Source organism: Tachyglossus aculeatus, chromosome 2 (assembly GCF_015852505.1).
Source record: "Tachyglossus aculeatus isolate mTacAcu1 chromosome 2, mTacAcu1.pri, whole genome shotgun sequence".
Taxonomy (NCBI): Eukaryota; Metazoa; Chordata; class Mammalia; order Monotremata; family Tachyglossidae; genus Tachyglossus; species Tachyglossus aculeatus.
The window spans coordinates 41,178,885-41,448,858 of NC_052067.1; the positions used below are offsets into that span (position 1 = coordinate 41,178,885).

At 46.0% G+C, this 269,974-nt stretch overlaps 5 protein-coding genes and 1 non-coding gene across 7 annotated transcripts; 3 read left to right on the forward strand and 3 right to left on the reverse strand.

Moving 5' to 3' along the window:
* The first annotated feature begins 43,590 nt into the window (after positions 1–43,590).
* CCR4 (C-C motif chemokine receptor 4) lies at positions 43,591–44,679 on the forward strand. The gene has a single exon (XM_038741658.1). The coding sequence runs from the start codon at positions 43,591–43,593 to the stop codon at positions 44,677–44,679; it is 1,089 nt and encodes a 362-aa protein (XP_038597586.1).
* Positions 44,680–63,886: 19,207 nt separating this feature from the next.
* On the reverse strand, positions 63,887–158,860 carry GLB1 (galactosidase beta 1). Its single transcript, XM_038759822.1, has 16 exons — positions 158,693–158,860; positions 140,464–140,633; positions 134,214–134,364; positions 131,708–131,768; positions 129,880–129,974; positions 122,260–122,440; positions 116,787–116,845; positions 112,145–112,266; positions 112,008–112,048; positions 110,779–110,891; positions 99,373–99,447; positions 97,525–97,614; positions 92,784–92,894; positions 88,007–88,138; positions 81,582–81,821; positions 63,887–65,401 (listed from the first exon to the last, which is right to left on the reverse strand). Exons 1-16 carry the CDS (start codon positions 158,756–158,758, stop codon positions 65,138–65,140), a joined length of 1,971 nt encoding a protein of 656 aa, XP_038615750.1. The 5' UTR covers positions 158,759–158,860; the 3' UTR covers positions 63,887–65,137.
* TRNAA-CGC lies at positions 104,502–104,573 on the forward strand. Its single transcript has one exon. It is a non-coding gene; the product is annotated as a tRNA-Ala (tRNA).
* Positions 152,104–158,774, reverse strand: TMPPE (transmembrane protein with metallophosphoesterase domain). 2 transcript variants are annotated; one of them, XM_038759835.1, is made up of 2 exons: positions 158,693–158,774; positions 152,104–154,508 (listed from the first exon to the last, which is right to left on the reverse strand). In XM_038759835.1, the coding sequence occupies exon 2, from the start codon at positions 154,396–154,398 to the stop codon at positions 153,058–153,060; it is 1,341 nt and encodes a 446-aa protein (XP_038615763.1). In that variant the 5' UTR covers positions 154,399–154,508; positions 158,693–158,774; the 3' UTR covers positions 152,104–153,057. The 2 variants fall into 2 exon arrangements, with proteins under 2 accessions (XP_038615763.1, XP_038615772.1); XM_038759844.1 differs by having other exon boundaries at positions 152,104–154,504; positions 158,693–158,749.
* A 10,142-nt stretch (positions 158,861–169,002) lies between the features above and the next one.
* On the forward strand, positions 169,003–192,263 carry LOC119946420 (cartilage associated protein). The gene is made up of 7 exons (XM_038767712.1): positions 169,003–169,489; positions 174,495–174,644; positions 175,215–175,386; positions 179,371–179,499; positions 181,112–181,257; positions 183,784–183,867; positions 191,604–192,263. Exons 1-7 carry the CDS (start codon positions 169,016–169,018, stop codon positions 191,655–191,657), a joined length of 1,209 nt encoding a protein of 402 aa, XP_038623640.1. The 5' UTR covers positions 169,003–169,015; the 3' UTR covers positions 191,658–192,263.
* Positions 192,264–202,375: 10,112 nt separating this feature from the next.
* On the reverse strand, positions 202,376–243,091 carry SUSD5 (sushi domain containing 5). Its single transcript, XM_038769732.1, has 5 exons — positions 242,953–243,091; positions 230,992–231,169; positions 220,961–221,079; positions 212,310–212,498; positions 202,376–204,924 (listed from the first exon to the last, which is right to left on the reverse strand). The coding sequence occupies exons 1-5, from the start codon at positions 243,059–243,061 to the stop codon at positions 203,690–203,692; spliced, it is 1,830 nt and encodes a 609-aa protein (XP_038625660.1). The 5' UTR covers positions 243,062–243,091; the 3' UTR covers positions 202,376–203,689.
* Positions 243,092–269,974: the final 26,883 nt, after the last annotated feature.

Here is a 269,974-nt window from a genome sequence, read left to right on the forward strand (position 1 = left end):
GAAGTTTAGTGATGCCCATAGTCACACAGAAGACAAGTGGCAGAGCCTGGATTAGAACCCAGGGCCTCTGACTCCCAAACCACTAGGCTACACCACTATCTAGCATCTGCTTCCCAGTCACCTGATGTTTGGCCTTTTGATGTGCTATGGATAAATAGCCTACATTTAGCATTAATTTAATAATGATGGCATTTATTAAGCGCTTACTATGTGCAAAGCACTGTTCTAAGCGCTGGGGAGGTTACAAGGTGATCGGGTTGTCCCACGGGGGGCTCACAGTCTTAACCCCCATTTTACAGATGAGGTCACTGAGGCCCAGAGAAGTTAAGTGACTTGCCCAAAGTCACACAGCTGACAATTGGTGGAGCCGGGATTTGAACCCATGACATCTGACTCCAAAGCCCGTGCTCTTTCCACTGAGCCACACTGCTTCTCATTAATTTCCACTTTATGCAACATTTTAGCAATGTAAGGCGTTGATGGGGGATAGAGGAAATGAGAAAAATTTCTGGAGGGGTTGGGGGAGGTTGCTAACAGAGTTAATACTTTGTGTTAACTATTATTTTACTGAAGGCCTTTTTGCAGTAAATTGGTCTCTGGGATGTTATCAGAGCTGCGGCTTCTATTCTCAAGCAGTTCCCATTTGTCAATCTGCTAATTGTACTAGCTCATTTTTAAATAAAGTCTTTAAATACCAGTCGTTCATTTTCTGTCTCAGGCTTATGCCTAGGACTGCAGAGCAACACCCCAGAACACAATTTTCAGTTTCCTTTTCGTTATCTCTGTCATTATTAATTAATACACAGCAACTGATGCAATTAGGGTGTCTCTGTACTTTCCTTGTCTGTGTCTGTGTGTTTGCAGTGTGTGTCCGTGTGTGTGTGTGTGTGTGTGTGTGTGTGTCTTTTTCTAATGGTATTTTTTAAGCCCTTACTATTTGCTAGGTACAGTACTACGTTTAGAGAAAAAGCGTGGCTCAGTGGAAAAAGTACGGGCTTTGGAGTCAGAGGTCATGGGTTCTAATCCTGGCTCTGCCACTTGTCAGCTGTGTGACTTCAGGCAAGTCACTTTACTTCCCTGTGCCTCAGTTACCTCATCTGTAAAATGGGGATTAAGACTGTGAGCCCCATGTGGGACAACCTGATCATCTTGTATCTACCCCAGCACTTAGAACGGTGCTCGGCACATAGTAAGTGTTTAACAAATACCATAATAATATTAATAATAGATTCAAGATAGGATTGACGAGCAGCATGGCTCAGTGGAAAGAGCACGGGCTTTGGAGTCAGTGGGCATGGGTTCAAATCCCAGCTCCGCCAACTGTCAGCTGTGTGACTTTGGGCAAGTCACTTAACTTCTCTGTGCCTCAGTTACCTCATCTGTAAAATAGGGATTCAGACTGTGAGCCCCCCGTGGGACAACCTGATCACCCTGTAGCCTCCCCAGCACTTAGAACAGTGCTTTGCACATTGAAAACATTTGATAAATGCCATCATCATCATTGACACAATCCCTTTCCCACACAGGGTACACAGTCTTAATTCCCATTTTACAGATAAAGCAACTGAGGCCCAGAGAAGTTATGTGATTTGTCCAAGTTCACACAACAGACAAATGATGGAGCCAGGATTAAAGCACAGGTCCTCTGACTCCCAAATTCCTGCACTTTCCATTCACTCATTCATATTTATTGAGCACTTAGGAAAGTACAATACAGCAATAAACAGAGACATTTTCTGCCCACAATAAGCTGAGAGTATAGAGGAGGGGAGACAGACATCCATACAAATAAATAAAACTACAGGGGCTCGGAATGGGGATGAGCAAAGATAGCAGGTCTCAGAGATGCAGAAGGGAGAGGGAGGTGAGGAAAAGTGGGGCTTAGTCTGGGAAGGTCTCTTGGAGGAGATGTGTCTTCAATAAGGTTTTAAAGGTGGGGGAGAGTAATATCTCTCGGATTTAGGAAGGGAGGGTGTTCCAGGCCAGAGACAGGTCGTGGGTGAGGGATCGGTAGTGAGACAGGTGAGAAAGTTAGTATTAGAGGAGCAAAATGTGTGGCCTGGGTTGTAGGAGAGAAGTGAGGTGAGGTAGGAGAGGGCAAGGTGATGGAGTGCTTTAAAGCCAATGGTGAGGTTTTGTTTGGTAAGGAGGTGGATGGGCAACCACTGGAGTTTTTTGAGGAGCAGGGTGACATGTCCTGAACCTTTTTCTAGAAAAATGATCTGGGCAGCAGAGTGAAGTATGGACTGGAGTGGGGAGTGACAGGAGGTTGGGAGGTCAGCAAGGAGACTGATGCAGTAAATCAGGCGGGATAGGGTGAGTGCTTGTATTAATGTGGTGGCAGTTTGGATGGAAAGGAAAGGGAGGATTTTAGCGATGTTATGAAGGTGGGACTTACAGGATTTAGTGATAGATTAAAAAAAATGATGGCATTTATTAAGTGCTTACTATGTGCTGTTCTAAGCGCTGGGGAGGTTACAAGGTGATCAGGTTGTCCCCCGGGGGGCTCACAGTCTTAATCCCCATTTTACAGATGAGATACCTGAGGCCCAGAGAAGTGAAGTGACTTGCCCAAAGTCACACAGCTGACAATTGGGGGAGCCGGGATTTGAATCCATGACCAGATGGAATATGGGTGTTGACTGAGAGAGAGAAGTCAAGGATAATGCCAAGATTATGGGCTTGTGAGACGGGAAGGGTGGTGGTGGCATCTACAACGATGGGAAAGTCAGGGGGTGGACAGGGTTTGGGTGGGAAGATAAGAAACTCTGTTCTGGGCATGTTAAGTTTGAGCTCATAGGGGGATATCCAAGTGGAGATGACTGGAAATCAGGAGGAGGTGCGAGATCGGAAAGAGGGAGAGAGGGAGAGAGGGCTGGAGATGTAAATTTGGGTATCATCCACAAAGAGGTGGTAGTTGAAGCCACGGGAGCAAATGAGTTCTCCAAAGGAGTGGGTGTAGATGGAAAATGAAGGGGACCAAGAACTGAACCTTGAGGAACTCCCAATGTTAAGGGATGGGAAGTAGAGGAGGAGACCACGAAGGAGACAGAGAATGAATGACCAGAGAGATGAGGAGGATTTATTTTACTTGTACATATCTATCCTGTTTATTTTATTTTGTTAGTATTTTTGGTTTTGTTCTCTGTCTCCCCCTTTTAGACTGAGAGCCCACTGTTGGGTAGGGACTGTCTCTATATGTTGCCAATTTGTACTTCCCAAGCGCTTAGTACAGTGCTCTGCACATAGTAACCGCTCAATAAATGCGATTGATGATGATGATGATGATGATGATGATGATGATGATCAGGAGAGGACAGAGTCAGTGAAGCCGAGGTTGGATAATGTTTCTAGGAGAAGGGGGTGGTCTACCGTGTCAAAGACAGCTGAGAGGTCAAGAAGGATTAGGATGGAGTAGAGGCCGCTGGATTTGGCAAGGAGATCATTGATGACATTTGAGAGGGCTGTTTCTGTGCAGTGAAGGGATGGAAGCTAGACTGAAGGGGGTCAAGGAGAGAATTGGAGGAGAGGAATTTGAGACAGCGGGTGTAGACAACTCGGCCACCCTGCTGTTTTGAATCAGTAGGTCCCTTTTTCATCTTTCCAAAGTACTTTTCAAGAGTTATTTGGCTTTCACAGCTCCCTGAGAGGTAGGGAGAGGCAGACATCATCTCCTCTGTTTTTAGATGGGGATGCTGAGGCATGGAACATTTCAAGTGATTAGCCTAAGCTCTCTCAGCCAGTCAGGAGCACAGCTGGGACTAGTCTCCCCAACTCACGTTTTCCTTCCTAGTTCACCCTCCCTGAGCCTCAGCCTGTTACCTATTTCTCTCTACCAGTCAATCAATAGTATTTATTTAGTCAAGCAGTCAGTCAATGGTATTTATTGAGTGCTTACTATGTGCACAGCACTGTACTAAGCACTTGGGTGAGTATAATACAAAAGAGTTGGCAAACATGTTCCCTGCCCGCAAGGAGCTTACAGTTTAGATCAATCAATCAATCAATCAATCGTGTGTGCAGAGCATTCTACTAAGCACTTGGGAGAGTAATAATAATAATAATAATAATAATAATAATGGCATTTATTGAGCACTTACTAGGCGCAAAGCACTGTTCTAAGTGCTGGGGATCAGGTTGTCCCACTTGGGGCTCACAGTCTTAATCCCTATTTTACAGATGAGGTAACTGAGGCCCAGAGAAGTGACTTGCCCAAAGTCACACAGCTGACAATTGGCAGAGCCGGGATTTGAACCCATGACCTCTGACTCCAAAGCCCGTGCTCTTTTCCACTGAGCCATGCTGCTTCTCTTTACAATATAATATAGCAAACACATTCCCTGCTCACAGGGAGCTTTACTACTACTACTGCTACTATTGCTCTCTTCCTCCCTTCAAAGCCCTACTGAGAGCTCACCTCCTCCAGGAGGCCTTCCCAGACTGAGCCCCCTCCTTCCTCTCCCCCTCCTCCCCCTCTCCATCCCCCCTGCCTTACCTCCTTCCCCTCCCCACAGCACCTGTATATATGTATATATGTATATATGTTTGTACGGATTTATTACTCTATTTTACTTGTGCATATTTATTCTATTTATTTTATTTGGTTTATATGTTTAGTTTTGTTGTCTGTCTCCCCCTTCTAGACTGTGAGCCCGCTGTTGGGTAGGGACCGTCTCTATGTGTTGCCAACTTGTACTTCCCAAGCGCTTAGTACAGTGCTCTGCACACAGTAAGCGCTCAATAAATACGATTGAATGAATGAATGAATGCAGCAGTGTGGCTCAGTGGAAGGAGCCCGGGCTTTGGAGTCAGAGGTCGTGGGTTCAAATCCCGGCTCCGCCAATTGTCAGCTGGGTGACTTTGGGCAACTCACTTCACTTCTCTGTGCCTCAGTTCCCTCATCTGTAAAATGGGGATTAAAACTGTGAGCCCCCGTGGGACAACCTGATCACCTTATAATCCCCTAGCACTTAGAACAGTGCTTTGCACATAGTAAGCGCTTAATAAATGCCATCATTATTATTATTATTATTATTATTCTATTATTATTATTACTACTACTACAGTGTGAGGGAGAGTGCCTCTTGAATGCCTCTTACCTTCTCTACCCCACTCCCCTGCCTGTCTGAATTGACTCACTCTCCCACCATTCCCCACCAACCCCCAGACTCCCTGCCTCTGCCCTTAGGGAAAGAAGGGCACCCTAATAGTAATTATAATTATGGTACTTATAATAATAATAATAATAATGGCATTTATTAAGCACTTACTATGTGCAAATCACTGTCTAAGCACTGGGGAGGTTACAAGGTGATCAGGTTGTCCCCGGGGGGGCTCACAGTCTTATTCCCCATTTTACAGATGAGGTAACTGAGGCACAGAGAAATTACATGACTTGCCCAAAGTCACACAGCTGACAATTGGCGGAGGCGGGATTTGAACCCATGACCCCTGACTCCAAAGCCTGTGCTCTTTTCCATTGAGCCACACTGCCTCTCAAGGTTAAGCGCTTGCTTTGTGTCAAGCTGGAGTAGATGCAAGTTATTCAGGTTGCACACAGTCCCTGTCCCACATGGGACTCAACCTCCTCATCCCCATTTAACAGATGAGCTAACTGAGGCCCAGAGAAGTGAAGTGACTTGCCCAAGGTCACACAGCAGAAATGTGGCGGAGCCGGGATTGGAACCCAGGTCCTTCTGACTCCCGAGCCTCTGCAAATCTCTGCCACCTCACGTAGGACTCTTCCTCCTCCACGCACCCATTCCCGAGGAGTGGGAAAAGTGGTCTGACCCAGGATCTGCTCATCCAGGTGGGCAAATTACACGGTCTCTCTCTTCGACTGAAGCATTTGTCTACAAGGTAATTTGTCAGTAGTCCTGCCGGGGGTTCTGTCGTGACTGTACTGATCACCGGCTCCGCATTCGGGGAGTAATAGGGAAGGAAAGCCGGGCCGGACATTTGCTTCTGGAAGTCCCGAACGACAAAGGCTATTTTCATTCTCACGGCCTGCTTCTCACTACTGTGGTGAAGTCAAGGAGGAAGCTTCGAAAAAGGCATCTACTTCCCGTTTCTGCTAAAGTTGTGTAACCGTTTCCCCTTCCCAAGCCTTCAAATCCTGTTTTTGAGTCTTACTCTTCGGCCTTTACCATTCCATTCGCTCTCTCCTGAGTCCCTGAGAGACTCTACAGCCTTAGTAGGTATGTGATAGACCCTTATTACGGGCCAAGCAGTGGGATAGACACAATACAATCAAATCAGACCCAATCCTTGTCCCAGATGGGGCTCACGGTCTAAAGAGGAGGAAGAATAGGTATTTGGTCCCATTTAACAGATGAGGAAATTTGAGGCACAAAGAAGTGACGTGACTTAGTTGACTAAGAGAAGCAGTGTGGCCTTCAGCGTGGCTCAGTGGAAAGAGCCCGGGCTTCGGAGTCAATCAATCAATCAATCAATCGTATTTATTGAGCGCTTACTGTGTGCAGAGCACTGGACTAAGCGCTTGGGAAGTACAAGTTGGCAACATATAGAGACGGTCCCTACCCAACAGTGGGCTCACAGTCTAAAAGAGGTCAGAGGTCATGGGCTCAAATTCTGGCTCTGCCACTTGTCTGCCGTGTGACCTTGGGCAAGTCATTTCACTTCCTCTGTGTTACAGTTACCCCATCTGTAAAATGGAGACAAAGACTGCAAGCCCCAAGTGGGACAGGAACTGTGTCCAACCCGATTAGCTTGTGTCTACCCCATTGCTTAGTACAAAGCTCAGCATCTAGTAGACACTTAACAAAAACCATCATTATTGTTACAAGCTAACAGAGTTTGGTAGGGAAGCAGCGCGGTGTAATAGATAGAGCTTGGGCCTGGGGGGTCAGAAGGTCACGGGTTCTAATTCTGGCTCCTCTATGAGTTTGCTGTGTGTGACCTTGGACAAGTCACCTAACTTCTCTGGACCTCATCTGTAAAATGGGGATTGAGACCATGAAGCCCCAGGTGGGGCAGGGACTGTGTCCAACCCAATTTGCCTGTGTCCACTCCAGTGCTTAGTGCAGTGCCTGGCACATACTAAGCGCTCACCTTAATTATTATCATTATGATTGTTTTTAGACACATTCCCTGTTCACAAGTTTGCAGTCTAGAGTGGAGAATAATAAAATATCTGTGTATAGCAGAATTCCCGCTAGACAGAAGGGTAGTCACTTCTTCACTTCACTTCTTCTTTCTATTTGTAGTGAGGAATCCTGCCCCATGGGCACAGCAAAGAATGAAACAGCACAGGAAAGTGCAGCCTACGGCTCCTAGGTCTGATTCTGACTGCGTGAGGGAGGACGTCACCTCTCTTTACCTCAGTCTCTTCATCTGTAAAATGGAGCTAGTACAACTAAAACTATCGTCCCAGACTGGAAGGTGACCCACCTTTCTTTTGAGGATCTCAAAAGAAAGCACCTTCGCAGGTACCCAATCTCTTTCCCCTCTATTGCAGTGGACCCTCCCGAGCATTTAATACAGTGCTCTGAACACAGTAAGCACTCCATAAATAACAATATCATTGTATTTGTTAAGCACTTACGACAGATTTATTACTCTATTTTACTTGTACATATTTATTCTATTTATTTTATTTTGTTACTATGTTTTGTTTTGTTGTCTGTCCCCACCTTCTAGACTGTGAGCCCGCTGTTGGGTAGGGACCGTCTCTAGATGTTGCCAAGTTGTACTTCCCAAGCGCTTAGTACAGTGCTCTGCACACAGTAAGCGCTCAATAAATACAATTGAATTGAATGAATGAATGATGCGCCAGGCACTGTACTAAGTGGTGGGTGGATATAAGCAAATCGGGTTGGACACAGTCCCTGTCCTACGTGTGGCTCACAGTCTCGATCCCCATTTTACAGATGAGGTTACTGAGGCACAGAGAAGTGAAGTGACATGCTCAGGGTCACACAGCAGACAAGTGGAGGATAGGGAAGAGAACGCATGACCTTCTGACTCCCAGCCCCAATTTCAAGATTAACGGATAGACCACATAAATAAGGTCCCAAACCTCTTCCTCTAGTGAACTATCATGGACTGTGAATTTATGCAGTTCATCTTAATGAATCCGAGCTTATATTCTTGAGGGGCTCCATCATATACACTCCCCCCGGCAGATTGCGCTTTCTCCAACTCCAGGATTAATCAGTTTTTCCAATCTTTGTCATGTGGCATAGTGGAAAGAGCCTGGGCTTGGGAGTCTGAGGTCGTGGGTTCTAATCCCGGCTCTGCCACTTGTCGGCTGTGTGACCTTTGTGCAAGTCACTTAACTTCTCTGTGCCTCAGTTACCTCATCTGTAAAATGGGGATTAAGACTGTGAGCCCCACGTGGGACAACCTGATTAGTGCTTGGCACATAGTAGGCGCCTAATGAACACCATAATTGTTATTATGAAGCTTGTCAGAGGCTTCTGAAAAATCTAAATACTGTATTTACTCAGATAATTTCCACTATCTCACAGAGAAGCAGTATCGCCTAGTGGAAAAAGCACCCTGGGAGGCAGAGGATCTGGATTCTAATTCCAGGTCTGCCACCTGCTTGCTGTGTGACCTTGGGCAAGTCACTTGCCTTCTCGGTACCTCAGTTCCCTCGTCTGCAAATGGAATCCAATACCTGCTCTCCCTCCTACTTAGTCTGTGACTAAGTCTTAGTTCCGTGTGGGACCCGATTATCTTGTATCAGTACTTGGCACATATTCAGCACTTAAAAATACTACAGTCGTTATTACCATTGTTACCACACAATTACCCCACCCAGATTTTGGAGGAATAAATAAAAGATTATTTTTTGTAACATATAAGTGTAAACAGCGAAAGCAGCACTCTGAGGAGGAGGAGAGGGAGGAGGAGGGTGAGAAGGTGACAATACAGCAAGGAGGGGAAGTGCCTTCAGGCTTGTATCCACCCTAGCACTTAGTATAGTGCCTGGCATATAGTAAGCACTTAACAAATACCACAATTATTATTATTATTGTTATTATTATTGAGAGGGGAAGAAGAGAAAAGGGTTCAGAGTGGGACAATCCAGCAGGGAAGTGGAATGAATTCATTGAATGCCTAGAGAAAAGTGGTTTATGTCTAATTCCCACCTATATACTCTTTCTCAGTGCTCAGTACAGTATTCTGCACCCAATAAGTGCTTAAATAAATACTATGGCTATTACTGCATGCAGCCCTTGGAAGAATTCATTCATTCAATTGTATTTATGGAGCGCTTGTTGTGTGCAGAGAGCTTCAAGACCCTCTTACCTTCCTTTGTTCTTCTCTCCTTTCGTCCTTTTCTCGTCTCCTTCTCCTCCTCTTCCCCTTAATATGACCGGCATAACTGTCCCACCCGTGTTTTGATGTAACAGAAAGTGTATAACCAAGTGAGGCCTTTATGTGAGTTAATACAGTATGTTTTGTCCACGGGTTCCCCTTCATTATCATCATCATCATCATCATCATCAATCGTATTTATTGAGCGCTTACTGTGCGCAGAACACTGTACTAAGCGCTTGGGAAGTACAAGTTGGCAACATATAGAGACAGTCCCTACCCAATAGTGGGCTCACAGTCTAAAAGGGGGAGACAGAGAACAAAACCAAACATACTAACAAAATAAAATAAATAGAATAGATATGTACAAGTATCTCCATCTATTCACACACTTAATGACTTTTCCAGAGAACTCCAAAAGGCAAGTGGAGTGAAATTTCCCCTGACAAATGCTGTTGCCTTACCCTAACAGGCGTATTTGTCAAAGGGTTCACTGATCCCTGCTGATTCAAGAACCTGCTGAGAGCTCACCTCCTCCAGGAGGCCTTCCCAGACTGAGCCCCTTCCTTCCTCTCCCCCTCGTCCCCCTCTCCATCCCCCCATCTTACCTCCTTCCCTTCCCCACAGCACCTGTATATATGTATATATGGTTGCACATATTTATTACTCTATTTATTTATTTATTTGTTTATTTATTTATTTTACTTGTACATTTCTATCCTATTTATTTTATTTTGTTGGTATGTTTGGTTTTGTTCTCTGTCTCCCCCTTTTAGACTGTGAGCCCACTGTTGGGTAGGGACTGTCTCTATGTGTTGCCAATTTGTACTTCCCAAGCGCTTAGTACAGTGCTCTGCACATAGTAAGCGCTCAATAAATACGATTGATTGATTGATTGATTGATTGATTGATCCAAAACATAATTGTCCTCACACTAACTGGCCCCAGAGCTGACCAGGAGCACACTCCACAGTCAGGAAAAGCCACACAGTCTTGTTTAACATTTCAAAGGAAAACAATTCTGAACTTTTTATATTTCAAGGGAATTGGGTCTAGGGGCCTCTAAATTTCTTGTCCGGACTGATTATCCTGTATTTACTGCAGTGCTTAGTTTTTTGTTTTGTTCTTTTATGGTATTTGTTTAACACTTACTATGTGCCGGGCACTGTACTAAGTGCTGGTAGATACAAGCTAATCAAGTTGGACACAATCCATGTCCCACATGGGGCTCACAGTCTTAATCCCCATTTTACCGGTGAGGTAACTGAGACCCAGAGAAGTTAAATGACTTACCCAAGGTCACCCAGCAGACAAGTGGCAAAGCTAGGATTAGAACCCAGATCCTGCTGATTCCCAGGCCTGTGCTCTATCCAATAGGCCATACAGTGCTTGACACACAGTAAGTGTTTAATCAATCAATCAATCGTATTTATTGAGCGCTTACTGTGTGCAGAGCACTATACTAAGCACTTGGGAAGTACAAGTTGGCAACATATAGAGACAGTCCCTGCCCAACAGTGGGCTCATAGTCTAGAAGGGGGAGACAGAGAACAAAACCAAACATATTAACAAAATAAAATAAATAGAATAGATATGTACAAGTAAAATAAATAGAGTAATAAATATGTACAAACACATATACAGGTAACATATGTACATCAATTAATCAATCAATCGTATTTATTGAGCGCTTACTGTGTGCAGAGCACTGTACTAAGTGCTTGGGAAGTACAAGTTGGCAACATTTAGAGACAACTATTATTATCATCCCGGCATTGCCCCTTGTCTGCTGTGTGACCTTGAGCAAGTCACTTCACTTCTCTGTGCCTCAGTTTCCTCATCTGTAAAAGGGGGATTAACTCTTTGAGCCCCATGTGGGACAGAGACTGTGTCCAACCTAATAACCTGGTTTCTACTGCAGCACTTAGTATAGCGCCTGGCACATAGTATATGCTTAACAAATACCACAGTTATTATTATCATTATTAAAATTCTTGTTATTATCATTTGTTCTTTAGCCCCCTGGAGAACAGTCATCTGCCCCTGACAAATGTAACAAGCGTTTCTGAACTTCAGGCATTTTGCAATGTGAGAAGTGTGCTGGTCAACCACAAGCACTGTACTAAACAAACGCCCAAAGATCAAGAGCCAGAAGTGATGAGATTGCTTGATTCAACCATATTCTAGTTAGATTTGCCTTACGCAGCAATTTACACAGGTTCTTCTTTTTCACTTCCCTGGCTCTTCCCAGAATGGAAAATCTATTTCCCTTCCTTCTTATTTGTGCCAATATTTTTAGTGCCTTTTGGGTGGGGTGGGAGGGCGGTAATCTGCTTTCAGCTATGGATTTCCTTCTAAGGTATCCCAATATCCTGGGTATTTTAACCTTCCTTATGGTTAGAGATTGGATCTATCAACACTATTATACTTTTCCAAGTAGTTCAGTATTCTGTACACAATAAGTGTTCAATAAATACCAGTGATTGCTTGATTCTTACAAAGGGGAATTTGCATGTTAGGCTGCAAGCCTAATAGGATTGCTTGACAATTGATTGATTAGTCTGAATGCAACCTACAGGCTATTTAGCTAATGCCCAAGTGCATGGAAATACTCTTCCCCTGATCCCAATCCCCATTAAACAGGTGGGTGATTTAGTGGAAAGAGCATAGCCCTGGGCATCAGGAGAACTGGGTTCTAGTCCTGGCTCTGGCTCTAGCTTGCTGGGTGACCTGGGACAAGTAACTGAACCTCTCTGGGCCTCAGTTACTTCATCTTTCTAAACTGGGGATAATGAGGTCTGCCTCTCCTTTCTTTCCAAAGAGGTTGTGAGGACAAATTGTGATCATCACTATGGAAAGTCCTTTAGGGAAAAAAAGGTCTAGATAAAATCTAGGGATTTTTAATATTAATATTATTATTATTCTCATCATCATCATTATTATTATGTCATTATGTAAGGGTTAGGGTTAGCCACTGGGAGGAGTTTCCAAATGTGCCAATCCCTCTAATGTCCAGATTTGGAATATCATATTTATTAAACACTTATTGTGTTCAGAGCACTGTACTGAGAGCTTGGCAGAGTACCATATAATAGAGTTGGCATAGACAAATTCCCTGCCCACAACAAGCTTACAGTCTAGATGGGGAGACAGACAATAACCAGCGTTATTGGTTATTGGAAAGAGCACCAGCCTTGGAGTCAGAGGATCTGGATTCTAATCCTGGCTCTGCCAATTGCTTGCTGTGTGACTTTGGACAAGTCACATTACTTCTCTGGGTGTCAGTTCTCCTGCTCTCCTTCCTACTTAGACTGTGAGCCCCATGTGGGTCAGAGACTGTGATCAACCTAATTAACTTGTGACTACCCCAGCGATTAGGACCGTGTTTGACACAGAGTGAGCGCTTAACAGATACTATACAAAAAAACTACAGATATAGACATGAGTACTACGGTGCCGAGGGAAGGGTGAATAAAGGGTACAAATCCTAGTATGAAAGGGTGCAACAGAAGGAAGTGAGAGACTAGGAAATGAGGCCCTAGTTACGGAAGGCCTCTTGGAGGAGATGTGCCTTCAATGAGGCTTTGAAGTGGGCAGAGTGAATGTCTGTCAGATATGAAGTGGGAGGGCATCCCAGGCCAGAGGCAGGACGTGGGCTAGAGGTTGGCAGAGAGATAGACGAGATTGAGGTGTGGTAAAGGGGTCCATCCCTATCTCTGGTCTTTCATCTTTTCAAGTGAGAAGAAGCGTGGCACAGTAGGAAGTTGGAGGATCTGGGCCATCTGCCTGAGGCGTGACACAGGCCAAGTCACCAAATTTCTCTGTGACTCACTGTCGTTCTCTGTAAAATGGGGAGGGGAGAGCGGGGGGATAAATTTCTCTCTCCCCTTAGACTGGATCCCCATGTGGGCAAGGGATTATGTCCAATGGCACATCTCCTCCAAGAAGCCTTCCCTTACTAAGCGCTCTTTTCCTTTTCTTCAATTCCCTTCTATGTCACTCCTCTAATGCTAATTTTCTCACTGTAACTCAATCTCTTCTATCTCGCTGCCAGCCTATTGCCCACATCCTGCCTCTGGCCTGAAATGCCCTCCCTCCTCCAATCCGACCGACAATGACTCTCCCCCACTTCAAAGCCTTACTGAAGGCCCATCTCCTCCAAGAGGCCTTCCATTCATTCATTCGTTCAATTATTTGTATTTATTGAGCACTTCCTGTGTGCAGAGTACTGTACTAAGTGCTTAGGAGAGTCGAGTACAACAATAAGCAGACACATTCCCTGCCCACAGCAAGCTTAAGCCCTCCTTTCCTCTTCTCTCACTCCCTTCTGCATCGCTCTGACTTGTTTTCATTGTTCATCCCCTCTCCTGGCCCCACAGAACTTATGAACATATTTGTAATTTATGTATTTATATTTATATTTAATATTTATATTAATATCTGCCTCCCCTTCTATACCATAAACTCGTTGTGGGCAGCAATCGTATCTGTTATAATGTTGTGTTGTAATAGCCCAGGGGAAGCAACGTGGCTCAGTGGAAAGAGCGAGGGCTTGGGAGTCAGAGGTCATGGGTTCGAATCCCGGCTCCGCCACTTGTCAGCTGTGTGACCTTGGGCAAGCCACTTAACTTCTCTGTGCCTCAGCTACCTCATCTGTAAAATGGGGATTAAGACTGTGAGCCCCAAGTGGGACAACCTGATCACCTTGTAGCCTCCTCCGCAGCGCTTAGAACAGTGCTTTGCACATAGTAAGCGCTTAACAAATACCACCATTATTATTATTATTAATACAGTGCCCTGCACACGGTAAGCCCTCAATAAATACCACTGATGACATTGACGATGATGATGATGATGATCTGGAGATTAAAAGAGAGGGAAGAGCCCAGGATAATGTGGGGTTACAAGCTTGAGCCATGGGGAGGTTGATGATGTCGTCAACTTTGTTGGGAAAGTTAGGTGGAAGAAAGGATGGGGGAGAGAAGATGAGGAGTTCAGTTCTAGGTGGATTGAGTTTGAAGTGTCAGTGTGACCTCCACATAGAGATACCCTGGGGGCAGGAGGAGAGGTGAGATTTTGGAGAAAGAGAGAAGTCGGGATTAATGAGGTAGATTTTGGAATTGGTAGAGCTTGGAGCTGTTGGAAGTGAGAAGATAAAGGAAGTGAGAACCTGGAGGGACAACCTAAATTAGGGGATGGGAGGTAGTGAAAGAGACTGCGAAGGATCACCTGTCCAGAAGAAGCATGGCTTAATGGATAAAGCACAGGCCCAGGAGTCAGAAGGACCTAGGTTCAAATTCTGGCTCAGCCGCATGTCTGCTGTGTGACCTTGGGTGAGTCACTTCACTTTTCTGGGCCTCAGTTATCTCATCTATAAAATGGGGAGAAGAGTGCGGGCCCCATGTGGAACAGGGACTGCGTCCAGTCTGATCCAATTAACTTGTATCTGATTAATCGGATTAATAGAAAACAGCGTGGCTCAGTGGAAAGAACGTGGGCTTTGGAGTCAGAGGTCATGGGTTCTAATCCCAGCTCTGCCAATTGTCAGCTGTGTGACTTTGGGCAAGTCACTTAACTTCTCTGTGCCTCAGTTACCTCATCTGTAAAATGGGGATTAAAACTGTGAGCCCCTCGTGGAACAACCTGATCACCTTGTAACCTCCCCAGTGCTTAGAACAGTACTTTGCACATAGTAAGTGCTCAACAAATACCATTATTATTAACTTGTATCCACCCCAGCGCTTGTCCCACATGAGGCTCACGTTCTTAGTCCCCGTTTTACAGATGAGGGAACTGAGGCCAAGAGCTGTTAAGTGACTTGCCCAAGGTCACACAGCGGACCAGTGTTAAAGCCGGAACTAGAACCCACGCCACTTCTCATTTACTGAGCAGTGTTTATATATCTGTGTATTTATTGAGCACTTACTGTGTGCAGAGCACTGTTCTAAGTGTCTGGGAGAGCACAATAAAGTAGGCACCATTGAAGGGCTGGGGAAAGGCAAAGGGGGAAAGGAAATATCTTCTGTTGGGTTTGGGGAGGGTCAGAACCATGACGCTTCATCGCTTCATCGGGTGTGAGGCTCAGAGGTGAGATTAGTGACCACGCCTTTAGGGCATGGGTTGAGCTGAATGTTTTTTTATTTCAGTTCTCACCCATACTGTCCTCCGCCCAGAGTGGTAACCAACAAAGTCCTGAGTGTGAACACGCCTCTCCCACACCTTCCCCACACGGGGGATAGAAATACGAAGAGGAACCTATCACTTGTTTGGGGCCTACTGGCGATGTGGCAAGCAGCATCCCCGTCTAGTCAGTCGCCGTTGTGCAAGAGACTCGAGCCCCAGGAAAGAGACTCGAGCCCCAGGAAATCCAGATAGACAATTGCAAAACAGCCCCAACCCACAAGGGTCAGAATTGTGTGTTCCCCTTAGGCCACTCGATCCGGCCTGGGCTCTGCATCTTCCCAGGAGAGAGGAAGAGAAGGTGGCAATGACTTTCACCCCTATTTTTGTCCCCCTCAAATTTTTAGCCCTTCGGGACTCAAAACCTCAGAATCTGGGAGAGGATGGCTCAGAATCTGTGAAAAGATACCTCAAAATGAAGGCTTAGCATTTCTGTCTCCCGCGTGGAAGTTCCTAGGTTTCCTTTAGACAGTGATCTCACTGGGGGCAGAGAATGTGTCTGTTTATTGTTATACTGTATTCGTCCAAGCGCTTAGTATGGTGCTTTGCACACAGTAACCGCTTGATAAATAGGATTGAATGAATGAATGGATTGAAGAGACCCTGTCCCCCTGTGACTCTACTCTCTTACTCAGGGGCCATGGGTTAGGACATCATTTCTACTGCTTCTGCCTTTCCACTTCCCCCACCACTCCACAACTACTTCTGCTGCTGCTGGCCCCACTCCTGAGTTCTACCTGTTTTCCACTTAGTTTGATAAGTAGTTAGGTAGATTGGTGGGTGGGTAGATGGATGGATGGATGGATGGATGGATGGATGGATGGATGGATGGAAGGAAGGATGGATGGATGGATGCATACATGCATGGACGGATGGATGGATGGATGGATGGATGGATGGATGGATGGATGGATGGATGGAAGGAAGGATGGATGGATGGATGCATACATGCATGGACAGATGGATGGATGGATGGATGGATGGATGGATGGATGGATGGACAGGTGACTGGGTGGGTGGATGAATGTATTGGCAAATGGAAAGGTGGATGGATGGATGGATGGATGGATGGATGGATGGATGGAAGGATGGATGGATGGATGCATACATGCATGGACGGATGGATGGATGGATGGATGGATGGATGGATGGATGGATGGATGGACGGACGGACAGGTGACTGGGTGGGTGGATGAATGTATTGGCAAATGGAAAGGTGGATGGATGGATAGATGGATGGATGGATGGATGGATGGATGGATGGACAGACAGGTGGCCAGGTGGATGGATGGATAGAGGTGTGGAGAGATAGACAGACAGACAGATGGTCTTGAATACTGAAAGAAGAAGAAGAAGAAGCTGAAAGAAGAAGAAGGAGCTGAAAGAAGAAGTCATTGCTGGACAATGTCACCCAGGGTGCATGTGTGGCTGAAAAGGTCAGTGCTGTACCCCAGTCTGAACTGGACTGTGCACACACAAAAACTGTCCCTTGTTGCGCTGTCATGTCTAGCACCTGGCACTGTTTTCAATTTTGCCTCCTTGCCTCTCAGTGCTTATGAAGCTTCAGAACAGCTCCTGTCTCAGTTTCAGCATGATGTTGGTAACTGTTGCCACCCATCCTCCAGTGGAAAGAGCGTGGGCTTGGGAGTCAGAGGTCATGGGTCCTAATCCCGGCTCCGCCACTTATCAGCTGTGTGACTTTGGGTGAGTCACTTAACTTCTCTGTGCCTCAGTTGCCTCATCTGTAAAATGGGAATTAAGACTGTGAGCACCACGTGGGACAACCTGATCACCTTGCATCCCCCCCAGCACTTAGAACGGTGCTTTGCACATAGTAAGTGCTTAACAAATACCATCATTATTATTATTATGATTATTACTGATGCAGCACTGAGACTTGGTTTTTCCTTGTCTTTAAGATGGCTTCTTCTGCCCTCACTGTTTTCAGCCTCACAATTTTAGCTCATCATATAGCTGTTTTTTTAGTATCCTGTCATTGACAATTCTCCTCATTTAGGTCACCCAGACACTTGTCCTTCTGTCCATCCAACCACACGTCCAACCATCTGTCTATCCACCCACCCATCCATCCATCCACCCATCCACCCATCCATCCATCAGTGGATTAGCTCCTCTGGATTCAACTACCACCTCTGTGTGGATGATACCCAAATCTACATCTCCAGCCCCGATCTCTCTTCCTCTTTCCAGTCTCGTATCTTCTCCTGCCTTCAAGACAACTCTATTTGGCTGTCCTCCCATCACCTCAAACTTAACATGCCCCAAACAGACCTCCTAATCTTCCCACCCAAACCCAGTTCCCTCCCTGACATTCCCATCACTGTAGATGGCACCACCATCCTTCCTGTCTCACAAGCCCATAACCTTGGCATTAACCTTGACTCCTCTCTCTCATTCAACCCACATAATCAATCCGTCACTAAATCCTGTTGGTCCCAGCTTCACAACATCACTTAAATCCTCCCTTTCCTCTCCATCCAAACTGCCACCATGTTAATACAATCACTCATCCTATCTCACCAGGATTACTGCATCAGCTTCCTTGCTGACCTCCCGGCCTCCTGTCTTTCCCCACTCTAGTCCACACTTCAATCTGTTGCCCGGATCATTTTTCTACAGAAACATTCAGGACATGTCACCCTCCTCCTCAAAAAAAATCCAGTGGTTGCCCATCCACCTCTGCATCAAACAAGTCCTCACCATTGGCTTTAAAGCAGTCCATCATCTTGCCCCCTCCTCCCCAACCTTGCTTCTCTCCTTCTACAACCCAGTTTATACACATCACTCCTCTAGTGCTAATCTCCTCACTGTCTCACCACCAACACCTCACCCAAGTCTTACCTCTGGCCTGGAAGGCCCTCCCTCCTCAAATCCGACAGACAATTATTCTCCCTGCTTCAAAGTCTTATTGAATGCATATCTCCTCCAGGAGGCCTCCCCATATTAAGCCCCACTTTTCCTCATTTCTCACTCCCTTCTGCATCACCCTGACTTGCTATATTTGCTCTGCCCCCTTCCCAGCCCCACAGGACTTTTGTTTATATCTGTAATTTTATTTATTTGTTGGGATTCATTCATTCAATCGTATTTATTGAGCACTTACTGTGTGCAGAGCACTGTACTAAGCGCTTGGGAAGTACAAGTTGGCAACATATAGAGACGGTCTGTCTCTCCTCCTCTAGATTCTAAACTCATTGTGGGCAGGGAATGTGACTGTTTAATGCTGTATTGTACTCTCCCAAGAGCTTAGTACAGTGCTCTGCAGACAGGAAGCACTCAACAAATACAATTAAATGAATGAATAAATGAATTTATTGAGTGCTTACTATGGGCAGAGGACTGGACTAAGCACTTGGGAGAGTATACTACAACAAAGTCAACAGCCACATTCCCCGCTCACAACAAACGTACAGACTAGAGGACCGTAATGTTCAGGGTATTCACCTATGTATATCTATCCTCAATACTCGTCTTGCTATGTAGATTAAATTGAACATCCAATGGTATTTATTCAGATTCTATTGCTTGAAAGTATTTTTATATGTGTCTCCCAAGGGTTTAGTTCAATGCTTAGGAGCATACAGTAAAGATGAAAGACACAGTCTTGTCCTCAAGGAATTTACAATGCCATGAAAGGAGATTCACTTTTATTTCTAAAGCCGGCCCAAAAGAGAGAAGGTGAGCCTCTCTTTGTTTTTTTTTTGTTGTTGTTGTTGTTTAATGGTGTTTGTAAAATACCTCCTTAGACTGTGAGCTCCTTGTGGAACAGGGACTGTGTCCAATCTGATCGTCTTTTATCTACTCCAACACTTAGACTAGTGCTTAACAGTGGAAAGAGCCCGGGCTTTGGAATCAGAGGTCATGGGTCAGAGGTCCCCCGGGCCTGGAATGCCCTCCCTCTGCCCATCCGCCAAGCTAGCTCTCTTTCTCCCTTCAAGGCCCTACTGAGAGCTCACCTCCTCCAGGAGGCCTTCCCAGACTGAGCCCCTTCCTTCCTCCCCCCCTCATCCCCCTCTCATCCCCCCATCTTACCTCCTTCCCTTCCCCACAGCACCTGTATATATGTATATATGTTTGTACCTAATTATTACTCTATTTATTTATTTATTTTACTTCCACATATCTATTCTATTTATTTTATTTTGTTAGTATGTTTGGTCCCCCTTTTAGACTGTGAGCCCACTGTTGGGTAGGGACTGTCTCTATATGTTGCCAATTTGTACTTCCCAAGCGCTTAGTACAGTGCTCTGCACACAGTAAGCGCTCAATAAATACGATTGATTGATTGATTGATTGATGGGTTCGAATCCCAGCTCCACCACCTGTCTGCTGTGTGACCTTGGGTGAGTCACTTCACTTCTCTGAGCCTCAGTTACCTCATCTGTAAAATGGGGATTAAGACTGTGAGCCCTATGTAGGACAACTTGATCACCTTTTATCCGCCCCCCCCACACACACACCAGAGCTTAGAACAGTGCTCTGCACATAGTAAGCGCTTAACAAATGCCATTAAAAAAAAAAACAAAAAACAAAACTGCGCTTAACAAATGCCATCAAAAAAAACCCAAAACTTACTACGTGCCAGACACTGTACAAATCCCGGGGGTAGATACTAGGTAATCAGATTGGACCTAACCCAAGTCCCACATGGGACACAGAGTCTTATTCCCCAATTTACAGATGAGGTAAAGGAGGCACAGAGGACTGAAGTGACTCGCCCAGGGTCACAAAGCAGACTGGCAGCAGAGGCAGGATTAGAACCCACGACCTCTGACTCCCAAGCCACGCTGCTTCTTTTTTAAAGTAGGTGCGACCCCTAGTGGACATAGAGCACCTACCCAAGGATGCTCATGGCCAGGGAATTTCAACTAATCCAAACTTACAGTGATCAATCAATCAATCAATCAATAGTCTTTATGGAGTCAAGCTGAATCCTTTCTGCTCCTGCAGAGCTGGGCCAGAGGGGAGGCTGTGACTGCCACCTGCCAGGAGGGCATAAAGGCTGTGTGACCTCGGGCAAATTAACTGACTTCTCTGTGCCTTAGTTATCGCATCTATAAAATGGGGGTTAAATCCTCCTGCCTCCAACTTAAACTGTGAGCTCCATGTGGGACAGGGGCTTTGTCCAATCTGGTAAACTTGAATCTACTCCAGGGCTTTGAATAATGTTTGACACATAGTATGTGCTTAACAAATACCATTAAAAAGTGTGTGTCTGTGTTTCTGCAGGGGGGTGGGGGGGAAGGTCATCCTAATAATAATAATAATAATGGTATTTGTTAAGCGCTTACTATGTGCCGAGCACTGTTCTAAGCGCTGGGGTAGATACAAGATAAGTAGGTTGTCCCACGTGGGGCTCACAGTCTTAATCCTAGCTCTCCCAGACAATGAGAGATCCAGGAGATGGTGACCAAGATGACAGTACTCTTCAGGCCATGTTTCCCCTCTCCTCAAGGACCTCCAGTGGTTGCCCCTCCACCTCTGCATCAAACAGAAGCTTCCTTACTATCACTTTTAAATCTCCTTGCCCCCTCCAGCCTCATCTCCCACCCTTCACACTTTGCTCCTCCGATGTTAACCTTCTTGCTGTACCTTGATCTCCTCTGTCTTGCTACTGACCTCTTCCCCACATCCTGCTTCTGACCTGGAATTCCCTCCCTCCTCATATACAACAATTATCCCCCCCAATCCCCGTTCAAAACCTTATTGAAGGCACATCTCCTCCAAGAAGCCTTCTCTAAGCCCGCTCCCACTCCCTCCGCATTACCCTGACTTGTTCCTTTCATTCATCCCCCTCCCAGCCCCACAGCACATTTGCATATCATAATGATAATGATGGCATTTGTTAAGTGCTTACTGTGTGCAAAGCACTGTTCTAAGCGCTGGGGAGGTTACAGGGTGATGAGGTTGTCCCACGGGGGGCTCACGGTCTTAATCCTCATTTTACAGATGAGGGAACTGAGGCCCAGAGAAGTGAAGTGACTTTGGTGGAGCCAGGGTTTGAACCCATGACCTCTGGCTCCAAAGCCCGGGCTCTTTCTATTAAGCCACGCTGCTTCTCTAATATCTGTAATTTATTTATTTATATTAATGTCTGTCTCCCTCTCTAGACTATAGAGAAGCAGCGTAGCTCAGTGGAAAGAGCACGGGCTTTGGAGTCAGAGGTCATGGGTTCGAATCCCGCTCCTCCACGTCTGCTGTGTGACCTTGGGCAAGTCACTTAACTTCTCTGAGCCTCAGTGACCTCATCTGTAAAATGGGGCTGAAGATTGTGAGCCCCACGTGGGACAACTTGATCACCTTGTATCCCCCCCCAACGCTTAGAACAGTGCTCTGCACATAGTAAGGACTTAACAAATGCCATCATCATTATTATTATTATTATAAATTCGTTGTGAGCAGGAAATGTGTTAGTTTATTGTTATACTGTAGTCTCCCAAGTGCTCTGTACACATTAAGCATTCAATGAATATGATTATTAATAATATAATGGTATTTGTAAGTACTTACTATGTGTCAAGCACAGTTTTCAGCGCTGGAGTAGATACAAGCTAATCAGTTTGGGCTCAGTCCCTGTCCCACAGTCTTAAAACCCATTTTACAGATGAGATAACAGTCACAGAAAGCTAAATGACTTGCCCAAGATCATGCTGAAGACAAGGGGCGGAGCTGGCATTAGAACCCGGATCCTTCTGACTCCGAGAACTGTGCTCTATCCACTGGGCCGCACTGCTTCCCTTCGGTCACGCTGCTTCCCTGACTGACTGGCTGATTGGGATGAGGACCCCAAATCAAAATGACTCACAGGAGGGAGAAGAAAATGGAGATAGGAGACGATCCATTGCTATTTCAAATCTTTTAGTTGAACTGAGCCATCAGGGTGGGCCAGCATGGAAGAGGGAGTGGGCCAGAGAGTGGTTAGGGCCTGGAGACTGGGAATGCATACTTGGGGCTTATGGATAACGTTCCCTGACCACACAAGGCACAAGGAAAACTCCTGCTTCCCAAGGAGCCAAACAGCTTCAGTTGGTGTTTGTTGACTTTAGCTCTGTTCCAACCAGCCAATCTGGAAATGTCACCATTATCTTCATCCTTGTCATCATCATCTTAATAATAATAATAATAATAATAATAATAATAATAATAATAATAATAATGGCATTTGTTAAGCGCTTACTATAATAAAAAAATAATAATAATAATGGCATTTGTGAAGCGCTTACTATGTGCAAAGCACTGTTCTAAGCACTGAGGAGGTTACAACGTGATCAGGTTGTCCCACGGGGGGCTCACAGTTTTAATCCCCATTTTACAGATGAGGGGACTGAGGCCCAGAGAAGTGAGGTGACTTGCCCAAAGTCACATAGCTGATAATTGGCGGAGCCGGGATTTGAACCCATGACCTCTGACCCCAAAGCCCACGCTCTTTCCACTGAGCCATGCTGCTTCTCTTTTACTTTACAGATGAGATTACTTTACTTTACAGTGCTTTACTATGTGCAAAGCACTGTTCTAAGCGCTGGGGGAGGATACAAAGTGATCAGGTTGTCCCACGGGGGGCTCACAGTCATCATCCCCATTTTACAGATGAGGTAACTGAGGCTCCGAGAAGTTAAGTGACTTGCCCAAGGTCACACAGCAGACATGTGGTGGAGCCAGAATTCGAACCCATGACCTCTGACTCCAAAGCCCGTGCTCTTTCCACTGAGCCACGCTGCTTCATCATTGTCATCATCAATCATCATCCCCCTTGCTGTTGTCATCATCTTCATCTTTATTGCCATCATCAGCGTGGCTCAGTGGAAAGAGCCCGGGCTTTGGAGTCAGAGGTCACGGGTTCAAATGCCGGCTCTGCCAATTGTCAGCTGTGTGACTTTGGGCAAGTCACTTCTCTGAGCCTCAGTTACCTCATCTGTAAAATGGGGATTAGGACTGTGAGCCCCACCTGGGACAACCTGATCACCTTGTAACCTCCCCAGCGCTTAGAACAGTGCTTTGCACATAGTAAGTGCTTAATAAATGCCATTATTATTATTATCATCATCATTATCAACGTGGTCTAGTGGACAGAGTGTGCACCTGGGGGTCAGAAGGACCTGGGTTCTAATCCACCTCCTCCGCTTGTCTGCTCTGTGACCCTTTGGCAAGTCACTTCACTTTGGACCTCAGTTACTTCATCTGTAAAATGGGGATTAAGACTGTGAGCCCCATGTGGGACAGAGACTGTGTCCAACCCGATTAACTTGTATCTACCCCAGCACTTAGAACGGTGCCTGACACATAGTCGGTGCTTACTTAATACCAGGAAAAATAGATAGGTAATTAGATAGATGAATGAATAAATAAACCGTGAGCCCACTGTTGGGTAGGAACCGTCTCTATATGTTGCCAACTTGTACTTCCCAAGCGCTTAGTACAGTGCTCTGCACACAGTAAGCGCTCAATAAATACGAATGAATGAAATAAACTATTCCCCGCAATATATGAAAATCCCAAAGCAAATTCAATGTGCTCTGATGTTGCATCTCCCTGGAATCCCTTAGAGGTATCAGTGAACTTTACCTTCAGAACAGCTCCAGAAGTGAGGCTTGAAGGACTGGATATTTCTCTGGCTTTGTGACAATGGAATAGGTATTTTACAAGTCCATCCTGTCTAATAATAATAATGATTATGATATTTATGACATGGCTCACCCCAGGCCCGGCAGTATATTAAACGCTGGTGTAGTTAATCATTCATTCATTCAATTGTAATTATTGAGAGCTTTCTGTGTGCAGAGCACTGTACTAAGCATTTGGGAAGCTACAATATAACAATAAACACATGCATTCCCTGCCCATATTGAGCTTACAGTCTAATCAGGTTGGACACAGTCCCGGTCCCACTTAGTAGCAGCGTAGCTTATGGATAGAGCATGGGTGTGGGCGTCAGGGGGACCCGGGTTCTAATCTCAGCTCCGCCACTTGTTTGCTGTGTGACCTTGGGAAGTCACTTCACTTCTCTGTGCCTCAGTTACTTCATCTGCAAAATGGGAATTAAGGCTGGAAGCACCACGAGGGGCAGGGAATGTGTCCAATCTGATTAGCTTGTATCTACCCCAGTGCTTAGTGCAGTGCTTGGCATACCGTAAGCTCTCTCATTCACCCCACATGTCCAATCCAATCTTGCCGAATCCTGCCGGTCTCACCTTCACAACATAGCCAAGATCCGCCCTTTCCTCTCCATTTAAACCGCTACCACGTTAGTACAATCTCTCATCCTGTCCTGATTGGATTACTGCATCAGCCTCCTTTCTGACCTCCCAACCTCCTGCCTCTCCCCACTTCAGTCCAAACTTCACTCCGCTGCCCGGATTATCTTTCTACAGAAACGTTCAGGGCAAGTCACCCCCCTCCTCAAAAATCTCCAGGGGTTGCCTATCCACCTCGATATCACACAAAAACTCCTCTCCTTCAAAGCCCTCCATCACCTTGCCCCTTCTTACCTCACCTCCCTTCACTCCTTCTACATCCTAGCCCGCACACTCCACTCCTCTGGTGTTAACTTTCTCACTGTGTCTCGATCTTTCCTGTCTTGCCACCGACCCCTGGCCTCGTCCCCCCTCCATCCCCCCCATCTTACCTCCTTCCCTTCCCCACAGCACCTGTATATATGTATATATGTTTGTACATATTTAGCACTCTATTTATTTATTTATTTATTTTACTTGCACATATCTATTCTGTTTATTTTATTTTGTTAGTATGTTTGGTTTTGTCTCCCCCTTCTAGACTGTGAGCCCACTGTTGGGTAGGGACTGTCTCTATATGTTGCCAATTTGTACTTCCCAAGCGCTTAGTACAGTGCTCTGCACACAGTAAGCGCTCAATAAATACGATTGATGATTGATAATGATGATGATGGCCTGGAACGCCCTCCCTCCTCAAATCCACCAAACAATCACTCTTCCCCCCCTTCAAAGCCCTAATGAAGGCTCACCTCCTCCAAGAGGCCTTCCCAGACTAAGGCCCCTTTTCCTCAGTTCCCCCTCCCTTCCACATCACCTTGACTCACTCCCTTTTTCTCCCCCCTTCTTGTTCTCCCTGGCCCACAGCACTTATGTATATATCTATATATAATTCTATTTATTTTTATTGATACCTGTTTACTTGTTTTGATGTCTGTCTTCCCCCCTCTAGACTGTAAATCCATCTTGGGCAGGGATTGTCTCTCTTCATTGCTGTATTGTACTTTCCAAGCACTTAGTAAAGTGCTCTGCACACAGTAAATGCTCAATAAGTATGATTAAATGAATGAAAGAATGAACAAATACCATTAAAAAAAGAATGCTAGGGCTCTTAAGCAAGGTGGAAGCCTTGGGTTTTCCTAAGGAGACTTTCTACGTTTGGAAGGATTTTAATAAAACATACGATGTCATAACTTACACTGTGTCACCATGGCTCAGTGGAACGAGCACGGGCTTTGGAGTCAGAGGTCATGGGTTCAAATCCCACCTCCGTCACTTGTCAATTGTGTGACTTTGGGCAAGTCAGTTCACTTCTCTGGACCACAGTTACCTCATCTGTAAAATGGGGATTAAGACCATGAGCCCCCTGTGGGACATCCTGATCACCTTGTAACTTCCCCAGCGCTTAGAACAGTGCTTTGCACATAGTAAGCGCTAAATAAATGCCATTATTCTTATTATTATCACTTGCATCTGGTGTCCAGGAGGGCCAACAGGGGCTACCTTATGTGGAGGCGTGGGGCCCTGTTCCTCGGAAAAGCCACGGTTTCCCAAGCTGCACTGGGAAGAAGAGGTCTGGCAGGGTTGGCCCCAGGACGCTGCTTCCCTCCCCACACTGAGCGACCCAAATCTCCCCCCAGTCCTGGAGTCCTTCTCAACTCAACAGTCTCTTTTACATGCAGGTGAGCGCTGGGTGACAAATGAAGGGGGCAATCATTCTAAGGAAAGGTCAACCAACGAATCAAGCAAAAACTCCTCACTCTCGGCTTCAAGGCTGTCCATCCCCTCGCCCCCTCCTACCTCACCTCCCTTCTTTCCTTCTCCAGCCCAGCCCGCACCCTCCGCTCCTCTGCCACCGCTAACCTCCTCACTGTACCTCGTTCTCGCCTGTCCTGCCATCAACCCCGGGCCCACGTCCTTCCCCTGGCCTGGAATGCCCTCCCTCCACACATCTGCCAAGCTAGCTCTCTTCCTCCCTTCAAAACCCTACTGAGAGCTCACCTCCTACCAGACTGAGCCCCCTTTTTCCTCTCCTCCTCCCCATCCCCCCGCCCTACCTCCTTCCCCTCCCCACAGCACGTATATATTTGTACAAATGCATTACTCCATTTCTTTTACTTGTACATATTCACTATTCCATTTATTTTGTTAATGGTGTGCCTATAGCTTTAATTCGATTTGTTCTGATGATTTTGACACCTGTCTACCTGTTTCATTCACTCAGTCATATTTATTGAGTGCTTACTGTGTGCAGAGCACTGGACTAAGCGCTTGGGAAGTCCAAGCTGGCAACATATAGAGACGGTCCCTACCCAACAGTGGGCTCACAGTCTAGAAGGGGGAGACAGAACAAAACATATTAACAAAATAAAATGAATAGAATAAATATGTACAAATAAAATAAATAAATAAATGGAGTAATAAATACGTACAAACATATATACATATATACAGGTGCTGTGGGGAGGGGAAGGAGGTAAGGGGGGGAATGGGAAGGGGGAGGAGGGGGAGAGCACTTAGTACAGTACAGTGCTCTGCACATAGTAAGCGCTCAATAAATACGATTGAAGATGAGAGAGGAGGGGGACAGAAGGAGGGTTTCCTTTTGTTGTCTGTCTCCCCCTTCTAGACTGTGAGCCCGTTATTGGGTAGGGACCGTCTCTATATGTTGCCGACTTGTACCTCCCAAGCGCTCAGTACAGTGCAGAGCACACAGGAAGCACTCAATAAATACGATTGATTGATTGATTGAAGTCCCTTCAGCCTATGACTTCGACCAAGTCAGATACAGGGGAATGAAGCCCTGAGGGAAGTTAGATAGTGACAGTGCCACTAGGGGATACTATCTGTGTTCAAGCGCTTAGTACAGTGCTCTGCACACAGTAAGTGCTCAATAAATCATCATCAATTGCATAAATACGATTGAATGAATGAAGTCCCTTCAGCCTATGACTTCGGCCAAGTCAGATACAGGGGAGTGAAGCCCTGAGGGAAGTTAGATAGTGACAGTGCCACTAGGGGATACTATCTGTGTTCAAGCGCTTAGTACAGTGCTCTGCACACAGTAAGTGCTCAATAAATACGATTGAATGAATGAAGTCCCTTCAGCCTATGACTTCGGCCAAGTCAGATACAGGGGAATGAAGCCCTGAGGGAAGTTAGATAGTGACAGCGCCACTAGGGGACACTATCTGTGTTCAAGCGCTTAGTACAGTGCTCTGCACACAGTAAGTGCTCAATAAATACGATTGAATGAACGAAGTCCCTTCAGCCTATGACTTCGGCCAATCAGATAAGGGGAATGAAGGCCTGAGGGAAGTTAGATAGTGACAGCATCACTAGGGGACACTATCTGTGTTCAAGCGCTTAGTACAGTGCTCTGCACACAGTAAGTGCTCAATAAATATGATTGAATGAATGAAGTCCCTTCATCCTATGACTTCAGCCAAGTCAGATACAGGGGAATGAAGCCCTGAGGGAAGTTAGATAGTGACAGCGCCACTAGGGGATGCTATCTGTGTTCAAGCGCTTAGTACAGTGCTCTGCACACAGTAAGTGCTCAATAAATATGATTGAATGAATGAAGTCCCTTCAGCCTATGACTTCGGCCAAGTCAGAGACAGGGGAATGAAGCCCTGAGGGAAGTTAGATAGTGACAGCGCCACTAGGGAACACTATCTGTGTTCCTTGAGCTTGGAGGACATGTTGAGAACCAGGAGGAGGACCGATTTTTATCAGTTAACCTTTAAGAGCAAACCAGTCAATCAATCAATCAATCAATCGTATTTATTGAGCACTTACTGTGTGCAGAGCACTGTACTAAGCGCTTGGGAAGTACAAGTTGGCAACATATAGAGACAGTCCCTATCCAACAGTGGGCTCACGGTCTAAAAGGGGGAGACAGAGAACAAAACCAAACATACTAACAAACTAAAATAAATAGAATAGATATGTACAAGTAAAATAAATAGAGTAATGAATATGTACAAACATATATACATATATACAGGTGCTGTGGGGAAGGGAAGGAGGTAAGATGAGGGGGATGGAGAGGGGGACGAGGGGGAGAGGAAGGAAGGGGTTCAGTCTGGGAAGGCCTCCTGGAGGAATCAGCCCTAACAAGCTGCCAAACTGAAATTTAAGGAAGCCTATCCCTATTGGGTTGGGAGACAGAGAACCACATACATGCACACCCACGTGCGTGATTTCAAATAAATTCGTACCCTAGCCTGCATGTATCGTTCTCTCTCTCTTTCCCTCTCCCTCTCTCTCTGAGGAAGGACCATCCAGTGGAGGGAAAAGTTGCTGTCAAACGGCCTCCCCCCAATTCCCCACATTCCCAGACAGATTGGGATGTGAGTTGAGAGCCAGGATTGAAGGAAGGGAGAGAGGCGGTGAAAGAGCCAAGAGGAAGGCTGCAAATAATAATAATTGTGGCATATGTTAAGCCCTTACTACGTGCCAGGTGCTGTACTAAGCAGCGGGGTAGATACGAGCAAATCGGGCAGGACATGGTCCCTGTCCCACATGGGGCTCTCAGTCTTAATCCCCATTTTACAGATGAGGTAACTGAGGCCTGGAGAAGTGAAATAATTTGCCCAAAATCACACAGATAACATGTGAGCCCAGTTTCTAGACTGTGAGCCCACTTTCTAGACTGTGAGCCCACTTTCTAGACTGTGAGCCCACTGTTGGGTAGGGACTGTCTCTATATGTTGCCAGCTTGTACTTCCCAAGCGCTTAGTACAGTGCTCTGCACACAGTAAGCGCTCAATAAATATGATTGATTGATTGGCGGAGTCAGAATTAGAACCTGGGACCATCTGACGTCCAGGCCGGCGGTCTATCCCCTAGGCGATGCTGCTTCTCCACTTTGCTTCTGTAAAGTGAACTTTTTAAAGTGAACTCTTCTCAACCACCATGCCAAGAGACAAATCCACCTGCAATCCAAACACGGCTCAGTGTTTCACTCCTTCAGGAACCCGAGAAGGTTGCACTCTTCATCCTATCTCTGAGAATACATTTTCATCCTAACGCTGAGATTCTCCTTCAGGAAGGGGCCTTTCTGAAACAGTTTTTCACCCCACTGGCCGATTTTCCAGGCCACCTAGGGCCCAAGTAGAGACTGGGCTCAATCAATCAAAGATATTTATTGAGCACTTACTATGTGCAGTAGCACGGTACTAAGCAACCGGGAGAGTACAATACAACAGAATTAGCAGACACACAACTACGGATTATTTTTGAAGTTCAACTAAGGAAAATGAAACCCCCACCCCACCCCTTTCCTCTCTCCACCTAAAATAATTTGACTAAATTTGACTGAAATCATCTAAAGAACATTAGAGAACAATAGAGAAGCAGCATGGCTTAGTGGAAACAGCCCCGGCTTGGGAGTCAGAGGTTTTGGGTTCAAATCCCGGCTCCACCACTTGTCTACTGTGTGACCTTGGGCAAGCCACTTAACTTCTCTGGGCTTCAGTTACCTCATCTGTAAAATGGGGATTAAGACTGTGAATCCCACGTGGGACAACCTGTTTACCTTGTATCTTCCCCAGCGTTTAGAACGGTGCTTGGTACATAGTAAGCACTTAACAAATATCATTATTATTATTATAGACGTTAGATCGTTGTGGGGAGGGAATGTGCTTACCAATTCTGTTGTATTGTACTCTCTCCAGAGCTTAGTACAGTGCTCTGCACACAGTAAGTGCTCAATAAATACGATTGAGTGATTGATTGATTGATTGATTGATTGATGCTACAAAGGAAGCCTGTTTGGACCCCTGAATCTAAAGCAGTATGGTCTAGAGGAAAGAGCATATGCCTGGGAAGTCAGAGGACCTGTGTTCTAATCCCTGCTCTGCCACTCGTCTGCTGTGTGACCTTGGGCAACTCACAACTTTTCTGTGCCTCAGTTCCCTCCTCTGCAAAATGGGGATTCAATACCTGTGCTCCCTCCTACTTAGAATGTGAGCCCCGTGTGGGGCCTGTTGATCTTGTATCTATCCTAGTGCTTAGCACATAATAAACACTTAACAAATACCACAATTATGATGATGATGATTATTATTATTATTACAGTGCTTCTCCAGTGAGGACTTATGACCTAATAATGATATTATTATTAGCAGAGTGGCCTAATGATAAGACCCCAGGCTCGGGAGATGAGAAGACCTGGGTTCTAGTCGCAGCTCCGCCACTTGCCTGATGAGTGACCTTGAGGCAGTCACTTCACTGATCCTGGCCTGAATTTCCTCTTCTGCAAAATCAGGGGGTTAAATGCCTGTTTTCCCTCCCACTTAGACTGTGAAGCTCCTTGTAGGACAGGGGCTGTGTCTGACCTGACTGTCTTGTATCTTCCCCAGGGCTTAGAGCTGTACTTGGCACCATCAGTCAATCCTATTTATTGAGCGCTTACCGTGGGCAGAGCACTGTACTAAGCACTTGGGGAAGTGCAATACAAGAATAAACAGGCACATTCTCCACCCAAAATGAGCTCACACTCTAGAGACTGGCACAGACTAAGTGCTTGACAACTATTACTAAAAAAAAAAATAATTCCTCTGTTTCCCCAGGCAGGCCCTGGGTCCACTAAGCCTCACATGGACAGGGCTCGTCCTTTCTTCTCCATCTCACCATCTCCAGCTCCTCTTCCCTCCAATCCTGCCACAAACCTGACTTCCAGCTGCTTCTGGGCAAAAGGGCTGGGAGGAGAAACGGGGTCAGCAGTGAGGAGAAACAGCGTGGCCTAGTGGAAAGAGCACATGCCTTGGAAGTCAGAGGACCTGCGTTCTATTCCTGCTCTGTCACACGCCTGCTGTGTGACCTTGGATAAGTCACTTAACTCCTCTGAGCCTCAGTTTCCTCATCTGTAAAATGGGGAAACTGGCCATCTCCCCCTCTAGACTTTAAACTCGTTGTGGGCAGGAAATGTGGCTGTTCACCTCGCCTCCTCCTACCTCACCTCCCTTCTCTCCTTCTCCAGCCCAGCCCGCACCCTCCACTCCTCTGCCGCCGCTAACCTCCTCACTGTACCTCATTCTCTCCTGTCCCGCCGTCGACCCCCGGCCCACGTCCTTCCCCTGGCCTGGAATGCCCTCCCTCCGCAAATCCGCCAAGCTAGCTCTCTTCCTCCCTCCAAAGCCCTACTGAGAGCTCACCTCCTCCAAGAGGCCTTCCCAGACTGAGCCCCCTTTTTCCTCTCCTCCTCCCCACCCCCCCCACCCTACCTTCTTCCCCTCCCCACAGCCCTTGTATATTTATTTGAACAGATTAATTTCTCTATTTATTTTACTTGTACATATTTACTATTCTATTTATTTGGTTAATGATGTGCCTATAGCTTTAATTCGATTTGTTCTGACAATTTTGACACCTGTCTCCATGTTTTGTTTTGTTGTCCATCTCCCCCTTCTAGACTGTTAGCCCATTGTTGGGTAGGGACCATCTCTACGTGTTGCTGACTTGTACTTCCCAAGTGCTTAGTACAGCACAGTAAGCGCTCAATAAATATGATTGATTGAATGAATGAATGAATATATCACACTGTCCCAAGCACTTAATACAGTGGTCTGCACACGGTAAGCGCTCAATAAATACGATCTACTGACTGACTGTTCTCCTTACTTAGACCGTGAGGCTCTGGGAGGGAAAGGGACCGTGCCCGACCTGATCATCTCGTATCTACCCCAACGATTAGTAGAAAGTAAGCGCTTAACAAATACCACTGCTATTATTATTACTATTAGAAGTGGCCACCTGTAGCCAGCAGCCTAGGGACCATCTAAGCCCTCCCTGTTGTTGTTTTGAAAGGGCTGAAAGCCAATACTCCCCACATGGTTTGCAAAGTGCTGTGATCGCAGCAGATGGTTACCGCACCTCCTCTCAAGGAGCCCGTGCAGAGCGAGAGCTTTCTTTGGGTTTGGCAGGTCCGAAATTAAACCAGGCTAAGTGCCTTCCTTCCTTCAAGGTGCACAGCCCTGTTCTAAGTCTTTGGCTCGTCCCTCCGTTTCACAAGTTCATTGCCAACTTGTACTTCCCAAGCGCTTAATACAGTGCTCTGCACACAGTAAGCGCTCAATAAATACGATTGATTGATTGTGGGCAGAGAATGTGTCTTTTAATAGTGTTATACTATACTCTCCCACGCGCTCTGCATGTAGTAAGCACTCAATAAATATGATTGACTGACAGAAGGAAGTGTTATGGCAACAGTCAACCCGAGAGCTGGGCCCATCCGAGTAATGTCTGTCTCCCCTTCTAGGCTGTAAGCTCGGTGTGGGCAGGGACTCTGTTTATTGGTGCATTGTACTCTCCCAAGCGCTTAGTACAGTGCTTTGCACACAGGAGGTGCTCAATAAATAGAATTGAACGAATGAATGAATCCAAGGAGGAACTGAGGGCAGGAGTGGTGCAGGGATTGGATTATCTGGTAGGGGAATGGGGAGACAGGAAGCTCGTTGTGGGCAGGGAACCGTGTCTGCTAATTCTGTTGGAATGGACTCTCGCCAGCACTAAGTATAGTGCTCTGCACATAGTAAATGCTCACTTAATACCATGGATTGATTGAATGATGAGGAAAGGCTCCTTTTGTTGTGGAGCAGGTACAGTGTCTACTCCTTTTCTAGTGGGCTTGATTCTATGTGATGAGTAATTTGTGCAGGACAATGTTTGAGAAAGCCTTGTACTCAACCTGAAACCCTTTCTCTGTTGCGCTATTTGACTTAAGTTTCAGTTGATTTTTGATTCTGAAAGGCTATGGAAAGATAATTAGTGGTCATACTAATTCCCCAAATCTGAATGGCAAGGACATGTTTTATGGCACTTGTTAAGTGCTTATTATGTGCCAAGCACTGGAGTAGATGCCAGATCAATCAATCAATCAATCATATTTATTGAGTGCTTACTGTGTGCAGAGCACCGTACTAAGCGCTTGGGAAGTACAAGTTGGCAACATATAGAGACAGTCCCTACCCAACAGTGAGATAATCAGGTTGGACACAATCAATGTCCCAAATGAGTCTCACGGTCTTAATCTCCATTTTACAGATGAGGTAAATGAGGCACAGAGAAGTGAAGTGACTTGCCCAAGGTCACACAGCAGACAGGTCATCTGAATCCCAGGCCTGTAGTCTATCTACTAGGCCACGCTACTTTGCGGTAAACGTTTAGCATTTCCACAGAAATACCAGCCTGCCACACAATTTACATCTATTCATGAGGAAATCAACGATTTTCCGGGTCAGGAGAGGGAGGGGGGGAGTAGGACGATGGAGGAGAAAAATGATAAGAAATATCGGATCTGTTGGAATGCTTGAAATAATAATAATAATAATTCAATCATATTTACTGACAGCTTACTGTATGCAGAGCACTAGCTCTGTATTAAGCACTTGGGAGAGTACAATTAAACAGAATTGGTAGACATGTTCCCTGCCCACAAATAGTTTACGGTCTCGTATATCTTGAGCACTCTGTATATGCCAAGTACTGTACTAAGCGCTGGGATAGATAGAAGATCACTTTAGACACAGTCTCTGTCTCACATGGGGTTTGCGGTCCAAGTGGGAGGGAGAACAGGGTTGAATCTTGAGGAAACTGAGGCACAGAGAAGTGAAGGGACTTTCCTAAGGTCCCGCTTCAGGATTCCCACTGAGTCTTCGCTACCCCTGGAACGTCCTGGATGGTTCTCCAGTCCAAGCCTTCACCACTGGCATTGCCCAGCTGGCCCTCCCCTACTTAATGTGTCTGCTAACTCAATTGTATTGTACTCTCCCAAGCGCTTAGTACAGTGCCCATAGTAAGTGCTCAATAAATACCACTGTTTGATTGATCCCTCTGCACCAAAAAGAGGGTGGTGAGGGCCTTTGGGTGGAGGGGGGAGACGGGGCTTCTAACAATAATGGGACAGAATAGAGATGGAAGAGTTGTTCAATCGTCATTGTATGGGTCAGCTCTAAAAAATGTTAATCTCCAAGAGCACGGCTATTTTTGCAGGAGATCTTCCCTTAGGAGAGAGAAAATCACAGATGTCAGCCTTCAGGCAAATTCTCCTGCTGTTTTGTTGAGGTCAAGGATCAGCCTGGTCATATCTGGAATTTATTCCTCAGGCTGTAAGCTCATTATGGTCAGGGAATGTGTCTGCTAATTTTGTTGCATTATACTATCCCAAGTGCTAAGAACAGGGCTCTGCACATAATAAGTAGTTAATAAATTCCACTGATTGATTGATTTATAGTAACGTCTGTCTCTTCCTCTAGACAGAAAGCTCCTTGTGGGCAGGGAAAATGTCTACGCACTCTCTTATATTGTACTCTCCCAAGTCATTGAGCGTTCATTTTTTTTATGGTACTTTTAAGCGTTTACTATGTGTGAGGCACTCTACTAAGTGCTGGGGTAGATACAAGCTAATCTCCATGTCCTACATGGGGCGTGCAGTTTAGTGGAAAAAGCGCGGGCTTTGGAGTCAGAGGTCATGGGTTCGAACCCCGGATCCGCCACCTGTCTGCTTTGTGACCTTGGGCAAATCACTTGACTTCTCTGAGCCTCAGTTACCTCATCTGTAAAATGGGGATTAAGACTGTGAGCCCCACATGGGACAACCCGATCACCTTGTATCCCCCCAGCATTTAGAACAGTGCTTTGCACATAGTAAGCTCTTAACAAATGCTATCATTATTATAATCCCCATTTTACAGATGAGGTCCCTAAGGCACAGAGAAATGAAGTGACTTGCCCAAGGTCACATAGCAGACAAACGGTAGAGCCGGGTTTATTATCCAGGCCCTTCTAACTCCTAGGCCCGGAGCCTTTCCATTATGCCACACCGTTTCTCAATAAATACCACTGACTGATTGACAAAGCCTTCCAGCTGAAGCAAGGAAACTGATAGAATCATTATTATTATTACTATTATCATTATTTTTATTGTATTTATTAAGCACTTACAGTGTGTCAAGCACTACTCTAAGTACTGAGTATTTAGCCTGGCAGACTAAATAAGTTCATTAAAATGGGGTGGATGTCAGACGTGGAATTTGCTAAGCACTTACTGTGTGCCAGGCACTGTTCTAAGCACTGGGGTGGATACAAGGTAATCTGGTTGGACACAGTCCCAGTCCCACATAGAGCTCACAGTCATTTTACAGATGAGGCAACTGAGGCCTAGAGAAGTGAAGTGATTTGCCCACGGTCACACAGCAGACTAATGGTGCAGTCGGGATTATAATAGTAATAATAATAATGGCATTTATTAAGTGCTTACTATGTGCAAACCACTGTTCTAAGCATTGGGGAGGTTACAAGGTGATCAGATTGTCCCACGGGGGGCTCACAGTATTAATCCCCATTTTACAGATGAGGGAACTGAGGCCCAGAGAAGTTGTGACTTGCCCAAAGTCACACAGCTGACAATTGGTGGAGCCGGGATTTGAACCCATGACAGCCCGTGCTCTTTCCACTGAGCCACGCTGCTTCTCTATTAGAACCAGGTTCTTGCTTTATCCACTAGCCCACGCTGCTTCTTAATGGAAATGGATTGAAGTTCCCATAAGAGAGGATTTGGCTAAGCTAAGGATAAATTTTTAACCCTAGCGATCTGCAAAGCGCTGAAACCGCTTGCCAAGGGTACAATCAATCAATCAATGGGATCTATTGAGCGCTTACTTGCAGACACTGTACCAAGCGCTTGAGAGTACAATGCAACAGAGTTGGCAGATGGGTTCAGAATCGTGTCTCTTTACTCGAATGTATTCTTCCAGAGGTTGAGTACAGTGCACTGCAGGCAGTAAGTGTTCAGTAAGTATCACTGATTGACTGAAGAGCCTTAAAGAGTGGGTAAGCAACCATGGAGGGTTTAGGCTTGGACCTGAATTTCTGGTTCGGGAGGCACAGGGGAAGCAGTTTGGCCTAACAGACAAAGCACAGGCCTGGGAATCAGAGAGCCTGGTTTCTTATGCCCGCTCTGCCCCTTGTTTGTCCCGTGACTTTAGGCAAATCACTTCGCTTCTCTGTGCCTCGGTTACCTCATCTGTAAACAGGGACTGTGATCCCTATGTGGGACAGGGACTATGTCCAACCAGATTATCTTGTACCCACCCCAGCGCTTAGTACAGTGCCTGGCATCCAGTAAGCATTTAGCTACCATTTAAAGAAAGGTTCGCACAGAGGAAGAAGAAAATAACATCCAAAATGCCAAGCCTAACTAAGCTTGGAGAAATTGAGTTCCCCTCCCTCTTGCATAACCCCTGTTTCCATCAGAACTATCTTATGTGACTTCCAACTCCGTTGCATTGTACTCTCCCAAGTGCTTAGTACAGTGCTCTGCACATGGTAAGTGCTCAATAAATATCATTGCTTGATTGATCTCAAAGTAAAGGACGCAGCAACTCCATCCTCCAGCACAGACCTGGGAGTTAGTAGGATATGGGTTCTAATCCCGGCTCTGCCACTTGTCTGGTGTCTTGGGCGAGACACTTCACTTTCTGGGCCTCATCTATAAAATGGGGAGTCACGGAAGGGATGTACTGGCAATGCATGAATATGTGTGTGTGTTTGTGTGTTTCTGTGTGTGTGTTTGTGTGCAAAGGTGCTTACAGCCCTTTATTCTAAAGACTCCCGCTGTGGGGAGGGAACGTGTCTCTCAACTCTGTCATACTGTACTTTCCCAAGTGCTTAGCACAGTGCTCTGCATGTAGTAAGCACGCTCAATAAATACCACTGATTGATTTGCCCCCCAGGAATCACACGGCTAACTGCATAACTTTTCCAACCCTCCAACTTTGACAACTGGGCCAGGGGTGGTCAGGAGCGGGAGGTAATCAGGAAAAGCAGTGACATCGAAAGCCTGGTTCACCTGAAAAATCTCTGAGAGCTTTCCAAGGAATCCCACCTTCCATCATACTTCCAACCAGGGCTCTGGGGGGAGCCTCAATGAGGGCAGAGGACAGGGATGTGGGAAAAAGTTCAGGATCTCCCTTCCCCAGGTATAAAAAAATCTAAAAACAATGTCAGTGGAAAACACCTGAGCGCCTGTATCCAGTTAGACAGCTCTCTGCATTATGCTCTTTCCCCTAAATGACAAAAAATTCAAATCAGCCAGAGTTAAAAAAACGCCCCCAAGCCTTACCCGTTGCTCCTTATCCCAAAAGGAATGAATTGAGTTGCTACTTAGAAATCAGGGCTCAGCAGATATTTTTTAAGATCACTCATCTGATGATACACTAACAGACCTCACAGGAAGCAGTCTACCAGTGTTCTTCGGCACAGCACCCTTGAGGACACGGAACACCCGGCTTTAGAAACCTGAAATAAACTTTTCTTCCTGAGCGGCCTTAAAGGAGAAAAGGTAAGTTGAAAAATGATGATTTTTTTAATCACACATACGGAACCTTTACACAATATATGCATTCAACTGCACACAACCATGTTCTCTGCCTTCTCCCATCAGAACAGATAACTCTAGGGCACCCTCACATTCCTTATATGCATGCACATGCAGGAGATACAGTACTCACAGAACACGCAATGAACTCAAACATGGACTTTACATGCACGGATGGCAGAGAGTACATACACAGACACCTAAAGGTTCACAGTGTGAGCCTTTTTTTCTATAGCTCCTTCCTCTGAAAATCGTAAAACCTCTAAACCTCACCGGGCCCGCTTACCTATGAAGACATAAACCCCAAAGATGAAGATATACTTACGAATTTCCCCCCGTCACAGGTCTCTGGCTGTCGTACCTCTGCTAGGAATGGTTAACCTCGCTTTTGCCTAATTTTAAAAGCATAAAATGAATAATTTCCTTTGAAGAGCTTGATTTTCTGACAGATTTAAGTGAACTGGATGGAGGTACTCTGCTGCTAACTTGCAAATGTACTCTTAGGAATTCAAAGGTACTTTCTCAGGGGCCCTGGGTTGTTTCCGTGACAGTTGAACGCAACAGATTTTGACAGTGTCCCCTGATTCCTGTTAATAGGTGCTATAACAATTCATAGTTACAGGCTGTCAGACACGGGCTGTCACTTAACAAAAATCATGGAAAACTTACTTTCCACTATAAACCAAAGGGTATTCTCATATGTGACCACCCATTTGTCCGTAGCTATTTATGGGAGATTCTGGTGAGAGGAGATTGTCAGCTAAATGAGGGTAGGGACTGGGCTTATTTTGTCTATTATACCAGGTGCATAATAGGTGTTTGACCGATGCTCATGATCCTGGTGATAATGATAACTAGATAAACGCCCCAGATATCTTCCGGTAAATTAAAACTCCCAGGAATTGCTGGAGGAGCTAGTGTGCTTATTAGAGGGGCCTGGTAGATCAGGAAAAAAATCCCACAAAATGCAGAGAAGCAGCGTGGTCTAATGAAAACAGCATGGGCATGGGAGTTAGAAGGACCTGGGTTCTAATCACAGCTCTGCCACTTGTCTGCTGTGTGACCCTGGGCAAGTCACTTAGCTTTTTTATGCCTCAGTTACTTCATCTGTAAAATGGAGATTAAGACTGTGAGCCCGATATGGATTATCTTGTATCTACCCCAGAGTTTAGAACATTGCTTGGCACATAGTAGGTGCTTAACAAATACCATAGTTATATCTGTGGGCCTGACAGGCCAGGAAAATATCCTGCAAAATGCAGAGAACCAAGGTTGTCACCCTGATTCAGTGGTCAAGGCAAAATAACTTAAGTTTAGGTCTTCATGAGCTACAGGTTTGGTTTTTGCTGAATGCTCTTTTGCTGGGCTTCCCTGGGGCAATAGGATTATCTGGCTTTCACTGAAATCAATGAAACTGGGGGAAATGGGCAAGGCAGAGGGGGTCTTGACCAAATACCAATGTAGGAATTGTATTCAATTTGCAAAGTTAGGGTCAGTTTCTCCAAGGAAGGCTCTGTGGAGCTGTGTGAGCCGGTCTAACAAGGAAGCGGTAATAATAATAATAATCATGGTATTTGTTAAGCTCTTGCTATGTGAAAGGCACTGTACTAAGCGCTGGGGTGGATACAAGCAAATCAGATTGCACACAGTCTCTGTTCTACACGAGGCTCACAGTTTCAATCCCCGTTTTACAGATGAGGTAACCAAGGCCCAGAGAGGTCAAGTGACTTGACAGCAGACAAGCGGTTGAGCTGGGATTAGAACCCATGCCCTTCTAACCCCCATTATGCCACAGCACTGGCCTGACTCCAGCCAAGCACACGGATAGCCCAGCCCTCTGGCCAGTTCCATTTCCATCTGGACCAGAAGGAGTTAGTTGGATGTGCCAGAGCCCCAGAAAACTATTGGCAGCAGTTGATTCCCAGCTTTCAACTGGAATGTGACACTGAGGTTTGCTTTTAGTTTCCCATTTACAGTTCACTATCCAGCAGCTACTTGCTAGTGTCTCCTCTCAATCAATCAATGGTATTTTTTGAACATTTATTCGGTGCTAAGCACTCATGAGGGTACAATAGATCCATATCCCTGCCCTTGAGGAGCTTGCCACCTAGCAGAGTCTCATCATGTTTCCCACCCTGCATAATGGTGTTGCAGTGAGCATAATTTCAGTGCTGGGATAAAATGCCTTGGTTTTCGGATTTTGTCACTGGGGATCCTGCCCCGCCATCTGATTTATTCTATTTATTCTAATGGTTTTGACACCTGTCTACATGTTTTGTTTTGTTGTCTGTCTCCCCCTTCTAGACTGTGAGCCCTTTGTTGGGTAGGGACCGTCTCTATATGTTGTCGACTTGTACTTCCCAAGCGCTTAGTACAGTGCTCTGCACATAGTAAGTGCTCAATAAGTATGATTGAATGAATGAATGAATGAAAACTAAGCTAGAAGGGGCAGGCCTAGGGATGAGCCACAGATGCATAGATTCCTACCCTCTGGAATGTCTGCTCTCACAGATTCCGGAAGACAGAGTTAACAAGGTGAATCCTAAGTCGGTCAGTCAATCGTATTTATTGAGCGCTTACTGCAGGGAGAGCACTGTACTAAGCTCTTTAGAGAGTACTTGTGAAGCATAGTGGCTTAGTGGATAGAGCATGGGCCCAGGATTCCGGCCTGGGTTCTAATCCCGACTCCGCCACTTGTCTGCTGTGTGACCTTGGGCAAGTCACTTCACAACTCCAAGCATCAGTTACCTCATCTGGAAACTGGGGATTAAGACTGGGAGACCTATGTGGGACAGGGACTGCGTCCAGCCCAATTCCCACGTAATTACCCCAGTGCTTAGTAAGTGCTTAACAAATACCACAGTTACTATTATTATTTTCAATAGTTGGAAGAGATCATCTGGTCTGATTCCCTGCCCACCCCCTCTTTTTCCCCACTTTTTTCCATTTGTTAGAGCAGCGTGGCCCCTGACACTGCTCACTGAGGGTAAGACCAAAAAAGTCTGGGTTCCCAGGGGCTGACTGGACTCTGTCAGATCCCCCAAATGTCAGAAACAACATGGCCTAGTGGAAAAAGCACAGGACTGGAAGCCAGGAGACCTGCGTTTTAATCCCAGCTCAGCTGTGAGACCTAGAACGAGTCACCAAACCTTTAGCCAATTACTTTCTTCCACCATTCTCGGGGTGTTTCTCTCATATGTGTCAGATCTCCATGTCAAAAGGCATCAGTGTTTAAAATGACTTTTAAAAAGACCTTATGATGATGATGCACTGTTTATTAAGAGCTGACAATGGGCTAATCGCTGGGGTAGATGTAAAATAATCAGGTTGGACACGGTTCTTGTCCCATGGAGTTCACGGTCTATAAGAGAAGAGAAGTTTCTCTATAAAGAAGCAGCGTGGCTCAGTGGAAAGAGTCAGAGGTCATGGGTTCAAATCACAGCTCTGCCAATTGCCAGCTGTGTGACTTTGGGCAAGTCACTTCACTTCTCTGGAAAATGGGGATGAAGGCTGTGAGCCCCATGTGGGACAACCTGATCACCTTGTAACCTCCCCAGCACTTAGAACAGTGCTTTGCACACAGTAAGTGCTTAATCAATGCCATTATTATTATTATTATTAGTGGATAGTGCACGGGCCTGGAAGTTAGAAGGACCCAGGTTTTAATCCCAGCTCTGCCGCCTGTCTGCTCTGTGACCTTGAGCCTGGCACTTTATTCTCTGGGCCTCAGTTCCCTCATCTGTAAAATGAGATTTAAGGTTGTGAGCCCCATGTGGGTCAGGGATTGTGTTCAACCTGATTAATTTGTGTCTACCCCAGCACTTAGCACAGTGTCCAGCACAGTGTAAGTACTTAACAAATACCATTAACGACAATATAAGAGGAAGGGAGAACAGTTGTCCAATAGATCCCCCTTGTCAGTTGCATTTGATGATGATTTATGGTGATGGCTCTCTGTTTAGCAGCTAGTCAGTTGGTCATTCATTCATTCATTCATTCAATCGCATTTGTTGAGCACTTACTGTGTGCAAAGCACTGTACTAAGCGCTTGGGAAGTACAAGTTGGCAACATATAGAGACGGTCCCTACCCAACAATGGGCTCACAGTCTAGAAGGGGGAGACAGCCGTATTTACTGAGCACTTACTGTGTGCAGAGTACTGTACTAAGCACTTGGGAGAGTATGATACAACAATAGAACAGACACATTCCCTGCCCACAACGAGTTTACAGTCTAGAGGTAGTGTCCTCCAAAAACTGACGTGTGACTCACGGTTTTGCTCCCTCTTCAAACATAAGAAGCCTGTCCCTTGGGAAACCAATTTAGCATGGAGGCATTGAGAAGTGTGAGGATATGACAGTCTGATGACTCTTTGGTGATGAATAACCTGTACTGACCCCAGCACTTAGAACAGTGTTGATACATAGTAAGCACTTAACGAATACCATAAAAAAGTAAGTGCTTGGAGAGCAGTGTGGCCCAGCGGAGAGAGTGCGGGCCTGGGAATCAGGAGACCTGGGTTCTTATCCTAGCTTCGCCACTTCCGTGCTATGTGACCTTAACTTCTCTGAGCTTCAGTCTCCACATCTGAAAAACTGGGATTTAATTCCTCTTATTTCCCTCCAGACTGTTTCCAATCAATCAATCAATCGGTGGCATTTATCGAGCATTTACTGTTTGCAGATCACTGACCTGTAAGCACTTGCAAGCGCTGAACAAATACCATAATAATAATAATAATTTTTATTATAAGCAGACACATTCCCTGCCCACAACAAAGTTCCAGTCTGGAGGGAGGGAGAGATATTAATATGAATAAATAAATTGCAGCTATGCCCCTTCCCTGGAGATCCCCTTCTAGACTGTGAGCCGGTTGTTGGGTAGGTACTGTCTCTATATGTTGCCAAATTGTACTTTCCAAGCGCTTAGTACAGTATTCTGCACACAGTTAGCGCTCAATAAATGCGAATGAATAAATGAATGAACTAAGAGCTTGAGAGCGTACAATACAGCAGAGTTGGCAGATGCGGTCCCTGCCCACAACAAGCTTACAGTCGAGAGGGGGACTTACAGTCGTCTGTAAGCAGACCGCTTATCTTGAAGCAGCACGGTGTAGTGGTCATGGGTTCTAATCTCAGATCCACCACATGTCTGCTGTGTGATCTTGGGCAAGTCACGTAACTTCTCTGGGCCTCAGTTCCCTCGTCCGCAAAAATGGGGATTAAGACCGTGAGCCCCACGTGGGACGGGGATCGTGTCCGACCTGATTAACTTGTATCTACCCCAGTGCTTAGAACAGTGCTTGGCACATAGTAAATGCTTAACCAGTACCATAATTATTATTATTACCCCAGCACTTAGTTCAGTACCTGACAAATAACCCGATTATCTAGTTGGATTTTTACACCCAAATGTTTTCCCCCTTCTACCCCCGGTCTCCCTTCCCCCCACTGCAGGTGGGACCACCGAGGCCAGCCTGGGAGCACCCTCGAGATGAGCACTGCTGACCCTATCCTCACCACGATGGAAGAGGACCCCTACAGCAGCAGCAGTGACTATTCCTACGACAATGCCCCCAGGCCCTGCAGCAAAGGGGGGGTCAAATCTTTTGGGGGGCTGTTCCTGCCCCCCATCTACTCCCTGGTGTTCCTGCTGGGCCTGCTGGGCAACACCACTGTCGTCCTGGTCCTGTTCAAGTACAAACGGCTGCGCTCCATGACTGACGTGTACCTCCTGAACCTCGCCATCTCCGACCTGCTCTTCGTCTTCTCCCTTCCATTCTGGGCTTACTACGCCGCCGACCAATGGATCTTCGGGCTGGGTTTGTGCAAGATCATCTCCTGGATTTATCTGGTTGGGTTTTACAGCGGGATCCTGTTTATCATGCTGATGAGCGTTGACCGGTACCTGGCCATCGTCCACGCTGTGTTTTCCCTGAAGGCCAGGACCTTCTCCTATGGGGTCATCGCTAGCTCGGTCATCTGGTTGGTGGCTATCTTAGCCTCCTTCCCCACGCTTCTCTTCAGCGAGTCCTTCTGGGAGGAAGGCCACATCTCCTGCAAGTCCAGGTTTCCCAACAACTCCACCACCTGGAAGGTTCTCAGCTCCCTGGAGATCAATGTCTTGGGCCTCTTGATTCCCCTGGGGGTTATGCTTTTTTGCTATTCCCTGATCATCAAGACCCTCCAGCACTGTAAAAATGAAAAAAAGAACAAGGCGGTGAAGATGATCTTTGTGGTCATGATCGTCTTCCTCGTTTTCTGGATCCCTTACAATGTAGTGCTTTTTCTCGAGGCCCTAGTGGAACTGGAGCTCCTTAAAGACTGCACGTTTGAGAAACACCTCGACTATGCCCTGCAGGCCACAGAGACGCTGGCGTTCGTTCACTGCTGCCTCAACCCGGTCATCTATTTCTTCCTGGGTGAAAAGTTTAGGAAATACATAAAGCAGCTCTTCAAAACCTGCAAGGTCCCCTTGGCTCTCTGTAAGTACTGTGGCATCCTCCAAGCATACTACCCGGAAACGCCCAGTTCATCCCACACCCAGTCTACTATGGATCACGAAATCAACAATGCCTTGTAGTCCCTTGGCTTCCACGAAACCCAACAGGAAAACAACACATAAAGGAATCCGTCTCCTTCCGATTGGCTCCTTCACCCAAAACCCGCTTCTCACCTCGCCGCAGCACTATGCGGGGTTGAAAACATCCCTCCTAACCCCCGGCCATCTCAGCTATGAAAACATAACTCACGGCCCAAACATGCCATCACCCCGAGGGGCAAATTGACAGCCACTCTGCCAACTGGTTTATACGCCAGAGATGTTCTTGAGCATGAGGAAAGCTTAGTTGGGGTCTTTCGTTAGAATGAGGGCCTAACTGTCCAGTTGACTTCTCTTTCCTGCAGGATATCTTTGGAAATCTCAGCACATTCACCGGGCGACAGAGGAGGTAGCTTTCCCTGTGATTTTCCCCTTTCTTTTCCCCAACCATGGTCAATTCTCGGAGCTGCTGGTTTCGGGGCAAAGAGGGGGGTCACTGACCCACTATGTCCCTTCCCAGAAGGGTGGTCTACTGAGGCTTCTCGGTAAATTGCGTGACAAATACCAGAAGACCAATGTGGACTCTGAAAGATTTGTTTAATGAGGACCGGCCAGATTTCCTCTAGACTGTAAGCTTGTTGTGGGCAGGGAACTTGTCTGCTAATTCTGTTGTACTTTCCCAGGTGCTGAGTTCAGTGCTCAGCACATAGTAAGCGCTCAATAAATACCATTGATTCATTTCCCTGAAGAGGATAAATCACTCACTGTCAAATGCCATTAAACCTTCTGTACGAAGGACGTTGCTCACACCAGATGCCTTGAACATGATATTAACAATAATAATGATGGAATTTGTTAAGCGCTTACTATGTGCCAAGCACTGTTCTAAGTGCTGAAATAATATATGTACATATATACACAAGTGCTGTGGGGTGGGGAGGGGGGTAGAGCAGAGGGAGGGAGTCGGGGCGTTGGGGAGGCTAAGTGCTTATTATGTGCCAAGCACTGTTCTAAGCAATGGGGTAGATACAAGGTAATCAGATTGTCCCACATGGGGTTCACAGTCTTAATCCCCATTTTACAGATGAGGTAACTGAGGTACAGAGAAGTGAAGTGACTTGCCCAAAGTCACACAGCTGACAAGTGGTAGAGCCGGGATTAGCACCCACGACCTCTGACGCCCAAGCCCAGGCTCTTTCCACTGAACCACGCTGCTTCTCAAATTAATCTTTGGGGAGTATGTCGCCCTGCGGTTTTTTCGTTCGTCACTATTTTTACCCAATCTACTGAGCAAGAAATCCAATTAATCAAACCCCAGAGGATCAGGAATCTGTTCTAGGTAGGGGAAACAGACATTAAAATGAATTACTGTCGGGAAAATTGACTCAGAAGAGAAGCAGTGTGGGCTAGTAGAAAGAACAGAGGATTAGGAGTCAGGGCATCTGGACTCCAATGCCGGCTCTGTTCCTTGCCTGCTGAATAACCTTGACTGCTTTGGGCCTCAGTTTCCTCATCTGTCAAAATGGGGTTAAGATACCCCCTTAAACTGTGAGCTGGGCCAGGAACTGTGTCCGATTTGACTGCATTGTATCTATCCCGGCGTTTAGCACCACGTTTGGCCTAGAGTAAGTGCTTAAATTATTACCATTATTTCTGGCCGATCAACGCCTGACGGAGGGGCTGTGGAGAGAGCAGATTTCGGGGAGCTTTGGAGGGTGACAGGAGAGAAACCAGGTCTCTCCCTGACTCAGGTGGGATTGCAAGAAGAGGTTGACCCCCTCCAGCCTGGGAACTTCCCCCTCCATGACCCCCTCCAAACCTACCTCCCCCCACCCCATCATTCCCTATCCTTTGATAAAGGTCCCAGGAAAACCCATCAACCAAACCCGAACATAAGACTCGATCTAAGTCTTGGACTGCTTTCGAACTGAGATGCAGAAATGCAGTTGTGTTCAACTCTAGAGACTCCACGTCAAGCACAGGCACTGCCTCTGTAGCGAATCTAGGCTTTGTAAGAAAACTCATTCTTTCCAAAAAGGACTCTCATTTTGTCATGAGAACTTTACATCGTCTGTTCCTGCAAAAGCTAAATAAACTCGTCTTTAACTCTACAGAGACTTTTTTTCTACGCTGGCTCAGGGTTGGAGCAAGAGGTGCAATATCAACGCTATTTCTTGGGTGGCAGCTCTTCTGTGAAGGAGCACAGCTTGTTTCCATTTTGAAAGGGGGTAGAGCCATGGTGGGCAGGCAATTGGGAGGCTTAAAGCCTCTGGGAAAGGCTTCCCAATGAACAGAAACCTGGATGGGATTAACCTTGAGAGAGGAAGCCAAAGGAGATTTCTAGGAAGAGCAAAGACTTGTGGAAAGAAAGGTCAACTTGGAGACAGGCTACACCTAGCCTAAAACACAATAGAAACCAGAAAGTGTTCTTCAAATGTACCAGGCACAGTAGAGGGGGAAAAAGGAAAGGGTTGAACCCTAAATAGGGGTAAGTAGGGTAGGAAGATACCCAAAACTTATCTTTACAGAAAATGGGTATAATTAATTACTTCTTAGTGACCATTTCTTAGGTTGCTGGGTATGAATGGGTAGGAAAGTGTGCTTTTCAGCCTTATAATAATAATAATAATAATAATAATGGCATTTATTAAGCGCTTACTATGTGCAAGGCACTGTTCTAAGCGCTGGGGGTATACAAGGTGATCAGGTTGTCCCACAGGGGGCTCAGAGTCTTCATCCCCATTTTACAGATGAGGTAACTGAGGCCCAGAGAAGTTAAGTGACTTGCCCAAAGTCACACAGCTGACAAGTGGCAGAGCCAGGATTCAAACCCATGACCTCTGACTCCAAAGTCCGTGCTCTTTCCACTGAGCCACACTGCTTCTCTAAGTTAAGTTATTTTCAACTTATCTTTCAACTTGAGAAGCTCCCGTCATGCTCAATGCTGGAACTAAAGCATTTATCACAGCCTTGGGGAGGAGAAATTAGAGGGAGTTCAGGGAAGAAGCATGAGGGCAATCCAAATTCTGGAGAGTAAGACCTATTAATAATAATTATATTTATTATTTGTTCTGACGACTTGACACCTGTCCACATGTTTTGTTTTGTTCTCTGTCTCCCCCTTCTAGACTGTGAGCCCGTTGCTGGGTAGGGATCATCTCTATATGTTGCCAACTTGTACTTCCCAAGCATTTAGTACAGTGCTCAGCACGCAGTAAGCGCTCAATAAATACGATTGAATGAATGAATGAATTATGGCATTTATTAAGCACTTACTATGTGTCAAGCACTGTTCTAAGCACTGGAGCAGCTACACAAAATCAGGTCGGACAGAGTCCCTGTCCCACATGGGGCTCATCGTATAACGAGGAAGAACAAATATTGAATCCCCATTTTACAGATGAGGAAACTGAAGCACACAGAAGTTAAGTGACTTGCCTGAAGTCAAACAGCTAGCAAGTGGCAGAGCAAGAATTAGAACCCAGGTCCTCTGACTCACAAGCTTGTGTTCTTTGCACTAGGTCACGCTGCTTCTCCCCAAAGGAAGGAAAGAATGACTGTTATCATTCAGCAGGAGTAGAGAAGGCCGAAAAATGATTTTAAAATAGTCTCTGATAAAGTTTGCCACGGAGGAGCAAATAATAATAATAATAATGACATTTGTTAAGCGCTTACTATATGCAAAGCACTGTTCAAGCGCTGGGGAGGATACAAGGTGATCAGTTTGTCCCACGGGGGGCTCACAGTCTTCATCCCCATTTTACTGATGAGGTAACTGAGGCACAGAGATGTGAAATGACTTGCCCAAAGTCACACAGCTGACGATTGGTAGAGCTGGGATTTGAACCCATAACCTTTGACACCCAAGTCCGGGCTCTTTCCATTGAGCCACGCTGCTTTCTTAAATCAAATGGTTGCCGGTATACTGTATAATATATGGTTCCTATCCTGCGGTTTTAGGTGTAGGTAGAAAGTCACTCCGCCGCCAAAATTATCCTTGGAATTCCAATTATCATTTCTACTATATCCCACCTCATTCCCTTCTGATGGGGAAGAGAATCTGGGGCCCCCACGATCCTGGAACACGTTTGATGTCATGACTGTAGACCGTAAACTCCAGGTGGGCAGAGAAGGTGCCTACCAACTCTGCTGCATTGTATTCTCCCAAGTGCTTAGTACAGCACTCAGCCCACAGTAAGTGCTCAATAAATACCACTGAGAAGAGAAGCAGCGTGGCTCAGTGGAAAGAGCACAGCCTTTGGAGTCAGAGGTCATGGGTTCAAATCCAGCCTTTGCCAATTGTCAGCTTTGTGACTTTGGGCAAATCATTTAACTTCTCTGTGCCTCAGTTACCTCATCTGTAAAATGGGGATTAAGACAGTGAGCCCCCCCATGGGACACCCTGATCACCCTGTAACCTCCCCAGCAAGCTCAATAAATATGATTGATTGAATGAATAGAACATTGCTTTGCACGCAGTAAGCACTTAATAAATACCATCATTATTATTACTATTATTATCATTGACTGGAGACTCTTCAAGCACTGACATGCCATCAAACGTGAGGAATGGAGGGGCTTAGAACCCCTAAGCACAACTGGGATATGTGGCCATCTTGGTTTAGAACTTCGTTTCCCAAAAATACTTGGCGGGGCGTCAATCTGACCACTGGAGACCATTTTGAACAACATCTCCCAGAAACCAGAATCAATCAATGCTATTGATTGAGTGTTTAAAAAAAAAAAAAAATGGCATTTATTAAGCGCTTACTACGTGCAAAGCACTGTTCTAAGCGCTGGGGAGGTTACAGGGTGATCAGGTTGCCCCATGTGGGGCTCACAGTCTTCATCCCCATTTTACAGATGAGGTAACTGAGGCACAGAGAAGTGAAGTGACTTGCCCAAGTCACACAGCTGACAATTGGCAGAGCCGGGATTTGAACCCATGACCTCTACTCCAAAGCCCGGACTCTTTCCACTGAGCCACGCTGCTTCTCTAATAGTAATGTTGGCATTTGTTAAGCGCTTACTATGTGCAAAGCACTGTTCTAAGCGCTGGGGTAGGTACAAGGTAATCAGGTTGTCCCACGAGGGGCTCACAGTCTTCATCCCCATTTTACAGATGAGGGAACTGAGGCCCAGAGAAGTGGAGTGACTTGCCCAACGTTACACAGCTGACAAGCGGCAGAGCCTGGATTTGAACCCACGACCTCTGACTCCAAAGCCCGGGCTCTTTCCACTGAGCCACGGTGCCATTATTACTCAGTTTACTCAGTGCAGAGCAGTGGATTAAGCGCTTGAGAGACTACAATATAATTGACCGCTGTGTGACCTTGGGGAAGTCACTTTTCTTCTCTGGGCCTCGGTTTCCTCATCTGTAAAATGGGGATTAAGCCTGTGAGCCCCATGTGGGACAGCCTGTGTCCAACCTGATTAGCTTGTGTCTACCCCAGCACTTAGTATAGCGCCTGGAACATAGTAAGCGCTTAACAAATACCATTAAATATAGGTAAATATATAGGACAGAGTTTGTAGACACGTTCCTTGAGACATGGGCTTGGGGATGTCCTAGTGCTGGGCTTGTTTCATCCTTTACATTTCTTATCCCATGTCACCCACAAGTGAGATAGCAGAGAGGGGCTTCTCTTCCCTCTGACCTTGGTGAGATATCTACTCTAAAAATGGTTGAGGAGCTGCCAGTATTTCCCCTCGTGAAGATGGATGATGAGGGGGCTAGCAGTGGGACTCTGAAACTGCCAAACACGTGATCGTACACATTGGGCAAAGCTAATTTTTTAATGACATTTTTATTAAGCACTTTCTATGTGCCAGACACTGTGCTAAGTGCCGGCGTAGATGCAAGATAATCAGGTTGGACACAGACCAGGTCCCATAGGAGGCTCACAGTATTAATCCCCATTTTACAGATCATATAAATGGGCACAGAGAATTTAATCAATCATTCAACCGTATTTATTGAGCTCTGCCGGCTGTGTGCAGAGCACTGTACTTAATAGCTGGAAAACCACAATATAACAGAGTTGGTAGACCCTGCCCACAACGAGCTTACTGTCGTGACTTGCCCAAGGTCCTACATTAGACAAGTGGCGGAGCCAGTCAATCGTATTTATCGAGCGCTTACTGTGTGCAGAGCACTGTACCAAGCACTTGGGAGAGTATAATACAAGAATAAACAGATACATTCCCTGCCCACAACGAGCTTACCATCTAGAGGAGGAACTCACGGTCAACAGTCTATAATGATAATAATATTGACAGTATTTGTTAAGCACTTACTATGTGTCAAGCACTGTTCTAAGCCCTGGGGCAGACACGAGATGTCTCCTTTTCCGAGGAGCAGTCCCCAAGGGCAGGGACTCAGGCCTGACTCTATACCTGTGTCAGCCCCTTAACCATCAACGAATGCAGTTCTGCAAGACGAGTTCTAAGAATTAACACCGCGGAGAGCTGAGTATAGTAAAGGCTCCATGGAAACAGACAGCGAGGAACCACAGACAAAGCACTTTCAAGAGCTGTGCAGGGAACGTGTTCGTTTATTGTTATCTTGTATTCTCCCAAGCGCTTAGTTCAGTGCTCTGCACACAGTAAGCGCTCCATAAATACGATTGACTGACTAACTGAGACGTTTCAGGGCTGGGAAATTGTTTTCAGAGGAGCGCGGCCTAGTAGTCACAGCATGGGCCCAGGAGTCAGAAGGACCTGGGTTCTAATCTCGGCTCTGCCACTTGTCTGCCGTGTGACCCTGGGAAAGTCACTTCACTTCTCTGGGCCTCAGGTACCTCATCTGCAAAATGGGGATTAAGACAGTGAGCTCTATGTGGGACATAGCCTGTATCCAACCTGATTAATTTGTATCTACCCAGTGCCTGGCGCATTGTAAGTGCTTAACAAATACCAGAAAATAAACCACCTCCCTCCCAACTTCTCTGGAGGCATCTGCACACAATTTTAATGATGGAGGTTATCAAGTGCTCACTTCGGGCCACACTCTGTGCAAAGTGCAGGGGTGGATTCAGAAACAACCAGATTGGATAAAATCCACGTCCCATCAGGGGCTCCCAGTTTAAGAGGGACGGAGGACAGGTATTTTACCCCCATCTTACAAATGAGGAAACAGAGGCCCTGAAAGATTAAACTTCCTCCTCATCTCATTTTCACCATTTTACCCTGGAAGAAGTCTACGTGTGAGACACCCTGAGATTCGCTTTATGACTGATTTATTTATTCACTTTATGACACGCAAATCCCACCCACTCACAGCTTTCAGGCAAGTCAGCTGCTCTCTGAACTTTCCAGGCAAGTTCCTTGGAAGCTGGTTGTGGGTGTCAGAACTCTCACTGTTGCCCAGAATGGGGGAAATGTGAGTCTGGGCTTGAGAAAGTCCCTAATTCCACCCTACAAACTCAACTCTCATTCCCCCACTTCAGACAAGAAGCCCCCATTCCGACCCTGACCCAACCCTAGCTTCTAATTGTACCGATCAATTGATCCTATTTAACCAAGAGCTTACTGGGTGCCACCACTGTACTAAGCACTTGGGAGAGTACAATATGACAGAGTTGGCAGACACGGTCCCGGCTCATAATAAGTACAAATTACCAGATGAAGATTTTAGCAACCCCTTTCAAATCCACCCGTCTCCCCCTCCAGAACAATGTTATAGACCAAGTGGCTCAGGGTGCCATGTAATAATAATAAAAATGATGGCATTTGTTAAGCGCTTACTAAGTGCAAAACACTGTTCTAATGTGAGAGGTAGTGTATTAATTTGAGTGAGGTGGGGGGTGAATCTCAGTTAATCAATCAATCATATTTATTGAGCACTTACTGTGTGCAGAACACTGAACTGAGTGCTTAAGAGAGAAAAATACAACAATAAACAGACACATTTCCTGCCCACAGTGAGCTTACAATCTAGACACTTACACAGCTTTCACAGGTGAATTTAATCTTTAACAGAATATTTTTTTAAATGGTACTTGTTAAGTACTTACTATGTGCCAGCCACTGAACTAAGCCCTGGAGTAGACTTAAGATTTTTTTTTAATGGTATTTGTTAAGCGCTTAATACATGCCAGGCACTGTACTAATCCCTGGGGTAGATTCAAGATTTTTTTTTAATGGTATTTGTTAAGTGCTTACTATGTGCAGTCAGTCTATTAAGTGCTGAGATAGATACAAGAGAATTGGGTTGTATCTCTGTCCCTTTCCCACATGGGGCTTAGAGTCTTAATCCCCATTTTACAGCTGAGGTAACTGAGGCACAGAGAAGTGAAGTGACCTGCCCAAGGTCACACAGCAAACAAGTGGCAGAGTGGGATTAGAACCCAGGTCCTCTTGAGTCCTAGGCCCTTGCTCTTCCCATTAGGCCACACTGCTTCCTTGGCCTTGCAGAGGGAAACCTGAGGAAATTACCTGACACACTGGAAACCATCATTTTTTTGAAATGCTCCTATAGGACAAGTGTTTTGAAATTACATTTTAATGCACCGTAACAGCATTTCTCCCAGGTGCGGGCTGTGGGGCAGTGAGGGTCCAAAACAGAATGTTCCATCAACTTCTTGAAGCCTTGGACTAGAATCTCCAAAAGAGATTAAAGTTTTAAAAAAAATTAAAAACAGGAGGAGAAAGCTTTTGCCTACTAAAAATAATGCTAATGATGGACTCAGACGGCAGGAGAAAGGGGATAATTCAGAGACCCAGAGAAATGGTCTCTGGGCCGATGAAAATTCAAAGGACAGAGAGGGAGGCACAGTTCAATCTGAGAGAAGGAAGGATCCCTGAAAGGTTCAGCCCTCTGCCTCCAGACAGGATTGTGACAAATAGATGTCCCTCTTGTTCCCAAAGAGCTCCAGGGATGGAGACACGACCATCTAGTCCGGAGTTGAAAGACCCTGTGTCACATAAGGAGTTCTTCCTTGTAGCCAGCTGAAATCTTTCCTGTTTTAGAAGAATCCCATTTCCTTATTGGACACTCGGTGGGCATGGGGAACAGCGGTTCAACGTCTTCCTCAGAATAACTTCTTCGAAGGCTCGAGTAGGATAATTAAATGTTCCCTCAGCCTTCTCTTCCTCAGCTAAACAAACCCAGTTCCTTTAGCCTTTTCTCGCAGGATGCATTTTCCGCCCCTTGGTTTGTCTGCCTCCCCTGGGAGAGAATGTGGCTGTTTATTTTTATATCGTACTCTCCCAAGCACTTAGTACAGTGCTCTGCACACAGTAAACGCTCAATAACTATAATCAAATGAATGAATACCTCCTTTCACTCTCTTTAAACTGCTGTGCTCTGAATGAGAATGAGCATTCAAGCTAGGGTTAGACGGTTGCAAGATATAGCACAGGCATTGCTTTCCCAGCTCTTCTCCAGACCGTAAACTCGTCGAGGGTAGGGAATGTGTTGACCAACTCTTCTGTATTGCACTCTCTCCCAAGTGCTTTGTACAGTGCTCTGCACATAGAAAATGCTCAGTAAATACCACTGATTGGTTGTCTGGCACCCGCGGCTTCTCAGTACGATTTTGGCCTTCCCAAAAATCACACCAGACTGATGACTCATATTCAATTTAAGGTCTATCCTGAGCTCCAGGCCTGTTTTTAAGTGACTGGTCTTTCTTAGAATTTGCATCTGATCGGGCCTGGAATCAAGATAAAATACATTTTAATTCTCAGAGGCCGGAAGGAAGAAAATGGGCGAGTCTTCATGGAACAGTGGAACAGCCTTGGAGAAAACAGGTTTATTTTCTAAGAAAAATTCAAGTGGATTGGAACTACGAGAAGAAGCGTGGCTTAGCCAAAAGAGCACGGGTCTGGGAATCAGAGGTCCCAGGTTCGAATTCCAGTTCCACCACTCATCTTCTAGATCGTGAGCCCGCTGTTGGGTAGGGACCGTCTCTATATGTTGCCAACTTGTACTTCCCAAGCACTACTCTGCACACAGTAAGCGCTCAATAAATATGATTGAATGAATGAATGAATCTGCTGGGTGTAAGTGCTCAATAAATACAATTGAATGAATGAATGAATCTGCTGTGTGACCCCTGGCAAGTCCATTAACTTCCCTGGACCTCATCTGTAAAATTATGACTATGAGCCCTATGGGGGACAGGGAATATGTCCTGATTAGCTTGTATCTACCTCAGCGCTTAGTACAGTGCCTGATACATAGAAAGCGCTAAACAAATGTCATTAAAACAAACAAAAAAACACTAACTTTGGTTTCAAATTGCCCCAATAGGACTTACTTGTGAGAACTTCCCAGGGCATGAACTTGTTGGCAGTGAGTCAGTGATCCAATCAACAGCTTTCACTGACTATCGCTTAAGAAAGGAAACAAGATTAGATTTCAGCATTGGGTACTCATTCACACCAGATTCTCCGGGGAAGGAAGGCCACCAATCATTACCTTTGTTAGGATCCAGGATGTGAGGAAGATAGATTAAGCTGGCAGTTAAAATTCCTCAGGCAACCTTGCTGTTACCAGATGGGCTCGATATCAGGATGCCCCCTAGACTATAAGGTCCTTGTGGACAGGGAATGTGCCTATCAGCTCTGTTGCACTGTACTCTCCCAAGTACTTGCTACAACGCTCTATGATCAATTAATTGCGTGTATGCATTATGCATTGGGAAAGCACAATATAGCAGAGTTGGTAGACACAGTCCCTGCCCACAGTGAGCTCACAGTGCAGAGCGGGAGACAGATATTAATTCAAATAAATTACAGATATGTACCCAAGTGCTGGGGGGTTTGGGGTGGGGATGAATAAAGGGAGGAAATCAGGGCAACACAGAAGAGAGTGGGAGAAGAGGAAAGGAGGGCTTAGCCAAGGAACGCCCCTTGGAGGAGATGTGCCTTCAATAAGGCTTTGAAGATGGGGAGAGGAATTGTCTGTCAGATATGAAGAGGGAGGGCATTCCAGGCGAGAGGTTGGCAGTGAGATAGACAAGATGGACGTAAAATGAGTTTGTTGGCATTACAGGAGTGAAGTTGCAGTAGGAGAGCAGTGAGGTGAATAGGAGGGGGCAAGGTGATTGAGTGATTTAATGCCCATGGTGAGGAGTTTCTGTTTGATGATGATGTGGATAGGCAACCACTGGAGGTTCTTGAGGAGTGGGGAAACATGGCCTGAACAATGCTGTAGGAAAATGATTTGGGCAGCAGACTGAAGTATGAACTGGAGGGGAAAGAGACAGGACACAGGGAGGTCAGCAAAAGAGGTTGATACAGTAATCAAGGTGGGATAGGAGAAGTGCTTGGATTAAGGTGATAGCGATTTGGTTGGAGAGGAAAGGGCAGATTATTGCCATGTTGCGAAGGTTGAACTGAAAGGATAATAATAATAATTGTAGTATTTGTTAAGCGCTTACTATGTGCCAGGAACTGTACTAAGCACAGGTGTGGTTATCATGTTGGACACAGTCCCTGTCCCATATAGGGCTCACAGTCTTAATCTCCATTTTACAGATGAGGTAACTGAGGCACAGAGAAGTGAAGTGACTTGCTCAAGGTTACACAGTAGGCAGGTGGGATTAGAACCCAGGTGCTTCTGATTTCCAGGGCCCACGCTTTATCCACTGGACCTACTGCTTCTCTTTTTCTTTCCCATCAGCAGTTTAACCAGTGCAGTCCGGGGGTGTTCCCCTGCCTCTCCCATATGTTCATTCATTCAATCGTATTTATTGAACACTTACTGTGTGCAGAGCACTGTACTAAGTGCTTGGGAAGTACAAGTTGGCAGCATATAGAGGTGGTCCCTACTCAACAGCGGGCTCACAGTCTAGAAGGGGGAGGTCAGTAGTACTTATTCCAACCATGCTGAATTTCTACCAGAGGAATCTTCTGGGATTTCAACACAGTAGGTTTGGTTTCAAATGTTTAGCCCTGTTAGATAGCAAAAGTTTCCTCTTCTGCCTGATTTAGTCTCCAAAGCCTGAGACTCGAATGCCCTCCCTGTAATATTTTCTGGATTTGGCGTTTCCCTCTCAGGGAAGTCATGGGCTTCTGCTTGGCTGGGAAGAGGAGCAGCACAGCATAGTGTATACAGCATGGGCTGGGGAATCAGAAGGTTGTGGGTTCTAATCCCGACTCAGCCGCTTGTCTTCTCTGTGGCCTTGGGCAAGTCACTTCACTTCTCCGTGCCTCAGTTACTCCATCTGTAAAATAGGGATTGAGACTGTGACTGTGACAGGGACTGTGTCCAAGCCAATTTACTTGTATCCCTCCCCTGCATTTAGTACAGTGCCTGGCACATGGTGAGCACTTAAATACCACATTTATTACCATTATTATTATGACTATGAGGTTTCTGTTTTTGCAATTTCTGTTGTTCCTTCACTGTGTAGTGCTTCACACTGTCCTGCAACTTACTTATTTCCCCCCTCCTCGCCAAGTATCCCAATTTACCATTTTGTTTTTCCATCTTCTAGCATCAGCGACAAGACTCCGTAGAGTTTTAAGCCCGTCTGTTGATGCAGTCAAAAGAGCTCTGGCCTGGGAATGAGGAGTTCCGGAGACAAGTTCTGTTTGGGGCTACATCATTACTGATTAAGCTCCAGACCGGAACACTGCCCACAGTGGGAAGCAGCATGGCCTGGTGGATAAAGAACAGACTTGGGAGTCAGTGATCCTGGGTTCTAATCCCTGACTCCACCACTTGCCTTCTGTGTGACCTTGGGCAAGTCGCTTCTTTGTGCCTCAATTTCCTCAACAGCAAAATGTTCATGGAAGCAGCATGGCTCAGGCTTGGGAGTCCCAGGTCTAATCCCGGCTCTGCCACTTGTCAGCTGTGTGACTTTAGGCAAGTCACTTCACTTCTCTGTGCCTCCGTTTCCTCATCTGTAAAATGGGGATTAAGACTGTGAGCCCCGTGTGGGACAATCTGATTACCCTGTACCTACGCCATTGCTTAGAACAGTGCTAGGCACATAGTAAGCGCTTAATAAATACCATCATTACTATTATTATTATTCTCCCTCGTACTTAGACTGTGAGCCCCATTTGGGACAGGGACTGTATCCAGCCTGATCAGTTATTCATTCATTCATTCAATCGTATTTATTGAGCGCTTACTGTGTGCAGAGCACTGTACTGAGCACTTGGGAAGTACAAGTCGGCAACATATAGAGACGGTCCCTACCCAACAGCGGGCTCACAGTCAGTCAATCAATCAATCGCTCAGCCGTATTTATTGAGCACTTACTGTGTAAAGCACACCGTACTAAGCACTTGGGAGAGTACAACATAACAGAACTAGTAATCACCTTCCCTGCCCTCAACAAGTTTACAGACTATCCAACTTGTATCAACCACGGCACTTAACACAGTTCTTGACACACAATAACTGCTTAACAAATGCCATTAAAAAAAAAAGAACCCTGAGGTGGGTGGGACCAGAAGAAATCAATCACATCAACTGATGATATTTACTGAGCACCTACTCTGTTCAGAGCACTCTACTAAGCACTTAGGAGAGTACAACAGTTTGTAGACATAGTCCCTGCCTACGGGGAGCTTACAGTCTAGAATGGGAGAAAAATGGCAAATATGTCCACTGGAACACTGTATTGGATGCTCCGAAGCACTTAGCACAGTACTTGGCAGACAGTAAGCACTCAATAAACACCCTGGATAATTGCTGTGGGGCTGGGGGTGGGGTGAACATCAAGCATTTAAGGGGTACAGACCCAAATGCACAGGTGATTGAGAAGAGAGAGGAAGCAGGGGAAATGAGGTGTCAGTCAGGGAAGACCTCTTGGAGGAGAGGTAATTTGAATAAGGTTTTGAAAGTGAGGAAATTGGAGGGCGGTTATATAGAAAGGCCAGAGGGAGGATGTGGGTAAGAGGATGGTGATGAGATAGACAAGATGGAGATACAGTAAGCAGATCGGTGTTAGAGTAGTGAGGTGGGAGGGCAGGATGGTAGTAGTTAATCAGCAAAGTAGGAAGGGGTAAGTTGATTGAGTGCCTTAAAGCTGATGGTAAAGAGTTTCTGTTTGATGCAGAGGTAGATGGGAAACCACTGGAGGCTCTTCAGGAGAAGGAAGTCATGGACTGAATTGTTTTTCAGAAAAATCATCCAGACAGCAGAATGAAAGATGGATAATAATACTAGAGAACATTTATTTCTACCTACCAGAGAACAGAAGGACAGATAAGGCTCTCACACAATTCTAGATTAGTAGAAAAACCCAAGCCATAACCACCATTCCGAGGGTGATGTGAGAAGAGAAAGACAAGATACGGGAAGGCAGTCAACTAGAGTGAGAAGACCGTATTTGAAAGGGACCATTTAAAGCACACTGGTAGAATAGTAAATGTGCTATGTTTACCTTTAAAGGGGAAGGTGTTGGAATAATGATATTTAAGAGAAAAACTTATCTAGAGGTGTCCACTGGTTGAGCAGAAGCTGAATATGTTAGCAATATAAGTTGATGGAAAAAGGGTGTTTGGAATTTGTTCCCCTAGGAAGCTGTACAGGGTGAAAGAAGGGTATGGAGAAAAAGCTGGGGGAAGAGTCTAAAATGGGTCACTAGAGAGAAGTCAGGGGTTGGGATTGAAGAAGGAAAAGGGTTGTTGGATGGGATATCACTAACCATGAGGATGGGCATCCAGAAGCCCAATTCTGCCTTATGATTCCTCCTTCACGTCGCCACAGTTGGAGGGCAAACAGCTGGCTGGACGAACCACTGGCCTGAAATAGAAATGGCATTTCTTATGTTACCAAGTCAACATGGTCCTGGAGTATGACAGGAAAATGCCCTGCTCAACTTACTTCCCTCCCTTCCCCAGCAGCCCCGCGACTGGTTTCCACCGTTCAAAACCCACAATAGCCCTAAACTATCCTGGCTCCTCCTCTTCCATCTTCATGACTCTCCCGTCTCCCTCTGTAAAGAGAATATGGGATTGGACCATTAACTGGACTCATTTTGGCCTCAGTTTCTATCAGGAAATGCCCAAGATTTAAGCCCACAGCTGGGCCTCCCCTTAAGTGGTTAGTACAGTGCTCTGCACACAGTAAGCACCCAATAAGTACGATTGAATGAATGATTGAATGACTTGGTCAACCAAACCTGGACCAGGAAACATAGCCCACTGGGTGGCTTTCTGTCATCTCCTGCCAAGGAAGAGAAATATCCAAGCGCTTTTAGAAACACAACTGATCCAAGTTTGGATCATGTTGGTTGGAAGCGCCCACTGCTCCAGGGAAATCTGGGAGATTTACGAAGGTGGATACCCTTCATAGGGGCAGCCATGCCTCACAGACGGTCCTGGAATGACAGACACTCAAATGGAGCCAGACCTTTTCCAATCTTGGGTTCGATTCCCCCTCCCCGGCTCCTATTGGGTGGGAGGGGGAAATTCGGTCAAAGGGAGGAGGGGGCGGAGGCTACGAGACCCTTGACAAAGGTCACAAAGGTCACAGAAGTCCCCGAGAAAGCTGGTAGTCTGGTGTGGGAACAGATCAAGACTCCTGATTAAAAGCCTCTTGTGTAAATCATGAAATTACCAGGTGGCTCAGGTTAAAAATCCCCGGGGAGTGTGTAGCATGAGGAAGTGTGGTGTGAAGCATTCAGAGATGCTGGTTCAATTTTAGGCCAGAGACAAGGGTGTGGGGGAGGGACGATGGAGAGTTAGGAGGGGAGGGCCGAGCTGGTAAGATCCACCAGGTCATGCTGAGCTGTATTAAACATTACACAATGGACAAAACGTTATGTGGGGCTCCAAGCATGAATCTACACTAAGCAAAATAAAGGTCAGGGCCAGACAGACAAAACCAGCATGCCAAGTACTCAACAACCACCTGATTAATGAGCAGTACCTTGGGCTCTCTCACCCAACTGAGAGCTCAGAGTCTTTTATTTATGGTATTTGTTAAGTACTTACTATAAGGGCTTTGGAGAGTACAATGGAGTTGGTTGGCATATTTCCTGCCCACAACAAGCTTACAGTTTAGAGGAGACAGACGTTAACATAAATAAATTACAGATATGTACATAAGTGCTGAGAGGCTGAGGCAGGGGGTGAAATGAAGGGAGCAAATCCAAATGCAGGAGTGACAAGAAAGAGAGTGGGAGAAGGGAAAATGAGGGCTTAGTTGGGGAAGGCCTCTTGGAGGAGATGTGCTTTTAGTCAGGCTAAAAGCCTTATGAAGGCAGGGGACAGGGATGGGGAGATCATGGGACAGTACAGAAAGCCAGAACTTGGCTTCCAAATTAGAATTTTTGAAATGAAAGCTTCTGGTAGCTTCCCCATCTTTTCCCTGCAATCTGCATACCAATTACCTGGGGAAAAAATGATCTGAACCCCTGATGGGAGCAGACTGAAAAGGCGACTTTCTGAATAATTCCGAGGGAGAATCATCACAAGGAAGATGCTGGTAACAACAGGAGTCGCAACCTTAGAAGCTGAGGGAAGACAATGTACTGGCTTTGGTGTCTAAGCAATTGACCCATCTCTTCTATCCAGGATTCCTTGCTCCAAGTTCCCCTTCCCTCCACCCCCCTCGACTAATAATCAAGCAGCCACTAAGGAGGGAGGCAGAAAGCATCGATGCAGACAGGTTTGGATCCAACTTGGATAAGAGGTGCACGATGAAAAATTAGAGTTGTTGCTTCCTCTGGCTTCAGAGAAAACCTGACAGGGGAAGTCTACATTGCCTGAGATCTCTGAGAGTAGGGGATAGAGAGACACTGAGTCCTTCAGGCACTCATGGAGGAATCCCACCCTACTAAGGATGAATACCTCATCACCGATAGTACTTATTGGGTGCTTCCTGAGTACAGTACTAAGCACTTGGGATAGTACAACAATAAATCAATTGTATATCGGAGCTTACAGTGTGCAGAGCACTGTACTAAGTGCTTACTATGTGCCAGGGACTTTACTAAGCGCTGGGGAAGATTCAGGCAAATCAGGCTGGCCACAGCCCTTGTCCCACATGAGGCTCACAGCCTTAATCCCCATTTTACAGATGAGGGAACCGAGGCCCAGAGAAGTGAAGTGACTTTCCCAAGGTCACACAGCAGGCAAGTGGCAGAGCTGGGACTAGAATCCAGGTCCTTCTGGGTCCCAGGCCATGCTCCATCCACTAGGCCACGCTTATTCTCCACTGCTGAGCGCTTAGGAGAATATAACAATATAATAGTACAATATAACAGTTGGTAGACATGTTCCCTGCCCACAACCAACTTACAGTGTAGAGAAAGCTTACGAGTAGACACAATCCCTGCCCATAGCAAGCCTACAGTCTAGAGGGGAATAGAGCAATGTAAATTACCTTTTCCCACCCTTAAAGAATCAACAGAAAATGCAGAATAGATGCTCAGGAGATCTGCCACAGTCTGGTGGGGATGGGGACAGGAGAGGGAAATATATCTGTATGTGTATTTATATCTGTTATTTATGTATATCAATGTCTGTCTCCATCTCTAGACTGTGAGCTCACTGTGGGCAGGGAACGTGCCAATTGTTATACTGTATTCTCCCAAGCACTTAGAACAATTCTTTGCACACAGTAAGTGCTCAATAAATACAATTGAATGAATGAAAGGAAGTAGAGAGTGGACAGAGGATTTAAGGACCACCCTTGTTCAATCTCCCTTGTTCAATGAGTCCAACTGGCTTTGAACTCCTTGGAGATGCTAGGGGATAAGCTAAATAGAGATGGAGACTGTGTCCACCTTGATCGTCTTGTATTTACCCTAGCACTTAGAACAGTGCTCTGCACACAGTAAGTGCTCAATAAATATGATTGATTGATTGATTGATTGATAGAGACTGCTCTATCTTAATAATAGTAATCAGGGTATTTGTGAATCCCTTACTATGTGTCGAGCACCGTTCTAAGTGCTAGGGTAAATACAAGACAATCAAGGTGGACACAGTCCCCATCCCACACGAGCTTGCATTTTGCAGATGAGGGAACTGAGGCACAGAGAAGTGAAGAGACTTGCCCAAGGTCACACAGCAGAAAAGTGGTAGAGCCGGGATTAGATCCCAGCCCCACGCTCTTTCCACTGGGCCACACTGCTTCTACGGGTCTTTTAGAGTCAACTTGAAAATTCAGTGAATAGGGCAATTATGAAAACTGATAATGAAACAGGGTTCTTCAGAATCCAACTTGTCAGAAAGACACCCACCACACACAAACACACATACACAACTTTCCCCCAAGGTAATGTTCCATTTCTTCGGTTCCCTGACTCCTAGTCATGCTTCACTATTTATATTATTCATTTGGTAAGTTCTACAGAATCACCATTTCTCTCTCTCTCTCTCCTTCTCACACATACACACACACACAAACACAACACACGCACACACACAAAAAAACCCAAGCTAAAAACCACAACATGCAACCCTTTATCATTGGGAAATTTGAGTGTGAAGACAAAAGAAACCAAAAACAAACTTACTGAGCTCAATTCTTCCAGTGTCAAAGTTATTCCCTGGTGTTTTTCACTGCTGCATTAACTCTTTCAGATCATGGAAATCTGATGAGGGGACGGGGGACCTGGCCGCCTCCGCCCCCGGAGTCTTTTAGACTGTGAGCCCACTGTTGGGTAGGGACTGTCTCTATATGTTGCCAATTTGTACTTCCCAAGCGCTTAGTACAGTGCTCTGCACATAGTAAGCGCTCAATAAATACGATTGATGATGATGATGATGATGACCTAATTCCAAACGATTTGGGCAGAACCAACTTGGTAGCAGCAAGGCTTTGTCAGCACCCAAAAGGCAATTAGTGGGAGTTCAGGGTGAGTTAAGATTTCAGTGTAATGATGTAAATCTAAGGAAGCTTTGCAGTTAAGCCCACATTTCCTGGCTTGCCAGGTTTTTGCTTTTTAAATCGCACTTGTAGAGTGCTTACTACGTGCCAAGTATTACTTACAAGTACTAGGCGCTGCGGTGGATACAAAATTATCAGCGGGGGGGACAGTCCCTGTCCCACATGGGGCTCACAGTGTAACTAGGAGGGAGTGGGATTTAATCCCCACTTACAGATGAGAAAGCTGGCACAGAGAAGTTAAGTGACTTTGCCCAGGGTCACACATCAGACAAGTGGCAGAGAACCCAAGTCCATTGACTCCCAGGCTGATGCTCTTTCCACTAAACCACACTGCTTCAGACTGTTGTTTTTTTAAACCAACCGTTCCCGTACTCACCAGGCTGTAGAAATGATACATTCAAGGCAAGTTTGCATTGAGAGTAGAAAGAAATGCCACATAACTAAGGCCTGTATTTTCAACTTTTATTAAAAATAATTGATTTTTCCCCACCACATGATTTCTCTTCAAACCCGGGACTCAGCAGGAAAAGTCGATCTAAGGGTACTGAAGACTTGCATAATCCTGCCACTATTTTTTCCCCTTTTCCTCTCTATAGTAGAGGATGCCACTCTTCCCACTTCCTGAAGATCAAAAAAAATGGTGGCACTTTTGAGTTTTCTAGCCTGCTCTTTGGGGCCTTCAGACAGTCAGCCCTAAAATTGTGGAGATTATTGGGGCAGCACTGTTAATGTTTGCCCAGCGGTGACTATACTATTAAGCCCTAAAGCCCTTGAACTCTAGTAGACATAGATTTCAGGGGTGTTTTCGGAAAATTCACAGAATTCACTATTTAATTTTTTCCATGGACTCAGAGACATTAAGTACAGTTTTCCTTCCACCATTATCCAAAAGGGGTCCTTTGAAACCAGAGGATAACAAAGGAGCTGACTCCAAGCTCTTCCCCTCAAGAGTAGATGTGCCATCAAAAGTTGAAATTCCACTTCCGGCTTAAACGTTGACTGGGATTTTTAAAATGTGTTCAGAACTGCATGCCACGTGGCAGAATTTTAGAAAATTTTCACTGGATAATTAGCTCCTAAACTTGGGGATGCCGAAGGGAGAAAGCAACCTTGCTATCAACTTAGTAGGTAAGTTAACCTACATTTTCACAGGGTCACTTGGGGTGTCCTCGATGATACTTCGCATTTTGAGCTGGGCAAGGAGAAACACAGGCTTGGCTACCAAACATTAAGGTTTCAAAGAGAGATATCAGTTTCAAGAAAAAAGGGTCTGGGTTTCATATCTAGGAAAAAACATTCGATCCCTGATCATGAACGCACGGTCCAATTTCACCCAAAGGGAACAGAAGACAAAATGGCTTTTTATTTTCATTAATTTCTCCCTAGAGTTAAAAATCAAAACACACCTCAGCTCAAAACCTCTGGGTGTGTGCCTCACTGATTTTTATCATTGCCACCAACCACTTACTGAGCGCCCACAGAGGGAGAGGCAACCGTTTAGAAGTTTATGGAGTTCAGGGGTAGTTCCTGTGCTCAAGGAACATATATAACCCAATGTAGATTTATAAAGAGACAGAACTAGGAGAATTTGAGGATCCGATTTTCCCTAGTCTCCAGATCATAAATTGGGAGGGAAACAAGGGACCCCTGAGGTTCCAAAATAAAAACAGATGCTCTAATTGGATGCAGTCATCACAAATGGTCCTGCCACGATCCTCTACTAAACACCCTCTCCTGATGACTCTTATAGGCGAGGGTTGCGTTGAGAAGCGGCGTATCCACAAATTCCACGGCGCACTTCTCCAAGGCAGCACACGGAGCCCGCTCCAATTCCAGCACCGTGATGTTGTTTGGGGCCGACGTCACCAGGATGTTTCTCGGGACGAACAACGTCACCTGGGGACCTCGGGCCGGCCAGTAGCGGCCGAGGTTGAAGCCGTTGATCCAAACTTGGCCCTGCAAAACACGAAGCGCACAGCTCGAGAATGGTAAACACCTCTGAGGGGGAGATAGTTTTGTGGCGATAAAAACTCAAGCTTGATCATTGTCTCGATCTTCCTCCTGAAGACACAACTGCACATCCTTTTGGTGCCCAGAGCCCAGCCTGCCTGAAGAGGAAAATACCACATGAAGGAGAGAGTCCCAATCGAGTGTTCAGGTTAAGACCTCAGCCGCACATTGTAATCTTGATCGGAGGCATCCTGCTACAAAAACAGCCCACCCATTCAGTTTCTCTCTTGGATGCGATAAGATGAACTTGGAAAGATGCCCCAAGACTCTGAGAAACACAACTTTCACAGCCCTTTCTCCCCCACCTCGTTCACCTCAGCTTCAGAGAGAGAGAGAGAGGGTTGGGGGGAAAGATAATCCAGTCACTAGGACCTTCTGGAAAGAGCTTAAGACTGGGAGGCAGGAGATTTAATAATAATAATAATTATGGTACTCATTAAGCGCTTACTTTGTGCCAAGCACTATTCTAAGTGCTGGGGTAGATACAAGTTAATCAGGTTGGACACAGTACCTGTCCCACAAGGAGCTCACACTCTTAACCCCCATTTTACAGATGAGGTAACGGAGGCCCAGAGAAGTGAAGTGACTTGCCCAAAGTCACAGAGCAGACAAGTGGAAGAGCTTGGATTAGAACCCAGGCCCTTCTGATGCCCAGGCCCATGCTGCATCTACTAGGCCACGTTTAATCCTGTTTCTGCCACTTGCCCACCGTGTGATCTTGGGCAAGTCACTTCCCCTCTCTGTCTCAGTTGCCCATCTGCAAATAAATAAATAAAAATTTATTTTATTTTGTTAGTATGTGTGGTTTTGTTCTCTGTCTCCCCCTTTTAGACTGTGAGCCCACTGTTGGGTAGGGACTATATATGTTGTCAACTTGTACTTCCCAAGTGCTTAGTACAGTGCTCTGCACACAGTAAGTGCTCAATAAATATGATTGATTGATTGATCTGCAAAATGGGGATTAAATACCTGTTCTCTCCTCTCCCTCAAACTTCAAGCCCCATGTGGAACAGGGACGGTTTCTGATCCTACTACTGTAGCAACTCCAGCGCTGAGCACAATGCTCGGCACATAGCGAGCACTTAAATTCCACATTTTTTTTTATAATAATAATAATAATGATGGCATTTGTTAAGTGCTTACTACGTGCAAAGTACTGTTCTAAGCGCTGGGGGGGATACAAGGTGATCACGTTGTCTCACGAGGGGCTCACAGTCTTCATCCCCATTTTACAGATGAGGCTCACAGAAGTTAGGTGACTTGCCCATGGTCACACAGCAGACATGAGGGGGAGCCGGGATTAGAACCCATGACTTCTGACTCTCAAGCCCATGGCCTTTCCACTGAGCCACGCTGCTTCTCACTCTGCTTATGGTATTTGTTAAGCGCTTACTATGTTTCAAACACTGCTCTAAGCACTGAGATAGACAAAGGTGAGTTAGGTTGGACACAGTCCCTGTCCCGCATGGGGCTCACAGTCTAAGTAGGAGGGAGAACAGGAGAACTGAGGCACAGAGAAGTTAAATGATTTGCTCAAGGTCACCCAGCACACAAGTGGCGGAGTCAGGATTAGAATCCAGGTCCTTCTGACTCGCAGGTCTGTGCTCTTTCCACTCGGCCACACTGCTATTCATCTTAGGGACACTGAGTTAGATTTTCTAACTTGGTGAATTTTGCTTCTCACTCCTTCTCCTTAGCACATACTGGGCCCTAACATGTTACTCCCCTCCTCAATTCAGTGCCACATCTGTTCCATCTGAAACCTTCTGTTCCCCTGGCAACCCACCCCCCAGATTCATTCATTCAATCGTATTTATTGAGCGCTTACTGTGTGCAGAGCACTGTACTAAGTGCTTGGAAAGTACAAATCATCAACATATAGAGACGGTCCCTACCCAACACCGGACTCGCAGTCTAGAAGTAATCAGTGGCATTTCTACAGCGCTTACTGTGTGCAGAGCACTGTAGTAAAATTTTAGGCTGAAATTTTAGAGAAGCAGCGTGGCTCAGTGGAAAGAGCCCGGGCTTGGGAGTCAGAGGTCATGGGTTCTAATCCCGGCTCCACCGCTTGTCAGCTGTGTGACTTTGGGCAAGTCACAACTTCTCTGGGCCTCAGTTCCCTCATGTGTAAAATGGGGAATAAGACTGGGAGCCCCACGTGGGACAACCTGATCATCTTGTATCCTCCCCAGTGCTCAGAATAGTGCTTTGCACATAGTAAGTGCTTAACAAATGCCATTATTATTATTATTAATACTAAGCTCTCGGGAGAGGACAGTAGAAGAGAATTGGCAAACAGATATCCTGCCCACAATGAGCTGAGGAAAACAGCAAACAGCAGGAAAACAGCACCTGTATATATGTTTGTACAGATTTATTACTCTATTTATTTTACTTGTACATATTTACTATTCTATTCTATTTTATTTTGCTAATGATGTGCATCTAGCTTTAATTCTATTTATTCTGATGACTTGACACCTGTCCACATGTTTTGTTTTGTTGTCTGTCTTCTAGACTGTGAGCCCGTTGTTGGGTAGGGACCGTCTCTATATGTTGCCAACTTGTACTTCCCTAGTGCTTGGCACAGTGCTCTGCACACAGTAAGCGCTCAGTAAATACAATGGATTGAAATGGCAGGGCCAGGTTTAGAACCCAGGCCTCCTGACTACAGCTCCATGCCCTTTTCACTAGACCACGCTGCTTCTCAACACTTTGGGAAGAGCAATAAGTCTTGCAAACTATCGGAGGCCTTTCTACTGCATTTTTTTTTACTATGGTATTTTTAAAACATTCACTATGTGCCAAGCACTGTTCTAAGCACCAGGATAGGTACCTCATAATCAGGGAAAGCCGAGAAGCAGTGTGTTCTAATCCTGGCTCTTGTCTGCCGTGTGACCTTGGGCAAGTTGCCTCACTTCTCTGGGTCTCAGTTCCCTCATCTGTAAAATGGGGATTGAGACTGTGAGCCTCACGTACGACATGGACTGTGTCCAATCTGACTACTCTGTAATTACTCCAGCGCTTACAACAGTGCTTGGCACAAAGCACTTAAAGACCATAAAACCTGTATATATGTACATATGTTTGTACATATTTATTACTCTATTTATTTTACTTGTACATATTTATTCTATTTATTTTATTTTGTTAATATGTTTTGTTTTCGTCTTTATATGTTGCCAACTTGTACTTCCCAAGCGCTTAGTACAGCGCTCTGCATACAGTAAGCGCTCAATGAATATGACTGATTGATTGATTGACAGAGAAAACCAGAAAAACGAAGGGAAATGATCTTATCAGGCTGATTTGGAGGCTGAAATTTTTGCCAGCAATGCTTCTGGCTTTCCCCAACAAAGAGTTGAATGGTTTATGGACAGTGGGAATGGAACTTTAAAGAGGAAACAAACTAAATTAATGCAAATCCCTTCCAAATAGTATAGGAATGAGTAACCCGCATTTACATGACAATCATTCGTGAGAAGGCGTTGGGTGTAGTCATTTAGAAAATGGAGGGCAATTCCACAGTTTGACACTGAGAAGCAGTTCAGTTTTTTACAGCAGGACATGTTAGCTTCATCCAAGTTGAAAAGGCTCTCACGAAGTCACTCCCTCTCTAAAAAGCTATCCCTGGTGTGTGCACATTTGGGGGACTGCAGTGCTATAAAAGCAGATGAACACTGGAATTTCTTCATCAAATAAAATGTTCAGTATTGGGCTTAAGCCACTGCTACACAGTGAACACTTGTTTATGAAATGATTGCAAAAAAAAGTCTTCATCTGATTCTAGTTTGACACAATAGCCACAATTTCTCTTTTCTCAACCCCAAGGAGCAGATAAGATTATTTTCCTATAGCATATTTCCTCAGCATCCCCTGAGGATAGTACATTCAAGCAAACTGTTCGCTGTGGAGATAGTATTTTGATGTTTTTTGTTGCTTGTAATAATAATAACAATAATTGTGGCATTTATTAATCACTTACTATGTGTCAGGCACTGTACTAAGGCAGATACTTGATAACCAGGTTGGATACAGTCCCTGTCCTACCTAAGGCTCACAGTCTCAATCCCCATTTTAAAGATGAGTTAACTGAGGCACACAGAAGTCAAGTGTCTTGCCCAAGGTCATGAAGCAGAAAGTGGCGGAGTCAGGATTAGAACCCAGGTCCTTCTGATTCCCAGGCCTGTGCTCTAGCCACCAGGCCATGCTGCTTCTCAGCTTTCCCTGCTGTAATACTCTAGACAGGCCTCAGAGTTTGCAAGATGTATTGCTCTTCCAAAGAATTGAGAGGCAACACTTGTGAAAAAGTGTCTGAGTGGCTTTGCCAACTTGTACTTCCCAAGCGCTTAGTATAGTGCTCTGCAAACAGTAAGCGCTCAATAAATACAATTGATTGATTGATTGATTTGATGAGTGAAACCCCCACCCCCATTAAGGCTGAGTTTCTGACTACACCCTTCCCCTCATTTTCTGTGAGAGGATAATAGGATGAGGGAGTCACCAGAATCTTGATAGAACAACCTCAAGGCATCAGGGAATCAGAAATGATTTATATATGTATATATATGTTTTTTTATATATATATATATATCAGATATATATATATATATATATATATATATATATATATATATATATCTGTTTAGTGCTTACAATGTGTCAAGCAGCGTGGCTCAGTGGGAAAGAGCCCGGGCTTTAGAGTCAGAGGTCATGGGTTCAAATCCCGGCTCCACCACTTGTCAGCTGTGTGACTTTGGGCAAGTCACTTCACTTCTCTGGGCCTCAGTTCCCTCATCTGGAAAATGGGGATGAAGACTGTGAGCCCCACGTGGGACAACCTCATCACCTTGTATCCCCCCCAGCGCTTAGAACAGTGCTTTGCACATAGTAAGCGCTTAATAAATGCCATCATCATCATCATCATCAAGCACTGTTCTTCGTTGGACACAGTCCCGATCCCATATGGGGCTCAAAGTCAATCCCCATTTTACAACTGAGGGAACTAGGGCACAGGGAAGTGAAGTGACTTGTCCAAGGTCACACAGCAGACGAGGAGTGGAGCCGAGAACAGATCCTCTGACTCCCAGAGGAGCCTGTGCTCTTTGTACCAGACCGCTCTGCTGAAAAAGATGATTCAACCCAATTCCTCTGGGCCGCTCCGTGTTTAAACACAGAGTGAAATTAACACTCGCCCACTCACCCGACACAAGGGACGATTAGCCACGATGAGTGAAAAATTCGGTAGTCGGTTTCAGCTGCTGCATTTTTCAGCTCCACAGGCATTATCACCCTGCTACAGTGAGAGGGTGCATGTATCAAGAAAATGCACAGGAAAAAGTCTGTGTTTTCATGTCTCTGGGGAGGTGTGGGATGCTGGATTTCGGCTAGAAGTACGAGTTTGCGAAGACTGCAGTTAGCTGGGATACTGAGGCGGGGGGAGGTGATATCTTTGAGGGGTGCAAGTCTGTAAACGAGCAGGCTTGAAGATTCTGCAGCCTCACCACAAAGATCATCCTCAAGAAGCAGTGTGGCCTAATGGAAAGACCGGGCCTGGGAGCCGGAGGACTTGGGTTCTAAACCTGGCCCTGCCTGCTGTGAGACCTTGGGAAAATCACTTCACCTCTCAGTTTCCTCAGCTGCACAAAGCGGATTTAGTACCTGTTCCCCTTCATATTTAGACTGTGAGCCCCATGTGGGACAGGGACTGCCTCCTGCCTGATAAACCTGAATCTCCCCCAGAGCTTATTACAGTGTCTGACACATAGTAAGAGCTTAACGAATGCCATTAAAAAAAGAAACAAATACTCTGAATTGCACACAATTTTAGCACTCTCCTGCCCCTTGTGAACCTGTTGTTGGGTAGGGATTGTCTCTGTCGGCGAATCGTACTTTCCAAGCGCTTAATACAGTGCACTGCACACAGTAAGTGCTCAATAAATACAATTGAATGAATGAATGAGTCAGAAGGACCTGGGTTCTAAACCTTTGCACATAGTAAATGCTTAATAAATGCCATCATCATTATTATTATTATTAAACCTAACCCGCCACTTGTCTGTTGTGAGACCCTGGGTAAGTCACTTTACTTCCCAGTGCCTCAGTTACCTCACCAGTAAAATGGGAATTAAGACTGTGAGTCTCACATGGGACATGACTGTGTCCAACCTGATTAGCTTCTATCTACCTCGGAGCTTAGTACGGTGTCTTGGACATAGTAAGCGTTTAAGAAATATCATATTTTTTAAAAAAGTCAAAGCCCATGAACACCAAGCTATGTGGAGGATGTAACTGTGAATATATAATAATAATAATGATGGCTTTTGTTAAGCACTTACTGTGTGCCAAGCACTGTTCTAAGCTCTGGGGGGGGACACAAGGTAATAAGGTTATCCCACAAGGGGCTCACAGTCTTAATTTCTATTTTACAGAATATATTTGGGTTACTCTCCATAGGAGTCACAAACAAGGAAAATGGAGGATTTGGGCATGGGGGGGAAGGATGGAGAAGAGAGGGGGAGAGGAGGAAGCATACAAAGGCCCAGTCTCACACCCCTCAGAAGGCCAAATTTGGGGTGCTATTCCACTCACTGCAGAGGTGCATGATTGGGCGTGAGGAATACAGGTTAGCCCTCTCTCTGCCAGGTTTGTGAGTGTGGTCGTCACTATTAGGCAAGGCATTGGGGAAAGCTTTTACATGAGTCAACATCACAAAGGAAGAAACTCACAGGTAGACACAAAAGTAGGTGACAGAGTGACAGCCCCTAATCTTTTGAGGGTGTCAACTGGTGACACAGCAGTAACATCCCTAGAGAAGCAGTGTGGCTCAGTGGAAAAAGCACGGGCTTTGGAGTCAGAGGTCATGGGTTCAAATCCCATCAGCTGAGTGACTTTGGGCAAATCACTTAACTTCTCTGGGCCTCAGATACCTCATCTGTAAAATGGGGATTAAGACTGCGAGCCCCCCATGGGACAACCTGATCACCTTTTAACCTCCCCAGTGCTTAGAGCAGCACTTTGCACATACTAAGTGCTCAATAAATGCCACCATTATTATTATTATTATCCCTCTGACCTTTGCACTAATAATTGTTTGTATGCTACTTGTAAAGCACTTACTATATGCCAGGCACTGTACTAAGCACTGGGATAGATTCAAGTTAATCGGGTTGGACAGCCCCTGCACAGTCTTAATCCCCATGAGGTAACGGAGGCTGGAATAAGAAGCAGCGGCAGTGCCAGAAAAGGCAGGAATTGGTAATAGGAAGATGTCTCGCTCAGGGTCCTAAGGCAGGTTTCCTATTTGGTGGCTGCTACAGGTCTCTGCTCAGGCTAAGGAGCGTCAGTGGTTACCTGGGGCTTGTGGAAAGTGACAGGCTTAGCATGACTCATGAGGTACGGGGTTTATCACGGTTAGTGAGAGAACTCAAGTTTAACCAGGAGATCACAGGCTTAATCTTCATTTTTACAGAAAGTTTGATTTGTATTAATGTTCAAATTTGTGTTGGTACTGAGAACTGGTCCATGGGTCTGAAAACCAACTTGACCTACTTTTGACTCGTTAAAAGGCAGAAGTAGGTTGGGCTTTTAGAATCAGCATAGCCTAGGGGAAAGAGCAAGGGCCTGGTTTCTAATTCTGGCTCCGCCACTTGTCTGCTGTGGGGCCTTGGGCAAGGAACTTCACTTCTCTGCGTCTCAGATCTCTCATCTGCAAAATGGGGATTCAATACCTGTTCTCCCCCCTATTCAGATTGTGATCCCAATGTGAATCTACCCCAGCACTTAGTATAGTGCTTGGCATATAATAAGTGCTTTAAAAAAATACCACAATTATTATCATGGCAAATTCAGAGATAAATGAGATCTTGCTACTCAATATTTTGAAGCTTCAAAATGCAAAACCTTTTACCACTCTTTATGACTCTTTCAAACTGAGAATAATAATTCCCATTCAAAGTCCCCAAATCCCTAGTACACTGGGTAAATTTTGTATACCACCCTTTATGACTCTTTCAAACTGAGAATAATAATTCCCATTCAATCAACCAAAGTCCCCAAATCCCTAGTACACTGGATAAATTTTGTATACCACTCTTTATGACTCTTTCAAACTGGGAATAATAATTCCCATTCAATCAACTAAAGTCCCAAAATCCCTAGTATACTGGGTATATTTTGTAGGGTGGAAAAATTATTTTTCAAAAGAAGTGCATCAATTCTTATTTACTGCAAAGCTGACCATATTATACTGTGTTAAGACAGTGCATTGGGAAATAACCCTAAGCTTTAGTTTTCCTCTCTGACCAATAGAGGAGGGGGTGAAGGAGGGATTTGATGACCAAGTGGTCATCTACATCCCCAAAACAGAACAGAAGCAGCAGCATGGACTAACGGATTGGACCTGGGCATCAGGAGGACCTGAGTTCTAATCCCAGCTCCACTACTTGTCTGCTGCATGACCCTAGGCAAGACACTTAACTTCCCTGGGCCTCATTTACCTTATCTGTAAAATGGGGATTAAGATTGTGAGCCCGAGGTGGGACAGGGTCTGTGTCCCACCAGATGAACCTGTATCTACCCCAGAGCTAAATACAGCCTGTGAGCCCGTTGTTGGGTAGGGATTGTCTCTATTTGTTACCGAATTGTACTTTCCAAGAGCTTAGTACAGTGCTCTGCACACAGTAAGAGCTCAATAAATACGATAATGAATACCATAAAAAAAAGGCAGGAGCTACACTGAGTGACTTAGAAGTTCAAGAATTTAAAGTAAGCAAGAGCAGCTGGAAGTGGATGTAAACTAGGCTGACTGACACCATAGTTACATGTTTCTAAAACTGCCTAAGATGGCCTTCAGAAATCCAAGATTGCCAACTTGTACTTCCCAAGCGCTTAGTACAGTGCCCTGCACACAGTAAGCGCTCAATACATATGATTGAATGAATGAATGAATGAGTGTGAAGCCTACACAGGTCAGCTGAGTCCTGAGTTCCCCCTTAATGCGGAAACATTGTTTCCTCAGTTCTACGATTTCTTCAACGTCAAAGCGGAAAAAAAAAATGAACAAGTTAAAAAGAAACTATTTGTCTTTTTTTGCAAGCCACAAAGAGAAATCATATAGCATTTATGAGCTATTGAAAAATGATCATAATTCACCCACTCTACCCTTCTCTTTTTTCCAACCTAAAAAGCGGAAGATAGTTACCTATTTTCAGTTTGGGGAACAAAGAAGCAGTATGGCCTAGTGGAAAGAGCACAGCCCTGGGAGTCAGAGGACCTTGGTTCTAATCCTGGCTCCGCCTCATTCCTCACAGCTTGGGCAAATCACTTAATTTCTTCATGCCTCAGTTCCCTCATCTGCAAAATGGGGACTCAATACCTGTTCTCCCTCCTACTTAGACTGTGAACTTCACGGGGACCTGATGATCTTGTATCTACTCCAGCACTTAGTACAGTGCTAGGCATATAGTAAGTGCTTAACAAATCCTACAAGTTCTGTTAATAGAAATACTTTACTGCATTTGACTTTCCTTAGTTGCTGTTTTTATTTTGTGGATTTTGAAGTTGACCTTAATGTCTTTTTTCATGTTTCATTGCTCCCTATGTGTCTGTCTACATTCTTCCCCAACCTACTATGTTCATAGATTCCAAGTCCTTCCAGGGACAGGATCCATGTCTAATTCCCACCTGGATAATAGTAAGCACATAGTGGCTATAGTAAGTGCACCGTGGCTCAGTGGAAAGAGCACAGGCTTGGGGGCCAGAGGCTGTGGGTTCTAATCCTGGCTCTGCCACTTAGCTGTGTGACTTTGGGCAAGTCACTTTACTTCTCTGGGCCTCAGTTCTCTCATCTGTAAAATGGGGATGAAGACTATGAGCCCCACATGGGACAACCTGATTATTTTGTATTCCCCCCAGCGCTTAGAACAGTGCTCGGCACATAGTAAGCACTAACAAATACCGTCATCATAATCATCCTTCCCACACAAAGTGCTATTATTATTACTGTATGGGCAGTAAGAGAAGACAATGGGAAATAGAATGAACCTGGGAGTAAGAGGACCTGGTTTCTAAACCCAGCTCTGCCACTTGTCAGCTGTGTGACCTGGGACAAGTCACTTCTCTGTGCCTCAATTTCCTTCTCTGCGCCTCAATTTCCTTCTCTGCAAATTGGGTAATTAAAACCAACTCCCTCCTACTTAGAGTGTGAGCTCCTTGAGTACAACCTGCCAGTTAGTCACTTGTATTTACTGAGCGCTTATTGTGCACAGAGCACCATACTAGGTGCTTGGGAGAGTACAATATAACAATAAACAGACATATTCCCTGCTCATAACGAGCTTACAGTCTAGAGGGAGAGGCAGACATTAATATAAATAAATAAGTTACGGATATGCACATGAGTGCTGTGGGGCTGGGAAGGGGGGACGGATAAAGGGAGGAAATCAGGGTGACACAGAAGGGAGTGGGAGAAGAGGAAAGGAAGGCTTAGTCAGAGAAGGCCTCTTGGAGGAGATGTGCCTTCAAGAAGGCTTTGAAGGGGAGGAGAGTGATTGTCTGTCAGATATGAGGAGGGAGGGTCTTCCAGGCCAGAGGCAGGATGTGGGCGAGAGGTATGCGGTGAGATAGATGAGATCGAGGTACAGTGATAAGGTTGAGGAGCAACTAGAGGAGCTAAGTGTGCAGCCTGGGTTGAGTTAGGAGAGTAGCGAGGTGAGGTAAGAGGGGCAAGGTGATTGAGTGCTTTAAAGCCAGTGGTGAGGAGTTTCTGTTTGATGCAGAAGAGGATGGGCAACCACTGGAGGTTCTTGAAGAGCGGGGAAACATGCCCTGAACGTTTTTGTAGAAAAGTGATCCGGGCAGCAGAGTGAAGTATGGACTGGAGTGGGGAGAGACATACAGCTGGGAGGTCAGCAAGGAAGCTGAAATAGTAATCAGGGAGGGACAGAATAACGTGGTAGCAGTTTGGATGGAGAGGAAAGGGCAGATTTTAACAATGTTGTGGAGGTCAAACAGACCTGTTTTAGTGATGGATTGAATATGTGGGTTAAATGAGAGATATTATCCTGATTATCTCATAGCCACCACAGCACTTAGAATCAATGGTATTCATTGAGTGCAATTTGCAGAGCACTACACTAAGCACTTGGGAGAGTACAACAGAATTAGCAGACACATTCTCTGCCCTTAGGCTTAGAGTCTAGACAGAATTGGCAGCCTAGAACTGTGCTTGATACATAATAGGCTCTTTCCAAGTACCATTATTATTATCACTAGTTCCTTTAAGCAGTGACATTCTGGTTCAGCCAGCCCAGTATTCTATCTCTGTGAGAAAAAGCAGAATGCTTGGGGGAAACAATGTTGATAGCCGCCTCCTTTACTTCCACACTCAGGTTATGAATGCACCATCGTGGCCTAGGGAATAGAGCACAGGCTTGAGAGTCAGAAGGACCTGGGTTCTAATCTTTGGCTCCGCCACTCGTCTGCTGTGTGAACTTGGACAAGTCGCTTCACTTCTCTGGGCCTCAGTTCCCTCCTCTGTAAAATGGGGATGAAGACTGTGAGCCCCATGTGCGACAGGGACTATGTCCAACCCAATGTGCTCGTATTCTCCCCAAGGCTTAGTATAGTGCCTGGCACATAGTAAGCACTTAACAAAAAGCATAATTATTATTATTAACTTTGCTCAAGTAACCACCATGAATATCTTAGCCATGAGTTCATGCAAACCCGATATACATCCTGGGATATCTTCAGCCTGAACTATTTCCCAGGCTAATGAACACCAGATGTTTTACCATCTCCTGTGTGAAGAAGTGAAAAGCAACATAGTCTAGTGGATAGAGCACAAACCCAGCTCCATCACTCATTTGCTGCGTGACCTGGGGCAGGGCACTTCACTTCTCTGGGCCTCAGTTACCTTGTCTGTAAAATAGGGATTAAGACCGTCAGCCCCATGTGGGACATGGACTGTGTCCAACGCCAGCACTAGTACAGTGTAAGCACATAGTGAGGGCTTACCAAATACCATAAAATAAAGCACTTCCTTTAGTTGGTTTAGAATTGGCCAGCTTTGAGTTTCCCCTCATACTCTTGTGGGATTTGGTGAGCAATTCTGTGATTGCCTTGTCTCCATGCTTTCTAATCCTGTCTGCTCTCTGATTTCATCTTTCCAGATGCAAGCATCCTAATATTTTTAGCTTTTGTCCCCCAGTCGCATTGGCTGCCCTTCCCTGCATTTTCTCCTGCTTGCGATTTTCCACACAGCACCCGTCTTCTACCTACTTCACACCAGGATATCTATTCCAGGATGTCTCTCCTCCTTAACCTCCCTGTTCTCCCCTCTGCCCAGCTTCCATTCACAGATATGGGGAGGGAGTCTCTGTATCCACCCATTCAATCATATTTACTGAGCACTTACTGTGCACAAGCACTGTACTAAGTACACTACAACAACAGACACATTCCCTTAATAAATACCATCATCATTATTATTATTATTATTATTCCCTGCCCACAGCAAGCTCACAGACTAGAAGGGGAGACAGACATTAATATTTGTAAATACGACAAAGACTGATTAATGTCTGTCTCCCCTTCTAGTCTGTGAGCTCCTTGTGTAATATGTGTAAATATGACAAAGACTGAAAGAAGAGGAAAAATGACAGGTGACACTTTGCAAACCCGATATGAGGAGAACAGGAATAATCTTTTGGAAGGGTAGAAGAGACTTCCTGATTTCTAACCAGGATGACCGAACATTCTTCCAGACACTAGAACTCCAGTTAGGGTTTCAACATAGCCTAATTCAGGGTGTCTGATCACCACAGGATTAACATCACTTCCCAAAGCGGGCCACATGCGGGACACCACAGCTATTCCTTGTTGACCTAATCCTTGGATGGGGAAATCATCACTGTGCCCATCCATCCCCAGCCCAACTCTGAGTTTAAAAATGGGATTCAGTCTCCTGAGGCCTTCCCCAACTAAGCCCTCGTTTCCTCTACTCCCTCTCTCTTCTGCTCTGCATTTATGTACATATCCAGAATTTATTTATTTATATCAATGTCTGCCTCCCCCTCTAGACTGTAAACTTCTTGTGGGCAGGGAACATGTCTACCAACTCTACCACAAGGTACTGTAGAAGCAGCATGGCATAGAGAAGCAGTGTGGCTCAGTGGAAAGAGCTTTGGAGTCAGAGGTCATAGGTTCGAATCCCAGCTCCACCACATGTTGGCTGTGTGACCTTGGGTAAGTCACTTAACTTCTCTGAGCCTCAGTTACCTCATCTGTAAAATAAGGATTAGGACTGTGAGCCCCACGTGGGACAACCTGACCACCTTGTATCCCCCCCGGCACTTAGAACAGTGCTTTGCACAAAGTAAGTGCTTAACAAATGTTATTATTATTATCATTATTATTGTTATTATTATTAGTGGATAGAGCATGAACCTGGGAGTCAGAAGTTCATGGGCTCTAATCCCAGCTCCACCAGTTGCCTGCTGTGTGACCTTGGGCAAGTCATGTCACTTCTCTATGCCTCAGTTACCACACCTGTAAAAACAAGAGACTGTGAACCCATACGGAGCAGGAACCGTGAGCAACCCAATTTGCTGTATCCACCCCGACACTTAAACAATCAATGGCATTTATCAAATGCTTACTGTGAGCAGAGCACTGAATTAAGCATTTGGGGGAATAAAAATAATAGTAATTGTGGCATTTAAGCACTTACTACATGTCAGACACTATATTAAGTGTTGGAGTGGATACAAGCAAATTAGGTTGCAGTCTTAATCAATCAATGTAATTATATAATGCTTACTGTGGGCAGAGCACTGTACTAAGCGCTTGGGGGAATAAAAATAATAATAATAATTGCGGTACTTAAGCACTTACTACATGCCAGGCACTATATTAAGTGTTGGGGTGGAGACAAGCAAACTGGGTTGCAGTCTTAATCAATCAACGGTATTTATCAAATGCTTACTGTGAGCAGAGCACTAAACTAAGCATTTGGAGGAATAAAAACAATAATAATATGTAATAATAATAATATATTATAATATGTTATAATGTAATAATAATATGATAATAATAATTGTGGTATTTAAGCACTTACTACAGGCCAGGCACAATATTAAGTGTTGGGGTGGATACAAGCAAATTGGGTTGCAGCCTGAATCAATCAATGGTATTTATCAAACACTTACTGTGGGCCGAGCACTGTACTAAGTGCTTGGGGTGAGTAAAAATAATAATAATTTTAAATTAAATAATTAAATATTTATTAATAATTTAAAATAATAATAATAATTGTGGTATTTAATCACTCACTAAATGCCAGGTACTATATTTAGACTGCAGTCTCTAATGGATATGGGGGAAATAGGGGAATCTTGAATCCCTTTTCTTTTTTTTAATGGCAGTTGTCACGCATTTATTATGTGCCAAGTGCTGTACTAAGCGCTGGGGTAGATAAAAGTTAACCAGGTTGCACACAGTCCCTGAACCTCATCGGGCTCACAGTCTTCAGCCCCACTGTACAGATGAGGGAACTGAGGCCTGGAGATTTGCCCAAGGTGACACAGCAGACAAGTGGCGGAGTTGCGATTAGAACCCAGGTCCTCCCGACTCCCGGGCCTGTGCTTTATCTACTAGGCCATGTCACTTCTCTGCTACTCCACTCTTCTCTGCTGTTCCTTGGGGTGACCTGTTGCCGGAATTTCCAGCTGCTGGAGGGTCAGTGAACTCCTTCAGCTCTCTTTTCTGATTCTTGGACCGTCAGTGATATTTTCAGGTTTTGGCTGATACGGCAGAATGTTCAGACGATCTATGCACTGTCTGCCTAATGAGATCACTCTCCCCATCCCCCCGCCTCACCTCCTTCCCCTCCCCACCGCACCTGTATATATGCTTGTACATATTTATTACTCTATTTTACTTGTACATATTGATTCTATTTATTTTATTTTGTTAATACGTTTTGTTTTGTTGTCTGTCTCCCCCTTCTAGACTGTGAGCCCGCTGTTGGGTAGGGACCGTCTTTATATGTTGCCAACTTGTACTTCCCAAGCGCTTAGTACAGTGCTCTGCACAGAGTAAGCGCTCAATAAATACGATTGAATGAATGAATCACTCAACATGATACTCTGTAAATGATCTGATGAGCTGACTTCCTGTGGACGAGCAGGCGAACGGTAAGTCTTAGAGGGGGGAGCCTTCAAAGTAAATTTAACGTGTGAAAATTCTGCTTTTCAGGTAGATCCTGCCCAATCCAAAAAAAACAATGCAAACACATAAAAGTTTAGGAAACTAAAAAGAGGGAAGTCAACCATGACTGGTATACAGGGGAAAAAGAGGTAGCCTCTTTCTTTAGTAGCGTAAACATGAAAGACACTATAAAGCTGAGGGTGAAATAGCATCTTGGCAGAGAACTGGGCTAAATTTTTTTGAAGGAATCACCATTTCCCTCCCTTGGTTTTTTCCTTAGTAATCCCTCTCCCATTCCATTCCCCCACAATCAGGAATGGTGGCAGATGTGGGTAGGTCCAGACAGAGCAGAAATCCACAGAAACAGGGAATTTCCCATTATCTACAAGTAGAGTTGGCTGATATTTGGATGTCTGCGTCCCCACAGACTCTGTTGCAAAATCCCCACCCCAAAAGAGTCTTCAGCCCAGCACACTTCACATCTCGAGAAGCAGCACGGCCTAGTGGGAAGAGCACGGCCCTGGGAGTTAGAGGATCTGGGTTCCAATTCCAGCTCTACCACTTGCCTGCTGTGTCACCTTGGGTAAGACAGTTCCCTTCTCTGGGCCTCAGTTTCCTCATATGTAAAATGGGGATTCAATACCCATTCTCCCTCCTACTCAGACTGGGAGCTTGACACGTGCAGACCAGGCCTGGACGATGCAGGGCATAGAAAAGCCCTGACTGGTCAGGTCATGGGGCTGTTGAGGTCGAGAATAAGCCCTAACAAAACAGCCACCACAAAACCTCTCATCATAACTCACAATCCCCTCGCTTCAGGGAGCTTCCCGTTCCTTATCCATTCAGAGCATCCCACATGCTGAGGTGGAAAAAGAGTCTTTGGTCCGTCTATTCCCTTTCCAAGAGCCGTACGTACCTTGGTCCAACCCGGAAACTTGAGGTAGGTGTCCTGAGGTAAGTCTGGGATTCCACTGGGAATGGATAACTGACCAAAGTAGAAAGTGGGGACCCCCACGTCAGCCGACTGGCTCCCGGCCGTCTTCACCTCCGCACCACGGCAGACGAGGTCCCCCTGCACGGCCTCGTCGATTCCAAGAGGGAAGACCATCCAGTCTGTGAGGACGTCCTGGCCGAGGGTTAGGTTGGACACCAGGCCCTACGGAGGAGATGGAGCAGAACAGTCTGGTGAACGAGGGAGAAAGGCCAGCCCTGGGGCCCCATTCTCGGGGTGTCACCTCACTTGCAGGGAACGAACACTTGGGTGAGGAAGAGGTTCTCCCCACACCGGGAGCAAAAGTCAGGGATTACCATCCTTGCAGCTTAACAGCTCTCGGCCCAGGGAACCTTCAGGGTTCACTCCGAGCGCTGCCAAGAGAGAAAGTGGAGTGAGAAGCAGTGTGGCCTAGTAGAAAGAGCACGGGCCTGGGAATCTAGGATTTAATTCCGGCTCAGACACGTATCTCCTGTGTGATCTGCTCTGTGCTTCAGTTACCCCGTCGGTAAGGCAGTAAGCTCACCTCTAGGCCATAAACTCGCCACGGTCACAGAACGTGTCTACCAACTCTATTATACCGTAGTCTCCCAAGTGCTTAGTACAGTGTTCTGCAAGCAGTAAGCGCTCAATAAATTTGATTCATTAAAATGGGGATTAAATTCTACTTCCTCCGACTTAGACTGTGACCAACACAATTAGCCTGTATCCACTCCAGCACTAAGTAGAGTGCTTGGCACACAGCAAATGCTTAACAAGTACCATAGTGATCTCATCATGGGGAAAGGAACTCCCCAGGACAAAAGACGGGGAGCCCTGCTCCAATACAATCATCGCCACTATCACAGAAACTATAAGATCCATCCTCTAGACTGTAAAGCTCATTGTGGTCCCGGAATGTATCTGTTATACTGTTATATTGTACTCTTCCATGAGCTTAGTACAGTGCTCTGCACACAGTAAGCACTCAAATACAATTGAATGAGAGGAAATAATAACAACAACAATTGAGGTATATGTTAAACGCTTACTAGGTGCCAGGCACTGTGCTAAGTGCTGGGGTAGATATAAGCTAATCAAGTTGGATACAGTCCCTGTCCCACATGGGGCTCACAGTCTTAATCCCGATTTTACAGATGAGGTAACTGAGGCACAGAGAAGTGACTTGCCCAAGGATACACAGCAGACAAGTGGCAGAGCCGGGACTAGAACCCAGGACCTTCTGACACCCAGGCCCGGGCCCTATCTGCTAGGCCACGCTGCTTCTCGTTGGCACGACCGACCCGCTGCCATTACAGCCAAGTAAAGGCTCAGGCCAACGTTATGTTTCAGGTGCAGAGTAAGAAATGGCTTCTGCAACCACAATGGACCAGCTTCCTCCCACAATTAGAGTCAACCTGAAAACCAAGTAGGCATCTTGCACTCACTTCTCGACTTCCCCACCACCACCTGAACAAATAAGGAGACAGCTGCCTCAGTCTCCAACCCAAAGCAGACCAAGGTGTAACGGTGAGTCTGCAAACGGCGGGAGGAGAGGGTAGACCACAAGCCGGGCACCCTTTCTGCCTTCCGTTCCAATGCCAGAGCTGGGACTGGAAACTAGAAATGGGCCTGAAAGATCGTTTGGTTTGCTGAGCAAAGCAGCGGGGATGGGGAAGGAAATGAAAGTGCCCCACACGGCACATAGTGGGGCTGGAGAACTTAAGCGTGACTGAACTAAGGGCCCGCAGTTGAGCTAATTATGGTACTTGTTAAGCGCTTCCCAGGTGCCAAGCACCATTCTAAACGCTGGGGCAGACAAGTTGATCAGGTCAGACAGAGTCAGACAAACTAGGATGGCCAATCTAAATCCTGACTCCTAGGCGCCCAACTCAAATTATGCTAGCTTGTAAAATTCCCAGAGACACCGCAGTGTCTAGGGGATAGAGGTGTAATTTTAAGAAGGGATTAAGTGCCAGGGACAATGGGTAGATGGGGATGCGGGGCATTTTAACGTTGGAGTAGAATAGGGAGAGTGGTAAGTTTATTTGTAAAAAGAAGTTTGAAGAAAAAGGATTACGTAATCAAGCAATGCTATTTATTGAGCACGTCTTCTGTGCACAGCACTGGACTAGGCACTAGAGAGAGTTCAGAGTTCACAGGCACAATTCCTGCCCTCAAGGGGTTTATTCGACAAATACACCGATTGATTGATGGTGGGGTGCTCTGCCCAAGGACCCTGAAATATTGGTTGGGGCTGCCCGGATATTAGATCACTCATCATCATCAATCGTATTTATTGAGCGCTTACTATGTGCAGAGCACTGTACTAAGTGCTTGGGAAGTACAAATTGGCAACATATAGAGACAGTCCCTACCCAACAGTGGGCTCACAGTCTAAAAGGGGGAGACAGAGAACAAAACCAAACATACTAACAAAATAAAATAAATAGAATAGATATGTACAAGTAGAATAAATAAATAAATAGAGTAATAAATATGTACAAACATATATACATAAACACAGGTGCTGTGGGGAAGGGAAGGAGGTAAGATGGGGGGGATGGAGAGGGGGACGAGGGGGAGAGGAAGGAAGGGGCTCAGTCTGGGAAGGCCTCCTAGACTGCAAGTTCATTTCTAGGCAGGGAATGTCCCTACCAACTATCTGGCTGGCCCTGTTGCTGATCTTAGAGGAGCAGTGTGGCCTTGGGGAAAGAGTAGGGGCCTGGGGTGGGGGGGGGGGGGTCAGAGGACTGGCATTCAAATCCAGACTCCAGCATCTGTCTGCTGGGTGACCTTAGGCAAGTCACTTCACTTCTCTGGGCCTCAGTTCCCTCATCTGCTAAATGGGGATTCAGTACCCATTCCTCCTCCCACTTAGACTGTGAGCCCCCTGTGGGACAACCTGACCACCTTGTATACCCCCAGCGCTTAGAACAGTGCCTTGCACATAGTAAGCGCTTAAATGCCATTATAGGAACCTGATTATCCTGCACTGACTCCAGTGCTTAGTACGGTGCTTGGCATATAGTCAGCGCTTAAATGCCTCAATCATTAGCAGCCAATGTCACTAACCAGCAAGGCAAACCATCCTGGTTTCTGGGAATCGGTTACGACCATGGGAGCCAGTGGGCTTGGTTAAGGTTCGACTTCTTTCCTTTCATTTTTTTGTAGTATTTTATAGTATTTTTTTATAGTATTTGTTAAGCGCTCTATGCCCTGGATTGGACAAGCCAGACTGGACACAGTCCATGTCCCACATGGGGCTCACAGTCAATCCCCATTTTACAGATGAGGGAATTGAGGCCCAGAGAAGTTAATTCATTTAATTTTATTTATTGAGCACTTACTGTGTGCATAGCACTGTACTAAGCGCCTGGAAAATACAATTAGGCAACAGATAGAGACAATCCCTTCCCAACAATGGGCCCACAGTCTAGAAGGGGGAGACAGACAACAAAACAAAACAAGTAGACAGGCATCATTAGCATAAAAATAGATAAATGGAATTATATATATACATCATTAATAAAATAAATAGAATAATAAATATGTACATATACACACAAGTGCTGTGGGGCAGGGAGGGGGATAGAGCATAGACTTGCCCAAGGTCACACAGCAGAAAAGTGGCAGAGTCGGGATTAGGACTCAGGTCCTTCTGATTCCCAGGCCCGGGCTCTAGCCACTAGGCCACGCTGCTTCTCAGTGCTTTCAGGCATCATTCCTCCACGGTAAGACTCATTATCACCACCATCGCTGCTGAGTATGCGTCCCTGTACTAATAATGATGGCATTTATTAAGTGCTTACTATGTGCAAAGCACTGTTCTAAGCGCTGGGGAGGTTACAAGGTGATCAGGTTGTCCCACGGGGGGCTCACAGTCTTAATCCCATTTTACAGATGAGGGAACTGAGGCACAGAGAAGCTAAGTGACTTGCCCAAAGTCACCCAGCTGACAATTGGCAGAGCTGGGATTTGAACCCATGACCTCTGACTCCAAAGCCCAGGCTCTTTCCACTGAGCCACGCTGCTTCTGCTGTACTAGTTGCTTTAAGCCCACATCTGCATTTCAGAGAGCCCAACATATCCCCAGACTACTAAATTTTTCCCCAAGAGAGCCAAGCCAAACCAGTGTTTACATGCCATTGGTAGGGTTGGAAGGAATCTACTTGAAAAACCTGTTGGGTTTTTTGTTTTGTTTTTAATTCATTCAAAATTGCATCCTATCAACCTACTGACCCACGACTTCATGGCAGACAACCTGATCAATGGTATTTACTGAGCACGGAGCACTGTACAAGGCGCTTGGGAGAGTAATAATAATAACAATAATAATAATAATGGCATTTGTTAAGCGCTTACTATGTGCGAAACACTGTTCTAAGCACTGGGGAGGTTACAAGGTGATCAGGTTTCCCACAGGGGGCTCACAGTTTTAATCCCCATTTTACAGCTGAGGTAACTGAGGCCCAGAGAAGTGAAGTGACTTGCCCAAAGTCACACAGCTGACAGCTGGCGGAGCCAGGATTTGAACCCATGACCTCTGACTCCAAAGCCCATGCTCTTTCCACTGAGTCACGCTGCTTCTCCAAAACAACAGATTTGGTAGGTATGACCTTTGAGCCCAAGGAGCCTACCATTTAGAGGACAAAGCTGTGGAATGGCCTTGTAAATTACTAAAACTAAGATCTGAATTTTAAATGGCCTCAAATCCAGGCATGGTGCGTTGTCTACCAGTTGTACCCTAGCAAGAAACCAGAGTCCATGAAAAAAAAAAAATCACTGAATCTCACCTCTACCATTTCCTGTTTCCATCCAAGCCGGAATCCAGGTCCAAAGTACTACTTGCTTTACTAGCCAGAAGTCGGGAAGTGTGCACAGTAAAGAATTTCTCCAATCGAAAGCATGTTGTTTTCACGTTAACTAGAAACTGTCGAATTTATCCTCTGGGTTACCTCCGTTTCCCCTCTCCCATCTTAAGTAACGCACACTGATAGTCTTACTAGCTGTAATTAAGTTGTAGCTCACACAACATTTAAAGTATCAGAATTGTACCGATACTCGGTTTCCCCTAACCTGGAACTCCCTCCCCGTCCACAGACACAAGGCCACCACTCTCCCCACCTTCAAAGCATTATTATTAAGGTCACACCTCCTCCAAAGGGCCTTCCCCAATTAAGCCCTCTGTTCAGTGGCTTCCTCTCCCTTCTGCATCTTTGATGCAATTTGATCTCTGCCCTCCGGTCATTTGATATGTGCTCACCCTCAACCCCACAGCACTCATCATCATCATCATCATCATCAATCGTATTTATTGAGCGCTTACTGTGTGCAGAGAACTGTACTAAGCGCTTGGGAAGTACAAGTTGGCAACATATAGAGACAGTCCCTACCCAACAGTGGGCTCACAGTCTAAAAGAATTATGTGCATATCTATAAATTATACATCATAATTTACAGATAATTCCCCTCTAGACGGTACGCTCGTTGTTGGCAGAGAACCTCCACCAACTCTTGTACTCTCCCAAGCGCTTAGGACAGTGCTCTGCACACCAAAAGTGCTCAAAAAATACCACTGATGGCAGTGTGGCTCATTGGAAAGAGCACAGGCTTTGGAGTCAGAGGTCATGGGTTCGAGTCCCGACTCCGCCACATGTCCGCTGTGTGACCTTGGGCAAGTCACTTAACTTCTCTGAGCCTCAGTTCCCTCATCTGTAAAATGGGGATTAAGACCGTGAGCCCCAGGTGGGACAACTTGATCACCTTGTATCCCCCCAGCGCTTAGAACAGTGCTCAGCACATCAATCAATCAATCAATCGTATTTATTGAGTGCTTACTATGTGCAGAGCACTGTACTAAGTGCTTGGGAAGTACAAATTGGCAACACATAGAGACAGTCCCTACCCAACAGTGGGCTCACAGTCTAAAAGTGGGAGACAGAGAACAGAACCAAATATACCAACAAAATAAAATAAATAGGATAGAAATGTACAAGTAAAATAAATAAACAAATAGAGTAATAAATATGTACAACCATATATACATATATACAGGTGCTGTGGGTGTTTACATAGTAAGCGCTTAACAAATGCCATCATTATTATTATTATTATTATTATTATTATGACGAAGAAGGTGGCTGACAGGAGCTTTTGACCTCAACACAAGCTGCAATTGAGAGGCAAAATGCAAGGTTATTTGCTGCATTTGGGGATTCAGAGAGACCCAGTCCCTAATGGGAAACATTGGACTTTAGCACAGCGCTTCGCACTCAGTAAGCACTCAATAAACACAATCAAATGAATGAATCTAAGAACTCAAATGATTTGAAAGTTTCCAGGATGTAGAGGTCAGTACTTCGGTTTACCTTAAAGTCATTGTTATATCTCCCAAAGTTCACTCGTCCCATGTTTTCTACCAGAAGGTCCAAATTAGCGCCAGCTTTCCCAGTTACATTGATAGTAATTGACTTGTCCCTCTCAAGGATTCCTTGCAAGACCTGTAAGTGAAGGGACGAACACAAAAATGACTCATTACAAAAAAAAAAAATTAAAAATAAAATAAAAATAAACTCCAAAGGGAAAATCATCTGATTAAAGATTGCCGACACTAACGAGCCCTGGGTTTTCCCTTTCTTCGTGTTTGACCCTGCTTCTGGGGAAAGATGGTATGACCTGGAATTCGTTCATTCAGTCGTATTTATTGAGTATTTAGTGTGTGCAGAGCACTGTACTAAGCGCCTGGTAAGTACAAATCGGCAACATACAGAGACGGTCCCTACCCAACAACGGGCTCACAGTCTAGAAGAGGGAGATAGACGACAAAACAAAACATGTAGACATGTGTCAAAATTGTCAGAACAAATAGAATTATAGCTACATTCATTCATTCAATCATTCAATCGTATTTATTGAGCGCTTACTGTGTGCAGAGCACTGTACTAAGCGCTTGGGAAGTACAATTGCACATAGTAAGCACTTAACAAATGCCATTATTATTATTATTATTATTATTATACAAGTCGGCAACATATAGAGACAGTCCCTATGTGTGGAGGGAGTCCTATGTACGACAGGGACGGTGTTCATTCATTCGGTCATTCAATCATATTTATTGGGCGCTTACATTATGTTGCCAACTTGTACTTCCCAAGTGCTTAGTACAGTGCTCTGCACACAGTAAGTGCTCAATAAATACGATTGAATGAATGAATGAATACGGAGCACCGTACTAAGCGCCGCTTGGGAAATTACAATACAACAATAAAGAGTGACATTCCAGCCCACAGAGAGCTTACAGTGTAGCCTCCAGTGCTTAATACAGTGCCTAGGACATAGTAAATGCTTAACAAATACCAGAAAAACAAAAACAGATTATTAGAAAAGCTTGCTGCGAGTATGCATACACATGATTGAACACAATGCACAGGAGTAAAATGAGGCCACCAAGGATGGATGGATGGATCAGAAATGTCCCATTTTGCAGAAAGTGAGGCTTAGTGGAAATAGCACGGGCCTTGGAGCCAGAGGTCATGGGTTCAAATCCCGGCTCCTCCCCTTGTCAGCTGTGTGACTTTGGGCAGGTCACTTAACTTCTCTGGGCCTCAGTTACCTCATCTGTAAAATGGGGATGAAGACTGTGAGCCCCACGTGGGACAACCTGATCACCCTGTAACCTCCCCAGAGCTTAGAACAGTGCTTTGCACATAGTAAGTGCTTAATAAATGTCATCATTATTATTATTATTATTAAGTCTTAGTCAATGCCAGCCCAAGAGCCTGGGGCTATAGCATCCAAGTTCAGCCGAGGGTCAGGCCAGGCACATCATTAACAAAATAAATAGAATAGTAAATATGTACTAATCATTTAAGTAGATGGGTAAATTCAGCTGGGCCCCTACATAAATAATATGGAATCCTCAGGTCACACCCTTTAACTTCAGAGAAAAACAAATAACAGTAGGGTTGGGGATGGTGGGAAACGCCCCAAGTATCAGGAAGGCCAGCACCTGGAAAGAAAATGAACAGAGGCAAAAAACAGAGAGGGGCATGAACGATCCAATTCAGAGTTGTCAAGCAATTAGGCCTCTGGACTCCTCACAAATTCACTGCAGGTTTCGGCGAGGTGCTTCAGTAATTCAAAGAAGTGAAAAATAGATGTTTCCTCAAAAAGTGTGGCCCAATTGAAACTCAAGCCCCATGACTCATTTTGTTCCCCAAAACAATAATATTTCCCCACAGTGTGGAACAAATTTTCAATGCAAAATTTTCAAGAGTTTCCTTTACGCTGAAAATGTGCTTTGCTGCATTCTAATCCAATCAGTCAATCAATCAATCCATCGTATTTATTGAGTGCTTACTGTGTGCACAGCAATGTACTAAGCGCTTGGGAAGTACAAGTTGGCAACATATAGAGACAGTCCCTACCCAACAGTGGGCTCACAGTCTAGAAGGGGGAGACAGAGAACAAAACCAAACATATTAACAAAATAAAATAAATAGAATAGATACGTATAAGTAAAATAAATAAATAAATAGAGTAATAAATATGTACAAACATATATACATATATACAGGTGCTGTGGGGAAGGGAAGGAGGTAAGACAGGGGGGATGGAGGGGGGTAGGGGGAGAGGAAGGAGAGGGCTTAGTCTGGGAAGTCCTCCTGGAGGAGGTGAGCTCTCAGTAGGGCCTTGAAGGGAGGAAGAGAGCTAGCTTGGCGGATGGGCAGAGGGAGGGCATTCCGGGCCAGGGGGATGACGTGGGCTGGGGGGTCGACGGTGGGACAGGCGAGAATGAGGCACCGTGAGGAGATTAGTGGCAGAGGAGCGGAGGGTGCGGGCTGAGCTGGAGAAGGAGAGAAGAGAGGTGAGGTAGGAGGGGGCGAGGGGATGGACAGCCTTGAAGCCGAGGGTGAGGAGTTTCTGCCTGATGCGCAGATTGATTGGTAACCACTGGAGATTTTTGAGGAGGGGAGTAACATGCCCAGAGCGTTTCTGGACAAAGACAATCCGGGCAGCGGCGTGAAGTATGGATTGAAGTGGGGAGAGACACGAGGACGGGAGATCGGACAGGTGGCTGATACAGTAGTCCAGACGGGATAGGATGAGAGCTTGAATGAGCAGGGTAGCGGTTTGGATGGAGAGGAAAGGGCGGATCTTGGCAATGTTGTGGAGCTGAGACCGGCAGGTTTTGGTGACGGCTTGGATGTGAGGGGTGAACAAGAGAGCGGAGTCGAGGATGACACCAAGGTTGCGGGCCTGTGAGACGGGAAGGACGGTAGTGCCGTCAACAGTGATGGGAAAGTCAGGGAGAGGGCAGGGTTTGGGAGGGAAGACAAGGAGTTCAGTCTTGGACAACGATCCAACGATCGGGCTTTCAAATTGCAATATTTTTGAATGCCGATTTCCAAAGAAATGGTTTCAGTGAGACAGACGCCAGGAGAATTCTCATCCTCCTCTCAGTGTCACTCCATTCCGTCACCAAGACCAACATCCAGACCTACACCGCTAAAGGTCTCAGGGGTCCAGAACTGCTAGGTGTCTTCTTACTAAACAGTACTAAATCATAACGCTTGTGGTTTGTGCCATTACAAAACTTCTATTCAAATGAAACAGTGTGGTCTAGTGGATACAGCACAGGCTTGGGGGTCAGAAGCACCTGGGTTGTGTGACCTTGAGCAAGTCACTTCACTTCTCTGAGCCTCAGTTCCCTCATCTATAAAGTGGGGAATAAAACCGGGAGTCCAATATGGGACACGGACTGTGTCCAGCTGATTATCTTTTATCTATTCCAGCGCTTAGTACAGTGCCTGACACATGCTTAACAAATAACTTGTACTTCCCAAGCGCTTAGTACAGTGTTCTGCACACAGTAAGCACTCAATAAATATGATTGAATGAATGAATGAAATAGCATTTGAGGGAAAAACAAAAAAGGTGAAAAGTCATAAAGAGATTTGGGGCCAAAAATCTGGCTGGGATTTTATTCTTTACGTTAGCACCTGGACTTCTTATTTCAGAGAAATCTGCACCCAGAAGTTTAGACCATGCAGTAACATGCACTCTTTGGTTTTTCACAGAGGTTCCAGTCAAAGCAATTGGAAGTATTTCAGTATTTCACTGGGTGGGGTGGGGAGAAGCGGGGGTACGGAGAGAGAAAAGTCATAGTTAATAAGGCTGTCAAAATGCTTAAAAAGTGCTTTGGAACTCTTGCCCTGTTTAAAACTCCCCACAGGTCAACTTTCTCATGAAACAGATCCTTTGATCAGCAGTGGGGTAAAACTGAAGAACTTACTTGTCACTGGTGAAGGTGCAGACTTCGATGGAAACATATTAAACAGAGTCACTGCTGGAATGTCATAAATAAAATCCCACCAGGCCTTCTCTCTATACAGTAACCCGTTATGGGCAGGGAGCGTGTTTGTTAATTATCTTGCATTGTACTCTCCCAAGCCCTTAGTTCAGTGTTCTGCACATAGTTAGCGCTCAATAAATACCACTGATCGACTGCTTCTGGCTCCTTGAATAAGGGCTTCCAAGTATGGTCCTAAAGGGACCGGAAAATACCATGGATAGATTGACTGATAAAAAAGAACATTTTAACATTAGCTGGAGACCACGTACCAAGAAAAGAATATCGCTAAATTTGCAATCCTTCTCATTTACGTAGGAAAGAAGTGAATCACTAAGAAAGTTCAAAGCAACCCTTCTCTGAACTAAAGAAAATCTTGCTGCTCATTACTTGGAAAGAAAATGGAAACGCCAAGAGTCTCAAATTGATGTATCAGATTAGTAAATTCTTTTAAAAGAAAGAAAACAATTCTTTCGAGTTTCCTGCATTTTTTAAGTCAGCTTTCTAGCTACTCCATTTCAACCCCCAACTTGAGCCATTACTGTAAATGAAAATTATTCACATGTTCCAGCTAAGATTTCTTAACAGAAATCTACGGGCATGATGTTTTTTCATGTTTACAACCACCAGGAAGGTCAGGCCAGAGGTCTTACAAGCCACTGATGTTTAACTTTCCGCAACTCAATACCACTGATTTGCTTAGCCCAGGACAGACAGAAAAAACACTCTTCTCCTGATGTCAATGTAACAGGCGCAAAAAATCTTTGCCCATCAAAGAGATAGCTCTTTCTTACCCCTTCCACAGTCACGTAAGCTCGGTCATGGACTCCATTGAAGGGGGAAGAAAGCGGCACCTGTTCACAGTTTCTAGGCAGTGTGGTTCGGTATAATACAAATCCAAAATACTAGAGAAAGAGAAGGAGGAAAATCTCGGTTAGAACGTAAATTGTGAAAGTATCAGACCTGCAGGGGTGGAAAATGATGATTGCTCGAAAACTCAGTAAGAGGCACCATACGTGTTGATAGTCAACTTTTATTTATTTGAAGGTGAATTATGAAATGAGGGTAATTATGAAATGTACTAACTAGCACTTAGTACAGTAACTGGCACATAGTAAGCACATAACAAATGCCAGAAATAAAATGAGGAGAAAGGCCAATTAGGGTTAATTTATATTGGAAACAAGGATACCTCATAACTCTGCTGACAGTATTTGTGCTGCTCTTCCTAATAATATATGCACAAAACTAGGAGCCAGAGTGGAAATAGACACTAGTCAAATTTAACAGAATCCTTGAGCTGGGGCTTAGTTACATAAACTTCTTGATCCACTAGAGTGTACACTCCTTAAGGACACAGATTGTGTTTTTTTGCTCTATTGTACTCTCCCAAGTGCTAACTACATGGTACTCCGCAGTCAATTGCTGGCATTTGAGCCCTTACTCTGTGCAGAACACTGTTCTAAGCACTTTGGGAGAGTACAACAGAGTTGATAGGCAAGATCCCTGCCCTCAAGAAACTAGCAATCTAGTGCAGCATGGAGTAAATGTTCAACAATGATAATAATAATATTTGTTAAGCACTGATATGCCAAGCACTGCGGTAGATACGCGACAATCAGGCCAGAAACAGTTCCTGTCCCACATGGGGCTCACGGCCCAAGTGGGAGGGGGGACAGGTATTGTCAATCACTAAATATGATCGATACCCACTAGGTAGGAGCCCTGGGCCCCTGTGGACTGTTCTGAGCCCAATCCAGGGGTCCAAAGGAGCAGGAGCAGGCCAACCCCCCCAAAAAAAACCTTAAAAAGTTCATACATACAATGCAGTTCCAGCTAACATTAGCTCAGTGCCCAATATAGTATTGGTCCATACTCTACACAAAGACACACATACACACACACACACACACACACACACCCCACCCCCACCTGTGCTCCCAGACTCTCTCTCTCTCTCTCTTTTTTTGGTGGAAAATTCTTCCCAACAGGTACACCTGCATTGGGTAGAGTGAGCTTTAATGTATGGAAAATATAGTAGCTCTGAGCCATCTCCCCCTCTAGCCTGCTCTCAACCCTCCTGAGAAGTTTAAGGATTGCCAGTGGAACCAAAGAGAGCCGGAAGATGCTTTAAAATAAAACAAAACAAAAAAAGAAACCTCCAAAGACCGAACACTACACCCCCTCCCATGCGGCCCCAAACGTCGGCTCCTAATCCACCTTTCCTGTTGCTAATTTCTTTGTTTTACTTAGTGCTAGCAGTATCCATATAAAAACACCAACGAAAGCACCTAACCAATTTTTTTTTCAAGAATGGGATTAGTGATAAATGAGTCCTTGGCTCGGCGTGGGCAAGGAACACGTCTGTTATATTGTTATGTTATACCCTCCCAAGCCCTCAGTTCAGAGCTCTGCACACGGAAAGCGCTCAAGAAATACAACTGACTGCCTGACTGCCTAGAAGGGGAAGCCCCTTAACTGCTTGTGGTGAAGGGAAAAGGAACTGACTGCTCAAAGTACTAGTGTTTGAACCCTCGCCTGTCAAGAACCACCTACACTAGCTGGGGAACTGCACTGTAGTAAAACTCCATGACTCAGATTTCGGGATTCGGGGCCCATCTCTACCTGGAAATAGGAAGGTGTTATTTCCACCATGCTTTCTGCTTCTCTGGAAATGGAATTCTGCTTTTCCGCAATGGGATTACATGGCATCTATCAGGTCACCTCTATTAAGAGGACTTTCAATACTGAAGGATTAGGATGCCTTAAGTCGATGCCTCCTCCTCCCGTACGCCCTCCAAATTTGGGCAGACTCGGGTGCCCCTCGTTTATGAATGGTTTGAGTTGGGGGAGGGTCTCCTGCCTGATGGCTGAAGCCCTCCCGCTGCTCATGGACTGTGAGCAAGCTCATGTCCAGTGACCTTCTTGGCCTGTTTAGTCCCTGTCGGTGACTTCCCTCTAGACTGTGAGCTCGTTGTGGGCAGGAACTTGTCTGTTGTTATACTGTACTCTCTCAAGTACCCAGTACAGTGCTTTGAACACAGTAAGCGCTCAATCAATATGATTGAATTGCAGGGGGCTCCTTCATGATCCCTCCCGCCAGGAGGGTAGGTGGTCCTAATTGCCCTCCAATATTGCATTTGAGGGGCTCTGCTCAAGAGGGCCAGAAGAGGCTCACAACAGGGGGACCAGACCAATGTTTTAGACCCCTATGAGACCCTTCTCCATCCCCAGTGTGTCCTTCCCCCATGTGGGCCAGGGACTGGAATCCTATCTGATTATCTTGCATCCACCCTAGTGCTCAGTACAGTGCCTGGTACAAATTAAGGGCTTAAAACCACAATTACTAATACTATGATTGACCACTTACCGCTGTGAAGTAATACGGCCTAGTGAAAAAAGCCCAGGATAGGGAGTCAGAGGACCTGGATTCTTCCAATCCCAGCTCTGCCACTTGTTTGTTGTGTAACCTTGGGCAAGTCATTTCACTTTTAAGCTCATGGTGGGCAGGAAATGTGTGTTATATTGTACTCTCCCAAGTACTTAGTAGAGTGTTCCACACAGTACAAATTCAATAAATACAACTGATTGACTCCCTGTGCCTCATCTACAAAATGGGGATTCAACACCCAATCCCCGCTTCTGCTTAGACTGTGAGCCCCATGTGGGACCTGATTATGTTGTGTCTACCCCTGGCGCTTAGGACAGTGCTTAGCACTTAGCGAATACCACAGTTATTATTACGATACCTAGCATTTCCAGGCTTCCTATGGAAGAATCTACCACGGGATGGAATTTTGGCAAGGAAGAGATCCAGATCAACCAGACCTGCAACAATGACTCGGAAAGATCTGGACACTGAAAAACTCTGGAGGAGCGGAATCCAGGTTCAAGGGCTTTCCCTGGAACCTGGCTAAACATCTGCTGGGGCTCAGAATTAGCTAAAGCCAAGGAATTCTTTCTAAATCCCATGAGGCAGCCACTCTCCACTGGGTAGTCCTTTGGAAGGAATCAAGAAAGACGGCAACAGGGCTCATGGATTTCTACAAGATGGATCCCCCCAGGCTCCCAATGCTGGAGACTCTAGACTGTTAACTCATTATGGTGTGGAAGAACAATTTCCATTGGGTGATTTCCTCTCCAGACCCAGACCTGCTTTGTTCTCCAAGTGATCAAATACCACTGATAAGCAAGGCCAGGGGTTCTAACTTGCTAAAAGGGGTAGCTTCCTCCTGTCTTTGGGTGATATACTACTCTACCTGAAGATAGGAGGAAGGAACAAAGAGAAGAGGATAAGTGATATGCTTGCCTTGACAGTACTTGGGTCCCTTGTTATGAGGCAATCAAGCAGGCCCTGCGAAGCAGGCCTAGAGCTGAAACTCACGGGGAGAAGGAGAGAGAGGGAGAGAGAGAGAGAGACACAGAGAGAGAAAGAGACAGAGAGAGACTGAGTGCAAATGCAAGGCCTTAATCACTGTGCTCCCATAATGGGCAAGGAACCTGTCTGCTAATCAATTGTTTTGTTTCGTTTTCTCTCCCCCTGCACTTCTAGACTGTGAGCCCGTTGTTGGGTAGGAATTGTCTCTCTCTGTTACCGAATTGTGCTTTCCAAGCGCTTAGTACAGTGTTCTGCACATAGTAAGTGCTCAATAAATATGATTGAATGAACGAATGAGTAATTCTACTGTACTGCACTCTCCCAAGTGCTTAGTATTGTGCTCTGCAAATAGAAAGCACTCAATAAACCCCATTGACTGATTGGAGACCGTTCCCCTCATCTCGTGCCCTTAATAATAACAATAATAATAATAATTGTGGCGCTTTTTAAGCACTGACTCTGTGCCAGGCACTGTTCTAAGCACTGGAGTCTATACAAGATAATTAGGTTGGACACAGTCCCTGTCCCCCACAGGGCTCACAGTCTTAATCCCCATTTCACAGATGAGGGAATTGAGGCCCAGAGAAGCCAAGTGACCTGCCCAAGGTCACACAGCAGACAAGTGGCAGAGCAGGGATTGGAACCCAGGTCCTTCTGACTCCCAAGCCCCTGCACTGTCTAGTAGGCCACCGGCATGCGGGACCAAATTTGCTCCTGAATTTAGGCAAATGGAAACGTGCGTGACAGAGACAAGATTATATTTCCTGCTGAATTCCAGCTAGGGTTCAGCCTTTTACACTTTAGTATTTAATCACTTGCTTTCAATTTGAATAAGTAAATCCTTCTGGAAGGGAAAATTTGCACAAGTTCAAAGACCCTCTTCCAGATCTACGTCCCACACACTCTTCAGCCAACAGGGTGAGTTTGGAGTAGAAACGAGCACTTTCCATAGAGTCTCCCATGTGAGATTTAAAAATTAACAAGATGAAAACGGACAAATGAATCGGGAAGTATTTTTTCTGAAACAACAACAACAACAACAAAATCTAAAGGCTGTGATTAAATAGTCCGTGGTTAACCCAACTGATACCCATTTTAAATTTCCAAGTTTAGTAAGGATTCAACAAGCCAAAAATTAAAATGTTCCAATAGCCTACCTGTTTCACTTGGACAAATGTCAAGGGATACTTGCTTTTCACTGGCCCAGGAGGACAAAGAACTTCAAGAAGCTCCACCACTGTGTTTAACTGAAGAAAAAAAAAAAACAGACTTCTGTTTAGTGCCTACAACAGAAACTCTAAATATCTAACCTGATGGAAAAGAAACATTCATTCATTGAATCATATTTATTGAGCGCTTACTGTGTGCAGAGCACTGTACTAAGCGCTTGGGAAGTACAAGTTGGCAACATATAGAGACGGTCCCTACCCAACAGTGGGCTCAGAGAGGTTTCTCTTTTGCAAGGGTCTGGTAATATTAGTAGTAAGCCTACAAAAAAAACAAAAAACCTCAGCCACAAAACTGTAAGACTCATGAAAATGTTTATGCTGCTACCTGGTTTAACTCTCATCTCTGCTCTCATAAAATAAACAACAATAATCTTGTAAGAGTCTGCCAATTTAGCGGGGAAGGCTTAAATAGTGCCAGGACCGTGAAAGAATGAATTTTTAATGGGACTTTAATTTCAGAAGAACGGCAGAAAGAGCACATGCCTGGAAGTCAGAGGATGAGGGTTCTAATCCTGACTCCATCTCTTGCCTGCTGTGTGACTTTGGGCAAGTCACTTCTCTGTAACTCAGTCTCCTCATCTGTAAAATGGGGACTCTACCCCTATTTTCCCACTTGGACTGTGAGCCCCATGTGTGACAGGGACTGTGTCTGACTTGATTACTACATTCATTCATTCAATCATATTTATTGAGCGCTTACTGTGTGCACAGCACTGTACTAAGCGCTTAGGAAGTACAAGTTGGCAACATATAGAGACGGTCCCTACCCAATTTTCTCCTTTATGCAACAACGGGCTCACAGTCTAGAAGGGGGACTTAGACGAGAGCTTGAAGCATAGCAAGCATAAATACCACAATTATTATTAGTAGTATTTCCTTCAGCAAAATTATTATTCAACCAGGGTGAGAGGGCAAGTCCCGTCTCCTCTGATTCAGGCTCCCATGTACTTTTGACAGTTATTTTGCTAACTTTGGAGCTTTAAGAAAGTTAGTTCGGTTCAGAATTACAGTTCCCCAAAATACAATGAACAGGCTATTTTCTCCTTTATGCAATATAAAACTACTGATTCCGCAGGAAAGGTGTGTCAGCACAGTCTTTCGCATTCAACAACACAGAGGCAGCCCCGGACACATGCCGCAGAAAAAGCCATCTGATCAAAAATGTTTTGGTTTTTTTGCCCCGGGGGAGGGGGGTGAAGAGGGTTAAATCAATGATTCAGAATAGTTTCAGAAGCCACAGACCTTCTAGAATATAACATACATGTCCTATCTGATTTGTGCTGCGACATGGAAAATATTGCACATGTTCAAGGCATTCAGAACTCAGCGGCAGCCAGGGCTGGAAAGGTTATGCAATTATAGTATAATTGATCTTTTGGTGAAGAAAAGAAAAAAAGAAAAAGTTTGCCAAGGTGCTATTTTAAGATTTTGTGATTCTTGTCTAGGTTTCCAATTAGAAGCATTTTTTTTTCTATTTTCACCTGATTTCTTGTGGGTGATATGGGTGGAAGTTTGACAGCTGCTTCAGGTTTTTTTTCCCCTACAATGTGTCATATACCAAACCCAGAAGTGCCAATGGAAAAAAAAAAAGAGTTCCCTTTGGTTGGTTTTAATAGTTTAGCTTCTTAAAATTTCCTAAATGCCATCCCCCCGAGAAGAAAGTGTCAATTTATCAGAAGAAGCCTCATCAGTAAACTCTTGCACCCTTCAATTTTACCTTCTTGTGTGCTAAATGCATGCCCACACAAACACACACACACACTCACTGACACTCACCTTCCTCAGGACAACTTTTCCATATGCAAATTTAGGTGTGGTTGGTGGGATAGGATCATCTGGTATGTGTTCATACTGCAAGAGAGAGGAAAAACAATAGTCAACAGCAAAACCAAATTGTTTGCACGGAGTAAAAAAAAAAATACCATTTAACACCAGAGAAGTTTTAGTGGATAAAACAAGGGCCTGGCTCCATCACTTGTCTGCTGTGTGACCTTGGACAAGTCACTTCACCTCTCCAGGCCTCCGTTACCTTATCTGTAAACTGTGAGCTCCATGTGGAGCATGGACTGTGTCCAACCTGATTAGCTTGTATTTACTCCAGCGCTTAGTATAGTGCCTGGAACATAGTAAGGGCTTAACTACCATTTAAAAAAAAATGATGGTGGGCAAGGGAATTCCCGTCCCGAGGGCAAGATGTAGGTAAGTGGCAGGATGGCTGAGATCGAGGTACATTGGTGCTAGAGGATTGGAGTGTGGAGGTTGTCGCAGTAAATCAATGAAGTTAAGCAGGAGGGAGAGAGCGGACTGAGCGTCTTAAGCAATGGTAAAGTGCTTCTGTCTGATGTGGAGGTGAAAGGGCAACCACTGGAGGTTCTTGAGGAGTGGGGAAACATGGACTGAATGATTTTTCAGATAAATGATCTGGCAGGCAGAGTGAAGTATGGATTGGAGAGGCGACAGACAGGATGCAAGGACGTTAATGAGGAAGCTCATGCAGAAATCAAGGTGGGAAATGAGTTCTGGGATCAATGCGGAGGCAGTCTGGATGGAGAGGAAAGACGGATTGTGACAATAGAACACACAGGATCTCATGACAGAATGAATGTGTAGGTTGAAGGAAAGAAGTGATTTGAGGATAATGCCAAGGTTTTTTGTTGTTGTTTTGTTTAATGGTACTTATTAAGTGCTTATTATAAGCCAAACACCGCGTTGGGCACTAGGATAGATACATGATAATCGGGGTGGACACGGTCCCTTTCCCATATGGGGCTCACAGTCTAAGAGTAAGGGCTTGTGAAATTGGGAGGGTGGTAGTGCCATGAGAAAGACAGGGTTTGGGTGGAAAGATTAGGTGCTCTGTTTTAGAAATTGCAGGTGTTGATGGGACATTCAAGTAGAGAGGTCCCGGTGGCCGGAGAAAATATGAGAATGCAGAAGTCAGGGCTGGAGCAGTCCATTTGGGAATCATCCTCGTAGAGACAGTAGTGGAAGCTGTGGGAGAGAATGAGTTCTCTGAGGGAGGGGGTGTAGAAAAACAACATAAGGGGACCCAGAGCTGGGCCTGGAGGGACCCCCATTTTTAGAGGGTGAGAGGCAGAAGGGGGATCCCGCAAAAGGGACTGAGGAGTGGTCGGTCAGAGAGCTAGAAGGAGAAACAGGAGGACAGAGCGGTGAAACCAAGGCCACATGAGGTTTTCAGAAGAAGGGGGTGGTCCACATGTCGAAGACAGCAGAAAGGTAGAGGATTAGGATGGAGGAGTAGCCACTGGGCCACTGTAAAGGTGCAAGAGGGGTCCAAAATGTTGAGTCTGGAGTTTTAAGAAGTAAGCACTTATGCCCCCTCCATCTAGATTGTAAGCCCGTTGTGGGCAGGGACTGTCTCTCTCTATTGCTATACTGTACTTTCCAAGCACTTGGTACAGCACTCTGCACATAGTAAGTGCTCAATAAATATGATTAAATGAACGAATGATTGTTTTTTAAAAAAACTGTAAAATGGTCATTAATCATCATCATGATGATGATGGCATTTGTTAAGCGCTTACTATGTGCAAAGCACTGTTCTAAGCACCAGAGGGGATACAAGGTGATCATGTTGTAGCACGTGGGGCTCAAAGTCTTAATCCCCATTTTACAGATAAAGTAACCGAGGCTCAGAAGTTACTTGCCCTAGGTCACACAGCAGACATGTGGGGGAGCCGAGATTAGAACCCATAACCTCTGACCCCCAAGCCTGTGCCCTTTCCACTGAGCCACCCTGCTTCTCATCAATACCTTTAATCAATTTATATTGATATATAATTTTATAATAATCAAATAATATAAATTTGATATATTGATTGATATATATTATATATCTATTATATTGATCTATAATGATATAAATATCCATTTATATTGCTATGTAATCAATATCAATTAAATACCTTTTCTCCCTCCTACTTAAACTGTGAGCCCCATGCAGGACAGAGACTGCGTACACCCTAATTAACCTGTAACTATCCCAGTGCTTAGAACAGTGGATGACATACAGTAAGCGCAGAAATAACATTAAAAAAAAAAAACTGGATGAACACTGCAGCCCCCCACAGCACAGATTAGTAGGGATTAGTGGGAAAGGGATAAGCAAAGAAAGAAGGGTTGGAAGGGAAAGAAGGAAAGAGGTACAAAGAGGAGGCAGCAACAATCAACTCCCCTAACAATCAGCAAACTCAAGAGGGCAAGCATTTGGGGGCCACAGTAGTTCACCCTCTTCCTCTGACTGGTCTTCCATAGGAAAAGCAGACAAATGATCACCAAATAATAATATAATAGTAACTGTGGCATTCGTTAAGTGCTTACTATGGGTCAGGCACTGTACTAGGCGCTAGGGTGAATACAAGCAAATCAGGTTGGACATATTCTCTGTCCCACATAGGGCTCACCTCTCAATCCCCATTTCACAGATGAGGTAAGCACAGAGAAGTTGAAGTGGCTTGCCCAAGGCCACACGGCAGACAAGCGGCTGAGCCGGGATTAGCCCCGTGACCTTCTGATTCCCGGGCCCGTGCTCTATTCGCTATGCCATGATGCTTCTCGTCGAAACCACATAAAGCCCGTTTCAGTTTAAGGCGGTCAGATCCAAGCCCCTCAAATTTAATGGCGGCTTCAAAACTCGGGTATACGAACAACCGCCGAGGGTCTCGAAGCTATGTTTTAGAACATGGATTCCCAGAAATATGCATTGGAAGCTACCTCTGCTCCCAGTTACCCCTTGAGGAGCCAGCACTTTGAAGGTTAAAAGCAACATGGCCCAGCTGCACATGCGTGGAAGTCAGAAGGCCCTGCATTCGCTGCTGTGTGACCTTGGTCAAGTCACTTCACTGGGCCTCAGTTTCCTCCTCTGTAAAATGAGGATTAAGACTGAGTCGCACATCAGACAGGGACTGTGTCCAACCTGATCATCTGTTATCTACCCCAGCGACTAGTCCAGTGCCTGGCATAGAGTAAGTGCTTAAAAACATAATGTATATTAAAAAAAGCCGACAATCAGCTGGATGAAGAGTGGGGGAGGAATTATTTCCTTGGTTCCCCTCCCTTGTCTCCTTGGCACCTATCAAAAAGGACAGTTGTCCCACTATGGGAAGGAAAGAAAATAACCTCGCTGCTTTTGCCGTTTGATCAGACAGCCTAAGCCTGGGACTCTTGAGAATTCAGCCTCCAACAAGATTGGCATTTTAAAATTTCTACCTTCTATCACAGAACCAGGATGAAAATCCTCAAAAATTGGGCTGCTGCAACTTGGATTTAAAAACACCAAACCAAAAAAAAAAAAAAACACAAACAAAAAACCCAAGACCCACAGTTGTGAATTTACTAATGTTTCACCCATTCTAAACCATTCTGTTCGGTGACAACCGTCAACTTGAAAGGAAACTATCAGTTGCCTAATGAAATCAGTTTCAGCCAGCCACCTCAAGGTATATACATTCCTAGACAAAGAAAAAGAAATGAAAAAAAAAAGTGTTAACCAAGTCTGGATGGCTTTTTGCCCACACCAAAGAGTGATCTTTAGGAAGCGCAGATGAAAAAGCTCCGCACCATCTCAGACGTTCATTAGGCAAATGACTGTCTGGAGCCACTCGCTGTTAAACACGGCTTCCTGGCCTGTCCTACGGGGTGGGACTTGCCACCTAGACAAACACAGAGAATTGCTTCGTCTGCTCTCCCCAGAGAGTCTGCTCTGCTCTGGACCAGTAATCCGGTCCTCTCTGAATGACCTCGTCCTTACCGGACGAGGTGGAATGAGCCAAAGAAGGGCCTGGCGGAAACCACTTCTCGATTCTTGGCGATCCATCTCCCGGGCACCTGGAATTTGGGGATGGCAGGGTTCTTCGATCCCCGTTCTCGTCCACTGGGATGACGCATGGAAGGAGTGATGGTGACCTTGGGCGATCTCTACACTGCAAGCTTGTTGTGAGCAGGGGATGTGTCTGTTTGTTGTTATATTGTACTCTTCCAAGTGCTTAGTACAGTGTCCTGTGCACAGTAAGCACTCACTAAATACAAACGAATAACTGGCTAACAATCAACCCCGGCAAAGGTGGAGAGAGGGGAAGAGCATTCCTTTCCACCATTGTTCCTTGGGGATCTTCCCAAGATCAGTTATCCAGGAGGGAGGATACTTTAATTTCTCCCTACTCTACTGCATCGCCTACCTGTTGGAGTCCTCATTCCTTAAGTACTACATGCTCACTCCAACCCCTCTCCCCACAGCACTTTCCTTTTTTAAAAATGGCATATATTAAGCACTTACCAAATGCCAGTCACTGTACTAATAGCTGAGGTAGTTACATGATAATCACACTGGACGCAGCGCATGCCTCACAGCTTTAATCCCCATTTTACAAATGAGGCAACTGAGGCACAGAGAACTGAAGTGACTTGCCCAAGGTCACCCAGCAGACAAGTAGGGGAGTGGGGATTAGAACCAAGGTCTGTGCTTTCAGCTAGGCCGCTCTGCTTCTTACGTATGAATGTTTATCCTTGGTTGCTTCCTCTAAATGTAATTTATCTTTTATTATCTTTCTTGCTTGCTATATTATAAGCTCCTTGGGGGCAGGGATCATGCCCTGTAATTTATTTTTTAGTGTGGGTCTCCCCTGCTAGATTGAAAGTTCCTTGAGGTAAAGAACCGTTTCCATTTTCTCTATTGTACTCTCCCAGGCACTGAGCACAGTGGTCTGCACAGAGTAAGCACTCAATAAGATTACTGCGTCCCAAGAAGCAGCTTTTCAAAAAACAAAAGAAAAAAACGCACACCAGCGAGAGCCATAACATCCCTCTGACTTTTTGAAGGGAAACTGTGTGGCTTAATGGAATGAGCATAAGCCTTGGAGTTACAGGGCCTGGGTTCTAATCTAAGAGGGGATGGAGCTCAGTGGTAGAGCGCATGCTTCGCGTGTATGAGGCCCCGGGTTCGACCCCCGGCATCTCCATGATTTTCCCCCTCCCCATCCCCCCCGCCTTACCTCCTTCCCCTCCCCACGGCACCTGTATATATGTATATATGTTTGTACATATTTATTACTCTATTTCTTTATTTTATTTGTACATATTTATTCTATTTATTTTATTTTGTTAATACATCTTGTTTTGTTGTCTGTCTCCCCCCTTTAGACTGTGAGCCCGCTGTTGGGTAGGGACCGTCTCTATATGTTGCCAACTTGAACATCCCATGTGCTTAGTACAGTGCTCTGCACACAGTAAGTGCTCAATAAATACGATTGAGTGAATGAATGAATAATAATAATAATATTATTATTAATATTATTAAGACTGAGCCTCCTCCTTCCTCTTCCCCTCCTCCCCCTCCCCATCCCCCCGCCTTACCTCCTTCCCCTCCCCACAGCACCTGTATATATGTATATATGTTTGTATGGATTTATTACTCTATTTATTTTATTTGTACATATTTCCAAGTGGAGATTCTCTACCAAGGCAAACGCACATAAAACAGAAGAGAAGCAGCCAAAAGTCCTACTTATTCCTGATGGGAAGCAGCATAGCCTATCAATCAATCAATCAATAGTGGTTAAAGCACGAGCCTGGGAGTTAGAGGACCTGGGTTCTGATACCGACTCCACCACTTCTCTACTGTGTGACCTTAGGCAAGTCACGGCTTCTCTGTGCCTCAGTTACTTCATCTGTAAAATGGGGATTAAGACTGTGAGACTGGGGGACAGGGACTGTGTGCAATCTGATTATCTACCCTAGCACTTAGAACAGTGTCTGGCACATGGTAAGCGCATAACAAGTGCCATTAAAAAAAAAATGACAACAACCCGAGGTCCTCTAGCTCCCAGGCCCGTGCTTTACCCACTAACAATTACACAAAAAAGAAGTGCCCTCTATCAACATTTTTTATGTGCCACTGCTGATAATAATAATAATAATAATAATAATAATATTAATATTATTAAGACTGAGCCCCCTCCTTCCTCTCCCCCTCCTCCCCCTCCTCATCCCCCCACCTTACCTCCTTCTCCTCCCCACAGCACCTGTATATATGTATATATGTTTGTACATATTTATTACTCTATTTTATTTGTACATATTTATCCTATTTATTTTATTTTGTTAATATGTTTTGTTTTGTTGTCTGTCTCTCTCTTCTAGATTGTGAGCCCACTGTTGGGTAGGGACCGTCTCTATATGTTGCCAACTTGTACTTCCCAAGCGCTTAGTACAGTGCTCTGCACATAGTAAGCACTCAATAAATATGACTGACTGACTGAACAATAATAATAATAATAATAATACTATTAATATTATTAAGACTGAGCCCCCTCCTTCCTCTCCCCCCTTCCCCCTCCCCATCCCCCTGCCTTACCTCCTTCCCCTCCCCACAGCACCTGTATATATGTATATATGTTTGTACATATTTATTACTCTATTTACTTATTTATTTTATTTGTACCTATTTATTCTATTTATTTTATTCTGTTAATATGTTCTGTTTCATTGTCTGTCTCCCCCTTCTAGACTGTGAGCCCGCAGTTGGGTAGGGACTGTCTCTATATGTTGCCAACTTGTACTTCCCAAGCACTTAGTACAGTGCTCTGCACACAGTAAGCGCTCAATAAATATGATTGAATGAATGAGTGAATGAATAATATGCTTATTACTATTAATTGCTTATTATGTGCAAGCACTGTTCTAAGCGCTGGGGTAGCTACAAGGTCATCAGGTTGTCCCATGTGGGGCTCACACTCTTAATCCCCATTTTACAGATGAGGTGACTGAGGCACAGAGAAGTTAAGCAGCTTGCCCAAGATCACACAGCTGACAAGTGGCGGAGCTGGGATTAGAACCCAAATCCTGCGGCTCCAGAGCCCGTGCTCTTTCCACTAAGCTATGCTGCTTCTCCATAATAATGGAAGGAGAGGCAGCATTGGAGTCATCCTATGCCTTAATTTCCCCTCCTGATACTCCCTCCCAAATCTGTGTACCCTGCTCCCGCTAAACACAAGACAAAGTTCCAAGAAAAGAAACAACCCAAAAGAAAAATGTTAATTGGAATATATGTATCTAAAGGCGGTCACATGACTCTCCCCTCTGCACCCCACTTCATTCAATCGTATTTATTGAGCGCTTACCGTGGGCAGAGCACTGTACTAAGTGCTTAGACAACCCACCCTCCTCCTATTATAGTTTTAGTGAGTGTGTTTTAGACTGTGAGCCCACTGTTGGGTAGGGACTGTCTCTATATGTTGCCAACTTGTACTTCCCAAGTGCTTAGTACAGTGCTCTGCACACAGTAAGCGCTCAATAAATATGACTGATTGAATACCACTGAACTCTGTGTTACACTGCAATGTAGCCCACGTAAAGGTAGCAGGAAGTAAATCTGGGTCAACTCTGTTTTAGGGAAAGAGGGGAAATACCAACTCATCCCACCTTAGCTCACTGTAGTCAGGGAACGTGTCTACCAACTATGTTGCCAACTTGTACTTCCCAAGCGCTTAGTACAGTGCTCTGCACACAGTAAGCGCTCAATAAATACGATTGAATGAATGAATGAATGGTGGATTGTGCTCTCCCAAGTGCTTACTACCGTACTTTGCACACAGTAAGCGCTCAACAAATACCACTGATTGATCCGAAAAGGGATACGAAATCCTTGCTCTCCCTCTCTCTCCGATCGGAAGCTCCAAGTAGGACAAGGACTACGTCCAACCCAGTTGCATCAATGTCAGTGCTTAGCAGAATTCTCAACATGCACTAACACCCACAAATTATTTTTTAAAAATCAGCTTTCAGACCAAATGGGTTTAAAAATGAGATCTTTGGAGTTTGCCCAAACGATCTAGGTCCAAAGCCAGGAGGCAGAAACTGGGGTTCTCCCCAGTATCTTATCTGAGAAGGCATTTTGAAGGAAACGGCTCGCACCCTACACGGCAACGAGCCCGAAGGCACTCGGCTGCTTCCTGAGAACGGCGGAAGATGGGGGTCTCGTTAACGTAAATATGGCAAACCGAGGGCCGGGTTCCAGACCCGCAAAGAGAAATGCAAATCGGAATAAAGAGCCAGTGGAAGGCAGCAGATGACTAACAAACACCTTCTAGGTGCTCAAATGAGCTAGCTTTTCAATCTCCCCCAACCCCCATCTCCTACTACATTCACCTATGCAAACATCCAGTTGGTTTTCTCGTGTTTTTAAACTTTCACCAAGGGTGGAAACACGCACCACTAAATAACACCTTGGAGGTGTCTCCTTGAAAGTATTTTAGACCGTAGGGCGTTGCTGCTTCTCATCAAGTTCACCCTTGAATGGCTAAATGTGTTCATCTCTCGGGGGACTTTTTTAGTGGTATTTGTTAAGCATTTTACTACATGCCAGGAGCCGTACTAAGGGCTGGATAGGTACAAAGATACAGGGACTTGGGGCTCAGTCTTAATCCCCATTTTGCAAGGAGGGAACTGAGGCACAGAGAAGTGAAGTGACTTGCCCAAGGTCCACAGCAGACAAGCGGGGGAGCAGGGGTTTGTACTCAGGTTCTGTCTTCACACCCAGGCCCGCGCTCTATCCACTAAGCCATGCTGGTTTCAGCTATCACCTCTTATCCATGTCTCACCAACCTCAACTTCTCACCTGCTTTACAATCACCTGCTGCAACAGGACGTCTCTAGATGTTGCCAAATTCAAGCACTTAGTACAGTGCTCTGCACACAGTAAGCGCTCAATAAATATGATTGAATGAATGAATGAATGACATCCCCAAAGACAAAGTTAGAATCAATATAATGGCAAAAGCTGAACTCGCTGAAGCCGATTTCTCTGTGCCTCACTTTCCTCATATTTATTGAGTGCTGATTGCGCATAGAGGATTGCAGAGCACTTAGGAGAATACAACAGAATTAGCAGGCACGTTTCCTGCCCACAACAAGCATACAGTCTAAAGGGGGAGACATTCACTCATTCAGTCGTATTTATCGAGCGCCTCACTGTGTGCAGAGTCCTGTCCTAAGCGCTTGGAAAGTACCATTCAGCAATAGAGACAATCCCTGCCCACAATAGGCTTACAGCCTAGAGACAGACTCAATCCTGTAGCCTTAGTGCATAAGAAATTCATTCAATCGTACTTATTGAGCACTTACTGTGTGCAGAGCACTGTACTAAGCGCTTGGGAAGTACAAATCAGCAACATATAGAGATGGTTCCTACCCAACAACGGGCTTACAGTCTAGAAGGGGGAGACAGACAACAAAACAAAACAAGCAGACAGGTGTCAATACCATCAGAATAAACAGAATTATACACCACCTGGTACATAGTAAGCACTTAACAAATACTATAAAAAAAGAATAAAAGTTGATTTGTCTTATAGTTTGGGTTTCTTTTTAAAAAACTTTAGCAGATCTGAATTTCATCCCATCCTTACCTCATTACGCCTATTCTAAGTGTGAAGGTTTTGCAAAACTAAGACTGCAGGTAGGCTCAATTCCGTAACCCGGATGGGGCTCACGGTGTCAACCCCATTTTACAGGTGAGAGAACTGAGGCAAGGGGCAGAGCTGAGATTAGCACCCAGGTTCTTCCAACTCCCAGGCCTGTGTTCTATCCACTAAGCAACGCTGCTTCTCCCTTGGTTCCTAGAAGCCCAGAGACTCCAGCCACAATCAGGGCCAACCATGCCCGGCCGGAGGCAAGAGAGAGGAGAGGAGGGTCAGTCGTAGCAGAAGCAGTGTGGCCAAGTGGAGACAGCCCAAGCCTGGGAGTTGGAAGGTCCTGGGTTCTAGTCCTAGCTCCACCACTTGTCAGCTGAGAGCTCACCTCCTCCAGGAGGCCTTCCCAGACTGAGCCCCTTCCTTCCTCTCCCCCTCGTCCCCCTCTCCATCCCCCCCATCTTACCTCCTTCCCTTCCCCACAGCACCTGTATATATGTATATATGTTTGTACATATTTATTACTCTATTTATTTATTTATTTTACTTGTACATATCTATTCTACTTATTTTATTTTGTTAGTATGTTTGGTTTTGTTCTCTGTCTCCCCCTTTTAGACTGTGAGCCCACTGTTGGGTAGCGACTGTCTCTATATGTTGCCAATTTGTACTTCCCAAGCGCTTAGTACAGTGCTCTGCACATAGTAAGCGCTCAATAAATACGATTGATGATGATGATGATTTAATTTCTTGCTCCCTTTGCTCTTCCCCCTTCCCCACAGCACTTCTGTGCATATCCGCAATTTTATTTATTTGCCTTGCTGCCTGTCCCCCCCAGTCTAGACTATAAGCCCACTGTGGGCAGGGAATGTGACTGTTTGTTGTTGTATTGTAATCTCCCAAGTGCTTAGTCCAGTGCTCTGCACTCAGCAAACGCTCAATAGATATGATTGAACGAAGGAACTTCTCTGTGCCTCAGTTACCTCATCTGCAAAATGGGGAATCAATAATAATAATAATGATGATGGTATTTGTTAAGCACTTACTATATGCAAAGCACTGTTCTAATCAATCTCCTTTCTGTCCCCCTTCTAGACTGTGAGCCCACTGTTGCCAACTTGTACTTCCCAAGTGCTTAGTCCGGTGCTCTGCACACAGTAAGCGCTCAATAAATACGATTGATGATGATGATGATTTAATTTCTTGCTCCCTTTGGTCTTCCCCCTTCCCAGCCCCACAGCACTTCTGTGCATATCCGCAATTTTATTTATTTGCCTTGCTGCCTGTCTCCCCCAATCTAGACTATAAGCCCACTGTGGGCAGGGAATGTGACTGTTTGTTGTTGTATTGTAATCTCCCAAGTGCTTAGTCCAGTGCTCTGCACTCAGCAAATGCTCAATAGATATGATTAAACGAAGGAACTTCTCTGTGCCTCAGTTACCTCATCTGTAAAATGGGGAATCAATAATAATAATAATGATGATGGTATTTGTTAAGCACCTACTATATGCAAAGCACTGTTCTAATCAATCTCCTTTCTGTCCCCCTTCTAGACTGTGAGCCCACTGTTGCCAACTTGTACTTCCCAAGCGCTTAGTCTGGTGCTCTGCACACAGTAAGCGCTCAATAAATACGATTGAATGAATGAGTGAATGAATGAATGAATGTAAGACTGTAAGCCCATGTGGGACCTGATTATCTTAGTACAGCGTCTGACGCATAGTAAGCGCTCACGCCAAATACGATTATCACTCACCATCCCGATTACTTTCCTCACAGCAAAGTATTTCTCAGTCAGATCCCCGGCTTCACTCAACGGCGCGTCGTAATCATAGCTGGTGGGCTGGGGCGCGTAGGGAGTGTTGGCACCTAGGGGACAGAACGTCTCACAATTTCATGCCAGAAGCAATGGGAAAAAAATTCGTCCTTGTAAAATACCGCAAAGAAGCCAAGCTACTAAGTGGCAACTTCCAGCAGGAAACAGGCCTCGGAAATATAAGTAGCACGGCGTAGCAGATAGAGCCCAGGCCTGGGAGTTAGGAGGTTGTGAGTTCTAATCCCCGCTCAACCACTTGTCTGCTGTGTGACCTTGAGTCGGTCACTTAACTTCTCTGGGCTTCAGTTATCTCATAAAATGGGGATTGAGACTATGAGTGCCACATGGGAAAGGGACCCGATTTGTCTGTATCCACCCCAGTGCTTAGTACAGTTCCTGGCACATAGCAAGCGCTTAACAAATACCACAGTTATTCATTATCATAGGAGGATCGGGGACAAGTTAACCAAACACTTTGTGTGCCCAGATGTCTTTGAATGGAGAGAACCACAGTTACGTAAGCCACAGGAAGATCTATCAGTGGTTTTTACCGTACACTCACTGTGTGCAGAGCACTGCACTAAGCACTTGGGAGAGTTCAGAGACACATTCAACAGAGTTCAGAGACACATTAGCTGCCCACAAGGCAATCAAGAGGAATAGAGGAGAAGAACGAAGACAAACAGATAAAACTGAACGATGCAGTTGTGCACAGACACGAGCTGACAGGGGAATCTGAGACGACAAGTTCCAAACCAATAAGATTCCCACCAACGTTGGGTGGAAAGGAAAATAATTAAGAAATGGGTGTAAAGAGGCACAAAAGCTTACTTTGAGTTCCAAATCAATAAGATTCCCGCCGAGGAGACGACTTAAACGTTGGGTGGAAAGGAAAACAATTAAGAAATGGGTGTAAAGACGGTTAGCATAGAAACAAGCACGAAATCCAACATCTTGCAAACAAGACATAACTTGCAAAGACCCGGGTTGAATTCAGAGGGAGCAAGTTGTAGTCTCCCAGATGCCTCTCAAATTTAGAGAACTCAGTAATTATCACGCATCAAATCACCCCGCGACTCACAAAACGTAGGGAGAAAAAAAAAATCAGGTAAAAAATCCAAGTTAGATCACTTATAAAGCAGTAGCTTTCTGTTCAAATTCCTTCTTACCATTCCAATAGCCAAAATTGGTCCCACCTAGAAACATGTACCTAAAAATCAAAGAGAGAACAGATGATGCTTTGTTGAACGCCCACAAACTTTCCCAAAGAATGCTCAAGCGATTCCCCTTCCAAGCCAGCACTTACAAGTTCACATTAGCTCCACGAGCGAGCATATCTTGAAGGGATTTCACTATGACTTGGATTCCAACCTGTGAGTGTGGTTGGCCCCAATGATCTAACCAGCCAGTGTAGAACTCGGAATTCACCTGGTCAGGAAAAAGAGAACATACAAAACCACAGAGTTGAAAAACGAGGGCAAAACAAACCTTGATGAGCTAACTTCTTCTATGGAGTGGCCTAGACTCCGGCAGCGTTCCCATTTTTATCCGTGTTGAGAGGATGCGATTTAAAATGGAGGCCCTTAATAATAATAATCCTGGTATTTGTTAAGCGCTTGATATGTGCCAAGCACTGTTCTAAGCACTGGGGAAGATACAAGGTAATTAGATAGTCCCACATGGGGCTCACAGTCTTAATCCCCATTTTACAGATGAGGTAACTGAGGCACAGAGAAGTGAAGTGCCTTGCCTTAAGTCTCTGACACTTCTCATCTGAAGCAAAAGTCATGAGCAGGCTTCTCAAATTTAACTCTTATTCTCCAGCCTGGCCCAGGTCCCTGAGATGATCGTTTTCTCAGTTTATGTTTAAGTTCCCTTCAAGTACCCCGTAAGTATCTCTTTCAAATCACTTCAGATTAATAAGCACGAGTAGCTCATTCGAAAATAGCTTATGGAGCAGGTGAGGGATCACTGATGAGGTAGAATCGCCAAGGCTTTATATTTTATGGTATTTGATACACACGTACTATGTGCCAAGCACTGTACTAAGTGCTGGGGTAGATACAAGCTATTTGGGTTGGACACAGTCCACTTCTCACATGGGGTTCACAGTCTCAGTCCCCATTTTACAGACGAGGTAACTGAGGCCCGAAGAGGCGAAGCGACTTGACCAAGGTCATACAGCAGACAAGTGGAGGAGCCAGGATTAGAACCTAGGTCCTTCTGACTCCCAGGGCCGTGCTCTATCCACTAGGCTACACTGCTTCCCAAAAGCTTACCACCGCTACCAATCAATGGTATTTACTGAGCGCTTATGCATCAATCATCACAAATGCTATTTATTGAGCGCTTACTATGTGCAGAGCACTGTACTAAAGTGCTTGGGACAGTACAACACAAGTTAGCAGACACGTTCCCCCACCACAATGAGCTCATAGTCATTGTGACTGTGTGCAGAGCACTGTACTAAGCGCTCGGAAGACTACAATGCAACTGAGTTGGTAAACGTATTCCCTGCCTGCAAGGAGCTTACAGTCTAGAAGGCCTATTCAGTGAAACCCAGCCCATTACTGGATCAACTAATCAAGGGCAAATTCTACTCTCTGACCTCTCTCTCACTTCAACCCTTAAGTCTTATATGAGTAGGAGCTTAAACTTAACTCTGCCGTTGTTGATTCACCCATGTTTGAGCCTCCCTACCTAGAATGACAGTCCCAGACCCACGTCCAAGACTGAGCTCCTTATCTTCCCTCCCAAACCCTGTCCTCTCCCTGACTTTTCTGTCACTGTGGACGGCACAACCAGCCTTCCCATCTCACGAGCCCGCCAACTTGGTGTCATCCTTGACTCCGCTCCCTCATCCACCCCACATATCCAATCCATCACCAAATCCTGCCGGTCTTACCTTCAAAACATCCGTCAAGGTCCGCCCTTTCCTCCCCATCCAAACTGCAACCACGTTAGTACAATATCAATCAATCAATCGTATTTATTGAGCGCTTACTGTGTGCAGAGCACTGTACTAAGCGCTTGGGAAGTGCAAGTTGGCAACATATCACTCATCTTATCCCGATTGGATTACTGCATTAGCCTCCTTTCTGACCTCCCAACCACCTGCCTTTCCCCACTTCACTCCGCTGCCCAGATTATCTTTCTAAAGAAACACAGAGAAGCAGCGTGGCTCAGTGGAAAGAGCACAGGCTTTGGAGTCAGAGGTCGTGGGTTCAAATCCCGGCTCCGCCACTTAGCTGTGTGACTTTGGGCAAGTCACTTCACTTCTCTGGGCTTCAGTTCCTTCATCTGTAAAATGGGGATTAAGACTGTGAGCCCCCCATGGGACAACCTCATCACCTTGTAACCTCCCCAGCTCTTAGAACAGTGCTTTGCACATAGTAAGTGCTTAATAAATGCCATCATCATTATTATTATGTCATCCACCTCCTCAAAAATTTCCCGTGGTTGCCTATCAACCTCCATATCAAACAAAAACTCCTTACTATTGGCTTCAACGCTCTCCATCACCTTGGCCCTTCTTACCTCACCTATCTTCTCTCCTTCTATATCCCAGTCCGCGCACTCCGCTCCTCTGGTGCTAACCTTCTCACTGTGCTTCATTCTCACCTACCCCGCCATCAACCCCTGGCCCACATCCTACCTCTGGCTTGGAATGCTCTCCCTCCTCACATCTGTCAATCACTCTTCCCCTCTTCAAAGCCCTACTGAAGGTGCACCTCCTCCAGGAGGCCTTCCCAGACTAAGCCCCCTTTTCCTCAGCTCCCCCTCCCTTCCGCGTCACCTCGACTTGCTCCATTTGCTCTCCCTCCCTGCCCGCCCCACGGCAATTATGTATATACGTATATATCTATAATTCCATTTATTTACATTGATGCCTGTTTACTTGTTCAGATGTCTGCCTCCCCCCCTCTAAACTGCAAACCCGTGGTGGGCAGGGATTGTCTCTATTGCTGTATTGTACTTTCCAAGTGCTCAGTACAGTGCTCTGCTCACAGTAAGCACTCAGTAAATACAATTGAATGAACGAATCAGCTCACGACCAAGATTCAAGGGGAGCCAATGTTGGGTTTTCTAGCTAATCAAGAAGTCGCTCACTAAATAAAGAATAATAATAATACTTGTTAAGCGCTTATTATGTGCCAAGTACTGTGTACTAGTTTGGACACAGTCCCCATCCCACATGGGGCCCGGATTCTTAATATCCCATTTTACAGATGAAGAAACTGAGGCCCATAGAAGTGACTTGCCCAAGTTCACACAGCAGACAAGTGGCAGAGCTGGGATTAGAACCCAAGTCCTTCTGACTCCAAGCCTGTGGTCTATCCTCAAAGTCACGCTGCTTCTCTAAATCAAGTCCCTCGACCATAAGTGGACACGGTGAACCTACTCAATTGTATTTATTGAGAGCTTACTATGTGCAGAGCACTGTACTAAGCATTTGCAATATAAGAGTGCAATATAACAATAAACAGACACCATCCCTGCCCACGATGACTTAGTCTAGAGGGGGAGACAAACATTAATATAAATAAATTACAGATATGTACTTAAGTGCTGTGGGGCTGGGAGGGGGGATGAATAAAGGGAGCAAATAATGGTGGTGCAGAAGGGAGTGGGAGAAGAGGAAAGGAGGGCTGAGTCAGGGAAGGCCTCTTGAAGCCTTCAATAAGACTTTGAAGCGGGGGACAATAATTGTCGGATTTGAGGAGGGAGGGTGTTCCAGGACAGAGACAGGACGTGGGTGAGGGGTCGGTGGCGAGATAGACGAGAATGAGATGCAGTGAGGAGATTAGCACCAAAGGAGTGAAGTGTGCGGGCTGGGAAACCACAAGTTTCCATCGGCTCTTCTGAGTCCCCGCTAGCCCGAGGACACTTTCTCCTTCCTCATGCTATGGGTTCTGAAGCCACTAATCTGCCCTCCCGAGGAGTCACTGCACCCAAAGAAATAACTTATTCCCCCTCACTAAATTCATCCAGTCACGGATGACAGCGTGGGTCTCACGCTGAGATCCCAGCAGGCTAACAGCTAAAAATGCACGTCGCCACTGAGTCCCACCAATAACCAAGTTAGCTGGGAAGCAGTGTGGCCTAGTGAAAAGAGCCCAGGGTTGGAAATCAGCGGATCAGAGGATGAGAATCAGAGGATGAGAAGCAGCGTGGCTCAGTGGAAAGAGCACGGGCTTTGGAGTCAGAGGTCATGGGTTCAAATCCTGGCTCTGCCCAAAGAGCCTATTTCAGTATTTCTGTGTATTTCAGGGTCCTAATCTTCAAAGTCGGGGCTGGGGAGCTACCTGGCCCCTCTCCAGATGAGACGTGACAGATGTGCCAGCTCATTACAGTGATTCAGCCAGTAAAGGGTTGACTAAAAGCATTCCGATAACTCATTCCAGCATAAAGCTGTGTGACTTTGGGCAATTCACTTAACTTCTCGTACAGTGCTCTGCACACAGTAAGCGCTCAATAAATACGATTGATTGATTGATTCTCTGTACCTCAGTTACCTCATCTGTAAAATGGGGATTAAAACCGTGAGCCCCCCGTGGGACCACCTGATCACCTTGTAAACTCCCTAGCGCTTAGAACAGTGCATTGCACATCCAGTGCTTAGAACAGTGCTTTGCACATAGTAAGCGCTTAATAAATGCCATCATTATTATTATTATCTGGGTTCTAATCCCAGCTCTGCCAACTGCTTTCTGTGTGACCTTGGGCATGTCACAACTTCTCTGGTCCTCAGTTTCCTCAACTGTAAAATGGGGATTAAATACCTATTTTCTGTTCTATTTAGACTGTGAACTCCATGCGGGTCAGGGACTGTGTCCTACCTGTACCTGTACCTAACAGATACCTTCCCCAGTGCTTAGAACAGTGTTTAACTCACAGTAAGCACTTAACAAATACCATAAAAAAACTGAATAAGCACTGATATTTACCAAGGGACCCCTGGGCTCACTCTTCCTCTGGGTTTCAAAGGCAGCTGTAATGTTGCTACCTGGAAGAAAAAGAAAAAGAAAAAAAAACAGTTAGTGGAAGCTCACAACAGGCTTAGAATACTTGACAAAAGGAATTGTGGCTCCCCAGTACACTATTAATCCACAGCACAAAGAATAATAATAGTGGTATTTATTTGTTAAGTGAGAAGCAATGTGGCCTAGTGGATAGACCATAAGCCTGGGAGTCAGAAGGATGTGGGTTCCAATCCCGGCTCAGCCACTTGTCAGCTGTGTGACCTTCGGCAAGAGACTTCATTTCTCCGTGCCTCAGTTCCCACACCTGTAAAATGGGGGTTAAGACTGTGAGGCCCAGGTTGGACAAGGACCGCATCCAACCTGACTAGCTTGTATCTACCCCAGCGCTTAGTATCGTGCCCGGCACATGGCGCTTAAACGATTATCATTTTTAAAAAGGTGCTTATTATGCATCCACACTGTTCTCAATACTGGGGCAGATGCACAGATAAGCAGGTCAGAATCCCCGCTGCTCGTGGTTTGTTGAAAAGTCAGTATTTTGACAGAGAAGACTGGAATTGGGAAGACACTGGAGACATCAACTGAAAAATAATTTTTGCATTTTGCCTCATTCGCTCCAGGACTGACGGGCCGACGGGAGAGGCAGCGCTGTTCTGAAAGAAAATTCTGGGAAACCTGGTGATATTCCTAGCTCTGCCATTAGTTCCCTTGTGAAATCTCTGCCCAAAGAGCCTACCCTCTCTGCGTATTTCAGGGTCCTAATCTTCAAAGTCGGGGCTGGGGAGCTACCTGGCCCCTCTCCAGATGAGACGTGACAGATGTGCCAGCTCATTACAGTGATTCAGCCAGTAAAGGGTTGACTAAAAGCGTTCCGATAACTCCTTCCAGCATAAAGGTGATGCTACCCTTTTAATTCACAACCCGCTGGAACCTAAGGGAGGAAATGATCACGACCACTTCCTCTGGAACCTGGGCCCAGAGACTAGGTGAGCTGACATCAATCACTTCAAATAGAGTCCTCAGTGTTCAATGCTCTGGCTAAATGTTTCCCGGCAACTCGAAGGATTTCTGCTTCTCCCAGAAAAAGGCGATGTTGAATTTAAAAAGTGCTCGAAGTGGGGTGGAGACCAGACAGACGGCCAGAGGCTCAAGATGGGGAATACTGCTAATCTTTAGAACAGGACAATGCCCCTTCAAAACTGAAGATCAGATGTATTTCAGCTACCTCCCCAGTAGTCAGAAGGACCTGGGTTCTAATCCCAGCTCCACCACCTGTCTGCCATGTAGCCGTGGGCAAGTCACTTCACTTCTCTGGGCCACAGTTACCTCATCTGTGAAATGGGGATTAAGACCGTGAGCCCTACATGGGACAGGGACTGTGTCCAACCTGATTCGCTTGGCATGTGCCTGGCACGTACTAAGCGCTTAATAAATACCATAAAAAAGGCACCCAACCTGGATACCCATAAGTCACCCCAAGTTCCAGCAATCACTTTTATATCCTCATTGGTCCTTGGGCAGGGTCATTTGGGAGGTAGACCATGATGGGGAACGGTGTTTGGGGGCAACCAAGTGAGGCCTTCTGCAGACTAAGAGAGAGGACCCACCTTGAGAACTAGGGAACTTGAAAGGCTCAAGAGCTGAATTATTTTCCCATTTGGATGACACCCCAGGCCCTGAACCTACTACCAAGGCAGGACCCGGGCAGTCAATTGCATTTATTAAAGCACTTTCTTTGTGCAGAGCACTGTACTAAGTGCTTGAAGTTTGGGGTTACTTTGTCCCTGCAATACCCAGTCTGCTTAAGCAGACTCCAGAGTTGTCAGCCTAAAGGGTGGCACCTCCCCTCCCCCTGACCAAAGGGACAAAGGTCAGGTGGACGTCCTAGGTAATATCCACATCTGGAACGCCGGGATGTTTGTGGCCAATCGGAACAGGACCAGCCTCATATAGAAGCAGCGTGGCTCAGTGGAAAGAGCACAGGCTTTGGAGTCAGAGGTCATGGGTTCAAATCCCCACTCCACCGCTTGTCAGCTGTGGGACTTTGGGCAAGTCACTTAACTTCTCTGTGCCTCAGTTACCTCATCTGGAAAATGGGGATGAAGACTGTGAGCCCCACGTGGGACAACCTGATCACCTTGTAACCTCCCCAGTGCCTGGAACAGTGCCTGGCACATAGTAAGCACTTAATAAATGCCATCATTATTATTATTTGCAGTCAGTCCATTGTACTTACTGAGCGCTTTCTGTGTCCTGAGCACTGTACTAAGCACATGGGAGAGTACAGCACTAAACAAGACACATACTTTGCCCAGTGGCGAAGAGCTTCAGGGACCCCCTTTCCCCCCTGACAGCTTTTACAACTATTTTCAAATGGTTCAATTGAGCGAATATCTTTGAAATCTGGTTTTGCCTTTAACCTCGTACTCCTTCTTGTTTTGTTTTGTGGTATCTCTTAGAGTGATAATATTTGTCAAGTGCTATGTGCCAGACACTGTACAAGGGGCTGGGAGAGACACAAACTAATCAGGTTGGACACAGTCCCTGTCCCACATGATGCTCACGGTCTTAATCCCCATTTCACAGGTAACTGAGGCCCAGAGAAGTGAAGTGACTTCCCCAAGTTCACACAGCAGACAAGAAGGGGAAGAGGGATTAGAACCCAGATCCTTCTGACTCTCATGCCCATGCTCTACCTACCATGCTGTTTATCTAGATTTTCTTCCCTTTAGATTGCCACCCCTCAAGAGCCAGGGAATGAACCGTACGTAGCTACAAAACCCTTATAAAAAAAAAATAATCTTGTTGTGTGCCACTAAACCGATTTACAAAACCAAGGAAAAATCCCTGGGTGTGCAAATCCAGATTGCCCTGGCACAGTCTTAGGTGAGCCCTAGATGGTGGTGAGGGTAGTTACTAAGCAGTTACTATGTGCCAAGCACCATACCAAGCGGTGGTTAGAGGCAAACTCCAGGTCAGGACAGAACTGGAGAAAGTGCTAAACCACACAAGCGTATTGTGGCCTTCCCCGATTAAACCCTCATTTCCTCTCCTCCTTCTCCCTTCTGCAACGTCTACACATTTTGATCTGTGCCCTTTAAGGACTTGATAGTCCCCACACCCTCGGCCACACGGCACTTATGTACATAGCCATAATTTCTTTTAATGCCTGGTTCCTCCTCCAGGCTGTAAGCTCCTTGTGGGCAGGGAACACGTCCACCAACTCTGTTGTAGCGTACTCTCCCAAACATTCAGTACAGTGAATGTACTTTTTGTACAGTACAGTACACAGTAGGTGCTCACTCGGTAATACTAATTGACTGAAGACTCCTGAACCATGTCACAGATACAACGTAAACACAGAATTTCAAAGCTGAACAAATGAGGAACAGAAAGGTGACAAAACCCATTCTTACCTGGGGAGCACATTTTCCAGGTCCATGACCCTAAATACTCAGACATTTTCCAACACCCTAAAATTCCTGTCCCTTCCATTCATTTAGTCAATCGCATTTACTGAGTGCTTGCTGTATGCAAAGCACCATACTAAGTGTTTGGGAAAGTACAATATAACAATAAACAGATACATTCCCTGCCCATAACGAGTACGTGATTTAATCTGAGACATTAGTTGGGATATGTCTACACACCCACACACGAATAGGATTTTGCTGTCAATAGTGTGATCTTTGAAAAGGAAAGGAAGCTCAGAGAAGTAGTGTGACCTAGTAGAAAAAGTATGGGCCTGGGAATCAGAAGGACCTGCTTTTTAATTCCAGCTCCGCCACTTGTCCGCTGTGTGATCTTGGGCAAGTCACTTCACTTCTGTGAGCCTCGGTTACCTCTTCTCTAAAATGGGGATTAAGATTGTGAGACCTATGTGGGACAAGGACTGAATTCAACCTGTTGAGCTTGTTTGTAGACCAGTGCTTAGCACAGTTCCTGGCACATAGTGAATGCTTAATACCATAAAAAAACCCTCTCTGCCTATTAGGGACTGCTCATGGTGACTAAATTTCCCAAAAGGCCCAATGGCCCTGTTATTCTAGAGGCTTTCTCAATCCACCAGGCCCAAAGTCTACCATAGCATAAAGGCCTCTCAGAGCACCATCCTTGAGGAAGTCTTTTAAAAGCTTCCATAGTCCACCAGCTCCAAAGTCTATCATAGCATAAAGGCCTCGCAGAGCACCACCCTTGAGGAAGTTTTCTAAAAGCTTCCACAACCCACCATGCCCAAAGTCTACTGTAGCATAAAGGCCTCGCGGAGCACCACACTTGAGGAAGTTTTCTAGGCGCTTCTGCAATCCACTGGACCCAAAGTCTACCATAGCATAAAGGCCTCTCAGAGCACCATCCTTGAGGAAGTCTTCCACTTCTGTAGTCCACCAGGCCCAAAGTCGAGCATGGCATAAAGGCCTCGCAGAGCACCACCCTTGAGGAAGTTTTCTAAAAGCTTCCACAACCCACCATGCCCAAAGTTTATTGTAGCATAAAGGCCTCGCGGAGCACTACTCTTGAGGAAGTTTTCTAAAAGCTTCCACAACCCACCATGCCCTAAGTCTATTGTAGCATAAAGGCCTTGCAGAGCACCACACTTGAGGAAGTTTTCTAGATGCTTCCGCAATCCACTGAACCCAAAGTCTACCATAGCATAAAGGCCTCTCAGAGCACCATCCTTGAGGAAGTCTTCTAGAAGCTTCCACAATCCACCATGCCCTAAATCTATTGTAGCATAAAGGCCTTGCGGAGCACCACACTTGAGGAAGTTTTCTAGACGCTTCTGCAATCCACTTGACCCAAAGTCTACCATAGCATAAAGGCCTCTCAGAGCACCACCCTTGAGGAAGTTTTCTAGAAACTTCTGTAGTTCACCAGGCCCAAAGTCTATCGTAGCATAAAGGCCTCTCAGAGCACCATCCTTGAGGAAGTCTTCTAGAAGCTTCCACAACCCACCATGCCCGAAGTCTACTGTAGCATAAAGGCCTCACGGAGCACCACACTTGAGGAAGTTTTCTAGGCGCTTCCGCAATCCCCTTGACCCAAAGTCTACTATACTTAAAGGCCTCTCAGAGCACCACCCTTGAGGAAGTTTTCTAGAAGCTTCTGTGGTCCACCAGGCCCAAAGTCTATCGTAGCATAAAGGCCTCGCAGAGCACCACCCTTGAGGAAGTTTTCTAAAAGCTACCACAACCCACCATGCCCAAAGTCTACCGTAGCATAAAGGCCTCGCGGAGCACCACACTTGAGGAAGTTTTCAAGACGCTTCCACAATCCACCGGACCTAAAGTCTTCCATAGCATAAAGGCCTCTCAGAGCACCATCCTTGAGGAGTTTTCTAGAAGCTTCTGTAGTCCACCAGGCCCAAAGTCTACCATGGCATAAAGGCCTTGTGGAGCACCACACCTGAGGAAGTTTTCTACAAGCGTCCACTACCTACCAGGCCCAAAGTCCACAGTAGCATAAAGGCCTTGCAGAGCACCACACTTGAGGAAGTTTTTGTTGGCTCCATCGGTAGTGAACAGCACCACGTTGTCACCCAAATGCTGATAGAAGAGCTTTTGAAGAGAGCGTAGGTAGTCATAGTCGCAGGTGAAATAGCTTCCATATTCATTTTCAACCTACAAATCAGAAGGGAGAAGGAGAGTTACAGAAGCAGTGTGTCCTAATGGATAAAGCATGGGCCTGGGAGTTGGAAGGACCTGGATTCGAATCCCGGTTCCACCACTTGTCTACTGGGTGACCTTGGGCAAGTGACTTCATTTCTCTGGGCCTCAGTTACCGCATCTGTAAAATGGGATTAAGACCGTGAGCCCCTTGAGGGACAGGGACTATGCCCAACCTGACACCAGTATCTACCCCAATGGTTAGTACAATGCTTGGCTCAAAGTAAGCACTTAAATACCATAAAAAAGAGATTTGATTGCAGACAATCAGATCGGCCATTCTGAGTCATTCACAAGCAACCGAACAATCAATCAATCAATCGTATTTATTGAGTGCTTACTATGTGCAGAGCACTGTACTAAGCGCTTGGGAAGTACAAAATTGGCAACATATAGAGACAGTCCCTACCCAACAGTGGGCTCACAGTCTAAAAGGGGGAGACAGAGAACAGAACCAAACATACCAACAAAATAAAATAAATAGGATAGAAATGTACAAGTAAAATAAATAAATAAATAGAGTAATAAATATGTACAACCATATATACATATATACAGGTGCCGTGGGGAAGGGAAGGAGGTAAGATGGGGGGATGGAGAGGCGGACGAGGGGGAGAGGAAGGAAGGGGCTCAGTCTGGGAAGGCCTCCTGGAGGAGGTGAGCTCTCAGCAGGGCCCTGAAGGGAGGAAGAGAGCTAGCTTGGCGGAGGGGCAGAGGGAGGGTATTCCAGGCCCGGGGGATGACGTGGGCCGGGGGTCGACGGCGGGAGAGGCGAGAACGAGGTACGGTGAGGAGATTAGCGGTGGAGGAGCGGAGGTTGCGGGCTGGGCAGTAGAAGGAGAGAAGGGAGGTGAGGTAGGAGGGGGCGAGGTGGTGGACAGCCTTAAAGCCCAGGGTGAGGAGTTTCTGCCTGATGCGCAGATTGATTGGTAGCCACTGGAGATTTTTGAGGAGGGGAGTAATATGCCCAGAGCGTTTCTGGATAAAGATAATCCGGGCAGCAGCATGAAGTATGGATTGAAGTGGAGAGAGACACGAGGATGGGAGATCAGAGAGAAGGCTGGTGCAGTAGTCCAGACAGGATAGGATGAGAGCTTGAATGAGCAGGGTAGCGGTTGGGATGGAGAGGAAAGGGCGGATCTTGGCAATGTTGCGGAGCTGAGACCGGCAGGTTTTGGTGACGGCTTGGATGTGAGGGATGAATGAGAGAGCGGAGTCGAGGATGACACCAAGGTTGCGGGCTTGTGAGACGGGAAGGATGGTAGTGTCGTCAACAGAGATGGGAAAGTTAGGGAGAGGACAAGGTTTGGGAGGGAAGACAAGGAGCTCAGTCTTCGACATGTTGAGCTTTAGGTGGCGGGCGGACATCCAGATGGAGATGTCCTGAAGGCAGGAGGAGATGCGAGCCTGAAGGGAGGGGGAGAGAGCAGGGGCAGAGATGTAGATCTGGGTGTCATCAGCGTAGAGATGACAGTTGAAGCCGTGGGAGCGAATGAGGTCACCAAGGGAGTGAGTGTAGATTGAGAACAGAAGGGGACCAAGCACTGAACCTTGGGGAGCCCCCACAGTAAGAGGATGGGAGGGGGAGGAGGAGCCTGCAAAAGAGACTGAGAAAGAACAACCGGAGAGATAAGAGGAGAACCAGGAGAGGACGGAGTCTGTGAAGCCAAGGTCAGATAGCGTGTGGAGGAGAAGGGGGTGGTCCACAGTGTCGAAGGCAGCTGAGAGGTCGAGGAGGATTAGGACAGAATATGAGCCGTTGGATTTGGCAAGCAGGAGGTCATTGGTGACCTTTGAGAGGGCAGTTTCCGTGGAATGAAGGGGACGGAAGCCAGACTGGAGGGGGTCGAGGAGAGAGTTGTTGTTGAGGAATTCTAGGCAGCGCGTGTAGACAACTCGTTCAAGGAGTTTGGAAAGGAATGGTAGGAGGGATATGGGACGATAACTAGAAGGCATTTAGAATCAATGGCATTTATTGAGCGCTACTGTGCGCAGAGCACTGTACTAAGCGCTTGGGAAACTATAATACAATAGAGTTGCATACAATAAGTCCACAAGGAGCTCAAGATGATCATTAAAATAAATGACCGATCGGGAAAACAGTAGCGTGTAAGGATATGCACACAAGTGCTGCTGGGCTGGAGTGATGAACAAGTAGAAGCGATGATTTACTGACTTCAAATAAGGGTCTTCCATGGATACATTTCTCCAAAGGTTCCCTTAACCCTCCAAAAGAAAAGAAACTAACTCAGAGTCCATAAGTGCTAAATTGTTGCTGAATTTTACTTGCCAAGCGCTTAGTACAGTGCTCTGCAAGCAGTAAGCGCTTAATAAATATGATTAAATGAATGAATGACTAGGTGGTCAGCTTGGATCTCAGGAAGCAAAGTGGCCTAGTAGGAAGAGCATGGGACTGGGAGCCAGACGACCAGTGTTTTAATCCTCACTCCACAACTTGCCTGCTGCGTGACCCTCGGCAAGTCACTTCACTTCTCTGTGCCTCAGTTACCTCCACAGCAAAATGGGGATTCAATACCTGTTCTCCCTCAGACTGTGATCCCCATGTGGGACAAAGACTGTGTCCAGATTATCCTGCACCTCCCTCGGTACTTACAACAGTGCTTGACACATAGTAAGCTTTTAAATAACAAAAAAAAGTGACTTCTCCCTTCCTCTTCCTTCCTCAACTTCAGTTCTAGTGTCAAAGTGGTCAAACTCCAGTAAACCTCAAATTCTGGGTTCAATACTGCAGTTCAGATCAAACAATCAACAGTACTTGGGTGCTTACGCTGCGCCAAGCACTGTACTAAGCACTTGGGAGAATAAGAGAGTCACTAAACCTGGTCCCTTAACTAGGAGATCTTACAGTCTAGCAGGGAAGATGGACACTAAAAGAAATTACAGGTAAGGAGAAGCAATGAAATTCAAAGATACGTTCCTAAGTGCTACTGGGGGGAGTATCACTGTAAATAATAATTATGGCATTTGTTAAGCACTTACTATGTGCCAGGCACTGTACTAAGCACTGGACTTAGGGGGAGAGGCCCCTAGAGTGATACAAAAGTGCTGAAAGGATGAAGTCATGAGAATTCACCAGGGAAGGCCTCCTCGTGGAGGTGTGATTTTAGAAGGGCTTTGAAGAAGGGGAGCACGACGGCCTGCAGAGTGGATAGACTAGACTGTGAGCCCACTGTTGGGTAGGGACCATCTCTATACGTTGCCAACTTGTACTTCCCAAGCGCTTAGTACAGTGCTCTGCACACAGTAAGTGCTCAATAAATACGATTGACTGACTGACTGAATGCATAAGTGCATGGGGGTGGAAGTCAGGAGGACCTAGGTTCTAATCCCGCCTCTGCCCCTTGTCTGCTGTGTGACTCTGGGCAAGTCATTTCACTTCTCTGGGCCTCAGTTACCTCATCAGTACAATGGGGATGAAGACTCTGAGTCCCATGCGGGAGAGCGACTGCGTCCAACCCGATTTGCTTGTATCCACCCCAGAGCTTAGCACAGTGCCTGGTGCATGGTAAGTGCTTAAACACCACAATTATTATTATTATTGTTATGTGAAGGGGGAGCGAGTTCTAGGCAAGAGGAATAATAGCCAGGGAGACAGGAATGAGGCACAGAGAGTAGACTGGCTTGAGAGGAGCGATATGTGCAAACGAGGTTCCTTTAGGAAAGGAACCGAGATACGTAATGAGGGGAGAGCCTTCAAGCTCTTTTTTAAATTATTATTATTATATTTGTTTAAAATGCTTACTACGTTTTCAAGCACTCTAAGCATTGGAGTAGATACGAGTCAAATCACAGTTTCTGTCCCACATTGGGCTCACAATGACCAAGAGTTTCAACAGTTTCAAAAGCACCACTGGTAAAAGCATGCACACTTGAAGGTGTAAGACCCTGATTAATGTAGAAACTACCAAACTTTCACAGTATGTTTTGCTTCCAGTCTAATGAATGTGATTATAAAAACTTGCATCTCTAGATGTTGATGTCTATGACCCCTTTTTTCCCCAAAAAATGCCTGTGAGATTTTTCTAGAACTCAAAAGTTTTAGCATTACATCAGGTCCGTGAAGTTGCATTCTATTATGCCTAGAGAGTACAAATTTCACACCTAGAATGTAAATATCTTTCAAGTTGCATCAAAATACTGACTCCTTTCCACTCCCCTCTCTACTCTTGGACTTGGGAGAGGGGTCAGAGGGAGATAAACCAATAATTGATCAATCTCGAACCCTAGGATGGGACTGCAGGTTGAACTAAAACGCGTAAATACATCCCACACCCACTGACAACTTGGCAAAGAGAATTTGGTTAACCTTGGTGCATTAAAATACTGACTCCTTTCCAATTCCCTGCTCTACTTGTGGACTTCGGGGGGTAGACATAAACCAATTACTGATCAGTCTTGCACCCTGAAATGGGAGTGCAGGTTGAATGAGAGAAGCAGCATGGCTCAGTGGAAAGAGAACAGGCTTGGGAGTCAGAGGTCATGGGTTCTAATCCCGGCTCCGCCACTTGGCAGCTGTGTGACTTTGGGCAAGTCACTTGACTTCTCTGTGCTTCAGTTACCTCATCTGTAAAATAGGGATTAAGACTGTGAGCCCCACGTGAGACAACCTGATGACCTTGTCTCTCCCCCAGTGCCTAGAACAGTGCTTGGCACATAGTAAGTGCTTAACAAATACCATCATTATTATTAATCAATCAATCAATCAATCGTATTTATTGAGCACTTACTGTGTGCAGAGCACTGTACTAAGTGCTTGGGAAGTACAAGTTGGCAACATATAGAGACAGTCCCTACCCAACAGTGGGCTCACAGTCTAAAAGACTGTTATTAATTATTAATTAGAACTCGAAGATTCAATCTAGACTCAAGCTGACAATTTGGTGACGATAATCCAGTTCAACAATGGTACTTATTGAGCAGTTACTGGGCACAGGGCACTGTACTATGCATTTGGGAAAGTACGATACTACACAACTAGCAGACACATTCCCTGCCCACAGCGAGTCTACAGTCCACTTCACCTTGGTACATTAAAATACTGTCTCCTTTCCAATTCCCTGCTCTACTGCTGAACTTGGGGGGCAGGGAGAAGGAGGAGGGAAAGTAAAACTAATTACTAAGCAGTTGCCCTCTGGGTTGGAAGAACAGGTTGGACTAGAACACGAAGATGCATACTACACCCAAGCTGACAACTTGGTAAGGAAAATTTAGTAAATCTCGTGGCTTTAAGAGAAGCAGCGTAGCCTAATGAATAGAGCACGGGCCTCAGAGTCAGAAGGACCTAGGTTCTAATCCTCGTCTGCTGTGTGACGTTAGACAAGTCACTTCACTTCTCTGTACCTTAGTTATCTCATCTGTAAAATAGGGTTCAAACTGTGGATGTAGGCCAGGGACTGTGTCCAATCCGATTTGCTTGTATCTACCCCGGTGCTTAGAACAGTGCCTGGCACATAGAAAGCACTTAACAAATACCATAAAAAAAAATTCTGACTCCTTTCTCTGCTCTACTCCTTTCATTCATTCCATTCAATCGTATTTATTGAGCGCTTACTGTGTGCAGAGCACACAGTACAATTGGAAAGTACAATTCGGCAACAAATAGAGAAAATCCCTACCCGACTTGCGACGCAGGGAGGATGGTGGGAACGTCAAGGGGAGGACAGGGTTTGGGTGGGAAGATAAGGAGCTCTGTTTTAGACATGTTAAGTCTGAAATGTCATACAGGTAGAGCCGTCCTGAAGGCAGGAGGAAATGCCAGTCTGCTGGACTTGGGGTGGGGAGGGAGGAAGACAGACAAAGTTCCTGGTCAGTTTTGCACACTGAGATGGGACTGCAGTCTGAACTAGAACTAGACCCAAGCCGACAACTTGGTCCCAAGACACCAGGAAACCCTTCACCGAGTTGATCTTCGCATGACACTTTTCGCATGACACTTTAGTGGAGTTTCTCAAAATGAGGTGGAAAAGCTGTGGCAGACACTGAAAGTGATTCTGAGAGGAGTGGGGGTGGAAGAAAAAAAAGAAATGAAATTAGATCAAAAGAAAGAAGAGCAGAAGGTGAGGCCAGATGCTGAGAGAAGCAGAAAAAATGTTCCTTGCAATTCAATCCAAGGCTATTGCAGGAAAACATGTCACACCAGTATAATCGGAAGGACAGATCATTGATAGTATTTACTGAGCAATTACTATGTGCAGAGAATCGTATTAACATCTTGGGAGAGTACCATACAACAGAATTGGCAATCACTTCCCCTACCCACAACGAGCTTACAGTCTAGAATGATAGCACTGAAGGCGAGGAACTAAGATAAACTAAGTGAGAAGTAGAAATGAGGTCAATGCTGGAAGCTCCTTGCATTAAATTTGGAGCAAGGACCATGGGGAATTTTTCAGTGTGAGGGTGGAGATGAGAAAGCTGGTGAAAATAACCCATCCGCAAACCCATTTAAGGTAAACTTTAATGGACTCAAACAGCCATGAAGAGGGGAGAAGGCAAAAATCAAAACTCACCCCCTTCGGAAAGAGACTGTGCATCAAAGGGCACAGCATGACTGCTATAATAATAATCATCATTGTCATATTTGTTAGGTGTTTATAATAATAACAATAATAATTATGGCATTTGTTAAGCGCTTACTACGTGCAAAGCACTGTTCTAAGCGCTTGGGAGGTTACAAGGTAATCAGATGGTCCCACGTGGGGCTCACAGTCTTAATCCCCATTTTACAGTTGAGGTAACTGAGGCACAGAGAAGCTAAGTGACTTGCCCAAGGTCACACAGCTGACAATTGGCGGAGCCAGTTTACTATGTGAGCCCATTGTTGGGTAGGGACTGTCTCTATATGTTGCCGACTTGTACTTTCCAAGCTCTTGGTACAGTGCTCTGCACACAGTAAGCACTCAATAAATACGACTGAATGAATGAATGCTGTACTAAGCACTGGGGCAAGATACAAGCAAATCGTGACTTGCCCAAGTCAATCAGTCGATATTTTTTGAGCACTTACTGTGCTAAGAGCACTGTACTAAGCGCAGTATAACAATATAACAGATGCACTCCCTGCCCACAAAACCGAGGTCACACAGCAGATGAGTGGCGGAGTCAGGATTAGAACCCAGGTCCTTCTGACTCCTAGGCCCGGGCTCTATCCACTAGGCAACACTGCTGACCCTTTTCGGTGCCCTCAACGGCCACGGTCTGACTGCTAGGACGCCTGAGGCCATTAGCAAGTCTCAAATCCTTCACCCTTCTAGACTGTGAGCCCGCTGTGGGCAGGGATTGTCTCTGCACACAGTAAGTGCTCAATAAATATGACTAAATGAATGAATAAAATCCTCTTTGCTGCTCTGGGCCTCCGGAGGGAGGGGGATTACCTGTACGGTGATGATGGGCCCTCCATTTTGATAGAGTAACGGCTTCATCTTGGGCAAAAGGACACCCATCCACTTCTCCACAGCGGCGAGGTAATCTGAGAAAGGAAGAATAATAGCTTGGCTCATGAGGAGTGTCCAGAAAATCCCCTCCACTGTGGAAGACTCCACAAATGCAAATATATTGGAGAAGCAGCGGGGCTCGGTGGAAAGGGCACGGGCTTTGGAGTCAGAGATCAGGGGTTCAAATCCCGGCTCCACTAGTTGTCAGCTGTGTGACTTTGGGCAACTCACATAACTTCTCTGTGCCTCACCTGCAAAATGGGGATGAAGACTGTGAGCCCCCCGTGGGACAACCTGATCACCTTGTAACCTCCCCAGCGCTTAGAACAGTGCTTTGCACATAGTAAGCGCTTACTAAATGCCATCATTAAATATATTCAAATACACCTTTTCAAATAATGCCATGAGTCCGATATTTATAAGAAGTCTGATATGCAGGCTTTGAGGCTAGGAAGTAGATTGTTAAAAAAAATGCCTTGTGATACAAATAACTAAAATATTAATATAAAAAATAGTGGAGTTTATTAAGCACTTATAACGCCCCAAACACTGGACTAATAGTAAAAAGCATGGCCTACTGGAAATAGCTCGGGCCTGGGAATCAGAGAGCCTAGGTTCCAATTCTGCCTCTGCCACTTGCTGTGCTGTGTGACCCTGGTCAAGTTGCTTCACTTCTCTGTGCCTCAGTTTCTCCATCTGTAAAATGGGGGTTCAATACCTATCCTCCTTCCTATCTAGACTGTGAGCCCCACGTGAGACAGGAACTGCGTACAACATGATTAACGTGTTTCTACCCCAGTGCTTAGAGCAGTGCTTGACCCATAGTAAGCATTTAATAAATGCTATGATTATTATTAGATACAATTCATAGACTATGAATTGTGGACAGAATCCACATCTAATTCACCCTGGCACATCCCTTCTCAGGCCTTAGAACAGTGCTGTATGAACAGAAAGTGCTTTGTAAATAACGTTACTACTATTACAATACAATCAGTACAGACTCAGTCCCTGTCCCGCATGGGGTTCACAGGCTAAAGGGGTGAGAATAGAAAGTATTAAAGGAAAGGCTGCTTCAAGGAAGACCGAAGGACTGACAAGACAAAAAAACCTACTTCGCATATTATTTTGCGAGGAAATTCACTTGGACAGGTGGTGTTACTGCTTCACAGGATGCACTGCTACATTCAGGGTGGATTTTTTTCCCCTATGGTATTGGTTAAGTGCTTACTATGTGGCAGGCATTGTCCTAAGCACTGGGGTAGCTGCATGACAATCAGAGTACCTGTCCCACATGAAGCTCAGAGCCTAAGTAGGAGGGAGAACCAGTATTGAATTCCCATTTGAAAGACAAAGGAATTGAGGCACAGAGAAGTGACGAGCCCAAGGTCATACAGCAGATAAGTGGCAGAGTTGGGAATAGAATCCAGGTCCTCCCAACTCCCAAGCCCACGCTCTTTCCATTAGGCCATGCTGTTTCGACTACCAACTGTGTTATATTTTCTTCATCCAAAGTAAGCACTCAGTAAGCACTCAAATATGATTGATTGATGGATGATTCTTCGGCTATTCCTTTCTTTTGTGGGATTTGTGGGATGTGGAATCATCTCTCTACATGGTCTACACAGAGCATTCAGAATTCACCCTCCGAACTCCCAGAGGCCAGAAGAAATGTTAGAGCTACGCTCTTCTCTCCGAAAGCATCCGAGATTGCCGCAAATCTCTGATATTAGAGCAACTAGATTTCTGAACGCTCTACTGATCTTACCTGGATCAGAAGAGCGGAGAACTATCGTTTCTTTCTCTAACAGCCAAGCAGGTAGGCCCCCCTAAGGTGGAAAAAAGAGAATTGTTTTAATTTACTCTTTACAATAACAAAGAAACCACTATCTCCTAGCCATGTTTTTAATGCGGATGGGAATCCACTGCCACTAAATCCTGATCAAATAAACTTGTTCTGACCCAAGTCTGATGTTTTGTGCCACTCTTACTTGCTCCTTCATTCATCCTCTCTCCCATCCCCACAGCACATATTTGTATATCTGCATATGTCTGTAATTTATTTATCTATTTATATTAACGTCTGTCCCCCCCGCTCTAGACAGTGAGCTCGTGGTGGGCAGGAACGTGTCTGTTTGTTGTTATACTGTACTCTCCTGAGCACTTAAAGATAGTGCTTTGCAGACAGTAAGTGCTCACTAAACATTATTTATTGCTTTATAAATTTATAATTAATAATAAATAAATTGATTTATTTATAGCTCAATAAAATTACTCCCAGGGCTCAGCCCGCCACCCTTCCCTGCAATACATTCTGTCAGTCAATTGCATTTATTGAACACTTGCAGTGTGCAGAGCACTGTAATAAGCACTTGTGAGAGTACAATATAACAGACACATCCGCTGCCCATAGCAAGCTTACAGTCTAGTGGAGTCCCCAGGTACCTTCAGGGGAAAGTTTTCCAAAAGTCCCTAGTTATCTCTGGTCTCTGATGAGGGAGAGAAAACTCTGGATATCCTTATAAAGAACCACTAGCCAAGATCCCTCTGAATCCACTTTGCCCACAGCCGGCATTAGGTCCATCTGAAGGGAGGCAACCTCCGACTAGGAAGAGACCACCGAGATGAGGAAACCAGGGCTCCGCCAACCCACCCTCAGATCCCAACCACGCTGACCGGCCGGGGTCTGGATCAACTGCGGTCTTCCCTAAACCACGGCAAGTCTACAAATAGCCAAGAACTAAATCCCCTGCCTAAAATAGGATGCAGGGTCAGTTTACCTAATAACAGTAATAGAGCTATGTCTGAAATAGCTGTTTCAGATACTGAGCCCCCTCCTTCCTCTCCCCCTCATCCCCCCTCCATCCCCGTCTTACCTCCTTCCCTTCCCCACAGCACCTGTTTATATGTATATATGTTTATACATATTTATTACTCTATTTATTTATTTTACTTGTACATATCTATTCTATTTATTTTATTCTGTTAATATGTTTGGTTTTGTTCTCTGTCTCCCCTTTCTAGACTGTGAGCCCACTGTTGGGTAGGGACTGTCTCTAAATGTTGCCAACTGTACTTCCCAAGTGCTTAGTACAGTGCTCCGCACACAGTAAGCGCTCAATAAATACGATTGATTGATTGATTGATTGAATAAAGCTTTGACATGGGGGAGAGTACAGTGCTCTGAACACAGTAAGCGCTCAATAAATACGATTGATTGATTGAAATGTTTACCATGCATCTCCCCAGTGCTTGGCACATCATACTAAGTGTTTAACAAATACAACAACAATAAGAATGATAATAGCAATAATAATAATAATAATAATAATAATAACAATAATAGAGAAGCAGCTCCTATGGATAGAGCACTGGTCTTTGAGTCAGAAGGAGCTAGGTTCTAATCCTGACTCCGCCACTCGTCCGCTGTGTGACCTCCGGCAAGTCCCTTCTCTGGGCCTCAGTTACCTCATTTTAAAATGGGGGCTAAGACTGTGAGTCCCATGTGGGATAGGGACTGTGTCCAATCTGATTACATTGAATTTACCCCAGCACTTAGTACAGTGCCTGGCACATAATGAGTACTTATTGAACACCATTAAAAAACCAATAATAACAATAACACCCCTCAAGTGAGGCACCTCCTGGGTGTTCATTAAAGATGACCACTAAAATTAGACGAAGTTACAAGAGGCCTTGGGATTAGAGATGCAGGTGTGTGGAAGGGGCTTATATAATAAAGATATTATCATGGGATTTGTTAAGTACTTACTATGTGCCAAGCACTGGGAAGATGCACGACAATTATATCAGACACAGCACCAGGTGGGGCTTACATTCTAAGGAGCAGAACAGATATTTACTCTCCATTCTGCAGATGGCGAAACAGACACAGCGCAGTTAAGTGACCTGCCCGAGGTCACACAGCAGGCAAGGGGCCGTGCCAAGCTTAGAACCCAGGTCCTCCGATGCCCCCCACAAAGTCTGTGCTCTTTCCATCAGGCCATGGCTGCCTATCTTTAAATGTCCTTTTTGTGATCTCCTCCTAGTTTCCTGTCCCTAATGAACTTGCACCAACTATGGAAACTCCATGTTTCCCGCCTTCAGAAGTCTGAGCTTTAATAAAGCCCCACATCATAATGTTCCCAATCCACACAGGACTCAACTCCCAATTCAACGACGGAGGGCAGGAGGAAAGCGCTTAGTCCAGTGTTCTGCACACAGTAAGCACTCAATAAATACGACAATGTTTGAATGAAGGCACGCTGACTCACCATGTCCCACTCTCCACAAATGTAAGGGCCGGCCCTCAGGATGACTAACAGCCCCGTCTCATTGGCAAGCCGCAGGAAATACTCTACATCGCGATCCTCGGTGAACTGGTACTGCCCAGGGACAGGCTCGTGGAAATTCCAAGGCACGTACCTGCCAAGAAAGAACACAGTCTCCTCGAGCTAGTAAAAAGCAAAGGAGAGATGACCCCCCCATGCTTTGTTTTCCATTTATTCAACATATTTATTGAGCGCTTCCTGGGTGCAGAGCACCACATTAAGCACTTTGGAGAGTATGTCAATAAACGGACACATCCCTACCGACAACAAGCTTATGGTCTAGAGGCAGGGAGACAGACATTAACACAAATAAATTAATACAATAATTCACAAACTGGACGAGTCCTAATGAAGGGACTGGGATGAGATGGGTGCTTCACCAAGAATTCACTTCTCTCATGGAGTACTTCCTGGGTGTCCATAATTTTTTTTTAATGGTATTTGTTAAGCGCTTTACTGTTTGCCAAGCACTGTACTAAGCACTGGGGTAGATACAACCTAATCAGGTTGGACACGGTCTATGTCCCACAAGAGGCTCACAGTCTTAATCCCATTCATTCTTTAAATCATACTTATTGAGCGCTTACTCTGTGCAGGGCACTTTACTAAGTGCTTGGGACTGTGAACATTTGATTTCTTCCTTCCACCTTCCTATGGGGTAAATACCGTTCGGCCATGCTGGTTTCACCTCTTATCCACGCCTCATCAACCTCAGCTTCTCACCCGCTTTACAATCTCACAACTCCTGCTACACCTGGATGTCTCCACAGGCGATGTTAGACTCAATGCTATAATAATAATAACAATAATAATGGCAGTTATTGAGCACTTACTAAGTGCAAAGCACTGTTATGCCAAAGCTGATCTCGTTAAACTATTTCTCCTAGTTTTCCATCACAGTCGATTCCACCTGCCTCTTCCCTGTCCCGACAGCTCATAACCTCAGTGTTGACTTTAACTTCTCTGTCTTCCACCTGGCAAAATGTGTCTACCAACTCTGTTTCTGTAGAACTCACCCAAGCACTTGGTACAGTGTTCTGTGCCAGTAAGTGCTCAAAAAAATCCGTAAAATCAATTAACGGAACTTATTGAGTGCTTAAAATGCACAGAGCACGGTACTAAGTGCTTGGGAGAGTACGACAGAATTAGCAGACACGTTCCCTGCCCATAATGAGTACCACTGATTCAGTTCATTTCCATTTCCAAGTCCTGCTGGCTTTTCCTCCATAATAATTCCCTGATCTGCCTCTTTGCCTCCACCTCTATTACCACCACCCTGGATCAAACCCTCATCGTTAGATTACGGCATCACCCTCCTATCTGGGTGTTTCTGCCTCTAACCTGCACTTAGATCTGTGACTTTTCAATTTTTGATATTCGCCCCTATCCTAAAGCACTTGCATCCGTATCTTTAAATTGCATGTTATAAGTGATTTATTTTTTCATATTAATGTCTGTCTCCCCCCTCTAGACTGTCAGCTTGTTCTGGGCAGGGAACATGTCTGCTAATTCTGTGGTACTGTACTCTCCCAAGTGCTTAGTACAGTGCTCTACACATAGCTTGAATGACTGATAGCCTCTTCCACCTATCGTACCCACAGCTGCTTGGATCAACTTCCAGATTTCATCATTCCCCTTTTCAGAAACCTCCAATTTTTTTCTCTGCATCAAATTCCCCACCATTTTCAAGCTTCTTCGCCCTCTGTCTCCTACTCACCTACATGTTCTCTTCTTCCACCGTCCTTCCCAAAGACTTACTATCCGTATCATATGCCTTTCCCCTTTCTAGGGATTTCCTCCCCTGTCAAGTTTCCCATCCCACCCCTCTACATCTCCCAAAACACTCTTAAAAGTCACCTCCTCCATTAGACATTCCCCAGCTAATATCTTCCTCTCTGGACATATCATCTTCTAAGCTCCTCTAGACCATAAGCTTGTTTTGGGCAGGTAACATGTCTACCAACCCTGCTATAGTGTACACTGCACTATCCCCAGTGCTTAGTACAGTGCCCTGAACTCAGTAAGTGCTTAATAAATATGATTGATTAGTCACAGGAGTAGTACTCATATCTGTAATTGTCTACGTTTGTTATCATTCTATCTACACTCTTACTCTTGTTTCTACTGTACACAGCCGACGTATGCAAGCTTAGCTTCCCTCATTATACCAAAATGTCCTTGAAGGAAAGGACAGTTCTAAAGTGTACCGAACTGCATACATTATTAATAATAATAATGGTACCTGTTAAGCACTTACTATGTGCCAGGCACTGTTCTAAGCACTGGGGTAGATACAAGATAATCGGGTTGGATACAGTCCCTGCCCCACATGGGACTCACAGTCTTAATCCCCATTTTACAGATGAGGGTCTAGAGAAGTGAAGTGACTTGCCCAAGATCACACAGCAGGCAAGTGGCAGAGCCGGGATTAGAACCCAGGTCCTTCTGACCCCCCCAGGCCTTTGCTGTATCCACAAGACCATCCTGCTCTCCTAAGATAATGAAGGCAAGAAACAGGAATGGAGACCTCCATCAACTGATTAAAAAAAAATTAAAAATTAAAAAAAAAAATCAAAGCATCTTCCAGGGCACATTTGGGAGGGGGCAGGTCATTCATTCATTCATTCAATCATATTTATTGAGTGCTTACTGTGTGCAGAGCACTGTACTAAGCGCTTGGGAAGTACAAGTTGGCAACATATAGAGACGGTCCCTACCCAACAACGGGCTCACAGTCTAGAAGGGGGAGACAGACAACAAAACAAAACATATAAACAAAATAAAATAGAATAGTAAATACGTACAAGTAAAATAAATAGAGTAATAAATCTGTATAAACATATATACAGGTGCTGTGGGGAGGGGAAGGAGGTAGGGCGGGGGAGAGGGAGAGAGGAAGGAGGAGGCTCAGTCTGGGAAGGCCTCCTGAAGGAGGTGAGCTCTCAGTAGGGTTTTGAAAGGAGGAAGAGAGGTCCTGGAGTCTGACTTAGCCCCACATACCTCAAACCGAGTATTATTATCAAACTTCTCGGGTCAGAAGAGCACTCCGAGGAGATGGTGTGACAGGTTATTTTTTACTCATTTAAAAGTTGCCTGGAATTGTTTTCGTCGTCTGAGACAGTCACCAGAATGAATACAGTACTAAACCGCGGGTGGTGATGGGGTCATTCAGATACCTGGTAACGCCAGCGACTCATCAGATCGAGTGGTTTCCCAAGCTAGATCAGTCGGAGGAATCATCAACATTATAGCACTGTGGGGGTTTCCTTCCCTTATCTCCTAGAGGCTATCTGCCATTATCTATCATGAGGGCCCCAAGAAGCCAAAATGGGTTCTTCCCATGTGCTCTTCGGTCTCCTGATTGTGAAGATTCACAATGTCCCAGGTTCTGGCTACCCCACTGGGACGGTTGAGAAAAATACCACAGATATCTTCTAAAACTTTCTCTAGACCAACAGACTGGAAGGGTGTTGCTAATTCTCCACCACGAGAAACCTCAAAATGATCATCATCAGTATTTAAGCAAATACTGCATGCAGAGCTCTGTATTGGGTATTTAAAACTCATCTTTGGCTCTTTTTAAATTGTTGAGAGTTAAATCTAAAAAGCCGATTGTTCTTCCCCATCACATTGCAAGTGTTTCAAGGGCAGGCACTTGGTCTTAATTCTTTGTTTTATTAGCCAATCATATTTATTGCACCCTTATTGTGGGCAGAGCATTGATCTAAGGGCCTAGGAGAGAATGGCAGAACAAGAGTAGATAGACAAGTTCCCCCAGTATTGTGCCTTTTATCTAGCGGGTGCGCCACAGATAGAGGTGATGATGATCACCAAGATCATCATTGCTGTTCGGCTCTTGCTGAAATAAGTGGAGGGGAGAAGGAGGTCTTAGAATTTGGAAGAAGGATGGGAAGGATACAGAAATCCTCCCTAAGATTCTGGACTCCAGACTGTGAGCTCACTGTGGACAGGAATGTTTGTTGTTATAGTGTACTCTCCCAAGCGCTTAGTACAGTGCTTTGCACACAGTAAATGCTCAATAAATAGAACGAATCAACGGATTACCCATCTGCTTTGACATGTGCACTCCATCTACAACCCAACCCACACACTTCACTCCTCTAATGCTAACCTTCTCACTGTACCTCGATCCGGTTTATCAATCAATCAATCAATCAATTGTATTTATTGAGCACTTACTGTGTGCAGAGCACTGTACTAAGCGCTTGGGAAGTACAAGTTGGCAACATATAGAGACAGCCCCTACCCAACAGTGGGCTCACAGTCTAAAAGGGGGAGACAGAGAACAAAACCAAACATACTAACAAAATAAAATGAATAGATATGTACAAGTAAAATAAATAGAGTAATAAATTTGTACAAACATATATACATATATACAGGTGCTGTGGGGAAGGGAAGGAGGTAAGATGGGGGGGATGGAGAGGGGGACGAGGGGGAGAGGAAGGAAGTAAAACCCCGGCTGAGCACGGAAAAGCCACTCTCCGAAAAATGGATCCTTAAAACATCTCGGTCTGACTCGTTTTCCAAACAAGGGGCAAATTCTATATTTTTTCCAGAAACCTATACTTGCAACTGCCTCTGCAATTTTGATATCATTTTCACTACTGTTCACAGCAAAATGGGAATATAGCTGAAAGCCAGTGATTATTTTTTGTTTTACTCAATATCGAAGAGCTACAGCAAGAAATATTTCCAATAGGCCCATGTCTCATTTAAAACAACAATGGACCTTTGACCTTGCCACTGACCTCTCGCTCACATCCTGCCTCTGGCCTGAAAGGCCCACCCTCCTCATATCTGACGCACAATTATTCTCCCCCTCTTCAAAGCCTTATTGAAGACACATCTCCTCCAAAAGGCCTCCTCTAAGCCCTCCTTTCCTCTTCTCTCTTTCCCTTCTCCGTTGCCCTGATTACTCCCTTTATTCACCACTTCCCCCCCACCTCCACCCTACGACTCCTATGTATATATCTGTAATTTATTTATATCAATGTCTGTCTCCCCCTCTGGGCCGTAAGCTCACTGTGGGCTGGGAACGTGTCAGTTATACTGTACTCTCCCAAGCACTTAATACAGTGCTCTGCACTCGACAAGTGCTCAATAAATACAGTTGACTAACTGAGCATCAAACTTCAGCAGTAGTCATTAGGAGATCAAACACTGGGCAGTACCACTGAAAATTTATGGTTTCCTCCTTAAAACTTGCCTTTAAACCCCAATTCAGAGACTTTAATTCGCGAAACAGCATGGCCTAACGGATAGAGCACGGGCCTGTGAGTTAGAAAGCCTGGGTTCTAATCCCGGCTCTGCTACGTCCCTGCTGTGTGACCCTGGGCAAGTCACAACTTCGCTGGGCCTCAGTTCCCTCATTTATAAAATGGGGATTCAACATCTGTTCTCCTTCAGACTGTGAGCCCCATGTGGGATAGGACTATAGCCCACCTTTGGTCTATCCCAGAGCTTAGAACAGTAGTTGATACAGAGTAAGTGCTGAACAAATACCGTTATAATAATAATAATAATGATGGCATTTATTAAGCGCTTACTATGTGCAAAGCACTGTTCTAAGCACTGAGGAGGTTACAAGGTGATCAGGTTGTCCCATGGGGGGCTCACAGTCTTAATCCCCACTTTACAGATGAGGGAACTGAGGCCCAGAGAAGTTAAGTTACTTGCCCAAAGTCACACAGCTGACAATTGGCAGAGCTGGGATTTGAACCCCTAGCCTCTGACTCCAAAGCCCGGGCTCTTTCCACTGAGCCACGCTGCTTCTCTGCTTCTCGTTATTGTTATTAGAAGCAGTGTGGCCTAGAGAAAGGAGTCAGAGGATCTGGGATCTAATTCCAGCTCCACCACGTACCTGCTGTGGGACTTTGGACAAGTCACTTAACCTCTCTGTGCCTCAGTTCCTTCATTAGCCAAATGGGGATTCAGAATCCCTTCTGCCTCTTAGACTGTTCACCCCTTGCAGAACCTGATCATGTTGCATCTTCTCCAGCGTTTAGTAGTTTATTGTTGCACTGTACTCTCCCAAGCGCTTAGTAGAGTGCCCTGCATGCAGCAAGTGCTCAATAAATACAACTGACTGGCTGACTGACAACAGCACTTGGCCCATAGTAAGTGCTTAATAAATACCACAATCATTATAAAGTGTGACTTTTCGACTTACGTTTGGATGGCATTAAGCCCCGCCAGCTTCATCTTCAGAAGACGATCCTTCCAATAGAAGCGGGGCACCCGCGAGTAGTGAACGCTCCCGGAGATGTAGCGGAATGGTTTCCCATCCTTGAGGAAGCAGTCTCTCTTGTAGTCGATGGCAAACGTCCGCTGGGGAGGGTTCTAAGTATCAACGAGACGGCTCCGTGTGAGTCTAGGTGGTAATGTTTCAAAGACCACCACCCGTCACAACCTTCAGGATCCCCTCTCCAGCCTGTTGATTTGCAGAATGTCGCCAGAGGGGCACCCCCGCCAAACTTCCCAGGGTTTCCAGGGGAAGAGAGGGTGAGGAGGGGATGAGAGAAGTTTAGCAAAGCGGAGAGATCTTTGGGAAAAGTCACAACACAGCTTCGGTACGATCTCACAACTCCTCCAGGAATTGGGAATCATCCGCCTCCCGCACCCCTCTACACCGTGTCCCTAGTTGGGGGGATAGCAGGGATGACCCAAAGGCTTTTCACTAGAGCAACTCAACTCGTAAGAGGAACCCAAAAAAGCTCAAACCAGCACATAATGATGGTATTTGTTAAGCGCTTACTACGTGTCAAGCACTGTTCTACAACACAGCTTTGGTACGATCTCACAATTCCTCCAGGAACTGGGAATCATCCATCTCCCGCACCCCTCTACACCGTGTCCCTCGTTGAGGGGATAGCAGGAATGACCCAAAGGCTTTTCACTAGAGCAACTCAACTCGTAAGAGGAACCCAAAACAGCTTGAACCAGCACATTATGATGGTATTTGTTAAGCGCTTACTAGTTGTCAAGCACTGTTCTACAACACAGCTTTGGTACGATCTCACAATTCCTCCAGGAATTGGGAATCATCCACCTCCCGCAACCCTCTACACCGTGTCCCTCACTGAGGGGATAGCAGGAATGACTCAAAGGTTTTTCACTAGAGCAACTCAACTCGTAAGAGGAACCCAAAAAAGCTCAAACCAGCACATAATGATGGTATTTGTTAAGCGCTTACTAGGTGTCAAGCACTGTTCTACAACAGCTTTGGTACGATCTCACAATTCCTCCAGGAATTGGGAATCATCCACCTCCCACTCCCTCCTACACTGTGTCACTTGTTGGGGGGATAGCAGGAATGACCCAAAGGCTTTTCACTAGAGCAACTCAACTCGTAAGAGGAACCCAAAAAAGCTCAAACCAGCACATAATGATGGTATTTGTTAAGCGCTTACTAGGTGTCAAGCACTGTTCTACAACACAGCTTTGGTACGATCTCACAATTCCTCCAGGAACTGGGAATCATCCATCTCCCGCACCCCTCTACACCGTGTCCCTCGTTGAGGGGGTAGCAGGAATGACCCAAAGGCTTTCCACTAGAGCAACTCAACTCGTAAGTGGAACCCCAAAAAAACTCAAACCAGCACATAATGATGGTATTTGTTAAGCGCTTACTAGGTGTCAAGCACTCTTCTAAACGCTGCGGTAGACACAACCTAGTCAGGTTGGACACAGTCCCTGCTCCACATGGGGCTGACAGTCTTAATTCCCATTTTACAGATGAGGGAACAGAGGCATAGAGAAGTGAAGTGACTTGCCCAAGGTCACCCAGCAGACAAGTGGCGGAGCTGGGATTAGGAACCACGACCTTCCGACTCCCAAGCTGGTGCTGTATTCACTATGCCAGGCTGCTTAGAAGTGCATTCTCATCTGAGGTGAGAGATCTGAGGCGTGGCTCAGTGGAAAGGGCACGGGCTTTGGAGTCAGAGGTCATGGGTTCGAGTCCCGGCTCCACCACAAGTCTGCTGTGTGACCTTGGGCAAGTCACTTAACTTCTCTGAGCCTCAGTTACCTCATCTGTAAAAATGGGGATTAAGACTGTGAGCCCCACGTGGGACAACTTGATCACATTGTATCCCCCCCAGTGCTTAGAACAGTGCTTTGCAGATAGTAAGCGCTTAACAAATGCCATCATTATTATCTGGTGCCGTCAACCTCCAGACTCTCAGGGACACTGTGACTGGGCTTCATTTTCCCTGCTGAAGGTTAAGAGGAAAGTGGACAAAAAAGCAGTGTGGCTCAGTGGAAACAGCACGGGCTTTGGAGTCAGAGGTCATGGGTTCAAATCCCGGCTCTGCCAATTGTCAGCTGTGTGACTTTGGGCAAGTCACTTAACTTCTCTGGGCCTCAGTTACCTCATCTGTAAAATGGGGGTTAAGACTGTGAGCCCCCCGTGGGACAACCTGATCACCTTGTAACCTCCCCAGCGCTTAGAACAGTGCTTTGCACATAGTAAGCACTTAATAAATACCATTATTATTATTATTAATCCCAGCTCTGCCACTACTCTTCTGTGTGACCTTGGGCAAGCCACTTAACTTCTCAGGGCCTCAGTTCCCTCCTCTGTAAAATGGGGATGAAGACCATGAGCCCCATATGGGACAAGGACTGTGTCCACCCTGATTAGCTTGTATCTACCCCAGCATTTAGAACAGTGCCTGGTATATAGTAAGCGCTCAAAAATACCATAAAAAAAAAGTAGATTCAAAGATGAGGTTCCACAGATGGTTCGCTCAAATAGGATCTAAGCCTTCCAGCAGCCCCGAATCATTAAGCATTGACCGAGATGGGACTTTAATGTTTTAAAAATAAATGGATGGCCAAGAGATTACTCCAAAATATGCATCCAAGTGAAAGTGCAATTTGTTTTTAGGAAAAGCAGTTTTAGAAGGTGGGACTGACTGCCCATACCCTTTGAAGTAATAATAATAATAATAATAATGTTGGTATTTGTTAAGCGCTTACTATGTGCAAAGCACTGTTCTAAGCGCTGGGGTAGATACAAGGTAATCAGGTTGTCCCACGAGGGGCTCACAGTCTTCATCCCATGCCACCAGGCACCGTCCCGCTAATAACAACTGAGGTATTTGTTAAGCGCTAAGTAATAATAACAATGATGATGGTATTTATTAAGCGCTTACTATGTGCAAAGCACTGTTCTAAGCACTGGGGAGGTTACAAGGGGATCAGGTTGTCCCACGGGGGGCTCACAGTCTTCATCCCCATTTTACAGATGAGGGAACTGAGGCCCAGAGAAGTGAAGTGACTCGCCCAAAGTCACACAGCTGACAATTGGCGGACCTGGGATTTGAACCCATGACCTTGGACTCCAAAGGCCGGGCTCTTCCCACTGGGCCACGCTGCTTCTCTAGGTGCCAGGCACTGTACTTAGCGCCGGGGTGGACACAAGTAACTTGGGTGAGATATGGTCCCTGTCCCACGTGGGGCTCACAGTCTTAATCCCCATTTTACAGATGAGGGAACTGAGGCCCAGAGAAGTGAAGTGACTGGGCCTCTTGCCCGCTTCCCTGCCACCCCGGGCCCCTGCCAATCCTGTCCTCAGCCTCGCACCCAGGATCCGCCCCCAGCCTCGACGGGCCTTCCTCTAGTTCTAATGTTACCCTAGGATTTGGTGTCTCTGTCTTTCTCTTTCTCTCTCTCACAGACATACATACATACACACACATACACTCATGCTTTGCACACAGTAAGTGCCCAATAAATGCGATTGAATGAACAAACCCCCAAAGTGATCATTTCTGTGGATTTTGCCTCCACCCACAAACCAGTCCTCGCAAAGGACAGCAATAGTAACATAACCCTACTGCCCCCATGTGGGAAAAGATAGGCCCTGTCAGTTCATTAGTAATAATAATAATAATAATAATGGCATTTATTAAGCACTTACTATGTGCAAAGCACTGTTCTAAGCGCTGGGGGGCTACAAGGTGATCAGGCTGTCCCACGTGGGGCTCACAGTCTTAATCCCCATTTTGCAGCTGAAGTAACTGAGGCCCAGAGAAGTGAAGTAACTTGCCCAAAGTCACACAGCTGACAAGTGGCGGACCTGGGATTTGAACCCTTGACCTCTGACTCCAAAGCCCGGGCTCTTTCCACTGAGCCACGCTGGGGCCTTCTGATGCTTAAATCCAAAAATTACACCCCAGGGTGAAGCAGTGTGGCTTAGTGGAAGGAGCCCGGGCTTGAGAGTCAGAGGTGGTGGGTTCTAATCCCAGCTCTGACACTTATCAGCTGTGTGACTTTGGGCAAGTCACTTAACTTCTCTGTACCTCAGTTACCTCATCTGTAAAATGGGGATGAAGACAGTGAGGCCCCACGTGGGACAACCTGCTGACCTTGTATCTATATCCCAGTGCTTAGAACAGTGCTTGGTACTTGTGTATATTTGTACATATTTATTATTAGAGAAGCAGCGTGGCTTAGTGGCAAGAGCCCGGGCTTCAGAGTCAGAGGTTATGGGTTCTAATCCCCACTCCGCCACAAATCAGCGTGGCTCAGTGGAAAGAGCACGGGCTTTGGAGTCAGTGGTCATGGGTTCAAATCCCGGCTCTGCCAATTGTCAGCTGTGTGACTTTGGGCAAGTCACTTAACTTCTCTGCGCCTGTTACCTCATCTGTAAAATGGGGATTGACTATGAGCCCCCCGTGGGACAACCTGATCACCTTGTAACCTCCCCAGTGCTTAGAACAGTGCATTGCACATAGTAAGTGCTTAATAAATGCCATCATTATTATTATTATAACAGCTGTGTGACTTTGGACAAGTCACTTAACTTCTCTGTGCCTCAGTTACCTCAATCTGTAAAATGGGGATTAAAACTGTGAGCCCCACGTGGGGCACCCTGATTACCTTGTATCATCCCCAGCGCTTAGAACAGTGCTTTGCAAATAGTACGCGCTTAACAAATACCATAATTATTACAAAACTGAATTAAGAGGCCTTTTCTGACATTTTACCCCCCATCACCGAAGGGAGTCAGAAGGGTCTGGGTTCTAATCCCGGCTCCACCACATGTCTGCTGCGTGACCTTGGGCATGTCACTTCACCTCTCTGTGCCTGTTTACCTCATCTGTACAATGGGGATAAGCGTGTGAGCCTCATGTGGGACACGGACTGTGTCTGATCTGATAACTTATACCTACCCCAGTGCTTAGAACAGTGCTTGGCACATAGTAAGCACCTAATGAGTACTATTATTATTATTATCATCATCAGATTAAAAGCCCCATCAAAAGTCCCTGAATCAGAAAAACGGGAAGCACCTGGTATGAAAATATGCTGATGACCAAGGTCTAGCAACTAAGAATAACCCTCCAGAATCAGCAAAATGCTACGGACACAATTAGCCTCAGGACAGAACTTACTCAACAGCTCTTCGCTGACAAGAGCTCACCTTTAATTCTTTCGTCTAACCCAGGACAACTATCTACCTTATTTACTCATTCACTCAATTGTATTTATTGAGCGCTTACTGTGCAGAGCACTGTACTAAGCACTTGGAAAGTACAGTACAGCAATAGAGACAATCCCTGCCCATTTACTGGTATAATTGCCTCCTCAATTTCCCCTCTCTGATTAAGGGGGGGGAAGAAGACATCAAAGATTATACCATTGAGTTATGCACCATAAATTGTAAGCAGTAGCAGCCACGGGCCAGCTAAAAGGAGCAGAAACGTGAGAACTGGTTAACATAGACGGAAGGGGAAATTTGCACAGTGAGGGTCTACTGAATGCAACACCTGGGAGAATGAAATGAGAGATGCAGGCTCTAGTTCCCTCTTACTTTCCTCTTCCTTCTCCCCTTTCCCACATAGATACACTCAGTTCCTTCAAAAATTAAATTAAATTAAAAATTATTCAAAACTTATGTGAATAAAGACGGTTTTATACACACACCCCTAGCTGTATTTCCCCTATGCGCTTAGATGTGTACCCTTTAAGCACTTGATATTCATCCCATCCCCACAGCACTTATGTACATATCCTTAAACTTCCCCATTTCCCCTTCCCATCTCTTTTTTTAATATGTTTCCTCTAAACTGTAAGCTTCTCGTGAGCAGGGACTGCTGTCTACCAACTCTGTTGTATTGTACGGTCCCAAGTGTTTAGTACAGTTCCCTGCACCGAGTAAGCACTCAATACCACTGACTGACCCGTTGATTATATATCATTTGTGCTACATGCAGATTTTAATTTTCACAAGCTCATTCCTTGCACCCTTGCAGCAGGATTCCAACCATTTAAACACACCAAGGATTTCAATAGTTTATTAATTCTGCAGAGGTCACCATCCATTTATGAGCGTCACCCTTAATAAACTGGCACATGGATCCCAGAATACTGAAGTGTCGCATTTTTATTGCACCATCGGACCACATCAGCTCGGTGTGGGGTGAAATCAGTGCACACAGATATCGGCGCCAGAGATTCCAGAGTGACAGAAACCCATTTCAGCGTGAAGCCTAGTCCCCCAAAATCCCCACCATCAGCGCCCCATCCGTAAGCTTTGTGCTTTCTGGGAGGTAAAAGATCAATTCGGACAATACGCGCTTTTGAAAATCTCTCTTTCCGGCTGGTTTCCCCCCCCCACGAATCAAGCAGACCCATAAACAGCAATAAGCATACTATCAAAACTCACGAACGGCAGAGAAGCAAAGAGACCCAGAGCCGGCTAGCCATGGCTGCGAGTCACACTATGGGCCCCTGTCTGGGCCTCGGCTCTAATTTGGACAGTGAGTGCTTGCCCAGACTGCAGGCTGACCTTCCTGCTGGAAGTTTTGGCTACCATGGGGCTCTGGCACCTAGGATCAAGAAGGGGAGAAGCCACGGAAGTCACTGAGACAACCAGGATCATCCCGGCCCTGGGAGTTCAAAGAACCAGGAGGGAGTCAGGGCGGGAAAGCTCAGGTCCCCAGACTTAAATCCCACAGACCCACAGGGAGTTTAAAAGAAAGAGACACACTAGCCCCACCACCACAATAAGGCTAAAGGTGTTGGGGGGATTAAGGAGGAAAGACTGAGGAGGAACAGGTATAATGAATAGACTGTAAGCTCCTTGTGGGGAGGGAATGTGTCTGTTTATTGTTGTATTGTACTTTCTGGGCAGGAAATGTGTCTGTTTATTGTTGAATTGTACTTTACCAAGCGCTCAGTACAGCGCTGTCCACACAGTAAGCACTCAAATACGACTGAATACGGAACCTTGGACCCTTTCTTGAACTGAACCAAAAGAGGCAACAAATGTGCTCGCGCGTGCACACACATACACACGCACACTTTGGAAAAACTCCCCTTCTTGCTGGTTCCTCCCAGTGAATCAAGCAGCCCCTTAAACAACAATAAGCAAAATATCAAAACTCACAACAGCAGAGAATAATAATAATAATTGGGGTATCTGTTCAGCGCTTACTGCACTAAGCGCTGGGGTGGATACACACAAATCGGGTTAAGCTCAGTCCCTGTCCCGCATGGGGCTCACGATCTTAATCTTCATTTTACAGATGAGGTAACTGAGGCCCAGAGAAGTGAAGCGGCTTGCCCACAGTCACACAGCAGAAAGCGGCAAAGCCAGAATTAGAACTCAGTTCCTTCTTACTTCCAGGCTGGTGCTCTAGCCATTAGGCCACTCCAGCAATGGGGTCCCAAGCCTGGCTAGCCACACTGCTAGCCACGGTACATGTACGTGCCTGGGGCTCAAATCTCTCAGATGTCAGGGTCTAGCTCCTTTTTTTCGGGGGGAGGCTATATTTTTGAGAATAACGCTCCAGCCAAGAGAGTTGGGGTGACGGCAGAGGCAGCAGCAGGGTTAAGAGAAAGGACACGGCGAGTTGACTGGCAGAAAACCTCCTAGCTCCTCAGATTCACTTCAGTAACTCAAAACCTCAAAGCTTGGAGTCCTCAAGGAGCAGAAGGATGTGTTGAAAAGAATGGCAAGGTGACATTGAGGAGTAAGGAAAAGAGACTAGAATCATCGATGGTATTTGAGAGGATAAATAAAAATATCCCACTCTCTGGGCAGACTGCTCGGTCTTGGCGGGAGTTGGCTAGCCAAGAGAAGAGAAGGCTTATGGAAGCAACTCTTCAAGTACAGTGGCCTAGCAGATAGAGCACAGGCCTGGGTTCTAATTCTGCTGTCACTCGTCTGATAAGTGACGTTGAGTGAGTCACTTCACTTCTCTGTGCCTCTGTTCCCTCACCTACAAAATGGGTATTAGGATTGCAGGTGGGATAGGGGCCCTGTCCGACCTGATCAGCTTGTATCTCCCCCAGCGCTTAGTACAGTGCCTGATACACAGTAAGCACTTTACTAATACCATATAAAAAATAAATTTAAAAATACTATCCTTGGAGAGCGTTAAAAATCAGCTTGACAACATTCTGTCTCGGATGGTTTCAGTGTGTTCATCTGCATAGGAGGAGGAGGTGGGCTGCTTATCAGAGTCCTCCAGCTCCATAATAATAATAATAATAATAATGGTATTTGTTAAGCATTTATTATGAGTAAGGCACTGTACCAAGTCCTGGGGTGGATATAAGTAAATCAGGTTGGACACAGTCCCTGTCACACATGGGGCTCACAGTCTGAATCCTTATTTTACAGACCACGTAACTGCAGCACAGAAAAGTGAAGTGAGTTGCCCAAAGTCACACAGCAGACAAGTGACCGAGCAGGGATTAAAACCCCAGTTCCTCTGACTTTTAGGCCCATGCTCTTTGGCCCAATGTCATTTTAATGAGAGGAGGGCGAGAGCAAAAGGAAAAAAAGAAAGAAAGAAAGAAGATATGAATGAAAATGCTCTTCAGCTAGAGAAAATGGAGTGTCTGGAACCTAGTCAAGAAAAAATTAGAAAATAGAGTCATAAGTATATTTTATCAGGGTACAAATAGTATCTTTCTCTCTCACCCATGCACACCCACACACATTAATCAGTCAGCAATTCCTTCTGACCTAAGAATGAGTTCAAGTGATAACAGGATACCAAGAAAATCAGTCATCAGGGCTTGAAAACCTGGCGTGATCACCTCCAGGCAGAAAAACATAGCAAGCCAAATTTCATTGCTTCTCTTCAGGCCCATTAGCAACCTGATGATTAGTAAAAGTGGTAGAAATTTTAAGGTCTTACCCAACTTAGTCCAGTTTCTACCTCCTGGCTCATCGTTTGTTATTAGGGTCAACTGCCACCCCCATTATTTTTTTCTTTAAGAGTTTAACTGAAATTTAAACTGGGGGATTAAGTATTTATTAAAAAAACTGCCCCCGCCAAATTGTACTTATTGATTTATGAATCCACCCTAATTTTTTCAGGGTTGATATCACTCTATTTTAATGCATTTGAGTGGAAGATGGCAAACATTTCCACTAGTGGTGGGAGAATTGGGAATATATATGATAGTTTGGAACATTTTCAAAGACATCGGTTTGGAGGAAAGGGGAGAGAATGTCCCCTTCTCCTTCTATAAGGAAGGTGGAGTCTCTTAGGGAAATGGTATTTTTCAACATTCTTCTCATCCTCTGGTAATAATAATAGCAATAATAATAATAATAGTGGTCTTTGTTTAGTGCTTACTACTTTCCAGGCACTGTACTAAGTGCTGGGGTGGATACAAACACATCAGGATGGTCACAGTCCCTGTCCCACATAAGCCTCACAGCCTTATTCCCCGTTTTACAGATGAGGTAACTGAGGCACAGAGAAGTGAAGTGGCTTGCCCAAGGTCTCCCAGCAGACAAGTGGCAGAGTCAAGATTAGAACCCAGGTCCTTCTGATTCCCAGGCCCGTAAGCCATCTACTAGGCCATAAACCGAGACCAGACTGTTGCTGTTTCGGTTCTAACTGGAATAATCCAAGATCCTCAAATCGAGCAAGGCGGCCTGAATCCTGCTAAACATACTTATTATGTAGGCAGCCGTGGTATTGAGCATGCATTTTAGCCATTTAATTCACTGGCAAATACCCCCAAAATATTATCACCCAAGCACTACTAACCAATCAGGTAGCTGCGTGAAACTAAAATAAAAAGTAGCCCCCAATTTTTGAAATTTAAGTAACGAAGATGAAAACTAAAAATTTGTCTCTGAAAATATACCACTTTAATAATCCAAAAGGAAAAAAAAAAATCAAGAAAGAAGTTTCCATTGACTCCCTTCTTTTACCGCTCAACCTTGGGCTTCCAGATTGTTAGCTGGCTAGACAAATACGACTAGACTTAACAGAAGTACTCTAAAAGCATATACATGATCAGGGATTCCTTGTTTTCTCTAACATTCCCAACTCCACAACACAAACGGCACAATTCCGTCCCCCTCTCCGACCACGGTATGCCCGTGGCTGAAGTACTGGGAACAGTTCTAATTGCCCCATCTTAGTCAACACAAAAAAGGCCTGAAGAAACTGAAGGGCAACCAAAATGATGGAGGTATGGAGAAGCTTCATAAGGAGGATAAATTCAAAATATTAAGACAAGTTTAGAAAAGGCGAAAAGGTTGAGGGGTAGCATTACTGAAGTTGGCAGAATCACGAAGGGTTGAGGACAGGGCAGATACAGAATTGCTTTTCCCTGGATCTCACCCACTGAAACTTGAAAGTGATTAGGCTTTTTGTTTTGTTTTTATGGTATTTGTATTCTCCCAAGCGCTTTCAGTTTTCAGTCTATTCCGGAACTCATAGTCACGATTTTATCCAAACCCCATTTGAACCTACTGATATTCTTTTGACCTACAAAGCTTCTGGTGGTAATTAGTTCCATAGACTTACCACTCACGGTGATTATTTTTTCTTATGTTTTGAAGCAGCACAGCCTAGTTGATGGCTCGTGGGCGTGGGAGTCGGAAGGACCTGGGTCCTAATCCCAATTCCACCACTTGTCTGCTTTGTGACCTTGGGCAAGTTGCTTCCCTTCTCTGTGCCTCAGTGACCTCATTTGTAAAATGAGGTATAAGACTGTGAGCCCCAAGTGGGACATGGACTGTGTCCAAACTGATTAGCTTGTATCTACCCCAGCACTTGGTACAGTGCCTGGCACATAGTAAGCACTTAACAAATACCATTAAAAAAAAATGATTTTCCAATAGACTTCCTAGCCCAGCCACTGACTAGCCACCTAATCTTCACAACTAGAGAAAGGAAATGGAAGAAGCAGCAAGCCTGGCCTTGAGAGTCGGGAGGTCCTGGGTTCTAATCCTAGGTCACCACTTGGCTGCTGTATGACCTAAGGCAAGTCACTTTACTTCTCTGGGCCTCAGTCACTTCAAGAGTAAAATGGGGATGAAGACTGTGAGCCCTACGTGGGACATGGACTGCATCTAACCTGATTAGCTCGTATCTACCCCGGCACTTAGTACAGTGCCTGGCACATAACAAGCACTTAAATACCATTTAAAAAAAAGAAATTATGCCAATAGCAGCTCCTAGCCCAGCTAGCAACTGGTCATCCAATTTGTCACAACTAGAGAGAAGGAATCAGAAATCTCCCTCCAGGTTGAAATTGGCCTGGCCCTGGCAGACAGCCAAACCAAGAAAAGTTGGACTCAAACTGTCTGAGGAATAATGCCCACAAAATATCCTCCCTGGAGCACTTCAATTGCGCTACCCAAGCTCCTCAGAAACTAGATGTGCTTCACCTGGGACTGACAAATTAAAACTGGGGAGGGGGAGAGTAATCCTTTGCCCTCAAAAGGATGCCATTTGTGTTTTTTTCCTCTCTTTCCTTTAATCGAACGAGCCGCAGTTAATCAGTTTAGCCCAGCAGTACAAAACTGAAGAAAAAAATCGGCGCGTGGGCCCATTGTCAACGTTGAAGACTGTTCTTGGAGAACCCAAGGCCCTCGGGAGCATTTTTTAGGGAGAACGTATAACGGCCAGTTCTCTCAGGGCAAGGGTTTGGAGAATCTCACCTTCTCCCACTTCCCAGTCAAGCTGGCCCCAGCCAGGAGATTTAAAAAAAACAAGGCTGCTTCTTCCCTGTGCTGGCTAAACTCAGGGGGCGGGGGGGTGGCAAATAGAGAGACAGAAAACAAAGGTGCTACCCTTTAAGCTGCATCCCCCTAAACTCACACACATGCAACCACCTCCCCACACGCACACAAGAGATCTGTGCCCTGAACCCAAAATCTCACTCAAAAACCCTACACTGGCTGGAAACGTGAGGTTTAGTATCAGCCCACTTGTTGCTCAAACCAGGGAAGAGAGAGGAGTACCTGTGAATGACCCACCCTTGCAGGATTTTATCTCTTCCCTCCAGATTGCAACAGCAGGGTGGAGGTAACCCCAATGCCCAGCACCTATCTCCAGGAGTTATCTGCATATCTCTCTGATAGAGGTGGAGTGTTTTATGATCCTGCACAAGAGAACAGAAGGTGCTTGCCCCCAGTACCCCCTTAATAGCCTTTACAGACACCACAACTTGCTATCCTTGACCAACAAGGCATGTAAGTCCCCCCTGCCAAAAAATTTTTCCAGCCCAAATGGACCAAGTTACCAGACTGTCCTCTCCAGCCAGGGAGAAAGACAATTAGCAGGAGTTTGCATTTTGTTTCTGTTTTTATGCTCCATCCGGGCTTTGGAGTGAGCATCCGTCCGTCAGGCCAGACATAATACTGACCAACACGAGGACACGCTAAGGGCCATTAAGGGGTGGGTTTGAGGGCAGAAGTGTAGCAGGGGTCAGGGGGTGGGGATGGACTGGCAGCCCACCCTCAGAGGAGACGGACAGTCCTCCGCCCCCGCCCTCAGAGGGCACGCAGGATGATCTCCGTGATCTCGGCCCGGCTGCCCAGCCTCATGGGGATCCCGTAGTAGACGGTGCCCGGGCTGACGTAGACGAAGGTGCTCTCCCCGACTCTGTAGAGCCCGGCAAAGAAGGGGTTCAGCAGGTAGGCCCCCACGTTCAGCGGGAAGATCTGCCCCCCGTGAGTGTGGCCCGAGAGGATAAGGTCGATGTCAGGCCGGGCCTGCAGGGCCCACTTGGCGGCCAGAGGCTGGTGGGCCAACAGGACGGTGGCGTGGTCGGGGCCGCAGTCCCCCAGGGCCTTGCTCAGGTCCATCCCGTGGCCCGAGTAGCGCAAGACATCCGCCTCGATGTCGTCCACCCCGGCCAGGCAGATCCAGTCCCGGCCGGCGGTGTCCCCGGCCGAGGCCCCGGCGACAGTGACCTTGACGTTCTCGTTGTGGAGCGGCCGGACGCCCAGGGACTCCAGGAGCTCGAACCAGTTGTTGACGTCCGACGTGTAGTACTCGTGATTTCCCGTGACGAAGTAGGTGCCCAGGGGGCACCTCAGACGGCCCAGGGGCTCCACCGCCCGGCGCAGGACCGAGGCTTCCGAGTCCGTCAGGTCCCCGACGATCACGGTGACGTCCGGCTCCAGGTCCTCGACCGTGCGCACGATCTGCTCCATCTTGGTCCTCCCCACGGTGGGGCCCAGGTGGATGTCGGAGAGCAGCACCACCTTCAAGCCGTCCATGGACGGGGGCAGCTGGCGCAGGGGGACCTCCACCGTCTTCACGGCCGGGGGCCGGGCCGCGTTCAGGAGGCCCACCACGCTGAGCAGGGCCGTCACCGCCACCGCCAGCAGCGGCTTCGCGACCGCCCTCCTCGTCTTGTCGGCCCCGGCCCCGGGCACCCCGCCCCGCCAGGCCAGGAGTCGGTAGCCCTGCTCCATGCAGCCCAGGGTGAAGAGGAAGAAGATCATGATGACGTACGCTCCGAGGCAGGAGTAGGCCGCCAAGGAAAACAGGTAGGGCTCTTCGGCCACGAGGAAGAGCGTGGTGAAGAAGCTGGAGTGGGCCAGGGCCAGGAACGTCCCGACGGCCGCCTTCCACGGGCCCGGGCAGGCCGAGCCGGAGCGCAGGGGGCGGCACAGGGAAGTCACGGTGCACCTCCAGATGTATAGGGAGCCGATCAGCATCAGCGCGTTGGCGAAAAGGGCCAGCTGCAAGCGGAAGAGCCAGCGCTGGACCCCGGGGCCGACGCTCCCGCCCAGATAGGTCCGGGACAGCATCATGGAGAAGAAGACCACGCCGGCGGCCACGGCGGCCTTAGCCTCCAGGGACAGTTGCCTGAGGTCGAGCATCGTGTCCGCTCACCACCGGGGCCCTGGCGGGTCGGTTCGGGCTTCTCCCGGGGACACGAGGAGGCTTAGACAGCAGAGGAGCTGTTGGGTGGTTTCCAGATCAACTCTGCCTGCAACCAGGAACCGGCGTCAGCTTTTTGGGGATATTACAAACGGGTTTCTCCCTCCCGCTTCTCGACACGAGAAGCCTTCCCAGAGCTCACTCTCCCCAGCCCCGAACACGAAAGAGAGAAAGAAAAAGATCCAGGACGCAGCTTTAATCGAAGCGGCGTGGCCTAGTGGAAAGAACCCGGGCCCTGGAGGTCAGAGGAGCTGGGTTCTAATCCCGGCTCCACTGACCACCTGCTGTGTGACCTTGGGCAAGTCACTATGCTTCTCTGGGCCTCGATTTCCTCAACTGTAAAATTCATTCATCCATTCAATTGCATTTATTGAGTGCTTACTGTGTGCAGAGCACTGTACTAAGCGCTTGGGAAGTACAAGTTGGCACAAGTTGGCAACATATAGAGACAGTCCCTACCCAACAACAGGCTCACAGTCTAGAAGGGGGAGACAGACAACAAAACATGTGCACAGGTGTCAAGTCATCAGAATAAACAGAAATAAATCTAGATGTATATCATTAAGAAAATAGAATAGTAAATATGTACAAGTAAAATAGAGTAATAATTCTGTACAAACATATATATAGGTGCTGTGGGGAGGGGAAAGGAGGTAGGGCAGAGGGAATGGGGAGGAGGAGAGGCAAAAGGGGGCTCAATCTGGGAAGGTCTCCTGGAGGAGGTGAGCTTTCAGTTGGATTCAATCCCTGTAAAATGGGGATTCAATCCCTGTTCTCCCTCCCTCTTTTGCTGTGAGCCCCACGTGGGACAGGGCCTGTGTCCGACCCAATTAACGTGTACCTCCCCCAGCGCTTAGAACAGTGTTTGACGCCTAACAGATGCCATTTAAAAGAGAAAGTCAGTTTTTTTAAGACATCAGAAGCCTCTCAAGAGCACTGCTGCCAGAGGCTGGAATTGGCCGGGACTCCCTTCCCCTATGAATTCCCAACTCCAGACCCGTCACTTTAAAGTGGCCTTGCCTCGGGACGGAATGGGATTGGGAAATTCTAAAAATAGCACTTTGAAACATGATTTTATCATGGGGCGGGCTCCTGTTACGCAACAACTAAAAGGCTTAAAAATGTTTCTTCCTACTAGGTAACAACTGCAGAGGTCCCAGTTGTGTACAGAGAAATGAACAAAATCAAGTCCTCCGCAATCTCCCACCCCAGAAGAGTCATTAGAAGTGTTTTTTAGTGGTCTGTCAGATGTGATCTGTTAACCTCTGATTATTAGGGACAAGCCAGGTTAAGATTTTCCTCTCCTGATCCAGGATTACAGAAGTACAGGGTGTTACCACCAGCTTAGCCACATTTTCTCTCTTTCTCCTTACCCCTCAAATGCTTACTGCCCCAGGGTAGGCATGCAGCCAACTGATCAAGCGCTTAGTAGAGTGCTTTGCATTCAGTAAGTGCTCGATAAGTACAATCGAATGAATGAATGGTCAGGATACCAAGAGGGCAAGAACGCCAAGATCAGGAACTGGGAAGAGGAAGTAAAGAGAAGCAGGCCAGTAATCTTGGCTTCTGCCTATGCCCAGGCTGATTATCCCCTCCCACCACCCGTGTCAATCAATCAATCATATTTATTGAGCGCTTACTGTGTGCAGAGCACTGTACTAAGTGCTTGGGAAGTACAAGTTGGCAACACATAGCGACAGTCCCTACCCAACAGCGGGCTCACAGTCTAGAAGGGGAAGACAGAAGGGCTCTAACTTAGCTTTGTGCCCCCTGTGCCTCATAAATTAGCCTTGTGCCTAACTGTTTGGGTCTGTCGAAGGTTTAATAATAATAATGATGACATTTATTAAGCGCTTACTATGTGCAAAGCACTGTTCTAAGTGCTGGGGAGGGTACAAGGTGATCAGGTTGTCCCATGGGGGGCTCACAGTCTTCATCCCCATTTTACAGATGAGGGAACTGAGGCCCAGAGAAGTGACTTGCCCAAAGTCACCCAGCTGACAAGTGGCGGTGCCGGCATTTGAACCCAAGACCTCTGACTCCAAAGCCGGGGCTCTTTCCACTGAGCCACGCTGCTTCTCTAAGGATGACCAGATGACTATGATTAGGACGACCAGAGGTGCTCTTTCGGCTCCCCGATGACTCAGCCCGCCGTGCGATAACAATAACAATAATGATGTCCGTGGTGCATCTCGCTGCTGAAGTAAAAGCAAACCAGGAAGGGGACACATGCTCTACAGCCCACAAGGTCACCTCTTCTACATTCAAAGACTTTTCCGGATGAGCCAAGGACTCTGTTTCTTCTCTCAACCTACCAGGGGGCTATTCAACCAGTCAGTGGAGCTTATTGAGCACTTACTATGTGCAGGGAGCACTGTACTAAGCACTTGTGAGAGTACAACACAACAGAATTAGCAGAAACAATCTCTTCCCGTAACAAGCTTACACTCTAGAGGGGGAGACAGACATTAATAAGCGATTTATAATATAAAATTATTTATCGTATATTTATATATGAGCTGTAGAGATATATATCCACATCTGTCTATAGATATGAGGTCATGAATCATGTCTACAAATTCTGTTGTACTTAGTGCTTAGTATAATTTTCTACACAGTAGGAGTTCAATCAATACTTTGATGGATTAGATTGATTGATTACTATTACTGCGATTAGACCCGATGATCTTTTGTGCAAATCTACATCTTCCAGGATCGATGGTGACATCTTCGAGTTTGTTAAAGTTAAGCAAACAAATAATAAAATTCAAAGCCTGCCCTTTTTTCTCCAAATTATATATTCATTCCTCTTTTTGAATATAGAGTGACGTAGATAGAGACTGAAGTGTGCGTCTTTCTCTCCACAAATATATAGATGTAGATAGAGATGCAGTGTGCATCTTTCTATATATATGTATAGAGAGAGATGTAGATAGATGTAGATTGGAGTGTGTACCTTTTCCTCCATATAAATAGAGAGAGATGTCGATAGAAGTAGATTGGAGTGTGTGTGTCTCTCTCTCCCCGTATCTACATATATATATATGGAGAGAGAGAGAGAGAGAGAGAGATATGGGGGGAGAGATGGAGATAGGATTACGCATCTTTTTCTTTCTATATATATACATTCTATTCTATAGAGAGAGAGAGATGTAGATATATGTAGAGATATGTAGATTGGAGTGTGTACCTTTATCTCCATATATAAAGAGATGTAGAGAGATGCAGATTGGAGCGTGTAGTGTCTTTCTCTATACAGAGAGAAGCACAGAGATGTAGACTGGAGTGTATGAGAGGGAAATGTAGATTGGAATGTGTATCTTGAGAGAGAGAAAGTAAGAAAGAAAAGAAAGAAGAAAAAGAAAAGAAAAGTAGGAAAGGATGAACACTCCAATCCCCTTTCAAAATGCCCCAGGGGTCCCTAACATACCCCACTGGGTCAAGGCCAGCCCGAGAGTCAGGAAACCAGGAGCAGCAGCAGAGAGGGCCACCGGTACCCAAGCCTGCTAAGCCACCTGCCCCCTGGGAGAAGCGCTTAGTCCAGTGCTCTGCACACAGTCAGCACTTAGTACGACTGAGCGAATGAAAAAGCCAGCAGCAGAGCTGGGCCTCGCCTTCCCTTAGGAAAGAGAGCGGTCCTTTGGTGAACTGAGGGGGTCAGCCTGGGCCATGACCTGCAGCAGGCCTGAGCACCAGAAAGGATGGGGCGGGGGGGGAGATAGCCGTGCCCTCTGCCACCCTGCCACCCTTTAATGCCCCTCGGGGCCTTTCCTGAGCCATATCCGTGGCTCAGTAGTCACCAGAGGGGGTGAGGAGGAACAGCTTCGCAGGAGGCCTGTCCAGGGACTCACACACAGTGCCACAATCATCCCCCAATCTCTGGGATGGGAAGCGCAGGATGGCAGACTAAAGAAGCAGCGTGGCTCAGTGGAAAGAGCCCGGGCTTTGCAGTCAGGGGTCATGGATTCAAATCCCAGCTCCACCAACTGTCAGCTGTGTGGCTTTGGGCGAGTCACTTCTCTGGGCCTCAGTTCCCTCCTCTGTAAAATGGGGATGAAGACTGTGAGCCCCCCGTGGGACAACCTGATCATCTTGTGACCTCCCCAGCGCTTAGAACAGTGCTTTGCACATAGTAAGCGCTTAAACACGCCATCATTATTATTATTAAAGGGTAGGGGGGAGGCAGGGGGCTGGCTGGGACCCTCCAGTGCCCTGTATCCCGATTGCACGTACCGGGTCTCCGCGGCCCGTGCCCACCGCCACCAGGAGCAGCAGCACCGGCAGATAAAAGCTGGGCATGGCTTGGGCACCACCGACAAGGCCCCCCGCGGCAGGGCCAGAGCCGGGTCCGTTTGCCTGCTCCGACGGCCCCAGGCCCGCCCAGCTCACTGGTCACCGGACTGCACCAGGCCCGGCCCCCATCAGTGGTCACCTGACTGCCCCAGTCCCGCCCAGCTCAGTGCTCATCTGACTTCCCCAGTCCCGCCCAGCTCAGTGCTCATCTGACTTCCCCAGTCCTGCCCCGCTCGGTGGTCACCTGACCGCCCCAGTCCCGCCCAGTTCAGTGGTCCCCTGACTGCCCCAGATCTGCCCCACTCAGTGATCCCCTGACTGCCCCAGTTCTCCCCCACTCAGTGGTCCCCTGACTGCCCCAGACCCTCCCCTCTCAGTGGTCATCTGACTGCCCCAGTTCTGCCCCACTCCGTGGTCTCCTGACTGCCCCAGATCTGCCCCACTCAGTGATCCCCTGACTGCCCCAGTTCTGCACCACTCAGTGGTCCCCTGACTGCCCAGACCCGCCCTCTCAGTGGTCCCCTGACTGCCCCAGTTCTGCCCCACTCAGTGGTCCCCTGACTGCCCCAGTTCTGCCCCACTCAGTGGTCCCCTGACTGCCCCAGTTCTGCCCCACTCAGTGGTCCCCTGACTGCCCCAGACCCGTCCCTCTCAGTGGTCCCCTGACTGCCCCAGTTCTGCCCCACTCAGTGGTCCCCTGACTGCCCCAGACCCGTCCCTCTCAGTGGTCCCCTGACTGCCCCAGTTCTGCCCCACTCAGTGGTCCCCTGACTGCCCCAGTTCTGCCCCACTCAGTGGTCCCCTGACTGCCCCAGACCCCTCCCTCTCAGTGGTCCCCTGACTGCCCCAGACCCGCCCCACTCCGTGGTCCCCTGACTGCCCCAGACCCGCCCCACTCAGTGGTCCCCTGACTGCCCCAGACCCGCCCCACTCAGTGGTCCCCTGACTGCCCCAGACCCATCCCTCTCAGTGGTCATCTAACTGCCCCAGTTCTGCCCCACTCAGTGGTCCCTTGACTGCCCCAGACTCGCCCCACTCAGAGGTCACCTGACTGCCCCAATTCTGCCCCACTCAGTGGTCCCCTTACTGCCCCAGTTCTGCCCCACTCAGTGGTCCCCTGACTGCCCCAGTCCTGCCCCGCTCAGTGGTCACCTGACTGCCCCAGACCCGCCCCTCTCAGTGGTCATCTGACTGCCCCAGACCTGCCCCTCTCAGTGGTCATCTGACTGCCCCAGTTCTGCCCCACTCAGTGGTCCTCTTACTGCCCCAGTTCTGCCCCACTCAGTGGCCCCCTGACTGCCCCAGTCCTGCCCCGCTCGGTGGTCACCTGACTGCCCCAGTCCCACCCAGCTCAGTGGTCATCTGACTTCCCCAGTCCTGACCCACTCAGTGCTCACCTGACTGCCCCAATCCCGCCCAGTTCAGTGGTGCCCTGATTGCCCCAGACCCACCCCCCTCAGTGTTCATCTGACTGCCGCAGTTCTGCCCCACTCCGTGGTCCCCTGACTGCCCCAGACCCACCCCCCTCAGTGTTCATCTGACTGCCCCAGTTCTGCCCCACTCCGTGGTCCCCTGACTGCCCCAGACCCGCCCTCTCAGTGGTCATCTGACTGCCCCAGTTCTGCCCCACTCGATGGTCCCCTGACTGCCCCAGTCCTGCCCCGATCACTGGTCATCTGACTGGCCCAGTCCTGTCCGGCTCGGTGGTCACCTAACTCCTGCCCCAGTCCCGCCCAGCTCAGTGGTCATCTTACTGCCCCAGTCCCACCCCGATCACTGGTCACTTGACTCCTGCCCCAGGCCCACCCCGATCAGTGATCATCTGACTGCCCCAGTCCCACCCTGCTCAGTGGTCATCTGACTGCCCCAGTCCCACCACACTCAGTGGTCACCCGGCTGCCCCAGTCCCACCCCGCTCAGTGGTCACCAGTCTGCCCCAGTTCCACCCAGCTCAGTGGTCACCAGACAGCCCCAGACCTGCCGCTCAGTGGTCACCAGACTGTCCCATTCAGTGGTCACCTGAATCTTGCCCCCCACCCAAGGCCCGGAAGGCTAGGCCTCTCCGGGCCCGCTCACCCCCATCTTGTTTCCTGCTTTGTTACACAGAGACAGGGTTGTTTCCGTTGGATTGTTAACCCCCTCACAATGGGGTTGTGTAATTTCTATTACCGTCCACGGCACAGATCTCTGCACGCTGTGTGAGCCGGGTAAATGTCACTGGTTCTGACAGATAAAAGCAGATCCATCAATCAATCATATTTATGGAGCGCTGACTGTCTGCGGAGCACTGTGCTATGCGCTCGGGAGAGTACAGTATCACAGAGAAGCAGTGTGGCATAGTGGAAAGAGCACGGGCTTGGGAGTAAGAGGTCATGGGTTCTAATAATAACAATAATAATAATAATAATAATGGCATTTGTTAAGCGCTTACTATGTGCAAAGCACTGTTCTAATCCCACCTCCACCACTGATCAGCTGTGTGACTTTGGGCAAGTCAACTTGACTTCCCTGTGCCTCAGTTACCTCATCTGTAAAATGGGGATTAAGACTGTGAGCCCTATGTGGGACAACCTGCTCACTTATATCCTCCCCAGAGCTTAGAACAGTGCTTTGCACATAGTAAGCGCTTAACAAATACGATAATAATAATAATTATTATTCTCTGTGCCTCAGTTACCTCATCTGTAAAATGGGGATTAAGACTGTGAGCCCTACGTGGGACAACCTGATCACCTTGTATCCTCCCCAGCGCTTAGAACAGTGCTTTGCACATAGTAAGCGCTTAACAAATACGATAATATTATTATTATTCTCTGGGCCTCAGTTACCTCATCTGTAAAATGGGGATTAAGACTGTGAGCCTTACGTGGGACAACCTGATCACCTTGTATCCTCCCCAGTGCTTAGAACAGTGCTTTGCACATAGTAAGCGCTTAACAAATACGATAATATTATTATTATTCTCTGGGCCTCAGTTACCTCATCTGTAAAATGGGGATTAAGACTGTGAGCCCTACGTGGGACAACCTGATCACCTTGTATCCTCCCCAATGCTTAGAACAGTGCTTTGCACATAGTAAGCACTTAACAAATGCTATTATTATTATTAACAAATGCCATCATCATCATCATCAACAGAGTTGGTAGATTCATTCCCTGCCCACAATGAGCTTGTAGTCTAGAGGGGGAGACAGACCCTAATATGAATAAATAAGTACTAGAAGATGGGGTTTCGAGATGGGCGGCTTCAAGTAAAGCTGTGACCTTCAAAGATCACCTGCTTCCAGAGAAAACCTACATGCCAGGCCCAAATCTGGCAAGCCTTTGGATTCCTACGCAGAAGAGTGGCTTTCTGTTTCCAGACTTCTGCCGCCTCTTCTGCCTTCCCAATAAGACAGTCACACGTATTCCACTGCCATTTTTCCAATCAATACTGGGTGGGAATGGCACTGCCCAGCTCCAACACCCAATTTCCCCAGTCCTGCCACCTCCCCATCAGCCCTTCAGGCTTGTACACTTTTTTTTTAAAGTATTTGTTAAGCGCTTATTGTGTGTCGAGCACTGAGGTCTGAGGTGAATACAGGGTAATCAGCTGGACACAGTCCCTGCCCCACATGGGGCTCACGATCTAAGTAAGTGGGAAAACTGGCATTGAATCCCCGTTTTTGCAGCTGAGGAGACTGAGGCCCTGAGAAGTGAAGTGACTTGCCCCAGGTTGCACACACAGCAGACAAGTGGCAGAGCAGGGATTAGAACCCAGGTCTTCTGCCTCTCAGGGCCGAGCTTGATCCACTAGGCCACGCTGCTTCCTCACTTGATGGCAAACTCAATTTTGAGATTGAGATTGAGATTTAGGGAAGCAGCGTGGCTCAGTGGAAGGAGCACGGGCTTTGGAGTCAGAGGTCGTGGGTTCAAATCCTGGCTCCGCCACTTGTCAGCTGTGTGACCTTGGGCAAGTCACTTAACTTCTCTGGGCCTCAATTCCCTCATCTGGAAAATGGGGGTGAAGATTGTGAGCCCCACGTGGGACAACTTGATTATCTTGTATCTACCCCAGTGCTTAGAACAGTGCTTGGCACATAGTAAGCGCTTAACAAATACCAACATTATTATTATTACTATTATATTATGCTATTTACATGACTTATTTTGGTGGTAGAACTGTGAGCCCACTGTGGGCAGGGATGGTCTGTATTTGTTGCTGAATTGCACTTTCCAAGCTCTTAGTACAGTGCTCTGCACACAGTAAGGGCTCAATAAATACGATTGAATAAATGAATGAACTGTAGGCTTTTTGCTTACTGTAATTTTTTTGCAGGGCAATGCATTCCTATCAGGACCTTGACTGACTGACTGATTAATTGATTGATCGATTCCTAGCAGGCCCAAAGAAATCATGACTGAAGCCCAGCCCCACTAGGTTATCTCTGCCTGATCTTTGGGCAAGTCACTTAACCTCTCTGGGCCTCAATTCCCTCATCTGCAAAAGGGGGATTAAGACTGTGAGCCCCACGTGTGACAATCTTGGTGACCTTGTATCACCCCGGCGCTTAGAACAGTGCTTGGCACATAGTAAGCGCTTAACAAATACCAACATTATTATTATTATCTTCACAACAACCGAGTGCCGGAATTGGCCGGCAAAATGATGATCCTGCTGTTTCAGAGGAAGCTGATAAAACAGTGATACTTACTAAGCGCCTACTGTATGCTAGAGCATAGCAGAAGCATAGAAGCAGCGTGACCCCAGCGCTTAGAACAGTGTTTGACACCTAGTAAGCACTTTACAAATACCATTAAAATATAACAGTGATCGGATCGGACGTAATCCTTGTCTCACACGGGGCTCATAATCTAAAAGGTAGGGAGAGCAGGTAACTCTGAGAATATTGTTGTGTTGTACTCTCCCCAGCGCTTAGTACAGTTCCCTGCACAGGGGAAGCACACAGCAAATATGATCGATGGATTGAATTGTGGTGTTTAAGGGCTCAAGTACTGTACAAAGCGCTGGGGCGTTTTCAGGGTAATCAGGTTGGACACAGCCCCTACCCGACATGGGGCTCACAGTCTGAGCCGGAGAGAGAACAGGAATTTCATCCCCATTGTACAGTGAGGAAACTGAAGCACAGAGAAGCAAAGTGACTGGCCCAAAGTCACACTGCAGCAAGCATCGGAGCTGGCACGAGAACTCTGTCCCACTAGGCCAAACTGCAAGCCACCACCCAAGCTTCACAGTGACAAGGAAGGGCACAAAGTCTGGACGAGATAACTGGGGAAAATAGTGCTATGCAGAAATCACTATCTTACACTCCCAGGTGCCCCTTGCCATAATCACATGAAGAAATCCATTATCTACTACCAATAAACTAAGTCATTTTGCTTCCCAAGTTCCACTGTGACCTCTGCTGTGTTGCGATAGCTAACTCGAATTAACCCAACCGCTTTGGGGCGTTGGCTTCTAAGGCAAGATCTGCAAGCCAGGGTGGATTTTGCTGTGGTTTTCCTCAAATTACCTGCCCTAGTCATAATGAGGCTCCTATTTGTCAAGATCAATACGGCATTTTGTTTTTTGTTTGGCTTAGTGTAAAGCTGTGTACACAGCATAATGGCTGCTTTTTGTCAATATCATTACTGCATTTGGTGGGGGTTTTTTTGTTTGGGTTAGGGTACAATTGCTTAGGTAGTCATAAGGATTGTTAATGGAGTCAATATCAGTACTCCATTAACAGACTACATTGCACTTTGAGCGAAATTCTGCGGTCGGGTTTATACTCCTTTCAACCCCTCCGATGAGAGGTGTAGTGCCTTTGGCAGCTCCCCCAGGCCCATCAGTTGGCTGCCATCAGGTCACGGGCCCTGAGTGACTGAGTAGCCACGCCAGACAATCCCTCCTTTTATGGAACTTGGGAAAAGGAGCTTTTCTGGAACCAGCTCAGCATTTCCCGGGTGTCCTCCAAATTCATTCACTCATTCATTCAATCAATCGTATTTCTTGAGCGCTTACTGTGTGCAGGGCACTGTACTAAGCGCTTGGAAAGAACAATTAGGCAACAAATAGAGCCCAACAATGGGCTCATAGTCTAGAAGGGGGGAGGCAGACAACAAAATAAAAGAAGTAGGCAGTCATCAATAGCATCATTATAAATAAATGGAATTATAGCTAGCTACACATCATTAATGAAATTAATGGAATAATAAATATGTACGTATATCCACAAGTGCTGTGGGGCAGGGAGGGGGGTAGAGCAGAGGGAGGGAGTAGGGGCGATGGGGAGGGGAGGAGGAGCAGAGGAAAAGGGGGGCTCAGTCTGGGAAGGCCTCCTGGAGGAGGTGAGCTTTCAGTAGGAAAGGAAGGAAGGAAGTAACAAAGGAACGAAGGAACGAAGGAAGGAAGGAAGATGAGTCCGACACAAATAGAAAGATTGCCCAGTGGCTGACAGGTAGAAAGGTTGTCCAGTGGGTGATTTGCTCCTGTCGGCCAGGGATCTATCTCCTCAAAAGAAGTTGTTCGCTATTGCAGCAGGCCATCATGCTCCCTTTGAAAGGTGAAGGAATTGCCACGGCCATGTCCGAAGGATGTTTCGGGCAATCAAATTCATTCAATCATATTTATTGAGCGCTTACTGGGCGCAGAACACTGTACTAAGTGCTTGCACTGCACTACAAATAACCCGCCCATCATCAAAGGCTGCGATTTGGTCCTTAAAAGTGAGAAGATGCTTATTTCAGCAGGCACCTGGAGGGGGTGGGGGAGATGGGGCAGGGAAGGGGTGGGGGGAAGGGAAGCCCCTGTCCCATGTGGGGTTCACAGTCTCAATCCCCATTTTACAGATGAGGTAACTGAGGCACAGAGAAGTTGTGACTTATCTATGGTCACACAGCAGACAAGCTGTGGCGCTGGGATTAGAATTTATGACCTCCCCCGCGGGGGAACTGGGGATAGGGCAGGGGACCCCCGCGGGAATTCATTCCTTCATTCATTCAATCATATTTATTGAGCGTTTACTGTGTGCAGAGCACTGTACTGAGCGCTTGGGAAGTACAAGTTGGCAACATATAGAGACAGTCCCTACCCAACAAAGGGCTCACAGTCTAGAAGGGGGAGACAGACAACAAAACAAAACATGTGGACAGGTGTCGAGTCGTCAGAACAAATAGAATTAAAGCTAAATGTGCATCATTAACAAAATAAATAGAACAGTAAATATGTACAAGTAAAATAAATAGAGTAATAAATCTGTACAAACATATATACAGGTGCTGTGGGAAGGGGAAGGAGGTAGGGCGGGGCTGGGGGGGATGGGGATCCTACTTATTGAGCGGTTACTGTCCAAAGCACTTGCACTGCCCTACAAATATATGCCCCGACATCAACGGCTGCGATTTGGCCCTTAATAGCGAGAAGATGTTTATTGCAGCAGACACCTAGGGAGATCTACAAATATACGTCCCATCATCAAAGGCTGCGATTTGGCCCTTGATAGCAGGAAGATGCTTATTGCAGCAGACACCTGGGGAGATCTACAAATAGATGTCCCATCATCATCATAATAATAATGATGGCATTTATTAAGCACTTACTATATGCAAAGCACTGCTTTAAGCGCTGGGGAGGTTACAAGGTGATCAGGTTGTCCCACGGGGGGGGGGCTCACAGTTTTAATCCCCATTTTACAGATGAGGTCACCGAGGCCCAGAGAAGTGAAGTGACTTGCCCAAAGTCACACAGCTGACAGTTGGCGGAGTCGGGATTTGAACCCATGACCTCTGACTCCAAAGCCGGGGCCCTTTCCACTGAGGCAAAGCTGAGATTTGGCCCTTAATAGCGAGAAGATGCTTATTGCAGCAGACACCTGGGGGGATCTACAAATAGACGTCCCATCATCAAAGGCCGCGATTTGGCCCTTAATAGCGAGAAGATGCTTATTGCAGCAGACACCTGGGGGGATCTACAAATAGATGTCCCATCATCATCATAATAATAATGGCATTTATTAAGCACTTACTATGTGCAAAGCGCTGTTCTAAGCGCTGGGGAAGTTACAAGGTGATCAGGTTGTCCCACAGGGGGCTCACAGTCTTAAACTCCATTTTACAGATGAGGTCACTGAGGCTCAGAGAAGTTAAGTGACTTGCCCAAAGTCACACAGCTGACAATTGGCGGAGTCGGGATTTGAACCCCTGACCTCTGACTCCAAAGCCGGGGCTCTTTCCACTGAGCCAAGGCTGCGATTTGGCCCTTAATAGCGAGAAGATGCTTATTGCAGCAGGCACCTGGGGGGGATGGGGCGGAGGGGGCAGGGGACGAGGGAGGGGGATTCATTCATTCGATCCTATTTACTGAGCGCTTACTGTGTGCAGGGCACTGTACTAAGCAGTAGTAAGGAGAAGCATTGTGGCTCAGGGGAAAGAGCCCGGGCTTTGGAGTCAGAGGTCATGGGTTCAGATCCCGGCTCCGCCAACTGTCAGCTGTGTGACTTTGGGCAAGTCACTTCAATCAATCAATCAATCAATCAATCGTATTTATTGAGAGTTTACTGTGTGCAGCACTGTACTGAGCGCTTGTAAGTACTTAAGTAAGTACTTGTAAGTAAGGAAGTACTCGTACTTCCCAAGCGCTTCTCTGGGCCTCAGTTCCCTCATCTGGAAAATGGGGATTAAGACTGTGAGCCCCCGTGGGACAACCTGATCACCTTGTAACTTCCCCAGCGCTCAGAACAGTGTTTTGCACATAGTAAGCGCTTAACAAATGCCATCGTTATTATTACAACCTGATCACTTTGTATCCCCTCAGCGCTCAGAACAGTGCTTCGCGCATAGTAAGCGCTTAACAAATGCCAACATTATTATTGTTATTATTTGGAGTCAGAGGTCACGGGTTCAAATCCCGGCTCCGCCAACTGTCAGCTGTGTGACTTTGGGCAAGTCACGTCTCTGTACCTCAGGGATTACAACTGTGAGCCCCCTGTGGGACAACCTGATCACCCTGTAACCTCCCCAGCGGTTAGCACGGTGCTTTGCACGTAGTAAGCGCTTAACAAATGCCAACATTATTATTCTTATTATTTGGAGTCAGAGGTCACGGGTTCAAATCCCGACTCCGCCAACTGTCAGCTGTGTGACTTTGGGCGAGTCACTTCTCTACCCAAACTGCTACCCTGCTCATTCAAGCTCTCATCCTGTCCCGTCTGGACTACTGCACCAGCCTTCTCTCTGATCTCCCATCCTCGTGTCTCTCTCCACTTCAATCCATACTTCATGCTGCTGCCCGGATTATCTTTGTCCAGAAACGCTCTGGGCATATTACTCCCCTCCTCAAAAATCTCCAGTGGCTACCAATCAATCCGCGCATCAGGCAGAAACTCCTCACCCGGGGCTTCAAGGCTGTCCATCCCCTCGCCCCCTCCTACCTCACCTCCCTTCTCTCCTTCTACTGCCCAGCCCGCACCCTCCGCTCCTCCACCGCTAATCTCCTCACCGTACCTCGCTCTCGCCTGTCCCGCCGTCGACCCCCGGCCCACGTCCTCCTTCTGGCCTGGAATGCCCTCCCTCTGCCCCTCCGCCAAGCTAGCTCTCTTCCTCCCTTCAAGGCCCTGCTGAGAGCTCACCTCCTCCAGGAGGCCTTCCCAGACTGAGCCCCTTCCTTCCTCTCCCCCTCGTCCGCCTCTCCATCCCCCCATCTTACCTCCTTCCCTTCCCCACAGCACCTGTATATATGTATATATGGTTGTACATATTTATTACTCTATTTATTTATTTATTTTACTTGTACATTTCTATCCTATTTATTTTATTTTGTTGGTATGTTTGGTTCAGTTCTCTGTCTCCCCCTTTTAGACTGTGAGCCCACTGTTGGGTAGGGACTGTCTCTATGTGTTGCCAATTTGTACTTCCCAAGCGCTTAGTACAGTGCTCTGCACATAGTAAGCGCTCAATAAATACGATTGATTGATTGATTGATTGATTCTCTGTACCTCAGGGATTACAACTGTGAGCCCCCTGTGGGCCAACCTGATCACCCTGTAACCTCCCCAGCGGTTAGCACAGTGCTTTGCACGGAGTAAGCGCTTAACAGATACCATCACCATTACGATGATGATGATTAAGCGCCAGGAAAGTGCAATCCGGCGGATGAAGAGACATTCCTGGGGAAGGGGAGGGGATGGGGAAGGGATGGGGCGTGCCTGGACCGCCCGCCCCTTCCTCCCTCCCTCCCTCCCTCCCTTTTTGGCTACGTGGTGGTCTCCCCGGGCCCTGTGGACGATGGCGGTGGGAGGCAGGGGTGCGGCCCCCCGTCCGTGGTGGGGCCTGTTGCTGTGCTGGGGCTTGTCCTGGGCCCAGTACGAGCAGTACAGCTTCCGCAGCTTCCCGCGGGCCGAGCTGATGGCCCTGGAGGCGGCCTACAGGCACGGCCTCGACCAGTACGGCCAGCAGCAGTGGGCCTCGAGCGCCCATCACCTGCAGCTCAGCCTCCGGCTCCACCGGCTGCTGCAGGACAGCCAGGCCTTCTGCCACCAGAACTGCAGCCAGGCCGGGGGCTGGCCGGGGGCCCGGCGCCTCGGCTCCCCCGAGGCCGCCGAGCTGCGGGTCCTGGGCGCCCTGGTCCTCCGGGCCCACTGCCTCAAGCGCTGCAAGCAGGGCCTGCCCGCCTTCCGCCAGGCCCAGCCCAGCCGGGACCTGCTGAGGGACTTCAGGGCCAGGGAGCCCTACAAGTTCCTCCAGTTCGCCTGGTTCAAGGTCAGCCGAGCTCCCCGCGCTCCCCTCTCCCCGGCCCCCGCCTCCTCCCTTCTGCCCATTCCCTACCTCCTCCCACCGGCCGGCCCCGGTCTCCTCCCCTCTCTCCAGCCCCCACCTCCCTCCCACTGTCCAGCCCCTGCCATCCTCCTACTTTCCAGCCCCTGCCTCCTCCCCTCTCTCCATCCCCCACCTCCCTCCCACTGTCCAGCCCCTGCCATCCCCCTACTTTCCAGCCCCTGCCTCCTCCCCTCTCTCCGTCCCCGGCCTCCTCCCCCATCTCTCCATCCTCCACTTCCTCCCACTGTCCATCCCCCACCTCCTCCCCTCTCTCCATCACCCCCCCCGACTGTCCATCCCCTGCCTCCCCCCACTGTCCATCCCCTGCCTCCTCCCCTCTCTCCATCACAGGCCTCCTCCCCCATCTCTCCATCCCCCACCTCCTCCTCTCTAACCAGCCCCTGCCTCCCCCCATTGTCCAGCCCCTGCCTCCCCCTACTGTCCATCCCCTACCTCCTCCCCTCTCTCCATCCCCGGCCTCCTCCCCCATCTCTCCATCCCCCACCGCCTCCCCTCTGTCCATCCCCCGCCTCCTCCCCTCTCTCCATCCTCCACCTACTCCCCCATCTCTCCATCCTCCACCTCCTCCCACTGTCCATCCCCAGCCACCCCCATCTCTCCATCTCCCACCTCCTCCCCTCTCTCCATCCCCTGCCTCCTCCCCATCTCTCCATGCTCCACCTCCTCTCACTGTCCATCCCCCGCCTCTTCCCCATCTCTCCATCCTCCACCTCCTCCCACTGTCCAGCCCCCCACCTCATCTCCTCTCTCCATCCCCCGCCTCCTCCCCATCTCTCCATCCTCCACCTCCTTCCACTGTCCAGCCCCCAGCTCCTCCCCCTCTCCAGCCCCTGCCGCTCCCATTGTCCAGCCCCTGCCTCCCCCTACTGTCCATCCCCTGCCTCCTCCCCTCTCTCCATCCCCGGCCTCCCCCCCACCATCTCTTCATCCTCCATCTCCCCCCATCTCTTCATCCTCCACCTTCTCCCCTCTCTCCATCCCCCACCTCCTCCCCTCTCTCCATCCCCCACTTCCTCCCCTCTCTCCAGCCCCTGCCTCCTCACATTGTCCATCCCCTGCCTCCTCCCCTCTCTCCATCCCCGGCCTCCTCCCCCCATCTCTCCATCCTCCACCTCCTCCCACTGTCCATCCCCTACCTCCCCCCCCATCTCTCCGTCCTCCACCTCCTCCCACTGTCCATCCCCTACCTCCTCCCCTCTCTCCATCCCCTGCCTCCCCGCACCTGCCTCCCTCTACTGTCCACCCCTCCTCCCCGCACCATCTGGAAATTGGGGATTGAGACTGTGAGCCCCATGTAGGTCAGGGACTGTGTCCAACCCGCTCTGCTTGTATCCACCCCCGTGCTTAGTACAGTGCATGGCACACAGTTAAGCATTTAACAAATACCATAATTATTATTATCTCTCTCCATCCACCACCTCCACCCCTCTCTCCATCCCCTGCCTCCTCCCCACATCTTTCCATCTCCTGCTTCCTCCCCCTCTCCATCCCGTCTCATCCATTCATTCATCCAGTCGTATTTATTGAGCGCTCACTGTGTGCAGAGCACTGTACTAGGCACTTGGGAAAGTACAATACAATACAATACAACAATACAACAATGAACAGTGACAATCCGTGCCCACAGTGAGCTCAAAGTCTAGAGGGGGTGGGGACAGACATCAGTACGAATAAACAGACACCAATACAAATAAAGAAAATTACAGATAGATACCTAAGTGCTGTGGGGCAGGGTGGAGGCGGGAGAGAGAGCAAAGAGAGCAAGTCAGGGTGATGCAGAAGGGAGTGGGAGATGAGGAAAAGTGGGGCTTAGTCTGGGAAGGCCTCCTGGAGGAGATTGGCCTTCAATAAGGCCTTGAAAGGGGGGGGAGAGTCATTGTCTGGCAGATTTGAGGAGAGGGCATTCCAGGCCAGAGGCAGGACAGGTGAGATGAATGCATAGTGAGAAGCAGTGTGGCTTAGTGGAAAGAGTGCGGGCTTTGGAGTCAGAGGATGTGGGTTCTAATCCCAGCCCTGCCACTTGTCTGCTGGGTGACTTTGAGCAAGTCACTTCACTTCTCTGGGCCTCAGTGACCTCATCTGTAAGATGGGGATGAAGACGGTGAGCCCTGCATGGGACAAGCTGATTACCTTGTATTTCTTGCAGCGCTTAGAACAGCGCTTGGCACATAGTAAGGGCTTAACAAATACCATCATCATTATTATTATTATTAAGGTTAGCACCAGGGGAGTGAAGGGTGCTGGCTGGGTTGTAGGAGGAGAGCAGTGAGGTGAGGTAGAAGGGTGGGAGGTGATGGAGTGCTTTAAAGCCAATGGTTAGGAGTTTTTGTTTGTTTGTTTCCCCCTTCTAGACTGTGAGCCCACTGTTGGGTAGGGACTTTTTCTATATGTTGCCAACTTGTACTTCCCAAGCGCTTAGTACGGTGCTCTGCACACAGTAAGTGCTCAATAAATACGATTGATTGATTGATACAGAGGTGGATAGGCAATCACTGGAGATTTTTGAGAAGGGGGGTGACATGCCCTGAATGTTTCTATAGAAAGATGATCCAGGAAATGGAGTGAAGGATGGACAGGAGTGAGGAGAGGAAGGAGGTTGGAAGGTCAGCAAGGAGGCTGATAATAATAATAATGATGGCATTTATTAAGCGTTTACTATGTGCAAAGCACTGTTCTAAGCGCTGAGGAAGTTAAAAGGTGATCAGGTTGTCCCATGGGGGGGCTCACAGTCTTAATCCCCATTTTACAGATGAGGTAACTGAGGCACAGAGAAGTTAAGTGACTTGCCCAAAGTCACACAGCTGACAATTGGCTGAGTGGGATTTGAACCCATGACCTCAGACTCCAAAGCCCGTGCTCTTTCCACTGAGCCACGCTGCTTCTCAGCTGATGCATTTATCTAGGCGAGATAGGATAAGTGATTGCATTAATGCGGTAGCGTTTTGGATGAAGAGGAAAGGTCGGATCTCAGCGACGTTGTGAAGGTGGGAGCGACAGGATTTGGTGATGGGTTGACTCTGTGGGTTGAATGAGAGAGAAGAGTCAAGGATAACGTCAAGGTTACGGGCTTGTGAGACGGGAAGGATGGTGGGACCGTCTACAACCTGATTAGTCCTACTCCCGAACACTTAGTACAGTGCTCTGCAGAAAGTGCTCTGCTCATTTTGCTGGGGCAGTGAGGTGGTGGTTCCATAGCCCCCATCAGAGTTTCCAAATGGGCAAAAAACAAGGCTCTTTTCCTCCCGCACCTGAAAAGCCAGCAGGCCCCATCCTGCCTCTTACTCATCTCTGCCGACAACGTGGATGTGGCAGCCGAGCACAAGAGTTTTGTTGACACTTGAGGGGTGTCTTCTCTTTCCATTGCTAGCTCTCTTCCTCCCTTCAAGGCCCTACTGAGAGCTCACCTCCTCCAGGAGGCCTTCCCAGACTGAGCCCCTTCTTTCCTCTCCCCCTCGTCCCCCTGTCCATCCCCCCCATCTTACCTCCTTCCCTTCCCCACAGCACCTGTATACATGTATATATGTTTGTACATATTTATTACTCTATTTATTTATTTATTTATTTATTTTACTTGTACATATCTATTCTATTTATTTTATTCTGTTAGTATGTTTGGTTTTGTTCTCCGTCTCCCCCTTTTAGACTGTGAGCCCACTGTTGGGTAGAGACTGTCTCTATATGTTGCCAACTTGTACTTCCAAAGCGCTTAGTACAGTGCTCTGCACACAGTAAGCGCTCAATAAATACGATTGATTGATTGATTGCTGGAATGGCTTGGCAGTGCTCCCGAATCAAACCCTTGTATTTTATCAGTCCTTCCAAAAGACGAGTCAGAAGTGGGGCAGTTGAGGATGTTGGATAATGTCGAGGTGGCATTTTGATCAACTTTTTTGATCCTCCTCCCCACCTCTAAGCAGCTGTGAGAGATGCTCAGACCGTGAGCGACTGGGACTATGTACAACCCGGTGAACTTAATCATAATAATAATAACTGGGGTATTTGTTAAGCGCTGTCTACGTGCCAGGCACTGTGCTGTTCAAGCAAATTGGGTTGGATATAGTCGCTGTCCTGCATGGGGCTCACAGTCCTAATCCCCGTTTTACAGATGAGGGAACTGAGGCACAGAGAAATCAAGTCACTCGTACAAGTCCACACATCAGACAAGTGGCGGAGTCGGGATTAGAACCCAGGACGTTTTAACTCCCAGGCCCGTGCTCCATTCACTACACCATATCCGCCTCAGCACTTAGGATAGTGCTTGACACTTGGTAAGTGCTTAAAAAAAAACCCAAAACTTATACCTACCCCAGCGCTTACAACGGCGTTTGACCTGCTGCGTGACTTTTCGCAAGTCAATGAACTTATTTGGGTTTTTTATTTAATGGTATTTGTTGTTAAGTGCCTACTACGTTACAGACTCTGTATTAATCGGTGGGGTAGATATAAGATAATCAGGTCAGACACAGTCCATGTCCTTCATGGGGCTCACCATCTTAATACTCATTTCCCAGATGAGGTAACCGAGGCCCAGAGAAGTCACCAAAGTCACCCTGCAGACAAATAGTGGAGCTGGAATTAGAACCTGGGACTTTGAGTTTTGGTTTCCCTACCTCTAAAATGAGGATGTAACTACCTGCTCTCCCTCCTAATTAGACCACGAACCCCATCTGGAACCACAATTTTGCCATCTGATTCACTTTTATATATCCCAACGCTCAGTAGAGTGCCCGGTACGTAGCAAGTACTTAGTAAATACCATTATGATCATTATTATTGTTGTTGTTATTGCTGTTTGGTTGGGGGGGATGTGAATGTGCAGAGAGAGGGACTGGACAAACATTCGACTGAGCCGTGGTTTCTTTCCACAAAGTCATTAAAGCTTCTTTCCTTAAAAAAAAGTACTTTCTCCTCCTCCTCTCTCTCTCAGGCGAATAACCTTCCAAAGGCCATCGCAGCTGCTCATACGTTTCTCCTCAAGCACCCGGAAGATGAAATGATGCAACGAAACATGGCGTATTACAAGAGTATGCCTGGGGCAGAGGAACACATGATAGACTTGGAGTCCAAATCTTATGAAGTGGGTTCATGCCGTGTGTCCTCCCAGTCGGGATCGAGCGGAAAGCTATCAGTGGTGCTAAGCGGCAGATGGGTGTAACGGGGAGATGGGATTGCCCACTTTGGCACTGGGGCGTACGGAAATCACCCTGTAGAAGCGTGGGAAGACAAGAAGGAGGGTGGCCCAGTGGAAACAGAACAGATCCGGGAGTCAGAAGGAGCTGGGTTCTAATCCCCGCTCGGCCACCTGTCTGCGGGTGACTTGGGGCAAGTCGCTTTGCTTCTCTGGGCCTCATTGAGCTCATCTGTAAAATGGAGATTAAGACTGTGAGCCCCACGCGGGACGTGAACTGTGTCCAACCTCACTAGCTTGTATCTACCCCAGTGCCTGAGACAGAGTAATAATAATAATGATGGTATTTGTTAAGCGCTTACTATGTGCAAGCACTGTTCTTGGCACACAAGCACTTAATACCGTTAAGAAAAAAGAATGGGGCTGAGGGCGGGCAAAAATCCTGTCAGAATTACCTACAATCCTCCCGGGCAACCGGGTCAGCTATGGAAAACCGAGCGGTTTCTTCTTGCCTTTCAGAGCCTCTTTATCAGGGCTGTGAGGGCGTACAACGGAGAGAACTGGAGAACCGCCATCACCGACATGGAGCTGGCCCTGACGGACTTCTTCAAGACCTTTTATGAGTGTCTCGCCGTCTGCGAGGGGTCCAGGGAGATCAAAGACTTCAAAGACTTTTATCTCTCCATCGCAGGTGGGTTCCGCCAGTTGCGGAGGGCACCTTCTGCCAGTGAGATCAATCAATCAATCAATCGTATTTATTGAGCGCTTACTATGTGCAGAGCACTGTACTAAGCGCTTGGGAAGTACAAATTGGCAACACATAGAGACAGTCCCTACCCAACAGTGGGCTCACAGTCTAAAAGGGGGAGACAGAGAACAGAACCAAACATACCAACAAAATAAAATAAATAGGATAGAAATGTACAGGTAAAATAAATAAATAAATAGAGTAATAAATAAATAGAGTAATAGATGTCTGGGCTTTTCTGCCCGGAGTTACTGTTTCCAAAGTGGATGAATGTGTGGATCATCATCCATACTTAACAACAAATACCATTAAATAAAAAACCCAAAGAAGTTAATTGACTTGCGAAAAGTCACGCAGCAGGTCAAACACTGTGAATATGCTGCCATTTCACCAGCTTGGGAGTCAGTGGACGCGGGTTCTAATCCTGGCTCCGCCACTTGTCAGCTGTGTGACCTTGGGAAAGTCACTTCACTTCTCTGGGCCTCAGTTACCTCATCTGTAATACGGGGAGGGAGACTGCGAGCCCCACGTGGGACAGGGACTGTGTCCAACCTAATTACCTTGTATCTACCCCAGCGCTTAGAACAGTGCTTGACACAAAGTAAGCGCTTAAAAAATACCATAATCATTGTTATTATTTACTTGAACAGGCAGCTGCAAAGATCTCCTTGACCCACACTGCAGGTTCTTAGGAAATGTCAGAAGTCAAGAAACAGGATGGGGTAGTTAGCTTTGAGGAGGAGAAGGGCGCATCACTGTCGGGGGATTGGCACTGTGCTGATAGCTAAGTTAGCAACTCCGCTTCCTGCTTTTTCCTCCTTCTGTCTTCCCCGCTACTTCAGGGCTGTAAGACTTCCCCTGCCCCCCTTAAACCTCTCCCCATAGTGTATCCCAATGTCGAAAATCAAAATGGGAGGAAAGGGTAGTTACAAACAGGAGGGACGGAATCGCCATATGATTGATTGATTGACTGAATCTGGGTCTTCTGACTCCGAGGCCATGCTGCTTCTCATGGTTTGCATAACCCAGACTTCCCCAACCCCCTCATCATTATGGTTTCCCTGGTAAAAAAAAAAGTGGGAAATCACTTATTCACGCGTTTGTTTCCTGGCCTGGCCAGCTTAGTTCATTCATTCATTCATCCAATAGTATTTATTAAGTGCTTACTGTGTGCAGAGCACTGTACTAAGCGCTTGGGAAGTACAAGTTGGCAACATATCGAGACGGTCCCTACCCAACAGCGGGCTCACAGTCTAGAAGGGGGAGACAGACAACAAAACAAAACATATTAACAAAATAAAACGAATAGAATAAATATGTGTAAATAAAATAAATAGAGTAATAAATTCGTACAAACATATATACATATATACAGGTGCTGTGGGGAGGGGAAGGAGGTAAGGTGGGGGGATGGGGAGGGGGAGGAGGGGGAGAGGAAGGAGGGGGCTCAGTCTGGGAAGGCCTCCTGGAGGAGGTGAGCTCTCAGTAGGGCTTTGAAGGGAGGAAGAGAGCTAGCTTGGCGGATGTGCAGAGGGAGGGCATTCCAGGCCAGGAGGAGGACGTGGGCTGGGGGTCGACGGCGGGACAGGCGAGAACGAGGCACGGTGAGGAGGTTAGCGGCAGAGGAGCGGAGGGTGCGGGCTGGGCTGGAGAAGGAGAGAAGGGAGGTGAGGTAGGAGGGGGCGAGGTGATAAAACTGAGTGATGGGAGCAAAGGAGGACACTGAAAACCAGGCTGAAAGGACCACCCAAGTGGCATAGAGTAATAATGATAATAATAATAACTGTGGCATTCGCTAAGCGCTTAAAATGTGCCGGGCACTGTACTAAGAGCTGGGATGGATACAAGCAAATCAGGTTGGACACAGTCCCTGTCCCACAGAGGGCTCACAGTCTTAATCCCCATTTTACAGATGAGGTCACTGTGGCACAGAGGAAGGGAAGTGACTTGCCCAAGGTCACACAGCAGATGCGTGGCGGAGCCGGGATCAGAACCCAAGTCCTTCAGACTCCCAGGCCTGTACTCTATCCACCATTCATTCATTCATTCAGTCGTATTTATTGAGCACTTACTGTGTGCAGAGCACTGTACTAAGTGCTTGGGAAGTTGGCAACATATAGAGATAGTCCCTACCCAACAACCGGCTCACAGTCTACATGGGGGAGACAGACAACAAACAAAACATGCAGGTGTCAAAGTTGTCAGAACAAATAGAATTAAAGCTATATACACATCATTAACAAAGTAAATTGAATAGTAAATATGTACAAGTAAAATAAATAGAGTAATAAATCTGTACAAATATATACAAGTGCTGTGGGGAGGGGAAGGAGGTAGAGCAGGGGGGATGGGGAGGAGGAGAGGAATGCTGCTTGCCCGGCTCGGCTCCTTGTGGCCTAATGAGATTAACTGGGCTCAATTCTGGGCCAGTCTACCCCCATTACGGAGCCTTAGCTGGCATTTCACCCAATGGGTGAACCTCACACCCTCTCCAGGGACCGTCATCTTTCCCCTCTCAAGAGATCCATTTGTCAATGCCTCTCCCTTCATGATTCTTGTTTTTTAATGGTATTTGTGAAGCACTTACTATTTTCCAGGCACCGTACTTAAGCGCTGGAGTAGATTCGAGTTAATCAAGTTGGACACAGTCCCTGTCCCACAGAGGGCTCCCAGTCTTCATTCCCATTTTACAGATGAGGGAACTGAAGCACAGGGAAGCTAAGTGACTTGTCCAAGGTCACACAGCAGACTAGGGATGGACTGAGACCCTTCCTTCCTCTCCCCCTCATCCCCCTCTCCATCCCCCTCATCTTACCTCCTTCCCTTCCCCACGGCACCTGTATATATGTATATATGTTTGTACATATTTATTACTCTATTTATTTATTTATTTTATTTGTACATATCTATTCTATTTATTTTATTTTGTTAGTATGTTTGGTTTTGTTCTCTGTCTCCCCCTTTTAGACTGTGAGCCCACGGTTGGGTAGGGACGGTCTCTATATGTTGCCAACTTGTACTTCCCAAGCGCTTAGTACAGTGCTCTGCACACAGTAAGCACTCAATAAATGCGATTGATTGATTGATTGATTGATTGATTGCTCTGACTCCCGGGCCTGGGCTCTTTCCTCTAGGCCACGGCTGCTTCTCTGTGATGTTTGCTGAGCCCTGCCATAACCACCTCTCCAAGTAGACTCACTGTTTCCCCAAAGGCCCTGACTCATTTCCTGTAGAATATCTGAATTTCCAGTTGACTCAGGGCAGCGTTTCAGGTGCGACTCAAAGGTGAAGCCAAAACACTTCACCAAAACCTCCCTTTCAGTCCCAGTTAATCAATCAGTCAGGGTTAGTTATTGAGCCCTTACTATATGGACAGCACTGTACTAAGGGCTTGGGAGAGTACAATACAACAGAATTAGCAGACACATCCCCTGCCCATAACAAGCTTACAGTCTAGAGGGGGAGCCAGACATTAATATGAATAAATAAGTGATTTATAATAGATAATTTAAAGGTATGTTCATAAGCGCTGCGGGGTTGGGGGCAGGACGAATAGCAAATGTCCAAATACACACCCCTCTAGAATGTGAGCTCACTGTGGGCAGGGAACGTGTTTGCCAACTCTGTCGTATTCTCCCAAGCGCTTAGTACAGTGCTCTGCACGCAGTAAGCGCTCGATAAATACCATTGACAATGATTAATACAGTGTGACCAAGAAGCAGCTGCTCTCTTACCTTATGAACCCTAGTGTCTGGGTTCAGTCAGCTGCTCGATTCAGAGACAATCGCGGGTTAGGCCTGGTCCTCGGTGCCAGATGGCAACAGACAACCCACTCGTATGAATTCAACACCCACGGAATAGTTAGCGTCATCTGGTTCAGAATCAGGTGAACGAGCATTGTGTCACACGTTCGTCCCTCTCCTTCAGATCACTACATCGAAGTTCTGGAATGCAAGCTCAAGTGCGAAGACAGCCTCACCCCGGTGGTAGGAGGCTACGTCGTGGAGAAGTTTGTCGCCACCATGTATCACTACTTGCAGTTCGCTTACTATAAAGGTGAGCCCTTTCGGGAAACTGGGCGGAGTCCATAAGTTACCTTCCGCTCCAGGAGAAAGCATCCCGGGTGAAACGTCCCAAATTTCCCATGGCCAGGCCTGCTTGTGTGGGTCCCAACTGGGAGTTGCAGGTGGGAGGGAGGATTCTCGGCTGTGTTCGCCAAATGCCTGGCCTGCTGCCATCTCGGGGACCATTTGTTTGGTCAGTGTCTGGGGCGTCTGTCCTTCTTCCAACTGGTGTGCCCTGAAGCCAAAGTCGAAGCAGAAAGGCTAAGCGTAAGTGGGAAGGCATCAGAGCCAACCACTGGTGGTCACTTAATTCTCTGGTTACCGCCCGATTCTCCCCCACCCTCTCTGCCTGCCTTCTCTTCCCTCAAACTTTCCCTCTCCCCTGGCCTGCTGACCCTTGTCCCCCTCTCCCTGCCCCCCTGGGACGGATCTGTGGGCGTGGGGAGGCAGGGGCAGAGTTTGGGGAAGTTCACTTCCCCTGCTTCCATCACCAATTCAACCCCTGGCATTGATGTACTTCATCTAGCTTCCTAAAGTACGGCACACTCCATCCATTGACTGGTCTTTTGCTCACCATTCTGTTTTCATGGAGTCAGTTAAGTTAGCAGCACGGCCTAAGGGAAAGATCATGGGCCTTGGTGTCAGAGGACCTGGGTCCTAATCTCAGCCCTGCCAACCATCCGCTCAGTGACCTCGGGCAAGGCACTTAACTTTTCTGTGCTTCAGTTTCCTCATCTGCAAATGGGGATTAAAAAAATCTCTTCTCCCCCTACTTAGACCGTGAGCCCCATGTTCATTTATTCATTCATTCATTCAATTGTATTTATTGAGCACTTACTGTGTGCAGAGCACTATACTAAGCACTTGGAAAGTACAATACAGCAGTAGAGACAATCCTTGCCCACAAAGGGCTTACAGTCTAGAGGGGGGAGACAGACATCAAAACAAGTAAACAAGCATCAATATAAATAGATAGAATTATAGATATATACCTAGATACATAAGTGCTGTAGGGTGGGAGAGGGGCAAGAGCAAAAAGAGCAAGTCAAGGTGAAGGGGACGGGGAGCTGAGGAAAAGGGGGCTTAATCTGGGAAGGCCTCTTGGAGGAGGTGAGCCTTCATTAGGGCTTTGAATGTGGAACTGGAGCTGTGTCCATCTGCTTAACTTGTATCTACCCCAGCGCTTAGAGCAGTGCTTGGCACCTAGTACATGGTTGCTTAACAAATACCATAATTAATTCATTCATTAGGCCTCTATATGTCCACTTGGGAAGCTGAGTTATCCATTCAGGGCCTGTGGATAGACAGTTTTTTTAACGGTATTTGTTGAGCACTTACTATATGCCAGGCACTGTCCTAAATGCTGGGGTAGATATAATTTAGTCAGGATGGACACAGTCCCTGTCTCACATGGGGCTCACAGCCTCCCTCCCCATTTACAGGTGAGGTAACTGGGGCACAGAGAAGTCAAGTGACTTGCCCCAGGTCACACAGCATACAAGAGACAGGATTAGAACCTAGGACCGTCTGACTTCCAGTCCCGGGCTCTAGCCACCAGGCCAGGCGGCCTCATCACTGACGTGCCGTGTTTTCTTCGAATCCAGTGAATGACTTGAAGAACGCCGCCCCTTGTGTGGCGAGCTACATGCTCTTTGATCAGAAAGATGAAGTCATGAAGCAGAACTTGGTGTATTACCAGTACCATAAAGACAAGTGGGAGCTCACTGATGACCACTTCCAACCCAGACCAGTAAGTGCTGTGTGTATTCCGTCCTTCCCCTCCCTCTCTATTTCTTATTTCCCGTGAGCTCCATGAGGGCCAGAGACCATCTTCAGTCCTCACCAGAAATTAGCACAACGCTCTGCCCACAGATAGTGGAGAGAGCCCCGGCCTGTGGGTCAGAAGAGCTGGGTTCTAATCCCAGCTCTGCCGCTTGTCTGCTCCGACCTCAGGCAAGTCACTTCCCTGTGCCTCGGTTACCCCATCTGAAAAATGGGGATTAGGACTCTGAGCCCCATGTGGGGCAGGGACTATGTCCAACCTGATTACCTTGTATCCACCCAGCGTTTACTACACTGTCCGGCACATAGTAAGCGCTCAACGGATGCCATCAAAATAAAGAACCTGGGCTCTAATCCTGGTTCTGCCACTCGTCTGCTGTATGAACTGGGGCAAGTCTCTTAGCTTCTCCGTGCCTCAGTTCCCTCGTCTATTAAATGAGGGTGAAGGCTGTGATCCCCACGTGGAACCTGGAATGTGCCCATTCCGATTAGCTTGTGTCTGACCCAGCATTTAATGCAGTGTCTGGCACAAAGTAAGCGCTTAGAAAATACCATTAAAAACCCCCACACTAAGCCCTTCATATATACTATTACTACTTCCACCTCTCAAGGGGGACGGCTTCTTCTTCTCCCAATCAATCAGTCAATTGTATTTATTGAGCGCGTGCTGTGTGCAGAGCACTGTCCTACGTGCTTGGGAGAGAACAACAGGACAGAGTTGGTGGACACATTCCCTGCCCACAATGAGCTTACCATCTCCCCTGTTAACGCGGTGGCTAGTTCCTCCGCTGGTCTGGGCACGTGGGAGTTATCTGCATGGCCCTCTGATTCTGGAGGGCCGGGATGATTTTATGTCCCAGACTGAGCCCCCTTTTTCCTCTCCTCCTCTCCATCTCCCCACAGCACCTGTATATATGTTTGTACAAATTTATTACTCTATTTATTTTACTTGTACATGTTTACTATTCTATTTATTCTATTTATTTTGTTAATGATATGCATCTAGCTTTACTTCTGTTTATTCTGAGGACTTGACACCTGTCCACATGTTTTGTTTTGTTGTCTGTCTCCCCCTTCTAGACTGTGAGCCCTTTGGTGGGTAGGGACCGTCCCTATATGTTGCCAACTTGTATTTCCTAAGCGCTTAGTACAGTGCTCTGCACACAGTAAGCACTCAATAAATATGATTGATTGAATGAATGAATGAATCAACCCTCATCTCCCTCTGCCGCTCTCTAGATCTTCCCCTAAGTCCGGCTTCACAGGAGGCTCTTGTCTGAGCAGTCATTGTGATTCAGAGTCCCGATTTGATTATCTAGTATTTATCCTGTGTCCAACCTGATTATTTTGTATCTACATAGAACAGTGCCTGGCACCTGTATTTATTTATGTATTGATTTTCTTTATCCAGGTGCATACCACAGTGTGTGGCTCATGGAGAATAACTATAATAATAATTGCAGTATTGGGGAAGTGGATAGCATGGTGGATAGATCCCAGGCCTGGGAGTTAGAAGGCCATGGATTCAAATCCTGGCTCTGCCACTTGTCTGTTGTTTGATCTTGGGCAAGTCACTTCACTTCTCAGTGCCTCAGTTACCTCATCTCTAAAATGGGGGTTAAAATATGTGAACCCCATTTGGGACAGGGACTGTGTCCAACTTGATTTGCTTGTATTCCCTCCCAGCGCTTAGTACAATGTCTGGCACATAGTAAGTGCTTAATAAATGCCACAATTATTATTATTATTCTCTGGGCATCTGTAAAATGGGAATTGAAACTGTGAGCCCCATGTGAGACAGGGACTGTACTCGATTTGCTTGTATCCACCCCAGGGCTTAGTATAGTGCCTGGCACATAGTAAGCACTTAACAAATACCATTATTATTAATTAATTAGCATGCAGTACATGAAACACCAAACTCCCAGATGTTGACATATAAGGTTAACTTACTTTCATAGTTCTTGTCACCATTAATATTAACTTTGCTCCATCCGAAAATGTGTCTTTGATTCTCCTCCTGCTGCTCCACCTTCCCCTCTTCTTTCCGAGTTTTGTGTTTGATTCAGAGACACATGAACAAAGAACCGCACCTTTTAGTTTACCTTCCCTTTGCTTCTCTTTTATTTGTATTGTCTTCCAATATTTCCAGAGCACTTCTGTGGAAATTAGGCCAGCTTACATTTTGCCGCCGCACAAGCCTTGTGGGAGAAACTGGTAGTGTTAACTCCACTTAAAGAGGCAGGGCCTGAACCTCCAAGAAGGTCATGACCTGCCCTTGGTTGCGACCTGCCCAAGGTCGTAACCTGTCCAAAGTTGTGACAGGTTCAAGGTCGTGACCTCCCTCAGCTTTAACAGTGACTGCAGAATCCCCCTAGATGGTATAAAGCCATAATCCAGTCTCTGGCAGCTCTCTTCCTGCATGAAAACAATTGCGCACATTTTGGTGTTCTAAAATAGTTTTCCCCTTTTCCCTTCATTTCTTTCTCCATAGGAAGCTGTTCAGTACTTCAATGTGACCACAATCCAGAAGGAACTGTATGAATTTGCCAAGGAAAATATAATGGATGATGATGAGGTAAGTTTTCTAGACCGAAGGGTGTGTGTATCCAGTCAACAAGCTTATGGAAATTCAGCATTGCTATAGTTTGTATAGATCCGTGAAATTCTTTAGTTGGAATAATAATAATAATTATAATGGTATTTGTTAAGCGCTTACTTTGTGCCAGACACTGTAGTAGATACGAGATAATCGGGTTGGGCACAGTCCTGGTACCACATGGGCCTCATAGTCGTAATCCCCATTTTACAGATGAGGAAACTGAAACACAGAGAAGTTAAGTGACTTGCCCAAGGTCACACAGCAGACAAGTGATGAAGCCATTATTAGGACCCAGGTCCTCTGTTTCCTCTAGGCCACACTGTTTCCAAGAGATCTCAAGAGGTCTTCCGATCTTTCCCTTGCTTCCAGGCAGGGGTTTTTTTTTAATAGTATTGGTTAAATGCTTATTATGTGTCCAGCGTTGGGGTAAATTCAGACTTATCAGATTGGACACTGTCCCTTTCCCACATGGGGTTCACAAGTCTGGGTCAGAGGGAGAAGGAGGAGTTCATATCCTCCTCAAACAGCAACGTGAGAAGCAGCCTGGCTTAGTGGAAAGAGCACAGGCTTGGGAGTCAGAGGTCATGGGTTCTAATCCCGGCTCCGCCACTTGTCAGTTATGTGACTTAACTTCTCTGGGTCTCAGTTACCTCATCTGTAAAATGGGGATTTTACATGTTGTCCCATGTGGGGACAACCTGATTACCTTGTATCTACCCCGGCGCCTAGAACAGTGACTGGCACATAGTAAGTGCTTAACAAATCCCATCAGTATTATTATTATTATTATATCCATTTAACAGATGAGGTAACCGAGACATGGAGAGGTTAAGTGATTTGCTTCAGGTCACACAGCATCCAATTGGCAGAGCTGCAATTAGAACCCGGGTGATTGACCTAGTGTTCAATAAATACCTTTGATTGATTTATAAACTCTGGATATGTGGATTTCCATTCTTTCCTTACTTAGGCTTTGAGCCGCATGTGGGACATGGACTATGTCCAACCTCATTATTTTATATCTATCCTAATGCTTCAAACAGTGCTTGGCACATAGTAAGCACTTAACAAACACTTAAAAAACAGTAGGGATGGAGTTTTTGGATAGCCCTTTCCAGGATTTTATTATCCAGAGAATAAGAACTGATTTGGGAATAACTGGCCCGAACACATGTATCCTTTTAGATCATTTAGGACAGTAGCCAAGAAAATAAGTGATTTTTAGGAAATTCAGACAAGCGATTTCTTCCCTGATGAGCCAAATTTTTTAACGACTGTGGCTTTCAGCAGTAGGTGACACCCGAGGAACATACAGTACTGGCGTTCCAGACAGGTCTTAAAAGCAACCGTAAAATCATATTTGCCACAAAATCATCTGTACAATTAAAATGACTCTGAGCTTTCATTGCAGTTATTTTTCTCTTTTCATATAGCCAGGAGTAGCATTTTATGTGTTGTTATGAGTAATGCCGTGAAACTTCACTCATCAGATCAGCCTAATGAATTGCTTGAGGTTCACGATTGGATGACATCATTGAGATGTTTGATTTTTTTTTCTTTTTCTTCTACTGAATTGCAAAGATGAAATCACTCCAGCCACAAAGAGCACATTTTCTGAGCTAAAGTAGCAAATGTTATAGAACTGCCATCATCGTCAAGAGGGCTGGGAGAGGATGCTTTCAGAAAATATTATCAAATGTTTCACGAGGCATCAGAAGGAAAAGTCCTGGGGTCTAACATGGGGTAATCGTAGTCCAAAAGAGAGCATGTGTTGCTACTTGTCTATGATGGCCACTGTTTTTTTTTTCTTCAGAGATCAGTTTTGAATTTTACCAGGGGAAGGAGTGAATTTGCTATTTACCTTCAAAACTAGCACTCTCCATGTTGCAGGGAAAAGATACATGTGGATTCCTCTTCCTTAATCTTGAAAAGAAAATGACCTTTAAAGTTAGGACCCAAGTCTATGTGAAGAAATTACAGAAGCATCATGCTAACTCTGGGAAATATTTTTCTGTTGGGCTCTTGGTGGTGTAGGGAGGAGAAAATCAGGAATGAGAAATTTTAGCGTACAAGGCAAGCAGCGTAGCTTAGTGGATTTTAGCACAGGCCTGGGAATCAGAAGGCCCTGGGTTTTAATCCCAGCCCTGCCAATTCCTTGCTGTCTGACCATGGGCAAGTCACTTAACTTCTCTGTGCCTCAGTTTCCTCAACTGTAAAATGGGGATAGCTGTTCTCCCTCCTACTTAGACTGTGAGCCCCAGGTGGGACAGGGACTGTGTCCGACCTAATTAACGTGCTCCTTGCCCAGTTCTATTTCTAATTTCTTTTAATGTCTGTCTCCCCTTGTAGACTGTAAGCTCCTATAGGGCAGCAAACACGTCTTCCAACCCTATTGCATTGTACTTTCCCAAGCATTTAGTGCAGTGCTCTGTACACAGTAAGCGTTCAGTAAATGCCATTGATTGATTTCATGTCATGTGATCTTGGGCACAAGCTAATTGACTCCTCCATGCTTCAGTTTCCTCATCTGTAAAACGGGTTCTCCTTCCCCTCTCGACTGAACTCCATGTTGGGTAAGGACTGTGTCCGATGTAATTATCTTGTAGCAACCCAGTGCTTAATACAGTGCTTGGCACATTGTAAATAGTTAAATACCCACAATTATTATGATCATTATTATCATTATTTCTTACATATTTGTATCAATTTCTGTTATATCCTCCTGTACACAATATTTGCAGATCATTTTTCTGTCTCCCTCTTTAGATTTTGAACTTCTTGAGGGTAAGGAAAGTGAGTCATGTTTCTCTTATCCTCTCCTAGGCCTTAGTAATAATAATAATGGTACTTGTTAAGTGCTTATTATATGCCAAGCACTGTTCTAAGCCCCAGTCCCACCGGGGCTCGCAGTCTGAGTAAGCAGGAGAAGGACCTGGGTTCTAATTCCAGCTCCACCACTTGTCTGCTGTGTGATTTGGGCAAGTTGCTTAACCTCTCCATGCCTCAGTTCCCTCATCTGTAAAATGGGGATTAAGATTGTGAGCCCCATGTGGAACAGGGACTGGGTCCAACCTGTTTTGCCTGTACCCATCCCGGCACTTAGTACAGTACCTGGCACATAGTGAGCACTTAACAAATACCACATTTAATATTATTATTACTACTATTATTAGTAGTATTACCTTTTAGACTGTGAGCCCACTGTTGGGTAGGGACTGTCTCTATATGTTGCCAATTTGTACTTCCCAAGCGCTTAGTACAGTGCTCTGCACATAGTAAGCTCTCAATAAATACGGTTGATGATGATAGTATTATTGAATCCCCAGTTTACAGATGAGATAACTGATGCCCAAAGAAGTGAAGTGACTTGCCTAAGGTCACACAGCGGCAGCAGGAAGAGCCGGGATTAGAACCCTGGTCCACCGACTCCCAAGCCCGTGCTCTTTCCAGTAGGCCACACTGATGTGCTTAGGATCCAGTTGGTGCTCAACAAATGCCACACATGTATCATAGTTTTTTAAAAAATAACTCAGACTAGTGCTTGTAAAAGTGCCAAGGGTGTTGATTTTGTAACCAGCTGGGATAAAAATCTCTCCACCCTCCCTCTGTCTTGGTTCAGAACAGATCTGTGGGGGCCCAATGTCCCACAGGTTTCAAAAGAGGCTCTCTCACCGAAAGGCTTTCAGGCCTATTGCCAGCGAAGCCATTTTTACGGTCGTAAAGCTGTAAATACCAGGAAACCTCGGGATAATGTTTTCTAGGGCAGTGAAGATGTTTTTTCTTCCTACATCTTGGAGAGCTACGTCCTGGTTACCTGGGGTTAGTTTGGCTTTCTGAGCCTCTTGGCTGAGACTTGTAAGGAAAAATTTTAAGGTTGTTCTATGCGGGGTTGTTAAAATACCTAATTGAACAGGAGGACGCTATAGGGACGTTTCACCGGCACCTGAGGTGTGGAAGGAAATTGTAAAGCTCTTTGGTTCCTTACGGGTTAGAACATGTTGCAGGGAGCCAGGAGCGAGGAGATGCCCAGCCTCTCCACGAGTCCCCACAACTTCTGTCCCCGCCCTGGTTGAAGTTCTGCAGCTTTGAGGATCAAGATGGGGAAGAGGTGATATTTTACCCTGAGATTCCCCCGGTAACTGTGGGAGTCCCTCAAGGCTCAGTTCTCGGTCCTCTTCTATTTTCCATCTACACCCATTCCCATGGAGAACTAATTCTCTCCCATGACATCAACTTCCATCTCTATGCAGATGATTCCCAAATCTATATCAGCAGCCCCGATCTCTCTTCTTCTCTGCAGTCTCATATTTCCTCCCGCCTTCAGGACATTTCTACTTGGATGTCCCATCGACACCTCAAATTTAACATGTCCAAAACAGAACTCCTTATCTTACAGCCCAAACCCTGTCCTACAACTGTCTTTACTGGTAATCACTGGAAGCATTCATTCATCCATTCAGTCATATTTACTGAGCACTTACTGTATGCAGAGCACTGTACTAAGCACTTGGGAAGTGCAAGTTCCCATCCTCCCTATTTCACAAGTCCAGAACCTTGGCGTCATCCTCCTCGTCTCATCTCTCTCATTCAGCTCACATATTAGATCTGGTGCCAAATTCTGTCTGTTCAACCTTCAAGACATCTCTAAAATCCACCCTTTCCTTTCCATCCAAACTGCCACCACCATAATCCAAGGATTTTGCAGATGAGGGATCTGAGGCCCAGAGAAGTGAAGCAACTTGCCCAGAGTCACACAGCTGACAGTTGGCGGAGCCGGGATTTGAACCCCTGACCTCTGACTCCGAAGCCCGGGCTCTTTCCACTGAGCGACGCTGCATCTCCGCCCCTCACGTCACAACCAAACTCTCCATCCAAATTGCTACTACATTAACGCAGGCACTTATCCTCTCGCCCGCCTTGATTATTGTAGCAGCCTCCTTGCCGACCTCCCTGCCTCCTGTCTCTCTCCACTCTGGTCCATACTCCATTCTGCTGCCCGAATCACTTTCCTTCAAAAACGTTCGGACTATGTCCCCACTCCTCCAGAAACTCCTGTGGTTGCCCATCCACCACTACATCAGACAAAAACTCCTCACCGTTGGCTTTAAAGCACTTAATCCCCTTGCCCCCTCCTATCTCCCCCTCTCCATCCCCCCCATTTTACCTCCTTCCCTTCCCCACAGCACCTGTATATATGTTTGTACGTATTTATTACTCTCTTTATTTATTTATTTATTTATTTATTTTACTTGTACATAGCTATTCTATTTATTTTATTTTGTTAGTATGTTTGGTTTTGTTCTCGGTCTCCCCCTTTTAGACTGTGAGCCCACTGTTGGGTAGGGACTGTCTCTGTATGTTGCCAATTTGTACTTCCCAAGCGCTTAGTACAGTGCTGTGCACATAGTAAGCGCTCAATAAATACAATTGATGATGATGATGATGATTTATCCTATCCTGCCTTGATTACTGCCTCAGCCTCCTTGTTGACTTCCCTGCTCGCTCCAGTCCGCACTTCACTCTGTTGTCCGAATCATTTTTCTACAAAAACATTCAGTCCGTGTCTCCCCACTCCTCAAGAACCTCCAGTGGTTGCCCATTCACTTCCACATTAACTTCTTACCATTAGCTTTAAAGCACTCAATCACCTTGCCCCCTCTTAATCATCTCCTTGATTTCCTCCTACAAGCCAGCCTGCACACTTGACTCCTCTATCTCTTCTATCTCATCTGTCTCTCCCCTATCCTAACTCTGGCCTGGAATGCCCTCCCTCTTTATTCATTCATTCATTCAATCATATTTATTGAGCACTTACTATGTGCAGAGCACTGTACTAAGCACTTGGGAAGTACAAGCTGGCAACAACTCGTCTTTATATCTGACAGACGATCACTCTCCCCACCTTCAAAACCGTATTAAAAGCACGTCTCCTTCAAGAGGCCTTCCCTGACTTAGTCTTCGTTTCCTCTCCTCCCACTCCCGTCTGTGTCAATTGGTTTTTCACCCTTTACTGACCCCACCCTAAGACCCACAGCACTGTTGTCCATATTTGTTATTTATTTATATTAATGTTTGTCTCTGACTCGAGACCAAAAACTCATCGCGGGCAGTGCCTTTCACTAGCCTGCGCTGCTCCTTCTACAAGGTCCCAGTGACACGCTCCAGAGTTAAGCTGTTGAGGCGACCCTCCCTGTCGTCCCCTGCCTCACGGACAGCAGACGCGCTATTCATTTCAAACATCTAGCTCTTACAGCCTCGACATTCCTAAAGGAGGTTTTCTCACTGGATCTGCACGGAAAGTTCAGGTCGCAAAGCCAAAGTTATTTTTCCTTAAGTCAATCCAGGTCTCGTTAGTCGGCTCTATTACGAGGTCTACGAGAGAGTGATATTTGCCCCAACGATGTTTTTGTTCAAATATCTTAGCAACTAGATGAGAACAGTATCGCTCCGGGGGTGCTTCAAGAACGGCTAACGTTAGTATTCTTCCAGGCCGCCCGTGGACGGATGGTTTGAGACCTCTTAGAGTTCCCTTCCCAGACTGAGCCCCTTCCTTCCTCTCCCCCTTGTCCCCCTCTCCATCCCCCCCATCTTACCTCCTTCCCTTCCCCACAGCACTTGTATATATGTATACGTTTGTACATATTTATTACTCTATTTATTTATTTATTTTACTTGTACATATCTATTTTATTTATTTTATTTTGTTAGTATGTTTGGTTTTGTTCTCTGTCTCCCCCTTTTAGACTGTGAGCCCACTGTTGGGTGGGGACTGTCTCTATATGTTGCCAACTTGTACTTCCCAAGTGCTTAGTACAGTGCTCTGCACACAGTAAGCGCTCAATAAATATGATTGATTGATTGATTGATTGATTCCCAGGCCCCTGGAGGTCCCTAGTCAAGGTTGGAGCCGGTCCCTGCCCTCAGAGGATTTCCCATTGAAGAAGAGAGGTTGGAAGGAATATGGCAGCAGTTGGCCTCCAGGATCTTGTCATATGTGGCCTAGTGGAAAGAGCACAGGCCTGCGAGTCGGAAGGACATGGGTTCTAATCCTGGGTCTTCTACTTGTCCGTTGTGTGATCTTGGGCAAGTCACTTCACTTCTCTGAACCCCAGTTCTCTCATCTTTAAAATGGGGATTAAGACTGTGCCATTTGGGATGGGACTGTGGTCCAACGGGGATTAGTTTGTATGTACCCCAGTGCTTAGTACAGTGCCTGGCACATAGTAAGTGTTTAACAGATAATGACAACAAAAAAAGTTGGACATTGAGGCTGCAAAACAAACAGTTCCAGTCAAATTCTACTTTTTTCTCCAAGTATCAGTCAGTCAGAAGCACCATGGCCTAGTGGAAAGCGTACGGGCCTGGGAATCAGAGGACCTGGGTTCTAATCCCAAGCCCTACCTTTTGTCTGCTGTATGTGACCTTGACTAAGTCACTTAACTTCTCTGTGCCTCAGTTTCCTCATCTGTAAAATGGAGATTAAGTCCCGCTCCCTCCTACTTAGACTGTGAGCCCCAAGTGGGATGGGGACAGTGTCCCACCTGATTATCTGGTATCCCAGCACTTAGTGCAATGCTTGGCACATAGTAAGTGCTTAATCAATACTATTGTCATCATTATTAATATTATTATTAGTTTTTCCACCATCCCAGCTAGCACCCCCCCAGTTTCCTGCTAGGAACTGATCCATTGTGTGATTTTTGTCACGACAGGGAGAAGTTGTGGAGTACCTAGATGAACTCCTGGAAATGGAGGAGAGTAACTGACCAGAAGAAACCAACAGCATTGTCCCACTCTGCGGATGGTACATTCTTTTCAAAGGAGCAGGAATTTCACCGTGTGCCTTGTCACCTCTTTTAACCCTTCCAGCTCTGATTAGCCTTTCCTCAGAGCGATCCTTTGTGCCAAGCACTGAAGGAAAAGGCCCAGAAACTCTGCACCGTTCACTGTCGGGGGGAGATTCGTCCCCCCCCAACCCATCCTCCAGGGCCCCCTGACCCTCAGTGGAAAGGGTCCACACACAACTTTCTCTGCCCTGTTTAATTTTTCAAACAATGGCATCTTTTAGGGGGAAAACAAGCCATCTTCGAAGCTTCTTTTCAGCATCCTTGGGGGTTTCATCATCTCCTGGTGAGGTTTTCCCAGAAAATACCACGATGGTTGAGGAAAAGTGAAAGTCAGGGGGACACCTCCAAACTTCGGCCTGACCAGCTTGGGGACGAATCCCCAGTTCAGTCCAGCCAAATTCCATTAGACTGGTAGCCCCACGTGGGACAGGGACCGTGTCCAATCTGATTAACTTGTAGCCGCGCCTGCGTGTTGAAAAGTGCCTGACACATTAACAAATAATAATAAAGTGCACCAGGTGTCCGCAAAGGGAGGCAGACCTCATTGACTTGGCAAAAAGCCCATTCAGCACTGCCTTTCCCCATCCCTCGGCTCAGCTGGGACTTTGGGGAGGGAGAGGGTAGAGGAGCCGGTTCCGTAGCTGAACAGCGCATGAGTGATATGTCTTATTTCTTTATTTCTGCATTTGGGACTCTTGTCTCTGGGTCTCCTTTTCCCTGTCTGTGCATCACTTTGGGTCTGTGTCCTTCTTCCCCACATCACTGAATCCCTGTGTCTCTGGGTTCCAGAAGTTGGGCCAGCCTTGACGATAGTTGTTATAAAGCAGGCTGGATTAGGGTGGATTTATTTATTCAGTGGATATAGAAGTCCTGATGGTGCTGCTTGGGGAATCTTAGAGGAGGGTGAGGGATAAGGATCATTGCCCATCGCGTTTTTTCTGGGTGGATGCATCTTTCGTACTTGTCTGCGAGACAGGGTTACGTGGCAGTCTAAAATGACCCAGATTCATAAAAATACAACTGATGACTTTGAGAATCTGCAGCTGCAACCACGAGCGGCCTGGATGAAAGACTTCAGGCCGTTGGTTGTTCTCCGTGGCTGCGGGGTGCCCATCAAAGTTGACGGGAGTCCTGTAGGAGAAGTGGGAGCGGAGTGGAGGCCGGGAGAATCATCGCTCTTACAGTTGGCATTGTCAGTCTGACGTCGCTCACCTGCCAGGGCCTGTTTCCCTAGAGGCCGAGCGATGAGTGGAGAAAATGGGATTTCTTTTGGAGGGAGTCAGTTTTCTCTCCCACCAGCACCTTCCCTCAGTGGGGCTGAATTCCCATTTCTCTGTCTCTGCTTGTGGTCCGTCTTCAGCCAGATGTAGGGTCGATGGGGAAATGGGGCTCCAGCCTGGGAGAGCCATAGGTGTCCCTGAAGGCTGTTTGGATCATTCCTCTGATAAATATTTATCCAGTTTCCCCTCAAGCTGGGGCAGAAGAAATGAAAGAGAAAATTCCCAGCTGAGCGGGAAGCCAGCCACATTCCCTCCACTCTCAGGCAGACAGAGATCTGCCAGAAAATGTCCAGGACATAGGCTAAGGGGACATTGGGGCCTCCTGAAGAATAGCTTGAGTCCTCTAAAGTTGTCTGGAATGTAACTCTTGACTCCTCTTTCTACAAATGGTCAGAATCCTCCACTCCTTCTCTCCTCCTTTCTCAAATTGCATACCTGGACAGTGTTGGGGCGGGGTTCACATCTTTTTTTTTTTTTGGAAGTTGGCTCCTTCCTAAAAGAGCCATGAGGGATGGTGACCTTCTCATACTCCTTCCTGGGCAATAGTGTTCTTGAATCCAGAGAGATTATGCAGCTTTGGAGAAGCAGTGAGGCCAAATGGAAAGAGCACAGTCCTGGGAATCAGAGTACCTGGGTTCAAGTCCCGACTCGGCCACTTGCTTGCTGTGTGACCTTGGAAAGTCCCCTAACTTCTCTGTGCCTCTGTGTCCTCATCGGTAAAATGGGGATTCACCCTCCCTTTTAGGCTGTGAGCCTTGTGGGGGGACATGGACTGTTTCTGACTTGATTTTCTTGTGCCTACCCCAGAGCATAGCATAGTGCTTGGTACATAGTAAGCATTTAACAAATACCACAATTATTGTTGTTATTGTTATAATTTTTATTTTGATTATTCACTTCACTAGCAGAAGCTAGTATCTTCCCCATTCCCAAGTGAAGAGTTTGCTACCATCACAGTCATTCATTCATTCATTCAATCAATCATGTTAACTGAGCGCTTACTGTGTGCAGAGCACTGTACTAAGTGCTTGGAAAGTGCATTTCAGCAATAAATTGTCACTCACCTGAGGTCACTCACCTCAGCAGAGTTGTCCACCTTCTCTTTACCCTAGGATTCCACTAGCCAGTGTTTTTCACCTAAGGAGCCAGTTTTCATCAAGATGGAAAATTATATTCCAGTTTTTTCCAGATCTTCTCAGACCCGTGGACTAATCCCAATCATTTGATAATATGGTCTCTTCAAATTACAGATTTTTTTTCCTGTTCCATTGGTTGTATTGATTTCTTCTCTGTGTGGCAGGTCCCAGGGGTTCTTAGCTTATTTGGGTTTAACACTGTGCCCTAGTTCTTTTCTTAAGAAAGCCGGTGCCTCTTCAACACCTGCCTCCTAAAGGGACAATTGCTGTTTTTCTTCTTCCTCCTCCTCCTCCTCTTCCTCCCTTTCCTCCTCCTCTTCCTCCTCCTCCTAAAGACAGACCAGGCTGGCCCTGGGGAGGTAGTTCCCATCCAGCAGAGCTCCATCTGTTTGCCAATTCAGGTGGTATCGATAGGGGAATCAAGAAATGCCCCCCTGCCCTTTAATGGTATTTGTTAAGCGCTTACTATGTTACTATGTACAAAGCACTGGGATAGATACAAGATAGGTTGGATACTGGCCCTGAGACGAGAACCTGGGTCGCCTGACTGCCAGCTCTGTGCGCTTTCCATTAGGCCACACAACCTCCCTAAACTGCTCGCTCTTTCAGGTGGCCCCAAATCAATCAATCAAGCCTAGCGATGCTCCAAGATGATCAGTGCAGCAGTTTACATAGATAATAATAATAATAATGGCATTTGTTAAGCGCTTACTATGTGCAAAGCACCGTTCTAAGTGCTGATGAATGGAGGGGGAAGGGGCTGCGGGGAGGGAGACCAGGGAGGAGGACTGATGACAAGAACTTGGACCAGGATAGTAGCCGTTTGGGTGGAGAGGAAGGGGGCAGATCAAGAAAAATTCACTGGAAGCACTGTTAGGACTTAGTAGTAGATGAGGAGTGCGAGAGCTGAAAGCCAAGTGTCAGGTTAACACCAAGATACTAATGTAGACCGCACACACAAACACACACACAAAAGTTTTAACCTATCTTTGGTCCATCTGGGCAGGCGTTAGCGTTCCCTGCCTCAGTTTCCCATTTGTGAAATGGGGCGGCACCAGCGAATGATCTGTCTCAGATACTGTGCCTAGGTCAGTGTACTAAGTGCTTGGGAAAGTACAATACAGTAGAGGTGGCAGACATGATCCCTGCCTACAAGGAGCTTACAGTCTAGAGGGGGAGAAACAGGAGGAAATTCTGGGAGACGCAGTTTCTCTCCCAGGAACTCCTGAACAGAGACCCTCAGCTTCCTCCCACCTCCTCTATCTACCCCCTACCCCTGAACCCCATTTCCTCACCTCTCCCTACCCCCCACCCACACACAGATGCTCAGGGTTTTCATTCATTGAATCGGACATTTATTGAACGTTTACCATGTGTGGAGCACTGTAGTAAACACTTGGGAGAGAGTACAATACAACACTAAACAGACACATTCCCTGCCCACAACGAGCTTACAGTCTAGAGGGTTTTGTAAGTGAGTCAGGTAAGGCCGTTCTCCATCTGGTCATGCAGTAATTCAACAGCCCCCCGAGGCCTCTCCTCAGTAGCAAACGGGCTGTGTATCGAGCAGATCCAGGCAGAAGCGCACATCACACTTACCATGGGCCTGGTACCTTGTTTGCAGCCTCAAGCGTGTCAGTAAGCTGGTCTTGGTATACACAAGGCACTTGGTGTCCCGCTGGCTTAGTCACTCATGCGAATTGGATTTCGGACAACGCTTGGTTGGCGCACCGTTCGCGTCCACCGAAAGAGGAGGAACAAAACAACATAGTCTTCATTTTCCAAAACAACGCCGAGCGGTGTCGTCTGCAAATAGACCATAAAAATCCAGTCTGGACCCAGAACTAAAAAACAGGACCAGCTCAAAGAGCCTTATTGGCTCTAAATATTTCTTCCAACAATCCTGGAATGGCCTCCGGACTAGATTCCAGAGGTGGGTAAGCAGTTTCTCTGTGAGCATTTCCGGAGGCTGGACAAGCCGTTTGCTTCATCTCTTGCTTCAGAGGAAGGCACCTTCCTCCCTCCTTTGAGTCTAACTGCTCACAAATTGGTTTCCTCTGTTTGATTTCCACGAGGCCTGGCCTATAGATAGTGTCCATCCTGGACACAGGGAAGAAGTGTGGCCTAGTGGATAGAGCGGGCCCGGGAGTAAGGAGGGCCTGGGTTCTAATCCCAGCTATGCCACTTGTCTGCTGTGTGACTTTGGGCAAGTCACTTAGCTTCTCTGTGCCTCAATTATCTGTAAAATGTGGATTAAGACTGTGAGCCCACTGTTGGGTAGGGACTGTCTCTATATGTTGCCAATTTGTACTTCCCAAGCGCTTAGTACAGTGCTCTGCACATAGTAAGCACTCAATAAATACGATTGATTGATTGATTGATTAGCTTGTATCTTCCCCAACACTTAGTATAGTTCCTGGCACATAGTAAGTGCTTAACAAATACCATAAAAGAAGACATAGAAGGTAGGGTTTTCAGCTCAGGAGAAAGCCAAGCCCAGGAAGACCAAGGTGTTGATGGAGAAACAAGTAGCCCATTGTGACATCTGGGAATATGGTCAGTTCTCTCACTGGCTATTTGGAGAAAAACACAACTGAAAGGAAATGAGGCAGAGAGGTTTAAAGGCGGTGTGTCAAGATGGGTGGATCAAAACATATGGCCCCATAATGCATCCCTTTCAGTAAAATCAGAATGTTTCAGTAAAAGTGGACAGTGGCTGAGTTGCCAGTGAAGAAGTAGAGCTTTTTGATGCTACTGTTTGGCCGCCAGCACTGTTCAACTTGGAATATTGGTCACCAGCCCCATCTGAGAGAGAGAAGGGAACCGATAACCAAAAGGATGATATGGAGGTGCGTGGCTCAAGTCTCACTCTAAGACACATGGTCCCAATGAAGAAATGAGAAAGTGATTGGTGACATATGTGGACTGGCCACATATTAAGTAAAGGAAGGTGGTTTAAACAAGGGAAGCAGTGTGGCCTAGTAGATTGAGCCCAGGCCTGGGAGCCATATGAGCCTTGGATTCTAATCCTGGATCCTCCACTTGTCTGCTGGGTGACCTTGGGCAAGTCACTTAAGTTCTCTGGGCCTCCGTTACCTCATCTTTAAAATGGGGATTTAATACTGTGAGCCCCATGTGGAATAACGACTGTGTCCAACCCTTTTATCTTGTATCTACCCCACCGCTTAGTACAGGGTCTGGCACAATTACTACCACAATTTAACAATTACCACAATTATTATACAATAGCAGGAAAGGCCAACTCCTGAACCTTGTTCTGAAGACCTTGCCAACTTGTACTTCCCAAGCGCTTAGTACAGTGCTCTGCACACAGTAAGCGCTCAATAAATACGATTGAATGAATGAATGAATGAATGAATGAAAGACCCGCTCTCAGTAGAGTAGCTGTACTAACAGCTATATTTTACTGACCTGAACTCCAAGTTGCAAGTAGAGATTTGTTGGATTGGAAATGGGTGAGTGTTTATTATGGCTGCTGATGGGAATAACCAGTTGCCTGCAAAGCCCGACAGTTTGTGGAATATGTTTCTGCAACTAAGTGTGAGCTGTCAACCAAAGCGATAAAAGTTTAAAGAACTCAAATATCTGGGCTGTGGGGAGGCAGAGGGTCGGTGCCAGAGAAAACACTGTGTGAGTGTGGGGCTGGGGTGCAGTTTGTAGCGAGGTATTGAGAAAAATGCACAACAAATCTTTCATTGTGGGTGTCTGGACTCTTGATTGTCCGTGTCTGTTTCTCTTCTCTGAGGTCATGGCTTGAAGGAGCTGGTGTGGAATATTTAGAAACAGTGTTGCCTAGTGGATACAGCCCCAGCCTGGGAGTAGAAAGACCATGGGTTCTAATCCCACCTCCACCACTTGTCTGCCGGGTGACCATAAGTAAGTCACTTCTCTTCCTCTGTGCCTCAGTTCCCTCATCTGCAAAGTGGGGATTGATCGTGAGCTTCATGTGGGTCAGGGACTGTGTCCAACCTAATTAGCTTGTTTCTAGCTTCTATCCACCCCAGTGCTTAGCACAGTGCTTGGCACAGAGTAAGCGCTTAATGACATTTTAAAAAAGAAAACTTCAGACCAAGAGTTAAAGTGGCCTTAGGAGGAGGATCTGTCATGGTCTGTCATTACGGTCCCAGGTGCCGCCTTGTGAAAGTCTTTATCATCCCCAGCAGTTTAGCTGAATAGAAAGAGCCCAGGCCTGGAGTCGGAAGACCTGAGTTCTAATTCCGGCTCTACTACTTGTCGGCTGTGGGACCTTGAACGAATCACTTTAAATTCTCGATGCCTCAATTTCCTCATCTGTAAACTGGGAATTAAATTCTGCCCCTTCCTACTTAGACTTGGAGCCCTTCATGGGGCAGGGACTCTGTCCATGATTATCTTGCATCTACCCAGCGCTTAGTACAGTGCTTGACACACAATAAGCTCGTAAGAATTACCATAATTATTATCCCCAGTAAGGATAATAGACTTCAGACCATAAGCCCCTCAGCTTAAGACTGCAAACGCACTGTGGTCAGGGAACATGTCTGCAATCTCTGTGGTACTCTCCCAAGTTCTTTTTGCAGTGCTTTGTGCTCAGTAAGCACTCAATAAATACCACCAATTGATAAGGAGGGAATGGAGAAGGTGGTAGCGCAAGCAGGAAATAGCACGTATGTCCATTTTCCAAGTAAGAGAACTGTAGTAATCGTAATTTGGTATTTCTTAAGTGCTTACTCTGTGCAAAGAACTAGCACATCAGACAGTCTCTGTCCCACATGGAACTCAGTCAAACTCAGAAAAGGCATTAAATCCCCATTTTACAGATGAGAAAACTGAGGCCCAGGGAAAATAAGTGGCTTGCCCACGGTCCCATGGCAGACAAGTGGTAGAAAGCAGTTCTTCTGATTCCCAGCCCTCTGCTCTTTCCACCAGGGTATGCTGCTTCTTATTTAAGCTAGGAAGCTAAATGATTAGTCCTGTGGAGACAGGATGGCCCCAAGGAGTTCTAGCTTCTCAAAGGAAAAACGTGTACTTTGAAGCAAGGAAGCCCCCATAGCATACAAATCCCTTGCACAGCCAGTGCTGTTTTTAGAGCAGGGGGAGATGGAAGGGAATCAATCAAAAGATAGTATTTATTGAGTACCTATTGTGTGCTCCGTGTGCTCCGTACTCTCTGTATTGGGATGGTACAATAGAGGTAGAAGAGAAGACCAAGGACTTGGTTCGGTGAATTGGTTTGGAAGGTTGGAGGGACCCCTGAAAATTTAACAGCTTCTGGGAAATGAGGGTCACTTCGATGTGTCCTTTTGTCGTTCAGGTAAACTGCCCCCCCTTCTCTCCTTTCACTCGCTCTCTCTCTCCATCTCTCTCTCACACACACTCTCTCTCTCTGTGTTTGTTTCTACCTTGGAAAAGTAGATTACTTTGCAACCTTTGGAAATATGATCTTGATTTCATCCACTTTCTGCCAATCAAATAAAATCGCTCCCCATTTCATAAACTGTCCCCAGCAGCGTCCTGTTGCTGCCACCAGTTTGGTATCAGCCAAGCCCAAGGGTTGATTCTGACCCTCCCTGAGTTACGGTGAAGGTGATAGTTTTGTGCCTGAACGGGGCTGCAGATGAAGGGATGTGAGGCTGCCAGCTAAATCAGTCGCATTTACTGAGCACTTACTCTGAGCAGAAGATTATATTAAGAAGCTCTTGGGAGAGTACAGTAGTTTCATAGACAAAATCCCTGCCATCAAGGAGCTTTCAGAGAAGCCTGGGGAAGACTTTTGCTCTCTCCTCTCTCCCTCCCTCCAACCTTTAATCAATCAATAAATCAATCAGATTTGATGAGGGCCTTCTCTGTGCAGAGCATTGTACCAATCACTTGGGAGAACTTGGGAGAACTTGAAATTACTTGGAGAAGCAGCATGGCTCAGTGGAAAGAGCACGGGCTTGGTAGTCTGAGGTCATGGGTTCGAATCCTAGCTCCACCACGTCAGCTGTGTGACTTTGGGCAAGTCACTTAACTTCTCTGTGCCAGTTACCTCATCTGTAAAATGGGGATTAAGACTGTGAGCCCCATGCCGGACAACCTGATTACCTTATATTCCCCCAGAGCTTAGAACAGTGCTTTGCAATAGTAAGTGCTTAACAAATACCATTATCATTATTATCTTTTAGACTGTGAGCTCACTGTTGGATAGGGACTCTCTCTATATATGTTGCCAACTTGTACTTCCCAAGCGCTTAGTACAGTTCTCTGCACACAGTAAGCACTCAATAAATACGATTGATGATGAGAACCTGATAGAGTAAGTATACATGCTCCCTGCTCTTATGCTGTGGCCGGAGAGACAGGCATTAGAATAATGTATAGAAAGAGGAGAAGGGAAATGGTAATATGAGTTAAGTTCTTGAGAAATAGGTTGTGCTCAATAAACACCATTGATGATGATAAATCCATTCATTCATTCAATCGTATTAATTGAGCCCTTACTGTGTGCAGATAGGTCGTGAAAACAAATACCACAATTCCACAATAGTGGTCAAGTGGAGCAGAAGTGTTTAAGGTGGCATTTGAGGGGTTATTAATCAGTAGTAATGATAGTTTTTTTGACTATCATTACCTATCCCGCCTATTTGGAGCAGGAGTTTCAGGTATCAGGGTAGAACCGCTGCAGATCCACAAAAGCATTCCCACCATTCAGGGGTCCTACTCTCTGGCCCACCCTCTCCCAATGGAGAATCTTTCTCCTGCATCCTATCCCTCCAGAACTGCTTCCCCCAGCTCCTCACAGATGAAGGGCTTCTTCCTCCAAGTGCTTAACCCTTCCTCAGTCCTCCCCTGTGATTCCAGGTGGAGGTGACAGTGACTTAATCCGGTCAATTAGCCTTCCATTATTAGGAATGAGCTTTCTACCTCTTCTACCGAGTTCTGAAATTTCTCCTTCCTGCTTTCCCTATCTGTGAGGGCATCATACCTCCAAATGGGAAGAAAGACCCTCCTCTGGCAGAGGGGTTGGCAGAGGGTCAAGCGGAGACCTCTTTCTTTTGGGTCAGAGGGAAGGAAGTGCCTTCTCATTTTGTCTAATGAAACACGAGCTGGGCCTCAGCTGTCTACCTCTTCTTAGTCTCACAGGGGCCAGAGAATGCATTTGGTGGCCATCAATCAATATTTTATCAGTGATATTTATTGAGCGCTTACTGTGAGCAGAGCACTGTACTAAGCATTTGGGAGAGTATAGTATAACAGAGTTGGTAGACACGTTCCCTGCCCACAGCAAGCTTACAGGCTAGAGACTGTAAGATTATAGACCATCTTCCACCGACTGTCTGGATCGTGGTTCTCTAAGAGACCAGCTCTCTGGCCTTGGGGTCAATCAATCAATCAATCGTATTTATTGAGCGCTTACTGTGTGCAGAGCACTGTACTAAGTGCTTGGGAAGTACAAGTTGAGGGTCGGAAGCCTGACTCTCCAGGGCTGTCACTGGCCGGACCCCGATTGACCTTCTCCACAGGTGGTCTGGGCTGGAGAATTACAGCCCTGGTCACTTGGCTTGAGCATGGCAAAGTGGAGTCTTGGCAATGTCAAAGTTGGAGGAGCCCTCTTTTAGAACCAGTCAGCCCTCAGTATCCCGCTAGACTGTAAGCTTATTATAGTTAGAGGATGTGACTGCTAATTCTGTTGTATCACACTCTCCCAAGCACTTAGTACAGTGCTCTGCACATTACAAGTGCTCAATAAATACCACTGATTGATTGATTTTTGTCTTTCCACAATCCCATCTTCCCTGTGCTCATAGCACTGGGGGCAAAGGCAATTTTACTTATTATAAATGCGCTGATTAACCATAATCAATATTGACCAGAGTAAATTCAATATGGAAATGTTTCTCTCACTAAATAGCACTGAATGATTCGTCAAAGAACTCTCCCGCCTTTATCCATTTGTGAGGTTGCCATAACAGAACACGCCTTGGAATTTTTTCCTGGTTATTTTTTCTTCATTTTAAACATTTCAAGTGCAGTGCGAAACAGCTAATGCCTTATGTTTCCCTGACTATTAAACATTTGTCTAGTGATGTTCTATTTGGATGTTCATTCAGGGCAAAACCCCACATCATATGCTCATTTCCTAAACCTTCCAATAGTTTTAGAAATAATCCTGCGCTCATATTTGTGGGATGTAAAATATTTAATTTAGCTGTAGCACAAAATCAAATAAAAACTGAAATGCTGATTTGTGGTATTTATTTCCTAGTATATTTCCACAAGGATGACAAACAGTACACGTTTCAGTTTTAAGAGTTAACCTTCTTCACTAAACCAGTGGCTCTGGATTCAGTATTTTAGACTATAATGCTGTTTTGAAATAGTTTACCACTACAATGCCATAACAAAATAGTTTTCCACTGCAGTCCTAATGTTTGATATCCACTCAAGCGCATCACATCACTTGGTATTTTATCCTTTCCCTCCCCCCACTTTTTTTCCTAGCCCCCTTCCCTTTTCTCTCTCCCTCTCCTCCTGACTCCAAGGGGAGCCTTTGTCATCCAAGACCTAATCTCTCTTTTCCACAGTTCAACCCCAACACCAGACACTGAACAGAGGAGAGCAATTTGGCTATATACTCCAGGAAGTTAAGATTCCCACCCTTGAGGTCATCACTACTCCCGACCAAACCCCCATGTCCCATCTCCAACAGAGGCACCAGGGGGGCTGGAGGAACGGTGTGATGGCATTTGTCGTGGACAATCTTGATGAGCAGAGTTAGTGCTGAGCTTATTTAAAGAAGGAATGGAGCCGTCCGGTTGTTTCGGGGCCATGGGTGACACCGTTCTCCTCCCTCAAAAAACATCAGCCCCACTCACTCTCCAGCTTTGCCGTTGTGAGACGGTAATTTCCTAGAGGGCAGGGATCATCTCTCTCAACTCAGCTGTGCTCTCCCAAGTGCTCAGTACAGTGTTTTCTGCATGGTAAGCATTCAATAAATACCACTGATTGATCCCTTCCATGATTTCCATTCCATCGCTCTCCCCATCGCAGTCTTAACACACAGAGATGCTACGGTGGAATCAGTACCAAGATACCACAGGCTCGCTAATGTCACCAACTCACGTTTTCTCTCTCTTTTTTGAAAAGTGTAGAAGAAGAGAACGAATCCTTAGGCCATAGTCCGAAGGGGAGATTTTCCTCCCGGTTTTTCTTGGTTCGCATTAGGCCCCGCGAGGCAGGCCTCCGTCTTGGGATAGTATGAGCCCAGCGCGTGGACAAGAAGTAGGTCTCTGCTACTGTCCCCACTGCATTTCTGAGTTCTCCTGAAGGCCTTCAGCTGGAAACGTTGTAGGCCTATAAATGAATCCTGCAGAACTGGCCTTGGGGAGGAGTCCCCTCTATGGCCCCCGCGCCGTCCGTCCCCTTTCCCTCCTCCCCTGCTCCGTTTCCAGCATTGACCAGAAATGTGATATTCCATTTGGTTTACTTTTCTTTTTACTCCCTCTCAAGCAGCCCCCCGCCCCCACCCCGGGAGAACTCACTAGGCCAGCATCTAGACTTTCTGCATTTCGATCTGCTGGTGATAGGGCCGGGCCTGACCCTGGCCTTTCAGCCTGTATACTGAGGTCGTCTGTCGGCGTTTCCGGTAGCACCAACCGGCGGCGACGGCGGCCATCAGCAGCAACAGGCTCAGGACGATGACGAGGAGGGCGATAGCCGGCCCTTTGCCCGAGTCGGTGCAGGACACTTCCCCACAGGCCCCTGCGGTAGGGAGAACCATCTCACCCCTACCTGGGGTCATCGGGGGTCCTCGCCCCCTGGATTCCTTGGAGGATGAGGGGTCGGGAAAGACATTCTGACCACCGGGCCAGGTGGTCTTCACCGGGGGCGTGGAGGAGGTTTCTTTAACCTGGCTGGGAGATGGGAAATGGTTGGGCCAATACCCTGCGGTCGTTGCTGTGCCCGGCGTGAAGGAGGCCTGGTCGGGAATCTCCGTCGCCACGGAAGACTCCTCTACTCCAAAGTCCCTGGATGGGGGGGTCCAGAAACCACCTCTGTCCCCCACCCCAGCCCCAGGGCTCACGTTCTCGGGGGTGCCGGTGAGGGTCAGGGAACCCGCTCCATATGCCCTGGTGAGGGGGAGCGATCTCTGGCTGATGTCGTCGTCTGGATGGAGACCGGTGCCGGTGGGTTTCCTGACTTCCACGTGGTCGGGTCGATCGGTCCAACCCAGATAACCTTCTCCCGTCCCCACGGACCCACCCGCTTCGTCACCCCTGTCTTCCCCCTCCCCCGGGGCCACCGGGGTCACGGGGAAGCCGTCTAACCAGGCCTCATCCCCTTTGCGATTGTGAGTCGGCAGGGGAGATGAGACAGGGGATATTTGGGTGCTTGGCTCCAGGAGGTCCCCTTTTGGGCTGAAATGGTCAGGGGCTTCTGAAAACCAGCTGTTGGTGTGGGTGTCTAATGAGGCCTCCTCCATAGGTTCCTGGAAGGCCCCATTGACGTACCAAAACGAGCCCTTCTGGCTGAGGAGGAGCTCAGGAAACTCCGCTGGGACTTGGGCAGAGCCCTGGGATTGAGTGTCTCCTCCCCCTACCCAGTCCTCCCTCCCTGAAGGATCAGAAATGAAGAGTCCCTGGCTCTGTTCTTCTTTCTCCCCACCATCACCACCCTCTTCCTCCTCTTCCTCCTCCTTCCAACCGGCATCCTCCTTGTGCCCGGCGAGCGGCTCGGATCGCTCTTCGGGGAAATTCTCCTCGTAGTCTATGTGGGCCTCTGTCTTATCTGCAGGAAGAGAGAGAAGTTCCTCAGAGTTTGGGGGTTTTTTTAATGGTATTTGATAAACGCTTATTATGTCACAGGCACTGTCACTGGAGTAGCACTGGAGTAGATGCAAGTTAATCAGGTTGGACACAGTACCTTTCCCATAAGGGGCTCACGCTCTTATCCCCGCGCTCTCTTCCCTGGCCTGTTAGAGCCCAGCTTCTGGCCCCATGTCGGGCAGGGACTGTGTCCAATTAGTCAGTCAGGGAGTCCTATTTATTGAGTGTTTATTGTGTGTAGAACACTGTACTAAGCGCATGAAGAGTACAGTATAACAATATAACAGACACATTCCCTGCTAACAGTGAGTAAACTTACAATATAGAGGGGGAATATGCTTAGATTATATCCCCCTCAGTGCTGAGTACAATGCTTGGCACATAGCAAGACCCTCATAAATACCACAATGATCATCATTATTGGGGTGGGAGGAAACATCACCTGTCAAACTGACCTTAACCCCAACATTCATTCATTCATTCAGTCAGTCAGTCATATTTATTGAGCACTTACTGTGAGCTTGGAAAGCACAATTTAGCAACCAAGAGAGACAATCCCTGCCCACAACAGGCTCACAGTCGAGAAGGGAGGAGACGGACATCAAAACAAGTAAACAGGCATCAATAGGCATCATCCAAGCAGCATGGCTCAGTGGAAAGAGCAAGGGCTCAGGTGTCAGAGGTCATGGGTTCTAATCTCAGCTCTGCCACTTGTCAGCTGTGTGATTTTGGGCAAGTCACTTAACTTCTCTGTACCTCAGTTCCCTCATCTGTAAAATAGGGATTAAGACTGTGAGCCCCACGTAGGAAAACCTGATTTCCTTGTATCCCCCCTGGTGCTTAGAACAGTGCTTGCCACATAGTAAGCGCTTAACAAATACTACTATTATTATTATTATTAACAAAGAAATAAAGTCAAAGTTAGGCCACCCCAGTTCCAATTCAGCATGGCATAAAGAATAAACAATTCTGGAAGCCTGTCTGACCTCGAGAACAATCACCCAAGCATTGGCCCAGTGCGAACAACCATTTAGGCTAGTTGAGTGGCCAACATGGCTGATTTGTTGTTTTTCCAAGGGGAAGGCCAGGTAGGATAAGAAAAACGTGTGTGAATCAGTAACCTATAGTAATCGTAATAATTATGGTATCCGTTGAACGGTCACTATGTGCCAAGCACTGTACTAAGCGCTGGGGTAGTTACAAGATATTCAGGTCCCACACGGGGCTCAGAGTCTAAGTAGGAGAGAGAACATGTATTTAACCCCAATTTTACAGATTGCCAGAGAAGTTAATAATAATGATGGTAATAATCGCTTACTATGTGCCAAGCACTGTTGTAAGTGCTGGGGTAGACACAAGGTAATCAAGTTGTCCCATGTGGGGCTCACAGTCTTCATCCCCATTTTACGGAGGAGGTCACTGAGGTGCAGAGAAGTTAAGAGATTTGCCCAAGGTCACACAGCAGACAAGTGGTGGATCCAGCATTAGAACCCAGGTCCTTTGACTCCCATGGTCTTTCCACTAGACTACGCTGCTTCCCGTAAGCGCTTCTTTACATGGTTATCTCAGCTAACATGGTGTAGATAATCACCACCAAACGAGACTTTTGAAATAGCACTGTAGGCCAGGTTAACCAGAGAGGAAATCAGAGCCAAAGCTCTTAACTTTCTTCCTGACTGAAGGAACAAGAGAAGCAGCCTGCTTGAGTGGCTAGAGCACGGGCCTGGGAATCAGAAGGACCTGTGTCCTAATCCTGGCTCTGCCACTTATCTGCTGTGTGACTTTGGGCAAGTCGCTTCACTTCTCTGTACCTCAGTCACCTCTTCAGTAAAATGGGGATTAAGAGTGTGAGCCCCATGTGGGACAGGGACTGTGTCCTACCTGATTAACTTGTGCTTAAATAGTATATATAGTATACTATACTATATATGTTATATGTTATATATAGTATATAGTATAGTATATATACTATATATAGTATATAGTATACTATATACTATATATACATGATATATAGTATACTATAGTATATATAATATAGTATATATGCTATATATAGTATATACTATACTATATACTATATATAACATATATAGTATATATAGTATATATAGTATATACAGTATATAGTATAGTATAGTATATATAGTATACTATAGTATATATAGTATAGTATATATGCTATATATATTATATACTATACTATATACTATATATAGTATATAGTATAGTATAATATATAGTATATATAGTATAGTATATATAGTATATAGTATAGTATACTATTATTAAATAGTATAGGATATAGTAAGCGCTTAACAAATACCACTAAAAAAATATGCTTTTCCATTGAAAGCAGAGAGACTGTAATCATTTCTCACTGGCTCTGGAACTGCCTAGGGGCTTCAAATCAATGGGAGTTGGGAAGTTTTGGGGGAAAGACCTGTAAGCGCTGGATCCGGTAAATTCATCCACCCATCTTAGGCCTCTGCTGTATTTACAGCTCATGACTAGAAGTTGTGTGGACCTTCTGTCCCTCAAACCTGCCCTGAATTTCAATATCCCAGCTCGGGTTTCCTTTTGGAAAGCGGTATGTTCTCTCTTCAAAGCAGAAGAAGTGGTCGTAAATTGCAAAAGCATACATTGCCCAGTTCACTCCCGAAAGCAACTTTTGTTTGGGGGCTGAAAGTCTCTATGTTCTCAGTTGGAACACAGAGCCCTTTCATGATGGGCTCGGCAACTCCCCTCAAATCGGAATTATAGGTGATGACCTCATGCGTGTGATGTGTGCTAGGGCCTCTCACAGCTAGTTCTTCAATATGATATATTTCTCTGTTGCTCTGGGCAAGTCGCGAAACAGCCAAAAGCCAAACCAAGTCGACAGGGATCGTTTCCATCCGGGTGTATCGACTCGGTCCGGAACGGGTCCGGTCTGCTCTCTCTCTGATCTTTAAATCCTCATCATTAAATTATTGTCGACTAAATTATCGGCACTAAATTATTCCCCCTAGACTGTAAATTCGTTGAGCGCAGGGGACGTGTCTACCAACTCTGTTCATTCATTCATTCATCTATTCATTCGATCGTATTTATTGAGCGCTTGCGATGTGCAGAGCACTGTACTAAGCACTTGGGAGAGTACAATACAACAATACACAGACGCATTCCCTGCCCACAACGAGCTAGCTCTAAGTGTTTAGTACAGTGATCTGCACAAAGTCAACACTCAATAAATATGACTAATTGATGGATTGATTAACCAACTGTGCTGGGCTAAACCAGGCATTTGTCCCAAGCCAGTTCATGATCAATGACACTAGACTGGAAGCTTGTAGGGAGCTGGAAATGTGTCTCTTCTATTGTTCTGTTGTACTCTCCCAAGTGCTTAGTACAGTGCTCTGCACCCAGTAAGCGCTCAATAAATAAGACTGACTGACGGACTGAATAACACACCCCTGCAGCTCTATGGTGGGGTTTTGACTACATCTTTTCAGTCCTGGGGGATTGGAGGGTTTGGGGCAAGATCAGCTGAACCAGGATAGGAGACCCAGTTCCACTGTTTTGACGTTCCAAGTCCCTTGAATCTTTCACCCCCAGACTTCTTGCAAAAGATATCTGGAGGGTTTCTCTTCCACTAAGTGCTGAAGAGCTCTAGTGGCTAAAGCAAAGGCCTGAGAGTCAGAAGGATCTGAGTTCTAATCTGCGCTCTGCCACTTGTCTGCTGGGTGATCTTGGACAAGTCACTTCGCTTCTCTGTGCCTCAGTTACCTCCTCTATAAGACGAGGATTAAGACTGTGAGCCCGTTGTTGAGTAGCGACTGTCTCTATATGTTGCTGACCTGTACTTCCCAAGCACTTAGAACAGTACTGTGCACACTGTAAGTGGTCAATAAATACGATTGAATGAATGAATGAATGCATCTATCCCAGCGACTAGCACATGGTAAGCTCTTAACAAATACCATTAAAAAAAAAACCAGGGAAGTACAGGCTGACCTCAGTGTTCTCACTGAGAGAAGTAGCATAACATGATCAATGGTATCTCCTAAGTGCTTACGTGAGGAGTCCTAAACTAAGCTCCTGGTACTAAATACTAAACTATACTAAAATAGAGCTGGTAGATACAATCCCTGCCCTTAAGGATCCTACAACCTAGCATCCAGGAGAAAGACTAAGTAATTGAAAGTGAGGAGACATGGGTTCTAACCCTGCCTCTGCCAGTTACTGGCTTTATGACTTTGGGCAAGTCACTTAACTTCTCTGTGCCTCAGTTTCCTCCTCTGTAAAAATAGGAATCAGTCATTTGTTCCCCTTTCCCCTTAAACTGTATGCTAGGACCACTCACTAGTCTTTCATTATGATATATTTATTATTCTTTGTAGTCACAAAGCAGCTGAAAGCTAAATCCACATGAGACAGGGACTGTGTTCGATCTACTTATCTGCCTCAGTGTTTAGTACCTTAGTGCTTAGTTCCTTGGTGCTTAATAAATACTACCGTTATTATTATTTGGAACCCAGACCATGCTCACCTGGGAATAGGGGACCTCAATTCTCCACCATGGAGAGGAACCTAATTCCCACCTGTATATTCTCTCCCAGCTCTTACTGTGTTCTGCACACCATAAGCACTTACTAAATACTATTACCACTACCAGAATATGGACCAGGATCTTTCCCCCTGCTGCGCGGAGTTGGTCCCACTGGGCTTCTTTATAATCATTATCATTATTGTTACTGATATTATTATTAGTTGCTAAGTACTTACTATGTGTCAAGCAAGGTTATAAACTCTGGGGTAGAGACAAATTAATCAGGTCAGACAAACAGTCCCTGGCTCACAATCTATATAGAAGGGAAAACAGGGATGGAATTTCCATCTTACAGATGAGGAAACTGAGGTGCAGAGAAGTTGAGGGACTCACCGAGGGTCCCGCAGTAGATAAGGGGCAGAGCGGGGATTAGAACTCAGGTCCTCTGAATCCCAGACCCGTCCTCTTTCCATTAGTCCATGCTGCTCCTCATGGACTATATAGCCCTGGGAAGGCTTTGAAGGTGGGGAGGGTGATCATCTCTAGGTTTTGAAGAGGGAGGGTATTACGGGGCCAGATGCAGGATGTGGGAGAGAGGTCAGAGGTGAAAGAGAAAAGATTGAGGTACAGCAGGTAGGGTGGCATTAGAAGAGCAAGGTTTGTGGCCTGGGTTGGATTAGGAGAGCAGCGAGAGAATGCTGCTTGATGGAGAGATCTCAGTGTCCTCGGGCAGGTCTCTGTACCAGGTGATGTACTGGATGGAGGCCTTCCCAAACTGAACCCCCTCCTTCCTCTCCCCCTCCTTCCCCTCCCCATTCCCCCCGCCTCACCTCCTTCCCCTCCCCACAGCACCTACATATCTGCTTGTACATAGTTATTACTCTATTTATTTTACTTGTACATATTTATTCTATTTATTTTATTTTGTTAATATGTTTTGTTTTGTTGTCTGTCTCCCCCTTCTAGACTGTGAACCCGTTGTTGGGTAGGGACCGTCTTTATATGTTACCAACTTGTACTTCCCAAGCGCTTAGTACAGTGCTCTGCACACAGTAAGTGCTCAATAATAATAATGATGGCATTTATTAAGTGCTTACTATGTGCAAAGCACTGTTCTAAGCGCTCGGGAGGTTACAAGGTCAGGTTGTCCCACAGCGGGGCTCACAGTTTTCATCCCCATTTTACAGATGAGAGAACTGAGGCACAGAGAAGTTAAGTAACTTGCCTGAAGTCACACAGCTGGCAATTGGCGGAGACGGGGTTTGAACGCATGACCTCTGACTCCAAAGCCCGGGCTCTTTCCACTGAGCCACGCTGCTTCTCAATAAATACGATTGAATGAATGAATGAATGAATGAATGAATGATGTTCGGTGCAGTTGAGTAGCACTGGTCTGGATGTGAGGAGGAGCCTTGGGTTCAAGTATGAACTCTGCCACCGGGCTGCTGTGTGACTGTGGGCAAGTTACTTAGCCTCTCTGTACCTCAGCTTCCTCATCTGCAGAATGTGAATAATAATACCTGCCTTTCTACCTACCTCGCAGGGTGGTTGTGAGGGCAAAAATGAGATAAGTAACTTAAGAGTTCTTTGGGGACAAAAACCCTAGACAAAAACTAGGGTATTGTTTGTATTCACCCAAGTTAATTCAACTGGGAGAAGCAGCCTAGAGGATAGAGCATGGGCCTCGGAGTCAGAAGGATCTGGCTTCTGACCCAGTTCTGCCACTTGTCTGTTGTTTGACCTTGGGCAAGCCATTTTACTTCTGTGGGCCTCAGTTACCTCATCTATAAAATGGGAATTAAGATTCTGTGTCCCATGTGGGACACGGGCTGGGTCCAATCTGATTAGCACGTACATACCCCAGTGCTTACTACAGTGCCTGGCACATAGTAAAAGCTTAATAAATACCACATAAAAAAACCCTCAAAGCTCCACTTTCTGACTGTATATATGTCTATATGTTTGTACATATTTATTACTCTATGTATTTATTTATTTTACTTGTACATATCTATTCTATTTATTTTATTTTGTTAGTATGTTTTGTTTTGTTCTCTGTCTCCCCCTTTTAGACTGTGAGCCCACTGTTGGGAAGGGACTGTTGCTATATGTTGCCAACTTGTACTTCCCAAGCGCTTAGTACAGTGCTCTGCACACAGTAAGCGTTCAATAAATATGATTGATTGATTGATTGACACCCGGTTTTCGACTGCCGCCATTGAGGCTTACACAGAGAAGTCAGATCATTCCAGCAGGGCCGATCTAGGCCAAGAATTCCAGAGCCAATCAGACAGTAGGAATAGAGATTCAAGCTGATCCTGGATATGGAAAACCCTCCCTGTTGCCATTTCCTCCTTATCTAGCTCTTTTTTTGTTTTGCTTTTCTGGTATTAAGCGTGGGGGTAGATACAAGATAATCGGGTTGGATATAGTCCACGTAGGTGCACATAGTAAGAGCTTAACCAATACCATGATTATAATTATTGGTCCATCAGGCCCCTACATGGACTGTGTCCAACATGATTACCTTGTATGTAATACAGTGCAAGGCACATAATAATAATGATAATAATGATAGCATTTATTAAGCGCTTACTATGTGCAAAGCACTGTTCTAAATGCTGGGGAGGTTACAAGGGGCTCACAGTCTTAATCCCCATTTTACAGATGAGGGAACTGAGGCCCAGAGAAGTGAAGTGATTTGAACCCATGACCTCTGACTCCAAAGCCCGGGCTCTTTCCACCGAGCCACGCTGCTTCTCTATAGTAAGTGCTTAACAAATACCATAAAAAAAGGACGTGCCAGGGAGACTTACCTTTAACACAGGCCTGCACCTGCCCATACCACTTTCCGCAGCCGTCGCAGAGCAAGGTGAACGCAGACTCTTTGCGGCCCATGCCGTAACCCTGGGCGCAGACGTAGAGGAGCTCATCCCCCATCTCGAACCCAGTGTGTCCGTGCAGGATGGTGTGAGGGAAGGACGGAGGGTCTCCACAGGGCTTTTCTGAGGGGAGAGAGAGAGGAAGAGAGAGAGAGAGAGACAGAGAAGTCCAACCTAGTTACTCTTCCACCTCCACCTCCTTCTTTTCCAGATTTCCTGTAAACTGTGCCAGCGATGGTTAAATTATATAATCCCGGCAGTCAGAAATCAATTGACTTGTCCACCCTGCCAAGGAGTCAATGACTGGAAATAAGTGGAAGGCTACCAGCCCGAAGTGTTTCTGGGACGTGCGGTCCCCAGGAACCCAACCTTGACCTCTGAGCATCTGAGCACACTCAGAATTTGGGTGTCGGGATGGTCTTGGTCAGGTCATACTCCATCACACTAAACAGTCCCCATTTGGCTCTCCTCCTGGCTAGGGGTTTCAGGGAAAGGAGGAAGGAAGAAACATTTCAGGAATATAAAGAAACCAGCTCTGCGTGCTAGTCAAGCCTCTCCCTTCAACCCTCAGATAAACCATGCGGTGAGAGCGTCACATGGGGAAAAGCAATCGACCCCCTCTTTAGAGGTGGAAAGCCGGAGTAATATAATTTATTAAGCATTTACTGTGGTTTTTTAAATGGCATTTGTTAAGTGCTTATGTGCCAGACACTGTATTAAGCGCTAGGGTAAGTACAAGCTAAACAGCTTGGTCTGCCTGATGTTACTGCCTCCTGACAGTCCCCTCTTGTCAACTTGTACTTCCCAAGCACTTAGTACAGTGCTCTGCACAGAGTAAGCGCTCAATAAATACGATTGAATGAATGAATGAATGAATGAATCAGGATTTGTGACTGTGCTTCTCTAGGTCTTTAATAATCATGATGGTATTTAAGTGCTTACTAGGTGCCAAGAACTGCTCTTTAAAACATCGGTTCTGCTTCCAGGAATATATATATATATACATATATACATATATACATATATATGTATATATATATAATATATGTGTGTGTGTGTGTGTGTGTGTGTGTGTGTGTCCTATTTCAGTTGTGGTATTTGCTAAGTGCTTACTATGTACCAAGCACTGCACTATGTGCTGGGGTAGATACAAGATAATCAGAGCAGCCACTGTCCCTGTCCCTCAGGGAGCTCACAGCCTAAGTGGGGTGAGAACAGGTATTGAATCCCCATTTTGCAGATGAGGAAACTGAGGCACCCAGAAGTTAAGTGATTTGCCCAAGGCCCCACAACAGGCAAGTGGCCGAACAGGGATTAGAACTCAGGTCCTGTGACTGCCAAGGCCATGCTCTCTCCACTAAATTACACTGCTTTTCCAGAGAGGAGCTGCTTGTGTACTTTCCTGTGTCTCTTCTCCTCACATGTCTAACCTGATGGAACCGAAGCATGTTGAATGTCGCTTCAAAATTGGTGATCTGCCTATATTGCAGGACTTTGTTGGTGTTGATCCTACCCTGCCATTTGACCTTGAGAATGTCTCATAAGGAAAACAGTGTGGCCTACGGGAAAGAGCATAAGTCTGGGAGTAAGAGAGGACCTGGGTTTTAATTCCGGCTCTACCAATGTGAACTTGGGTAAGTCACTTAATTTATCTGTGCCTCAGGTGCTTCATCTGTAAAAAAAGGATTAAATCCTTCGCTTTCCAATTTAGACGATAAGCCCATTGTGGGACAGGGACTGTGTCCAACCTAATTAACTTGCATCTAAACCAGTGCTTAGAACAGTGCTTGACACGTAGTAAGAGCTGAACAAATACTATCTCAAAAAATTTTTAAAGACCCCACTGCAGTTACTTGGAAAATAATAAGCACTCAATAAATATCATTGATTGATGGACTGATTGAGTGGCTGACAGTATTCTTCAGTAGCCTGCCCAGAAGGATTCAGGTTAGGACCTGATCAGCAATAGAGAGCAGTGAGGTGCCCAAAAATTCCAGTCAACTCTCACCCTAATTCCACAAAGAAGGGAATTATTGGGAACTTTTGGAAGATCCGTGCATTTCCTCAGCATTCTCTATATTTCAGGTGTAGTAATAATTGTGGCATTTGTTAAGCACTTCATATATGCCAGGCACTGTTCTAAATTCTGGTTTAGATTCAAGTTAATTAGGTTGGACACAGTCCCTGTCCCACAAGGGGTTTACGGTCTTAATCCCCATTTTACAGATGAGGTACGGCGTCCCAGAGAAGTTAGGTGACTTGAGTAAAGTCACACAGCAGACAAGTGGTAGAGCGGGGACTAGAACCCAAGACCTTCTGAGTCCAAGGCCCATGCTCTATCCACTAGCCCACACTGCTTCTCTAACAGTGGAGAAGCAGCGTGGCTCAGTGGAAAGAGCACGGGCTTTGGAGTCAGAGGTTCAAATCCCAGCTCTGCCAATTGTCAGCTGTGTGACTTCGGGCAAGTCACTTAACTTCTCTGTGCCTCAGTTACCTCATCTGAAAAATGGGGATGAAGACTGTGAGCCCCCTGTTGGACACCCTCATCACCTTGTAACCTCCCCAGCACTTAGAACAGTGCTTTGCACATAGTAAGCACTTAATAAATGCCATTATTATCGTTGTTATTATTAACAGTAAGTCAATCGGTGGTATTTATTCAGTCAGTCAATCACAATTATTGAGCGCTAACTGTGTATAGTGCACTGTACTATGCGCTTGGGAGAATATAACAGAGCTGGTAGACACCTTCCCCGCCCACAACAAGCTGAAAAGCAGCATGGCTTAGTAAATAGAGCAGGGGCCTTAGAATCAGAAAGAGCCAGTTCAAACCCCGCTCCACCACTTGTCTACTGTGTGACCTTGGGAAAGTCACTTCACTTGCCTGTGTCTCAGTTACCTCATCTATAAAATGGGGATTAAGACTGAGAGCCCCATCAGGGGCAGGTGCTGCCCAACCTGATTATCTCATATCTAGCCCAGTGCTTAGTATAATGCCTGGCACACAGTAAGTGCTTAATAAATACCATTTAAAAAAAAAAAAGATCTTCCTGGGTTTGTAGGTTTCTTCAGGAACACCTGCAGGTCCAAGCTCTTTGCCAATTTTTTTCACGGATTTGACTGTGGTAATTCCACTCCGAAGATAATAATAATAATAATGTTGGTATTTGTTAAGCGCTTACTATGTGCCAAGCACTGTTCTAAGCACTGGGGGGGATACAAGGTAATCAAGTTTGTCCCACATGGGGCTCACAGTCTTAATCCCCATTTAAAAGATGAGGGAACTGAGGCACAGAGAAGTGAAGTGACTTGCCCAAAGTCACATAGCTGACAATTGGCAGAGTCAGGATTAGAACCCACAACCTCTGACTCCCAAGCCCGGGCTCTTTCCACTGAACCACGCTGCTTGAGAGCCTTAATCAATCAATCAATCAATCAGTCATATTTATTGAGCGCTTACTGTGTGCAGAGCACTGTACTAAGCGCTTGGGAAGTACAAGTTGGCAACATATAGAGACAGTCCCTACCCAACAGTGGGCTCACAGTCTAAAAGGGGAGACAGAGAACAAAACCAAACATACTAACAAAATAAAATAAATAGAATAGATATGTACAAGTAAAATAGAGTAATAAATATGTACAAACATATATACATATATACAGGTAGTATTTACTGAGTGCTTATGGTGTACATAGCACTGTACTAAGCACCTTAATCTCAGTGATGGGGCAGTGAAGGGTTTTTCTCCCTTCATCCTTCCATGAACATTTATAAGTCCCTGTCTCCTAGCGCTCTCTTCTCTCCCCTCAATATATGGAATATTTTTACCCCAACAGTTACTTCAGTTGGAGATTAAGGGGTCGGTACTGGGTAGGTATAGCAGAAACTCTTCATCGACAAGAGGGCTGGAGGGAAATGCTTCTCTTGCCCTGCGTAAAAGTGACTCCGCATGTTTCCACAGCCTGGGATTCCCACCTAACCCCCACTATAGCAGAGTTGTCCCCATCTTCAAAGCCCTCCTAAAATCCCAGGAAGCCTTCTCCGATTAATTCACAACACTCCAAGATGCTTTAACCCAACGGCCACCCTTAGCACTGAGGTATTTTATGCCCCTCATCAACACTTCTGCATTATATGTATAATCAATTACGTGTTCACATACATTCAATTTATTAATGGACTGCGACTTCTTAATTGACTTCTAGACTGTGAGCCCATTGTTGGGTAGGGATTGTCTCTATCTGCTGCCGAATTGCACTTTCCAAGTGCTTAGTACAGTGCTCTGCACACCATAAGCGCTCAATAAATACGACTGAATTAATTAATTTGTTTTAATGATATTCATTTAGCACTTACAATGTGCCAGACACTATACTAAGTGCTGGGGTACATATGAGTTAATCAGGTTGGACACAAGTCCATGTCCCACATGGCGCTCACAGTCTTAATCCCCATTTTCCGGATCAGGGAATTGAGGCCCAGAGACGTGAAGTGACTGGCCCAAGGTCACACAGCAGACAAGTGGCAGAGCTGGGATTATAACTCAGGTCTTCTCCTCACGCCCAGGCCCCTGCCACTAGGCCACGTGGTTGCTCTGAATTATTTATTTTTGGTGGTTTCATTCTGGTATTTCTGAACTATTTATGGCCTTGTTCTTCCTCCTACTCTGCCTATTTCTACATGATTTGGGGCGGTCTGTCTCCCCTATCAGACTGTAAGCCCCTTGAGGGCAAGGAGGCTATATTCAGGCTGTCCTACTCTCCCAAGCACGTTGAAGAGAGCTGAGTATAGACACTCAGTGAATGCCACTGATGGATCGGCTGTGTGGTCGATTGTGGTTGAGAGGGATTGTTCTGGATATCCTTCTGGAAAGACCTGAAGCCCCAGAGAGATGAAGTGGTGGACCCCAAGATGTGGGTCCAGGCTTTCTGGCTGCCGGTGGTGATTTTTTCATCCCCAGCCCATCGATTGCCAAGAGAAGCCAGGCTCAAGGCCTGTTGTGAGGAGGCTTCTTTCAGTCAGTAAATCAATCGTCTTCACTGAGCACTTGCTGGGTGCAGAGCACTGTACTAAGCGCTTGGGAGAGTCCAATACAACAATATAACGAACACATTCCCTGCCTGCAACGAGCTTACAGTCTAGAGGGGAAGACAGACATCAATATAAATAAATATATTTCTGTCGTCGGATCACTTCATCTATTAATTCAAGGGAGCTCAGCACAGAACTGGAGTTTCACCATCAGCTTAACATGAAGGCTTGAAGTGCCAAGAGGCTCGCTCATGAAATGGAAGACCTTCCGTGGGTGGCCTAGCCTCTTAAAGAGGAGGCCACGACACTGGTCTTCAGGCCCACATGCCGTTGAGGGACTTTTAACAGCTTTCACTTCCCTTGGTTCATTCATTCATTCATTTAGCCATATTTATTGAGCGCTTACTGTGTGCAGAGCACTGTACTAAGTGCTTGGGAGTGCAAGTTGGCAACATATAGAGACGATCCCTACCCAACAACAGGCTCACGGTGCTTCATGACTGCTCCGTGACTCAGGAAAAACCCTCACTCCAATCCGTCTGTCTGCTCAGGCTGCTGGCCTGTCCAATCCATTGGTCTGGAAAAGGTAACTTTGGGGGAACAAACAGAACCAGGATCTTGTACCAAGCTAAATGCAGTCTGTGTCCATAGAAGCCCTCCTCAGGGTGCTGCTGGTTCCATTTTTCGTAGCTGAAAACATGTGCTGCAAGGAAGACATTCTTCACTTGCTGTCGGTCTTCAACAGAGGCTTGGCAAAACCCAGTTCTTGAGGAAACCCCTTAACTTGTCTTACACCAGAAGGAGAGACTGGAATGTGGGGAGGGAAAAAGAGAGGTAGAGCAAGAAAGACAGACAGAAAAAGAGACAAAGACACACAGAGAAAGAGACAGAGACAAAGACACACAGAGAAAGAGACAGAGAGACAAAGACACAAAGAGAAAGTGACAAAGAGGCAGAGACAGAGAGAAAGACACAAAGCAAAAGATAAAGACTGAGCAAGAGAGTCAAAGACTGAGTGAGGGGAAGGCAAAGCCATAGAAAGAGAAGGACAAAGACAAATACAGAGAGGTGAAGTCTGAGAAAGATAATAATAATAATAATAATGGCATTTATTAAGCGCTTTCTATGTGCAAAGCACTGTTCTAAGCGAGAAAGAGAAAAGACACAGAGAAAGAGAGAAAGATAAAACCAAGGACAGAGTCAGAGAGAGAGACAAGGACATAGAGAAAGGGAGATATGAGTTCAGGGGCTGGGGGAAAATGATGGAGGGATAGAGATAGGGAGAAAAAGAGAGGCAGGGAGGAAGAAGACAAAGAAGAGGCTGAGGAATTGGGCCTTGCAGGGATGATTTCCTTGCCTCAATCATTAAACTGGAAAAGGGTTTAGCAGGGATGAGCACCCGTTTAGAGGTTATGTCCACAGTGCTCTCCCTGGAGATGAATTACAATAATAATAATTATGGTATTTGTTAAGCTTTTACTATGTGCCAAGCACTGGGGTAGATACAAGATCAGCAGGTCCCATATGGGTCTCACGGTCACAATAGGCAGGAGCACTGGTGTCGAATCCCCATTTTGCAAATGAGGGAACTGAGGCACAGAGAAATGAAATGACTTGCCAAGGTCACACGGCAGACAAGATGATGATGATGATGATGGCATTTGTTAAGCGCTTACTATGTGCAAAGCACTGTTCTAAGCGCTGGGGGGATACAGTGTGATCAAGGCGCCCCACGTGGGGCTCACAGTCTTAATCCCCATTTTATAGATGAGGGAACTGAGGCTCAGAGAAGTTAAGTGACTCCGCCCAAGGTCACACAGCAGACATGTGGCAGAGCAGGGATGAAGAGCAGGGGTTAGAACCCCGGGCCCTTCTGATTCTCAGGTCCGTGCTCTATCCACTAGACCATGCTGTTTCTCCAGTTCAGGTGATTTTCCCTCTCCCGCCTCACAAAAGCACAGCGAGCGTAGACAGTTGTGTTAATCCAGTGCCTCTTGGTTTTACAGAAGCATTAGTTATCGATATTGGAGGACAAGATGCTTCACCAGAACCCTGGAGACCTCAGAATTAGCCGTTTGTATCCAAACCACTGCCCAGACACTTCCAAGCAGGGCCATGTTTGCGGGCTCCTTTGCCCTGTGGTTGCCTGCTTCTTTCCTGTTTTCAAACCCTGCCCCATGTTTGTTCATTATCCATTTGCCAGCTGGCGAGTCTTCTCTGTACAGAGCCATTTCCTGCTGACTTGAAAGGGTCAGAGTTTGGTGCTGTTTCACCTTGATTTCCTTCATAAGTATTTGGTTCGATTTCACCTTGATTTCCTTCAAAAGTGTTTAGTTCGATTTCACCTCGATTTCCTTCATAAACCAATGCTCCCAGTTTATGCTTGCCGAGAATTAGGACTTTAACTGATCACCTCAAATTCACGTTCTGCATCTTCAACTTTAAAGAGGACGTTACTGCTCCACGGATCGATTTTAAGATCTTTGAGGGCAGGGAAGTAGTGTGGCTTAACGGATAGATTATGGGCCTGGGAATCAGAGGGACCTGGATTCTAATCCCGGCTCTGCCACGTGTCTGCTGTGTGACCTTGGGCTAGTCACTTCTCTGGCCTCAGTTACCTCATCTGTAAGATGGGAATTAGACTGTCAGCCCTTGTGGGACAGGGACTGTATCCAACCTGAATGACTTGCATCTACCCCAGTGCTTAGGACAGTGCATGGCACATTCATTCATTAAATCGTACTTATTGAGCATCTACTGTGTGCAGAGCACTGTATTAAGTGCTTGGAAAGTACAATTCAGCAAGAAATAGAGACAATCCCTGCTCACAACAGGCTCACATAGTAAGTGCTTAACAAGTACCATAATAATAATAATAATAAATTTGATGCTTACTGTGTGCAGACTGTGTCCTACCTGATTAGCTTGTATCTACCCAGTGCTTAGTACAGTGCCTGGCACATTGGAAGCACTTAACAAATACCATTTTAAAACAAAACAAAAACACTGTACTAAACCCTGAGAGATATACTGTATATATGTATATATGTTTGTACATATTTATTACTCTATTTATTTATTTATTTTACTTGTACATATCTATTCTATTTATTTTATTTTGTTAGTATGTTTGGTTTTGTTCTCTGTCTCCCCCTTTTAGACTGTGAGCCCACTGTTGGGCAGGGACTGTCTCTATATGTTGCCAATTTGTACTTGCCAAGCGCTTGGTACAGTGCTCTGCACACAGTAAGCGCTCAATAAATACGATTGATGATGATGATGATGATGATATACAGGTAGGAATTGGACACGGTCCCTATCCTCAGGTGGTGCGCTAAAGCTGATCCTAAAGATTTCTGCGGAATTTAAAAGCGTTCACTGACGGAGTTCAATGCTAGAAAGCAGAGCTAAATCAGATCAGCATCTTCTAGATACCGGATGCTTTTCCCGACGATATCCCGGTGTCTGACGACTGTCGGATAAGTCAACAGTTTGCACTTTCTCCCTCCACCCCGTGGCAGGACAAGACTCAGTGTGGGAACCTCCTACTGACCTTCCTCCTGGATGCAAAGCGCATTGTATCTGCTGCTTGGAAGGGGATTCCTCTCGATCTGCACACTTCCATGGGCCGGGCTCTGCTTCTCGCTACCCTCCGGCCTGCATATCGTGCTCCTACAGTGGATAAAGGGGACAGTGGCTCATCCCAGGCCCAGAGGGAGCCCTGAAGACCTGGCCCACCCTCTCTAACCGCAATCCCCCACCCTCACACGCACCCCAACCCCAAAGACAGTCTGCCCTGCCTCGGGGGCTCCCGCAGTGAAGATCCCCTTCTACCCAATGAGCTCTCCCCGTCCCCCCTCCGCCGACCCCCTATCTTTACCTCCCTGTTTCTAAATAAAGAGCTCCCAAAGTCAGCATCAATTTGTAACAATAATTATAATTATTCTTCTTCTTTTTCAAACGCCGTCGAGGTGTTTCCGACCCATAACGACTCCATGGACACACCTTTTTGAGAACATCCCATCATCTGTCATAAAGTCATTCTGGTTTTCTTGGTAAAGATACCGAAGTGGTTTACCATTGCCTTCTTCCGTGTGTAAAAACCTGAGATTCTGCCGTTGTCTTTGATCAATGTTTTGATCACTTAATCGTCCGCCTTTGACTGTTTCCCATTCTGCTGCTGCCCAGCACAGGTAAATTGACTTTGTCTGATGCCTCGGCTTAGACCATTCCATTATGGGTAGCCCTACGTGGCATAGCTCTAAGCTTCATCAAGCGTATGCAAACTCTCCAGCCACGATAATTATATTACTACTAATAATGGAATTTGTTAAGCAGTTACTTTGTACCAAGCACTGGTGTAGATGCAAGATAATCAGGTCAGACACAGTCCCTGTTCCACATGGGGCTCACAGTCTAAGTAATAATAATAATAAATAAAATAATATTTGTTAAGCGCTTACTATGTGCCAAGCACTGTATTAAGCCCTGGCATAGATACAAGGCAATCGGATCCTACATGGGGCTCACAGTCTTAGTAGGAGGGAGAACAGGTATTGAACCCCCTCCTTCCTCACTCCCTCCTCCCCCTCCCCATCCCCCCCGCCTTACCTCCTTCCCCTCCCCACAGCACCTGTATATATGTTTGTACGTAGTTATTACTCTATTTTATTTGTACATACTTATTCTATTTATTTTATTTTGTTAATATTTTTGTTTTGTTGTCTGTCTCCCCCTTCTAGACTGTGAACCCGCTGTTGGGTAGGGACCGTCTCTATATGTTGTCAACTTGTACTTCCCAAGCGCTTAGTACAGTGCTCTGCACACAGTAAGCGCTCAATAAATATGATTGAATGAATCGAATGAATGAATGAATCCTCATTTTGCAGGTGAGGGAACTGAGGCATAGAGAAATTAAATGACTTGCCAGAGGTCACACAGCAGGGACGTGGCAGTGGTGTGATTAGAACCTGGGTCCTCTGACTCCCACGCACATGGTCTTTCCACCGAATCCCCATTTAACAGATGAGGAAACTGAGGCACAGAAAAGTTAAGTCACTCAAGCTTTATAGGGTGCTCCCTCACCTCTGTTATTGCAGGATTTGGGGAACAACGCTTCTATATTTCATTCATTCATTCAATCGTATTTATTGAGTGCTTACTGTGTGCAGAGCACTGTACTAAGCACTTGGGAAGTACAAGTTGGCAACATATATTTGCCCCAACCCCATCCTTTGTAAGTCTGTCAAATTTAATCATGTCCCATCTCAGTCAGCTTCTTTCTAGACTGATGAGTCCAAACTCTTTCAGTGTCATCTCACCCAGAAGTTTTTCCTCCTCTTGGTCATCTCAGATGTTCTTCTCTGAGTCTTCTCTAACTCCACACTGTCCTTCTTGGGATTCAGCGACTTGGGCTGCATGATTTATATAATTGTGCTGAATAAAATAATCAATTGTGCTATTTGAATAATTTCATTCAACTGTATTTATTGAGCGCTTACTGTGTGCAGAGCACTGTACTAAGCGCTTGGGAAGTACAAGTTGGCACCATATAGAGACGGTCCCTACCCAACAGCGGGCTCACAGTCTAGAAGTATTGGGTAATCAATCATTGGTATTCACTGAGTCCTTACTTTGTGCAGACCGCTATACTAAGTACTTGGGAGAGTAGAAGGAGTATGACCTATTGGAAAAAGAACGGTCTTGAAAGTCAGAGGACCTGAGTTCTAATCGCAGCTCTGCCACATACTTACTGTTTGACCTTGGGTGAGTCCCTTAACTTCTCTGTGGCTCTATTTCCTTACTGCAAAACGGGAATTCAATACCTGCTCTCTCTCCTATTTGGATTGTGAACCCCACTGTGGGACATGGGCTGTTTCCGACCTGGTTAACTTGTACCAACCCCAACGTTTCGAACAGTGCTTGACATGTAATAAGTGCTTAAAGATACTTCACTCTGCTCCCCAGATCATTTTTCTACAAAAACATTCGGTCCATGTTTCCCCACTCCTCAAGAGCCTCCAGTGGTTGCCCATCCACCTTCGGATCAAACAGAAACTCCTCACCATTGGCTTTAAAGCACTCAATCACCTTGTCCCCACCAACCTCACCTAGTACAAATCAGCCCACATACTCCATTCTTCTAACTCCAACATAGTCACTGTACCTCAGTCTCTTTATCTCGCCCCCAACCTCCGACCCACACCCTGCCTCTGGCCTGAAACGCCCTCCCTCTTCATATCCAACAGACAACTACTCTCCCCTCCTTCAAAGTCTTATCGAAGGCACATCTCCTCCAAGACGCCTTCCTCTACTAAGCCGTCTTTTCCTTTTCTCCCACTCCCTTCTGCGTCACCCTGATTTCCTCCCTTCATTCATTCATTCATTCAATCGAATTTATTGAGCACTTACTGTGTGAAGAGCACTGTACTAAGCGCTTGGGAAGTACAAGTTGGCAACATACAGAGACGGTCCCTACCCGACAGTGGGCTCACAGTCTAGAAGGGGGAGACAGACAACAAAACAAAACATATTAACAAAATAAAATAAATAGAATAGTAAATATGTACAAGTAAAAGAAATAGAGTAATAAAACTGTACAAACATATATGCAGGTGCTGTGGGGAGGGGAAGGAGGTAGGGCGGGGGGGATGGGGAGGGGGAGAGGAAGGAGGGGGCTCAGTCTGGGAAGGCCTAAAGGAGGAGGTGAGCTCTCAGTCTCATCCCCACAGCATCATCATCATCATCAATCATATTTATTGAGCACTTACTGTGTGCAGAGCACTGTACTAAGCGCTTGGGAAGTACAAATTGGCAACATATAGAGACAGTCCCTACCCAACAGTGGGCTCACAGCACTTATGTCCGTATCTGTAATTTATTCATATTAATGTCTGTCTCCCCCTCTAGAATGTAAGCTCATTGTAGGAAGGGAATGTGTCTGTTATATTGTTTTATCGCACTCTCCCAAGAGCTCAGTAAAGTGCTCTGCACACAGCAAGCACTCAATAAATATGATTGATCGATTAATCCACCCCATCACAGGGGCAGCCCAGCCCTCCCCAAGTTATCATCTGGCAGCCCGCCCCAGAATCCAGTCTGGCTCTCCAAAACCAGCAGAGTGGGAGGGGGAATCCACTCCAGGAAGATGGGAAGGAGGGAATCGGAAGAAGGGCCTTGACCATTTTCCCAGGACTTTGGCCTTTTCGGCAGCTGGGGCATGCTGGGCTGATGACATGAAGGGAGATTTAACAGGGACTACAGGAGCTCTTTTCTGAGTCGCGTCTGATAGTTCAAGACCCATCAACAACAAATGTGGCCTCGTGGACTGTGTCCAACCTGATTAGCTTGTATTTACCCCAGCGCTTAGTACAGTACCTAGCACATAGTAAGCACTTAACCAACACCATTAAAAAAGCATGGGAGAAGTGAAAGGCAAAATGGGTGAGGGTGGAGGGGCTCAGTTGGGATATTTTCCCCTAAATCCTGTCCGTGCAACAGATGACAAGTCTTTCTCAGGTACAGGGGATCACAGCCGCGGTTGTTTCCATTGAAATGGAGGCCTAGGTTGTCTTGGCTGAGTCTAGACATAAGTCATCTGGCTACCTGTCTTGGGCTGTGCAGATTCTCTGAGGAAATTACTAGCCTTCACCAAGGGGCTACAAGGCAGAGAAATGGTGGGTGTTTCATGGGAGAAAAGGGAAAATATTTTATTCTCCCAAGTGCTTAGTACAGTGCTCTTCATACAGTAAGTACTCAATAAGAACCATTAATTGATTGATTCACTAGCTCCTTGCAATTGTGACCATCTTGGGTGAAGGGAAAAAAGAAAAAGAGTCCCCATTCAAAATGTCTCTGGGGAGCTGAGGATAAAGGGAGCATTTCAGCCCCCACTGGGGAAGTTTGCAGGTGTGAAAGTTACTCTCCTCGTCTTCTGAAAATGGAGATTGTATTCTGAACTCAAATCGCATCCTGCCCATAACAGAACAAATGACTTTTGGGTGGATTTATCTGAGGAGAATGGGAAAGTATGTCTATCCCCTTCATTTTATCCCTTCATTTTATCCCCAAGCATATCTTGATGTGTTTTTAATCCACGGATCAACATCATCATCAATCGTATTTACTGAGCGCTTACTATGTGCAGAGCACTGTACTAAGCGCTTGGGAAGTACAAATTGGCAACATATAGAGACAGTCCCTACCCAACAGTGGGCTCACAGTCTAAAAGGGGGAGACAGAGAACAAAACCAAACATACTAACAAAATAAAATAAACAGAATAGATATGTACAAATAAATTAAATAAATAAATAGAGTAAAAAAAAATGGATGCATCCAAAATGTTAAATCAGTGAATGAAATCTAGTGTTTCACCTTCTCCTGCCTGTTGTACCAAATGGTGGCTGTTGACTCTAGGACCAGGACTTTGCTACTGGCTTGCAGAAGTCTAGCATCAGTGTTTTTTTAAACCTTCTATTTGGGAAATTTATGTCCTGCACGCCAAAGGTGTCAAGGTCAAAGGTGAAAGATTAAGTTTCATTTCAAGGGTGTGTGACATTCAACATATCGTGAATAGAATGTACAGGCTGTCGGAAGGTATGTGTCTCCATCTCTCTAGTGATTTTAAAAGACGTGGAGAAGTGACCAGATTCTTATTTATTTCATCTGATCTGATTGAATTGGATCAATCCCAGCATTTAGCACAGTGTTTGGTTCCTAGTAATCAGATGCCACCATTATCATCCCATCTAGACTGTAAACTTGTTGTGGCAGGGAATGTTTCTGTTAATTGTTGTATTGTACCCTCCCAAGTGTTTAATACAGTGCTCTGCACACAATAAGGGCTCAATAAGTAAGACTGAATTATTAAAGTATCATTTCATGAATGGGCTGAGTAGGAAGATGTCTTAAATGGGGCTCTACTCATTTAAGCACATCTTAACTCCAAACCAGCTCTAGAGTTTGGCAAGGTCAAAGCTTCCTCTACCTGTTATTATGCCTGTCAACTCCATTAGATTTTATTCTCCCAAGTGCTTAGTACTGTGCTCTTCACACAATAAGTACTCAATAAGTACCATTGATTGATTGATTCACTAGCTCCTTGCAATTGTGACCATCTTGGGTGAAGGGAAAAAAGAAAGGAAAAGAGATATTCCCAGCTCAGATTAATTGCATTAAGAGCAAGTAGAACCTACTGTATGTTGGGAAAAATCCTGCAACCCAAATAATAACAATAATAATGATGATAGTGGTAATTGTTAAGCACTTACTATGTGCGCTGGGGTGGCTACAATCAAATCAGGTCAGACACAGTCACTGTCCCACATGGGACACACAGTCTGAATCTTTATTTTACAGATAAGGTAACTGAGGCAAGAGAAGTGAAGTGACTTGCCCAAGGTCACGCAGCAGACAAGAGGCGGAGCCAGGATTAGAATTCAGGTCCTCTGACTCTTAGGCCTCTGCTCTTTCCACTTGGTCAAGGTGCTAAATATCCTTTTACTCTACTATTTCCCCATCCATAATTTATTTTAATGTCTGTCTCCCCCTGTAGACTTTAATTTCTTGTGGGCAGGGACCATGTCAGTTGTACTGAACTTTTCCAAACGTTTTGTATAATGTTCTGCATGCAGAAGTGTTCGATAGACATCATTGATTGATTTAGTTCCTTGTGTGCAGGTAACATACCTACCAACTCGGTTACGGTGCGCTCTCCGAAGCACTTAGTACAGGGTTATGCACACAATAAGCGCTTAATAAATACCATTGATACCTTGTCTGATCTTTGATGTTGCCATGTTCCATTATTCCAGGCATGTTTCCCAGATTTACATTCCACACCCACCGCTTGCTGAGTAGAGAAGGAGCATGGCTTAGTGGAAAGAGCACGGGCTTGGGAGTCGGAGGATGTGGGTTCTAATCCCGGCTCTGCTACTTGTCTTCTGTGTGACCTTGGGCAAGCCACTTAACTTCTCTGGGCCTCAGTTACCTCATCTGTAAAATGGGGATTAAGACTGTGGGCCCCACGTGGGACCACCTGATTACCTTGTATCTACCCCAGTGCTTAGAACAATGCTTGCCACGTCGTAAGCGCTTAAAAAATATCATCTTTTTTTTTTAATGAAGTCTTGCCAAACTGGCATGCTTCTGGCCACATTACGGCCAGAAGGCCCTGCTGAGAGCTCACCTCCTCCAGGAGGCCTTCCCAGACTGAGCCCCTTCCTTCCTCTCCCCCTCGTCCCCCTCTCCATCCCCCCATCTTACCTCCTTCCCTTCCCCACAGCACCTGTATATATGTATATATGTTTGTACATATTTATTACTCTATTTATTTATTTATTTATTTTACTTGTACATATCTATTCTATTTATTTTATTTTGTTAGTATGTTTGGTTTTGTTCTCTGTCTCCCCCTTTTAGACTGTGAGCCCACTGTTGGGGAGGGACTGTCTCTATATGTTGCCAATTTGTACTTCCCAAGCACTTAGTACAGTGCTCTGCACATAGTAAGCGCTCAATAAATACGATTGATGATGATTACGGGCCTTCAGAGTCGTTTCAATTGTGGACCTTTATCTTTTGGAAGCATCTCAACCGGGCTTTTGGGGCCACTTGGCAATATGTTGCACCCCTGGCCACCTACTTGCTTGTTGCACTTCCCAGTGGGAAAATGACTGTCAAGAATGGTAGAATGCAAGCGGACCTGTGCAAAGCACTAGCACTACAATCAATAGCCCAGTACAGTCTCTCGGTGCTAAGGTTGCAGGGCTGAGCCTCGTCCGTCGCTCCCGACGAGAGACCTCACCATCGTCATGAAAGCAGCATGTCCTAGTGGATTGAGCACGGGCCTGGGAATCAGAAGTACCTGTGTTCTACACCCAGCTCCGCTACATGTCTTCTGTGTGACCTTGGGGAAGTCACTTCACATCTCTGTGCCTCCGTTACCTCATCTGTAAAATGGGGATTAAGATTGTGAGCCCCATGTGGGACAGGGACTGTGTCCGACCTGATTACCTTACATCTACCCCAGTGCTTGGAACAGAAAAGCAGTGTGGCCTTGTGGATAGACTACAGGCCTGAAGTTAGAAGGGCCTGGGTTCTAATGCCGGCTTTGCCACTTGTTCACTCTGTGACCTTGGGCAAATCAGTTCACATCTCTCTGCCTCAGTTCCCTCATCTGTAAAATGCCCTGTGTGGGTCAGGGACTGTGTTCAACCCGATTACCTTGTATAATAATGTTGGCATTTGTTAAGCGCTTCCTAAGTGCCAAGCTCTGTTCTAAGTGCTGGGGGAGATGCAAGGTGATCAGGTTGTCCCACGTGAGGCTCACAGTCCTAATCCCCATTTTACAGATGAGGTAACTGAGGCTCAGGGAAGTTAAGTGACTTGCCCAAGGTCACAAAGCAGATATGTGGTGGAACCAGGATTAGAACCCATGACCTCTGACTCCCAAACCTGTGCTCTTTCCATTGAGTCACGCCTACTTCAGTCTATACTTCATGCTGTGCAGAAACGCTCTGGGCATGTTACTCCCCTCCTCAAAAATCTGCAGTGGCTACCAATCAATCTGCGCATCAGGCAGAAACTCCTCACCCTGGGCTTCAAGGCTGTCCATCACCTCGCCCCCTCCTTCCTCACCCCCCTTCTCTCCTACAGCCCAGCCTGCAACCTCCGCTCCTCTGCCACCGCTAACCTCCTCACCGTACCTCGTTTTCACCTGTCCCACCATCGACCCCCGGCCCCCGTCCTCCCCCTGGCCTGGAATGCCCTCCCTCTGCACATCCACCAAGCTAGCTCTCTTCCTCCCTTCAAAGACCTACTGAGAGCTCACCTCCTCCAGGAAGCCTTCCCAGACTGAGCCCCCGCATTCCTCTCCCACTCCCCATCCCTTCCGCCCTACCTCCTTCCCCTCCCCACGGCACCTGTATATATTCATTCATTCAATCATATTTATTGAGCCCTTACTGTGTGCAGAACACTATACTAAGCGCTTGGGAAGTACAAGTTGGCAACATATAGAAACAGTCCCTACCCAACAGCGGGCTCACAGTCTAGAACGGGGAGACAGAGAACAAAACAAAACATATTAACAAAATAAAATAGAATAAATATGTACAAATAAAATAAATAAATAAATAGAGTAATAAATACGTATATGTATGTACAAACATACATAAATGTTTGTACAGATTTATTACTCTATTTATTTGTCTTGTACATATTTACTATTCTATTTATTTTGTTAATGATCTGCATCTAGCTTTACTTCTATTTATTCTGATGACTTGACACCTGTCCAAATGTTTTATTTTGTTGTCCGTCTCCCCCTTCTAGACTGTGAGCCCACTGTTGGGTAGGGACCGTCTCTATATGGTGCCAATTTGTACTTCCCAAGCTCTTAGTACAGTGCTTTGCACACAGTAAGCGCTCAATAAATACAAATGAATGAATGAATGAAAGAAAATCTACCCCAGCACTTAGACCAGTTCCTGGCACATAGTAAGTGCTTAACAAATATTATTAGTATTATTATGGCTATCAGTACTTGGCACATAGTAAGCACTTAACAAATACCACAATTATTATTATTATTATCATTCCAGTCACGTGGCTGATTGACTTATGGCTGCGGGGACTCATATCTAAATGTGGGGCTTAGATTTTAGAGAAGCAGCGTGGCTTAGTGGAAAAAGCCTGGGCTTTGGAGTCAGAGGGCATGGGTTCAAATCCCGGCTCCGCCCCTTGTCAGCTGTGTGACTTTGGGCAAGTCACTTCACTTCTCTGGGCCTCAGTTCCCTCATCTGTAAAAAATGAGGATTAAGACTGTGAGCCCCCCGTGGGACAACCAGATCACCTTGTAAACTCCCCAGCACTTAGAACAGTGCTTTGTACATAGTAAGCGCTTAATAAATGCCATCATTATTATTATTATTATTATTAGGTTGATATCGTGGAGGTGGGAGGCAGGGAAAGGGCTGCCCAGTGACTTGCCTGGAAACCACCTGGTTTGCTTGACCAGTAAGCTTTTCACTAATAACACTATTCTTATCATTAGTAGTAGTAGTTATAATACCCGCTGACTATATTCATTCATTCAGTCGTACTTATTAAGCACTTACTGTGTGCAGAGTACTGTACTACGCACTTGGGAAGTACAAGTCGGCAACATATAGAGATGGTCCCTACCCAACAACAGGCTTATATGTTAAGCACCATGCTAAAAGCTGGAGTAGATTCAACATAAATACATATAGATCGGACACAGTCTGTCCTACTCGTCTGCTCCTAGAGAAGCAGCGTGGCTCAGTGGAAACAGCACAGGCTTTGGAGTCACAGGGCATGGGTTCAAATCCCACCTCTGCCAATTGTCAGCTGTGTGACTTTGGGCAAGTCACTTCGCTTCTCCGTGCCTCAGATACGTCATCTGTAAAATGAGGATTAAGACTGTGAGCCCCCCATGGGACAACCTGATCACCTTGTATCCCTCCAGTGCTTAGAACAGTGCTTTGCCCACAGTAAGCGCTTAATAAATGCCATTGTTATTATTATTATTATCATCATTATTATTATTATTACTCCTTACCCAATGGTGCCATCTGCCAGCCAGCCTCCGGAACACACGGAGAAGGCGCAGTGGAGTACGGCCCTCCTCAGCTCCTCCGTGGTGGCCAGGCGAGCCCCGAGACTGCCGCACAAGTCCCGGGCAGCGGGAAGGTCCAGTCCCCACGAACCATTCCTGGACTCCAGCATGAAGACCTTTCCTGTGGGGTTGGACACGCGCGTTGGTGAGGAGGAGGGTGGTCCCTCGACCATTACGGCCCACCAGGCCCAATCCCCCAAGGCTCAGGAACCGAGAACCAGGCCCTCCCGGAGAACTCCCTGACGGCCCCATCCTTCTCATCTCATGGGATCCTAAAGCTCCTGGCATTCCTTAGCCAACTCCACCCCTATCATCACTCCAATTTTCCCTAGGGGCAAACCCAGGGGAAACTGCGGACCTGGTATAATAACTATAACTGTGGTATTTGTTAAGCACTTACTATGTGCCAAGCCCCATTCTCAGCCCTAGGGTAGACATAAGGTAAGCAGGTTGGACGTAGTCCCTGTCCCACATGGGGCTGACAGTCTTCACCCCCATTTTATAATAATAATAATAATAATTATAGATTTGTTAAGCACTTACTATGTGCCAAGCACTGTTCTAAGTGCTGGGGTAGGTACAAAGTAATCAGGTTGTCCCCTGTGGGGCTCACAGTCTCATTCTCCACTTTACAGATGAGGCACCTGAGGCACAGAGAAGCTAAGTGCCTTGCCCAAGGCCACATAGCAGAAAAGTGACAGAGCCGGAATTAGAATCTACGTCTCCTGACTCCCAAACCCCTGCTCTTTCTGCTAGGCTATTTATAGATGAGGGAACTGAGGCACAGAGAAGTGAAGTGACTTGCCCATGGTCACACGACAGACATGTGGCTGAGCTGGGATTAGAACTTGTGCTCTTTTTACTAGGCCATGCTCCTTGGGTGTCTGGAATTAAAGACACCCATTTTCTTACCTGGTGATTTTAAAAATACAATGAAGCAGGCACTTATCCATTGTTAAGATTTTTTCTAAATACCCTCACTCAAGAAATCACTGGACTGTACGTTTCCTGAATATAGACACAATTATAAAACGTCTAGCTCTTCTTAGGTCAGTTCCACTTATAATAAGGTCTCTATACGTATTTTCTTCCGATTGCCTATATTTTCCCATTAATATGGCTGCATCTGACTTCAAAATTTAGTTTTTCATTGTTTTAATTCTGAATTTATTGATCTCCAGTAATGCGGTAAGACACATGGGGCATAAACCCATCTGAGAATTGGTACAAGGTCAGCAATATTTCTCTCCTTCTTCCTTCTGGACCTAGGCAAATCTGAGTCAAACAGGAATACACTGAAATGAAGAATCACCTGAAATGTCCGATCCTCAAGAAGGACTATGTGGTGTTCAATGAAGAGTACCCAATAGGGTCAGGACTTTCTTTTTTTAATCACCAGTGGAACCACATCCCCATCATCAGTTTAAGCCCCTCAAAGGCAGGAGTAAGCTTTGGCTATTTTTGTGTGTTCTCCAGCCCTTAGCACAGTGTGCTGCATAAATAGGCACCCAGTAGAGTACTCAATCAATACTGCCAAAGATGATGAATATTGTCATTTCCATTGCAGATGATGTTAATGATAAATTCGTTTTGAGCCAGAATTTCCAACTCCTTACAGAATCAAGCACTGTAAGCAACAGAGAGTGAGACGGCCCATGATATGGCCCAGAAGAAAACCCCCTTAAACTAACGTGTGGTGAATTCTAGCCTATAGGGACAGACCTTTCGCAGACACATACGCCTTGTATAGTTAATTGGGATTCGAGGCCACCTGGAGTCTGAATTGAACTGCTGATTTGGAAAGGAGGAAGTGGGCAGGAAGAGGGAGGGCAGGCCGGTAGGTGGGGAATAGACGTGCATGCTAAAAGCGGAGCCGAGAAATTCTAGCTGTTTAATTTTCGGGCATGTGGAGTGCATTTAGTGCATAGCTGCTTTTTCATTCGGTTCAGAAGGGTCCGTGTTTTTGTTCAAGCAATGAATGCAGTCTGGGATAGCTTTTCACCGCTGACCATGCCTCTCCCGGCCTTCCCTTACTGTCCAGCCTGGTTTTCTCTCCCCGTATTGCTCGGGCAAACCCATTTGACAGTGACAGAGCAACAGTGAGCTCTTAGGAGTGTGATGTTAAGAGGGCGGTTAATGGCTGCTTTCTTTCTGCTCCTTCCCCTTACAATCGAACAAGGTTAGGGCCCTAGGTGCTAGAATTATTCTTGGTTCCAGTTTTCCATTTCCTTTATGTAACTCCTTTCCTTCATAAGCTTTTCCCTTTCCTTTGGGTTCCTCTCAGTGCTTCCCCCTTCCACGTCGGCTCTAACTCATCTGGCTTACCTGTAAATTTATCATAAGTCATCATCAACGATATTTACTGAGCACTTACCGTGTGCAGAGCACCATACAAAAAGCTTGAGAAAGTACAAGAGAGTCCCTGCCCGCAACAAGCTTACGATCTAGAGGGACGGACATTTATTTAAAAGTCTGTCTCCCCCTCTAGACCGTTAGCTCCTTGAGGGCAGGGATCCTGTCATCATCTCCATCATCATCCGTGGTATTTATTGAGTGCATGCTATGGACACAGCACTGTACTAAGCGCTTGGGAGAGTACCATTCAACAGTGTCTACCAACTGCAGATTTGCCCAAATGCTTAGTAAGTAAGCACTCTAATTACCACTGATTAATTGATTGATTCACTAGTTCAGATTTCTGCTGAGGAAGCTTGGCAAGGAATAAACCCTCAGCCTTCACAGTATGCAAATACTTACAGATTACTGACAGACAGACAGAAGAAAGGAACCAAAATGTGGGACATGGGGGTAATGTGAATGACAGAAAGATTTCTGACGGATAGGAAGGTAGTTTAACCGGTGGATGGGATGGTAGTGTGATAGACAGCTGGTCCACCCTCCCCAGAGCAACACTCATCACATCGCACCTCACTGGGTGAGGCACAGGAGAAAAATGGACACAGCTGGGTATCCAAACAGCTGCTGGATGGTCAGATGAATTAGGAAAGCTGTAAACAGGGTGAACGGAAGAAAATATTCAAGCAGCAAAATCCCAGATGAGGTGGCATAGCCATAGGAAGCTGAGGGAGAGCACCTGAAGATAGACAGGCCTGGTGAGCAGCAATCAGGAAACTAGGTTTTCGTGGAGGGAAAAGATAGGTACTGGATTCTATATGACGTGCATACTTTTCAAAGCCTTATTAAAGGACATCTCCTCCAAGAGGCCTTCCCCGACTAAGCCCTCATTTCCTCTTCTCCCACTCCCTTCTGCATTTTTCTTGCACTTGGATTTGTACTCTTTGTTCACTTCCCCCTTTAGTCCCACAGAATGTTTGTACATATCCATAATTTATTTATATTAATGTCTGTCTCCCCCTTTAATCAATCAATCAATCAATTGTATTTATTGAGCGCTTACTGTGTGCAGAGCACTGTACTAAGCGCTTGGGAAGTACAAGCTGGCAACATATAGAGACAGTCCCAACCCAACAGTGGGCTCACAGTCTAGGTTGTGGGCAGGGAAGTTATTTACCAATTCAGTTATATTTGAATCTCCCAAGTTCTAAGTACAGTGCTCTGCACTCAGTAAATGCTCATAAATACAAATGATTGATTGATTGATTGATTGACTCTCACTCCCCATGACCAAGAGTGTATTCCCCAACAGCCTCTTTTCTCGCTGGGAAAAACTACCGGATTGAAAATTGAAAAGTAATCACATATTAGATCTTGTGACCTTTCCCAAATAAATCCTTGATGCACAGACATGCTTTTTTGCTTTTCAAAAACGATCAGCCTCACTGATAATCTATTCTGACATCCTATTTGTCAGAGTATCTTAAACTTGTGCAGATCGTTAACTGAACTAGACAAGCTACTTTGGCGAAGGGGAAGAAAGGCATCAGAGAACAGGAGTGTGGAGTCCAGACAACCTTTATCACTTTCATTGTGACGCATATTAAAACCATGTGACAAGTTCCCAGATGACAAAAAACAGCATCATTGCCTCATTTTGATTTACAGGGAATTATCTTGCTGGGGATCATATCCTGGAAATCCCTTCTCCAGGATGGAGTGCCAGGTAGAAATGTCGCTATATCCGTGCCCTCATCTGGGATTTTCCTTTGACCCTAACTGTTGAAGATAGACAGACAGACAGTTAGATAGATAGATGATATATTATAAACTACTTATTGTACAGACAGATGGATGGGTAGGTAGGGAGAGAGAGAGATTGAGGGAGAGATGGGTAGGTGGATAGATAGGAAGATATAGAGAGAAGTAGAAGCAGATTGAGATATAATTATAGGTATAGGTGGTTACAGGGATATAAATTGGTAGAATAGAGATGCTCAAAGCAGCATGCCCTAGTGGATAGAGCATGGGCCTGGGAATCAGAAGGACCTGGGTTCTAATCCCAGCTCTGCCACTTATCTGCTGTATGACCTTGGCAAGTCACTTCACTTAGCTGGGCCTCGGTTACCTCATCTGTCAAATGGGGATCAAGATTGTGAGTTCCACGTAGGACAGGGACTGTATCCAATCTGATTAGCTTGTATCTACCCCAAGTCTTAGAACAGTGCCTGGCACATAGTAAATGCTTAATAGATACCATTAAAAAAAAACCACCCAAAACGTCTGATGGACCGGTGCCTGTGGATGGACTTCTACTGAGTCCAGGAAGCTCAGTAATAATAATAATAATAATGGTATTTGTTAAGTGCTTACTATATGCCAGACACTGTTCTAAGCACTGGAGTAAAAGCAATCAGGTTGTCCCACGTGGGGCTCACAGTCTTAATCCCCATTTTACAGATGAGGTACATATTTTTGTAATTTTTATTTTTATTTTTGTAATATGTTTGTACATATTTATTACTCTATTTATTTATTTATTTTACTTGTACATATCTATCCTATTTTATTTTGTTAGTATGTTTGGTTTTGTTCTCTGTCTCCCCCTTTTAGACTGTGAGCCCACTGTTGGGTAGGGACTGTCTCTATATGTTGCCAACTTGTACTTCCCAAGCGCTTAGTACAGTGCTCTGCACATAGTAAGCGCTCAATAAATACGATTGATGCTGATGATGATGATGATGAGGTAACTGAGGCGCAGAGAAGTTACGTGACTTGTCCAAAGTCACACAGCTGACAAATGGCAGAGCCAGAATTAGAACCCACAACCTCTGACTCCCAAACCCGTGCTATTTCCACTAAACTACGCTGCCTCTCTACACTAGCAGCATCTTTGAGCAGGGGTGATGCTTTCTATAGCATCAATCAGTCAGTAGTATTTATTGAACACCTACTGAATGCAGAACTCTGAACCAAGGCTTTGGGAAACAATCAACTGCATTTATTAAGCACTTAATATATGCAGAGCACTGTACTAAGCGTTTGGGAAAGCACAGTATAACAGAGCTGGTAGGCACATTCCCTGCCCACGATGAACCTACAGTTATAGAGAGGGAGACAGACATTAATATAAATAAATAAATTATGAAGAGGTATATAAGTGCTGTGGGGGCGACAGTAAAATAGAGATAATATGGATGAACCCTGCCCAGAAGGGTCTTATAATCAAGCCTGGAAGATAGACGGTGGAATAATTTACAGATAAATAGGAATAGGAAGAAGTGGACATCTTTAATGCACAGCTATTTGTGAATATAATGTCCCTTTCCCACCTGCCCAAGAGAAAGTTACCTGATTGAAAAAATGTCCTGGCTAATACATTTCGTCACTTATTTGAAAGACTGAATAAGTAACATTCTTATGTCAATATCCATACCTATTCTTAGTTCTTTATCTTGGTACAGATAAATATCACCTGATCAAAGATTGTCTTTGTTCAATATTAGAAGATACACGACTTGCACTTCCCAAGCGCTTAATACAGTGCTCTGCATGCAGTAAGCGCTCAATAAATATGATTGAATGAATGAGTGTGCTTATATTCCACACTCGATCTATGTTTATTTAACCCCCTTCCCTCCTCCTTGTAGGCTATGCAGGCTGAATTCTGTAAAAATAAATACAATTAGCATTCCTTTCTTCTGACCAGCCCTGGACGTATGAGTAGAATTAGTCACAGATCTCTGGTATCGTCTCCTTGATCAAAAATGCTGTTGGGGTTATTTTTTCTGCTTCTTAGTGTCCATAGACTCCTGTCCAAATAAACCTCAAGGTAACTGAGACAGTGGGGTGTTTATACATAAAACGGGGCAGAAAAAGAGAATCTTTGTGCATGTGAGGTGAGAGTATTGTGTCTTTCAGACACATCCTCACCCAAGGTAGATTTCACTATCATTGGGCATCAAAGGACAGTCTTATCTTGTCTTATGCCGTCGAGTCGTTTCCGACCCATAGAGACATCACGGATGCATCTCTACCAGAACGCCCTGCTCTCCATCTGCAATCGTTCTGGTAGTGTATCTATAGTGTTTTCTCAGTAAAAAATCAGAAGTAGTTTACCATTGCCGCCTCTGAGCAGAAAACTCGAGTTTCCACACTTGACTTTCTCCCATGCCGCTGCTGCCCAGCACAGGGGAGTTTTGACTTGTAACAGATTGCTGTCCACTCACTAGCCACTGCCCAAGCTAGGAATGGGATGGTTATGCCTCTGCTTGACTCTCTCTCCCTTAGCCTAGATTGGTAGAGTACTGGAAACTCGCCAGGTGTGACCCTGAGAGGGGTCAAAGGACAGTAAACAATACCAATACTTAACCCCCATCCAAGGTCTTGCCAATTTCCTTCAACATCAGGAGGCTCAACATCATTATTTGAATGTTTGTAGGTGTTATTCAAGGATAAAGACTATCTTTCCGCACAGTGGTCCTGATTGATTTCAACAGTACATAGCAATGCAACCTCCCGAATTGGGGGTGGGGACAGGGGGGTCCTGCAGGATGGTATCCCCCTCTAGACATCAGCTCATTATGGGCAGGGAACGTGTCTGGCAACTCTGTTGCGATGTACTCTCCCAACCTCTTTGTACAGTGCTCTGCCCAAAGTGAGCACTCAATAAATACCATTGATTAAATGGTTGATTGATAGACTGCAAACTCACTGTGGGCAGGGAACGTGTCTACCAGCTCTGTTGGATTGTACTCTCCCGGGCGTTTTGTCCAGTTCTCTGCACGCAGTAAGCGCTCAATAAATACCATTGATTAATAGAGCTGGCAGCATTGGGGTGCCAGAAAAGGAGCCAGAGGAGAGAGCTCGGTGCAAGCTCAACAAATTAGAAAGACATTATTCCGAGTGATCTCTAGGCAGAGTGGGGTGGGAGGAGAGATCTGGGTGGCTGAAAGCAGACAGGACGGGGGGAAGTCGGGGGCCGGAGGGAGTTGGGTGGGGAGAGAGGGGTCACAAGGGGCATGAAGGGCCAGGGTCCTACCTGAGGTTGGTTGGATTTAGCATCAAGTGACAAGATCAGGAAGGGAAGCTATCAGTCATGTTTACTGAGCGCTTACTGTGTGTACAGCACTGTACTAAGCACTTGGGAGAAGTACAATATAAACAGAATTGGTACACATATTCCCTGCCCATAATGAGCTGAGCGTCTAAAGGGGGAGATAGATATGAATATAGATAAATACATTACAGATCTGTACACAAGTACTGTGGGGCTGAGGGAGGGGTGAATAAAAGAAGGAAATTTAAATTCAAGGGAGATGCAGAAGGGAGTGAGAGAAGAGGAAATGAGGACTTAGTCGGGGAAGGCCTCTTGGAGGAGATGGGCCTTCAATAAGGCTTTGAAGGTGGGGAGAGTGGTCATCTGTCGGATATGAAGTGGGAAGGCGTTTTAGTCCAGAGGCAGGACATGGGCGAGGGGTTGGTGGCGAAATAGAAAAGATTGAAGTACGGTGAGTAGGTTGGCATTAGAGGAGAGAAGGTGAGGGCTGGCTTGTAGTAGGAGAGCAGTGAGGTAAGTTAGGAGGGGGCAAAGTGATTGAGTACTTCAAAGCCGATGGTGAGGAGTTTCTGTTTGATGCGGAGATGGATGGGCAATCACTGGAGGTTCTTGAGGAGTGGGGAAGCAAGGACTGAACGTTTTCGTAGAAAAATTATCTGGGTAGCAGAGTGAAGTATGGGCTGGAGTGGAGAGAGACAGGAGGCTGGGAGGTCAGCAAGGAGCTGAGGCAGTAATCAAGGCAGAGGTGCGCCTCCCGAGAGCCTGTCTGCCCAGCTTGGGCAGGGAGGGGTAGGGGTGGGATGGGGGAAGAGAGGGCACAGAAGGGATTGGACCAGTCCAGCCCTGATGCCCAACCCTTACCCCAAACCCATAATCCTGTCCCTGTAACCTGAATCGCATGTGGCAGTGCTGAGCGTCTAGAAAGATGGGGACAGGGAACCTGTCTGCCAAGCACTTAGTACAGTGATCTGCACACAGTAAGTGCTCAGTAAATACCCCTGATTTAACCATTCTTTTGAGGAGCTCAATAAGTACCACTGATGAACTTATTGATCTGTTGGTCCTTGAGGTGTGGGATGGGGAAGGAGACTGAAGACAGTGCTTTGTCTCTAATCGGACTCTAGCCTGTAGGTTCATTATGGGCAGGGAATGGGTTTGCTAATTCTGTTGGATTGTTCTCTCCCAAGCACTTAGTACAGTGCTCTGCACACAGTAAGCACCCAATAAATACCACTGATCAATTCATAGATTGACCCATATCCCCAGGTGGGGAAAGTAGCAGATCGAACGGACATCCCCTGAATGATGGCATCCTTGCCCTCTGCCCCTCCCTCTCCCAAATAACAATAATAATAGTATTTGTTAAGCGCTTACTATATGCCAAGCATTGTTCTTAGAGCTGGGGTAAATACAAGGTTATCAGGTTGTCCCACATGGGGCTCACAGTCTTAATCCCCTTTTTCCAGATGAGGTAGCTGAGGCACAGAGGAGTTAAGCAGCTTGCCCAAGGTCACACAGCAGACAAGTGGTGGAGCAGGGATTAGAACCCAGAATTGGACTCCCAAGAGCTAAGTGCTCTTTCCACTAAGCCACACTGCCCACACATTCTAGTGTGACCATAGATACGTCCAGGCAACCTAGTTCATTCACTCAATTGTATTTATTGAGTGCTTGCTGTGTGCAAATCACTGCACTAGGCGCTTGGGAGAGTGCACTATAACAGACATTCATTCATTCAATCGTATTTATTGAGTGCTTACTGTGGGCAAAGCACTGCGCTAGGCGCTTGGGAGAGTGCACTATAACAACAGACATTTATTCATTCATTCAATCATATTTATTGAGTGCTTACTGTGTGCAGAGCACTGTACTAAGCACTTGGAAAGTACAATTAGGCAACAAATAGAGGCAATCCCTACACAACAGTCTTCTGTCTCGGTCCCATCTAATTCACCGGAACTGTACTCCCAAACTTGCAGAGCACATCTGAGAATAACACGACAAGAAACGGAGAAGGAAGCAATAAGTTGTCCTACCAACAAGGAGTTTACAGCCTAGAGATAAACTCACAGTCTAGAGACTAGTTCACAGTCTGGAGTCCGACGCGGTACACATCCCTGCATCCCGAGGCCGACCCGTTACACATCTGTGCATTCATTCATTCATTCATAGAAATTGTATTTATTGAACGCTCACTATGTGCAGAACACTTTACTAAGTGCTTGGAAAGTACAATTCAGCAACAAACAGAGACAATCCCCGCCCACAACGGGCTCACAGTCTCGAAGAATAATGGTATTTGTTAAGCACTTACTATGTGCGTGGCTCAGTGGAAAGAGCACGGGCTTTGGAGTCAGAGGTCATGGGTTCAAAGCCCAGCTCCGCCACTTGTCAGCTGTGTGACTTTGGGCAAGTCACTTAACTTCTCTGTGCCTCAGTTCCCTCATTTGTAAAATGGGGGTTAAGACTGTGAGCCCCACGTGGGACAATCTGATCACCTTGTAACCTCCCTAGTGCTTAGAACAGTGCTTGGCACATAGTAAGTGCTTAATAAATGCCATTATTATTATTATTATTATGTGCCAAACAGTGTTCTAAGCACTGGGGTAGATAGAAGGTAATGAGCTTGTCCCACTTTGGGCTCACAGTCCCAATCCTCACCCTACAGATGAGGCACAGAGAAGTTGCCCAAGATCTCACAGCCATTCCAGGGCCAACTCTGTACACTTCCTTGCATCCCCACGTTTGACCAGGTACACGTCACTGCAACCCAGGACTGACTCGGTATACACCCCTGCATCCTCACATTCAACCCAGTACACGTCTCTGCATCCCCACGTTTGACCCGATTCACATCCCTGCATCCCAGGACCGACTTAGTACGTGTCCCTGCATTCCCACATTCGACCTGGTTCACGTCCCTGCATCCCAGGACCAATTCAGTACACGTCCCTGCATCCCCAGAATGACTCGGTAAACGTCCCCGTATCCCAAGTCCAACTCAGTACGTGTCCAAGCAAACCAGTCCGACCCAGTCCACACCCGTGCAAACCAGTCCCACCGGTGGCACATGAGAAGCAGCATGGCTCGGTGGAAAGAGCCCGGGCTTGGGAGCCAGAGGTCTTGGGTTCTAATCCCAGCTCCGCCACTTGTCAGCTGTGTGACTCTGGGCAAGTCACTTCACTTCTCTGGGCCTCAGTTACCTCTCTGTAAAATGGGGATGAAGACTGTGAGCTCCATGTGGGACAACCTGCTCACCTTGTATCCCCCCCAGCACTTAGAACATAGTAAGCACTTAACAAATGCCATCATCACTATTACTATTATGATATCGATGGTATTCGTTAAGTGCTTCCTATGTGCCAAACACTGTTCTAAGTGCTGGAGTAGATGGAAGGTAATCAGGCTGGACCCAGTCCCTGTCCCATACGGGCTCACCTCCTCCAGGAGGCCATCCCAGACTGAGCCCCCTTTTTCCTCTCCTCCTCCCCATTCCCCCAGCCCTACCTCCTTCCCCTCCCCATAGCACCTGTATATATGTTTGTACAGATTTATTACTCTATCTGAATTGTACATATTTACTATTCTATTTATTTTGTTAATGATGTGCATCTAGCTTTACTTCTATTTATTCTGATGACTTGACACCTGTCCACATGTTTTGTTTTGTTGTCTGTCTCTCCCTTCTACACTGTGAGCCTGTTGTTGGGTAGGGACCATCTTTATATATTGCCAACTTGTACTTCCCGAGTGCTTAGTACAATGCTCTGCACACAATAAGCGCTCAATAAATACGATTGAATGAATGAATGAATACAGGGCTCACACCCCCAAGCAACAGGGCGGGCTTGGTACACGATCCGTGAATCCCGGGGCCAGTTAATGATGCCTATCTGTCTATAATTCTATTTATTTCTATTGATGCTCTTGATTCCTGTCTATTTCTTTGGTTTTGTGGTCTCCCCCCCCTCCACCCCAGACTGTGATCCCATTGTGGGCAGGGATGGTCTCTCTCTGTTGTCGAATTGTCCTCTCCCAAGCACTTAGGACAGTGCTCTGAACACAGTAAGCACTCAATAAATACTATTGAATGAATGAATATGGGGCTCACACCCCCAAGCAACCCGACGGGCTTGGTAATAATAATAATAATAATAATAATAATAATGGCATTTATTAAGCGCTTACTATGTGCAAAGCTCTGTGGTACACGATCCGTGAATCCCGGGGCCAGTTAATGATGCCTATCTGTCTATAATTCTATGTATTTCTATTGATGCTCTTGATGTCTGTCTACTTTTCTGGTTTTGGGGTCTCCCCCCCGCCACCCCAGACTGTGATCCCGTTGTGGGCAGCAGGGATGGTCTCTGTTGCCGAACTGTCCTCTCCCAAGCGCTTAGGACAGTGCTCTGCACGCAGTAAGCGCTCAATAAATAGGATCAAAGGAATGTACGACTAGACGCCCGCGCGGACACGTCCAGTACACTCACCGTCGGCCTGTCCCGAGGGCCGGGCCAGAAGGGAGACCAGCAGCGGCAGCAGTAGGCCCCGAGGGGAGCAGGACGCCTGGGTCCCCTGGCCCACTCCTGCCCCGCCCATGGCCCCAGGGGCAGGCAGGGCTGGGGGCCAGGACGGCTGCCCACGGGGGTCCGCTCCCCACCCACCCGACCTGGGGGTGGGGAAGGGGCTGGGGAGGGGGCTGGGGGGCTGATAATCCCCAGAGCCCCCCGGCAGCCAGGGAGAGACTGTCACCGCCCAGCCACAGCACACGGCTCAAGGCTCAGCTGGGGGGGGGGAGGGAGGAGTTAAAGGAGGAGGGGAAGAAACAGGAGGAGGAGGAGGAGGAGGAGGAAAAGGAGGAGGTATTGGAAGATGAGTTAAAAGAGCAGGAGGTGGAGGAGGAGAAGGGGGAAAGGAAGAGGAAAAAGAAAAGGAGGAGGAGGTATTCAAAGATGAGTTAAAGGAGGAGGTGGAGAAGCAGGAAGAGGAGGCGAAAAAAGAACAGGAAAAAGAAAAGGAGGAGGAAAAAAGGAGGAGGTATTCAGAGATGAGTTAAAAGAGGAGGAGGTGGAGGAGGAGGAAAAAGAAAAGGAGGAGGAGGAGGGAGGAGGAGGAAAAAGAAAAGGAGGGGGAGGAGGAGGTATTCAGAGATGAGTTAAAGGAGGAGAAAAAGAAAAGGAGGAGGAAAAAAAGGAGGAGGTATTCAGAGATGAGTTAAAAGAGGAGGAGGTGGAGGAGGAGGAAAAAGAAAAGGAGGAGGAGGGAGGAGGAGGAAAAAGAAAAGGAGGGGGAGGAGGAGGTATTCAGAGATGAGTTAAAGGAGGAGAAAAAGAAAAGGAGGAGGAGGTATTCAAAGATGAGTTAAAAGAGGAGGTGGAGAAGCAGGAAGAGGAAGTGAAAAAAGAAGAGGAAAAAGAAAAGGAGGAGGAAAAAGGAAAGGAGGAGGAAAAAGAAAAGGAGGATAAAAAGAAAAGGAGGATGAAGAAGGAGGAAAAAGAAAAGGAGGAGGAGGAGGTATTCAGAGATGAGTTAAAAGAGGTGGGAAAGGAGGAGGAAAAAGAAAAGGAGGAGGAGGTATTCACAAATGAGTTAAAAGACGAGGTGGAGAAGCAGGAAGAGGAGGTAAAAAAAGAAGAGGAAAAAGAAAAGGAGGAGAAGGTATTCAGAGATGAGTTAAAAGAGGAGGAGGTGGAAGAGGAGGAGGAAAAATAAGAGGAGAAGGAGGTAGGAGGAGGAAAAGGAGGAGGAAAAAGAAAAGGAGGAGGAGGTAGGAGGAGAAAAAGGAGGAGGAAAAGAAAAGGAGGAAGAGGTATTCAGAGATGAGGTAAAAGGTGGAAAAGGAGGAGGAAAAAGAAAAGGAAGAGGAGGTATTCACAGATGAGTTAAAAGAGGAGGTGGAGAAGCAGGAAGAGGAGATGAAAAAAAGAAGAGGAAAAAGAAAAGGAGGAGGAAAAAAGAAAAGGAGGAGGAAAAAGAAAAGGAGGAGGAAAAAAGGAGGAGGAAAAAGAAAAGGAGGAGGAAAAAGAAAAGAAGGAGGAAAAAGAAAAGGAGGAGGAGGTATTCAGAGATGAGTTAAAAGAGGTGGAGGAGGAGGAGGAAAAGGAGGAGGAAAAAGAAAAGGAGGAAGAAGAGGTAGGAGGAGAAAAAGGAGGAGGAAAAATAAATGGAGGAGGAGGAGGAATTCAAAGATGAGTTAAAAGAGGAGGAGGAGGAAAAAGAGGAGGAGGAAAAAGAGAAGGAGGAGGAGGTATTCAAAGATGAGTTAAAAGAGGAGGAGGAAAAGGAGGAGGAGGTATTCAAAGATGAGTAAGAGGAGGAAGTAGAGAAGGAGGAGGAGGAGAAAAAGGAGGAGGAAAAAAGAAAAGGAGGAGGAAGAGTAAAGGAGGAGTTGGAAGAGAAGGAGGAGGAGGAGAAGGAGGAATAGGAGGAGGTATTAAAAGATGAGTTAAAAGAGGAGGAGGAGGTGGAGGAGGAGGAGGAGGAGAAAAAGGAGGAGGAGGAAAAAGACAAGGAGGAGATAGAGGAGGAGGTATTGAAGATGTTGAGTTAAAAGAGGAGAAGGTGGAGAAGGAGGAAGAGAAAGAAGAGGAGGAGGAGGTGGAAGAGAAGGAGGAGGAGGAAAAAGAAGAGGAGGAGGAAGAGGTACTTGAAGACTGGGTCTTAAGAATTTCCAAATGCAGCCAGCTGAATGGAGCCAGCAGCAGCTAGGGGTGGAAATCTAAATGCAGGGGGCAATGAAGAGAGCCAGCAGGTAGCCCCAACAGATAGCCCCAGCAGGTAGCCCCAGCAGACCCACTGGGGGCTGCTGTCCCCCTTGGGGAGCAGGGGTGGGGGAGGGAGGGTGGATAAACCAGATCTTTCAGAGAAACAAGTCTCCAGACCTTGCTGAATCCTCAAGGGTTAATCAGGGGTGGGAAGGATTTGGAGGTTGAAACTAATGAGGTAGTGATCCTGCAAACAGTGATTAAGAGATCACTCAGGGTCAGGATTGGCTCCAAACGGTTTGGAGACCAGAGGCTCCATATCCATAACAACAATAATAATAATAATAGTGGTATTTATTAAACACTTATGTGCCAGGACCTCTGATAAGCAACGGGGTAGATATAAGCTAATCAGGTTGGCCACATTCCATCTCCCACATGGGGCTCGCAGTCTTAATCCCCATTTTACAGATGAGGTAACTGAGGCACTGAGAAGTTAAATGACTTGCCCAAGGTCACACAGCAGACAAGTGGCAGAGCCAGGATTAGAACCAAGGTCCTTCTGACTCCCAAATCCCGGCTCAATCTGTTAGGCCACACTGCTTCTCTGGTTTCACCACACACTCCCTCTTCTAGACACTTTTTGAAGATAAGGACCGAAGGATGGAGGGAGCGCGTGATCTGATGTCTTTGCGTTGGTGCTGGAAGCCTATAACGAAGCCCAGAATAAAGACAATTTTGTTTGTTTTTCATTTTTTAAATATTATTTGTTAAGCGTTTTCTATGTGCCAGGGGCTGTACTAAACCCTGAGATGGATACATCATAATCATTAATTCATTCATTCAATCGCATTTATTGAGTGCTTACTGTGTGCAGAGTACTGTCACCAGCGCGGTGGTCAGAAAGACCTGAGTTCTAATTCCAGATCCTCCACTTGTCTGCTGTGTGACCTTGGGCAAGTCACTTCACTTCTCTGGTCCTCAGTTACCTCATCTGTAAAATGGGGATAAAGACAGTGAGGAGCACCATGAGGGACAGGGACTGTGTCCAACCTGATTAGTTTGTATCTACCCCAACAGCATGAAAAGAGCACGGGCTTGGGAGTCAGAGGTCATGGGTTCTAATTCTGGTTCCGCCACATGTCTGCAGTGTGACCTGGGGCAAGTCACTTAACTTCTCTGAGCCTCAGTTGCCTCATCTGTAAAATGGGGATTAAGACTGTGAGCCCCCTGTGGGACAACCTGATCACCTTGTAACCTCCCCAGCGCTTAGAACAGTGCTTTGCACATAGTAAGCGCTTCATAAATGCTATTATTATTATTATTTTTATTATTATTATTATTCTCTGAGCCTCAGTTACCTCATCTGTAAAATGGGGATTAAGACTGTGAGCCCCCTGTGGGACAACCTGATCACCTTGTAACCTCCCCAGCGCTTTGCACATAGTAAGCGCTTAATAGATGCCATCATCATTATTATTATTATTATTCTCTGAGCCTCAGTTACCTCATCTGTAAAATGGGGATTAAGACTGTGAGCCCCCTGTGGGACAACCTGATCACCTTGTAACCTCCCCAGCGCTTAGAACAGTGCTTTGCACATAGTAAGCACTTAATAAATGCCATTATTATTATTATTATTATTATTATTATTATTATTCTCTGAGCCTCAGTTACCTCATCTGTAAAATGGGGATTAAGACTGTGAGCCCCTCGTGGGACAACCTGATCACCTTGTATCCCCCCCAGAGCTTAGAACAGTGCTTCACACATAGTCAGCACTTAACAAATGTCATCATTATTATTACAGCGCCAGGCACATAGTAAGCGCTTAACAACCACCATTAAAAAAATACCTTCTCGACTGTAATAATAATAATAATGATGATGGTATTTTTTAAGCGCTTACTATGTGCCGAGGACAGGGGTATGTTTGTAAAGCACATCCCATCCGGCTTCGTATGAAGATCTCCCTCCCAAGAGGTGGTCAGACACAAAGTCGTGAGATTCACACCGCCCTGGGCAGGACACTAGCTTTGTCTGAGCAATAAATCCATATCCAGTCCCGTCCTATAACATCCCCATTTAGAAGATCGGAGGCAGGCAAGTCTTGAAAGACTCAAATTAGGCAGTCGTATCTCCGCCCAGTGTTTAGGACAGTGCCTGGCACGTGGCATGGACCTAGCAAATACTATCGTCATTATTATTGTTATCACGCTCCCCTTATTCATTCCCCCCGCCCACCCTTAAAGCACTTATGTACCCACTGTAATTTATTTTTTATTAACGTCTCTCCCCCTGTAGACTGTAAGCACGTTGTGGGCAGGGAGTGTGTCTGTTTACTGTTATAGCGTTCTCTCCCAAGCGCTTAGTACAGTGCCGTGTGCCCCGTAAGTGCTCAGTAAATATGATTGATTGATTATTATTATTAATAAACAGAATAGATGAAGAGCAAAATTCAAGAGGCATCATCATCATCAATCGTATTTATTGAGCGCTTACTATGTGCAGAGCACTGTATCATCACCTGACTATCAGTCAATCCATCAATCAATCAAAGGTATATATTGAACGCTTACTGTGCGCACAGCACTGTGTGTAAGCGCTTGGAAAAGTTTCACTAAAACTGTGACTAAGGTAGATCAGAGGGCTCTAACAGGACACTTTTTTCATTTTAATGGTATTTGTTAAGTGCTTACCATATGCCAGGCACCGTACTAAGTGTTGGGGTAGATACAAGTTATTCAGGTCGGAAACGGTCCATGGCCATTTTACAGATGAGGCAATTGAGGCCCAAAGAAGTTAAGTTCATTCCTTCCTTCATTAAATCACATTTATTGAGTGCTTACTGTGTGCAGAGCACTGTACTAAGCGCTTGGGAGAATACACTATAACAATAAACATTCCCTGCCTACAACGAGCTAACAGAAGTGACTTGCCCAAGGTCACAGAGCAGATAAGCAGAATTAGAACCCGGGTCCTTCGGACTGCAAGGCCCATGCTCTACCCACTAAGCCACACTGCTTCGCACTTACTGTTAATTTCTTTTGTTTCCAACTCTCCCCCTTCTAGACTGTAAGCCCGTTGTTGGGTAGGGACTGTCTCTATAGGTTGCCAACTTGTACTTCCCAAGCGCTTAGTACAGTGCTCTGCACACAGTAAGCGCTCAATAAATACGATTGAATGAATGAATGAACGAATGAAAGTCCACGTTTTGTTTTGTTGTCCGTCTCCCCCTCCTAGACTGTGAGCCCGTTGTTGGGTAGGGACCGTCTCTATAGGTTGCCAACTTGTACTTCCCAAGCGCTTAGTACAGTGCTCTGCGCACAGTAAGCGCTCAATAAATACGATTGAATGAATGAATGAATGAACTCTGCTGAAGTGGACTGCAGATAGCTTTTTGTTCACAGCGTACTGAGGCCTAAGGGCCTAGAATTGACTAAAAAGTCCGGGAGGGCAGCCGGAGAGAAGAGGAAAACCCCCTTTGAAATTTAATTAAAGAGCTTCCTATTTGAGACTCACCCTTTACTCTTCAGGAATTCGTAAATATTCAGTCTTGGGCCAAGATAAGATTTAGGAGGAGCTCCACAGTCGTACTAAATAAATGAGCTAAAATAAACCCTTTCGGCTAATTGGATCTTTCACCTCATAAATCAAATCCCTACAACCCAAACGGAGGCAAGGAGCTTGGTTTCTTCAAGCTCCTAGTTTAGTTTACTTATGACCTTCAAGTTAAACCTCTCTTCATGGAATTGCTGGGAAGGACAACCAATCGGACCTAGAGAGATTTCCAGATCTCCGACATTGGGAAATTCGAAGACTACGGAAAGTAATTCAGACTGCTCCGCCCACATAAATTACCGGTCCGAGTTCACGTCACGTCACGCCTAAACTGGAAAGCAATTACATGAGCTGATTGCTCTGGATATTTTACCTGAAAGCCATAACTCGGGTGGATTTGAGGGGGTTGGAACAGGATAGTAGAACTGTGAAGATCAGGTTAAATTGCCCGCTGGTTTCTTCTCCGTTGGCGGAACTCATCTTTCCCATCATTGGAGAATCCATATTGGGTCTTCTCCGTACATTCTGAGAAGCACTGGCCGCCTTGGGCACATTCACCTTATAGACTGTAGATTCAGGAAAACCTTCGGGGATTGTGTCCATCCCGATTAACTTGTATCTGCAGCAGTGTTTAGAACAGTGGTTGGCACACAGTAAGTACTTAAGTACTGTAGTTAATTAATCAATCAATTATTGATATTGATGGAGCAGCGACTGAGTGCGAAGCACTGGTCCAAGCGTTTGGAAGAGTTCACCAGAAAGAAAACACACGATCCCTGCCCTCAGGGTGCTAGCCATCACATGTTCCCTTCGGTCATCCTGGGGCGATGTGAGAGCCAAAATGTCATGCTCGATGGACTACTGGTCTGACCCAGTAGAAGCAGCGTGGCCCAGTGGATAGAGCAAGGCCTTCGGAGTCAGAAGGATCTGGGTTCTAATTCCGGCTCCGCCACTCGTCTGCTGCGTGATCTTGGGTGAGTCACTTCACTTCTCTGTGCCTCAGTTACCTCATCGGTAAAATGGGGATTAAGAATGTGAACCCCATGTGGGACAGGGACTGTGTCCAACCTGATTAGTTTGTATCTATCCCAGAGCTTAGTACAGTGCCTGGCATATAGTAAGCGCTTAAATACAATAGAAAAAAAAACAGTAGTGGCATTACTGATGGGTTTATGTTCTTATGAAATGGCAGGGCTTCTTTCAGTGGATGAAGGTCGCTCAGAAGGACCTGCCATTAATCAAGCACACAGTAAGCGCTCACTAAATATGATTAATGAATTGAATGAATAAATCAATCAATGGTATTTATTGAGCTCTTACTTTGTGCAGGGCACTGTCCTGAAGAGACTTATAATAATAATAGCATTTATTAAGCGCTTACTATGTGCAAAGCACTGTTCTTAGCGCTGGGGAGGCTACAAGTTTATCAGGTTGTCCCACGGGGGGCTCACAGTCTTAATCCCCATTTTACAGATGAGGTAACTGAGGCACAGAGAAGTGAAGAGACTTGCCCAAAATCACACAGCTGACAATTGGCAGGGCAGTGATTTGAACCCATGGCTTCTGACTCCAAAGCCCGTGCTCTTTCCACTGAGCCACGCTGACTTCATTCATTCATTCATTCATTCAGTCATATTTATTGAGCGCTTACTGTGTGCAGAGCACTGTACTAAGCGCTTGGGAAGTACAAGTTGGCAACATATAGAGATGGTCCCTACCCAACAGTGGGCTCACAGTCTAGAAGGGGGAGACAGACAACAAGACAAAACATATTAACAAAATAAAATAAATAGAATAAATATGTACAAATAAAATAAATACATAAATAGAGTAATAAATATGTACAAACACATATACATATATACAGGTGGTGTGGGGAGGGGAAGGAGGTAAGGTGGGGGGATGGGGAGGGGGAGGAGGGGGAGAGGAAGGAAGGAGCTCAGTCTGGGAAGGCCTCCTGGAGGAGGTGAGCTCTCAGTAGGGCTTTGAAGGGAGGAAGAAGGGAGGAAGACTTCAGATCAGAAGCTCGAAGGGATAATAATAATAATAATTGTGATATTTGTTAAGCATTTACTGTGTGCCAGGCAATGGGGTGGATACAAGCAAATCAGGTTGAACACGTTCCCTGTCCCATATGGGGCTCACAGTTTCAATCCCCTTTTTACAGAGGATGCAGAGACGTGAAGTGACTTGCCCAAGGTCACACAGCCGACAAGCGGCAGAGCTGAAATTAGAACACAGGACCTTCTTACTCCCAGGCCTATGCTCTATCCACTACGAAGGGATGGAAGGAAACAGAAAAATCTGACCCCCTCCACAACCTCGCAGCCTAAGGAAATAGGGAAGCAGAATGGCCTAGAATATAAAGCACAAGCCTGGGAGTCCGAAGGACCTGGGTTCTAATCCTGTCTCCACCACTGGTCTGCTCGTCACCTTGGGCAAGTCACTTCACTTCTCTGGGTCTCAGTCACCTCCCGTTAAATGGGTTTTAAGCCTGCGAGCCCCATGTGGGACAGGGACCGTGCCCAACCTGAATAGCTTGTATCTACCCCAGCGCTTAGAGCAATGCTTGACACATAATATGCATTTAACAAATACCGTCATCATCATAATTAAGTTTCGCAGCTGTGGCTAAGGACGGGCTCCTGTGACACACAGTAAGCGCTCAATAAATACAATAGATTGATTGATTGATTCACCTTAGAATCTCACTCTCTCAGTTTACAATGGCCAAAACGTTTGTTCCGTTAAACACGGAGAAAGATGAAACTCGCCGTGGCGGCTTTGAAAGCGCCCTTTATTATTTATTCCTGAAATTCCTCCAGACGGGAGGGCCAGGTCAGAGGATGCGCTCACGGCTGCCCACACTAGCCCTATTCATCCGCTCTCGGGCCGTGAATGGCGCTCCCTAAAACCGACTTGAAAAACCATCTCATTGGGTCCTCTATAGTAGCATTTAGTAAATATTTATTTATTTAACGGAACACGATATTATCAATTATCCCCGCGTGTTCTCTCCGTCCTAGTTCCTGACACCTGGGGGTTTGGTAGAGTGAAATCAGTGGCTTAGTAGTGGCGTTCTTTCAGCAGCTGGCAACAGCTCAATGGCTCTGCTATTTGAAGAAAACCTCGGGTTAGTCCACCCTGGAACTTGGAACTTGGTGAAATTGATGATTTTCTGCTTCTAGTCTCCAGAAGGGTTATTTTGGGAATCGAGGACATTCTTTAGGTGAAGCTTCTTGCAGTAACGTGGCCTGGTGGCTAGAGCACAGATCCGGAGTCAGAAGGACCTGGGTTCTAATCCCAGCTCCGCCACTTGTCTGCTGTGTGACCCTGGGTGAGTCACTTCACTTCTCTGGGCCTCGGTCACCTCATCTGTATAATGGGGGTTAAGACTGGGACTGCGTCCAATCTGATCAGCTTGTATCTACCCCAGCACTTAGTACAGTGGCTGGGACACAGGAAGCACTTAACAAATACCATAAAAAAAATTGAACTTTACCTACTCTGCCTTATTATTATTATTATTGTATTTGTTAAGCACTTACTAGGTGCCAAGCACTGTATCGGGTGCTAGGGTTGATACAAGATCATCAGTCCCTATCCCACATGGGGCTTGCCGTCTAAGTGGGAGGGAAAACAGATACTGAATCCCCATTTTACAGCTGGAAAAACTGAGGCACAGAGAAGTGAAGCGACTTGCTCAAGGTTACATGACAGGCAAGCGGCAGAGTCGGTATTTGAACGTATTCGAACCCAGATCCCCAGATTCCCGACCCATGTTCTTGCCACATTTTCTCCTGTGAACACTGAGGGAGACTCCGAACACATTTTCTTTCTCTGGGGGGTTATAACCCCATTTGCCCCCACAGTGTAGATTCTTCTCCATGATAGGCATGGGTTTAATTCAGCCCATGGATGATAAATGGAGAGACAACTCTCTCTCTCTACCTCTCCCCTGACCTCCTCTAGTTCTGTGGCGTGAGTTTCTCCGCCTGGTGAAACCAGGGCCTGGATATTTGATAACGATAATCTGATTTAAGTAAAATCTGATGACGTGCACCTGAACTGGGCATAGAATGCGAATCATCATGTAATAACAATAATAATCATGGTATTTGTCAAGCGCTTATTATGTGCCAGGCACTGTACTAAGGACTGGGGTGGATGCAAGACTATCAGGTTGGACACATGGGGCTCACGGTCCCAATCCCTGTTTTACAGATGAGGTAAGACCGAGAGAAGTGAAATGACTTACCCAAGGTCACCCAGCAGACGAGGATTAGGATTAGAACCCATGACCTTCTGCCTCCCAAATCCGTGTTCTAGCCATTAGGTCCTCGATTCCCGCTTCACAGTAAATGGACTCGAGAATTTTGGGGGGCTTTAGCCTCTTCTGAGTCTTGGAGTGAAAACCACACGCAGGCTTGTGCGGTGTAGAAAGTGCCAAGTTACAGTTGCCGTGGGAACCGTGGTTTAACTTTTTGGCTTTTGTGAACACGAATCCTCCACAGTAATGTCATATTAAAATACCTTTTCCCCTTCATTTCCTCTCTCTCTCTTCCTCTCTCTCCCTGTGCTTTAAATGATGCAGTGTTTGAGGGAGTGTTGATGGACGGGAACCAGAAAATATCTGTCCAAGCAGCTCAGATCTATGGCAGTTTGAGTGTTTTATCAGACAATGCCCCATTCATTTCCCAGTTTGCCACCTAGGGAGAAGGAACATCTACCTAAAAATAGAGAAATCTACCTGCAGCATTCTGAGGATTTGGGTTTTTTTGTGGTATTTGTTAAGAGTGGGGCATGGACGGTATCCAACCTGATTAGCTTGTGTCTACCCCAGTAACACACACAGTACACGGTAAGCGCTTAACAAATATCATAATTTTTTTAAAAAATCTATCAATCATATTTATTGAGCGCTTTCTATGTACAGAGCAGTGTACTAAGCTCTTGGGAGAGTACAATATAACAAAATAACAGATACATTCCCTGCCCACAGTGAGATTTACAGTCCACAGGAGGAGGCAGACATTAATAGAAAGGAAAAAATTACGGATATGTACCTAAGTGCTGTGGGGCTGAGGAGGTGGTGAATAAAGGGAGAAAATCAGGGTGATAAACTAGATACTACTACTACTAATAATGGTTTTTGTTAAGAGACTACTACGTGCCAGGCGCTGTACTAAGCGCTGGGGTGGAGACAAGCAAATCGGGATGGACACAGTCCCCGTCCCGTGTGGGGCTCACAGTCTCAATCCCCATTTTACAGGTGAGGTAACTGAGGCCCAGAGAGGTGAAGTGGCTTTCCCAAGGTCACACAGCAAACAAGTGGCGGAGCTGGGATTCAAACCCATGACCTCTGATTTCCAGGCCCCTGCTCTAACCACTGAACCATAAATGCTGGGGGCTGTCTTGTTGCATTCAGTCTTGTCAATCGGTGGGGGAATTTGAGCATTTCTCCTTAGGCCTTGAAGGATCTTGTTCGTTACAAGTTCTGAAGCTGCACTGAACGTTGCTTAGAGGATCACGTCACACAAATTCTGCTGAATAATACCTTTCCCTCGCTCCTCAGATGGACTATTGGCTCAACTCCCCTAGACTGCAAGCTCCTTGAGGTCAAGGAGCATGTCTACCGGCTCTGTTATATTGTACTCTCCCAAGTTTTTATTTATTTTATTTATAATGTCATTTATTAAGCGCTTACTATGTGCAGAGCCCTGTTCTAAGCGCTGGGGAGGTTACAAGGTGATCAGGTTTCCCACTTGGGGCTCACAGTTTAATCCCCATTTTACCGATGAGGTGACTGAGGCACAGAGAAGTTAAGTGACTTGCCCAAAGTCACACAGCTGACAAGTGGCGGAGCCGGGATTTGAACCCATGACCTCTGACTCCAAAGCCCGGGCTCTTTCCACTGAGCCACGCTGATGCATTTGAGATTTACTCATTACAATTATTTTCCCATTATACATATTGATTACATAAAATAATTCGGTGCAAACATTTTTCAAAACAGGAAGTAGATTCCAAATGAATGTATTTGGTTAATTCTCAGTACAGTGTTCTGCGCATGGTAAGCGCTCAATAAATACAATTGGAATTGATTGATTGTAAGTGGTATTATGTCTGCAACTCTGTTGTATTGTACTCTCCCAAGGGCTTTGTACAGTGCTCTGCACATAGAGCTCAAAAAATAGTACTGATTGATTGTTTTGCCTGTCTTCAGTCAGTCAGTTAATGATATTTATTGAGCACTTACTCTGTGCAGAGCACTGTACTAAGGAGTTGCGGGAGTACAATATAACAGGCATAGGGGAATCTCCGACAGCCAGGAAAGAGGTTCTGGGTTGTAGCCTCTAAAGCCCTTACGTTAATCCAGCCCTATCCAGGAAATGAGAGGAAAGCAATTTACAGACATTTTACAATATTTCTAGAAACTCCATATGTTTCACTTCTTCACTATGTTCCCCAATTTCCTCTAGCTTGTTGTAGGCAGGGAATGTGTCTTTTTGTTATCATAGTGTACTCTCCCAAAGGCTTAGGATAGTGCTCTGCACTAAGTGCTCAGTAAATGCAATTAAATGAATGTTTGAATAGTACAGTGCTCTCTGCACACAGAAGAGACCCAATAAAGTTCTCTGCACACAACAGACCCTCAGTAAGGTATTTTGCACATAGTAGGCGCCTAGCACAGGGCTCTGTAAACAATAGATATTCAGTTTAGTATTCTCACAAAGTAGGCACTCAATTCAGTTCTCTAGCATAATAAACATCTGGTACAGTGTTCTGCACCTAGTACCCAGCCCCAAAGCACTTACGTACATATCCGTCATTTTATTTATACGTATTGCCATCTGTCTCCCCACCTTTAGACTGTGAGCTCGTTGTGGGCAGGGAATGTCACTGTTTATTGTTATACTGTACTTTCCCTAGTGTTTACTTCAGTGTTCTGCACACAGTAAGTGCTCAATAAATATGACTGTCCGACTGAATGAATGAACAGTGCTCGACAATGACTTTTAGACTGTGAGCCCACTGTTGGGTAGGGACTGTCTCTATACGTTGCCAATTTGTACTTCCCAAGTGCTTAGTACAGTGCTCTGCACATAGTAAGCACTCAATAAATATGATTGATGATGATGACAATGAAGTAGGTACCCAATAATAATAATAGTGATGGCATTTATTAAGCGCTTACTATGTGCAAAACACTGTTCTAAGCGCTGGATACGATGCTCTGAACCCAGTAGGTGCCCAGTATACTGCTGTCAGTGCTTAGTATAAGTACAGTGCCTCAGCTCTCAGTACAGTGCCTGGCATATAGTAAGTGCTTAACGAATACCATAATTATTATTATTGTTATTACAAATAGTTCCTACTTAGTACAGGGCTAAGCAAACAGTAAATATTCCATCAACACTTCTTTTGTTAAGATAACAGTGCCAATAAAATGCTCAAAATGCCAGCATTTTCCATCAACCTTTTCCACCTTTTACACACATCTTCCAGTAGAGATTTTCGAAGCCGTGGGACACTTAAAGCAGCTGCATTTTTCTTGGCTTTTCTTCCAGCTCCCTTTAGCCATATTATCCCTGGGTTCTTCCTAGGTAAAGTTGTATTTTAGTTGGATTTCTCCCTGGGGAATATTTACCGGGTTTTACACGGCCACAGTCTTTCTCCCAGATTTTTCAGTCTTAAATATGACCCGAAGCCTTAAGACTCTTATGTAACTTGCTGAATTTGGAAGGGGAATGTATTTTTGAATTGAATCAACAAACTGAATTGGGTCCATTTTCCTTTCTCAATGGATAATGATTTGGGCAGTTCAGGCACCCTCCAACGGCCGCTTTCTGAGGTTTCTTTTGATTTATTTTATTGCTGCATTGGGTTGCGGCTAATATTTTCTTCTTTCCTGTTCTGAATTGGTTAAAGTGTTTATGAAATGGATCAGGTCCTACACAGATTTATCTAATGCATACTGATGGCTATTTTGTCCATGATTTTACTAAGGAATAGCACAACTATCACGGCTATTGTGAAAAAAAGTCGGAGATTCTACTGATGGTAAGAGGGACATGCTTTTGTCTGAGAGATGCCAGCAGCCAGAAAAGTGTCCTGCTGATTTTCCATGTTTTTTTTTTATAAGTAGTGTAGCCTAGTGGAAAGAGTGTGGGCCCGGGAGTCAAAGGACCTGGGTTCTAATCCTGCCTCTGCCACTTACCTGATGTGACCTTGGGCAAGTCACTTAACTTCTCTGTGCCTCAGTTCTCTCATCTGCCAAATGGGGAGTCAATGCCTGTACTCCTCTATAATTAGACCGTGATGATCCTAAGCCCGTTATATCTCCCACTTCTGTTATATTATACTCTTCCAAGCACTTAGTACGGTACTGAAAATAATGGTATTTGTTAAGTGCTTACTATGGGCCAAGCACTCTTCTAAGCTCTGAGGTAGATACAAGGTAATGAGATTGTCCCACGCGGGGCTCACAGTCTTAATCCCCATTTTACAGATGAGGTAACTGAGGGCCAGAGAAGTGAAGTGACTTGTCCAAAGTCACACAGCTGGCAAATGGCGGAGTTGGGATTCGAACCTACAACTTCTGGCTCCCAAGCCTGCCACTAAGCCACGCTGCTTCTGTTCTGCACACAGTAAGCACTCACTAAATACCGATGATCAATTTATTGTTTTGCATCTAACCCAGTGCTTAGTACAGTGCTTGGCACATAGTAAGTGCTTTACAGATACCACAATTATTATTATGAACCAAGTACGCAAGGGTTCAAGAGATTCTCTTCCTCATGGATGCAGTCTCGTCTTTGGCAGGTCATTTATAAATCAATCAATCATTTACTGAGCACTTATTACGTTTAGAGCACTGTACTAAGCATTTGGGAGAGTACGATACAACAGAGTTGGTGGACACATTCCCTGCCCACGACAATGGAAAAAAATCTCTACTGCCACTCAAACACACATCCCTAGGGCTTTAAACTCTGTTCTTTCCCTCTTCCATAATTTCCTTTACTGCTTTAGAATTAGAATAAAATTAGAATTTAGTGCTTTAGAATTTCCCCCCTTCTAGACTGTAAGCCCAGTGTGGGCAGGGATTGTCTCTCTTTATTGCCGGATTGTACTTTCCAGTGCTCTGCAAGCACTTAGAACAGTGCTTGGCACATAGTAAGCACTTAACAAATACTATCATCAACAATAAATACGACTGAACGAACGAATGAATGGAATGAATTTACTGTCTTCCCTGCCAGACTGCAAGCTCCTTGAAGATAGGTCTGGTGTCTACTCTATTGCCCCCTCCCAAGACCTCAGTATAGTGTTCTGCCCATTGTAAGAGCTCAGTAAGTACTGTTGATTGATTGATTGATTGGCTCTTCCTTGTATTGGAATAAATTTGCTTGTAAAATGACAGGGGAGCCCACTGTTGGGTAGGGACTGTCTCTATATGTTGTCAACTTGTACTTCCCAAGCGCTTAGTACAGTGCTCTGCACACAGTAAGCGCTCAATATATACGATTGATTGATTGACTATTATTGAGGGGAGAGGAGTTATGTCTTCAGTAACTAGTTTCCCTAGTAACTAGTAACTAGTAGTTACAGGTGCCGTAAAACAAGTGCTTGTTGCGGGAATTTGCACCTTTTATTCACCCCCACTCTCAGTCCCCCAGTACTCATGTACAGATCTGTAATCTATTTAAATAAATAAATAGTAAATAACAACGGCATTTGTTAAATGCTTACTATGTGCCAAGCACTGCTCTAAGTGCAATCAGGGCAATCAGGTTGTCCCCCATGGGGTTCACTGTCTTAATCCCCATTCTAAAGATAAGGTAACTGAGGCACAGAGAAGTTAAGTGATTTGCCCAAGGTCACCCAGCAGATAAGTGGCGGAGGTGGGATTGGAACCCACATCCTCTGACTCCCAAGCCTGTGCTCTTTCCACTAAGCCACGCTGCTTCTCTATTTCTCTGTTTCTATTACTTCTCTATTCCTATCAATCAATCGATCATAGCACCAGCCTGGGAGTCATCGGTTCTAATCCCAGCTCTGCCACTTGCCTGCATTGTGGCCTTGGGCAATTCACTTCACTTCTCTGGGCCTCAGTTCCCTCATCTGGATAATGGGGGTTGAGACTGTGAGTCCCACCTGAGACGTGAACTGTGCCCAACCCAATTTGCTTGTATCCACCCCAGCACTTAATACAGTGCTCGGCACATAGTAAGAGGCTAACAGATACCATTATTATTATTCATTAATTCACTTGCTCCCTTTATTCATCCTCCCTCCCAAAACTATAGCGCATATATTATTATTATGTATATATCTATCATTTATTTATTTGTGTACATTAACATCTGTTTCCCCCTCTAGACTGTAATTCAATCGTATTTATTGAGCGCTTACTGTGGGCAGAGCACTGTGCTAAGCGCTTGGGAAGTACAAGTAGGCAACATATAGAGATGGTCCCTACCCAACAGTGGGCTCACAGTCTAGAAGGGGGAGATAGAGAACAAAACAAAACATATTAACAAAATAAATAGAATAAATATGTACAAATAAAATAAATAAATAGAGTAATAAATACGTACAAACATATATACATATATACAAGTGCTGTGGGGAGGGGAAGGAGGTAAGGTGAATCCAATTTATTGAGCACTTACTGTGTGCAAACCACTGTACTAAGCGCTTGGGGGAGTACAATACAACAACAAACAGATGAGTTCCCTGCCCACAGTGAGCTTACAGTCTAGAGGGGGAAACAGATGTTAATGTACACAAATAAATAAATGATAGATAGATAGATAATAATATATGTGCTATAGTTTTGGGAGGGAGGATGAATAAAGGGAACAAGTCAGGGAGATGCAGAAAGGAGTGGGAGAAGAGGAAAGGAGGGCTTAGTCAGGGAAGGCTCCTCAGAGGAGATGTTTCAGAATGGGAGACCAGCTTTGATTAGATAACAATAAATAAATAAATGATAGATATATACATAGTAATAATATATGTGCTTTAGGGTTGGGAGAGAGGATGAATAAAGGGAGAAAATCAGGGAGCTGCAGAAGGGAGTGGGAGAAGAGGAAAGAAGGACTTAGTCAGGGAAGGCTCCTCGGAGGAGATGTTTCAGAATGGGAGACCAGCTTTGATTAGATAACAATAAATAAATAAATGATAGATATATACATAATAATAATAAACGTGCTGTAGGATTGGGAGAGAGGGTGATAAAGGGAGCAAGTCAGGGAGATGCAGAAGGGAGTGGGAGAAGAGGAAAGGAGGACTTAGTCAGGGAAGGCTCCTCGGAGGAGATGTTTCAGAATAGGAGACCAGCTTTGATTAGATAACAAAACATCCAAGGATGTTTCGATGACAATACTTGGAGCATATTTTTCTCTTGCTTTAGAATGAGTAGAGAAGCAGCATGGGCCTTGAAGTCATAAAAACCTGAGTTCTAATCTCACCTTCACCACTTGTCTGCTGTGTGACCTTGGGCAAATCACTTAACTTCTCTGTGCCTCACTTACCTCATTGTAAAATGGAGATTAAGACATGGACTGTGTTTAAACAGATTAATTTGTATCCACTCCGGTGCTTAGTACAATGCCTGACATATAGTATGTGCTTAACAAACACCATTTTTTAAAGTACATGCTAATTTTCCATTAAAAAAAATAATTTCCTTTTTCTGCGCTCAGATTGTTGACCGTATGGGGAATATTTTTTTTATTTCCACATCAGAAAATCTTCCTTTTGTTTATTGTGAATATAGTTCTAATTTTAATTACTTCTTTCCTTACCTCACGAACTGTGAAAACATAAAGAATCTGAGGTGCAGGCAAGCAGCTTGTAACACCATCTGTAACTATAATTGCAAAGTATAATTGCATATTCATATTTACTTGTACTTATCGTTTGAATAAACTAATGCATTTATAGTTTTTAATTTCAGACCCTAACCAGTACAATTGCTGTGTAAATGATAAATACCATGTTCCATATTCTTAGAGCCATTAAATAAGTTTGGGTCCAAAGGAAAAAGACGTATTTCCCCTCTGGGTTTTGTTTCCAGCAATTTTTATTCATTCATTCAATCGTATTTATTGAGCGCTTACTGTGTGCAGAGCAATCAATCAATCAATCAATCAATCATATTTATTGATTGCTTACTGTGTGCAGAGCACTGTACTAAGCGCTTGGGAAGTACAAGTTGGCAACATATAGAGATGATCACTACCCAACAGTGGGCTCACAGTCTAGAAGGGGGAGACAGAGTCAAAACATATTAACAAAATAAAATAAATAGAATAAACATGTACAAATAAAATACATAGAGTAATAATAAAATAAATACCTCAGAGTTTATAGAAATTGTACATCTATTTAAACCTGACCCAGGAATCTTCATCTCACCGCGTCCCACTGATGGACAGATTTCAGATTTCTGCACCTTCCTCCCAACCTCCAATCCCTGTTCCTTCACCCATCGCCATCCTGGTCGACGTCCAATCAATCAATCAATTGTATTTATTGAGCGCTTACTGTGTGCAGAGCACTGTACTAAGCGCTTGGGAAGTACAAGTTGGCAACATATACAGACAGTCCCTACCCAACAGTGGGCTCACAGTCTAGAAGGGGGAGACAGAGAACAAAACCAAACATATTAACAAAATAAAATAGAATAGATATGTACAAGTAAAATAAATAAATAAATAGAGCAATAAATATGTACAAACATATATACATATATATAGGTGCTGTGGGGAAGGGAAAGAGGTAAGACGGGGGGATGGAGAGGGGGATGAGGGGGAGAGGAAGGAGGGGGCTCAGTTTGGGAAGGCCTCATCATCATCATCATCAATCGTATTTATTGAGCGCTTACTGTGTGCAGAGCACTGTACTAAGCGCTTGGGAAGTCCAAGTTGGCAACACATAGAGACGGTCCCTACCCAACAGTGGGCTCCCAGTCTAAAAGGGGGAGACAGAGAACAAAACCGAACATACTGACAAAATAAAATAGAATAGCTAGGTACAAGAAAAATAAATAAATAAATAGAGTAATAAATATGTACAAACATATATACATATATACAGAAGCGGGCTCCTTCTGCCCGCTGAGAGTTAAGGAAGTCGAGATAGCCCGAAGCACAAAATAAGCAATAGGGCAGAGCACTCTACTAAATACTTGCAATATAGTCTTGTCTTATGCCATCTAATAGTTTCTGACCCATAGCGACATCAAGGACGCATCTGTCCCGGAACGCCCCACCTCCCCGGCAGTCGTTCTGGTAGTGAATCCGGAGAGTTTTCTCGGCAAAAATACGGAAGCGGTTTACCATTCCCTCCTTCTGAGCTGCCAACTCCAGTCTCCGCCCTCAACTCTCTCCCGTGCCAGTGCTGCCCAGCGTAGGTGAGTTTTGACTTGTGGCCGATTGCCTTCCGCTCACTAGCCACTTGCCCAAGCTAGGAATGGAGTGGGTAGGCCTCTGCTTGACTCTCCCTCCCATAGCTGAGATAGGCAGAGTTCCTGGAGAGTTTCCAGTAGTGACCCTGAGAGGGGTGCGATCTAGTTGCCATATGCAATCCCTGCCCTCGACCCATTTACAATCTAGCGACTGTATATGTTGCCAATTTGTACTTCCCAAGCGCTTAGTACAGTGCTCTGCACATAGTAAGTGCTCAATAAATACGATTGATTGATTGATTGAGGAACTCACGCCTACAATTTAAGACGGGATAACATGATCATCATCATCACCATCAATCGTATTTATTGAGCGCTTACTGTGTGCAGAGCACTGTATTAAGCTCTTGGGAAGTACAAATTGGCAACATATAGAGACAGTCCCTACCCAACAGAGGGCTCACAGTCTAAAAGGGGGAGACAGAGAACAAAACCAAACATACTAACAAAATAAAATAAATAGGATAGATATGTACAAGTAAAATAAATAGAGTAATAAATATGTACAAATATATATACATATATACAGGTGCTGTGGGGAAGGGAAGGAGGTAATATGGGGGGATGGAGAGGGGGATGAGGGGGAGAGGAAGGAAGGGGCTCAGTGTGGGAAGGCCTCCTGGAGGAGGTGAGCTCTCAGCGGGGCCTTGAAGGGAGGAAGAGAGCTAGCTTGGCGGATGGGCAGAGGGAGGGCATTCCAGGCCCGGGGGATGACGTGGGCCGGGGGTCGATGGCGGGACAGGCGAGAACGAGGTACGGTGAGGAGATTAGCGGCGGAGGGATCATTAATGTCCCTAGACATCTGCGCATTCTCAGGACCAAGTCAGAATTGGCTTGGCTGTTGGACTCCTCCTCACCTCTCTATTTAGAGGATTTTGGTATCGTACTCTCCCAAATTCTCAGCGCAGGATTAGGCACTCCGTAAACTCTATCAGTAACTCCGGGGAATATTTTCCAGATGAGCTTCTGGCAGTGTAAAGAGGAGAAAGTGAGGAAATGGGAAAGTTTAGTGCCCAGGGAAAGCAGCGTGACCTAGTGGAGTCAGAAGGACCTGGGTTCTAATCCCGGATCTGCCCATTTCTTGCTCTGTGACCTTGGGCAAGTCTCTTACTTTCTCTGTGCCTCAGTGTCCTCAACTGTAAAATGGGGAGACTGGTTCTCCCTCCTGCTTAGACTGTGAACCCTATGTGGGACAAGGACTGTGTCCAACCCAAATGACTTTGGTACCAACCTCAGCACTTAGAACGGTGTTTGACACATAGGAAGAGCTTAACAAATACCATAAAAAAACCCAAAATATCGACTGATTGATCAACTGGGAAGTTACAGGATCATTCATGACTCGGGTGCTATGGCATGCAAGCTTCCGAAATCCATTCATGATTGTTTCAGAGCACTCCTGAAACTACAGCTTGGCCATTCATCTGGTCTTAGACTGGACAGTCCAATTTTCAGGTGGCCTTTTTCTTTGTCCAGTTCCAATACAGAACCAGATGTTCTTATATCCTTTCAAACAGACAAACGCATGATCTAGTGGATAAAGCACAGGCCCGGGAATCCGAGGATGTGGATTCTAATCCTGCTGTGTGACCTTGGGCAAGTCACTTCATTTCTCTGGGCCTTAGTTCCCTCATCTGCAGAATGGGGATGAAGACCGCGAGCCCAATGTGGGACAGGGACTGTGTCCAACCCAATTACCTTGTGTCTACCCCGGCGCTTAGTACAGTGCCTGGCACATAGGAAGTGCTTAACAAATACCACAAGTATTATGATTATTATTATTATTTTTAAAACTTGGTGCTGAGCCTTCTTCCACTAGGCGTCCTGCTGCTGAATTCCAGGGTTCACTTGTCATGTTATCATCATCAATCGTATTTATTGAGCGCTTACTATGTGCAGAGCACTGTACTAAGCGCTTGGGAAGTACAAATTGGCAACATATAGAGACAGTCCCTACCCAACAGTGGGTTATGTTGCCATGTTAAGTGTCATGTCATGTCATGTCATGTTAAGTGGCATGTTATGTTCACTTGTTATGTTGCCAACTTGTACTTCCCATGTGCTTAGTACAGTGCTCTGCACACAGTAAGCCCTCAATAAATACGATTGATTGATTGATTGTCCAGACTTCAGACTGACCTAAGGATGGCACAGAGGGGAATGTAAAGGCTCTGAAGAAAGTTGGGAGCTTGGTGACTCCCCAGAGAAATACATTAGGAACATGAAAAATGTATAGATTTCCTTAGCTCTAGAAAAACGGTGTGCATGACTTTAGCACAATTCACCTTGTGCCTAGTATAATGCATATGTCCTTGGCCAGTATTAAGGTGTGTTAGGGACAACTAAGCATGAACATGGAGAAGAGGGATGTCTGGGAGAGAGGCGGGAAGGCGGGGGGGGAAAGTGAATAAATATAAATAAATACATCTGTGGGCAGGGAGTACATCCACCAACTCTGTTGTATTGCACTCTCCCCAGCGCATAGTACAGTGCTCTGCACACAGTAAGCACTCGATATATACCATTGATTGATTGATAAGCCGATTCTGGTTTGGCTGGCACCCACGAACGATTCAAAACAAAATGAGAAGGGTGAAAATAACAGGGCTGAGGAGAGACTCCTCCAAGAGGCCTGCCCTGCTAAGCCCTCATTTCCCCTATTAAACCCGCTTTTTGAATCACCTATGCCCACCTATACGACTTGAGCTTTGATTATTACGCCCCAACCCCAGCCCCACAGCACTTAGGCAAGTCACTTAACTTCTCTGAGCCTCAGTTACCTCATCTGTAAAATGGGGATTAAGGCTGTGAGCCCCACGTGGGACAACCTGATCCCCTTGTATCCTCCCCAGAGTTTAGAGCAGTGCTTTGTGCATAGTAAGTGCATAACAAATGCCATTATTATTATTATATCTGTGATTTATTCTAATGCCAGCCTCCCCCTCTGGAATGCAAACTCCTGATGGGCAGCGAGGAGCAATGTAGCCTAGCGGAATGAGCCCAGAACTTGGAGTCAGAGGGATCTAATCTGTTGGACCTTGGGCAAGTCACTTCACTCCTCTGTGCCTCAATTACCTCATCTGTAACATGAGGGAAAAGACTGTGAGCCCTACATAATAATAATGGTATTTGTTAAGCACTTACTAGGTGCCAAGCACTGTTCTAAGCAGTGGGGTAAATAATGAGGTTAACAGGTTGGACACAGTCACTGGCCCACACGGGGCTCATAGTTTTAATCCCATTCTACAGATGAGGTAACTGAGGCACAGAGAAACATCACGGCGTAGTGGAGAGACTATGGGCTTGGGAGTCAGAAGGTCATGAGTTCTAATCCCGGATCTGCCTTCAATCAATCAATCAATCGTATTTATTGAGCGCTTACTGTGTGCAGAGCACTGTACTAAGCGCTTGAGAAATACAAGTCGGTAACACACAGAGACTGTCCCTACCCAACAGCGGGCTCACAGTCTAGAACGGGGAGACAGAGAACAAAACCAAACATACTAACAAAATAAAATAAATAGAATAGATATGTACAAGTAAGATAAATAAATAAATAGAGTAATAAATATGTACAAACATATATACGTATATACAGGATTAATTTAATAATTAATTCCATTTAATAATTGTGGTACTATTGTTATTTTTAAGTATTATTAGCTTATTATTAATAACTTATTATTACTATGTGCCCAGCACTGTTCTAAGCGCTAGTAGATACAAGCTTATCAGGTTGACCCATGTAGGGTTCCCATTCTTAATCCCCATTTTACCGATGCGGTAACTGAGGCACAGAGAAGTGAAGTAACTTACCCAAGATCACGCAGCAGGCAAGTGGCAGAGCCGGGATTAGAACCTACAACTTCCGACTCCCAAGCCTGAGCTCTTTTCACTACGCTACGCTGTTTCTCTCTTGTCTGCAGTGTGACCTTGGATAAGTCTCTTTACTTCTCTTCAGTTACTTCATCTGTGAAACGGGGATTGAGACTGTGAGCCCCAAGTAGAACAGGGACTGTGTCCAGCCTGATTTGCTTGCAATCATAATGACGGTATTTGTTAAGTGCTTACTATGTGCCAAGCACTGTTCTAAGCTCTGAGCATAGTGACTTGTTCAAGGTCACACAAGAGACAAGTGGCGGAGTCAGGATTAGAACCCAGATCTTCTGAATCCCAAGCCCCTGCTCTTGTCATCCACCTTCTGCATTAACGAATACACTTTCATTGATTCATTAATTCATTCAATCACATTTATTGAGTGCTTACTGTGTGCAGAACACTGTACTAAGCGCTTGGGAAGTACAAATCGGCAACATATAGAGACGGTCCCTACCCAACAACGGGCTCACAGTCTAGAAGGGGGGGACAGACGACATAAGAAAACAAGCGGACAGGTGTCAATACCATCAGAATAAATAGAATTAGAGCTACATACACATCATTAATAAAATAGAGTAATAAATATGTACAAATATACACAAGTGCTGCGGGGAGGGGAAAGGGGTAGGGCAGGGAGTGGGGGTGATTCATTCATTCAATCGCATTTATTGAGCACTTACTGTGTGCAGAACACTGTACTAAGCGCTTGGGAAGTACAAGTTGGCAACATATAGAGACGGTCCCTACCCAACAGTGGGCTCACAGTCTAGAAGGGGGAGACGGAGAACAAAACCAAACATATTTACAAAAATAAAATAAATAGAATAAATATGTACGAATAAAATAGAGTAATAAATATGTACAAACATATATACATATATACAAGTGCTGTGGGGAGGGGAAGGAGGTAAGGCGGAGGGGATGGGGAGGGGGAGAGGAAGGAGGGGGCTCAGTCTGGGAAGGCCTCCTGGAGGAGGTGTGCTCTCAACACATAGTCCGTTATTCATTTGGTCACTTTATGCCAATATACTGATGTTAGTAACCACTCCTTATTTTTGTTCCTACTATATACCTACATGATTGACTTCTGTCTGTCTCACCCAGTTAGGCCCACAGCAGGGATCATGGCTTTGGCACTTACCAGAACAGTAAGCACTTAAAAAACATCAGCAGATTTGACTCACAATTAAACTCAACACAGATCAGCGCAGCACGGTTAGAAATTTGCTTATGAATCTAAACTCTAAGAAGTGTGACCTAGATTATACACCGTAGCCTTACTTTCTGGCCACAGCCAATTTTCTCTTGACCAAAGAGGTCATTTTCTTGGCACCGAATTCCCCAGTTTTCTCTTCATCTCATAGTGTCATTCAATCAAAGTTTTGAATGAACTCAAGTTCAGGGGGCCTTATATTCAAATTAACACCCAGGTCATCCACCTAATGAAAATTGGAATCTCACGCGGAGACCTAGTTCTCCCAACTGGGAAGCCCGCTATGTTCGGCTCTTGGATCAATCAATCAATCAATCGTATTTATTGAGCGCTTACTGTGTGCAGAGCACTGTACTAAGTGCTTGGGAAGTACAAGTTGGTAACATATAGAGACCGTCCCTACACAACAGTGGGCTCACAGTCTAAAAGTTATTATTCAAGTAGTACTATGGAGCCTCAGATTCATTCATTCATTCAAATACGATTGATGATGATGATGATGATTATTCAGTCATATTTATTGAGCACTTACTGTGTGCAGAGCACTGTACTAAGCGCTTGGGAAGTACAAGTTGGCAACATATAGAGACGGTCCCTACCCAACAGCGGGTTCACAGTCTAGAAGGGGAAGACAGAGAACAAAACAAAGCATGTTAACAAAATAAAATAAAGAGAATAAATATGTACAAATAAAATAAATAAATACATGGAGTAATAAATCCATACAAACATATGTACATATATACAGGTGCTGTGGGGAGGGGAAGGAGGTAAGGCGGGGGGGATGGGGAGGGGGAGGAGGGGAAGAAGAAGGGGGGGTTCAGTCTGGGAAGGCCTCCTGGAGGAGGTGAGCTCTCAGTAGGTCAGATCTGACCTAAACTCCATTCTGCTGTAATAAGCATCTTCTTGCTTTAAAAGACCAAGAAAATAACAATGATAATGGTATGTGTTAAGTGCTTACTATGTGCCAAGCACTGTTCTAAGAGCTGGGTTAGATACGATGTAATCAGATTGTCCCGCGTGGGCATCACAGTCTTCATCCCCATGTTACAGATGAGGTGACTGAAGCACAGAGAAGTTAAGTGACTTGCCCAAGGTCACACAGCTGATAAGTGGCGGAGTTGGGATTAGAACCCACGACCTCAGACTCCCAAGCCCGTATTCTTTCCACTGAGCCATGCTGCTCCTCTCAGATGTAGTCTTTGATCACTGGAGCGTCATTTGATTGCCATTGGATTGAGAAGCAGCGTGGCTCAGTGGAAAGAGCCCGGGCATTGGAGTCAGAGGTCATGGGTTCAAATCCCGGCTCCACCAATTGTCAGCTGTGTGACTTTGGGTAAGTCACTTCACTTCTCTGTGCCTCAGTTCCCTCATCTGTAAAATGGGGATTGACTGTGAGCCCCCTATGGGACAACCTGATCACCTTGTAACCTCCCCAGCGCTTAGAACAGTGCTTTGCACATAGTAAGCGCTGAATAAATGCCATTTAAAAAAAAAAAGAAACAGCCTTCGAACATGGCTAGGCAAATTCCACATGGCGTAGTGTATCCACTGGGCCTGGTCCTGGGAATCAGAAGGTCATGGGTTCTAATCCCACCTACGCCACTTGTCTGCCATGTAACCTTGGGCAAGTCACTTAGCTTCTCTGTGCCTCGGTTACCTCATCTATTCATTCAATCGTACTTATTGAACACTTACTGTGTGCAGAGCACTGTACTGAGCGCTTGGGAAGTACAAGTCGGCAACATATAGAGACCCAACAATGGGCTCACAGTCTATAAAATGAGGATCGAGAGTGTGAGCCCCACGTGGGACAGGGACTGTGTCCAACCCAGTTAGCTTGTACCCACCCCAGCGCTTGGTTCAGTGCTTAGCCCTTCTAGACTGTGAGCCCACTGTTGGGTAGGGACCGTCTCTATATGTTGCCAACTTGGACTTCCCAAGCGCTTAGTACAGTGCTCTGCACACAGTAAGCGCTCAATAAATACGATTGAATGAATGAATGAATGAATAAATGCTACAATCATCATCATCATCAATCGTATTTATTGAGCGCTTACTATGTGCAGAGCACTGTACTAAGCGCTTGGGAAGTACAAATTGGCAACATATAGAGACAGTCCCTACCCAACAGTGGGCTCACAGTCTAAAAGGGGGAGACAGAGAACAAAACCAAACATACTAACAAAATAAAATAAATAGAATAGATATGTACAAATTAAATAAATAAATACATACATAGAGTAATAAATATGTACAAACATATATACATATATACAGGTGCTGTGGGGAAGGGAAGGAGGTATTATTATTCAACGGGAGCATGATGACCCGATGAAATAGTATACAACTGTTTTGAAGGCATAGATCCTTGGCCGATGAGAGTAAATCAGCCACTGGGCAAGCTTTCTACCTGTGTGGAACCCAATTTTCTTCATTTGGAGGACACCGGGGGAAAGCCAAGCTGGCACCAGAAAACTTCGTCTTCCCAAGTTCTGATGAAAGGAGGGATTATCTGGAGTGGCTACTCAGTCACTCAGGGCCGGTGACCTGATGGTAGCCACCTGATGGCCCTGGGAAGCTGGCAAGGTAATAATAATAATAATAATAATAATAATAATGGTATTTGTTAAGCGCTTACTATGTGCCAAGCACTGTTTTAAGCACTGGGGTAGATA

Coding starts and splice junctions, on each gene's coding strand:
- CCR4 (XM_038741658.1), top strand. CDS start 43,591: ATGAGCACTGCTGACCCTATCCTCACCACGATGGAAGAGGACCCCTAC.
- TMPPE (XM_038759835.1), bottom strand. CDS start 154,398: ATGCTCGACCTCAGGCAACTGTCCCTGGAGGCTAAGGCCGCCGTGGCC.
- GLB1 (XM_038759822.1), bottom strand. CDS start 158,758: ATGCCCAGCTTTTATCTGCCGGTGCTGCTGCTCCTGGTGGCGGTGGGC. Junction 134,365..140,463: donor GGGCTTAATGCCATCCAAAC/GTAAGTCGAAAA, acceptor CTTTCTTGGCAG/GTACGTGCCTTGGAATTTCC. Junction 122,441..129,879: donor GGCCCATCATCACCGTACAG/GTAATCCCCCTC, acceptor TCTGATTTGTAG/GTTGAAAATGAATATGGAAG.
- LOC119946420 (XM_038767712.1), top strand. CDS start 169,016: ATGGCGGTGGGAGGCAGGGGTGCGGCCCCCCGTCCGTGGTGGGGCCTG. Junction 169,490..174,494: donor TCCAGTTCGCCTGGTTCAAG/GTCAGCCGAGCT, acceptor TCTCTCTCTCAG/GCGAATAACCTTCCAAAGGC. Junction 175,387..179,370: donor CTTTTATCTCTCCATCGCAG/GTGGGTTCCGCC, acceptor CCTCTCCTTCAG/ATCACTACATCGAAGTTCTG.
- SUSD5 (XM_038769732.1), bottom strand. CDS start 243,061: ATGGGCGGGGCAGGAGTGGGCCAGGGGACCCAGGCGTCCTGCTCCCCT. Junction 231,170..242,952: donor GCCCTCGGGACAGGCCGACG/GTGAGTGTACTG, acceptor CCAACCCCACAG/GAAAGGTCTTCATGCTGGAG. Junction 221,080..230,991: donor CTGGCAGATGGCACCATTGG/GTAAGGAGTAAT, acceptor TATCCACTGTAG/GAGCACGATATGCAGGCCGG.